This window comes from Bos indicus x Bos taurus, chromosome 1, assembly GCF_003369695.1.
Source record: "Bos indicus x Bos taurus breed Angus x Brahman F1 hybrid chromosome 1, Bos_hybrid_MaternalHap_v2.0, whole genome shotgun sequence".
In the NCBI taxonomy this organism is placed as follows: Eukaryota; Metazoa; Chordata; class Mammalia; order Artiodactyla; family Bovidae; genus Bos; species Bos indicus x Bos taurus.
In genome coordinates, this window is record NC_040076.1 from 143,534,363 (window position 1) to 143,814,283 (window position 279,921).

Sequence of the window (279,921 nt, forward strand, 5' to 3'; positions counted from 1 at the left end):
CTGCTGGACCCAGTCCACACTGAGCTGTGTCTGGGTGGCCTAGGCAGGGGCCTGGACAGGGCCCCCACCCCACATCAGGTACAACGCGCCCCCTAGCGGCTGTCTGGGTTCTCCGGTAGCGTGGGTGGGGCAGGGGCCTGCGGAAGGCTCGGTGGAGCCTGAGTCCATGCCTGCCCAGTCCCCTCAGCGCCCCCGTGTCTCGTGTCCGCCGTTCTTTCCTCCCCGAGAACTCGTTCTCTGGTTGCCTGTCGTCCCCCCACGAGGCTGGGTCCCCTGGGACACAAGCCCCTGGGCCCCCTTGGGGCCACCAGCCTGGCTGGCCAGGACTGTCCTGCCCCAGGCAGCTGCAGAGGGCTCGCAGGGCCTGCGGAGGTCAGGGAGCTGAGGGTGACAACTCCTCCTACGGAGCTTGTTTACGGACAATTTCACTACAAATGTGTGTGTGCCCGTGAGTGCCTGCGTATGCACGTCGCACAGTGCAGAGTCAGGCGTGCATCTCCCCTTGCTGCCTGCGTTTCTGTCCTGAGGAAGAGCTTCCTCCCCAGGAAGGAAGTCACGTTCTCCTGTGCTTCCGCTGAAACCTGGGTCTGCTGTTCCTCTGCGTCCGTGTTAGGTCAGTGGTTGGTCTGGAACTCTGCTCTGCATTCCATCCTTCTCTTCCAGAAATCCCGGGGCCATGCCCACGGAGCAGCGTGGTGTGGCGGCCTGAGAACCATCGCCACGAGGCCACCAGGGGCCCTGCTTGCTCGGGTTCATCCCACGACTGGGGGCGAGGCTGTGGGCTGTGGAGCTTCGGTGTCCAAGGGGTGGGACCCCTGGATTTCTCCTCTGCTGCCACCTGCCGTGAACTGCCCAGAGTGCAGGTGACCAGGGAGGGCAGGGAGAGCTCATGAGAAAGCCCCCCAAGGACGTTGGTGTGGTCACTGGGTGTTGTCATGTGGTTCCTCGTTGTCTGCGCTGGACTCTTCCACACAAAGCACGTGGGTGTCAGGTCCAGGTGCCAGCCATCACGCTGTCGTGTGGGCTGTGCATCTGCCTGTTTAGCCGTGGTTCCAGCCGTAGGAGGGGTCCTCAACTAGGGGCCTAGGTCAGGCAGCAAGACCAGCGAAGAACGTGGCTCTGGAAATACATCTGAGACATTTAGAAGCCCCGGAGGGACCAGCAAACCAGAGCCAGAGGGAGTCCAGGCACGAGTCCAGTTGACAAGGACTGAGTGCCTGCCTCATGCCAGGCAGTGTCCCCGGCTGGGGTGCAAGGGGCAGGGATATGTGTGGCAAGAGGGCCGCCAGGGAGGGGACGGTCACCATCTGAGCAGGGTTGACGGCAGAGAGAGTAGGTGGCTGTGTGTGAAGAGCGGTCCTGGCAGGAGTGGCATGCAGGGGCCCAGCAGGGGGCCTGGGGTCAAGGACAGCGTGGCACTGATGGTGGGAGGCGCTGGTGCGGCAGAGCTGCGGGTCCCTGGAGGCTTCTTGACAGGAGGCGGCCACCAGGGGCGCTGCAGAGCCATCCTCAGGCCTGGTGCTGGCTCCAGGGTTGACCCCGCCCGGTGGGCAGCCTCCCCAAGCCACTTCCTCCCGCACCCCAAGGGCAGGGCTTGTCATTTCTCCCCAAGGCCCTCCTGGCCCCCGCCGTCTCTCCCTGTCCCCCTGTCTGGGCCCCTTCGTGGGCACCTCCTCACCACGCCTCCAGTCCCTTCTACCTGGAGAGCCTGCTTCTGGACTACCAGCCCCTCGGCCCTCAGCTCCCTGCCCAGTGTCGCCCTGCTGAGGACTTGCCTGCTGTCTGGCTGAGGTGGTGCCCCCTGGTTTGCTGCCTTGCACTCTTGGTTTGTGACCCGTGTGTGTGTGTGTGTGCGCACGCCCACGTGAACATGCCTGTGCACACGCATATGCATGTTCTCATCACTGGCTTGTCAGTGGTCCTGTCCACAAGGACTCAGAGCTCCGAAAGAGAAGACACTGGACTGCTCCTCGGTCTCCCCTGGACCAGGCTGTGAGCTTACTAGTGGGCACCGGAAGCTGCGCAGCTTGCTGGCCGGGGTGGGGCTCACATGGAGGCCCTGGTGCTGCCCTCAGCCTGCCCCAGGCCTGCCCCGTGGCCCCTCCGCTTGACAGACCTGCTTTTCCGCAGCTTCCTCTTCCTGCAGGACTTCCTGTGATAACATGGTTCTCTGTTTGTCTTACACAGATTTATTTTTCATCTCAGTCTTTAGTTTGCAGGAAGGTTGATGGGAAGGTACAGGGTTCCCACCTCCCATGCACACAACCTCCCCCTCTGTCAGCAACCCCACCAGATGTGCAGCTGCTACAGCTGAGAGGCCTGCTCTGATGCCCCTCCCGCCCGAGTCCACAGTGTGCCCGGGGGTCACTCCTGGTGGTGGACGGCCTGTGTGTCGAGATGCACATGTGATGACGTGTGATACCATGACGTGTAATGACAGTGATACCATGGTGGTGTCATACAGATGGGTTTGCTCTAAAACAGCTCCACCTGGGCAGCCCTCCCAGCCTTCTCCTGGCAGCCTCTGATCTTACTGTCTCCAGAGTTGGGCCTTTTCCAGAATGCTGTGCAGTTGGAAGCAGTCTGTAGCCTTTGCAGACCGGCTTCTTTCACGTACTGTATTCATTAAGGTTCCTCTAGGCCTTGACTTGGTGGCTCATTTCTTCTTGGTGCTGAAACGATACTCCATGGTCAGAATGGACCCGTTGTTTATCCCTTTACCACCTAAAGGGCATCTTGTTTGCTCCCAAGTTTTGGCAGTTGTGAAAAAAAAGCTGCTGTAGATGTGTGTGTGCAGGTTTTTTGTGTGGACACAGTTTTTAGCTCCTTTGGGTAAACCCCCAGGAGCACAACCGCTGGATTGTACGGTGGGAGTATTTCAGTTTGAAAGAGACCTCAGTGTGTCCCTCACGATGGCTGTGGCATTCTGCACGCCCTCCAGCAGTGAGGGAGGGCACCGCGCCCTCCCTGGCCTTGGGTGTGTCAGGTGTGGGCTTTCGGCCCCACAAGAGCCACTGTTTCCGTTTTCCTCCTGATGATGCGTGACGTGGCGAATCTCTTCATAGGCTCGTTTGCCACGTGTGCATCTTCAGTGAGGTATGTTTTCAGATCTCTTGTCCACTTTAAAATCTGTTGTTCATTTACTTTTTGTTATGTTTTAAGAATTGGTATGTTTTGGATAACAGCCCTTTCTCAGATACGTCTTCTGTAATTATCTCAGTCTGTGGCTTTTCTCGGGAGAAGGCAGTGGCACCCTACTCCAGTACTGTTGCCCGGAAAATCCCATGGATTCCTAGTGCAGTCCATGGGGTCGCTAAGAGTCAGACACGACTGAGCGACTTCACTTTCACTTTCCACTTTCATGCATTGGAGAAGGAAATGGTAACCCACTCCAGTGTTCTTGCCTGGAGAATCCCATGGACGGAGAAGCCTGGTAGGCTGCAGTCCATGGCGTCGCACAGAGTCGGACACGACTGAAGCGACTTAGCAGCAGCAGCAGCAGTGGCTTTTCTTATTCTCCTGATCGTATCTTTGTAGAGCAGAAATGTTTGTGCTGTACATTGTGTGTACAGCTGAGCTATTTCAAATCCTAAGAGACGATGCTATTCAAGTGCTGCACTCATAATGCCAACAAATTTGGAAAACTCAGTGGTTGTTACTGGAAAAGGTTGACTGGAAAAGGTCAGTTTTCAATCCAATCCCAAAGAAAGGCAATGCCAAAGAATGTTCAAACTATTGCACAGTTGCACTCATCTCACACACTAGCAAAGTAATGCTCAAAATTCTCCAAGCTAGGCTTCAACAGTATGTGAACTGATAACTTCCAGATGTTCAAGCTGGATTGAGAAAAGGCAGAGGAACCAGAGATCAAATTGCCAGTATTTGTTGGATAATACAAAGAGCAAGAGAGTTCCAGAAAAACATCTACTTCTGCTTCATTGACTATGCTAAAGCCTTTGACTGTGGATCACAACGAACTGGAAAATTTTTCAAGAGATGGGAATACCAGACCACCTGACCTGCCTCTTGAGAAACCTATATGCAGGTCAGGAAGCAACAGTTAGAACTGGACATGGAACAACAGACTGGTTCCATATTGGGAAAAGAGTACATCAAGGCTGTATATTGTCACCCTGCTTGTTTAATTTATATGCAGAGTACATCATGAGAAATGCTGGGCTGCATGAAGCACAGGCTGGAATCAAGATTGCCAAGAGAAACATCGATAACCTCAGATATGCAGATGACCATCCTTATGGTATAAAGTGAAGAGGAACTAAAGAGCTTCTTGATGAAAGTGAAAGAGAAGAATTAAAAAGCTGGCTTAAAACTCAACATTCAAAAAATGAAGATCATGGCATCTGGTCCCATCACTTCATGGCAAATAGATGGGGAAACAATGGAAACAGTGACAGACTTTATTTTCTTGGGCTCCAAAATCACTGCAGATGGTGACTGCAGCCATGAAATTAAAAGATGCTTGCTCCTTGGAAAAAAAGCTATGACCAACCTAGACAGCATATTAAAAAGCAGAGCCATTACTTTGCTGACAAAGGTCCATCTAGTCAAAGCTATGGTTTTTCCAATTGTCATGTATGGATGTGAGAGTTGGACCATAAAGAAAGCTGAGCGCTGAAGGATTGATGCTTTTGAACTGTGGTGTTGGAGAAGACTCTTGAGTCCCTTGGTTTGCAAGGAGATCAAACCAGTCAATCCTAAAGGAAGTCAGTCCTAAATATTCATTGGAAGGACTGATGCTGAAGCTGAAGCTCCAATACTTTGGCCACCTGATGTGAAGAACTGACTTATTGGAAAAGACCCTGATGCTGGGAAAAATTAAAAGCAGGAAGAGAAGGGGATGACAGAGGATTAAATGGTTGGGTGGCGTTACCAGCTTGACGGACATGAGTCTGAACAAACTCCGGGAGTTGGTGATGGACAGGGAAGTGTGGTGTGCTGCAGTTCATGGGGTTGCAAAGAGTCAGACGTGACAGAGCAACTGAACTGAACTGAATAAACCACTGGACCACCAGGGAAGCACCCCCCTCCCCCGGCCTTTTAATAGCTAAGTAAATTCTGCCTTGATGTGAATTGAAGATGAATTTCAAAAGTGGGGCATAAGGATTCAGAATGCATCATTCCAAAACCGAGACCCACACACACGGGCTTACACAGGGGAGGGGTTCCTGAGCTTGCCCTGGAGGATTCTGGGAGTGAGCTGGCCTCAGGTGAAGTTGCCAATGGTCAAGTCCCTTTTCCTCATCAGCCCTGTGTGGCTGGCGTCTCCTTATACCAGGGACTCCTGTGCCCTCAACCGCCCTACTGGGGAGGGTCTCGAGTTAGCAGCTCAAGTCCTGAGGGTCACACTGACCCAGCGCTGGCCCAGCTCACCAGAGGCCCCCCAACCAGTTATGCCATATGCATGCCTGCAGGCCTGGGCTCCAAGGATCTGGAGAAGGGGGCTCACTGGGCAGAGGGCCCTGCAGCCGGGTTGCTTGGTGAGTCCACAGTGAAAGGAGTGGTGAGGGGCTTCAGGAGTCACAGATGTAAAAATCCAAAGCCATTGTTCATCCAAGAGAGAACCAGAACAGTCTCACAGGGAATAAATGCCCAAGGTGTTATGTGTGCTGGGGGCTCTTCTATGTGTGGACTGGAGCTCCCCCGTGGGCAACAGGTGTTTCCAGAACAGGCCTCCCCAGCGAGGCAGGCCCGCCTCCCTGGAAGCTCTGCGGTCAGGTCCAGTGGCCCCACGCCCGTCCTCAGGAAACAGAGGTTGGATGTTTTGGATTTCCAGAAGGGTAGACGTTTGGCATGAGCTTGAGTGCTGGAGGAGTCCAGGTGCTCCACGTCCACTGGAGCTGCCTGAGGGAGGTCCTTGCTGGCCTCTCTGTCCTGTGGGCATGTGAGCCCTATGCCCAATGCCAGAGGGAGGTCTGTGCTGGCCTCTGTGTGCTGTGGGCACGTGAGTCCTGTGACCACCAGCAGCACCACCCCCCCCAACCCAGGGCACTGCTGGGCAAAGAATAGTGTTTGGTCTGCACCTTCATCCCTTCTCCTGCGTGACCACAGGCAAATCTCATGACTGCTGAGGCCACAGAGAAATGGAGGTGACAGCGCCTGCTCATGGGGGCTTTTGAGGACTTGGGCTGTGTGTGGTTGAGTGTGTACATACATGTGCACAAGTGTGTGCATGCATGTATAGGGTATATGTGTACAAGTGTGTGCATGTGTGTATAGGGTATATGCACACAAGTGTGTGCAGATAGGCGTGTACATGCATGTTGGTGTGTCATGTGAGTGTGCACAGACAAATAGGCATGTGTGGTTCTGTGTGTGGTGCTGGTACATATACGTGTGTTGGTGTGTGTGTTGTGCGCATTAATGTGTGCATGGATGCCAGGGAGATGCCAGTTTGCATAAACAATAATTATTATTTTTATTATTATTACATAGCATGAGTTACCTTCTTAGAAAACCACTGCAGGGAGTGCCAGTTTGCATAAACAATAATTATTATCTTTGTTATTATTACATAGCATGAGTTACCTTCTTAGAAAACCACTGCAGCCATAAGAAAACAACCACCACTCAGTCACTTGAGCCCTGAACTTCACTGCCAGGGGCAGCAGAACCTTGTGTGGGGAACGGGTGGGATGTCACTTCTGACCTCAGAGCCCAGCTGCCCCTGTTGCTATGACAACAGCAGCCCAGGGTCCCACCCCCAAGAAAGGCTTTCACAGCTCCTGAGGGCCTGGCTGTGTGGGTCCCCACCTCTGCCTGGAGGGGAGGGTGACTCAGGGGGTTGGTGTGCTGAAACAGGAAGCCAGGAATGTCCTGACAACACAGGGTTGGATGGGGGAGGGGCGCTGCTTTTAAAGGCAGAGGTCAGTGATTTACTCCTGCGGTGGTGGGGCCTGACCCAGCCCACAGGGCCCAGCCTCCTGCCTTGGCCTGGGGACTGTGGGCCTTGGGGCCTCACAGTGCTCAGTTTGGAGCTCCACTGCTGATCCCTGCCCACGATTCCCACGTGGAGACAGCGGCCGCCCTGGCCTTTCTGGTCAACGCTGCAGCCCCTCAGGCCCCACCCTCAGCCCCCCAACATGTGCAGCCTGACCTCTTGGCTCCAGAAGGGCATTCCCGAAGGGGCTGAGGCCCAGGAACACACTGTGGGGCTCGGGAAGAATTTATGGAATTCAGACATCATAACCTGTGGCTCCTTTTGAAAATGTTATCTTTACTTTCTGTCTCCGTGGCATGCATCCCTGCACTTCCTTGTTTGGGCTGAGGTCAAATAGCAGAAGTACTAAAATATTTCTCATCAAATGTCTCATGGTTCTCTGATCTGGCCCCAAACAGCAAGTTCCCTGAGACTTGCCGCCGGAAGTCTCCATGTCCACTGCGGGTTTGGTGGCCCTGGCTGGGGTCCTGCAGGGATGCGGGGCCCTCAGCCCGAAAGGCCTGTCTGTGACTTGGGGATGACACCAGAGCTTACAGGGACTGAGATCATTCGGGGAAGCTTGGAACCCAGTCCTCTCAGGCTGTCGTATCCGACACCATGGACAGGGTGGCTTTCACGGCAGAAGCTTGTTCTTTATCAGTCGAGACTGGAGGCCTGAGACCAAGGCGTCAGCAGGATCCCTCTGATGCCTCCTCCTGAGCATGTGACAGTCGTCCCCGCCCCGTGTCTCCCATGCTTGTCCCTTGTCTATATCTGATCTTCCCTGATCATAAGGACACCGGCCACGTTGAATTGCACCCACTCCGGTGACCTCCCTATAACACAGTCACGTCTCTGGAGGCCTTACCTCCACACATCGTCACATTTCCAGTGCTGGGGACCGGGGCTCCAACATACAGATTTTGGAGGACACCAGTCAACTCATAAAGCCATCTTTTTTTAAAGTTAGTACAGAGGCTGAAAGTGAGGCGGTTGACCACCTGGGGTCAGGCAGTGCCCATCTGACAGCAGAGCTCATTCTGGGTGGACCCTCTTGGACAGGGTGAACAGGCTTGCAGGGCCCCTGCCCACAGCTGGCCCCGACACAGCCCAGGATGAGGGCACTGGCCCCCACTCCCCCACCCCACTCCTGGCCCATGGACTTTCCGGGGTGACCACAGGTTGTTTTTATCTGTTACCATTTTAGCTGTATTAAAGCAGATGGTTCTGTGGTTGACGAGGACAATCCTGATGCCATAAGGCCACCAGCAGAGTCAGTTCCAGGTACCCTCCCTCGTCGCCCCGGATGCCACCTGGCAGCGGCCCGCCCACCTGCCTGGGAGACTTGTCGGCTCAAGGTGGACATGGGTTTTGGATCTGGACACGCTCAGAGGAAAAATTAAGAGGCCACTTGGGTGTCAGACCCCAGCTCTTCCCAGCAGTGCTGAAGCCTCGGCCGTGCCCCGAGCCTGTCTTCCTCTCTCCGCCAGTCCGTGAGCACAGCAGCGGGGCCCCAGCACTGAGGGGGTCTGAGGAAGTCCTGACAGCCACTTTGTCCCCAGAGCCCACCCTCTTCTGGTGCCCCAGGGCTGGGACATGACTCCATGGTACCCACAGGGACTCCCTCTTCTGAGCCAGGGCTCCTACGGGCTGCCTCAGACCAGTACTGTAGAAGCTGCCTGGGGCGGGGGTCAAGGGGGTTGTGGAGGAGGGGTGTGAACATGGGCAGACAGGTTGGGGGGCAGGCATGGCAGGTTCAAGGTGAATTCTGGGCCCTAGAGGGTGAGTTAGCTTCGAGATTCCAACCGGCAAGGTGGGCAGGCTCCTGTTACCCCTGCCCCGTCCATCAGGCCCAGGACACAGGTTCCCAGGTGCCTCTGCCTGGGTAGGGGCTTCAGGACTGGCTCCTGGAGCCCACTGCCCCGAGTGCCTGCCGTGGGCAGGCTGGGATGAGGCACAGAAGGACGGAGGAGCTGGGACAGGATCTGTGAGAGTGGCGCTGTCCCCCACCAGCTCTGGGCCTGTGATGTCCTGGGCGGGACCTCCTTGTCCCTTCACCTGCCTGACTGCTTCTGCAGGGCGGGGCTGGCACAGGTCTGGAGCTGGGCAGGTGGCAGCCAGTGGCACAGACTTCAGCTCCGTTTGGAGGAGGAAGTTGGTTTCTGGAGCCCGTGGGGGTTTTGTGGGTGGGGTGGGGTGGGGGGAGTTCTGTTCAGGCACCAGCTTTCATGGAGGCGCTGGATGGCTCTGAAAGGTCAGTCCTTGCCAAGTGAGTCACCTTAGAGCTTAAAACCCAGCTCCTCAGGTCCGTGCTGTGCTCACTGGGGCTCAGTCCTACGGGCTCCTGAGCGAGGACAGGCAGCAGGGCATCCCCACCTGGCCCTTGGTCCCAGCAGGCCGATGCCCAGTTCATGTGTTACCTGCATCTTGGGGTGCTTCTGGGAGGGTCTGACTCGGTGGACCCTGCCTTCTTCCCCAGCAATCCCAGTAAAGCCAACAGGAAACCAGAGCACACACCAGCACCCTATGAGCCCCCAGCCCTGACCTGGGGCTACCCCCTCACTGGCTCAAGGCTGCTGTGCTGACAAGGGGCTCGCCTGACACACGATGTGGGTCTGCTGTCCCCCTGGGGCTCCCGGAGGCTGAGCAGGGTGGAGGGGGACAGTGGGCAGCACAGCCGAGGCCGGTGCCTCTTCAGAGGTGGCCATGCCGCCCTCTGCCCTGGTGGACATGGAGGCGGCCCTTCCCTTGGAAAAGCCTTTAGTTACCCCTGGACCGACAAAGCAGGGCCCGCCATGCCGCCAGTGTGGGAAGCTGAGGGAGGGCTGCCCAGGGGCTCCTCTGGCTGCTGAGTTGCCTCCGCGGTGGTGTCATGCGGGGGAGGGGCCCCGAAGCAGCCGCATGTCGTGTTTGGTGTGTTTTGGGCACGCACACTCACGTGCACCCTGCAGCCAGTTTGACAAGCCCTGGGTCTCATGGCCTTTCCGACATCCCTGCCGGGACCTGGGTCCTCCAAGTGGCCGTGGTGTTTTCTCCATGGGGCCTTTACATAAAACTCCTTCCTCTCCCCATTACTGTGACCCACGTTGGGGTTGTTTGCGATTTTTCCTGATGAAAATAACATTGGCAAGAACAGTTTGGCCTCTAAGGCTTTTTCCTCAGAGTATTTTCTCAGAAGCGGGTTACAGGACCGAGGTTGTGAACATGCACAGCTGAGCTGCAGTGGAGGAGGTTCCCATGGCGGGAGCTGCTCTTCAAGGGACGTTCCCAACGTGACGGGCCAGGACCGGGGCCGCTGGGGTCCTGGTGGAGGGGCTGGGTGTCCTCGGGCTGGGCAGGAGGGTCCCCAGGCCTCCCCTGGGGCTGCTGCAGAGACGCCCTTCTCCCAGGAATCCCGTGTTAGGTCCCTCCGCTATGCATGTGGCCCTGGCTTGTGCTGGGCATCCCCAGAGGCTTCCCTAGTGGCTCAGGGAAGGCGGGAGACCTGATTCGATTCCTGTTGGGAAGATCCCCTGGAGGAGGGAATGGCATCCCCACAGCCTGGCCCGGGGCTCACGGGTCACTGGCTGGCAGGTGGAGGCCCCGCTCTGTGTGTAGTTGGTCTGAGAGGAGCCGTGTTCGGAGCACACTCGAGGTTGTCTGCACATGCAGGTGGTCGGGCAGTGGGTCAGGAGGTGAAGGCGGAGCTTCCAGGCAGGATCCAAGGGCAGGGGGGGCTGCCCAGGACCGTGGGCCAGGGCCCCGCTCCTGGCCCCCTGTCACCACAGGCTCCAGGCAGGTCAGAGCATGTGTGGAGCTTGGGGCTCTGGGGGTCCGCTGGCTGCCCCCAGCCTGGCCCTCAAGGTCACCTCCTCCCCTGAGACTTTCTACTGGAACCTTCAGCAAATCGTGGGAAGGACATGGAAAGGAAGGTTCGGCCCCCTGGCCCGCCACCACGCTCCCCGCTCACCCTGTCTTCTCTCCTGGTATCTCCACCCCCTGTTCCCAACCCCCCCTGCCACCATCCAGCCACAGCTTTTGCCCCGGGCCAGACGTGTTCCTTCCTCTTCATGCTGACGTAGAGCCTGGGGCAGATGCACCAGTAAGGCTCCTCTGTGCACCTCCCTCCCCACTGGGACCCCTCCAGCCCCGCCCTCTATATGTGACACCTCACCCTCTTGTCCCCTGAGCCATCTGATCACCTACTCACCCCCAGCACCGGGATCTCCGAGCAGCCAGCCCCCTCTGTCACCCCAGTACTCAGGCTGAGCCGAGGCCCTGAGTGTCTCCTCATGTTAAGAGTTGTCACACGGCTTCCTCCCTCTGAAGCTCCCTCCAGACTGGGCCAGGGCTCTGGGTTTAAGTAACCGCTGCCCAGCCTGGGTTCCCAGGTGCCTCCAACCCCGAGTCTTTTCCTAGGCTTCTGTCCTGAGCCCAGCAGCTGGCCCTGGTTTCCAGCTCACTCCCGAGGGCCTCCTGGAGCCCCAGGGGTGACGGAGGACGGGGGATGACCCCACTGACCCCACCAACCTTCTCTGCTTGTGTCTTGCTCCAGTCATGCTGTGGAGCCCTGCCCTGAGGAGCTCCTTCCTGGGACCTGGACTAAAGGCGTTGGCATCATAAACAACACCCCACCCCTTCTCTGCAATCCTGCTGGGGGTGCTGTCCAGGACCCTGCATCCCCAAGGTGCTGGTCTGCAGAGCACATGTGGATGCGGTCTGGACACGGCTGCTTTTCTGGGAAGGAGTATACTGGTCCAGATCCTATAGAGGGTTGAATCATGCCCGCCCCAAAGATGCTTCCACCTGGACCCCTTTCCTGGAAGCGAGGTCTTTGCAAAGGTTGATTACATTGAGGATCCTGAGATGAGATGGTCCTGGTTACCAGGGTCAGTCCTAAGTCCAGGGACAGGTGTCCCTACAGGAAACACGGCGAGAGGAGGAGGCTGTGTAGTGATGGCATGACGTGGCTGCGAGTGGAGGACGTGCGGGGCCCCTGGAACTGGAGGCCAGGCTGGAGCAGGGCCTCCCTGAGTCTCCAGGAGGGGACAACCCTGCAGACACCTGGGTTTCCAACCCTGACCTTGGAACGTGAGGGGCTGGATCTCTGTTGCCTGAAGGCCCCATGTCTGTGCTTACGGCAGCTCCAGGGAGCTGATACGATGGCGAATGAGGGTGGGGGCTGCCTTTCTTAGAGTGGACGTGGCCGCTCCCTCAAGGTGATCCCCAGGTTCTCAGCAAGCAGCCCACCGAACCCGCGGCTGGGCACGGAATCCTCGGCCTCCTGCTGAAAAGCAGACTCAGCATCTGGGCAGCCAGACTGGGCTTCCCACTGGTTCTGGGTGAGTTTCTCAGAAACAAAACCAGAGACACCCCCCCCCCCACCTCCCCGCCCCCAGCAGCACCTCTGACGCTGCTGGGAGCTTCCCCATGCCCTGGAGGATCCGCGCTCACTGCCCTGGTTGGATTGATGGGGTGTGTGCTGGGCAGCAGATGTTAACAGCTCCCTGGGATCCCCCCCCCCTTCACAGCCCGGCTGGGAACCCCATGCCCAGCAGCCCCCAGTCCTGACACTGACGATGGAGGGTGCCTGTCGGCACCAGGAGGGCAGTGTCCCCAGAAGAGCCATGAGCATTCCCAGGGGCAGGCAGGGGCCCTCCCTACGTGTTCTAGCACCAGCGAAAGGGACATGACTCTGGGCGGAGCACAGCCCCGGGGCACAGGAAGGCCAGGACCTGACCTGGAAACCGAGACTCAGGTCTGAGAAGGAGGTGGGTGCCCGCGGCGGCCAGCAAGGTGGGCGGCTCCCAAGTCAGCTTCCTCTCCTGGGGTCCATGGGGTCCTAGGTCAGGAGAGGCCTGAGGAAGAGCAGGGGTGCCGTGTGGGGGCCTATCCGCCAGACAGGGTGTCAGCTGGGGTTTGCAGTGTGATCACTGTCTGAGTAGGGACAGACCCTGTCTGCCCTGGGCGGGCCTCAGCCTCGGACCCCACTGCCCAGGGAGCCATCCCCTCCCCTCCCAGTCGGTTCCTCTCACTGACCTCAGTCCAGACCTCCCGCCTGCCCAGGCTGTTGAACTTGGACCTCAGGCTATCCTCTGTTGCGAAACAGGCGCCTGACCAAGTGCTGTCCAGGGCCAGACGCTGGGGGAGCCCAGCTGGTGAGAGCAGTGGCCTGACCCTGACCCTCAGAGCGGCCATCACATGGAGCTTCAGGTATGGGTGCTGAGCGTCCGCATTTCAGCCTGGAGTCACCACTGTGGAGGAGACCCTAGTGGTGCAGGGAGGTGGCACCACACCCTGGCGTGTCCCCCACCCCCACCCCCACGCCTGGGCTCAGAGCCGGTGGCCTCAGGCACCCACTCAGCACAGGGGTGGCCGCTGCTCCATCTGTCCACCTGCCCACAGTGACCTGAGGAAGACCCAGAGGCAGGGAAACGCCCCCAGTCTGAAGGGTTTTGGAAGGACCCCAGGGGTCACACCAATGCCGTCTCTATGGTTCGACAGCCTGACCAAGGAGAAGCTGGTGGCCAGACTGCCCTGCAGCACCAGCCTCAGGGCTGCCCCCTCCCAGGACCCCTGGCCTCCCTGTAGTGGGGCCCCGGGCTGAGGCCGTGGGGCATGGTCTCCACCAGCCAGGGGAGGGGGGCCAGGACCCCAGTTCCCAGGTCCAGCGCTGTGTTGGCCTGTTCTGATAATCTCCTCCCCCACGCCCAACTGTCCCAGGTCCCTGTGTATCTGGGCACCCTCCTTGGCACTGGGTGCCCTCTGATCCCTGACCCCTAGCCTCCAGCCAGCACCAGCCCAGCCACAGCCTGACTCCTCCCTGTCCACCTCCAGCCCCAGGGAGTGCCATTTGGTCATCTGCAGGGGTCGCCTCCACAAGGGAGGGGACGTCCCTCTGGAACAGGGATGAGGTCTGGGGGGCAAGTGGGTGGGGCGGGTGACCCCGGCTGAGCTGCTTTATGAAAACTTCTCCCCAACCTCAGGAGGGTACCCCCACTTCCAGGAGGAGGCCAGCCTGGACCAAGAGAGCAGCCATGTGGGGGGCTCACCTGGAGGCTGGGGGGCTGTGATGCCGATTAGAGTGTTTGCCCGGTGACCCCCCACATTCCCAGGTGCCCAGGGGTGGCTGCAGATGGGAGCCAGTTCCTGGTCCCACGATTGCCTCCTGCTCAGCCCCACAGGCCCCTCCAGGTTTGGGACAAGTGAAGGGTGAACAGTGTGGGCTACAGGACACGGGTAGACGAGGAAGCTGCCCCTGGAGCAAGTGGGGAGAAATCCCAGAACCCCCAGGTGGGGGCAGCCAGCTGCGCGTGTTCCAGCCACAGTGCCGGCTTCCCTCAGAGCAGGGTGTCAGGCTGCGGTCTCAGGAAATATTGGGGAAGTGCTAGAGGTTGGTGGGCAGTGGGGAGGCCTGAATTTCAGGACCACTGAGTGGGCAGTTGTCAGACTCAGGAAGATAGAGCGGAAGTCCACCTCCTCCCCCGCGGTGGCCCAGCGACTGGAGCTGCCAGGGCCCTGTTCCCCTCTCTCCCAGCCCCCGCCTCCCACTCACCAGCTGCAGACACCGAGCAGGGCTGACGTGAGAGGGCCTTCTTTCCAGAAAGGACCCTGGGGTCCGAGGGAAGTTTTCTCCAGTGCTTTGTTGTGAAAACGTGTTTTGAAACCAGTATTTCCTTCTTTAAAACTGTAGGAAAATATATAGAATGTAGAACTTGTCACCATAACCATTAAGTACACTCGTGGTGTCGTGCAAGTGTTCCCGCCATCATCTCCAGGACTTCCCATCTTCCAAACTGAACCTCTGTCCCCAGGAAACACTCACTCCCTCTCCGCACCCCAGCCCCTGGCCCCCACCATCTACTTCCTGTCTCTATGGATCTGACCCCTCCAGGAGCCTCAGGTAAGTGGATCACAGTATTCGTCTTGTGTCTGGCTGGGGTCACTGAGCATCGTGTCCTCAAAGTTCACCCATGTGTAGAACCTCCTTCCTTTTCAAGGCTGGCAGATGGACCTTGTGTAGATGGACCACGTTTTGTCCGTCCATCCATCCACCCACGGGCCCTGGAGTGGTGTCCACCCGTTAGCAGTTGTGAGTAATGCTGCTATGAACACAGATGTACTGATATATCTCAAAATACCTGTTTGAGGCCCTGCTTTCAATTCCTTGGTGTCTATACCTAGAAGTGAGTCATATGGAAATTCTATTTTTCACTTTTTGAGGAACCACCATCCTGTGGTTGCACCACGGCAGTTGCACCACTTTACACGCTCGTTGTCACCAACACTTGTGTTCCCGTTTCTTTGTTTCTACATCACAGTCATCTCAGTGGGGGTGTGTGATGAAAACTGCCAAGTGTCTAGGAAGTTTGAGGACCCCACCCACATCCTCTATCCCAGGAAAGCACTTAGCGAGCTCACTCCACCTCTTCTGACATCAGCATGTATGTTGTTCTTGGATGTTCCACGTAAAGTGAGTTGTAGACATTTGGACACTGGATCCCTGAGCCAATAAGGAGAGGTCACCACAATGACCTCTCTGCCCTCAGGACATCCGTAGCTCCTCACCGCCCACCCCCATCACCCTCCCTGCCCCTGTCTCCCAGATGCCCACCAGCCTGCGCTCCAGGTCACAGCCTGCCTTGGGCCACACTCTCTCGTTGATGACACTACTTGGCTGCAGTCAGTCCACACTCTGGATCCGTCTCACTGTCCCCTGCAGTCTCTGGCTTGCCCACAAATCCCTTGCCTGGTAACCTGGAGGAAACCAGGGTCCAGAGTGATCATCCTTAACTTTGCCCCCAGGAGATAGTCACCAACACCCAGAGACCTTCGGGGCTGTCACTCCCAGGGATGGCAGCATGGTTCAACACCCTGCACCGTGCAGGGCAGCCCCCAGCACACAGAGCTGTCCCCCCAGAGCTCAGCAGCCTCAGGGTGAGGACCCCCGGCCTGGAAGCTGCCAAGCTCCAGCTCAGACACCTCTGGCCAGGTCCTTGCAGCGAGTGCCGCCAAGAGCTTGCTCCTCTGCTAGGGCAGCTGACAAGGGGCGCCTGTGTCCTCTCCGCAGGCAGGCCCACACCCCGGGCAACTCCTAAGACACCGGGGACCCCACTTCATTCCAGGAGATAGCTGGTCCCCGGGGACCCTTCACCTGGTGGCCTCTGCCTCTGTCCCACGGGGTAGGGGTGGGGGTGCTGTCACCTCCCCACTGTCCAGTCTCCTTTCCCTCTGTCTCTAGTCTCTCGCTTTTTTCGTTTAGATTTAGCCTTAGAGTTTTTAAAAAGTATCTCTCTGGATTTATGGATTTTTACTCATTCAAAGTGTTTCAGTGGATCACAGCCGTTATTCTGTTTGACACTCAAAGTGTCCGTAGTGTGGCCACTGGCCTCCCCCCAACCCACGGTCCCAGTGGCAAGTGCCTCCTAGCTGCCTTAGTGGGTTCGCACCCACCTCCTTCCTGGTTCCTTTCCGAAGGGAGGGGGATTTGAGACCGAGGCCCAGGCGCAATCAGTGGCCTCAGGTGTCCCTTCTCTAGGTCATTCCATCAAGCTAGCTAGGATATGGAGCGCAGAGTAAACACACACACACAGCTGGACACGCACGGCAGCGTCGCCGCTCACGCGACATCAGGAGGCTCGGCTGTGCGGTGGCTTGTCTGTGCCACCTCCTCCTCGCCCTGAAACTCTCGGTTTCTAAGAACTTCATGATATGAGTCAGTTGCATTATCTCACGAGACCTGGGTTTCACATCTTGGCCTCCATCTCTGGCTCCGAGGAAGGTGCAGGTTTCCTCGTGGTCCTTGGGGCTCAACGCAGGCCCTGACTGGCGGCTTCCTGAGGCCAGGGCTCCGAGCCGCCTGCACTGACTTCCCCGGACGGAGATGCTGCCAATCTGGAGAAAGTGTGACATTCAACCCCATTTCCTCAAATACCCAAAGCAGTGCTCTGCACACAGACTTCTTCCATTCTTGAAACTGTTTTGAAGTTTCAAGTGTTTTAGGATGTCAGCAGGGGCAGGCCGGTGCTAGAGCCCTGTCCTTGCAGCTGCACGCTCCCTCCAGGGGCTTCCCCACCGGTCAGGCTGTCAGGCGCCGCAGGCCTGAGGTGTGGCTGCCGTGGGCGTGGGCAGGGCCCCTTCTCTCTGAACGAGCTCTGTCCTCTGTGCTTTGTGGCCTGGGGTGAGCCGCCTAACTCTCTGGGCCTCAACTTCCCCACCTGTGAAATGGGGGGAATAAGGAGCTGCTTCCTGAGGTGCTTGGGGGTTGTGGGGGGCCAGGTGGGCTCTGCAGGCGAGAGGCATGGATGCATCCAGCTGTGGACCCTGGCACGTGAGGACGTGGCCAGGCCAGCGGGGAGTGGACTCCGTGGGGTGGGTCAGGGTTTGCTCACATCCAAACGTGGCCCGTATCTCACATCACTGCCCACAACAGGATGCCAGCCCTGTGGTAAGGGTGCTCACGTTTGGATGTGAGCGAACCCTGACCCACCCCACGGAGTCCACTCCCCGCTGGCCTGGCCACGTCCTCACGTGCCAGGGTCCACAGCTGGATGCATCCATGCCTCTCGCCTGCAGAGCCCACCTGGCCCCCCACAACCCCCAAGCACCTCAGGAAGCAGCTCCTTATTCCCCCCATTTCACAGGTGGGGAAGCTGAGGCCCAGAGAGTTGGGCGGCTCACCCCAGGCCACAAAGCACAGAGGACGGAGCGGTGTGCAGATGGAACCAAGGACACAGGCTGGAGGGACAACGGGGGTGAGAGCTGTCCTGGGCAGGGGTGCGTGTTCAGGCAGCAGCACAGAACTGTCAACGGACATAAACGGGCTGCCGGTGCCTTTGGCATGCCCCCGGGAGTCAGAGGAGAGGGATGCCGGAAATGGCTTCCAGAGGGTCGCCTGGCTGCCTTAGGAGCGCCTGGATGGTCAAGATAAGGAGCAGAGGGTGGGCCAGTGATGGTCGGTGGGGCCACTGGTTCTAGGGTGACAGGGGCTAGGTTCTTGACAAGGCACAGCCAAGGCAACATCAGGGCCCAGGGAGATGCACAGCCCGCCCGTCCACAGACGGGAGCTGTCATCAGGGCCCAGGGAGACGCACAGCCTGTCCGTCCACAGATGGGAGCCCAGGCTTGGAGTTTTTCCTGGAGAAGGATTAGGAGAGAGCTGGCCGCCATGGGGGAGGGCCGGCCTGAGTAGGCGGGGGCACAAACCCTGGAGGCACGCCGCAGGGGATCAGACAGGACGCCAGCTGTCCCAGGACCGGGAGGAGAGGGTGCTGAGACTGGCATGGTGGAGCGAGGTCCATCATTGAGTGGGCTCTGGTTAGTGGGGTCCCTTCGGGAGAACACACGTGTGCTCCCTGTGGGCTGTACACTCTCAGGGGACCCTGGTCCCCAGAGCAGGGACAGAGAAGGACAAGTGAGGACGAGAGGGACTCAGGGTACATGCTGACCATGGCATTTAGGGGTGATGGTGAGGCCTGGGCTATCTCCCTCAGCGGGTGGGGGCCTCTCCTCCCTACTTTCAGGACTGTGACCTCCACTGGCCACCTGCTTCCCAGGAACCCCAGTGGGAACACAGTACCTCTGGGGGCCCCCCCTCACTGTCTGCGCATGCTCTTGCACCCTGGGAAGAGGCGGGCAGCTCAGGCCGAGGACACCCCCACTGTGCCTCTCTAATGGGGCATGACCCCTACTGTGCCCCGTTATTGCAGCCCTGGAACCCCTCCTCACAGCCCAGCCGCTGTCCACGTGCTTGACCTCTGACCTCTGGGGCTGCACTGGAAGGGGCAGGACCTCCTGGCATGAGAGCACTTCCGCACGTCCCCGGCCACCCCTCCACCCTGTCGTGTCCTCTCGGGGCTCCTTCCACTCCGGATTCTCAGATCTCCTCCACCATGTCCTGCACTGAGCCCAGAGCCCTCCTGCTGTGGCCGCCCAGCCCCACGCATTTGAACCTGCCCCCTCTACCTGAGGTTGGGGTCCTCATCCTCCAGACCCCACACCCACCGCACCCCTGCTCTTGGCCACCCCCACCCCCCAGCATCGGGGTCACTTCCCAGAGGGCAACCAGCTCACAGGCCTTGAGGTCTGTGGACCACGCCCACATCTGGCTGTGGCCTCAAGGCTGAGGGCAGAGCAGAGACCGAGAGGCCGGCGCGGGCACAGGCCAAGGCCTGACAGGGGTCTCCTTGCAGGCACTTTGGGGTCCCCACGGCCCCTCGGAGGAACTGGAGCCTGAATTCTGGCCCTCAGGAGTCCTCCAGGCACCACTGGCCTGGCCTTGCCCAGTCTGGCCTGGAGCCTACTTTCCCTTGTCGCCTGTGGTCTGGGACTTTCCTGGCCAGGCTCCCTGCCACAGAGACACACGCGGGGAAACCCCAGGTGAAAGTGGAGTCACCAGGTCAGCTGGCGGCATGAGAGAGGGCTGGCTGGCCAGTATCCTGGGGGAGCCCCGCCCGGGTCAGAGGGGTGGGAGTCGGGCCCCACTCCCCCAGCTCACACCCTGAGTGCTGGCTCACCAGGCTGCACCAGGCCCGCCCTGATGCCTGACCTCTCCGAGCTCAGCTGCTCTGCTCTCTTCAGGCACCTCTGCCCCGGGGCCTTTGCATAGGCTATTCCTCTCGCTTGGAGGGCTCCTTTCCAAGTTGCACTTACCCCAGGCCCAGGGAGGAGCTAGCAGAGAGTGGACACGTGTCTGGGCTTGGGTAAAAGTCAGTGATCAACAGTTCAGACCCCTCGGGCTTGTGGGGAGAGAACAAAGACCAGAGGGGCAGGGTGTCAGGACCGCGGCGAGTGTGGGTGGTCCAGTTCTTGGAAGGCTGGAATAAGGGCTGGGACCAGGCAGCTCAAGGGGGCACACTGAGGCCCAGGAGGCCCTGTGAGGTCAAGGTCACCGGTGGGTGAGAGGGAGGAGGGCCTGAGCACGTCTCCTGTAGCTGTGTCCACCTCCTCCGGGCCACTGTCCCCCACCAGGGTCACCAGGGCCCCACACTTCTGTACCATGGGACACCCTGCTGAGAGGAGGTTCTCCTCCTCTCACCCGACTCGTAACTGCAGCCAGAGCCCCGTCAGTGGGAAGGGACCGCGACCCTGCTTGAGCGGGGGATCCCTAATCAGGTGGTTGCAGAATCTGTGCCCCAAGGAAGGCCTGGAAGGGCTGATGTGAGCTGCTGAGGGGAAGCGGCTTGTGATGGTGCTTTTAGTGCCCCCAGGCCTGGATGCAGTGAGTGATGGTCTGGGGATGGTCTGTCCCCAGTCCTGGTGGGTGTGATGGGTGCTGGCCTGGCGGGGTGGTCTGTCCCCAGTCCTGGGGGTGTGATGGGTGCTGGCCTGGCGGGGTGGTCTGTCCCCAGTCCTGGGGGAATGTGGTGGGCACTGGCCTGGGGGGTAGTCTGTCCTCAGTCCGGGGGTGTGTCAGGTGCTGGCGTGGGGGTGTGGCTGTCCCCTAGTCCTGAGGGGTGTGATGGGTGCTGGACTGGGGAGTAGTCTGTCCTCAGTCCTGGGGGTGCTATGGGGGCTGGCTTGGAGGAGAGGTCTGTTCTCCAGTCCTGGGGATTGTGGTAGGCACTGGCCTGGGGGTATGTCTGTCTTTAGTCCTGGGGGTGTGGGGGGCGCTGGTCTGGGGGATAATCTGTTCCCCAATCCTTTGGGTGCAATGGGCACTGGCCTAGGGTCTCCTCATGACCTGTGTGGGTGCAGCCTCATCAGCCTCCTGGAAGCTTCAGGCCCCGTGGCTGCAGCAGGACCTGGTGACTGTCAGGGCCGGGTTGGGACATATGAGGGGCCCAGAATGCCTATCAGACACAGGAGAGAGAAATCCCCTTTCCTCCTGGGCTAAAATAAGCCCTGAAAGTGTCGAGGGAGTGGGACTCGGTTGGGACTTTCCTGGGAAGTAGCTGGGGGACTTGCCCTGAGGTTTCGTTCCTTCACGTGGGAGCCGGACCCTGAGACAGCCAGTGGGAGGAAGTGAGCCCTCTCCCAGAGCCTCAGGCGGACATGGCACTGGGTGGGCGGGGCAGGCACTCCTGCCAGCTATGTTCCCTGGCACCCTGCCCACCTCCTCAGCTCCCAGCTGGCCGGGAGCCCTTGTGCTGAATGCAATGTCGCTGCAGGACTGGGGAGTCCCTGAACTGGAGCTTGGAGTCAGTGAAGCTAGAAGGCAGTTGTTAAAAGGGGGACATGTTTAGAGGCCAAGCTAGCAGCCTGGGCTCCCCTCTCCTGACATCCAGGAACAGGATGGCACCTCCATCTGGCCAGGCCTCCAGTAGAAACTTCAGCCTTCAGTCCCCTGGGGCTCCATCCATAAGGCCCCATGGCTCCTGTGCCCAGGACCCCTGGCACTTTCCTGCTGTGGGGAGTGCCTGCTGTTCCCCACTCGCCCAGCAGTAGGGTGCCCAGCGTCCACACCACATCTTGCAGCTGGAAAGGTGGGGGTAGACTGGCAGGCAGGTCGGATGCCCTGGCCCGGGGTAGTGGCCATCATGTCCCTGGATGAAGGCAGCCAGGCAGCAGCGCTGTACCATCCTGGAGGCGTGGCTAGGAAGGGGCGGGTCCAGGGGGCAGTGGGCGTGACTTACTGGGACGGCCAGCCTCCTTGGGGGCTGCATTCCTGCAGGGCCAGGACAGGGGCCTGTCGTTCCTAGGGCAGCATCTGCCTGATTTCTGTAAAAGGACCAACCTGCCGAGGAACTGGGACAGAAGACAGGCCATCTGGTGCCGGGGTCCAGCCCCGGCTGATCCAGGGTATTCGAAGGAGAGACGGCATAGGCGACCTATTTATTTAAATATTTATCAAAGATATAAAGAGTAATAGAATGAGGATAGCTCAGTGAGGAAATTCAGTGGAGAAAAGAGGCTGAGTAGCTTGGTTTACGTGGGAGACCAATAAAACTTCAAGACAAGAAGTTTGCGCCACTTACGTAGGCCGCAGCCATCCTTCCGTTCTCCTGAAGGAGAGGAGACACTGAGGCCTCCCCGGTCGGATCTTAGAAGCCCAGGCATAATTAGTAAACATGGTGGGTTCCGCGCTCCAGATGGAGACTCAGCCAGAGAGAGAGAGAGCGACATGGGGAGACCAAGTTTCGGTGAAAAAGGCCCGCACTTTATTTTCCAAAGTAGTTTTTATACCTTAAGTTATGCATAGAGGATAATGGGGGAAGGGGTAGAGTCATGTAAGGACAGCAGTCCCTGATCCTAATCAAAGCCAGGCTTTCAAACTTATCATATGCAAAAGTTCAGGTGATTTACATCATCTTCTGGCCAGGAGGCCTGCTAACATTTTAAGAAACTTATTTTTCTCTAAAGGTGATTATTCCAAAGTCAGGAGCCACCCTCCAAAAGCATTAGATAAAGTTGCATTCCTATAGGGCAAAGGTGTGGTGGGCTCAATCAAGAAAAGAATTAACTCAAGGGTCCAAGGTTACAAACTACTTACATTTCTATACACCCATTATATCAATCAATACACTGCCAGGGACACAGCAGGTAAGGGATATGGAGACTTAGCAGCAAACATTGGCCCAAAAAGTGAAAAACCCTTCACCAATACAATTTCTAATCAATCTTTTAACTGCTCAAAGGACTCTGTATTTAGACAGTTTAGAACATCTCATGCCTCTCACAGTTGGGAGGCTTTGAGCAATCACATGTGGCCGGAAAAACCTATTCAGGCAGGCTAGAGGATTTCCAAAGGAGTTTGTAGGTTGAAACACTGTCACACCCAGGAATTATTAACTGGAGCTGTAAGCTAACTCTTTTTTCAGAGAGAGGTAGTGGGGGACAGCCCCCCGTAAAGTCAGAGGTGTAGGTGAAAGCACAAAGCAGAAAGTAGGCAGACTCTGGTTTTGGGGGGTAGATGCTCGAGAATTTCCAGGGGGACTCCTGAGGCTCGATCCCGCCTTTGCGTATGCCGAGCCTCCTTCCTCATGACCTTTGCCATGGGTGGAGCTCCTCACGCTGGCTCCTGGCAGTGATAGAATTCCAGTTGAGCTATTCCAGATCCTGAAAGATGATGCTGTGGAAAGTGCTGCACTCAATATGCAATATGCACTCAATATGCAATATGCCGGCTCCCGGCAATCTGAGGATCCCCATATGCCCCAAAGTGGCTGGAGGTCGAGTTCTCACCTGCGTCCCCCTGCCCAACCCTGACCCCACAGGGCCTCGGGCCCATCTCTCCAGGTGGCTCAGTCCTGGGATCTGTGTCCAACTCAGCTTTATAGGATGTGTGCATCACACACATCCAGCCTCACTGAGAAGCACTGGGTATTTCTACCTCCTTCCTCGCAGAGGCCGTGGGCTCAGGATGGCTCTCGCTTTCACCTGTAGTCAGTAGGCCCCGGGAACTGGGTGGTTCGGCAGGTTGAGGTTCCCGCCGCGCACCTGGCTGCCCGTGAACCAGAGCCAGTGCCGTGGGTCCATGCCTGGTGTGGTCCACGGGCTGCTTTCTGGGCCAGAAGTCCTGCCCTCCTTTCTGACAAGAAGCATACCCAAGCTGCCTGCAGCATCGAGCTCTTCACCTGGAGACGGCTTGGATGTGATGAAAGCTGGCAGCTGACTTCCCTGTGACAGTCCCCTCCGAGGATGGTGTGCCCGGGCCTGCGGCCAGGACAGGAAGCTAGATGTCATCTATGTTCTAGTGCAGGGTTACTCCCAGATCAAGCACTTGCGGTGCATTAAACATGTTGTCACTCAGAAAAATGTGTGTTCTTCTTACAAAGGTGATACAAATGACTGGATGAGTGGAGGTTGACATTGGTCTTTTTTATATTTAGTTTAAACTTTATTGGGGCTTCCCTGGTGGCTCAGATAGTCAAGAATCTGCCTGCAATGCAGGAGATCCATGTCAGTCCCTGGGTCAGGAAGATCCCCTGGAGAAATGAATGACAACCCACTCCGGTATCCTTGCCTGGAGACTCCCATGGACAGAGGAGCCTGGCGGGCTACAGTCCATGCCTCACAGAGTTGGACATGACGAGCGACTATGGCTTTCACTTTCAATCTATTAAATAAATCTGTAATAAGCTACAGATAGAAAATTAACCTTTTTTAAACCCTAAAAGTGAAGTCACTCAGTCGTGTCCAACTCTTTGCAACCCCATGGACTGTAGCCTCTTAGGCTCCTCCGTCCACGCGATTTTCCAGGCAAGATTGCTGGAGTGGATTGCCATTTCCTTCTCCAGGGGATCTTCCCGACCCAGGAATTGAACCCAGGTCTCCTGCATTGCAGGCAGACACTTTACCATCTGAGCTACCAGGAAACCCTAAACTCATGTCTTTATTAAAAGTGGCAAAATAGTGAAGGGAGTTGTGAGCCAGAAAGCCTGGGGCATATGACCTGGATGCGGGACTCCTGGGGGCTGCTGGTGGGCCAGGAGCATGTGCAGTCCTGGGGTCACAGTCTGATGGAGAGAGCTGCTAGGTGACCAGGCTGGGGAGGCAGAGGGTTCCGACTGGTGGGGAGCCCTTTCCACCGGGACTCCATGCTGGCTGGCGCCCAAGTCTGAGCGAGAGGATGGTTTCGGGGAATGCTTTCTCGTTCCTGCTCCGAGGCAGTCAGGGAGGGGCCAAGCCTCTAGGGGATTGGCCAGCTGTCCTGACGGAACCCCACCCAAGAGTCCTGAAGATGCACCCTGGGGTCTGGAAAGCTGTTCCTGGAGCAGCAGGACTTTGGGATGAGGACGGGGGTCCAGGACTTCAGGAGGGACCTTCCCTTAGAGCAAGCAACTGAACTGCCAGCTACCAGCCCCAGCCCATCCCCACCGTCAGCCACAGAGAGGGCCACCAGCCACAATCCTACACCTGTCCCCACCCTCCAGGGACTTCGCCTGCCCCACTCCTCAGTCAGGGACCCCCACCCATGCCGGCTGTATGCTCGCTCTGCTGCTGGAGCAGATCAGGGGCCGGATGTGAGCATGGATGTCCTGTTGTATTAAACAGGCTTCCGTCCTCACTGGCACTGTGGGACACTTGGTCATGTCATTTGATATGACCTCACCCTCCCCGCCTGCCCTCAGTGACTTAAAGATCTCTCTGAGCCTGGGCGGGAACGCTGATGGCTGGTGGTGGCTGGCCACAAATTGGGTGGTTTTCGGGTTCTTCTCCGAGTTCTTCTGTACTTTCCAAATTCCCCACAAAGTGCATCAGAAAGCATGCCATGCAGCCCAACAGCTGTGGGAAGGTGTGTCCTGAGGCTGCACATGTCCATGTTTGTGACATGACCTCACGGGAACAGATGTGTCTCTGTACATGGGACCTGGTTCATGCATCATGTGCTCATGTCCAGCGTGTCTTCCATGCTGGGCACACGGGCTCTCTGCGGGTGTGTGAGTGGCACGCAGTTTCCTAAGCCCTAGTGGAGTGGCTGGGCATCTGTCCGCTCACAGTGTCCTCTGTGGAAACCACCAGAAGAGGCGCCCACACTCAGCCAGGCCCGTCCTGCCTGCATGTGGGCTTCCTGCAAAAAGGAATACTTCTAAATAAAAAAGCTGAAGCTGGGGGACTGGAGGGGGAGTTAGTCCAAAGTAATTTCCAATTACTTTGCTGGGCAGAAAGAAGACGTGAAGACAGGAGTCTCAGCTCCTCTTTTGACATGCCATGCTCAGGTCAAAAGAGAAACTGAGACACCCTGTCCACCCCATGCCTGTCTGCTCCTGGGGAGGAAGGTGGCCTCCAGAAGGTGCCTGGGCCCTCCTGACCCCTGGACTGAGGCCCGTGTGCATTTACACGTAGGAGGCTGTGCACTTGCGTGCGTGTGTGTTCACGTCCACTCAGAGAGCTGCTACCTTTGGATCCTGCGGTGGGACCAGGAGACCAGACATAACTGAGGCAATGGGGCTGGGAGAGGACAGGGAGGCAGCCTCTCGCAGATTTCTTGCCTTGAACAAACCTGCCATGGTTGTGCAGAGGGGCTGCCTAGGGGGCCACGTGCAAACCAACCCCTCCCACCACTCTCCTGCAGAAATCCCAGGCTGCAGGTGCCAGCGGGATGCCAGGAAGTCCGGAGGAAGGGGGCCCACTGTCCCAGCGCCCAGGGTCAAGAGTGGACAGATGCCTTCCTCTTTCCCACCAGGTAGCACCCGGAAGAGTACTCGCCCACTTCCTCGCCGCACCCCAGCTTGCAGGGGGTGGAATGTTCTCCTGGAAGCTGGTCTCCATGTGCTGGGCATGGAGTTTCCCCAGTGGGAAGGCAGCTTAGAGAAAGTAAACAGAGTGGGGCTTGCCTGGGAGGAAATGAGCCGCCCCAGGGGCCAGGCTGGGGCTTCCCGTGGCTCTTCTGGCTTCTGACCGGGGCTCACACTTTCTCCAAGCACGTCTTCAAAGATTTGAACTTGGGGTCTGTCCACCCAGTATGCCTGGGAAGATGCGGTTCTGGGACAGAAGCAATGGTCATGCAGTTCTGTGAAGTACTTAGTACCGCTGGATGTAGAGATAAAACTGTAAATTTCTTGTGGTGTGTACTTTACCACAATAAAAAGAAATAAGTACACAGGAGATCCCGTCAGCACTTGTCAGCTCGGTCTTTAGGTTGGAAGTGCTGCCGGTGGGCCTGGGTCCTGCTCAAGGTCACCATCAAGGCCCATGCTGGCAGGGCTGAGTCGGGGCACAGGGCTTCTTCCACGCTCACTGTGCTGTGGGCAGAACGCAGGGCCCTGCAGTAGCAAGGCCGAGAGCCCTGTTTTCTTGCTGGCTGTTGGGTGGGGACTGCTCTCTGGCCTGGATGATGTCCTAGGTCCTCTCCTGGTGGCCCTCGCTCTCCCAGGCAGCTCCGGCTCGTGGACTCCAGTGGGGACAGCTCTCTGCTCTCAGAGGGTGTGTCCCCAGGACCCCTTGATCCTCCCCTGGGGTGGTCAGGGGTTCATGATGAAATCACAGGCTCCAACCTCTTTGCCAAGTGTCCACGGTCACAGGGGCGGTGTGGGGTTGAGACCCCCAATGCAGACAGAGCACTGGGGTCGTCTTGCTATCCTTTCAGCCTGAGTCCCATCCTTCCAGAACTTCTCGGGAGTGACTGCACCCGAGTCATGGAGGCCTGTGAAATTGCAGGTGAGCTCGGAGGCCTGGGGTCACGCTTCCGTGGTGCTGGGCCGCTGTCCATGCCCATGAGCAGCACGTCTAGAACCAAGCCCCGTGTCACCCCCTCCCCATGGGCACTATCTGATCCCACCACGGACTCGGGGCTGACAGGTCCCCCTGTCCTCCCCAGCTGAGCTCCATGCTGACCTGGTCAGACTATGGCTCTGCCCACAATTGCTGTGCTCGAGACTCTATGTGTGTGTGTGTGTGTGTGTGTGTGTGTGCGTGCGCGCGCACTTCTATCTGTGAGTGTCTGTATTGTATGTGCAAGTGTGTGTGTGCTTGTGTGTGCGTGCACTGCAGCCCGTGCAGTCTCTCACAGACCCCTGGGCGGCAGAATAGTGCTGGCGGTGTGTCCAGCCGCGACAAAGCCGCTGGGCAGGGCAGAGCAGGAGTTAGCTGGTAATCAGCCCATGTGGGCCCTGCAACCCCCAACATCCGCCCCCTGCCCTTCAAGGAGGGCAAGGCCCAAGTGGCCTCCAGGAGCCTGGGATGCACACAGGTATGGCCCTGCAGACCGAGGCTTGTGGGTAGTGTGGTCCTGGGGGAGCTGGGGCTCCACGAGGGCTCCTGGGGAAGTGGGAGGCTCCCAGCTTCTCCTCTTCTGTGTCGCTGCTCCTGATTTGGTGCCTCTGTGCTGCTCCATCTTGGCAGCAGAGTCTGGTCGCATGAGCATCTTTCTGCTTTTCCCCCTTTTGAACCACATCTACTGTACCCCTCAGGCTTCTCCCCCCACCCCCATTTTATTGAGAAGCAGTGGGCACCCCTCAGGGCTCTTCCGTGCAGGCAGTGGAGGCTCTTTCTGCACAGCATGGGGGGAGGCCTCACGGGACTCTGGGGTCGGCGAGGAGGCGGGAAGAGCCCGGGCCGGGGCCACCCGCTGCACATGTACCACCCAGACAGCCTGCTTCTGGATCAGGTTCGGCATGAGAATTCTGATGGCCAAGCTCAGGCCCCAGGAGGCCCCTGAGCCTGCCTCTGTCGAATGCCATCAGTTAATCGAGGGCAGCAGCCTGGCCATCAATAGCCACACATCCTGGTTACACATGCAGTTGGCATGACCTGTGCAATTTGGACAGAAAGACTAAGGGCCTTGAGTCCAGCCGAGAGCACCCACCCACTTCCTGGGGCAGGACCCCACCCCTGGTCTGAGCAGCCATCCTCCAGCCCTGGTGCAGAGTGTGTACCATCTGATGTGGCATCTCCTGGGTGCATCTGGCAGCTGGCAGCCCATTCCCCCAGGTCTGAGCTCAGCCTGCAGGGGATTCCAGCCCCAGCCTCCTGGTGTCACCCATTGGTGCCCATGGAGAAGGGTCGGACTGGTCACAGGGAGCCCTGCCACATTTCACCCATGAGTTAAGTAGACCGAGTTTGGGGTATTGTTACAGAGAAGTGGGTGAGCAAAACCTAGCCAACAGTCACACTGTGAAGAGGGGAGGTCGGCTTTCAGGGGCCGTGTGTCCACATCTCCCTGGATGTGGTCTCTGCTTTCAGCCTGCGAGGTCTCGGGGGGCCCCGGTCCCTGGACAGCTGTTGGACCTGGCTCTCACCCAGCCTGCCGGGTGGAGTGTTCATGCTGTGGACAGAGGCAGGTGCTGAAAGTCAGGCCTTTCTCCCAGGAGAGGCATTTGGTTCCTGGGGTGGCCCAGCCTGTAGAGCCTGGTAGTTCTCTCCAACCCCCACAGGGGGAAGGGTCTCTGTCCACCTCCCCCCATAGGCTGGGTGGATGCAGACAGGCTGTGCTGGCCTCGGGGGGTGAGTTTGGAGCTGCTGCTCCATGACCCCAGGGCAGGATGGATGTGGTCACATGAAGAGGGCTGTGTGGGGAAAGCTAGGGGCAGGAGCAGGCACCTGGAGAAACAGGCCACGGATGCAAGTCCCTGCTGGGTCATAGCCATCCCCACAGGAGCAGGCTCCTTTCCAAAAAGTAATTCAGTGAAAGAAGCTCTTACTGGGCCCACACGGTCACGAGGTATGGGAGTGGGGGCCCCGTGAGGCCCTGGGGCCCTCAGTGGATTCCATCAGCTAATCAATGGACACGAGTTTAAACAAACTCTGGCAGATGGGAAGCCTGGCGTGCTTCAGTCCATGAGGTCGCAAAGAGCCGAACACGACTGAGTGACTGAACAGCAAAAGCGCCCCTGGCCGTGGTGCCCCGTCCTGCTCACCCGGGTGGGGCCAAGGCCCAGCAGCTGCACTCGCACGGGAGCTGGGCTGCCCACTCCACGGCTGGGGGGGCCACCGCAACAGAGCTGGCAACAGCAAGGGTGGCAGCAGCCCCCCAGCTTCCACGTGAACCTGCCTTGCCGCTTCGAGATGGCCCCGTGGGCTCTTGAACAGTGGCTGCGAGTGGTCTCTAGATGGGCGGGCAGGTGGGCCAGGTGCTGTGGCTGCTCTGCTGGGTGAGCCAGCATCGCTGGCTGAAGCCTGAACCTGAGTCAGTCTTGGCTCCACGACAGGGTGATGCCTGGATTTCACGTCTCTTCCTGTGATGCAAGTCCATAGACATCAGCTACAGGGCACTGTTGCCCAAACAATTAACTCAAGTCTAACGGGCCTTCAGAGCGAACTTCCAGCTGCCGGAATGACAAGACAAGCAGCCACCAGACACGTCCAGGAGTGGATGCTCTGCAGGACGCCAGCCCAGGTCTGCGTGTCCGTGTTGTGGAAACGGCGTGTGGTCTGGGAACGCCACAGCCGGGGCCGGAACAAACCATGTGCAGTCTGGATTCAGTCCTCTTTGAGAGAGGCCAGCTGTGGAGGAGATTTGGGGGCAGTCTGAGAAATCAGAGCATGAACCGGGGGTTGGACATTACGAAAAAATTTGTCCTGATTTTGTGATGGTGGTGATGATATTTGTTTAGGGGAGAAATATTTGTGTTTTTAAGAGAGGCAAACAGAGATTTTGGGGAGGAATGGCGCAGCATCTGTGGTTTACTGGAAGATTCTTCATTGTTAATAAAGTAAGTAGAAAGAAAATGTGCTAATATTATTACTGGTGAGACTAATGCCGTTAGAGGTCCCTCACCTATGTAACTAACTGAGAATAAAAGTTTGTTTTTGAAGTATAAAAATAAATATGCACATATATGGTAGAAATAATTCATGTTGTGTGAGGGAAGATTAGGTGATTCACTCTTTAAAAAGGAGGATATTTGCCTCTCCTTATAGTTTCTCCCAAAATGTAATTTTTAAATGATTGACAAGGGATGATTAATTTTGTGTGTCAACTTGACTGGGCCACAATACTCAGGTATTTGGTCAAACACATCTGGATATTGCCATGAAGGTTTTTTTTTTTTTTCTAAAGATGAGATTAACATTAGATCAGTAGACTTTGAGTAAAGCAGATCGCCCTCCAAAACATGGATGGGCCTCATCTAATCAGTGGAAGGCCGTAAGAGAAAGCACAACTGAGGTCCCGTGAGGAGGAAGGAACTCTGCCTCCAGACGGCCTTCGGACTCGAGCTGCAGCAGCAACTCTTCCCAGGATGCCAGCCTGCCCTGCAGACTTTGCACTTGCCAGCTGACACACTCAGGCTTCCATGGTGGCTGAGATATTAAAGAATCTGCCTGCAATGTCGGAGACTCAATCCCTGGGTCAGGAAGATCCCCTCGAGAAGGGAATGGCTACCCACTCCAGTATTGCCTGAAGAATCCCATGGACAGAGGAGCCTGGCGGGCTATAGTCCATGGGGTTGCAAAGAGTCAGACGTGACTGAATGACTAAGCACACAGCCTCTACAAACACATGAGCCAATTGCTGGAAATAGTTTCCTCTCTTCCTCTCTCTCCATAGCTATATACCAATATGGATATGGATATGAATGTGGATATATCCCCTATTGGTTCTGTTTCTCTGAAGAACCCTGACTCAGACACAAGAGAAATGGGTAGACTGAATGTTACAAGAAGTTGGAAATCCATAGGAAGGTGTGGAGGGACCTGGAAGGAAGGAGGTGCCTAGGCTAAGGGTGCGAGTTATGGGGGTGGGATGGGGCTGGTGTGCCTCTTCTGTGACCTGTGCCAAAGGGCTCTGGGTGGGCAGGGGACCCTGAGACTCTGGTGCTGGCTGTGAACGTCACAGCATGCACACCTCTCCCAGGGGCTACCTACCATGCTAAACTTGTCTGCTATGAAGAGAGACCCCAAAGAACCACCATTCCTTGCAAGCTGAAGGTTTTAGCTTTAGCAATAGTTCGTCTGTAATTTTTGGATTTTATTCATAGATTCTACTTGAACTTCACTCCATCTTCAACCACCTTGATTCCCCCGTTCACCCCGTCCAACCTGGCTTTCTCTGTTTGTAGGATCTTTATTCTGAGTCACCTCTTGTTTGCCTGAATAGTTTTTTGAGTTGGCTTTTCAGGGATGGAATGTTCTTAGTACAATTTTTGAGCCCCTTGTACCTGAGAACTTTTTTTTCTGTTGCCTGCACACATGTAGAAGGTCACCCCCACAGTGACTTGGCTAGATACAGAAGTCAGGGTTTGCAGCCGTGGCATCAAGGCTGTACTTGCCTGGCATCAAGGCTGTACTTGCCTGGCACTTGTACACAACTCTCTGGACTACTCTGAGTGTCTTTGTGTGCGCTTGTCTGAGGTTTTATACTTGGAAGTTTTTCACCAGACTGCCATTACTTTGGGCTGGTACCCAATGAGACTTTTTGTTTTTGGCCTTCAGTTTAAGAAACTTTCTTCTATTGTATCTTTGATTATTGTCTTTTTTCTGTTTGTTATATTCCTTCCTATGGAAAAGCACTTGGCGAGGCTCGAGCTTTTGTCTTTGAGTGTCCTTTCAACTTATTATTGTGACTTTTTTTTAAGAGTTTTTTTTTTTTTAAAGATGCATTTGGCTCCGCCAGGTCTCAGCTGCAGCACATGGAGTCTTTAGTTGCGACACATGGGATTCAGTTCCCTGACCAGGGACTGAACCGGGGCCCCTGCATCAGGAACACAGAGTCCCAGCCACTGAACCACCAGGGAAGTCCCAAGACCGTGTTTTCATTCCACACTCTTCCCCTACATCATCTGCTCTCATCTCAGTGGACGTCTGTCTACCCACCAATTTCCGCTCAATTTCAGTCTGTTTCATCTGTATCTCAGCCCTTATTTCCTACATGGAAATTTTCTTAAATGGAGTGAAAAAAGCAGCCTGGATGTATCATCCTTCCTTTGGAATTTCTTTCCTAAGTAGGTGCTGCCCTTTCCTGAGTTCACGAAACAGAACAATGAACGGTTCTGTGCTAGTTTTATTTTTCCTTTTACTCCTCACAGAGGCTGGAGATTCCCCCGACACAGTGGGAGTGGGTCTTCCTGACTCTCCTCCCTTTGCCTCTGGCGGCTGCGTTCCTGGTTCCTGCGGTCACTTCGTGGGTGGTGTCTGCAGCTGCTGGGGGCAGAGTGGAGGAGAGGCCCTGGGAAATTCCATGGTTCTCTCTCATATGGACTGAAGCCTGATGTGGACCAGGCTCTGCAAGCTCCATCTTCTACTTGCGGCAGAAGGTCCTCTGCATGGCCTGCACCCTGCTCCATTGGGCAGCCTGTGCCCAGCCTTCTGGCCCCACGGGCACAGACCCAGCCCATCCTCTCCAGGAGCTGTCCCTGGTGGGTCTGGGAAGGGCTTTGCTGCCTGGCCCCACCATGAGCTTCCTGCTCAGCTGCCTGTGCCCAGAGTGCTGAGGTCCCCACCCGGGTCCTGGCTGCCCTTGTGGCTCAGACTTCATACCAGGGGCTCTGGGGCCCCAGACGCCTCTCCCCCAATTACTGTCAGCATCCTTTGAAACAACCAGTTGGCACAAGCGTCAGAAGGCCCGGATGAGGCTCTACACCTGCAGGCTGACTGTGCCTAGATTTCAGCCAGCGCTGTGCTCAGGTGGCTCCACGGGCCACGAGGTGTGTCTGCCTTTTGGAGGCCTTTGCACCCAGCCAGGCGAGCCTGGGGGGAACTGGAACAGAGACCTCGTTGCTGGCAGCAGCGCCCCAAGTGCCCCTAAACCGCTCACACCTGTCTGTCCCCAGCCACTTGCCCCAGGACTTCGGGACCTGAAGAGGGGGCAGCCCCCAGACACAGGCTCCTTGCCCACCCAGCACTCCCGCCCCACGGGCCCAGGAGAGGCCAGCTCCCACAGACACGCAGGTGAAGGTGCGTCAGTGAGCCTTGGCCCAGGGACGCGGTGGTCCTCCCCAAATGCACTGTGTGGTCCTCACCCATCACAGTAACACAGGCAGGTGAGGGGCCAAGAGTCCAAACGGAGTCTGCTCACCTGCTGGCGAGATATCTGGCCATGGGCAAGCTCTCTAACCACTCCCTGCCTCCATTTCCCCATCGGTAACTTCCAGGCAGTCACAGCACCCTTCCAGCAGGAGAGCGGGAAGGCTAAGAAGAGCTGCTTTGCTTATTTGCACTGTGGCTGTGTGGGCCACACAAGGATGTAAACCCCTCCATCCCCATGGAGGCCCCAGCACAAACATGGCCGATGTGCTGTCAGCCCAGTCTGCCTGGCCGGCTGCTTGCTGGCCTCCTTGGAGGGGCAGGGAGAGTGAGCGGGTATGGGCGGTCTCTGCGACCTGCCCATCTCCTGCCTGAACTCTTGTCCACGGACAGCTTGGCACTGACCTCTGCCCAGGGTGGGTGCCGGGCCCAGGAGGCCCATCAGACCCCTCCCTCAGGAGTATGAAGCTGTGGCTACAGCCACTCACCCATGACACCTGGACTGAGGGTGACATGTTCTCAGATTGGGGGTGGCTCAGTCCAGGCGTCACAGGTGGGACCAGCCCCTCTGTCCACAAAAAACCCCGCAGGCAGGGTGCTGGCATGCTCTCCAAGAGCAGGCCACTGTGCTCATCCTCACGCTGGCCATGTGCCCAGATGACCTCACAATCTTTGCTGGCAAGTCTGAGAGGAGCACTTGGCCAGACATGGTTGAGTCCCCCAGATGAATCCAGCCTCAGTCCCTGAACTAACTAATCTCACTCCGTTGTTTTTGTTCAGTTGCTCGGTCGTATCTGACTCTTTGTGACCCCATGGACTACAGCATGCCAGGCTTCCCTGTCCTTCACCAACTCCCAGAGCTTGCTCAAACTCATGTCCATTGAGTCTGTGATGCCATCCAACCATCTCGTCCTCTGTCACTTCCTTATCCTCCTGACTGATAGGGCCCACATTGTTAAGATGGCTCATTATGTTGACCTCACAAACCAAGAATAAAATCACAGTGAAATTTGAGAATGACCAAATTGCCCAACCGACATTCTGTTTTCTCACTGGCACCTACCTTCTCAAAGCTACAAGACCACCAGATTCCAGATCTCCGGCTACTTGACTGCAGGACTCAACTACAGGCTAAAAATTAATCATCCCTTCAGAGAATTTTTCATTAGTGAGGTATAAGAAAGACCCTCTTAGAAAGGGAGGATGCTGGTTCTCCTTAAGGGCCAGTCACCCTCTCTTTTCCCTCTAATAAATTTCCCTTTTCTTGTCCGACTCCCCAGCTCGTTCTCTTTTTCTCTGCACTCGCCTTACACTGCCCTCAATCTTTCCCAGCATCAGGGCCTTTTCCAATGAGTTGACTTTTTGCATCAGGTGACCAAAGTATTGGAGCTTTAGCTTCAGCATCAGTCCTTCCAGCATATTCAGAAATATTAATTTCCTTTAGGATTGACTGATTTGATCTCCTTGCAGTCTGAAGGACTCTCAGGCATCTTCCCAGCACCACAATTCAAAAGCATCAGTTCTTCAGCCCTTAGCTTTTATATGGTTCAACTCTCACATCCATGCATGACTACTGGAAAAACCATAGATTTGACTAGATGGACCTTTGTTTGCAAAGTGATGTATCTGCTTTTCGATACACTGTCTAGGTTGGTCATAGCTTTTCTTCCAAGCAGCAAACATTTCATTTCATGCCTGCAGTCACCATCTGCAGTGATTTTGGAGCCCAAGAAAATAAAGTCTCTCACTGTTTCCATTGTTTCCCATCTATTTGCCATAAAGTGATGGGAATGGATGCCATGATCTTAGTTTTCTGAATGTTGAGCTTTAAGCCAGCTTTTTCACTCTCCTCTTTCCCTTTCATCAAGAGGCTCTTTGGTTCTTCTTCCCTTTCTGCCATAAGGGTGGTGTCATTTGCTTACCTGAGGTTATTGATATTTCTCCTGGCAGTCTTGATTCCACCTTGTGATTCATCCAGCTTGGCACTTCGCATGACATACTCTGCATGTAAGTTAAATAAGCAGGGTGACAATATCAGCCTTGTCATACTACTTTCCCAATTTGGAACCAGTCGGTTGTTCCACTTTTGGTTCTAACTGTTGCTTCTTGCCTGGATACAGATTTCTCAGGAGGCAGGTAAGGTGGTCTGATCTTCCCATCTCTTGAAGAATTTTCCACAGTTTGCTGTGACCCACACTGTCAAAGGCTTTAGTGTAGTCAATGAAGTAGATGTTTTTCTGGAACTCTCTTGCTTTTTTAATGATCCTACAGATGTTGGTAATTTGATTTCTGATTCCTCTGCCTTTTCTAAATCCAGCTTGAACATCTGGAAGTTCTTGGTTCATGTACTGTTGAAGCTTAGCTTGAAGGATTTTGAGCATTACTTTGCTACCATGTGAAATGAATGCATTGTGTGGTAGTTTGAAGATTCTTTGGCATTCCTGTTCTTTGGGATTGGAATGAAAACTGACTTTTTCCAGTCCTGTGTCCTTTGCTGAGTTTTCCAAATTTGTTGGCATATTGAGTGCAGCATTTTTGCAGCAACATCATCTTTTAGGATTTTAAATAACTCAGCTGGAATTCCATTACCTCCACTAGCTTTGTTCACTTTATTCACTTTTTAAATTTCTTCTGTGGAAGTTGGACTTTATAAATGTCACAATTCTTCTAGGACTGAATTTGGCAATTTCTATTTTACTAGAAAGGCAACCATTTCCTGTGTATGTTCTTGGAATGGGCTTGACTGCCTTCGTTACAGCCCAGGTCTTGCTGCCCAGCCCCTATTCCCTGCCTACACTTCTACCACCACTGGGCAGGGGCCAGGCAGTGGCTGGGGTCCATCTGGGTTATATCAGGTTGTCACATGGCTGTGCTGAGAGATAGGACACTCTCACTCTGGAAGCAAACGACGGTGGCAATAACAGACATTTTAGGGAGACATGCTGCTGTTATTAGGTAGGCAGAATAGGGAAAAGGAGTCCAAAAGGGCGGTGGCTAAAAGACAAGGAAGGGAAAAGCCCGCGAAAATAGAACAAAGGAAGGTCCGAGGAGCGGAGTGAGGACCTCAGGAAAAACAAACAACACTCCTGGCTGGCCCAATTTACATAGGACAGGCCTGGGGGTTGGGGGGACATATAAAAAGAGGAACTAAAGGGCTCTCTCCCCCAACCCCGCACCCCGCACGCTGGGGCGCTCTTCTCTTCGCATCTTTGGATCGACATGCCCTCACGTCTTGAAGATGGATTTTCCTGCTATCTTCTAAATAAAATAGAACTGTAACACAGCTGTAACACTGATTTGTCTAAGAGCTATAACACGGTCCATTTGAGACTTGAGAGCTATAACATGGTCTGTCCAAGAAATATCCATCACTCCAAATCTTTGTTGTGACTAGACAAAAACTGAGGAGCATACACTCGCCTGACACGGCTAAGTTGCTTCAGTCGTGTCCGACGACTCTGTGCGACCCCATAGACAGCAGCTCACCAGGCTCCCCTGTCCCTGGGATTCTCCAGGCGAGAACACTGGAGTGGGTTGCCATTTCCTTCTCCAATGCATGAAAGTGAAAGTGAAGTCGCTCAGTCGTGTCCGACTCGTAGCGACCCCATGGACTGCAGCCTACCAGGCTCCTCCACCCATGGGATTTTCCAGGCAAGAGTACTGGAGTGGGGTGCCATTGCCTCCTCCGGATAGGGAGACGTGAGAAGGGTATTATTCTCAGGGTTGCCTTCTTAATCAGGAAATGCCATTCCTACTCACACCAGTTGGGAACAGTCTTCACCAGATACTATCTTATTGTTTGAAAACAGGTTGATCAAGTTCAGGACCCAAGGCTTGGGTAATCTCCAGGCTTCCCAGTGCTTAGTTCACGCCTTTTAAACACTCATTGTTATTCGTCACTTTTTATTAAGGTCAAATTCCCCTTAAAGTCTTAAGTTCTATTGTAATTGAAAGCATTCCTTTCTCTTTTTAAGCACTGCCAAGAAGCATTTCCATGCAAATACACCAAACCTCTCAAACACTTAAATCACTCTTATTTATGTAATAAATTAAGCTTGTAACAAATCAAGCTCACATACACATTCTAATGCTGTTTCCCATGCTTAAATGAATGCTCTCAGCTTAAAAATCACAACTTTAATAGAAATAATAGATCATTCCTAAACTTGATTTTAAAGATAACTAATACAAAAACATTGATATAGTGCATTATTTCTATTAAATTTTTTGTTGTTTCAATACATTATAGCTTAATGCTAACTGATACATCTATAAAGAATTTAATGACCGGTAAAGTTTAATGTTTTATTAACAAAATATATATGTAATTGTGTTAAGCTTCTTTATTTTTAAAAATTATGATACAATATATACAACATATGTGTGTGTGTCTTATGTGTGTTAGTCACTCAGTCGTTCTGACTTTTTGTGACCCCATGGACTGTAGCCCACCAGGCTCCTCTGTTCATGGAATCCTCCAGGCAAGAATACTGGAGTGGGCTGCCATTTCCTTCCCCCAAGGGATCTTCCTGACCCAGGGATCAAACCTGGGTCTCCTGCATTGCACTGGATGCTTTACTGTCTGAGCTACTAGAGAAGCCCATATATACTATATGAAATTCACCATTTTAACCATTTTGAATGTGCCCTTCAGTGACAATAAGTACATTTGCACTGTTATGTAACCACCATCATTGTCCATCTCCAGGACTTTTTCCTGTTGCAAAACTTAACCTATACCTATTAAATAATTTGCCCCCATCCCTGGCAACCACTCTCTATCTCCGTGGATCTGACTTCTCTAGGAACCTCAAGTAAGTGGATCATGCAGTATGTGTCCCTTCTGTGTTTGTCCTGTGTCCCTGAGCATCATGTCCTCAAGGTTCATCCACATTGTTTGTTGTTGTTCAGTTGTTCAGTCATGTTTGACTCTTTGCAACCCCATGGACTGCAGCACGCCAGGCTTCCCTGTCCATCACCATCCCCCAGAGCTTGCTCAAACTCATGTCCATTGAGTCGGTGATGCCATCCAACCATCTCATCCTCTGTTGTCCCCTTCTCCTCTTGCCCTCAATCTTTTCCATCATCTGGGTCTTTTCTAATGAATCGGCTCTTTGCATCAGGTGGCCCAAAATACTGGAGCTTCAGTTCAGCATCAGTCCTTCCAGTGAATATTCAGAGTTGATCTCCTTTACGATTGGCTAGTTTGGTCCCCTTGCAGTCCGAGGGACTCTCAAGAGTCTTCTCCAACACCACAGCTCAAAAGCATCAATTCTTCGGCGCTCAGCCTTCTTTATGGTCCAACTCTCACCACCATACATGACTACTGGAAAAAACAAAGCTTTGACTAGACAGACTTTGTTGGCAAAGTAATGTCTCTGCTTTTTAATGTGCTGTCTAGGTTGGGCGTAGCTTTTCTTCTAAGAAGCAAGCGTCTTTTAATTTCATGGCTGCAGCCACCATCTGCAGTGATTTTGGAGCCCAAGGAAGTAAAGTCTGTCACTGTTTCCACTGTTTCCCCACCTGTTTGCCATGAAGTGATCGGATCGGATGCCATGATCTTAGTTTTTCAAATGTTGAGTTTTAAGCCACGTTGTAGCATGTGTCAGAACCTCCTTCCTTTTCTGTGTGGATGGACCATGTTCAGTTTATCCATCCCCCACTGATGTGTGTGTGGTTTGTTTACCTTCCATCTTTTGCTATTGTAAATAACCTGCTAAGGACTTGGTTGTGCAAATATTTATTCAAGTCTCTGCTTTCATGTCTTCTGGATATAAACCCAGAGTGGAAATTGCTGGATGATACGGTAATGGTAATTCTTTAACATTTTGAAGAATCACCACATTGTTGCACGGCAGCTGCACCGTTTCACATTCTCGCCAATAGAGCACAAAGGTTCCACTTTCTCCACATCCTCGCCCACACTTTGTTTTTGTTTTGTTTGCTGTGTTTTTAGTAGTAGCTGTCCTAATGGGGACACAGTGATAGCTCTTGTGTGCTTTTGATTTGCGTTTCCCAGTAATTAGTGATACTGAGCATCTTTTCAGGTGCTTATTGTCAATTTTTTTAATATTCTTTGTTGGAATTTCTATTCAAGTCCTTTGCCCATTTTTAAACCAGAGTTCTTTGGGGTTTCTTGTTGTTTTAGAAGTTCTTTGTATGTTTTGAATAGTAGTCCCTTATCAGATGTGTGATTTGCAAATATCTCTTTCGTTCTGTGTTTTGCCTTTTCACTTCTGTCCTTGGATGCGCAAGAGTTTTTAATTTTGATGTAGTCTGATTTCTCTATTTTTTTCTTTTGTTGCTCTGTGCCTCTGATGTCAGATCCCAGAAACCGCTGTCATGAAGGTAAGAAACCAGTTCAGTGTCATGAAGCTTTTCCTCTGGCTTCATTTGGGAGTTTCGTAGCTTTCATCCTGCGTTTAGGGGTTTGGTTTGGTTTGAGATCGTTTGTGTACATATGGTATGAGGTGAGGGTGCACTTCACTCTTGCGTGTGTGTCACTGACTTCTTCAGGATGTTTAGCCACGCTTTTTCACTGGAGACTCTCCTGAATTCTAGTTTTGTGTTGCCTCTGGCTATGTTTCTGACAGGTTGTGGGGCTGGTACAGAGGGAACGTTGATTAAGACCAGTTGCTCAATCTTGGCTTGGGTTTGCAAGTAAACAGAGAAATGGACCCAGACCTCCCACACCACTTGATGAATCTCAGCCAAAAACAGTAAACATGCACACACAGACGGAAATCAGACAGCATCTTGCCGCTGGATCAGCTCCTAGCTTACTCCATGACCGTGGGAAGGCTGAGTGTGGATTCTGGCCTTGTTCTCCCTGTGGCTGCCACATGGTCCCCTTCTGCCTAGCTCCTCCTGAGCCAGTAGCAGAGGGAGAGGGAAGTGGTTTGTTAAGAAGGGCTGAGAGTCACAGGCAGCTCACTGTGCAGGTACGATGGCCAAGGCTTGATGAGCCAGAAAGCCCACCAGCAGCTTCTAAATGATGTTTCTGTTTTCTCTTCCTCCTCAAAGACTTGGGTGTCTCTTTGCCATGAGACTCCCGCCAGTCAGTCCCCTGGACCTGCTGACGCTCCTCTCCTCGCCTGGCTGCACACCCGGGTCAGTCCATGCTGGGCTGTCTGTTCAGGTCACTGATCTCCTGATAACAGGTCATTCTTGGTCTCATTTGTTACCTAGGATGGCTACATGAGGCACAACTTGCTGTACTCTAGGCTGGAGCACTGTCTGAGGATCCCGGTGGTGGGGGCAGGCACCTTCTGTTGTCTGGGGGCCAGGAGAGGCCAGGGAGGGAGCCTCTGTAATGGGAGGAACCCCTGCCTCCCTGGACATGAAAGAGGCTGAAAGGGCCTCTCCCTCAACATTTGCTGTGATGTCACAGCGTATTAAAAAGCAGAGACATCACCAGCAAAATGTCCGTGTAGTCGAAGCTATGGTTTTTCCAGTAGTCAGTATGGATGTGAGACTTGGAGCATAAAGAAGGCTGAGCGCCAAAGAACTGATGCTTTTGAACTGTGGTGTTGGAGAAGATTCTTGAGAGTCCCTTGGACTGCAAGGAGATCAAACCAGTCGATCCTAAAGAAAACCAACCCTGAATATTCATTGGAAGGACTGATGCTAAAGCTGAAGCTCCAAAAATTTGGTCCCCTCATGTGAAGAGCTGACTCATTGGAAAAGACCCTGATGCTGGGAAAGATTGAAGGCAGGAGGAGAAGGGGACAACAGAGGATGAGATGGTTGTATGGCATCACTGACTCAATGGACATGAATTTGAGCAAGCTCTGGGAGATGGTGAAGGACAGAGAGGCCCAGCGTGCTGCAGTCCGTGGGGTCTGGAGACTGGACTTCCCTGGGGCAAGGGGTCCCCCTCATCTCCTCATGGGATCTCTGTGTCCCAGGGGCTTAGCCACACAGCTGGACCAGTGGCCAGTTCAGGGAGCTCCACATGGACCCAATTCTTGGGTGGTGGGACAGGCCCAGCTGTACATCCACAGTGAGTCCCTCCAGGTGGGTCCTCACTGGCCCAGCCCAGTTCAGTCCTGCAGCACATGGTGTGGCCAGACATTCTTACTTGGGACTTCACCTCCCCTGTCCCTGTCTGTCCCCATTCTGCTCCTTGGTCTGATATCGTGCATCCCATTGGTGATTTTCTGCTGGGCAGCGGGCAGGGAGGGGTGACCAACACCCCCTGCTGTGGGGGATGTGGACATGGCTTGAAGGAAGGTGGATGGGGGAACATGGCTGGTGACCACTCACATGAGATTGAGCAGCCCCACCCTGCTGCTCTCACCCACATGGTCTCAGTCCTCCAGGCCCCTTCCCAGCTGGCACTGCCCCTCCCCGTCTTTCCCAGACCAGTTCACAAACCCTAAAAGAATCTTGAGAAATCTTGTGGCCCCCAGTACGTTTTTAAGTCAACGACCACCCAAACCAGAGGGCTTTCATCCAATGTGTTGAGCAGGGACTTGTGGTCAGGCAGGCAGTGGAGGGGCGGCCTGGTGGTGGGAGGGGGCACCTGGGAGCCTGGGCAGGCCAAGGGTATAGGGGGAGGGGGGATCCAGAGGCCGGGTGTTTGGCTCAGGAGCACACCATTGCTCCTGAGCTGGAAGCAGGGAGAGGAGTTGGGGAAGCTGGCGGTCACTGGCCAAGTCCTATCTGTTCTCAGCTGATGGTAACTGGTTGTTGTTTTGGTTCCTGGGCACACAGATGACAGCGGTCTGGTCCTGAGCCGCTGTGACTCACAGGCCGCCCGGCTGGTCCTGGATATGGCAGTTCTGTCGTCGGGCAGGTGGCTGCAGGTTGTGGGTCAGAGTTGCACCTTTTATGTGGTCTGGCCATGACCCATGTGTAACTTCAGTCTCTCACAACTAAAATCTCACATCCTTAGTTTAAGTGGTGGTGTTGGAGAAGACTTGAGAGTGCCTTCGAGAGCAAGCAGATGAAACCAATCAACCCTAAAGGAAATAAGTCCAGACTATTCTCTGGAAGGATGCTGAAGCTCCAATCCTTTGGCCACCTGATGCAAAGAGCTGACTCATGGGAAAAGACCCTGATGCTGGGAAAGATTGAAGGCAGGAAGAGAAGGGGATGACAGAGAAAGTGATGGATGGCATCGCTGACTCCATGGCCATGAGTTTGAGCAAACTCCAGGAGATAGTGAAGGACAGGGAAGCCTGGTATGCTGCAGTCCATGGGGTCGCAAAGAGTCAGATATGGCTTAGTAGCGGAACAACATAAGTTTAAGTGGAAGAGTCTGACATATTGTGGAAATCGACGCTGAGACAATAGTAGTGAGGTCATTCTTTTAGACGAGTCCCAGCGTGTGCAATGCGAACCAGGACGAGTGTCACGGAGGCTGAACTTGCTCCTCAATGGATTGTGAACACAGAGAGCCTGCATGCTCTGTCTTGTCACCGTGTCTCAGTAATTCAAGGTCACACGTGGTTAGAGGGTGGGCTGTCTGTGAAGGGGGGCTGGTGATCCTGGTGAGGTGTGTGTGTGAGCCCATGAATGAGTGTGCATGTGCGTGTACATGTGTGAGGAAGTGTCGGGTTTAGGTGTGTGTGTGAGAGCCCATGAATGAGTACACGTGTGCACGTGTGTGCGTGTGTGTACACCCGTGTGTGCGCTGGCAGTGAACTGACTCCATGGCCTCAGTTATCAAACAAGAACCCAGTGGACTCAGCACGCCCGGCTCCATCAGCCCTGAGGTCAGCTTTTGCCTGCAGTGGTGGGGGTGTGCTGGAGGCAGCTCGCTCTGTTGGCGGGATGAGGACATGCTGCTTCCGCTTAAGGTGGCGTGGAGAAAAGCTGCAGCCACTGCAGGTCAGAGCCTTGGCCTGAACCATCAGTGTCTGGGAACTACTCCTCCCCACACCTGTGTTACACCCTCAGAGGGGCGTTGAGAGCAGTCAAGAAGGTGGGCACCTCTGAGCTTGGGGAGCTGGTGTTGGGGGTCCCCCAATGGCCTGGCTTCTTGACCACAGTTGGGAGGCCCAGAGCATCTCTTCCCCTCCAGCCCCCTCACTGTGGGCCTCGGAAATGCCCCAGAGCCCTTGGGGACATGTGCAGGCCATCAGTGACACCAGAGGACTCTGGGAGGGAACACAGGGACATCAAAGCTTCAGCAGCTGGTCCCCTCTCTGTCTCCCTGGGAAAGTGTTTGGCACTTTCGTGCCACCAGTTTGAAGGCCATCAGCCAAGAGAGCCCCCTCGGCCCTGGCCCCTTGTCCCACCACTCACCTGGCCCTAGCACCACCTCCTGCACCGCACGGTCCCCTGGAGCTCAGTGCAGCACAGGCAGGTGCGTCTCCTCCGACTGCCAGCGTCCTGGGGGAAGGGGCCATAGCATTCTTTTCTTTGAAATTGAAGAAGTATTATTTTATAATAACTGCATTTACTAAAATGTGGACTGTAAAAAGACACTCCGTGTTCCCACCCCTCCCCCACTGGGACTGGCTCCCTGAGAGACCACGTCTCATTCTTCTCTGAGGTCATCTCTGCTGTTCTTTGTGTTTTTCCATCTTCAAATACTGTCCTATTTAACTGGACAGCCTTGCTGCAAACTTGCACAGAATCTAGTTGAAGTACCCAGAGGCGCCCACATCCTAGCATGCAGAACCTGTGACTGTTCTTTCAGGGCCAGAGCAGCTGCCAGATGGGGTTAAATGAAGGGTCTTGAGAAGGGAGATTATTCATACAAGGAGGCAGAGAGGTCAGAGAGAGAAGTGGTGATGGGAGCAGAGGCCAGGGAGGGCAGTGGGTGTGATGCTGCTTCTTTACAGATGGAGAAGGAAATCACACGCCAAGGATTGCAGGAGCCTCAGGGAGCTGGAAAAGGCAGGAAATGACTGTCCCCTGTGCCCCCCACCCAGGAGGCATGCCACCCCTCCACACATCCATTCAGCCCAGCGAGGTCGACTTCTGACCCCCATATCTGCAAGATGATAAATTCCTGTTGTCTTAAGCCACTTAGTGGTGGCAATTTATTAGGAAGCTAATATACTCTTGTTATCAAAATACCCAGAGAACCTGATTAAGCACATGAGAATGTAGACACTTGTGTAGTGGTTAACAGAAACTCGCATAACAAGACTACATTTAAGAAAAGCCAAATTAAAAACGAGACATAATTACTTAATAATAATAAACAGCTGCAAATACATCTTAATAAACAGAGTGGCCTTGGTCCAGAATGTTGACACTGATGTTTATTTTGCCACTTAAGAGAGTCAGATGACTTTCATTTTAGTTGCCTTGTTAGGGAGGTTTCATCATTGTGTTCTTGCCGACGATCGCAGCATAAAACATCTATCCAGACCCAGGCAGCTGGCTTCCAAGTGTCCCAGGAAGATGGGCCCCAGCTGGCTTCTGCTGTGGCGGTCCGGGTCACTCCAGGCAGAGGCTGGGGCCAGTCAGGGCGGGGGGATGGGAAGAGGAGAAACTTCACTTTCCTTCCCATCTGTCCCCACAACACCGGGGTTTGGGGAGCCCCCCAAAATGAAACCAGCACAACACAGGCTGCTTTGCACCCTGAGTCTGGGCCACTGGGGTTGACCCCTGGAAGAGGCACCCAGATACATCACATTCTCATTCTTTCTAAACTTTGCAAGACCCCCATTACTGAGGTGCCCCTGGGACGGGCCAGCAGCACAAGCACAGCTGGGAGTGATTCCGTCAGCACCAAGGGCTGAGGTTGTTTGTGGGATGAAGCAAAGTAAACAAGAGGTCTACTTTTTTTTTCAAAATATGAAATCCCCTTGGAATGCTGTTCTTTGTGGTGAGACTGGGTTTAATTGTTACCATTCCTGCTGCTTCTTACAAGAAAAAAGAAGTTCATCTATGTTGGTTTCTAAAACAAATATCAAAATCTCACATAGACTGTTGAGAAAGAAGATGCTCCCAGACCTGGTCTGGGGCAGAAAGTTACTTTGTGAGATGACCTTTGGGTCTCTTCTAGGGAGAGCCTGGAGCTCCTGACCAAGTGCTTGGGCACATTTCTGGGTGGTTCTGATGGGCTGGAGACCCCTTCTGAGAAGTCAGACTCACTCCATCCGAATCATCGGTTTCTCCTGGAACCGAAGGACCCTCAACTTCGTGGAGGCTTTTATGTTCAAATTTATTAAAACTCAGGCTTCCTTGGTGGTTCAGATGGTAAAGAATCTGCCTACAATGCAGGAGACCTGGGTTTGATCCCTGGGTTGGGAAGATCCCTTGGAGAAAGAAATAGGAACCCACTCCAGTATTCTTGCCTGGAGAATCCCATGGACAGAGGAGTCTGATGGGCTACAGTCCATGGGGTTGCAAAGAGTTAGACACGACTGAGCAACTAACACCTTTTTATTTAAAACTTAATCTAACAGCAATCACCAACCATCTTTTTTATTTTCTATAAAATGTCTCTGTCAAGAAGAATCCATGTGCATGCTTTTCAGTTCAGTTGCTCAGTCATGTCCGACTCTTTGCCACCCCATGGACTGCAGCATGCCAGCCTTCCCTGGCTTCACAACCTCCCAGAGAGTCAGCCATGCACAGCCCACCCTGCCAATCAATAGGATGAGGAGAGGAGGGGAGAAGGGAAGCCACCGTCACAGCAGAGAGGGGAACCTGGGTTCACAGGAGTACTCCTTCAGTTCAGTTCAGTTCAGTTGCTCAGTCAGTTCAGTCAGTTGTGTCCGACTCTTTGCAACCCCATGAATCACAGCACGCCAGGCCTCCCTGTCCATCACCAACTCCCGGAGTTCACTCAGACTCACGTCCATCGAGTTGGTGATGCCATCCAGCCATCTCATCCTCTGTCGTCCCCTTCTCCTCCTGCCTCCAATCCCTCCCAGCATCAGAGTCTTTTCCAATGAGTCAACTCTTCGCATGAGGTGGCCAAAGTATTGGAGTTTCAGCTTTAGCATCATTCCTTCCAAAGAAATCCCAGGGCTGATCTCCTTTAGAATGGGCTGGTTGGATCTCCTTGCAGTCCAAGGGACTCTCAAAAGTCTTCTCCAACACCACAGTTCAAAAGCATCAATTCTTCGGCGCTCAGCCTTCTTCACAGTCCAACTCTCACATCCATACATGACCACAGGAAAAACCATAGCCTTGACTAGACGGACCTTTGTTGGCAAAGTAATGTCTCTGCTTTTGAATATGCTATCTAGGTTGGTTATAATGTTCCTTCCAAGGAGTAAGCGTCTTTTAATTTCATGGCTGCAGTCGCCATCTGCAGTGATTTTGGAGCTCCAAAAAATAAAGTCTGACACTGTTTCCACTGTTTCCCCATCTATTTCCCATGAAGTAATGGGACCGGATGCCATGATCTTCATTTTCTGAATGTTGAGCTTTAAGCCAACATTTTCACTCTTCTCTTTCACTTTCATCAAGAGGCTTTTGAGTTCCTCTTCACTTTCTGCCATAAGGGTGGTGTCATCTGCATATCTGAGGTTATTGATATTTCTCCCAGCAATTTTGATTCCAGCTTGTGTTTCTTCCAGTCCAGCGTTTCTCATGATGTACTCTGCATAGAAGTTAAATAAGCAGGGTGACAATATACAGCCTTGACGTACTCCTTTTCCTATTTGGAACCAGTCTGTTGTTCCGTGCCCAGTTCTAACTGTTGCTTCCTGACCTGCATATAAGTCTCTCAAGAGGTAGGTCAGGTGGTCTGGTATTCCCATCCCTTGAAGAATTTTCCACAGTTTATTGTGATCAAGTCAAAGGCTTTGGCATAGTCAATAAAGCAGAAATAGATGTTTTTCTGGAACTCTCTTGCTTTTTCCATGATCCAGTGGATGTTGGCAGTTTGATCTCTGGTTCCTCTGCCTTTTCTAAAACCAGCTTGAACATCAGGAAGTTCACAGTTCACGTATTGCTGAAGCCTGGCTTGGAGAATTTTGAGAATTACTTTACTAGCATGTGAGATGAGTGCAATTGTGCATTCTTTGGCATTGCCTTGGATTTGGATTACTCCTTAGTTCATCATTTTAGACTGATTTGTGGGCTTCCTGCTCTGAATGGTTATATCTTAGCCCTTTTGCACCTGAATTTCTCTCTTCATCCTCTCAATGTCATGATTTTTGATCAATAAACAGTGTTTATGTTATTTTACTGGATAACTGTTGCTTATAGCAAAAGCCAGTGGTGTAGTATGGTCTTTTCTCGTACTGCTTTATGATTTTCCTGGCCTTTTTACATGCCTTTATTTTTTCCCCCATACTGTTTTAATCCTATCCTCATTTTTTTTTTTTTCTGCTTTCCATTATGTCATGTGTGTTAGTTCCCTGTGGCTACTGAAACAAAGTCCACAAACCAGGTGGTTTAACACAACAGAAACTTATTCTCTTACAGTTGAGGAGGTCAAAAGTCCAAGATCAAGGTGTTGGAAGCACTGTGCTCCCTCTGTGAAAGCTCTGGGGAGGAATCTTCCTTGCCTCTTGCAGCTTCTGACAGTTGCTGACAGTTCTTGGAATTACTTGGCTTGAAGCCACATCACCTCAATCTCTGCCTTCATGGTCACATGACATCCTCTCTGTGTCTGTCTCTCCTCTTTTTGTAAGCGTTAGTCATTCAGTTGTGTCTGACTCTTTGCGACCCCACAGACTTAAGCCCACCGGGTTCTCTGTCCATAGGATTCTCCAGGCAAGAATACTGGAGTGGGTTGCCATTCCTTTCTCCAATGGATCTTCCTGACCCAGGGATTGAACCCAGGTCTTCTGCACTGCAGGCAGATTTTTTACCGTCTGAGCACTTAATTCAATCATATCTGCAAAGGCCCTATTTTCAAATAAAGTCACAGTTTCACGTACCAGAGTTTAGGACTTATATACATCTCTCTAGGGGACACCACCCAGCCTCTTGGGTACCCTATTACTCCCCAGGGATTTCCTTCCAGCTCCCCCAGCCTGCTCCATGTCGGGCTAGCTGCTCTCCAGACCTGCTGAAAAGGCCATCTTTAACTCCCCAACACTGTCCTCATAAGTTGGAGAGACTGTTTTAGGGACCTGTGTCTTCTTTCTTGATTTGTCTCTTCATTTTGTTGACGTATATCCTCAAGGAGTAACCTACCAAAGGGTGCACGGGCAGTACATACCTAAAAACAGCTTCATCCACTCTCACACTTGATGGTTAGTTTGGTCAGTGAGCAAATTCTCAGCAAGGTAACTCCTGCCAGCATCTGGAGGAACCTCCCAGCTGCCTTCCAGCATCTCGAGCTGCAGACAGTCCATCTTTGCTTTCTGTGGGTGACTTGTATTCTGTTTCATGAAAATCTTTCAGGATCTTCTTTCCCCCTTGAAATTCTAAAATTCACAATCATGCATATAATGGAGGTTTATGGTTATTATTCATTTTTTGGACACCCAAGGGGATTCTTGCCACCTGAAAACTCATATTCCTTCAGTTGGAGAAACTCTACTCTTACATCTCTGACAATTTCCTCACTCCCATTTTCTCTGGTTTCTCTCCCTAGAATTCTTGATCATCATGCATCTGACCCCTTCTATGGATCCTCCCTGTCTCCTGTCCTTTCTTTTTTTCCCCATACTGTTTTAATCCTATCCTCATTTTTTTTTTCTGCTTTCCATTATGTCATGTGTGTTAGTTCCCTGTGGGTACTGAAACAAAGTCCACAAACCAGGTGGCTTAACACAACAGAAACTTATTCTCTTACAGTTGAGGAGGTCAAAAGTCCTGTCTGCTTTTTCTGCTTTCAGAGAGACTTCCTCATCTTTATCTCTTTATTAACTTCTAGAATTTTCAGTAGTGCTTTTATATGAATATTTTAGAAGATTTTCTTGTACTCGGTCCTGGTTTGCAGAGGCAGGGTCTCCTCAGGATGTGAATGGCAGGGATGCTCTACTGTGCTAAGTCCTCCTCCTTCCATGACTTAACCTGTTGCCCTCAGCATCCTTATTTCTCTCTTTATCTTGGTCACTCCTTTATGCCACCAGGTGACCCTTGGTTGTCTTCTCTCTGCAAGAAAGAGATGTTCCTTTTCATCTGCGGGGGGGGGGGGTGTACTGACCTCATGTTGGGGGCCTCTAACTTCCAGAATGCAGACAGACTGTGTCCCAAGTTCATTTTGCTCCTGAGACAGCCACCTGCCCCCAGGCCAGGACTGTCATCTCCCTGCCCGCTACAGCCCACCTTGGGAGCCTGGCAGGGCAAGGGTCTGGGAGTGAAGATCCCTGGCGGGGAGGTGGGTTCTGCCCAAGTCCACTGAGTGTCTCCTGTCCCTTGGGGCTGTGCCCTGGGTTCCCTTAACACTTTGGCAAAATTGGACAAACCTGCTCCCCACAGCACAGGAGGCCAAAATTAGAGAGGATTTTTAAAACACTAGGACATGTCAGGAAGAAGAAAGAGCAGGATGAGTCCATAGCTGAGGAACACTCAAGCAGGTCCCTCTTCCAGGGAGCCAGGCAGGCTGCACATAATACACGCTGAGCACAGGGAGGAAGAGGTCGCTCTCTTGGCCAGCCCTGCCCTGCGCTGACCCTTGCAGACCCTCCTCCCCACCTCTAAGTGTGGGCAGGTCCTCCCTAGCTCCTCCTCTACCTGTGGTGGCTCCATCCCTGGGCTGCTGCCCCCTGCCCACCTGCTGACAGGGGCTTCATCCTGCCTGTCTCCCAAGGCCGTTCACTCCCCTCCTCCTCCTGCCCTCCCCAACCTCCACCCAGACCCCCTGGGCTCCTGCACATCCATTCATGCATCGGATGCTCCCAGAAGCTCACCCTCCCTCTGGCTAAGGTCCTGCAGGTATTGTCTGCACCTGCTTCTGTTCCCAGAGCCCCGATGTTTGAGGGGTTTCCCTGGAGGAGGGGAGTGGTGGGCCACTGCAGGAGGCTGGAGACTTTGTCCTGTCTGCCTCCTGCGCCCCCAGGCTCGTGCAGAGCAGCCCTCAGAAGACACCTCAGAGGGATAGGTGGGCAGTGGTTTGCTCACCAGGGTGAGCTGGCCGGCCTGGAAGGGGCAGGAGGCCAGGCGGTTCTGCCTTTGAGATGGACCCAGGATGGAGGTAGGGGAGGTAGGGAGGGGGCCTCTCCTCCTCCCAGGCTGAGAGAAAGGGCGGCCCCTCAAACTTTGACGGGTATTCATGGTGATGGCTATGGGACAGGCACTCTTCTAGGCACTGGGGACTCAGGGTGGAGAGGACAGAGTCTCGGAACTTGGGCCTGAGGCCAGTGCAGAGCCAATGGCCCTGGGTGCTGTGGGGGAGAGTAAGTGGGCCTCTCTGAGTCCAAACAACTAAAGTGAGGGAGATGTGCCTGAGACCCCTGAGGAGAGGAAGCAGAGAGGGGCAAAGACCCCGAGGCAGGTGCCCTCTGCCTACTGAAGGCCCTGTGGGGAGGGGGGCAGGGAGGAAGATCAGGGCTGCAATGGCGGTGGTTTGGGTTTTCAAGGTGGGTTCCCCAGCCCCTCAGACCCCCTGTCCGCATCACAGCTTATCAGGTCCCCCAGGCCCCTGATGCCCAAAGGACATAGAAAGACCCACCTGTCCTTCTGGGGGAGAAGGCAATGGCACCCCACTCCAGTACTCTTGCCTGGAAAATCCCATGGATGGAGGAGCCTGGTGGGCTGCAGTCCATGGGGTTGCTAACAGTCGGACACGACTGAGTGACTTCACTTTCACTTTTCACTTTCATGCATTGGAGAAGGAAATGGCAACCCACTCCAGTGTTCTTGCCTGGAGAATCCCAGGGATGGCTGAGCCTGGTGGGCTGCCGTCTCTGGGGTCGCACAGAGTCGGACACGACTGAAGCGACTTAGCAGCAGCAGCAGCAGTCCTTCTGGGAGCCTAGAAATCATTTCTGAGAATCAAGTGAAAGGAAATTAGAACAAGCTGGATCATAAAGAAGGCTGAGTACTGAAGAACTGAGGCTTTTGAACTGTGGTGTTGGAGAAAACTCTTGAGAGTTCCTTCAACTGCAAGGGGATCAAACCAGTCCATCCTAAAGGAAATCAGTCGTGAATATTCATTGGAAGGACTGATGCTGAAGCTGAAGCTCCAGTACTTTGGCCACCTGATGTGAGCTGACTCATTGGAAAAGACTCTGATGCTGGGAAAGATTGAAGGCGAGAGGAGAAGGGGATGACAGAGGATGAGATGGTTGGATGGCATCAGCGACTCAGTGAACGTGAGTTTGAACAAGCTCCAGGAGATGGTGAAGGACAGGGAAGCTTGGTGTGCTGCGGTCCATGGGGTCACAGAGTCGAACACGACTGAGCGACTGAACAACAACAATGTTCAGAGACGAGGGGCAAGGACTTCTCTGGGGTTCCTAGATATACTCTCTTACTGCCTCTGAGCACTTCCACACGCTGTAAAATCAGATAACTGCTGGCTTAGTCGGTAAAGAATCTGCCTGCAGTGCAGGAGACCTGGGTTTGATCTCTGGGTCAGGAAGATTCCCCGGAGGAGGGCTTGGCAACCCACTCCAGTATTCTTGTCTGGGGAATCCCATGGATGGAGAAGTCTGGTGGGCTAAATTCCATGGAGTTGTATGGAGTTGGACACGACTGAAGCTATGTGCTACCACTGTGGTCCTTCTAAGAGAAAGGAAAGAAGATTTGACGCCCACCAACACAGAGGAGGAAGCCACGGGGAGGTGGAACCAGAGACTGGAGTATTTACAGGACAAGGGATGCCAGGGATTACTGGTAACCATGGTAACCATCAGATGCTGGAAGAGGGGAGGAGCCTTCAGTAGAAATTGACCCGTGACACCTTAACAGGACTCTGGTCTCTGGAACCAAGACAGAGGGAGCCTCCGCTGTTTAAGCTTCTGATCTTGCACCAGAGAACCACCAACGACCAGTCAGAGCCAATCGACTTCCCTCAGCCACACCTGTGGACCACCCAGCTCTATTCTCTCTTTCACTCCCTGTAAACTGATGCTTTCCAGTACTCTTGCCTGGAAAATCCCATGGACGGAGAAGCCTGGAAGGCTGCAGTCCATGGGGTTGCTGACGGTCGGACACGACTGAGAGACTTCAGTTTCACTTTTCACTTTCATGCATTGGAGAAGGAAATGGCAACCCACTCCAGTGTTCTTGCCTGGAGAATCCCAGGGATGGCAGAGCCTGGTGGGCTGCCGTCTATGGGATCACACAGAGTCAGACACGACTGATGCGACTTAGCGACTTAGCGAAACTGATGCTTTTTCACCTTCCTCTGAATTGGCTGGAACATCTTACCAGCTCCCTCACTAAATTGAGTTCAATAAAATCTTTAATATGCTTTCATTTTTTAACTGCTCAAGAGTCCTTATTTTACCTCTTTTTGAGGATTATCTTCTCATATGAGTGATTTTAGGACGGCAAAATAGAAGCTTCTGGTTGTAAAATGAATCTCTTGGCTATTCTCCTGAGCATCTGCCCTATGATTCCCTTGCAATTGAAGAAAATAAAAAGCTAAGAAAAAGTGGCTTGAACCCTAGAAGGCACATCAGCTTTGGAACCAGAATGACAGGACCCCCAAGCAGGTCTGCTAGGGTCTGGTGAGGCCCCGGATGTGGGGCCCTGAGGAGGAAACACATGAGAGCCTCAGGAATCGGCCAGGACAGGCATCACGAGCTGGCTTGGTGGGACGGGCTGGCCTCCTGACCAGGCAACCTGGCAGGTGAGGTTGGGGAGGAGGGTCCTCGGGCTGCATCAGGGTGAGGTCTGATGGCAGGTCTGTGTTCCCGACCAGAACCCGGGGGTCTGTGTCCCCTGGGCTGCCTCCGTGGCAGCATGGGGCCGCTGCAGCCGGTCAGCCCAGGCCCAGCAGGCCACAGCCGCCTCCAACCACTTCCACCTGCACCCCCTCGCCTGGCTGCATCTGCTCCCCTCCTTCTGCCCCTCCCACCCACGTGCCAGCTCCCCAGCCCAGGTTGTTGAAATCCATTAAGGTACAGCAACAATAAAGGTGGTAAGCCTAACTCCAGTGGGCGTCGGTGGCAGGCTGGGCTCAGGATGGCTCTGTGGGCCACGGGGACCTGCAGGTGACCTCTGCCCACTCCTGAGGCTGGCTCTATTCTGGGCTCGCCCCACTCACGCCCCAGCTGCAGGCCTGGGGACTTGGCTGTCCAGCACAGCACCCCGGGCACCAGGCTCTGAGCACCCCACCGGAGCAGAGAACAGTCCTCTCGCTCCACCACCGTCCACAGATGGCTACCCAAGCGAGAATGCGTCACCCTTGTTTCCGGTTCCTCCCGAGCGTGAACCCACACCTGCTCTTGCCCTAGGTTTTACTGGAGGGGTTTTCCGAAGCGGATGGCGACCTCACCTGCCAGGCAAGGAAGCGGGGGACGGAGTGACACAGCATTTCCTCTGCTCCCTCTGTTCCTTCTTCTTCCACTCCTTCACTCACTGTGTGCTTGTCCCCGATCATGTCACTGGATCGGGGAGACGGTGTGTCTGCTCCATGCAGGGAGCAACCAGCATCACCCCCACCAGGGGCCTGACCACTGACTCTGACTCTCGGGGGCAGGCGGCTCAGACATGGTCATTGTTGGGGGATCTGGCTCTGTCTGTAGATACCAGAGTTCTCCCCTGGTGTGACTTTGACCTGCAATGTCTGCAGACATTTTGGGATGTCACTGCCAGGCCGCCACTGCTGGTGAGCTATGCACAGGGTCAGGATGCCCCTTGGCACCCCTCAAGGCCCAGGACAGAGTGACAAGGCCCCAGAGGTCCAGGCTGCGGAGTGTGAGGCCTGCTCAGGACAAGAGCCTGCTGAATTCCTCAGACTGGGTCTGTCTTGTGTCTGTTGCCCAGTCTGTGCCGTGATGGCCTGGTAGCGTGTCCCCTCCAGGGCCCCACTGTTCTCTCTTTGCAACCCCCACTGTGGGCCCGCTGTCCGAGTGTGCCTCCTCTTCCCCTGCAGACACAGCTCCCAGCCCCTCTGGGGGCCTCCTGCCCTCCCTCCTGGGATACGTAGCCTCCAAGAAGACCACAGAGGGCAAAGGCATCAGCGCCCCTGTCATTGGGTACAGCCCAGATCAGTCAGAGCTCTGCAGGGGCACCAGGCCTGGGTGACCATGGGGCCCAAATGGCTGTTCTTCCTCCCATCATGTCAGACCCCTCTGGAGCCGTGGGGAAGGCCCTGATGGGAGATGGGGCCTGGGAGCTGAGTGTGCAGGGGGACGGAGCCCTGCAGGTTTGGGATGGGGGCTCATAACATAGGTGGTTCAGTGGTAAAGAATTCACCTGCAGTGCAGGAGACGCAGGAAACTCGGGTTCATTCCCTGGGTTGGGAAGATCCTCTGGAGGAAGGCATGGCAACCCACTTCAGCATTCTTGCCTGGAGAATCCCATGGACAGGAGGGTCTGGTGAGCTACAGTTCATGGGGTCGAAAAAGAGTTGGACACAACTGAAGGGACTTAGCAGACATACTCATAGCTGTGTGGCTGGAAGACGTGTGAAGCTGGGCCCGGGAGGCAGGGATGAAGGCCCGGGCTTGGGGTCTGACCTGGACCATGTCCCTCAAGGGCGTTTATCCACATATCCCTCCCATCTGCTCCCATGGGTGCAAATCCCCTGGGCCCACGGGGGGACTGTTCTGAAGGGGTCATCCTGGGCTCCTTATTCTGAATCTTGCTTTCTCATGGGCCTCCAGATCAGAGGGTAAAGGTCTAGGCTGTCCATCACTATGGAGCAGGGCCCTGTGGCTAGGGTCAGAACCACAGAGTGAGCCAGGCCCTGGGGGGATGTCAGGACCACAGAGCAGGGTCTGGGTGTGGGGGTCAGGGCCACAGAACAGGGCCCTGAGGGGGATAAGAACTGCGGAGAAGGACCACACTACTTTCACATGGACATCTGAGGTGGCCACTGGGACTTCTGAAAGCCAGGGGCACACTGTTGGGTCATTTCCAGGCTTTTCTGTTTCTGAAGCACAGGGGCATCAGCCATGTCATGAGTCACCCCCTGGGAGCAGAGTCTGGAAGAAGGTTCCCCAAGCTCCTGAGCAGCCTGGAGAGGCTCAGAGCTCCCTCCTCCCTCCATCACTGACTCAGAGCTGTGCTAACAGCCCGCCCCCGCCAGCAGTCATTAACCAGGTTAACCCTAACCCTCTCGGAGGCAGCGGAGGCAGCGGGCAAGCCTCTCCAGGGCTAGGGACCTGAGATCTGAGACCCTTCCAGTGGCGGGCCAGGGTGTCAGGAGAGGGCAGGCACCCTGCTCGCCCTGCAGCACCCTCAGGATACTTATGCAGCCCTCACCCCACCCACTAGTGCCAGAATTCCCAAGATTTGGAGCCCCTGCAGACAGATCATGCTGGGGTGGGGCAACAACACAGAGTGAGGATGATCGGACAACGTGATGTTTCCAGTCTGGTGACTGGATGACACAGGACTCTGCATGTCCCTACCTGTCCCTATGGCAGGGACAGCCCTCCATGGGTGGTGGGCTTAGGGTTCAGAGACAGGACAGGAACTGGGAGCGTGGAGATGGGGGCAGGAGTGTTCGCCACTGGGAGCACGAGGTGGGGGGCAGGAGTGTTCTCCACATCCATGACTGAGCATCCCCATCAGCACGAACCAATTTCTCAAAAGAAACTCACCAGCCTCCAGACAAGACCCAACATCCTTTATCTTGGGGAAGGGGTCAGTGGGGCCCCTGCTAACCCTTGGGCAAGAGCTGCCCAGGGCTGCTGCCTACCTCTCCAAAGACCCCTCTCCACAGGCCTCGCCAACCACCATGAGAAGAACATCCCTGGTTTCTCCATCAGCCCGGGTCACCCCTTTAGATGATTGAAAACTGTCACCTCTCAGGGGGTCACTGGTCCTCGGTGGGGGACCTGAATGTCAGGGGGCCCAGAATGAGTGAATGAGTGATGGAGACAGAGGATAGGTTTGGACACATGTCAACCCCTCCGAAACCTCTGCAGAACGTGAAGACAGTGTCCCCCCGATCCCCCTCCTCTTATTCCCCCAAGAGCCCTGCCTTCTCCATGTCATCATGCTCACCTGACTTCTGTGCGTCTCACCTGTGACCTGATGCCTGCCAGTTCCCAACCCCCACCTGGCTCTCCGTGAGCACACCCCTCCTGGGGGTAGGGGCGGGGGTGGGAGTGGAATCAGTGACCGCTGGATGGACAAGTAAGTGAACAGAACCAGTGCCTGTCTGGCGTGCACAGCGCTGTAGGGGACCAGCTGCCTGAGAAGGGAAATGTCTGGGATTGCAGACCCCACCAGACAGACGTGGGACCTCAGCTGAGAAACCTCAGTGTTAAAAATAGAGGCCGTTAAAAAAAGTGTTTTTAACGAACAGATGGAAATTCCCTTTATCAAAAGGATCTGCTGCATAGCAAGCCACGAAAGTGATGTCCAGGGGCTGAGGACTATTTCTTGAGCAAAGAACGCCATCTCTGGGGACTTCCCGGGGAGAGGCTGTGAGCAAGGGTCTGTGTTCAGACGGGGTCCTGTGACAAGCAGTCACTCAACAGTCATTAACAAAGAAAATACACCGACCTTTGTTCCCAGATTTGGGGAGTAAATGATGGGCTCCTCGCCCAGGACTGTTACTTAGGGAAAGTGCCCTTGGCCGGCTTGTACTGGGGATTTTTAAGGACAGAGCAGAACTTCACTGGGTAGGATGTTAGGACAAAAAATGCAAGGACCTGGATCATTTGGGGAGGGTCCTGAGCATACAGCAGGCACCAGAGAAGAGGGAACCTACCCCAACCGAGCCTTCCCGTGTGCGCACGTTACCAACCCTGTGAGACGGGCTGCAAATTTCCTGAATATTTAGTGGCTGTTTCCCACTGCCTGGGGTCCACTGCCCAGAGGGTCCAGCTTCAGGAGGAAGGCATGTACAGGCTCAAGTGTGCAGCCTTGGCTTGTGGGTGAGCCCGCCTTCGTCTTTGTGTCCCAAGCGCCTTGCCTGTCTGAACCGCGGGCAGCCATGGTCCTGGGCCCAACTCAGTCACTGCCTTGGTCATAACCCCCTGGGTTTTGTCTTCTTTCTGTAAAATCAGGAGACATGAGCTTGTTCTGCAGCCGTGGCCGTGACCAACCCCATTCCCCCATCCCAGGGCCAGGCTCCCCAGACACCAGCTGCAGGATTCCCAGCCCAGGCCCTCCAGTACAATCGGCCCACTCTGGAACTTTGCTGAACACTCCCAGACAAGCCCTAACGGAACCCGGGGTGTGCACCTGAGATCTAAGCGCTGGGGGACACGCAGCAGCCCAGGTGGTGGGGCAGGGGCATCTTGGGCACAGCAGGAGGAGACTGGAATCTGGCCTTGGAAGATTCTGCCGTCCGCGCTGAGATGGGCAGTGGGTCACAGTCAGCCCCTCCCCCCGGGAAGTGGCAATCACGCGTGTCCCACCGCGTGACGATGTTGTTAGGAAGCAGTGACTTCCGGCCATGCAAATGCTCGCGAGTCACAGCGTGGCTTTAGGAAGACATAGGCCGGGGGTGGTGTACACGGGTGACTGAGCGTGACCGGCTCTGCCCAGCGGGTGTGCACCTGCAGAGTGGCCACCGCCCTCACGGAGGTCTGGACTCCAGGCAGCCTGCCCTCTCAGGAGGGAGCTGGGCAGCAGCCTGACCTTCTGCTCTCCTGCCCACCCCCACCCTCACCCCTATGGGCTGAACCCATGGGGAGGGAAGAGCTCCTTCTGCATGGTCCCACGGCCTGGGGCTCCTCCTGTGTGCTCTTGTCTGAGCAAAGGAGCCTGATCTCCTCCGTTGGCAGGCAGATTCTTTACCACTGAGCCACCTGGGTACCACCTCGATCTCTTCTTTACGTGGTGAGACCAGGAGGTCAGCTCGAGAGTCTAGTGGAGGGAGTCTAGCTAGTCTGGAATTGTTTCAGAAAAAAACTGCAGGGGTTTTGGAATTTGACACAAACAATTTAAACGTGTGTAGGGAATTCCCTGGCGGTCCAGAGGTTAGGACTTCCACTGCAGGGAAAGGGCTGGATCCCTGGTCGGAGGACCAAGATCCTGCAGGCTCTGCGGCTCAGCTCCCCCCGCTGAAAATGGAGAGACCTAGTCTGTTTATGCATCTAATCACCCCTTCTGTCCCCTGTCGTTTCCCTCTACACCTTCATCTCTGTGTCTCTTTCATACCCGTACGTGCCTCCCTGACCTACCTGCCTAGGGACATACATCTGAGTTGATCACTGACCCACCCCTGCCAACATGCCCAGGGCTCCCGGGACCTTGAGGCTTGAGGGGTGGACCCTGGAGCATTCCAGGGTGCATGTCCTGATGGGCAGTCCCTTGGGCCAGATCCACCTCCTCTGAAGGACCTCAGTGGGGGTCTGGGAAGAACGAGCCACCCCTTCCCCCAATCTCATGGTCCACCTCCTCATCAGACACCTTGCACCCTCCCTAGGAAGACCCCGGGAGCGACGTCAAGGGGGAGCTAGGCAGCTTAGAGCTGGAACTGGCAGGTCTGGGCATGGGATTCGGGCAGCACTGAGCCACACCTGTGTGACTGAGCCTACCTGGCAGACAGGCCACCTCCAGCTCTGACCAGAGGATCTGCCTCTGTGGCTGGGCCTGGAGGTCCCTCCCCCAGGCTGGGGGCTATCACAGCCTATCCCAAGGACAGCTGGGCCCTGGGATGGACAGGCTCCTTCTCCCCCGCTCCAGTATCTGACAATCCTGTCCCCCATAGGCAGGCCACCCCGACAGTCACAAAAGCAGATCTAGCATCCTAACCGCATCCTGTCCCTTCCCCGAACATTGCAAGCCCTCTCTCCTTGGTCCTCATAGAGCTGTGGGCGGGGGTGGTGGGTGCTGGGGAGGATGGGGTGCAGAGGATGTCGGGGTGAGGCAGAGCACGGCACCATCCCCCTTGGAGGGGCCTGGCCGACCCATCTCAGCCCCAGCCCAGCACCGTGGCCTCCTAGGGGCCCTCACACCTGGGGGGAACCAGGCCCGCCGTCCTCCTGGCTCTGGGAGGAGTGCCAGGCTTGCTTCGGGAGCTCTGAAAGCGTAAGAGGCTTCTTTCTGACTTGGCTTCTTGACGACACAAGTTTTACTTCCTTTTTTAGGCCCTGAAGGCAGACAGGAAGTTTGGGAGGTGATCTTAATCGAGTTCTTTGCTTCGCCTCTACCCCAGCTGAGCTTTACTGCGATTCTCCCAGCCTGTGGGTCCGTGATGATCAGGGATGCCTCTGGCTCCTGCGGGTGTGCCCGATGGTTAAAGCGGGTGCAGAGCCACCCTCGTGACTCCCCACCAGTCAACCGCAGAGCCCAGGCCCTGCCCGGAGCAGACACCCTCATGGCACCCACTCCCCCCATGGACAGGACCACTGTCCCTGAGAAAAACAGCAGCAAATGCACTGCCAGGCCAGGGCACTGGTGAGCAGCTGCTCCACAGAGTCCTTCCAGGAATGTCCTGCTGAAGTCACAGTCACTCATTCTGATTCTGTGTCCAGAGTCACCCTGTCCTCAGTGCCTGGTGGGTCCCCTCTGACCTTGGGTGTCCTTCTGCCCTGGGGCTTCCCTCTGGCTGTGGGGTGCCCCCGACCGTGGGCCTCTCATCTACAGCCAGGAGCCTTTTCCAGACCTGGGTTTTTGTAGTTGACAGCTTTTTCCGTGCCCTTTGTCACAGTTCTACTTTTGGCTTTATTCTGTTACAGAAGGTGAGGGATTCCCGGGTTTATCCCATCATTAAATAAAGGTTTATAAATAGCTCTTGAAAGCTGGGGAGATTTTATTGTCCTCCAAAGCTAAACTTCAGGTTTTCCCGTCATCAACCCCTGACCCTGGCCAGCCCAACCCCTTAATCCCCATCAGTGACTTTTCCCACCTGCCTCAAGCCCTGGGGATCTATCCACGAAATCCATGGTGACATGAAGCCTCTTCCTTCCCAAATGGGGCAGGGCAGGGGTTGGGGGGTGGGTCTGCTTAGACTCCCAGGAACAAAGTTTCATTTTCTAATGTGGAGGTTTCATTGGAAGATAAACAGGGAACCCAATCGGTTAACTAAAGTAGAAGGTTCTAAGAGGATGCTCGCAGACACGGGTGTAAACGGAAAACGGCTCTGCGGGTCAGGTGCTTCACGCCTCCGTGCACACAGCCCTGCGTGTCCAGGGGTTGAGGGCAGAGGTGGAAAGTCCCTGGCGACTCAGGTGTGAGGCGCCCGGGCGGCTGAGCCGTCGGGACCTGTGCCTTCCTGTGCGCCGGCCATGCGGTGCTCTGTCCTGCGTCATGCCAGGCTGTCCCAGTCCTGCGGGAGCGGCCCTCGAGCCGTTGGTGAGGGCGGGGGTCCTCCATGTCGTCCAGGTCTGGACACACCAGCCCCGGTGTGCTCTGCGAGGCCAGCCTCTCCTGGACGCTAGCTGTGCCTCCTGACACCGCACCCCCAAGCCCACCATGCTTCACTCGCAATTGAGTGAACATTTGGTTAGAGTCCTTCCAATGAATATTCAGGACTGATTTCCTTTAGGATGGACTGGTTGGATCTCCTTGCAGTCCAAGCGACTCTCAAGAGTCTTCTCCACCACCACAGTTCAAAAAGTATCAATTCTTCAGTGCTCAGCTTTCTTTATAGTCCAACTCTCACATCCATACATGACCACTGGAAAAACCATAGCTTTGACTAGACAGATCTTTGTTGGCAAAGTAATGTCTTTGTTTTTTAATATGCTGTCTAGGTTGGTCATAGCTTTTCTTCCAAGGAACAAACTGAAAAACCCTAGTTCCGGGAGTTGGTGATGGACAGGGAACCCTGGTGTGCTGCAGTCCATGGGGTCGCAGAGAATCAGACACGACTGAGCAACTGAACTTGGTTAGAGTCCAGGCTTGGCATTTCCCATCCACTCCTGTTTTTTAGGAAGTGGTTTTGGTTTTCATTTTTTAAGTAATTTTTACCTTAAAAAACTGAAGTGTGGCTGTGAAGCCTCTTGGATTTGGCATCTGGAGTGAAAATTCCAGTGCTGGCGTTTCCACCTAAGTCAGCGTAGGGGCTGGCCTCCCCACCAGGCCTTGTAGGGTGGGCGGTCTGCAGTGACCCTGGGCCTGGCCAAGTGGGGAGGGGTGGGAGACAATGAGGAGGTGGTGCCTGGCATTCAGGGATAAATGGAATCTGCTGGACCTCGTCCTCCTGAGCCTGAGCCCTGTCGCTCTCACGGCCCCTCCCCTGCAGCCTTGGCCACAGCTGTGTCTGTCCTGTCCCTCCTCCAGGGTCAGCTGCTTCTCCTTCCAAGGACCCCCTTGCCAGCTTGGCTTCCAGCCTTGGCCCAGTCCGCATGGCCTCCTGAGACCCAAGACTCTGATTCCCAGCATCCCTTGTAGCAGGCCATGTCTGAGTGCACGTACTCGGGGAGGGGTGCTGCCCACACCTCCAAAAGGCTCTGACCCAGCGGGCAGGGGGCACGGGTCCCAGGGAAGGCTCAGAACAAGGTGGGGGCCTGTCCCTCCCCAGGCTGCACGGCCTCTTTAGCTGCCCTATGGGCTCAGTGCTGACTGCAGGCTGACCTGAGGTCCAGAGCTGGACACCGGCCAGGATGGGGATCTCGGTGAGGAGGACACGGGGAACCGGAGATAGCGCCCTGCAGAGCGACTTGCAGGACCCGCTGTGGCACCCACGAGGCACTCCTGCAGGGACAGAACTCTGATCGGCACAAGAGTGGGGGCCGGTGTTCACCCACTGGGCCCAGCTCCTGCAGGTGCTCCTTGCAGGGGAGGCGTGAAGAGGGCCATACTGGGTGCGGTCATCACAGGGGGAAAGGGCGGCCGCCACTGGGTTGGACCTCAGCCCTCCCCTCTGCTCAGTCTCTGCCCTCTCCCAACCCCCCTGGGGTCCCCTCCCCATTACTCCATCTTTCTCCCTCCTCCTCCTGAGAGCTGTAGTGAGTTGCTTGGAAATGAGCAGTTGCCTCAGTGGTGTCTGGCTCTGTGACCCCATGGACTGTAGTCCGTCAGGCTCCTCTGTCCATGGGACATTCCAGGCGAGAATATTGGAGAAGGTTGCTGTGCCCTCCCCCAGGGTATCTTCCCTGGAGTCGCACAGGGTCCCCCAAATTCATGTCAGGGAACCTCAATGGGAAACGGTCTCAGCTGATGTCACTAGTGAAGATGGGGTCACCCTGGGTAGGGTGGCCCTTAATGCAGTGACCTGTGTCCATGTAAGGAGGAGAGTGCCAGAGACAGGGCTGTGGGCTGTGCCAGGGTCACCTGCAGGCTCCAGAAGCTGCAGGAGACACAGAGAGGTCAGAGAACCAGTCCTGCCCACACCTTCATCTTGGACTTTGGCCTCTAGACCCAGAGAGAGCGGACATTTGCTGTTCAAGACGCCTGGGGCCCCTCCCAGGAGCTCGCAGCCTCACAGCTTGGGTGAGTCCCACCACCCTTGCCCCAGAGGAGGCAGACCCCGCACAGAGGTCCTGCCTGTCGGGGCCCCTGGGTCTGGGCCCAGCAGCCCTCTCAGGCTGCATTTTAGCCAAACCGCGGTGTCACTTTCTGGATTTGGGTGAGGGGTCCTGCCCTGGATCTGCTGGGAGCCCATGGGGAAGTGCATGGGGTACCTGAACTACAGCCGCTCCCTCCAGACCCTCTCCTTCTGTGGACCGGCTATGCCCCGGGTCCTCCCCTGCCTCTCTGATTGCAGCCCCCTGCCTTGGGGAGACCACTCCCTCCCCCAGCCTGGGCCCCGGTGTGGCAGTTCCCCCCTTCCTGGTCGGCCCACTCCCAGCAGCCTCAGCACGTGCAACCTGGGGATGAATCGCCCTCAGGGGGCGGGGGCGGGGTGAGCTCAGGCTCCAGGACACTGTGAGGGCGTGGAGACTGCACGGTGAGGAGGGTGGGCGGCAGAGGAGAGGAGGATCCTGGCCAGTTACTGCCTGGGGCACACCCTGCCCTTAGGGTCACACCACCAAGACCCAGATCTATCCGAGTCCTTAGGAGACTTGGAAGGTGGTGTGGCCGAGGTTCTGTTCCTGACACGGGGTGGCTGGCCAGGGCCTGCACAGCTCCTGGGCATTGGGGCCTGTTCATGGGGGTCTCGTGGGGACCCAAGCCCCCACCCCCCACCCCCCAGGAAGTGTGCACTGTGCCCTCCCAACAGCAGCAGTGGCAGAAACCCCTCCCAGGAGCTCAGGCTGAGCCCGGGGGTCACTGACACAAGCCCCTGAATTCCTGACATTAAAGCCCCTGGACAAGGTCCAGCCTTCCCCACACCCTCACCCCACTGGAGCTGCCCTACCCTGCCGCTGTTTCTCACTTCTCCCTGATGACGGCAGAATCAACACGGATTCGAGGAAAGTATGCCGTGTTTACTAGTAACGAAGGAGGCTCTCCCCATGGGACTCGGGAGTCAGGAAGGAGCCCTGGGCAGCTGGGGATTGTGGCGGGGGCGGGTGCTGAGTCAGGGCTGGAGAACATTCAGGAATGCAGCAGACGGGCGGTTAGCAGTGGCCGGTGGGCCTGATGAGAGTGGGGAACACAGGGCAGACCACGCTGGGGGGACTATCTTTGGGCTGGGCCAGCGTGGGCACGGGCGCCAGTCACCAAGGACGGAATGGTCCCAGGTGAGCGCCTTCTGACTGGAAATGGCCTCTTTCTGAGAAGCCCTCTTTCTGAGAAGCCGGGACTTGGAAGGAGATGCAGACAGGATATGCCTGTTCGGCATTGTCCTGAGCCGCCTGCCAGCTTCCGGCCCAACCAGCAGCCAGTGTCATAGCACCCGGGCCTCATGGGCACTGGCAGAGCAGGGTGGCCCTCTCCTGAGGCTGCCCTTCCCAGGGTGGGAGCTGCAGTCACGGAGAGCGTCCAAGCTGCAGGGCCCGGGGAGGCAGAACCAGGCTCCAGCTGCCTGCTTTGTGGGAAAGGAAACTGGGGCGTGCTGGTCACGCAGCTTCCCTTCTGCCCTCTGCCCTCTCAACGAGCCTCCCCCTATCAGCGGGCTCCACCTCCCTGACAGGTGTTCACTGCACATCCGCTCTGTGCAGGGAAGAGGGGGCAGGGGCCACAGGCTCCCAGAGACCAGACTCCTGCAGCCTGTGGCCTCCACCCACGGCAATGCCAGCACCGGACTTGTGCCCAGCCCCTGACCTGGAATGTGAACCATCAGTCACCTCTCCTGTACCCCATGCAGGTGGGGACCCCGACAGCAGCTCTGCTGTCCTGCCCTGCGAGGAAAGGTGACATGGGGATCCTCGGTCTTGGCTACTGACCTCTGGGCAGGACCCCATCTGTGTGGGACGTTGAGAAGTACCCCCCCACCATCAGTAGGAACCCCCAAGAGTGACCAAATGCCTCCACACTGACCCATGTCCCCCGGGAGATGGGGCCACTCTGGAAGGGCAGGGGCCGGGTCCCCCACCGCAGTCAGGACTGGCCAAGTGGACTGAGTTGGTCCGCATGCTGACCAAAGTGTCTGGACCCAGGCATGCCAAGAGCTTATATTCTCTGGAACCAGGCTTCCAAAAATGTCAAAACTCGGCACTCACATGCTATCCATAATACAGCTTAAGACGCAAGCAGAGGCCCCAGGGTGAACTGGCCGGGGTGACCTGTGCGAGCTGGACAGAGAGGGCACTGCTGTGGCCCCAGAGGCCCGGAGGCAGCCAGGAGGGTCGGTCGGAGCCCAGCCAGAAGATGATGACTTTGGCACGGAGCCTGGAGGGCGTGGCCTCAGCTTCGGGAAGGCCAGGGCCAAGGCAGAGCCCACAAGCAAGTGGGAGAGAGTCCCTAGGGGCCCTCCCGGGCCAGGGTGTCAAGTGGGCCTGAGCCAGAGAGCCAGCCCTGCCGCTTCCCCAAGAATGAAACTGCTTCTGATTGGAAACCTGGAACCAGGCTCGGTCTCCCTGCAGCTGCACCATCCTGCCAGGCTGAGATGCCCCCTCCCTACCCCTCCAGCCAGGGGCTGCTCAGGGTCTGCTGGCCAGGCCTCCGGCAGGGTGGTGGAGCAGCCCTCCTGGGTCCCTGTCCTGGCGTCACAGCACAGTCACTGTGGACAGGCCACGCCCATCTGCCCATATCCACTCGGTTGCTCCCACCTGCCCGGCCCCACCTGCCGCTCCGGCTTCTTGCTCGAGATGCCGTGAGTCACCTTTCTGTCATTCTCTGAGGAACCACACATGCCTTCTAATGCTTTCATGTTAAAAGTCTGTGTGGATCCCACATCACACTCACGTACAGGCCATGTGAGGGCTTTTGGTACAAACACATGCAGGATTCTTGAAACACTGTTGGCTTAGAATCCACGCCAAGCCGCCTTGTTGAGTTTGCTGCAAGTCTGGGTCTGGGAGGTGCAGGTCTCACATGCCCGTTGGTGCTGAATAACCACAGGGCGACAGGCCCATTTCCTGTGGCGCGGGGGAGGCGCCCACCAGGCAACCTGGCAGACTCCGTCACAGAACCTGCTGGGAACACTGAACTGCTGGATGCAGTCCCGGAATTAACATGGAAACCACCTGGGCGGGGGCAGGGCATCAGGCTGCCTGCCCCCGGACTTGGCCATGGCTCCACTCTGGTCACTCAGTGGGCCTGGTGGGCTCCAGGGACCCCCTGGTTGAGGCAAGGTTGCTGCCATGACCCTGCAGTTTCTCAGGGGAGGCAGGTGGGGGCACAGGCAATGGTGAGAGGCTAGCAGGGGCTGCCCAGCGAGATTTGAGGAAATGTCTGCTGTGTTTGAAGAAAAGCTGCCGTGGCCGGGAGGTCACCCTCTGTCCACTCATGGCCCCACAGTGAAGGACCATGACGGTCACCTGTCCACACTGGTGTCCACTGGAAATGCTCGTCCCAGACCTGCCCAGGTGTCCCCTGCCGTAGAGTCCAAGCCCTTGGCTGCCCTGTCCAGCTGCTCCGCCCAGCACAGAGCTTCTCCTAAAATTCCACGTGCTTTTGAGGAGGGAAAACTAGCTTCTGACCAAAACAAAGGAGGTTGGGTTTTCCTCCCAGTCAGCATCCTGGAGAGACGTGAATTCAGGGGGGCTTTCCAGTGTTTCCTGTTTTGTGCTTCAGGACACACACACAGACACGGGGCCATTGGGCTGGAAGTGGGGTGGGAGCCTCACACGCAGACCCAGGGAGTGGCCGTTGCGTCTGGAGCGACCACTGCCCAGCACGGGTCATCTGGAAGAGAGGGCTCTCGCACACCTCTTCCTGGAGCAGACATTCTTCCTCCAGCTTCAGGAGTTCATCCCACAGCGAGTCGGGTCCGGAGCTGGTGGCAGGAAGGAGCTGTCATGGCCCTTCTCTTGTTCTGTGTTTGGTGGCAAAGGTGGGGGGCCCACCTACTTGGGGGCATGTGTAGCCCTGGGGAGCCACCATGCCAAACTTTTGAAAGGTTCACTGGGATCAGGGCAGCAGCTGGCACGTGCTCCCGGGATCAGCGTGGTCCTTTCAAGGGTGCCTTTCATGCTCCCCCAATGCCAGGAGGCCAGTGTCCATGCAGTCCCGAGCTTCTGGAGGAGATAGTCCACTCTGCCCGGCCTGTCCGAGTCAGTTCTTGAGCTGCCATCCGACGTCCCAGCTGGCGGCATCTCCTGGGAGCCCTGGCCTCGTCCTGGGGGGTCCCTCATCACACGTGCTCTTGGAAGGAAAGAGGAGAGAGGGCGTGAGCCTGGAGTCCACTCATTTCGGTGGCAGAGACTAGTCTTCTCAGGGCCCAGCACGGTGAAAGCAGGGTTGAGAACGGCTGCAGGCAGTGCACACTGGACTCTCAGGTCTGCGGGCCCGGATTCCTCAGCAAGCTGCGTCCCGCATCCTCCAGGATGGGCCTCGGGGACAGGCCTCCGGAGTGAATCTGCTGCGGTACCAGGCAGCTGCGGGCCGGGAATCACCTGGGTGAACAGGTGGGCAGGCACGTCGTGTGGGTTGTGCTCACCCTCCCCTGACAACCCTTCTCAAGGGCGGTTGAGGGGGAATGGGGTTCAGAGAGGTGAGGCCACTGGCTTCAGGCATGGAGCTGGCTGGCGGGACCCCAAAGGCCCTGGCAGCCCGAGGCACCTATCAGGGGGAAACCGAAACCCAAGGCCCTGTATGTGATACTTTCCCAGAGCGGGGCAGGAGCCACGTGACGTTTGCGTGGGAACTGTGAGGTGCTCGTCTGTACAAAGGGTCTGGACTTGCTGGAGAGCCCCACCCCGAGGGCTGTGATGGAGGGAGACCAGGGGAACGGAGACAGGGTGTGGAGCAGGGGCATCATGCTCCAGCCTCTCTGCTCCTGCGAACATTTGGAAAGTCCCAGAGTCAGCAGAGGACAGGGCAGCATGCCAGGAGGGAAGGCCTCCACTTGGGGTTTCACCAGCTGTGCACTGAAAGCACCTACTCCCTGGGCATTGAGCCATGCTCGTGCAGAGAGCCAAGCACCCAGCCACCCTGCCTGAGTGACCCGAGCTTCCTCCACGCGTCTCCTTCCCTCCCGGCAAACTCACCTGCGAGAGCTAGCTCTGGCCTTGCAACCTGGGCACCTGCGGGAATTAAGCATAAATGCTCAGGGTGGGGTAGTGAAGCAAGGCCTCTCTGAAGACCCCAAGGGCCCCATGCTCAGTACCCCCTCCACTCAACCCTCCTCTGGCTTCCTGCTCGGGTGAGGGGCTTTGCAGGCCACCCTGAGTCCCAGGACGAGACTTTGTAGGAGGTCAGGTGGGAAGCACCTGGAGAGGCTTGGGGGCTTTCACGGCCTCGGTTCCAGGGCGCTAGGTGACGTCTCTAAGAGGTGGAAGCTGGCAGCCAGGGGCACACCCCAGGGCCACAGGTGGAAACCCCTCTCGTCAGGCGGGCCTCCCACCATGAGTTGGGTCCTGAGTCCAACAGCGCTCCCCTTCCTTACTCTCTGGGGGGTCTCAGCGGGTCCTGACTCTGTTAATAGGACCTCTGGGGATGCCCGCTGACCTCCACCTCCAGGCTGACCTGGGGAGACTGTGCTGGGCCCAGGTCAGCCGTCAGCCCCTCTCGCTGACCCCTGGGTGCTTCCAGGGCCCACAGTCTTGGCTTTCCCGCTCCCACTGTGAGCCCTGCTTCGTTTCACGTAGCCAAACCCCAGACTTTCTGTATCTGTCTGAGTTTGGCCAGAACTGGACAGAAGGCCTTGAAGGGACTGGAAGGCAGCTCAGCCTCCACAGGGGCACTGCGACCTGACTTCCACATTAGTAGAGTCCTCCATCCTCCCCCAAACCTAGGAGACTGGCCTTCCCTTCCGGGGCGGGCAGTGTCAGGATCTTGGAGGCTGAGATCACACCCAGGAGCGTGCTGCAGCTACTACGTTCACTCTCGTTAGTGTGGTTACACTGCGTGTCCCATGAAAGCGACACCTCTCAGAGCTTGTAAACATCTCGGGAAAGGCGGCCCCACATCCCAACAACACAAAAGTGTGCTGTCCACAGCACAGGTGTCCCCATACCTGTGTAGCTTTTGGGTGGACACCTGCTCCTGCACAGCCAGCCCGTGGCGAGAGCCAGGAGCACGATCACGGCCAGCACGGCAAGGACGCTAAAAACCTGCTGGTGTTTCCCGCTGGGGCTGCCATCGACTGGGTCCTCTGTGATGCTGTCCTTGGTTCCCGTGAACGTTTCTGCAGGAGAGGAAAATCACGCAGGGCTTATAGACAGGGAGGAAAGGGGGGTTTTTTCATCCTGAAGGACTGGGCGCTAAGAGAAGCACTGATCCAACAAGACTTCCTAGAGGCACTTGATGGTTTTTAAGCTATAAAGCTGACGGAGACAAAGATTTCCTCTTCCAGGTAAGCCTTCATCTCTTCTTGGGACGCCCCTTCTCCTCAGCCCACTGGTGAGACCTGTAACCCCAGTGCTTCCTAGAGGTTCACACCTGGGGATGGAGTGGAAGGAAGCATAAGTCTTCCTGGCTTTTTAAACTTTAATTCTTTCTAGCTTAATTGCTGGCTTAAAAAAAAATGGTGAAATTTACATAACAAAATGAACCATTTTATAACCATTCAGTGGCCTTTACTAATTTAAAAGTTCATGCAGCCATGACTGTTATCTGATTCCAGAACTTTTCATGCCACAAAGGGAAACCCTCTGCCCCCCAGCAGTCACTCCCCACCCCCTACCCCGGGCATGCGTGCATGTTGAGTCACTAAGTTGTGTCTGACTTTTTGCAACCCTGTGGACTATAGCCTGCAGGATCCTCTGTCCATGAAATTCTCCAGGCAAGAATACTGGAGTGGGTTGCCATTCCCTTCTCCAGGGGATCTTTCCGACCCAGGGATCGAACCCAAGTCTTTTGGGTCTCCTGCATTACCACTGCACCGCCTGGGAAGCCCTTCCCCCTCCCCGCCCCCGGCAAACTCTAATCTACATTAGATTAGTCTGTTTGGGTTTACCTATTCTGGACATTTTGTACCAGTGGAGCCATACGCTATGAGGACTGTTCCGTCTGGCTTCTCCCACTGAACATCATTTGCTCACCCGTGCTGCAGCAACCTCAGAGCTTTGCTCCTTTTCGTGGCTGAGTGACGCTATACCTTGTGGATGGACACTCTGTGCTCACCCCTCTGTCCACCTACGGACTCCTGGGCGTCCCCACCTTTTGGTTACTGTGAATAAGCTGCTGTGAACATTCACATACAAGTATTTGTCTGAGTCTCGCTTCCAGAGCCCTTGGCCACACACCCAGGTGTGTGGACCTGCTGGGTCACTGCTGATCCTGTGTTTAGTTTTTTAAGGAACCAGCAGACCGTTTTCCACGGCGGCTGCACCACTCCGAATCTGTTGGAAGTGCACGAGGGGGCCAGCCCCCTGTCCCAGTGCCCCACCATGGTGCCTCTTGGGGAGTGGTTCTCAGGGGCTGACAGGCAACACCCTCCCCAGGCAGCTTGTGACAAGTGCCCCATGTTTCCCAAACCTGGAGAAGCTACAAACCAGACAGTGGCGAGGCCCCCCATGTGCCTTAGAACCACCCAGAAGCTTTTCAACACATTCCAGAGGTGCTGATTCAGAGAGTGTGGGCACGTGATGAGGGGGCACAGGGGTTCCCAGTTGTTCCCGGAGCAGCCAGGCTGAGACCACGACCCCAGGAGACCCTCCTGCTCTCCTCCCATCCCCCCTCCTCTGCCTCCAACTATCCTGCTGGGACGCAGAGTCAGAGGAGGCCTTTAGTGCAGCCAGAGGACTGTGACTGCTGAGCCACAGGGCTGCATCTGTATTCCAGGAGAATGCCCGGGCCAGACACTCCCGGCAACCAGGATGCTCTTGGTACCAGGCAGGTCTGGACCCCATCCCCCAGCTCCCGCCCTCCTTCCCCAGCATCTCAACCCTGCTAACAGGGACTCACAGACCCAGAGAGCCTATGGCTTTTACAAAGGAGTCACCCGCCTGCACCCTTTTACGGGGGGCCTTGGGCAGTGGCTGGGCCCAGCTGGACCCGCTGGTAGAGTTGTTCTGGCTTCTTAGGGGGCATATGTCCAAAGAGTGTGGAAGGGAGCCATGCTGGATGGGGCTTCCATCCCAGTGCTTCTGCTGCCTCTTTCTGTGGCTTGTGAGATTTTCAGAGCCTCAGTCCCCCATCTGTGAAATGGGTCACCAAAACTGACCCCTGAGCACAAGCCAGCTCCTGCCCTCAGCATGGTGACACTCTCACCTGCCCTCCCTGCCCCGCCTCTGACGCTGCTGCCCAGTCTCCTCACAGGGGCTTTGTCTCCTGCCCAGTCACCCCCGGCCCGGCCTTGGGTTGGGGTCAGCATGCAGCCCCGTGGGGTCCCCTGGGACCTCACCTGTCTGGCCGCTCGTCAGGTTCTGGTGTAGCAGCACATTCTCAATGCAGCAGCCCACGTTGACATGGGGGGTTCGCCCGATTCTCAGGACACTGACCACATCATACAGGCCCCGCGCGTTCAGGGACACCGTGTTATTCTGCAGGGCGCTGTCCAGCACGCTGTTGTCCGTCTTGTTGATCCAGTACACATTTGGCCGCGGGTAGCCGTTGGTAGACGTGCACGTGAAGGTGAGCTCCTCGTCCTGGGACGGGCCGCTGACCACAGGCATGCTGTAGTTTGCTGCAGGGAGAGACATGGGCTGAGGGGTGCCAGGTCCTGAAGGTCAGAAAAGGGGGGACACATGCCAAGGGCCAGGGCAGGGGGGAGGCAGCCATTGAGCCCGTGATGCTGGAGCAGGGGCAGGACCAAAACTGTGGTCTCGTCAGCAGCACAGGCTCCGTTCTGCCCAGGAGCCACCCCCAGGTCAATAAGAAGGCTGCTGAGTCTGGTGAGCAGTGAGCAGTGCCCACTTCCTGCCCCAATGGGGCTGGCCTCATTTGAGTCTACTGACACAGACAGCTGGCGATCCCCCGTGTCCACTGAAGGATGCCCTGAGCAGCCTGCTGGAGACGCTTTCATTTTCTGACTCTCCTGACCTCATTTAGTACCTTACAGCACTGGTTTCTTATTTCATCAAAAAACCTAGTTTGAGAGGCTTCCTTGGTGGCTCAGTGGTAAAGAATCTGCCTGCCATTCCAGGAGACGCAGGTTTGATCCCTGATCACGGAGGATCCCACATGCTGCACAGCAACGTAGCCTGTGAACCGCAACTACTAAGCCTGTGCTGTTGAGCTTGGAGCCTCAACTACTGAGCCCATCACTGAGCTGCAGCTACTGGGCCCACATGCCCTGGAACCCATGCTCCACAACAAGAGAAGCCGCCACAATGAGAGGCCGCACAGCACAACTAGAGAGGACCCTCTGTTTGCCACAACTACAGAAAGCTCGCGTGCAGCAATGAAGACCTAGTGCAGCTGAAAATAAAATAAGTGAATTATGTAAAAGAGTCTAGACTGGGTTGAGCTGGAGAGTTCAAAGCAAAGACAGCAAGATGGGGAGCTCCCATATGGAAGCAGGCAGCCTCGGATACTGGAAAACAGTCTCAGGAGTTGAATGATCTTTGCTGCCTTTAGCTGTACACAAAGTTAAACACCAGACCACAGAGGGATCGGGGTTTTCTTTAAGGGAACACACAGGTGAAAGAGCCACAGGAAACGGCTGTCACTTACTGACACTTCTTCCTGGACATAAGGCTGGGATGAAATCAGCTTGGCCGCTTCCTCTGTCTTACCTGCCACGTGCAGCGTGACCGCAACTTCCAAAATCTTTTTTAATTCCAAGGACTTCCGAAACACCAGGCAGTTGAACTTCTGCTCATCCTGGGGGGTGACGTTGCGCAGGTGCAGAGAGAAGTCGCCCTGCTTCATGCTGTCCAAGGACAGCCGAGCCCGGTCCTTGTAGTGGTTATCACCGTGGCTGGCAGAGCTGTTTCCGGACAGGTGGTAGGTCACCACGGAGTCGACATTCCCTTTGCCCGCCATGCTGATTTGCCAGTAAACGTAAAGGTCGTTTAAATCAAAGCTGTTTTTTTCAGGGTAAATGCAGCGGAGCTGGACATCGCTGCCCACCATCGCTCGGACTTCTTCTTGACTCTCTGCAACCACCCACAGAGAACAGAAATCATCTTCTGCACCTGACCCCCAACTTTGACGTCACCCTATGGGGGGTGGAGGGGGGAGCTGCTGAGTTGCAAGACTCAAACTCCAATTGTGATTCATCTCAGTAGGAAAGGAATATGTTAATAAGAAGCACACAGGGAACCCAAAGTATTGTAAACATTCGGACCCTGGCGGTGAACAGCTCCAGTGGAGGGCCAGGGCTGGTTTCCTGGGATCAAGTGGAAGACCAGCCTTGGGAGGATCAGGCCCTGGGGCACTGGGACTGCTCCTCACAGTTTCTGCTACTTCTTGGGATTTTTATAACAAATTAAAAATAAAAAGGTTTAAAAAAAAATTTAGACGTTTTCAAAGAAAGCATAAGCTTCTCAGTATCACTGTGATACTGCTTGTGCTGCATCAGTGCAGGCCCAGCGAGGCTCTGGGGTGTTCCAGCCATAGGAATGCCAGCAGGGAGAGTGGCCACGCGCCCTGGCCCATTCCTCTGCGGGCTGGAGGGCCGGACAAGGCCTCGATCTCCACTGTGGTGCTGCACCCCATTTCATGCTCTCCTGGATGCTGGTGGCTTTGGGGAGCACAGGGGCTGCAAGAAACAGGAAGCCCAGCTGCTGGCTCCTCTGGGAAGTGGAGGTTCTGAAACACTTGGGGGGAACTGCACTGTGCTTGCCCCAAACATGAAACAAAACAAAACCTTGGGGGCTGGTGGAGCGCTCCCCTTAGTGGCTGTCAGTCCTACACATTACCTCAGGCTTGGGGGCCCAGCTTTCTCATAAGGACCCCTGGAAAAACAGGCAGGCCTGTGAGGAGGGCCCCACTGACACCTGCCTCCGCCCCAGGTCCTACTGCTCAGCGCTGAAGGGCTTGGAAGCCTCCCCAAGAGCGCCTCCTGCACTTACCGGCTTGCAGGCCCCAGAGCAGCAGCAGGAACAATCCAGGACTGGGAAGAAACAACCAGAAAGCCAGGTGAGTCCCGCTTCTTCCAGACTAGGCAAGAGCCGGTTACACACATCATCCAAATGGGAATACATCCACAACCAGCCAGCCCATCAGCCCAGGGTCCCTGGGGCAGCCAGGAACTCAGGCAGAGGAGCCAGGACCGCAACCTCCCTGCCAAGCACAGCAAGCCCCTGCCAGGGACCAGCTCTGTATTAACAGAACGCCCCTCACAGGAATTTTGAGAGTGAGATAAAGGGTATTGAGAGGGGTCACCAGACCCTTGGTAGTGTGGCTTCGCATGGATGGGGTCCAAGAAACTGTATAAAATCAGAAAAAAAAAAACCACTTTCCCAGCATTTGAAATTTGAAAGACAGGATGTAAGATGCTTGCCTCAAGGGAAGGTCAGAGCAGCCCCAGGACAACCTTCTGAAGGAACAGTCATTCAGGAACCAGAACTGGTGGCTCCACCCAGCCTGTGGGCAGCTCAGCCCTGGGGGCCAGCAGATGTGTCTCAGCGCTCCCAGGCTCCGGGCACCTTCAGTCTGGGAGCCTCTGCGCCCTGCACGCCCCAGCTGTGCCCGCCCCCGCTCCCACCCCCTCACCTGTCGCCTCCCTGCCCCTGCCCCAGCCCACAGCTCCCTGGGTCAGATAGGAGAAAGTGCACACTCAGAGGCAGGGTGGCTGGTGGCTGTGACATCCCAGTACTTTTATTTTCCTTTCTTGAGGGAATAATCTTTACCTGCATTTCTAACTAGGGAGACTAAGTGGTGGGACCGACGGGACGGAGTGGGGAAGGGGGTGGAAGGAGGGGGGAAGAAGTGGGGGCTTCTGAGTTGTGTGATAGGACACCTGGGGATGGGGTACCGCACCATCTCATCAAGTGGGGCACAGGCTGCCTACCCTAAGACTTCCCTGAAGGCAGCGTTTTGGCCAAAAGTGGAGGGGGAGTTGGGAGCAGAGGGCGGATAGTGGGGGGCAATCCAGGCGTCGGGGGCGGTGGGCACCAGCCCGCATTGGAAGTAAATGAGCGACTTTGGCACAGCGCGGTCACGCCCTTCTTTCCTCTGGGTAACCGCTGGGACGGGGGAGGGCAAGGGGGGAAGTGAGCGTGGGTCGCTGCGTCTTCTCAGCTCTCCGCTCTCCCTCCCTCGGCGGGGACCCGGCCCGAGCATACACCCGCGCAAGGCCACCGTCCTTCGCCGCCCTCCCGCCCGCACGTAACCGCACCTGCCGCGGCCCAGCCCGAGGCCGCCCCGCCTCCGCTGCCCCGCCAGGCTACTGGTCCCCGGAGATAACTTCGCTTCCCGGCGCCGCGCGTCCGCGCCGCGCCTCCGCTCCGTCCCGCGAACCTACAGGACGCGGCCGCGCACACACTCACCTCCTCGGCCGCATGGTGGGGGCGGAGACCGCGGCCCGCCCCGGAGATCTCGGGGCGCTAGAGACCGCAGCCAGAGGGAGGTCTCGGGCGGCGGGAAAACTCCGAGCACGGGCGACCTCGGGCCGCGGGAGCCCTCGGAGCGGCCGGCCAACACCAGCCAAGCTCCCGCCGCGCCTCGGAGGCTCTGGGCCCTGAGCGGGTAGTGGGCTGAGACCCGGGCAGAGATCAGCCTGGCCCCGCCCCTGGCCCCGCCCCTGGCCCCTCCCACTGCCTCGGCCAGGAGCTGTGGGAACCGAAGCGTGGACACTGACTCACGAAAGTTAAGCCCTTCCCAGGCAAGGGTGCACGTCTGGCCCCGAGGGTAGCAGGCCGGGGGCTCCAGACCCGGCAAGTTGAGGACAGGGAAGGCCCCATGGAGGAGGGCGGCGAAGGCCGCTGCGGGAGTACTTGCCTGGCTGAAGGGAGGCTAAATGCTGTCCCCCAAAGTCGCACAGAACGTCCGCGCCCCCAAGCGCCCAGCTTCCGCCGGCGCACGCCGGCCGCCCCACCCCTGCGCCCTGAGAGCCTGGCTAGGCGGGCTGGGTGTCAGTCTCCCGCCCTCCTTCCCCCTCTAGGAACCCAGTCAGTTCCTCCAGGGCTAGGTGACGTGAGAACTCCACGACTGTTCAGGAACGAATGAATGAGTGGCCGGAAGGCGGAAGGCAGGCTGGCAGGCCCCGTCTTCCAGTCCAGTCCTAGGTCACCCCCTGCCCCGCCGCCCAGTCTGGCTCCTCTGTCCTTCCTCCATCCTGGGCCTCCTGCCGCAGCACTCAGTTCAGTTCAGTCACTCAGTCTTGTCCGACCCTTTGCGATCCCATGGACTGTAGCACACCAGGCTTACCTGTCCATCACCAACCCCTGGAGCTTGCTCAAACTCATGCCCATCGAGTTGGTGATGGCATCCAACCATCTCATCATTTGTCGTCCCCTTCTCCTCCTGCCTTCAATCTTTCCCAGCATCGGGGTCTTTTCTATTGAGTCAGCGCTTCCCATCAGGTGGTCAAAGTATTGGAGCTTCAGCTTCACCATCTGTCCTTCCAATGAATATTCAGGACTGATTTCCTTTAGAATTGACTGGTTTTATACACTTGCTGTCCAAGGGATTCTCAAGAGTCTTCTTCAACTCCACAGTTCAAAAGCATCAATTCTTCAGCACTCAGCTTTCTTTATGGTCCAACTCTCACATCCATACACGACTACTGGAAAAACCATAGCTTTGACTATACAGACCTTTGTCTGTAAAGCAATGTCTCTGCTTTTTAATATGCTGTCTAGGTTTGTCATAGCTTTTCCTCCAAGAAGCAAGCATCTTTTAATTTCATGGCTGCAGTCACCATCTGCAGTGATTTTGGAGCCCAGGGAAATAAGTCTCTCGTTGTTTCCCCATATTTGCCATGAAGTGATGGGACCAGATGCCATGATCTTAGTTTTTTGAATGTTGAGTTTTCAGCCAGCTCTCACTTTCATCAAGAGGCTCTTTAGTTCCTTTTCACTTTCTGCTGTAAAGGTGGTGTCATCTGTATATCTGAGGTTATTGATATTTCCCCCAGAAATCTTGATTCCAACTTGTGTGCTATTCAGCTTGGCATTTCACATGATGTACTCTGCATAGAAGTCAAATAAGCAGGGTGACAGTATACAGTCTTGTCATACTCCTTTCTCAATTTGGAACCAGTCTGTTGTTCCATGTCCAGTTCTAACTCTTGCTTCTTGACCTGCACACAGATTTCTCAGGAGGCAGGTAAGGTAGTATGGTATTCCAATCTCTTGAAGAATTTTCCACAGTTTTTTGTGATACACACAGTCAAAGGTTTTATTTAGCATAGTCAATGAAGCAGAAATAGGTGTTTTTCTGGAATTCTCTTGCTTCTATGGATGTTGGCAATTTGAACTCTGGTTCCTCTGCCTTTTCTAAATCCAGCTTGAACATCTGGAAGTCTCAGTTCACGTACTGCTGAAGCCTGGCTTGGAGAATTTTGAGCATTGTTTTGCTAGCATGTGAGATGAGTGCAATTGTGTGGTAGTTTGAACATTCTTTGGCATTGCCTTTCTTTGGGATTGGAATGAAAACTGACCTTTTCCAGTCCTGTGGCCACTGCTGAGTTTTCCAAGTTTGCTGGCATATTGAGTGCAGCACTTTCACAGCGTCATCTTTTAGGATTTGAAATAGCTCAGCTGGAATTCCATCACCTCCACTAGCTTTGTTCATAGTAATGCTACCTGAGGCCCACTTGACTTCACACTCCAGGATGTCTGGTTCTAGGTAATTGATGGTGGTTATTTGGGTCATTAAGATCTTTCTTGTATTGTTCTTCTTAATATCTTGCCACCTCTTCTTAATATCTTCTGCTTCTGTTAGATTCATACCCTTTCTGTTCTTTATTAAGCCCATCTTACATGAAATGTTTCCTTGCTATCTTTAATTTTCTTGAAGAGATCTCTAGTCTTTCCCATTCTATTGCTTTCCTCTATTTCTTTGCATTGATCATTTAGAAAGGGTTTCTTATCTCTCCTTGTTGCCTTTCACTTCTCTTCTTTTCTCGGCTATTTATAAGACCTCCTCAGACAGCCATTTTACCTTTTTGCATTTTTTTTTCTTGGGGATGGTTTTCATCTTGGTTTCCTGTACAATGTTATGAACCTCCATCCATAGTTCTTCAAGCACTCTATATAGCAGATCTAATCCCTTGAATTATTTGTCATTTCCACTGTATAATTGTAAGGGATTTGATTTAGGTCATACCTGAATGGTTTAGTGGTTTTCCCTACTTTTTTCAATTTAAGTCTGAATTAAAGACTTTGCATATTTACACATTAAAGGCTCTGAGAAGCCCACCTTGTGGAAAGTTGTTCAGTCTTTGCTCCTCCAAGCTTGTGGGACTTGATGCTCTTGTTTTCTGGTCTGGTAACACTGGGGGAGCACCAGAGCCCCACGCTAAGGACAAACACTATGTTTATTCCTTCCTCACCCCTCCCAGTCAACTTGGCCTCTCTCTGGGAGTCCCAGCTGAGTCAGTGCTCCCCCTCCCTCCTTCCGCACAGGGCAAGCAGGTGCCAATGAGGTGAGGGGATGGAGTCACGAGGGAGCAGGTGCCCTCTCTGCTGGGCATCTCTGGAAGGACCTGAGCTCCTAGGCACCTGCCTCAGGTCCGGAGGGTCATGTCTTGGGTGGAGCAGGCAGGAGGGGTGTGTGCTGCTGCCCTGGCTGATGGAGATGCTGAGACTTGCCTTTGGAGGGGGGTAGGAGAGGGAGGGTGTAAGGTGAGGGCAGAACCAAGGGGGCTCCCCTGGCCCCAGCCATCTGCTGCCCGCTATCACTCTTTCAACCAAGGTTTAGTGCCCACCCACCACGGCCTGTGTGAGCACTAACGATAACAACTTAAAATAAGAGAATCTCCGCCTGGTAGAAACCATCACTTCTCTGGAGACAAGAACAAACAAGACAAAGAAGTAAAAGAGATGGGCTGGGAGGTGGGATGAGAGGGTGGGGATTGCCGGTGGCCAGGGAGAGAGGCCTGCAGGCCTAAAGCCCAGGGGCTTCACTCCTCCCAGGTCAGGCTGGGAGACTGGGGTGGAGGATTTAAAGAGGCCAAGGAGGATTTACCCTCCCTTTTCTTTTTTTTTTTTTAATCCATCAACTCTGATTTACCCTCCCTTTTCTGTGATCAGGAGCAAAGAAGGGACAGGGGTCCTGGTCAGGGCTCCTGGTCAGGTGTCCAGTGAGGGCACAGACAGTCTGAACCTGGGTGGGGGACGTCCTGAAGGGGCTGGAAATGGGAGCCAGGAGGAAAGGTAAGATTTGGCCAGGAGAGCTGGCCATGGGCATGGATCAAATCAGAAACGGGGACTCAGGACGCTTCCCATTGCCAGAGCCAGAAAAACAGCGCTGCATCTACAACACACTTAGCGGGGACACTTGATGATGGGAGTGAGCACCTCGTCAGGCCTAGTGGGGCTGGAGGGGGCATGATATCGGTGGCCTTTGATCCTCTCCCCCAACAGCTGGTAAAGGAGGACAGCGTTTGCCGAGAGCCAGCCCCAGCATCACCCGCGGGTGAGGAGGAAGAGACAAGGGACCGTCTGCGGCGCTGCTCCTCACCTTCCCGGGTCCAGCCCGGCCAGCAAATCCCGGGGTTCTCTCTGATTGGACAGGCGGAGGGCTGCGCTGCACTGACTGGCTGACGGCTGGGTTCTCCTCCCCCGACCTGGCTCCCAGTAGGATGCCGCCTCTACCCGCAGGGAGCGGGAGCGGGAGCGGTGGACCCCCTTGCAACCTCAGATTGTTGGAGAGTACCAGGTCGAGCCCCCCTCGGTAAAAGTCTCCCTCGGAGGGTGCCGTCTCACGTGGACCTGGGAAGCGAAGGTGCCCAGTCGGTGTCTGGAGCAGCCTTCAGTGCCTCCCGGTTACTGCCCCAGGGCTGCGGAGGAGGAAACGCGGTGGGCTTCAAGGGGCTGACACCCTCGAGTTGGCAGCTTCTGGGCATTGGTGCCAGGCTCTGGCAGCCCTCCATGCCAGACCCCAGAAGACCAAGTGTTGCTGCCAGGCCCACCAGAGTGTGGGGACCCCAGGCCCAAGGAACGTGCTGTTGGTTGAGCAGGCAGACAAGGGTAGGGAGTGTAGCTAGGTTGGAAGGGGGCATCCAAGCTTCTCAGGGCAGTGGGGCCCGGGCACCCCTGGAGTGGGCAGAAGACCAGTCCCAGGAACCTCAGACTGGCAAGTGCTCCTCAGGAGCAGAGTGATGTTCAGCAAGTTACTTAACCCTGCTGTGCCTGTGATTCCCATTTGTGAGGTGGGAATAGCCTTGATGTGAGGTCATCGTGAATGAATACATATACAGCATACACAGCAAGACTCCCACGTGGGTTACTCACGGAGGGTTTCAAGGCAAGTGGACACACACAAACGGCCCTCGGGAGGCTTCCTGTGGGTGAGGCAAGGTTCTCCTCTCTTCCCTTCACTGTGACTGCTTCTCAGGCAATCGGGGTGGGAGTCAGGGGTTGGAGAGAGAAGCCCCCAGAAGGTTGTCTATGCATAGGAACCAAGAAGGATCCGAGGATCCGAGGCTCTGGGGGCAGATTCGGAAGCAGGACCCCACTTCCACCAAGTGGGGGCATAAAACAATAGAAATGCAGCCTCCTATCCAGTTCTGGGGGCTGGTTGCCCGAACCAGCCATCCTTGAGGGGCTCCAGGCCCATTAGGCTTCCAGCTCGCTCTGCCCCCGGGGCCACGGACTTGTCCTCTGAACAGGATCAGGTCTCCTCTGCCTCCCCTGACCAGGACGTTCGGGATCACACAAAATTCACCCTAATCTCCCTGCCTCCCCCTCCTCACCTCGGCCAAGTCCCCTTTTGCCATATAAGTTGATATTCACAGGTTCTGGGCTTTAGGACAGGGACATCTTTTGGGGGTCATTGTTCAGCTGACCACAGGGGGTCACAAGGGGCCCCTGTAGTTGGGATTAAATAGTTTTAGAATTTCAAGGTGTTTGAGAAAAAGCCAAAGATGTAAAGCTGCTTTGAGAGGCTTTGGGCCCCTGCCTGGCAGCAGGTGAAGGAGAGCAGACACCGGCAGGTCAGCTCTCTCAGCACCGGCTGCCTTGGGTGGAAGCAGCTGGAGTCAGCCTGCTGGCAAACAGCTGTCACCAGACCTGTCCTGGCCTGGACCCAGAGCTTGGCCTCCCCAAGGGTCTCACCTGTGCCCGAGGCTCCTGTCCCCACTGGCCCTCCGTGTTTTCTGGGGCTGCGTGAGCTTAGTTTCATTACAAATCTTTAGCCCCTGGACAGGAGACCTGTGACATCAGAGTTCAGGACTGTCCTGCCAGCTTGGAGAGAAGGTCTTCATGAAGATGAGGATGTCTGTATCAGCTAGGGCTGTGTGTGTGTGTGTGTGTGTGTGTGTGTGTGTGTGTGTGTAGAGAGAGAGAAAAAAATTGATTTCAAGGAATTGACTCCTGTAATTATGAAGGGCTGATGAACCCTGAATCTGCAGGGTGAGCTGGCTAGCCTTCTTGCTCAGGGGAGGTTAGGCCTTTGATGGCTCAGGAGTCGCCCCCTGTCCCAGTATGCTGGGGCCACTATGGTGAAATCCCACATACTGGGCAGCTTGCAAACAACAGAAACATCCTGCTCGGAGTGCTGGGGCTGGAACTGGTGGATCAGGTGCCTGCAGGGTCAGGTGAGGGCCCTTTCCCTGGTCACACACTTCTCGGTCACACAGGCAGGGGTGGGTGAGAGAGCTTCCTGGGACCTCTTTTGTAAGGGCACTAACCCCATCTTGAGGGATTCCCTGGTAGCTCAGACTGAGAAGAGTCTGCTTGCAATGCAAGAGACCTGAGTTGGATCCTTGGGTCAGGAAGATCCCCTGGAGAAGGAAATGGCAACTCAATCTAGTTTTCTTGCCTGGAAAATCCCATGGATGGAGGAGCTTGGCAAGCTGCAGTCCATAGGGTCTCAAAGAGTTGTACATCACTGAGCAACTTCACTTCACTAATCCCATCTTAGGGTCACCTCTCAAAGGCCCCACCTCCTAACACCATCACCTTGGAGGCCAACTTGGGTTAGGATCAACAGGTGAATTATGGGTCACAGACATTCAGACCGCAGCACCCACCTGCCTTGTGAAGGGTTGCCTGCTTTACTCAAAGTCCACCAGTTTGCCAACCTACCCAGAAGTCCTTTCACAGAAACCTCCAGGTTAACATCTGAACAAATGTCTGGGTGCTATAGCCAAGTCAACACTGAAATTAACCATCACAACTTCCATTCTATTTCAAAATACTTTAAAAACACCCTTCAGAAGTTCAGTTTTAACCCTCCCCCTTTCTTCCAAAAACCACCAGCTTGATCCCGAGCTGATCAGCACCAGCTGATCCCGAGCACGCCCCCAGTCACAGGGTGACGCCCAGGACAAGCGGAACCTGCATGCTTATCTGAGTCTAGGTCTCTTTGGGGGGTTTTCTGGTTAGTCTGGAAAGATCCCTTGTGGGTTTATCACATGTGGTTTGGAGCCAGCTGTGTCAGGACTGCAAAGTCCTCACCAGAGCCCAGGGCAGACGGGGACCCTGCCTCCACAAGCAAGTCCTTCTGGGTTAAGGAGGACAGAGAGGTCACACGCTTCATGAGTGGACCTGGCCTTGGCCTCCACTCCTTCCCTTCAGCCTGTCCTCCCTTTGCTGACCAAGCAGATATTCCACGCTTTACAAAGGTTTGGGATGTTTCATGTGCCTCTCACCAGGATGGGTGGTTTTAACCACACGGCACACGGCAGTTATGAAGGCATCGGCTACATGTAAGAATAACACAGGTGTAGCGGGGCTTATAGCCACGTGTCCTGCTCGTCTTACACACACGTCCCACGTCCTACAGGATAAGGTGGCCCTAATGGCAAAGAACCCACCTGCCAATGCAGGAGACATAAGAGACGTGGGTTTGATCCCTGGGTCGGGAAGATCTCTTGAAGAAGGACATGGCAACCTGCTCCAGTATTCTTGCCTGGAGAAGCCCATGGACAGGGGAGCCCAGCAGGCTACAGTCCATAGGGTCACAAAGAGTCAGACATGACTGAGCGACTTAGCACCTAGCACCACACACAAAAACACCACGAAAGGACCTGTAATGATCATAATAAATATATTTGTAACTTCTCAACTGGACAGAAATGCTTTCGGCAGCACAAGGTGCATGACAACATCTGGGTCTCATCAACCGTTAGACCCTGGGCTTCACCTCCTCCCACCAAAGGTCACAGTAGGGGCAGGACCACCAGATCCAAAGGGTGACGGTGGGTCTTTAGCAACCATGGGAAACCCGAAGTTAAGCAAATAAAATAATAATTTGAAAAGGAAAATAGAGACAATGTAAGGAAAGTTGCCTTTGTTCTAGGAAATGTCTTTTTTTTTTTTTTTCATGGTATATGACTCATTCATAAAGAGGAAGTGAGTTCTGTTGAAAAATACTTGAAATACTCTCTCAGGGGGAGAAAGCAATTCTTCACCAGCGTGGCCGGGCCCTGGGCAGGGGACTTCACTCGCTGCCTGTCCTGAGCCAGTAGGGAGAGTTCCTCCTGGGACACCAGAGCCGAGTGCCTGCTGTGAAGGAGAAAGGGGCTCAGTGCCCACCCAGGAACCCACAGACACCCTGGAAGCCAGGGGGACAGCCTGGGCAGGCTCCCTGAGGTCTCTGAGATAAACACGCTTATAAGAGCCCCCACCCTCTGTGAATGTCTCACCCAGTGGGGGGAGGTGGTGACAGGTGTGTTGGGGAGTAGGGAACAACGGCCCCCACACCTCCCCCCTCCCCCAGGGAGGAGCCATCCCTGGAGATGGTTCCCAAGGACAGACTACTGGCCCAGCCCAGCAAGTCCCGGTTTGGGTGTGGAGAGGCCACCACGGAGCAGACCCACAGAGACGGGGGAGTGGATCGGGGACAAGGCTGGCCCAGCAGCGTTCCGTGGCCTCCCCGTGGGTCCGGCTGCACCCGAGCTGACCGCGGCCACCTGCAGGCCCTGGACCGCCTGGCCAGAAGCCACTCAACAGGGACCCCGCTCACCATGTGATGCACCCCAAGGACTCAAGGCTCCTGGACGTGGTGCTGGGCACCTCACTGGACTTGGGGAACATTTTCCAGCTCACTCTGGGGGTGAAGACCACCCTAGCTCACCCTCTCCATCTGCAGCTCCACAGTCCAAGGGAGTCTGGGGCTGTCCAGAGGCAGCTGCCCGTCACCTGGGCAGAGTTCCCTACATCCAGTGAGGCAGGTCTCGCTCGCTACTGAGGCAACACGGGTCTGAGGGGAAGCACCCACTGTGCTTCTGGGGCCTAGGTGTGCCCCAGGCCCCACCACCTCCCTCCAGGGGCCAGAAGTGGGGGCAGATGCCGTAGACGAGGCTGGGCGACCCTCAAGTCTTCAAAAAGACAGTGTTTTAGGAACCTGCTCCACCTTACTGCCCACCTCCCCCCACTACAGTCCTGGGTGGGGGCCTGGTGGGCACCACAATGTGAGCAGAGAGAAGGCTGGCGTGGGAAGTGGCAAAGAGAAGTTTCCAGAAACTGTCAAGAGGAGGGCACATGACTTACTGCCCTGGAAGATGCAGGCAAGACAAGGGCAAAGGCCAGATGCATGAGGTTTGGGGGAAGAGACAGCCTTCTCCTTTAAGGCCCGGGGAGGGCATGCGGCAGGGTCAGGAGGGGAGGGCAGTGTCCCTGGAGCAGTGGGGTGGCTGGGCCAGGGCTAGGGGTGTACAGGGGCAGCGAGGGGCTATTCCTGGGGATCAACAGTGCTGAGGATGTTCCGGGAGCAGAGAGGGGCTGTGTGTGTCTTCATGAGCACATGTGTGTGTGTGTGTGTGTGTGTGCATGCGTGTGCATGTGCTTGTGTGTGAAGGCCCTAAGCAGACCTGTCTGAGGGGCTAGAAGCAGCTCAGTGTGGCCCAAAAGTGCATGGCGAAACATGAGTGAGAATGTGGGCCTGTGTGAGTGTGTGCTCTGTGTGTGTATGACGAGTGTGAGCTTATGAGAGACTGGGTATGTTCACATGGGTTTGGGGGTGTGCAGCGTGAGGCAGGTGCCCGGAGCTTGGGGACAGGGGACTGGGGCACACATGCCGGGTGGCTCACGTCCAGGAGTTCGTCCAGAGGTGAATTTCTCAGAAAGGACCAGTGTGAAAGCGGGGAGGAGGTCCCTGAAGTGGAAAGGGGGGCTGCTGCCCTTGAGCTTGTCCAGAATTTGTGGGGTGCCCCAAGCTGGCCACAGAGGCTGCCTGGGCACGGCTCCCTCAGCTGCCCTGGGTTCCCTGGTGACGGGCCCACAGCCGGTGTGCTTCCAGGCCTCCAGGGCCCTCACGTGCACAGGGAGTACCTCTTCACAGCGGGGATGTTGCTCCACACGTGCACAGCGTTCTGGACGGTCCTGCCGCGGACATCCTGGATGGTCACCGGGTCAGTCTGAGGGATGGGAACACGGGCTGTGAGCTGGGGGCACCCACAGGCCTCGGCCACCACGGGTGCCCTGTCTGCGCCCAGAGCAGTCTCAGCCCTCCTGGACGGAAGCTGTCTCCCAGTCGACACTGTTCACATGGCACGTCTGTTTTCTTATAAATCACCTTATAAGGATAAAACTGAGTTACTATTTTAGACCTTTTAACCGGCAGATTTTTCATTTCCAAAGGTCACATGCCCAGGGACTCCCCGTCTGCTCCACAGCAGAGGTGGATTCCGTGAAGGACAAAGAATTCCTTGATCTCTGAGCCAAGAGCTGTGTCATCTCCGGCAGATAAGAAGCTTTGCGGGCAGACAGCAGACTTCCAAAAAGGTTGATGCCTCGTGATCCAAGGGAGCACCTGGATCCTGGGGCCACAGTCTCGCTCGAAAGGTCAGAGGAAGAGGGGCTGGGGGAGCCATGGCAGGAGAAACGGGACCGAGAGACCATCCAATGCCCAACATGTACCCCAGAGGCCTGGACTCCACCTCCTCAGACTCAGTCGGGGTGGCAGAACCTTTCTGGATATGTCAGCCTCTCCCGTGTCCACACCCCTGGCGGGGAGGAGAGCTCACAGCGGGATGTGCCGTCAGGTATAGGGCAGAGACAGGCAGTCCTGTGTCTGGACGTCTAGTTGTTCCCTGCCATCAGCAGAAATGTGGATCTACAGCAAAGTGGGAGCAGTCACAGGACACACGGTGAGTTCTCTCTCCTGCCTACTTTCGATTCGGGACTGATTCCGAGCGACCAAATGTGCTCCCAAAACGGTCAAGAGCCAGCATCTTTGCTGTCCCCCACGTCTGCTGACAGCTGCCGCCCAGGTTTGGAGACTGGCTTTGGCTGGATTCAGGATCACATATTCATAGACTTGTCAATAATCAAGGAACCTTACAAGCCTGGTCCTGACTGCTCGTATGTGGTACCATGCCAGTATTTTAAAATTCCAGGTTCCCTAAAAAGGAGGAATAACCACAGATGGCAGAAGAAAGTAAGAGAATCATGAGGACACTTTGCTCAACTCTATGAAAATGATTTTAAACTTCACTTAAATGGATGGCATTCTGGGAAAACATAACTTACCAAAGTGATCTCAGAAAAGACTGAAAATCTTAACAGATTAGTTTCTACAGAAGAATTGCTCCCGTTTAAAACCTGGGCGACAATGACCAATCCAGACAATTTCACCGTTGTCAAATCTTTAAATATTTGTACAAAGCAAGCTTAACATTGGCATCCAAACCAATAAAAATAGCACAAAGCCAATAAAAACCTCACACACACCTCTCTTGCACTTGTCAAAGCAAAAATCCTACATGAAATGCTGTTCACTGGAATTCAGCAATCCTTCAAAAGAGCCTCACACATGACTAAGTGGGTGAGTTCAGGAATGCAAAGACAGATGACCACTAGAAAATCTATTAGCATACTCTATTGTATAAAGGGCTTCCCTGGTGGTTCAGACAGTAAAGAATCTGCCTGCAATTCGAGAGACCCAGGTTTGATCCCTGGGTCTGGAAGATCCCCTGGAGAAGGAAATGGCAACCCACTCTAGTATGCTTGCCTGGAAAATCCCATGGGCAGAGGAGCTTGGCAGGCTATGGTCCAAAGAGTTGGACACAACTGAGAGACTAACACTTTTACAACAGATCTAAAGAATAAATTCAATTATCTCCATGAACATAAAAAAGAACATTTGACAGAATCCAACAATTATTCTTAATTAAAATGAATCAAAAACATAGAAATCAAGGGAAATGACTAGAAATTTCCTTAAGATACTGAAACTTATCAACTGTGACCTCAAAATCAGCATCAGCCTAGGAGAGAAACACTGGGAACATTTCCGTGAAAGTTAGGAGCCAGGCAGGCATGTCCTGCCACTACTGTGATCCAGCGTGAAACCAGAGAAATGCGAGAACAGCGAAATTCGAGGTACAGAATCAGAAAGAAAAAACTGTCACAGTTTGCAGATCATCTGCTCAAACACCTAGGAGTCTCCCTGAATCAACTGCAAACCACTGTCATCCACAAAGCAGTCCAATAAGGCGACAGGAGCTAGATCAATCTAGATAGATCGATAGTTTCTTGAATACAAATCAAAACCAGTAAGATACAGAATGGAAAAATCCCAACTGCATAGGAGGAAAGAAGAGCAGGACACGTGGAGCCAAGGAAGGAAGGTAGAGAGCTGGGGACACCCTGTGGGCGGGCAGGGGAAAGAGCGGCTCTGCCGTCAGAGGGGCTATGCAGACATCCTGGGGTGGGGGGCAGCATCTCTGAAAACAGCACATGGACCCCGCAACCTCTCTTCCGGAATCCACCCCCACTGACGTCCCCCCTCACATCCCTGCCTCGTAGCAATGTTTTTTTTAAGAGTGAGAGATTAGAAACCACCCAACTGTGTGTTCGCGGAAACAGGTTGAAGGCAATTTTTTATGTCCATACAAATAGAACAAAACCAAAACACATAAATTAAAACAAAGAAGGAGAAAGGCACTTTCCCAACAGAAGGATTTCCAGGGTAACAGCTGAGTGAGAAAAGCCTGTGGGCAGATTTGCAAGTTTGTGGAGATGTCCTGGAGGTGACGAGGGACCTAAAGACAAATGCAGTGGGAGTGGTGGGAGCGGGTGGCTGGGAGACATTTGTTGTCAATTTATAAACACCGGAACACAGCAGGGGCACGTCCTAAGATGAGGGGACACCCAGCCTGGCCTGGGGCTGCCCTGTGTGGGGGGCAAAATGAGCTGGGAAGGATGGGCCGGGTCAGGCCTGGACAGAAAGTCAATGAGTCCAGAAGTGGCCTAAAGGCCAGGACTTGGGCCTGAGGACAGAAAGAGCAAGGCTGTTGGTTCCCCAGGATGGGTGTGAGTGTGAGTGTGTGCACGTGTGTGTGCGTGCATGTGTGCAGATGGAGCTGGGTGGGGGGAGAAAGACATGGCCCCCAGTGGCAGCTTCCTGAATCCAGAGCAAAGCATTGAGAAGGCACCGTTGGGGCTTAGTGGTACGACAGCCCTCGCGGGCTCCGTGAATTCTGAGAAACCAGTCCTCAGGGCCGGGACCTGAGTGGTGCCCCCACCAAGGGACCTTAGTGTCCCCTGCAGAGGCCCGAACTGCACGTACCTCCAGGAATCGAGTGGCCACGTCCAGGTCCTCCTCCGTCAGCACCAGGTTGTCCACGAACATCCAGAAGAAGGGCTGGGGGCTGCCAGGCAGGGGCCTCGCGTACTGCAGGATGCGGTGGAACTGGTACACGTACCACCCTGTGGAGGGGGCGGGCAGGTGTGTCTGGGCTCCACCCACTGGGAGGGGCCCGGGACAGGAGGGCGGGGCTCCGATGGGAGTTGGGAGGGGAGATCTCGGCTGCGTTGCGGCCGCCTGCCCCGCAACAGCCTGGAGGGCCCAGATGTGCCTGACACCAAGACAGGACAGGTGCGAGGGGCTGGGTACCGCCCCTGAGGGACACAGCCGAGCGGACGGGGTAGGAGGGGCGCCAGGCCGCCCTGAGGTGACAGACCCGCTCACGCTGTGGTTGTGGTGATGGCTTCACAGGGTACACAAGACCCACCAGGACGTGCTCACTGAATACGGACACTGATACCTGTCTCTGATGCCCCAGCAAAGCTTTTTTTTTTTTTTTTTTAAGTTGCAGACAATTTGCAATTCCTGCCCTCCCTGAAGAGTGCTGGGTATGTGGGAGGGGATGGGGGACAAGAGGCCCTGGAGTCCCAGCAGATGGCAGTTTCTTACCCGGGGGGTGGTCGCAGGTGTGGCCCAGGGTGGGCGTGGAGCCATAGGTGAGGTCGAAGGGGCCCCACTCATCTATCTGCAGGAGGACAGGGGCGGCTCAGGAGGGCCAAGTGGTCCCCTGGGTTGGGCACCTCGTTTGTCTAATCATGTGATTCAGGCTGACCCTCATGGAAGGGGTGGCGGGGCAGTGAAACCCACTGGGTCAGACCCACCTCTGTAAGTTAGGGGGTGTGGGGAACCTCACTTCCTCCATCTGGAGGAGGCGGCCCTGGGAATCTGAGCAGCATGATTCCTTTGTGCCCCCAAAGACCCTCCCGGGAGGTTGACACTTGGGCCCCCAGATTCATGCGTATTTCCTGTGTTGCTGGAAAATACACATCGAGCCCCTGATGGGTCAACGGACAGTGGGAGCATGAGCTGCTCCTGTCGCTGCAGCAACACCCCCACCCCAAGGCCCCCCACCTCCTCCTGAGTGGAGGATGTGCTTTCACCACCAGGGGCTCAAGTGCCCCTCCCATGTGACCAAGGGCCCCGGTTAGAGATACTGGCCCAAGTTATTCTTAAAAACAAAATAAATGAGACCCAAACACTGGATGCCTGGTTCTGTGACAGCAACCCATCCTGAGCAGACTTGGCTTCCCTGGACCCTCACCAAACCAGTGGACAGAAGCCCGTACCAGACACCAGCTCCCCACCTCACAGCCTCACATGCCCTGCTGCAGCCAGCTCTGCCTCTGCCCCTGCCCCTGACCAGGTGCACTCCTGGTGCTCTATAGCAGGGGCTCTATCCAGGGGCTCTACTGCAGGCTGCAGACTGGGATGAGTACAGAGGGGTGTCTGGATGGGGCGGAGGCAAGGGGGCTAGAGGAGGTGAGCCTGAGCTGGGGGGCCAGGGTCTGCAGGCTGGTGGCTGCTGTGATGACCCAGAAAATGCCGTGAAGGAAGCAAGGTCTTCCTTGTTCTCCCCAAGAATCTGCCAGCGAGCACTCTGAATCCCCTGAGACCCACAGACATGCACAGCCAGATGTCGCCGTGCAGACGTGGGAGCGAGTGGCAGCCGGATGCCCCGTCTCCAGGGTGGTGGCACTACAGGAAGGCCTGGGTCACGATCCTCGTGAAAAGGACTGGACGCTGGCGGGACCGAGCGATGACGACACACATGGGAGTCACTGTCACCACCGAGACTCAGACCTCATCATGGGAGGGATCTAGACCCTCCACACACCAGCAAGAGCCCCTCCAAGTCTGCTCTGTCCTGCAGCTCTGCGGCTTGAGGGGGGAGGCCTCGTATCACTGTCCAGCCCTGCCTGGACCATCCTGCCCTTCAAAGGAGGACCCTGCCTGGGGAGCCTAGGATGAGTGTGATGACCAGAATGCTCTAGAAATGCTCCCTGGCGGGACATCTGATGGGGCCAGTGGGGCGAGAAGACCGTTCTGGGCTTCAAGGCAGGGCAGACCCCAGGGGGATGGACCAGTGGTGGGGGAGTCCCCAGGCTCAGCCAGAGAGGAGGGCTGGCCCCTGGACACACCCTTGGGTAAGACCAAGATGGGGGGAGTAGAGCTGTAAGGCTCTGACTGGCACCCTGGGGGCAGAGTGGACTCCCTACGCTGGCCGTTTCCTTGTTGCTGCCTGCAATGGCCGGCGCTCTGGCCCCTCAGGCCCTGTGCCTGGGGTGGCTGGGCTCTAGGGACAGTGGGCTTTAATCCCGATGTGAGGGGCTGTGTGGGCCTCGGGCAAGGGCCCAGATCCTCCTGCAGAGGCCCCTGGAAGAGGCTTTCCATCCCTTTCCCACCACAGGACGCTCTTGACAGAGCTGGCTGAGTCACTTTTAGGCCCTCCTTCCCAGGCCACATTCAGGACAGCAGGAACAGGCAGTGTGGGGGCCACAAAGTTGCCTCTCTCATCTCCCCCGTTGTGGGGGTGATCCCCGTGAGACCCCCCCAAGGTCAGCCCTGCAGGGGGCTTCCCCTCCCCCCCTTTCTGCCCAGTCCCCTGTCCCCTTCCCTCCAGTCTGCTCTCACCAGGGGCCTGGAGGAGCTGAGTCTGCCCTCACCGGGGACCTGGAGGAGCCAGCAGTACTTACGTCCCTCCTCACTATGTTGGTGACGTCATCCAAATGTTTCAATCTTCCCGGCTTAGAACCATCTTCCAAAAAGCCCAGACTCGTCAGCTCTGGGTGGGGAGCCGAGAGGACACAGAGGGCTGGCGTTGGATTTTGACCCGACGTGGAATCAAAGGCCAACGGCTGATCAGAAAGTACTGCTATCATATGGCAAGCAGACTTTATCATTCCAGCAACATGACGGGGTGAGTAAGCACTGATTTCACAAAGTCAAGCCACGTGTTGCATAACCAGTGCTACAGGCTGCAGTGCCACTCTCTGGGTTAGGGAACCACTGGGCGGTGGCGATGCATGCTGACGTCACCCGGTCAGGCTGGGAGACAGGGCTGGGCTGCAGGAGAGCGTGCATCTGAGGCACTGGAAGGTGAGCCCAGAAAGGACCTTGCGAATTAATAACACACTGTCTGGGCAGGGCCTGGAAGGCTGAGTGGCCGTGGGCAGTGACTCCTGGGTTCCTTCAGGGGAAGCCATGCCCGCTCTGTGTGTCTCGGCCCCCAGATCCTTAACACGGATGTGCACGGGGCCACTGTGACCATACTACCAGGCACTTAGCGAGCGCCAGGAGCAGGGCAGATGGCCCCATTCCACTTGGCCAGAGACTAACAGACGTATTTTCACTGATTCCTGTTACATCTGCTGAGCCCACAAGAGTCCACAGGATTTCCAAAGGTACTGGCAGCTGGGGGTCTGCTTGGGGTCCGCAGGGGCAGGACACCCAGGCAAGGCTAGAATGCAGCATGTGACCGCCTGGGTGATGGGGGCGTCTGGGTAGAGACGGAGGGTGCAGCGGGCCCGGCAAGGGGTGGGGCAGGTAAGGGGGCCAGGTGCGTGGAGGTGTGTGAGGCTCAGTGGCTCTGGGCAGGGCTGTCCTAGCAGAGAGCTGGCCCTACGGCCCTCACTGTGGCATTTCACACCCACCGTCTTGCTATGCGAATTTTCTTTCCAAGGCAGCCCAGCTGAAGGAAGGAGCCCCAGGTGCTCCTGCACAGCACACCCCTCGCCTCCTAGAAACGGCCCCCAGTCCCAGACATGCAGTGAGTGTGATGCTGGGGACCTTCGCACCCCCACCCTCATTGCACACACCCTGGGTCCCCTGTGGGTCCCCTTGGAGGGGTCGCTCCAAGCAGACCCCTCTTCTAGCATGAGTCCTCAGGTGTCACTGCACCCACCTTTCTTGATGTCCCCAAAAAGGGATAGCACCCGGATGGGCTCTCTCTTCCACACAGGCACAGTTTTGTACATCACAAGGGGACTCTCCTATTTATTTAAAAAAAAACCCAGAACATTCTGATGACTACCTAATCATAGAGCCCATGAGTGTCAAGACAAGTTCTTTCTGGCCTTGCACACCTGCTGAGGGGGCTGGCCACTCCTTGACCGCACTAACCCCCAGGCCTTCATGAAGATCTGGCCCATCCCCCAGGCCAAGGCTCTTGCCCTCCCCCGCCAACTGCACCTCCAGCAAAGGGGAGGCAGATGCTCGGGACTTCACTGCTTGTGAAAGGAGATAACTCTATCCCTAGAGAAACCACTTCCCTGTATTTCTTGGAAAAAGTCTCTGACCTGGGGCGCTCTGAACGCCCATGGCCATGGGACGCACCGGATCCCTCTCTGTCCCCTCTGCAGGCTCTGAACCCAGGCCCCAAGTCACCCGGCACCACCCTTGAAGGCTACCAGCGCAGGGCCTCTCCCAGGCCAGGCCTGAGCCAGCACCCATGTCTCCGCGTGAAGGGGCCAGGCTGAGGACAGGAGCCGAGAAGGTGTCCAGTAACACCCACCCTCCCATGCAGGGCACCAGCTGGCAGAGATGCGGTGGATCTATCCAGGAAACAAGCACTCCCGAGCCCCTGACCCCTGGGAGGCTTCTTGGCTCCTATGAGCATGACATTGAGCTGGGGATGGATGACCAGGCCTGAGCAGGGGTGCTGCCTGCAAGCAGTGGAGGGTGGGGGTCCCAGGAGAACCTGAGCCCAGGACTGGAGCAGGTGGACGGCGCCCAAGGCAGGCAAAAAGTGAAGCAATGGGAGAGGGCAGGTGGTCCTGGGCTTCCTGGGGGCGTGGGGAGGGCAGGGCATATCCGGTGCAGGCACAGCCCTGACAGACACTTGGGGACGCACGTCCTGGTTCCCTGTGGCAGCTGCAGGAGCCATGCTTCCTTCTCCCTGCTCCCCTGGGGCAGTAACAGTGGTTCAGAGTATCTACCCCTTCCCCCTTGGATGAGAAACCCCTCCTGCAGTTTGCTGGCTCAGGGTCTTTTACACAGAGATGGGCGGCTTCTGCCACAAGATGGACCTGAAGAAGGTTCTATGGGGAGGGCAGGTGCCTAGTTTAGAAAAGCACCTTGAATGCACCTGCTCCATCCAGTGTCAGGGAGTGCAGGGCGGCGGGGCCACCACGTGCCCCCATGGTTGGCCCAGCAATGCCAGGTGTGCAGCAACTCCCCAGAACCAGCCAGCCTCAAACAGCAGAGAAGGAACCTGAGGCTCCAAGCCGCCCCGGTCAGTGCCCAGCCTGCCCCGTCACTCAGCCCCCACCCCTCCTCCGTGTGTCTCTATCCCACTCCTTCCTGGTAGATGACACCAATCACTGCATTTCATGTCATCCCAATCCAGGATGACCTCACCTCAAGATCCTTCTCTAAACTGCGTCTGCAAAGACCTTATTTCCAAAATAGGTCACGTTCACAGGTACTGGAGGTTAGGACTTGGGTGTATCTTTCAGGAAGAGACCTCAAACTACTGCGATGAGCCCACACTCCTGCGTAGCTCATGGCCCCGGCCTTGATTCCATAGAGGACCCATGTCTGTGCCAGCTGTCCGGGCTGGACTTGGAGATCCTGCCCAGGCATTTGCTCCCACTTGCTGAGCTCAGAGGCCCACATTTGCTGGGCCCTCTCCTACCTCCTACAAATGCCTGGTTCCCAGGCTTGGGAGAAACAAAGCTGCTGTGCTAAAGGGATTTGTGGAAGACAGACACCTAATGGACCTGCTATCAGAGAGGAAAATGAGAAAAGTGCATTTGCTCAGAAGCCTTTAACTTCATCACATAAGCAGAGCGGATGGGTATTTTGCAACCAGTCGCCGGAGGAAATGAGCCAAGTTAGGGCTGGCCGTTCGCCCATTCTATCCTCCAGCTCCAGCTGCCACTCACCGCCTCCCGGTCATAGAAGGCCTTCAGCCACGTCCGCCACTTTCTCCTCCTCTGCAGCAGCCCGCTCCGGGGGAAGGGCAGGCAAAGGAAGCAGACCCAGTTGCTCATGGCGTGAACCTTCCCCGAGGTCCCAGGGCCAACCAGGGTGTCAACGCACTCGAAACAGTAGCATCTGTAGTCAAACAGAAAACCACAGCGGCAGAAATGACGCTGCCGCATCTCCAGGTGAAACCCCGGTGGCCCAGTAGGCAGCAGAGAGCCTGCTCCTTGTTCTGGAGTGAGTGAAAAGACAGGTGGAAAGACAAAGCCAGCAGGGTGGGGAGGCAAGGCTGTGGCTGAGGGAGGGGGTCAGTCCCTCTCAGGGACCTAGAGCCACAGGGCCCCCGTCATCCGCAGAGGACAGGGGGACCTGTGGACAATGGCGGATTTTCAAGACTCCCCTACGCCGGCTGTTCTCCTCCTCCAAACTTTAGCATCTAAGAAAGCAGGTGAGATCTCCCCATGAACTCAAGCGCAGGAGCACCCACTGAGGGGACAGGGGGGCAGGTCTGGGGTGGGAGCTGTGGGTACAAGGATGGCCCAGAAGGGCTGCAGGGAGGGACTGCAAGTAAAGCTCAGGTGGGCACACAGCAGGGGAGAGCGAAGGCACCTGCCTGACTCTGGCCCCGTGAGGGTCCTGTCACTGTCCTACTTAACCATCGAGGGAGCAGCTATGCCTTGGCAATAAAAACAGAAAGAAAAATCACAAGCACACAGCTTTTGAGACCCCCTCCCATAGGTGAAGCGTACATGCGTGCTAAGTCACTTCAGTCGTGTCCGACTCTTTGTGACCCCACAGATCATAGCCTGCCAGGCTCTTCTGTGTGTGGGATTCTACAGCCAAGTATACTGGAGTGGGTTGCCATGCCCTTCTCCAGGGGCTCTTCCCCACCCAGGGATCGAACCAGCATCTCTTACTTCTCTTTCACAGGCAGGCAGGCTCTTTACTACTAGCGCCACCTGGGAAGCCCCACCCATAGGTCAAGGCTCTTCAGCAAATGAAACATTTGAGATGGAAATTGAAAGCTTTGGAGAAAGTCATCCTTTGGGGAGGTGGGGTGGGAAAGTCCCTTGCACTCCAGGATGCAGAGCCCAGAAGGATGGGCGTTCCCCAGGTTTATGGGCAGCAGTCCTTCATGACTCTGGATCCCCCGCGCCCCTGGCCTCACCGGGTGCAGTCGGGATTCTCGCAGATGAGCAGCGTCTCCCCGGCGCAGCAGATGGAGCAGTAAGACTGGTACCCGTCATCGTCGTACAGGAAGAGGCACTCCAGGAACTTGTCCTTGACGAGGGCAAAGCCAGGCTGCCCACTCTGCCCTGAGGCTGCCACGAAGCCACCCTCACCTCCCTGCTTACCTTGCACGGAGCACACATACCCCCCTCAAACAGGGGGTGCTGTGTGTGCAGCTGGAGACTTCCACAGCAGATACACACATCTGAGGCAGAAACCCACAGTCAACGTGTGTCACGGCACCGCCAGACAGAGCAACAGACTTAGCAACAACAAAAAAAGTGCAAGACCTGTACACTGAAAGCCCCAAACTGCTCTTGAAAGAAAGTTCAGATGGGAGGGCATCCCATGTTTGTGGATCAGAAGACTAATGAGTGTTAAAATGCTGTGTGTCCTCAGTCACTCAGTCGTGTCTGACTCTTTGAGACCCCACAGACTGTAGCCCACCAGGCTCCTCTGTCCATGGGATTTCCCAGGCAAGAAAGAATACTGGAGTGGGTTTCCATTTCCTTCTCCAGGGGATCTTCCCAACCCACAGATCAAACCCACATCTACTGCATTAGCGGGCAGATTCTTTACCACTGAGCTACCAGGGAAGCCCATTAAAATGGCAAGCCTCCCCAAATTGGTCTACAGATGTCTCTCAAAATTCCAGCTGGGATTTTTTTTTCTTTTTTCTTTTTTGCAGAAATTGCTAGCCTGATCCAAAAATCCATGTGTAAATGCAGGGGATCCAGGCTAGGCAAAGCCATAGAGAAAAAAAGTAGATTCGTGGTTGCCAAGAGTTGAAAGAGGGGAGGGATAAGGAAGGAGTTACTGTGGGTACCAGTTTCTTGTGCAGGTGATGAAAATGCCCCCAAATTAGATTGTAGTGGCAGTGGCACATTATGTATGATTATACTAAAAGACACCTTCAATCATGGGTCAGGGTCTTTAGGTGGCACATTATGTATGATTATACTAAAAGACACCTTCAATGATGGGTCAGGGTCTTTAGGGCAGGTGGAGGGGATACAAGCTGGGCACCAGCCATGTCCACCACCCTCCTCCAGGGATGGACAACCTTCTTGAGCAGGCTCACATCCCTTCACCTGGGCAGGTGTGTGATGCTCACCTTCTATGTCTCGCTGGTTGACCTTGACTTCATATGCAATAAAATCTGGAAAAGAAAAGACATAGTCCCTGCCTCAGCCTGTCTCCTACATCAAACAGGTCAAGAGACAAGCCTCAAAGTTGATCTTTTGAAGTCACAGGACCCAGAGGGCCAGCACCACCCTCCCCCTCCACCTTTCACACTGACATTTAAACATCCAAGCTGATCGCTGGGGTGGGGGAGGCTTGGAGTGGGGCCCTCCTGCTCCTGAGTGAGGCATGATTATTCCAGAAGTTGGGAACCCTGGACAGTGTTCAGGCTTGAAGTTGGCATCCCAAGTGATGGGCCCAGTACTCAAATGAACCCTCACCTCTGCGGGGCCCGGGAGATGGTGGGGATGACAGTTCGCTGGAACCCACTAGGATGATGTCCAGACTGTGCTCCGGCTCCGGGTCCAGGACTAGGGTAGCAGACAAGGGGACACCAAACCAAGAGATAGGAGAGACAGCGGAGAGTGAGAAGGTGCCCCACCAGCCTCCGTCTTGGAGCCTTGGAATCCTGGAATCCTGCTTCAGCCCCTACCCACCTCCCACAGTGACACTCACCCCTCCCAACCCAGGGCAGGGATGGTGTTGAGGGGCAGGAATGTCGGTGGTGAGTGCCAGCCTCGAGGGGGAATTCAAGGGTTGCCCATCAGGTGGGCCACTTGGGTCTCACAGGGCCCGGGGTCCTCCGTGGCACCTCCTCCGTCTGCGTCCCCCCAGCTGAGGGCCCCTCAGCCACCCCATGTTCCTGCCGCCCCAGGGTCTCCCAGATCCCATCCAGCCTTGGTCTCTCCCAAGAACTCTTGAAGGCAGGGGGGCTCCTGAGAAGAAGAAAGGGCCTCACGGATTTCACAGGGCGGGGGCCATTGCTCCCTATCCGGCGGCAGGGCTGGGTCAGGGTCTGAGCCATCCATGGTCTCCAGGTTCAGGGTCCCCAGGGAGGAATGGGCCATGGAATCTGGGAAGGGACTTCTTCCAGAATCAGCAGGAAACCAGGGTGCTGGACTCCTGGGGTGGGGGCGCGCAGGATGACGCAGGGATGAGAGCGGGGACCCCTCAGTGCCACTGGGTCTTGGGTGGAAGGGTGGAGGGCTCCTGTGGGGTGCCCCTGCTGGGTGGGGGATTAGGGAGTCCCGGGAGGGGGAGGGGGAGGGGCAGGAGAGTCCTCACAGTGAGGAGGGATGAGAAGACCCGTGTGAGAGAGGAGGGTTCAGGGGGCGGAGTGAGGAGGCTCAGTGATGGGGCCTGAGTGCGGGGGTGGGGGACTCAGGGGCGGGGCTTAGGGTTCTCAGGATTCTCTGCTGGGGGTGGGCGCAGGGGGGCAGGACCGGCTGGGAGGGAGTTCAGTGGGGTTTAAGCATCTAAGGGGTGTGGTGCCTAGTGAGGGTGAAGGTTCTGGGTGGGATAAATGGTCGGGAGTGGGAGGGGCCAAGGGGCAATTAGTGGGGAGGAAGCTCAGTTGGCCTGGGGAGGGCTCATAGCTCCCTCCTTTCAGCTTGGGTGTGGTCCGGGTGGCCTGACTTACCTGTGTAAAGTTCAATGAGTGCTTCCCTGGTGGTCCAGTCTCTAAGATTCCAGGCTCCCAATGCAAGGACCCAGGTTCTATCCCTGGTCAGGGAACTAGAGCCCACATGCCCCAACTAAGACCTGGTGTAGCCAAATAAATAAATTTTATATATATATACACACACACACACACACACACACACACACACACACACAAACACACTTTAAAAAGCTCAGCAGGGTGTCAGGCAGTAGCTCTGCAGGGAGAAACCTGCCAAGGTCAGGGTTGACAGCAGAGTGGACAGTACTGCTCCCTATAGGGTGACACAAGGATGGTGTGTCACCTCTGTGGGCTCCCTCCCCACCTGTGACTCAGCCGCCACCCATGAGAGAAGTGCCGGAAGATTCCAGGGGCGGGACAGCCTGCAACATAGCAACATACCTGCCTGGGACTCTTCACAACTGTGCCGCTCATCAGAAAAAATCCGAGAAACTGTCACACCCAAGAGGAGCCTAAGGAGGCATGACGATTAGACTAAACGCGACAGAAAAACGACCTTAGAGGAAACCAAGGACACCTACTAAACTATGGCTCATTAGCCTCAAGAATACTGTATCAGTTCAGTTCAGTCACTCAGTTGTGACCGACTCTTTGCGACCCCATGAATCACAGCACGCCAGGCCTCCCTGTCCATCACCAACTCCCGGAGTTCACCCAGACTCATGTCCATTGAGTCGGTGATGTCATCCAGCCATCTCATCCTCTGTTGTCCCCTTCTCCTCCTTCCCCAATCCCTCCCAGCATCAGAGTCTTATCCAATGAGATAACTCCTCGCATGAGGTGGCCAAGTATTGGAGTTTCAGCTTTAGCATCAGTCCTTCCAATGAACACCCAAGACTGATCTCCTATAGAATGGACTGGTTGGATCTCCTTGCAGTCCAAGGGACTCTCAAGAGTCTTCTCTAACACCACAGTTCAAAAGCATCAATTCTTCAGTGCTCAGCTTTCTTCAGTCCAACTCTAATATCCATACATGACCACAGGAAAAACCATAGCCTTGACTAGATGGACCTATGTTGGCAAAGTAATGTTTCTGCTTTTCAATATGCTATCTAGGTTGGTCATAACTTTCCTTCCAAGGAGTAAGCGTCTTTTAATTTCATGGCTGCAGTCACCATCTGCAGTGATTTTGGAGCCCCCCAAAATAAAGTCTGACACTGTTTCCACTGTTTCCCCATCTATTTCCCGTGAAGTGATGGGACCGGATGCCATGATCTTAGTTTTCTGAATGTTGAGCTTCAAGCCAACTTTTTCACTCTTCTCTTTCACTTTCGTCAAGAAGCTTTTTAGTTCCTCTTCACTTTCTGCCATAAGGGTGGTGTCATCAGCATATCTGAGGTTATTGATATTTTTCCCGGCAATCTTGATTCCAGCTTGTGCTTGTATCAGTAGTGATTCACTAATTGTTACAATCGTATCACACTGAAGCAAGATGTTAATCACAGGGGTATGGGTTTGTGGGAGCTCTGTCCTAGCTTCAGAGATTTTCTATAGATACAAAATATTCTGAAATACTTTCTTTTTTAACCACACTGTATTGACTAAACTCTCCAGGTGGCTCAGAGGTAAAGAATCCCCTGCCAGGGCAGGAAATGAGAGTTTAATCCCTGAGTAGGGACTATCCCCTTGAGAAGGAAATGACAACCCACTCCAGTATTCTTGCCTGGAAAATCCTATGGACAGAGGAGCTTGGCAGGCTACAGTCCAATGGATTGCAAACAGTCAGACACAACTTAGAAACTAAACAACAACAAATTATTGACTGTCGTCATCATGCAATAGTTTATATCTCTATTTGTGAGGTATTTATCTTTAACTGAAAGTTTACACCTTTTGACCCTCTTCATCCATTTATCTGGGCGGTGGCTCAGAGGGTCGAGTGTCAAGCTGCAATGTGGGAGACCCAGACCCATTTATCCAGTCTCCACCTTTGGCAACCACTTCTCTGTATCTGTGAGTTTGGATTTTTTGTTTGTTTTTAATCCCACATGTAAGTGAGGTCATATGGTATCTGTCTTTGTCTGGTTTGTTTCACTTAGCATAATGCCCTCAAGGTCAATCCATGTTGTCACAAATGGCAAAATTTCATTCCTGTTTTATGACAGAGTAGCACTCCATTGTATATATGTGTGTTTTCTTGATGCATTCACCCACTGATGGTCACTTTTTCGTTTATGTCTTGGATATTGTAAGTAATGCTGCCATGAATATGAGGGTGCAGGTATCTTCTCAAATCAGTGTTTTCATTCTTGTTGGATGCATACCCAGAAATGGTTTTGCTGGATTGTGTGGTAGTTCTATTTTTAATTTTTTGAGACAGCTCCTTAGTGTTTTCCATGGCAGCTGCACCAATTTACATTCTCACAACAGGGCACAAGGGTTTCCTTTTCTCCACATCCTTGCCAGCACTTGTTATTCTTGCATGTTTGACAACAGCCACTCTGACAGGTGTGAGGTGCTGACTTGCTGAGGGTTTGATTTGCATTTCCCTGATGTACAGCATATTTTCATGTACCTGTTTGCTGGAAGACATACAGAAAACATCCTTATATCTTCTTCTTTTTTTTTTAGCATTAAATTTTATTTATTCCCACCACCATCTCCCTTCCACTCCAATGTATGTAACAACATCAGAAACCTGATTCTTCCCTCTCCCCTTCCCCCTTTTTTTTTCATATATCTTCTTTGGAAAACATCTATTTAGATTCCTTGCCTAGATTGTACATCAAATTGTCTTCTGTTTTGCTATTGAGTTGTATAAATTCTTCATATATTTTGGATATTAAGCTTTCATTAGATATATGGTTGTCAGATATTTTCTCTCCCTCAGTATGTTGCCTTTTCATTTTGTTAATGGTTGTCTTTTGTAGTAAAGATTTTTAGTGTGAATATAGTCTCATTTGTCTGTTTTTGCCTTCATTGCCTTTGCCTTTGGCATCAAATCCAGAAAACCATTGCCAAGACCCAGGTCAAGGAGTTTACCTCCTACATTCTCTTCTAGGGCTTTATGGTTTCAGGTTATCTGTTCAAGCCTTAAATCCGTTTTGAGTTAATTTTCGTGTACGCTGTGAGACAGAGGTCCAGTTTTGTTCTTTCGCATGTGACTGTCCAGTTTTCCCAGAACCGTTAATTAAAGAGAGTGTTCTTTCCCCATGGTGTATTCCTGGCTTCTTTGTCGTAAATTACTTGTACATATATACGTGGACTTACTTCCGGGCTTTTATTCTGTCCTGTTGAGCCACGTGTCTGTTTTTGTGTCAGTGCCATACCATTTTATTTAGAGCAGCTTTGTAACATAGTTTGAAATTAGGATGTGTGATACCTCTAGCTTTGTTCTTCTTTCTCCAGATTGCTTTGGCAATTTGGGGTCTTTGTGGTTCCACACAAATTCTAGGATTTTTTTTTCCTTTCTGTGAAACATACCATTGGAATTTTGATAGTGGTTTTGTCAAATCTACAGATTATGTTGGATAATATTATCATTTTAATAATATTAGTTCTTTCAACACATGCACATGTATTTCTGAATATTTTAGAATATTTATTCTAAAAGAGTTTATTAAGACTGTGTTTTAGTGGAGGGAAGAGAATGATGAAACTGACAATGATGATGAAATAATTTCCCCTATGTCTGAGTACACTGTCTTGATTGCTTTCTCCTCCTTTTATTTATTTTAGTTTTTAAACTGAGACATAAGATTTAAAAAGATTATAAGGGCCAGAAGGGATTGGGGTATAGACCTGTCACCTGACCACATACCCCTGCTCCCCTCTCTGCCCTGTCTGTATTGTTCCTGTGGCAGAAGGGGAATGTGGGGGTTCCAGAGGCCTATTTTAGCTCTGTGGAAGGGGCAAACTTCTTGTTGTTGGACCTGAACAGCAAGGAGGGCATCCTGGGGGCAGGAGCACCTGACCTAGCAGTGTGGAGCAGAGGCTTCAGGAAGGTTCCGCCCAGAGTGTGTGGACAGGTACAGGTGGGGCCCCAGGACACTCCTGTACAAGTGCTTTTCTCTCAGGGTATCAGGGTACCATGCACCCTGAGGCAGCTTGGCAGAGACAGTGCCATCTGAAGGGGAGCATGGGGTAGTGGGGAGCCTAGTGGATTGGAAACAGGCCTCAGAGGAGCTGGCCTCTGGGTGACCAGCTCAGTCTCTGAGGCCACCACCAGCCTCACACCTTGACACGTCAGGCCCCTCTGCTGGTCAAGGGCACACTGTCCTCACCTGTGGACACCTCAGGAAGCCTGAAGATCACGCATGTGGGAGCAAAGGGCAGGACACAACACAGGTCTCCATCTGCAAGAGGACCACATGCCAGCTGCACCTCTTCCCATGGCCTCACACCCAGCAGTGGATGGGCCCTGCTAGGGTGGTTCTGAAGATTCCTGGGTGAACCCCAGCCTCACCCAGCCCAGCCCAAGCGGCCTGACACCCTGCTTTCCCCAGTTAGGATATCTGTGAGGCTGGCATGGATGCAGTGAGGGGCTGCTGACACCCCTGCATGGAGCCCCCACCCCTCAAAGCCGCAGTGGGCCTCTGGTTGGTAGGTCCTGCCTGGCTTGATGGTCACCCTCTGGGTGCTGGCCAGATAGGATGACCCACAGCTTGCTCCCAGTTTAGTTCAGAGGCTTTGGGGCCCAAGGGCATCCTGAATGGCACCTGACTCCAGTCAGGCTCAGCCCTGCACCCAAGGCTGGTCCAAATGCAGGGGTGGAGGCGGGGACATACAGCCTGGGGGGATCTTGTCCCAGTAACAGGGCACTGACCAGATTTCCTGGGAAAAGGGAGGGACCCCACCCTGCTGCCCTCGTGTTGTCCTTCTGTACTCCTGCGAGGCCCCCAGAGCAGCAGGGGCTCAGGGCCCACAGCAGGCATCTGGAGAGGATTTCCAGGCACGTGAAACAGAGAGGGGGCCTGGGAGAGGTGTAGCCTCACCTTTCCTGGAGTGCACGCTGACCAGCAGTTGCTGACAGGACTGCTGTCCTGCATCAAGGAAGCAACAGTCGTGTGAGCATCCATCAGGGACTGGGGTTCAGGGCTTCTCCTTTATCTCAGGTGCCAGGTGTGGGCTCCTGGCCACTTGTAGGTCATTCAGGAGGAGAAGCAGAGACCACCTCTCCCAGACTATGGGCCTGGATGAGAGGGAGGAGATAAGAGCCCAGCGCTGACCCCCCACCACAGCGTGGGCTTGCTGACCCCAGACCTTTGTGCTTTCACTAGACAAAACTCCTGGGGAAATGGGCTCAGGGAGACAGGTTTCTGGGGAGATGGCCTGGGAGCAGTCATGTCACATATCGGAAGCTGATTCTCTAACTTGTACTTCACACATAAGTGTTTTTAAATGTCCTGAGAAGAAAACAGTCTCTGTGGAAACAGGGTTGGGGGAAGTGGAGGATTAAGTGGGCAGGACTTAATCCTGCAGGGGTTCTCAGACCTTTATGCAGTGATGGAAACTGTGAAGTTCTAAGCAGGGGGTCACACACAGCCAGACCCAGACCCATCCCGTTCCCCAGGCTGCCCGTGAGCACGCTTCTGGAAGGTGGGAGAAGGGGCCGGCTGCTGGCCTGAGGCTGGTGCTCAGGCTCTGGCCCATGTGCCCATGTAGCCCTCCTCCACCTTCCAGCCTGCTGTTGTCTTAACCATTAAAATGTTAGCCACTCAGTCGTGTCTGACTCTTCGTGACCCTATGGGCTGTAGCCTGCCAGGCTCCTCTGTCCATGGAATTCTCCAGGCAAAAATACTGGAGTAGGTTGCCATTCCCTTCTTCAGGGAATCTTCCTGACTCAGGGATCAAACCTGCATCCCCTGAATAGCCCGTAGATTGTTTACTGTCTGAGCCACCAGGGAAGCCTGTCTTGGCCATTCGTGATGTCTTCCATATGCAGAGAGAGGAGACCCGTGGACAGCTTGACTAGAGTTGGGTTCGCGGCTGGCCTAACAGCTTGGACTCCTGGTGCTCCTGGTGGATGCCTGCGGCCACACAGAGCAGAGCCTCGGGCCCCCCAATCGGTGCCCTGATGAGGGGAGCGGAAAAGATGCAACCCTGTCCTAGTCGCTGTGAGCACAAAAGCAAGGGCCTCCACCACCCCCAAAAGTGACTAGGCATCCCCCTCTCCTGGCCAAAACTGTGACTGCGCGTCTTCCCTGCTGCTGCACGAGGTGCCCTAAGATGCCCAGTCCCTGCGCCTCCGCTCCCCAGTGGCACCCCATCTGGAGCCACCGCCTGCCTCGGGGAGGCTCGGGAGCAAGGCTGTGTCCAGACCCACTCAAGGTGGCATCCCTGAGGACATGACGGTGACTGCCCGCTTACTGGGTTTAACCTGCTGTTTCTCAAAGCTCACTTACACAAAGATAGTCCTCTCATGGTACATTTGTAAACACTACATGGAGAACACTAGTTATGTTTTCTGTGCACAGGCTATATGTTTTTATAGACCCCTATCCAAAGGTCTCAAAGTTTTCAAATAGTAGCTCTGAAACATTTTATCACATGAAAAATGGACAACCAGTGGGACTTTGCTGTATGATGCAGGAAGCTCAAACCTGGTGCTCTGTGACAACCTAGAGGGGTGGGATGGGGTGGGAGGTGCGGGGGAGGCTCAAGAGGGAGGCGGCATATGTATACCTATGACTGATTCATGTTGATGTATGGCAGAAACCAATGCAATATTGTAAAGCAATTATTCTCCAATTTAAAAAAATTAATTTTTAAATAAGTCCCAAAGTAGACAATGAAATGGTGCTAGAGTCCAATCCCTTATTGCTACTGGGCTGTGGAATAAAACTTGAAGGTCAAATCTCTTTTCTTTTTAAACTCTTGAGTATTTGTCTTTCTCTTACTGATTTGAGAACTCTCTGTATGAGAGATATTAGCTCTTAGCTAACCCTCATATACATGTCACCAATATTTTCTTCACCTTGCTCTATCGATTTAAATTTTTTTTAATTTTAATTTAATTTTTAAACTTTACATAATTGTATTAGTTTTGCCAAATATCAAAATGAATCCACCACAGGTATACACGTGTTCCCCATCCTGAACCCTCCTCCCTCCTCCCTCCCCATACCATCCCTCTGGGTCATCCCAGTGCACTAGCCCCAAGCGTCCAGTATCGTGCATCGAACCTGGACTGGCATCTCGTTTCATACATGATATTTTACATGTTTCAATGCCATTCTCCCAAATCTTCCCACCCTCTCCCTCTCCCACAGAGTCCATAAGACTGTTCTATACATCACTGTCTCTTTTGCTGTCTCGTTCACAGGGTTATTGTTACCATCTTTCTAAATTCCATATATATGCGTTAGTATACTGTATTGGTGTTTTTCCTTCTGGTTTACTTCACTCTGTATAATAGGCTCCAGTTTCATCCACCTCATTAGAACTGATTCAAATGTATTCTTTTTAATGGCTGAGTAATACTCCATTGTGTATATGTACCACAGCTTTCTTATCCATTCATCTGCTGATGGGCATCTAGGTTGCTTCCATGTCCTGGCTATTATAAACAGTGCTGCGATGAACATTGGGGTACACGTGTCTCTTTCCCTTCTGGTTTCCTCAGTGTGTATGCCCAGCAGTGGGATTGCTGGATCATAAGGCAGTTCTATTTCCAGTTTTTTAAGGAATCTCCACACTCTTCTCCATAGTGGCTGTACTAACTTGCATTCCCACCAACAGTGTAAGAGGGTTCCCTTTTCTCCACACCCTCTCCAGCATTTATTATTTGTAGACTTTTGGATCGCAGCCATTCTGACTGGTGTGAAATGGTACCTCATAGTGGTTTTGATTTGCATTTCTCTGATAATGAGTGATGTTGAGCATCTTTTCATGTGTTTGTTAGCCATCTGTATGTCTTCTTTGGAGAAATGCCTATTTAGTTCTTTGGCCCATTTTTTGATTGGGTCATTTATTTTTCTGGAGTTGAGCTGTAGGAGTTGCTTGTATATTTTTGAGATTAGTTGTTTGTCACACCTCAAGAAACAAGAAAAAAGTCAAATAAATAACCTAACTCTACACCTAAAGCAACTAGAAAAGGAAGAAATGAAGAACCCCAGGGTTAGTAGAAGGAAAGAAATCTTAAAAATTAGAGCAGAAATAAATGCAAAAGAAACAAAAGAGACCATAGCAAAAATCAACAAAACCAAAAGCTGGTTCTTTGAAAGGATAAATAAAATTGACAAACCATTAGCCAGGCTCATCAAGAAACAAAGGGAGAAAAATCAAATCAGTAAAATTAGAAATGAAAATGGAGAGATCACAACAGACAACACAGAAATACAAAAGATCATAAGAGACTACTATCAACAATTATATGCCAATAAAATGGACAATGTGGAAGAAATGGACAAATTCTTAGAAAAGTACAACTTTCCAAAACTGGACCAGGAAGAAATAGAAAATCTTAATAGAACCATCACAAGCATGGAAATTGAAACTGTAATCAAAAATCTTCCAGCAAACAAAAGCCCAGGTCCAGACGGCTTCACAGCTGAATTCTACCAAAAATTTAGAGAAGAGCTAACACCTATCCTGCTCAAACTCTTCCAGAAAATTGCAGAGGAAGGTAAACTTCCAAACTCATTCTATGAGGCCACCATCACCCTAATACCAAAACCTGACAAAGATCCCACAAAAAAAGAAAACTACAGGCCAATATCACTGATGAACATAGATGCAAAAATCCTTAACAAAATTCTAGCAATCAGAATCCAACAACACATTAAAAAGATCATACACCATGACCAAGTGGGCTTTATCCCAGGGATGCAAGGATTCTTCAATATCGGATTTAAATTTTTAAAAATATTTTAACACACAAATATCTTTGTCTTTTCTGTAATGGTTTTCATTTTTCCTATCATACTTTAAAAGGTCTTCTCCACTCCAAAGTGATGTTAGCATTCATCTTTATTACGTTATTAGATAATATTAACATTCATCTCTATTTTAGCATTTTATTTCAGGATATTTTTGGTGTTTGGTAGGAGTTTTGCACTGATTAGCTGGTCTGACAGATTCATCGAGGGGTCCATCTGCCCCTCCCACTATGTGTTCCAGGCAATGCAGTTATCACCCATAATTCGCAGGTGCGTTTGGGTCTCACTCTGGGCTTTGCCATCACCCCAGCCATCTGCATCTCAGCACCAGCCCTCCTTGTCCTCCTCTCTGCAGCTTTTTAATGTTTTGTCTAGGCAGCTTGATCCCCTTCAAAAGTGTCTTGTCTCTGGTTCACTCATGTGCCAAAAGAACAGGAGACTCAAGTTCTAAACTCCCTTTAGTAATTTGATTGGAATTGTATTTGTTTTCGAGATTAAGGGCCACTTTTCAAAGCAATTTTTTATTGAAGTATAGTTGATTTAAAATGTTGTGTTAATTTCTGCTGTAGAGCAAAGTGATTCCGTTATACATTTCTTTTTCCATATATGTATCCTTTGTACATATTCTTTATCTATATACGTTCTTTTTCATTTTCTTTTTCATTATGGCTTATCCTAGGATATTGAATACAGTTGCCTGTGCTATACAGTAGGTCCCGGTTGTTTCTCCAGTCTATATGGGACCGTTTGCATCTGCTCACCCCAGCCTCCCGATCCCTCCCTCTCCCACCCCACCTCCTCCTTGGCAACCACAAGTCTTCTCTCAGTGTCTGTGAGTCGGCTGCTGTTTTGTAGATATGAAGAATTGCCTTTTAAAATGCAATTAGGAAATTAAATCCAGGAACATGGTGCACCTTCCTGTTTCTTTCTTCTTTTAAAAATATTATATATGCCAATTACACCTTAATACAAAAGATACCAGCAAATAAATAATACAAATAAATGAAATGTGGGTACAACACAGTTCTTACTATCTTTATTCCCAATTATCTAATACTTTGATTGGTATTGTGGATATTTCCCACGACATTCTATTTCCTACTTTTCATGTAAAAACAAACCTGTGTAGACAAACCATACTTAAGTGTATGGATTAAGTCCCAGAGTCCCTCACACTGTCCCCCCGCCCCCTGCCCAGAGCTCACACCTGCTAAGGCTCCTCCCAGAGGAGCCTTTCTTTTTCCTTCTCTTGTTTGCTTCACAATAACTGAGTCACCCCGCACATACCGCACTGCTATTTGCAGCAGATGGTAGGCACGGTGTGGGCCTGGACTCACCCCTCCTTCCCCTGGTCTGGCCGTCCACAGAGGGGTGGCCTTGATACTCGCCGGTCTCCACTGAAGGGCATTTTGGGGCTTTTCCTTCTTTCACCTTCACACGCAATCCACGGGGGACTCCCGTCTGACCCTGGAGCAGGTGACCTTTCTGCTTTGTTCCCTGCACACTCAGGGGGACAGGAACTGCTGGGGACCTTCCAGAAGGGATGTCCCCAGAGAACGCTGGTGTCAGTGCGCTTTCCCTGCCCACTTGGGCCTGGGTCCCACCCACCGGACTCCCAGAGAGGCCAGAGAGTGGTTTGCATCTGCCTGGGGGACTTGGGGCCACAGGGGGAGGCTGAAGACCCTGGTGTGGGGGTGCTCACTACAGGCTCTTTGACCTGGAAGCTCACTTCATGCTTTCTGCTCCTGCACTGTGGGGGCCAGGTCCCCATCCAGTTACTCCAGGGTCACACTCTTCCCAGTGCCAGGCCATTGGCACTTCCCTGGCCGGCTCCCTTGTCCCCAGAAAGCAGGAGCTCATCCTCTTGTCCACTCAACGGGCCCTGAGCCTGCAGAGGGTGGGCCTGGTTGGGGCTGGGCAGGGCTGCAGCCTGTGGCCAGGAGATTCTAAAATCTGAGATGGCCACTCACAGACTTAGAGAAAATATCCAAAACACTTCTGCAACATCTGACAAAAATTTGTGTCTACACTGCTATATTTAAAATGGATAATCACCAAGGGCCTACTGCACAGCACACAGAACTCTGTTCAATGTCATATGGCAGCCTGGATGGGAGAGAAGTTTAGGGGAGAATGGATACATGTATATGAATGGCTGAGTCCCCTCCCTGTTTACCTGAAACTATCACAATGTTGTTAATCTGCTATACCCCAATACAAAATAAAAAGTTGAAAAAAATTTGTGTCTAGAATATGTAAAGAATTACAAATCAATGCTGCTGCTGCTGCTGCTAAGTCACTTCAGTCAGGTCCTACTCTGTGCGACCCCATAGACGGCAGCCCACCAGGCTCCCCCGTCCCTGGGATTCTCCTGGCAAGAACACTGGAGTGGGTTGCCATTTCCTTCTCCAGTGCATGAAAGTGAAAAGTAAAAGAGAAGTCGCTCAGTCATGTCTGACTCTTCGCGACCTCATGGACTGAAGCCCACCAGGCTCCTCCGTCCATGGGATTTTCCAGGCAAGAGTACTGGAGTGGGTTGCCATTGCCTTCTCCACATATCAGTGATGCAAACTAACCAATTTTTTAAAACAGGCAAGAGGCTTGGACAGATAGTTGGCACAGGAAGATATGCCGATGGCAATTCACACAAGAACATCAGTCATCAGGGAGACGTGAGTCAAAGCCGTGAGATGCCACCACTCACGCAGCAGAATGGTCGTAACCAGATGCCAGCAGGTGTTCTGAGGACGTGGAGCAACTGGAACCCTCACGCGTTGCTGGTGGGAACACAAAATGCTGCGGTCGCTTTGGAAAACCGTGTCCCTGAATTCACAGTGACACTAAGGCCCAGGAATTCCTCTTCTGGCTAATAACTTACACACAAGAAATGAAAACCTTGGCCCAACAAGGGCTTGGATGAGAAGGTTCACCTTAGCCCAGATGCCCTCCAACAAGTGAGCAGATGAACTAGCTCAGGGGTCCAGGCAGTACCGGAATGGAGTATCGGTCCTCGCAGCCTCGCAGAGGAGCCCAGACGTACCTGGAGTGAAAGAAGTCAAACCCATGGAGGGTTCAGACCAGATGGCTCCCTTTGTACAAAGTTCCAGAACAGGCACAATGAACCCACAGTGACCTGAACTAGGTCAGAGGTTACTTCCAGGAGGTGGCACCAGGGAGCTTTGTGGGGAGATGGACATGTTCTGTCTGGTGACAGGGTGTGAGTTACATGGGGCAAGTGAGGCGGCCAGCTCAGACAGGCACTCAGATCTGTGCACATCACAGCAGAAATCATATCTCATGTGAAACGCCAGGCTGGATGATGCACAAGCTGGAATCAAGATTGCTGGGAGAAATCTCAATAACCTCAGATATGCAGATGACACCACTCTAATGGCAGAAAGCAAGAGAAACTAAAGAGCCTCTTGATGAAAGTGAAAGAGGAGAGTGAAAAAGCTAGCTTAAAGCTCAACATTCAAAAAACTAAGATCATGGCATCTGGCCCATTACTTCGTGCTAAATTCATGAGAAACAATGGAAACAGTGACAGACTTTATTTCCTTGGGCTCCAAAATCACTGCAGATGGTAACTGCAGCCATGAAATTAAGATACTTGTTCTTTGGAAGAAAAGCTATGACCAACCTAGATAGCATATTAAAAAGCAGAGACTTTATTTTGCTGACAAAGTTCTGTCCAGTCAAAGCTATGGTTTTTCCAGTAGTCATGTATGGATGTGAGAGCTGGACCATAAAGAAGGCTGAGCACCGAAGAATGGATGGTTTTGAACTGTGGAGTTGGAGAAAACTCTTGAGAGTCCCTTGGACTTCAAGAAGATCAAACCAGTCAATCCTAAGGGAAATCAGTCCTGAGTATTCATTGGAAGGACTGATACCGAAGCTGAAGCTCCAGTACTTTGACCACCTGATGGGAAGGTCTCTGACTCATTAGAAAAGGCCCTGATGCTGGGATAGATTGAAGGCAGGAGGAGAAGGGGACAACAGAGTATGAGATGGTTGGATGGCATCACTGACTCAATGGACATGAGTTCGAGCAAGCTCTGGGAGTTGGTGATGGACAGGGAAGCCTGGCGTGCTGCAGTCCCTGGGGTCACAAAGAGTTGGACACGACTGAGCAACTGAACTGATGAAAGGCAAAACAGGGCACACCCGTGAAAGGAGCAGACTCATCTCGTCATGGCTGGGGTGCTCTAGAATTTCTACCTAACGTCAAAGTGGCTTTCATAGAACCAGGGATCTAAGACTGGGACGAGAGAGGGTCCCCACTGATGCCTTTCCCGGCTGTTCCCTCCCAGGCTTGGAGCCCCCTCTCCAGCTTCAGCACCCAGCCTTGTCTCCCACTCCCAAAGGCCTTGTGGAACCATAGGTTGCTGGACCCTCCTCAGGGTGTCTGACTCTGCAGACCCGGGACTCTGCATTTCTAGGTCCCAGGTAATGCGGATGCTCCAGGGCCCACACTTTGAACTGGAGGCTTGAGCCAGACTGAGAGGTGGGTGGTGAGCTGGCCGTGTTACCAGCCAGGCCTGCCCAGGGCATGGCTGGCTCCAGGTCTCCCTCTCTCCTCCCGCATGTGACTCCCCTCTGGGCTGGGTCCCTCCCCAGGTGCACACGTGTTTGGCTTCCCCCAGTGCTGCTACACTTTGCTGGGGTGTGTACCTCACAGCCTCCTCTCCTGGGCTGCACCTCAGTTCTCAAAGGGCTCTAATGCCAGCAAGCTCATCAGTGACCCATGATGGGCCAATTCTCAGTCCTACATCACGTGGCTCCCCCGCCAGCCTGACCCTCTCAAGGCTCCCTCATCTCAGCTGATGATGACCGCATCCCTTGATTGCCAGGGTCCTCCCTGCATCTCACACCCACAGCCAACATTTCTCTCTCTGCCTCTCTCTTGGTATTTAATTTTAAAATTTTTATTGGAGTATTGTCGATTTACAGTGTTGTGTTAGTTTCAGGTGTACAGCAAAATGAATCAGTTATACATGTACACGTACCCACTGTTTTTTAGATTCTTTTCCCATATTGGCCATTGCAGAGTATTGAGTAGAGTTCCCTGTGCTATACAGTAGGTTCTTATTAGGTATCTATTTTATGTATGGTAGTGTGTTTATGTCAATCCCAATCTCCCAATTTATCCCTCCACCCCTTATCCCCTTGGCAACCATAAGAATGTTTTCTACTTTCAGCAAATCCATCCCCAGACATACCCAGCATCGGACCATGAGCCCCTCCTCCACCTGGGCCAGGCCGCCGTGGCTCCCTGGTCACTGGGGTGACTTCCTGTTGAGCCTCCCAGTCTGGTTTCACTCTAAGGGGTGTCAGAATCCCAGGCTCAAGTCCACGGCTCTCATCACCTGCCTCTCCCTCTGCTCCCTCCTGCACGCACTGCTGCTCAGACACACTGGCCTCCACGCCAGGCTGGCACCCCCACAGGGCTTTGCCCCTGCCCGCAGAGAGCATATCCACAGGGTCTCGGTTCAGGGTCCTTCTCGAAGGCTGCCTCCCCTCCTGTTGCTGCAGAGCCTGACCCCCAGCCCCAGCCTACCTGCCTTCTTCCTTCCTGTCCTGCTTTCTCATCTGCACTTTCCCCTCTGGCACATTCAGGCCTCTTTTCTCTTCTCTGAGTTGTCAGTCTCCTCCCACTAGACTAGGATCTTCTTGGGCAGGGAGCTTGAGCTGTTTTGTTCTCCTGGGACACTGGCTAGCACACAGGAGGTGCTAAATAAATGCTTCCTGTGGGTCAAGGAGTCACATTCACATAACTCACGGGGCTCCTTCGTGTTCCAGCCGCCATGGGCATGGGCTGAGCTGGGCGTGTCTGCTTGGCCCTTGTTCACCTGCCACACTCACACCTGCCCCCACCCGCACCCCTGGGATACAGGGTAGGGTGTGCCCACTGTCCTCTCGCTGACGCCTTTTATTCAAAGGAGCACGTGAAGAAACCCTAGACCCTTCTGTCGTGGCAATACCACCTGAGCAGGGGGGCACAGGCTGGACAAGTGTGCGCTTAACACAAACTTGAAAACAGCTGTGCCACGTGCCTTCTCACCATCGTCAGGAGACGTGTAGTTATTAGGAGAGTCCTTCCTGGCTTCACTGACCCAATAAACTTGGCTTTGTTGGACTACATGTTTATTTTTTTAAAAGAAGAAGAAAAAAGGGATGTAATTAAGCACCCACCTCATGAACCTGTAAGGAGAGCAGAATGAACCCAAAGCAAGCAGAAGGGATAGCAGGGTGAAGATAAGAGCAGAAATTAATCAAGTTGAAAATGGAAAAATAATAGGGAAAAGCAATGAAACGAAGAGCTCGTTCTTTGGGATTTTTTTTTTTTTTTAACCAACAAACTTCCAGAAAAACTGACCAAAAAAAAAGAGATAGAGAAGGCATAAATTTCCAGTCTTAAAACTGACACAGAAAGTGTCACTACAGACCCTAAGGACATCAAAAGGGAAATGAGGGGAGATTATGAACAACTGTGTATTTGTAAATTTGACAACTTACATGAAATGAACCAATTCCTAAAAAAGCACAACCTGCCACAACTTACCTGTAGAAAATGATTGGAACAGCCTGTAACTATTAAGGAGATTAACTTCTTAGTCTATCCCTTCCCCTAAACCTCTAGACTCAAATGGTTTCACTGGGGTTTCTATCAAACAGTTTAAAAAGTATTAACACTAATTCTACATATCTCTTCCAGAAAAACAAGGATGGAATACTCCTTGATTCATTGTATGAAGTTAACATCATCCTAATGCCAAAACCGAACAGTTACAAAAAGAAAACTATAGGTCAATATATTAATACTTTGTGAATATAAATACAAAAATCCTTAACAAAATTTTGGAAAATTAGATTCAATAAGATATACTATGGCAAGTGGAGTCTATCCCAGGGATTCAAGGGTGGTTCAAAATTCAAAAACATCAATCCATGTAATTTGCCATATTAACAGGCTAATGATGAAAAATTATCTGGTCATATCAATCAGTGCCAAAAAGGCATTTAACAAAACTTAATACCTATTCATGATAAAAAAAAAAACCTCTCATAAATATAGGAAAGGAAGGGACTTCCTCAACATGATAAAGAACATCATAAATAACCTACAGCTTTCCCTCTAGGGTTGGGAACGAGGCAAGGATATCTACTCTCCTGATTTTTATTCAGCATCGTTCTGGAAGTTCTGGCCTGGACAGTGAGACAAAATAAAAGGGAACAAAAGGCATACAGCCTGGGAAGGAAGACATCAAATGGTTCCTGTTTACAGATGACACAGTTTTCTTCGTAGATTCGGTAACAAAACAAAACACTCCTAGAACAAATGAATCCAACAAGCCTGTAGGACATGAGATGAACGTGGAAAAAAAAAAAAAAAAAACAACCCACTGGTATTTTTAAATACTAACAATGAATATAGAAACACCAAAATTAAAAGCACAAAATTATGTATGCTCGCTCAAAAAAATTAGATCTTAGGTGTAAATATAACAAAACAAGTATAGAATATTTGAAACAACTTTTTGAAAGATTTTTAAAACTACAAAACACTGATGAAAGAAATTAATGAAGTCCTGAATAAATGGAGAAACAGGCATACATGAATTGGAAGACTCAATAAGTATATCAGTTTCCCCCAAATTGTAATTTCTACCAACATCCCAGCAAGAATTTTGTAGACAGAGACAAGATTATTCTAAAACTTACATGGAAAATCCAAGAAACTAGAGAATAGCTAAAACTGTTTTGAAAAAGAATACATTGGAGGAGTTGGTCTACTGGCTTTCAAGATTTATCATATATTAATAGTTACAGTCAGTTCACTTCAGTCACTCAGTTGTGTCCAACTCTGTGACCCCATGGACTGCAGCACGCCAGGCTTCCCTGTCCATCACCAACTCCCAGAGCTTGCTCAAACTCATGTCCATCGAGTCGGTGATGCCATCCATCTCGTCCTCTGTCATCCCCTTCTCCTTCCTGCTTCAATCTTTCCCAGCATCAGGGTCTTTTCCAATGAGTCAGTTCTTCACATCATTGGAGCTTCAGCTTCAGCATCAGTCCTTCCAATGAATATTCAGGACTGACTCCCTTTAGGATTGACTGGTTGGATCTCCGTGCAGTCCAAGGGACTCTCAAGAGTCTTCTCCAACATCACAGCTCAAAAGCATCCATTCTTCAGCGCTCAGCTTTCTTTATAGTCCAACTCTCACATCCATACATGACTACTGGAAAAACCATAGCTTTGACTAGATGGACCTTTGCTGGCAAAGTAATGTCTCTGCTTTTTAATATGCTGTCTAGGTTGGTCATAGCTTTTTTCCAAGAAGCAAGCATCTTTTAATTTCATGGCTGCAGTCACCATCTGCAGTGATTTTGGAGACCAAGGAAATAAAGTCTGTCCTCTTTCCATTGTTTCCCCATCTATTTACCATGAAGTGATGGGATTGGATGCCATGTTTTTTGAATGTTGAATTTTAAGCCAGGTTTTTCACTCTCCTCTTTCACTTTCATCAAGAGGCTCTTCAGTTACTCTTTGCTTTCTGCCATAAGGGTGGCATCATCTGCATATCTGAGGTTATTTATGTATCTCCTGGCAATCTTGATTCTGGCTTGTGCTTCATCCAGCCCGGCATTTCACATGATGTACTCTTCATATAAGTTAAATAAGCAGAGTGACAATATACAGCCTTGTTGTACTCCTTTCCCAATTTGGAACCAGTCTGTTGTTCCATGTCCAGTTCTAACTGCTACTTCTTGACCTGCATATAGATTTCTCAGGAGGCAGGTAAGGTGGTCTGGTATTCCCATCTCTTGAAGAATTTTCCACAGTTTGTTGTGATCCACATAGTCAAAGGCTTTAGCATAGTCAATGAAGCAGAAGTAGATATTTTTCTGGAATTCTGCTTTTTCTATAATCCAATGGATGTTGGCAATTTGATCTCTGATTCCTCTGCCTTTTCTAAAACTTCCAGATGGAAGTTTTCAGTTCACTTACTGCTGAAGCCTGGCTTGGAGAATTTTCAGCATTACCTTGCTAGCATGTGAGATGAGTGCAATTGTGCGGTAGTTTGAACATTCTTTGGCATTGCCTTTCTTTGGGATTGGAATGAAAACCGACCTTTTCCAGTCCTGTGACCACTGCTGAGTTTTCCAAATTTGTTGGCATATTGAGTGCAACACTTTCACAGCATCATCTTTTAGGATTTGAAATAGCTCAACTGGAATTCCATCATCTTCACTAACTTTGTTCATAATGATGCTTCCTAAGGCCCACGCCAGGATGTCTAGCTCTAGGTGAGTGATCACACCATCATGGTTATCTGGGTCATGGAGATCTTTTTTGTACTGTTCTTCTGTGTGTTCTCGCCACCTCTTCTTAATATCTTCTGCTTCTGTTAGATCCGTGCCATTTCTGTCCTTTCCTGTGCCCATCTTATGTTCCCTTGGTATCTCTAATTTTCTTGAAGAGATCTCTAGTCTATTCCATTCTACTGTTTCCCTCTATTTCTTTGCACTGATCACTGAGGAAGGATTTCTTATCTCTCCTCGCTATTCTTTGGAACTCTGAATTGAGATGGATATATCTTTCCTTTTGCCTTTTGCTTCTCTTCTTTTCTCAGCTATTTGTAAGTCCTCCTCAGACTATCGTTTTGCTTTTTTTGTGTTTCTTTTTCTTGGGGATGGTTTTGATCATGGCCTCCTATACAATGTTATGAACCTCCATCCATAGATCTTCAGGCACTCTGGCTATCAGATCTAATGTCTTGAATCTATTTGTCACTTTTCCTGTATAATCGTTAGGGATTTGATTTAGGTCATACCTGAATGGTCTAGTGGTTTTCCTTACTTTCTTCAATTTAAGTCTGAATTTGGCAACAAGGAGTTCATGATCAGAGCCACAGGTCAGCTCCTGGTCTTGTTTCTGCTGACTGTGTAGAGCTTCTCCATCTTCGGCTGCAAAGAATATAATCAGTCTGATTTTAGTATTGACCGTCTGGTGATGTCCATGTGTATATTTGTCTCTTTGTTGTTGGAAGAGAGTGTTTGCTATGACCAGTGTATTCTCTTGGCAAAACCCTGTTAGCCTTTGCCCTGCTTCATTTTGTACTCCAAAGCCAAAGTTGCCTGTTACTCCAGGTATCTCTTGACTTTCTACATTTGCATTCCAGTCCCATATGACGAAAAGGACATCTTTTCTTGGTGTTACTTCAGAAGGTCTAGAAGAGTTGGGCATGACTGAACAACTGAACTGAACTGAGCTAGTAGGTCTTGTAGGTCTTCATAGAACTATTCAACTTCAGCATTAGTGGTTGGGTCATAGACTTGGATTACTGTGATAGTGAATGGTTTGGAAAAGAACAGAAATCATTCTATCATTTTTGAGGTTGCACCAAAGTATGCATTTTGGACTTTGTTGACTATGAGGGTTACTCCATTTCTTCTAAGGGATTCTTGCCCACAGTATTAGATGTAATGGTCATCTGAATTAAATTCGCCCATTCTGGTGCATTTTAGTTCACTGATTCCTAAAATGTCAGTGTTCACTCTTGCCATCTCCTGCTTAACCACTTTTAATTTACCTTGATGGACCTAACATTCCAGGTTCCTATGCAATATTGCTCTTTACAGCATCAGACTTTACTTCCATCACCAGTCACATCCACAACTGGGCATTGTTCTTGTTTTGGGTCAGCTTCTTCATTCTTTCTGGAGTTATTTCTCCACTCTTCTCCAGTAGCATATCGGGCACCTACCAACCTGGGGAGTTCATCTTTCAGTGTCGTATCTTTTTCCCTTTTCATATTGTACATGGGGTTCTCAAGCAAGAAAGCTGAAGTGGTTGGCCATTCCCTTCTCCAGTGGACCACATTTTGTCAGAACTCTCCACCATGACCCATTCATCTCGGGTGGCCGTATACGGCATGACTCATAGTTTCATTGAGTTAGACAAGGCTGTTATCCATGTGATTAGTTTGATTAGTTTTCTGTGACTGTGGTTTTCATTCTGTATGCCCTCTGATGGATAAGCATAAGAGGCTTGTGGAAGCTTCCTGATGGGAGGAACTGGCTGTGGGGGAATCTGGGTCTTATTCTGATGGGCTGGGCCATGCTCAGTAAATCTTTAATCCAATTTTCTATCTATGGGTGGAGCTGTGTTCCCTCCCTGTAGTTTCAGTTCAGTTCAGTCGCTCAGTTCTGTCCGACTTTGTGACCCCATGAATTGCAGCACGCCAGGCCTTCCTGTCCATCACCAACTCCCAGAGTTCATTCAAACTCATGTGCATTGAGTCAGTGATGCCATCCAGCCATCTCATCCTCTGTGGTCGCCTTCTCCTCCTGCCCTCAATCCCTCCCAGCATCAGAGTCTTTTCCAATGAGTCAACTCGTCAAATGAGGTGGCCAAAGTATTCGAGTTTCAGCTTTAGCATCAGTCCTTCCAATGAACACCCAGGACTGGTCTCCTTTGGGATGGACTGGTTGGATGTCCTTGCAGTCCAAGGGACGCTTAAGAGTCTTCTCCAACACCACAGTGCAAAAGCATCAATTCTTTGGCACTCAGCTTTCTTAATAGTCCAACTCTCACATCCATACATGACCATAGGAAAAACCATAGCCTTGACTAGCCGGACCTTTGTTGGCAAAGTAATATCTCTGCTTTTGAATATGCTATCTAGGTTGGTCATAACTTTCCTTCCAAGGAGTAAGCGTCTTTTAATTTCATGGCTGAAATCACCATCTGCAGTGATTTTGGAGCCCCCCCCCCAAAAAAAAATAGTCTGACACTGTTTCCACTGTTTCCCCATCTATTTCCCATGAAGTGATGGGACCAGATGCCATGATCTTAGTTTTCTGAATGTTGAGCTTCAAGCCAACTTTTTCACTCTCCTCTTTCACTTTCATCAAGAGGCATTTTAGTTCCTCTTCACTTTCTGCCATAAGGGTGGTGTCATCTGCATATCTGAGGTTATTGATATTTCTCCTGGCAATCTTGATTCCAGCTTGTGCTTCTTCCAGCCCAGCGTTTCTCATGATGTACTCTGAATATAAGTTAAATAAGCAGGGTGACAATACACAGCCTTGATGTACTCCTTTTCCTATTTGGAACCAGTCTGTTGTTCCATGTCCAGTTCTAACTGTTGCTTCCTGACCTGCATATAGATTTCTCAAGAGGCAGGTCAGGTGGTCTGGCATTCCCATCTCTTTCAGAATTTTCCACAGTTTATTGTGATCCATACAGTCAAAGGCTTGTTATAGTAAATAAAGCAGAAATAGATGTTTTTCTGAAACTCTCTTGCTTTTTCAATGATCCAGCGGATGTTGGCAATTTGATATCTGGTTCCTCTGCCTTTTCTAAATCCAGCTTGAACATCTGGAAGTTCATGGTTCATTGCTAAAGCCTGGCTTGGAGAATTTTGAGCATTACTTTACTATTGTGTGAGATGAGTGCAACTGTGCAGTAGTTTGAACATTCTTTGGCATTGCCTTTCTTTGGGATTGGAATGAAAACTGACCTTTTCCAGTCCTGTGGCCACTGCTGAGTTTTCCAAATTTGCTGGCATATTGGATGCAGTGCTTTCACAGCATCATCTTTCAGGATTTGAAATAGCTCAACTGGAATTCCATCACCTCCACTAGCTTTGGTCGTAGTGATGCTCTCTAAGGCCCACTTGACTTCACATTCCAGAATGTATGGCTTTTGTATAGTTCTTCTGTGTATTCTTGCTACCTCTTCTTAATATCTTCTGCTTCTGTTAGGTCCATACCATTTCTGTCCTTTATCAAGCCCATCTTTGCATGAAATGTTCCCTTGGTATCTCTAATTTTCTTGAAGAGATCCCTAGTATTTCCCATTCTATTGTTTCCCTCTATTTCTTTGCATTGATCACTGAGGAAGGCTTTCCTATCTCTCCTTGGTATTCTTTGGAACTCTGAATTGGGATGGATATATCTTTCCTTTTGCCTTTTGCTTCTCTTCTTTTCTCAGCTATTTGTAAATCCTCCTCAGACTATCGTTTTGCTTTTTTTGTGTTTCTTTTTCTTGGGGATGGTTTTGATCATGGCCTCCTGTACAATGTTATGAACCTCCATCCATAGTTCTTCAGGCACTCTATCAGATCTAATGCCTTGAATCTATTTGTCACTTCCCCTGTATAATCATTAGGGATTTGATTTAGGTCGTACCTGAATGGTCTAGTGGTTTCCCCCACTTTCTTCAATTTAAGTCTGAATTTGGCAATAAGGAGTTCATGATCTGAACCACAATCAGCTCCCGGTCTTGTTTTTGCTGACTGTATAGAGCTTCTCCATAATATATCACAGTGTTGTATTAATCATCACCATTGTCTATTTCCAGAACTTTTTCATCACCCAAAATAGAAACTGCATATTATTAAGCTTTAGTCTTCCTTCCTACTAAGAAAGTCATTTCCTAGGTAGGTTGATAAGAAGTCTAGGGGTCCTCAAGGAGAGAGGGGTCTGGAATTCTCAAGGAGGAAGAAAAGGACAAGCTTTTTTTTCCTCTACATTCCTTAAGATTATATAACAATAATGTATCCTTCCTGAGGACAATCTCCGGATTAAACCTTTTTTGGCTAATCCTGTTATCTTAAAATGTAAATTACGGGAGCAGGTCTGGTCTTTCAGATCAGATCAGTCGCTCAGTCATGTCCGACTCTTTGTGACCCCATGAATTGCAGCACGCCAGGCCTCCCTGTCCATCACCAACTCCCGGAGTTCACTCAGACTCACGTCCATCGAGTCAGTGATGCCATCCAGCCATCTCACCATCTGTCGTCCCCTTCTCCTCCTGCCCCCAATCTCTCCCAGCATCAGAGTCTTTTCCAATGAGTCAACTCTTCGCATGAGGTGGCCAAAGTACTGGAGTTTCAGCTTTAGCATTATTCCTTCCAAAGAAATCCCGGGGCTGATCTCCTTCAGAATGGACTGGTTGGATCTCCTTGCAGTCCAAGGGACTCTCAAGAGTCTTCTCCAACACCACAGTTCAAAAGCATCAATTCTTCGGTGCTCAGCCTTCTTCACAGTCCAACTCTCACATCCATACATGACCACAGGAAAAACCATAGCCTTGACTAGACGGACCTTTGTTGGCAAAGTAATGTCTCTGCTTTTGAATATGCTATCTAGGTTGGTCATAACTTTCCTTCCAAAGAGTAAGCGTCTTTTAATTTCATGGCTGAAATCACCATCTGCAGTGATTTTGGAGCCCAGGAAAATAAAGTCTGACACTGTTTCCACTGTTTCCCCATCTATTTCCCATGAAGTGGTGGAACTGGCTGCCATGATCTTCGTTTCTGAATGTTGAGCTTTAAGCCAACTTTTTCACTCTCCTCTTTCACTTTCATCAAGAGGCTTTTTAGTTCCTCTTCACTTTCTGCCATAAGGGTGCTGTCATCTGCATATCTGAGGTTATTGATATTTCTCCCAGCAATCTTGATTCCAGCTTGTGCTTCTTCTAGTCCAGCGTTTCTCATGATGTACTCTGAATATAAGTTAAATAAACAGGGTGACAATATACAGCCTTGACGAACTCCTTTCCCTATTTGGAACCAGTCTGTTGTTCCATGCCCAGTTCTAACTGTTGCTTCCTGACCTGCATATAGATTTCTCAAGAGGCAGATCAGGTGTTCTGGTATTCCCATCTCTTTCAGAATTTTCCACAGTGTGATCCACACAGTCAAAGGCTTGTTATAGTCAATAAAGCAGAAATAGATGTTTTTCTGAAACTCTCTTGCTTTTTTGATGATCCAGCGGATGTTGGCAATTTGATCTCTGGTTCCTCTGCCTTTTCTAAAACCAGCTGGAACATCAGGAAGTTCACAGTTCACATATTGCTGAAGCCTGTCTTGGAGAATTTTGATCATTACTTTACTAGCGTGTGAGATGAGTGCAATTGTGCGGTAATTTGAGCATTCTTTGGCATTGCCTTTCTGTGGGATTGGAATGAAAACTAACCTTTTCCAGTCCTATGGCCATTGCTGAGTTTTCCAAATTTGCTGGCATATTGAGTGCAGCACTTTCACAGCATCATCTTTCAGGATTTGGAATAGCTCAAGTGGAATTCCATCACCTCCACTAGCTTTGTTCATAGTGATGCTTTCTAAGGCCCACTTGACTTAACGTTCCAGGATGTCTGGCTCTAGGTCAGTGATCACACCATCGTGATTATCTGGGTCATGAAGATCTTTTTTGTACAGTTCTTCTGTGTGTTCTTGCCATCTCTTCTTAATATCTTCTGCTTCTGTTAGGTCCATACCATTTCTGTCCTTTATCGAGCCCATCTTTGCATGAAATGTTCCCTTGCTATCTCTAATTTTCTTGAAGAGATCCCTAGTCTTTCCTATTCTGTTGTTTTCCTCTATTTCTTTGCATTGATCGCTGAAGAAGGCTTTCTTATCTCTTCTTGCTATTCTTTGGAACTCTGCATTCAGATGCTTATATCTTTCCTTTTCTCCTTTGCTTTTTGCTTCTCTTCTTTTCACAGCTATTTGTAAGGCCTCCCCAGGCAGCCATTTTGCTTTTTTGCATTTCTTTGCCATGGGGATGGTCTTGATCCCTGTCTCCTGTACAATGTCACAAACCTCATTCCATAGATCATCAGGCACTCTATCTATCAGATCTAGGCCCTTAAATCTATTTCTCACTTCCACTGTATAATCATAAGGGATTTGATTTAGGTCATACCTGAATGGTCTAGTGGTTTTCCTTACTTTCTTCAATTTAAGTCTGAATTTGGTAATAAGGAGTTCATGATCTGAGCCACAGTCAGTTCCTGGTCTTGTTTTTGCTAACTATATAGAGCTTCTCCATCTTTGGCTGCAAAAAATATAATCAATCTGATTTTGGTATTGACCATCTGGTGATGTCCTTGTGTAGAGTCTTCTCTTGTGTTGTTGGAAGAGGGTGTCTGCTATGACCAGTGCATTCTCTTGGCAAAACTCTATTAGTCTTTGCCCTGCTTTATTCCGTATTCCAAGGCCAAATTTGCCTGTTACTCCAGGTGTTTCTTGACTTCCTACTTTTGCATTGCAGTCCCCTATAATGAAAAGGACATCTTTTTTGGGTGTTAGTTCTAAAAGGTCTTGTAGGTCTTCATAGAACTGTTCAACTTCAGCTTCTTCAGCATTACTGGTTGGGGCATAGACTTGGATTACTGTGATATTGAATGGTTTGCCTTGGAAACGAACAGAGATCATTCTGTCATTTTTGAGATTGCATCCAAGTACTGCATTTCGGACTCTTTTGTTGACCATGATGGCCACTCCATTTCTTCTGAGGGATTCCTGCCTGCAGTAGTAGATACAATGGTCATCTGAGTTAAATTCACCCATTCCAGTACATTTCAGTTCGCTGATTCCTAGAATGTCGACATTCACCTCTTGCCATCTCTTGTTTGACCACTTCCAATTTGCCTTGATTCATGGACCTGACATTCCAGGTTCCTATGCAATATTGTTCTTTACAGCATCGGACCTTGCTTCTATCCCCAGTCACATCCACAGCTGGGTACTCTTTTTGCTTTGGCTCCATCCCTTCATTCTTTCTGGAGTTATTTCTCCACTGATCTCCAGTAGCATATTGGGCACCTACTGACCTGGGGAGTTGCTCTTTCAGTATCCTATCATTTTGCCTTTTCATACTGTTCATGGGGTTCTCAAAGCAAGAATACTGAAGTGGTTTGCCATTCCCTTCTCCAGTGGACCACATTCTGTCAGATCTCTCCACCATGACCCACCCGTCTTGGGTTGCCCCATGGGCATGGCTTAGTTTCACTGAGTTAGACAAGGCTGTGGTCCTAGTGTGATTAGATTGACTAGTTTTCTGTGAGTATGGTTTCAGTGTGTTTGCCCTCTGATGCCCTCTTGCAACACCGTCTTCCTTGGGTTTCTCTTACCTTGGGCGTGGGGTATCTCTTCACGGCTGCTCCAGCAAAGCGCAGCCGCTGCTCCTTACCTTCCTGCCTGAAGACAGTCTCTGGATTAAACCTTCTGGCTAATTCTGTTATCTTAAAATGTAAATTATGGGAGTAGGTCTGGTGAGGTCTTTACAACCTCCAGACATTCTTTGGATTCATTGGAGAGTATATAACTCCATTGCTAACACTAGCAAGGGGTACTCTTTCTGCCCCCTTCTGATGCCTATGTCAGAAGATTTCTCTATCTCCTTTATACTTTACTAACTTTATTACACAAAAGCTCTGAGCGATCAAGCTTCATCTCTGGCCCTGGATTGAATTCTTCTCCTCTGGAGGCAAAGAATCCTGGCGTCTTTTTGAGGTTCAGCAAGAACCTTTCACTACCAGCTTTCACCCCCTGGAAATCTGCTTTCTGTCTCTATGAATTTGCCTCTTCTGGGTATTTCACATGCATGAAATCACACACTAGGTGGCCTCCTCCGTCTGGCTTATTTCACTTAGTGTAGCATTCTCAAAGTTCACACATGTTGCAACTGAGTAATATTTTATTGTATAATGAACCCTACTTTATCCATTCTTCTGTAGATGGACATCTGGGTTGTTTCTGTACTTTGGCTGTTGTGGATAGTGCTATTATAAACATTTGTGTACAACATTTTGTTTGAGTATCTGTTTTTTACTCTTTTGGGTGTACACCTAGGAGTGGAATTTCTGGGTCATACAGTAGTGCTATGTTGAACTCATTAGAAAGTGAAAGCATTAGTTACTCAGTCACATCCAACTCTTTGCAACTCCAAGGACTGTAGCCCACCAGGCTCCTCTGTCCACGGAATTCTCCAGGCAAGAATACTGGAGCAGGTAGCCATTTCCTTCTCTAGGGGACCTTCTTGATCCAAGGATCAAATCCATGCCTCATGCATTGCAGATTCTTTACTATCTGAGCCACTGGGGAAGCCCTGGACTTGTTAAGGAGAAGCCAAAGGTACTTCCAGAGTGGCTGCACCATTTTACACTCCCGCCGTGAATGTGTGAGGGCTCCAGTTTCTCCATATCTTCTCTAACATTTGCTATTGTCTGTTTTTGATACTAGCCATCCTTGTGGAGGTGAAGTGGTATCTCACTTGGCTGTAATATGCATTTTTGTAACGAGTAACAATGTTGAACAGCTTTTCTCGGGAAGACAGGCCCAGACAAGGTCACACAGCTAGCTGGAGGACAAGAAGGTGCTAAAGTCCTGGTAGAGAGTCAGCAGGAGACCCACCACCCAGGAAGTCCTCAGGGAGCAGGCCCAGGGCCCCTCCTGCACTGATCCTCCAGCTGAGCCTGGGCTGGCATTCTGAGGCCCCTGAGATCATCCCGGCTCAGGATTCCTGACCTCTGGGACCCCATCCCTTTTGGGGTAGCCACACAGACTTCTCTCGTGGCTCAGATGGTAAAGAATCTGCCTGTAATGCAGGAGACCCAGGTTCGATCCCTGGGTTGGGAAGATCCCCTGGAGAAGGAAATGGCAACCATCTCTAGTATTCTTGCCTGGAAAATCTCATGGACCAAGGAGCCTGGTAGGCTACAGTCCATGGGGTCTCAAAGACTCAGACATGACTGAGCGACTAACACACACACAGACTGAAGCTTCTGTCTGGGACAAGAGGAGAAGATTGCAGTGTCCAGGCTTGCTTGAGGGGCAAGGCCAAGCAGCCAAGGGGCAGTAGCCCCTCCTGTCCCCATCCCACCAATGGGACCTCCTTCTCCCTGACTTCTGGGCATGTCACACAGGGAGCACTTCCTCCTCCTTGGGCAATGGGAGGGCCTGGCATGACCTGGGCACCCAAAAAGTGTCCTGAGTGCTGAGTCCTGAGTGCTGGACACCATCCACCCAAGGCCATCTACTAGTTGTATGCCTTTGGTCAAATTCCTTGGGATCAATCCCTGGGTCGGGAGGATCCCCTGGAGGAGGGCATGGCAGCCCACTCCAGTATTCTTGCCTGGAGAATTCCATGGACAAAAGAGCCTTGTGGGCTACTGTCCACAGGGTCACAGAGGTGAACATGACTGAGCACACAGCTGGTTAACTTCTCTGTGCCTCAGTCTCCCAGTCTATGGAATGGGGGCTGATAACAATGCTGATTGAACAAAGCAGTTCTGAAATTAGGTGAGGGCTGCTGCTGCTGCTAAATTGCTTCAGTCATCTCCGACTCTGTACGACCCCATAGACAGAAGCCCACCAGGTTCCCCCGTCCCTGGGATTCTCCAGGCAAGAACATTGGAGTGGGTTGCCATTTCCTTCTCCAATGTGTAAACGTGAAAAGTGAAAGGGAAGTCACTCAGCCGTGTCCAACTCTTAGCAACCCCATGGACTGCAGCCTACCAGGTTCCGCCGTCCATGGGGTTTTCCAGGCAAGAGTACTGGAGTGGGGTGCCATTGCCTTCTCCTAGGTGAGGGCAGGTGCCAGGTACTCAGATCAGGGCTGGTGCATGGTGGCACTGGGGTGTCTGTTATGTAGCATCACCCAGATGTAGGAAGAGCTCCTGAGCTTGGTCCCTCACAGGTGAGGACAGAGCCTCAGAGATGCGCTACCAGGGGGCAGGCAAGTTGCTGGGCCACTGCCTGGAGGAGGAGCTGAGGCTCAGGCTTCCGGGGCAGTGACCTGGCTGAAGGCAGGACAGGCCCTCACTGGGCCCTTCTGTGGTTGCGCAGGCCGCCTCCAGGTCGCTCTGGGTTGCTGGCAGGTAAGGGGCTGCTGTGGAAACTCCCGGCACAGTGGAAAGTCCAAAACTCTACAGGAGCCCGTGTGCTAACCTCCAAGGCAGCAGCCAGGCAACGCCCAAAGCTGCCAGGCCAGCCTGAGGACACAGAGCCACCTGCAAGGGTGTTGGAGCTTTAAAAAGTCAAGTGAAGACTTTGGTCTTCTTGGCAGTTTGTAAATTTCCCTTGAACAGTTGGCTTGTGGCTAAGGTGTCCCTCCATGACCACTCAGCCCCCCAAGGAGAAAATCCACCAGGTGCAAAGTGATGATGGAAGACCACGATGCTGAAAGGGGAGGCCCTCTGGGCCGATCACCCCAAAGCCACAAACATGGGTCCCTGGCATCCCAGAGCCTCTGTGTGTGAATTTGGGGGCAACTTAGGACTGGGAACCCAAGCCCCACACCTCCATGTCCACACCCACAGCAGCCACTGGGCTCAGTGCCCCTGAGGTAGGCAGCACCAGGGCCCTGCTCCCAGGTCAGTTTCCAGAACATTCTACAGGACAGCTAGCCCAAGAGAGCCACCCTCAAGTTCTGGCCCCTGAGATGACAACAGTCTCCGCCCTCACCATGGCCTCCTGCGCCCGACCCCAGGCTGTTGGAGCTCACCTCTGACACCCCCTCCCCAGGCTTGGAGCAGCCCGAGGGCCCAGGACCTGGAGGTGGGAACACCAAGGCAGGGCTCCTGCATCAGGAGGAAGGGGCCCCACAATCCCCCCACCCTGAACCCTCACCTCAGTCTAAAACATGAAGGCTGACACACGTGAGAAGTCTTGGGGACACCACCAGCCAACTGGTCATGAGTCTCCTCTCTGACCCATGTGGCATGTCCCAGCCCCGTGCTGGCCCTGACCCCAGGCTTCCCCCCACTCACCTGTCCCCAGGTGTCCAGCTCTTCTCCCTAACACAACTTGGCCGGATGCCTTCCTCCACAAGCCTCCTGGGCTCTGCAGCCTGACCACATGGATGGGCCTTCCCACCATGTCTCATGTCCCTGCCCCCCACCCAGACCATGCTGCCTGGGCCACATGGGCTCAGGGTCCATGGACACCCTGGTCCTCTGCCCCTGCCCACCCATTGCTGGTATGCTGTTCCCATCTCATGGACCAGGGACCCCTGCTGTGATTCTCCAGGGAGCCTTCTTCACTTCCCCCAGAAGCTTCTGTCCCCAACCCTAGGAAGACCCCTGGGGTGCCCCTCCCTCGGCTGTGAGCCAGCCAGACAGGGGCTCCCATGGCTAATGCTCAGATATGTCTGTCCATGGGGTTAGTCACCTTCCTAGAAGCTTTACTTCCCAACACACCCAGAGGAGGTAGAGGATGGATTGACCCTGGGGACTCCCAGTGGAAAGTGTCCATTTCAAAGATGAGAGAAGGAGAGACACTTGTCCCGCATCACCCAGACTCCAGGTGATGCCCAGCACTGAACCCACTGATACACTAAGTCATAACCCAGGGCACCCCTTATCAGACAGCACCCCTCACTGGACCCCTCCTACAGCCCCAGACTAGGGATTCTGAGCAGCAGCTGCGGAGGCAGTAGTGCCCACTCCCTGCCCCGGCTCAGCTCCCTGGAGGCTTCATGCGCTGGCCCCTGGCAGCTGCTGGAGGACACCCAGCACTGCTTTCCCCCATTTGAACAGTGCCCCGTGGGATGCTGGCCGGAACCACGTTTTGGGAATTGAGTTTGGACGCTTCTTTACAACGGAAAGAAAAGTCAACAGCCTGCCGGAGGTGTTCAAGGGCGCTGGCAGGTGGCTGGGACCTTGGGGAACTCAGTCACGGGGAAGTTTCTGGCCCCTGAGGAAGCTGCCTGGGCCCTGATTGGCGGAGCGGCCCTTGCTCTCTCCCAGGAGACGCAGGTATAACAGACTCCGGCCCCGAGGAGGCCGGAGGAAGCTGTCAGGACTCCCTCTCCCCGAGCAGGTGAGCCCGCCCAGGTGTCCCCGGCGCAGGCGGAGCTCAAGGACCAGGAGGCAGACACGGCCCGGACACCCCACAAGGCCAGCGGCGCCCTGAGGCCCCAAGACCCCAGGCGGGGAGAGGGGGCCCCCAGCGCCGCGTCCCCGGACCCCGCGATGGCGGGCGAGACCCGGGCCGGTGGGGACGCGGCGCTGCGCCGCCTGCTGAGGCTGCACCGCACGGAGATCGCGGTGGCCGTGGACAGCGCCTTCCCGCTGCTGCACGCGCTGGCCGACCACGACGTGGTCCCCGAGGAGAAGTTCCAGGTGGGCCGCGACCCAGAGGCGCTACGCGCGGGAGACTTGCCCCAACGCTGGTCCCTGGAGCCGGCAGGGTCTCGGCAGAGGCGTTCCATAGGGACCTCCCCCGCCCCGCCCCACTCTCCGCCCTCAACGCCCCTCTGCTCCCCGAAGCCGCAGAGCCAAAGGGTCCCAGCTCCTAACGCGGCAGCCTGACCACGCCCCACCCACCAGCGGAGGGCGTGGTCTCCAGGACAAGTTACTGCGCCCCCAGCACCCTCCCTGCCCTCCCCAATCCGCCTTTAAACTGAGCACAGTCCCGTAAGATGAAGCCCAGGTGGCCCCCCACGTCACCCCAGCACCCCCACGCCATCCCCACACTTGCCCAAGCCTAGGGGATGGACACAGCTGCCTTCCTCGGGGTCAGCATTCGCCCTCCGACCGCGGTGGAGGTAGCAGGAAGTGGGGCCTGGACGCGGCAGGGCAGGGCCCCCACTCCCACCTTTGCTCCAGGAGACCCTGCGCCTGAAGGAGAAGGAGGGCTGTCCACAGGCCTTCCACGCGCTCCTCTCGTGGCTCCTGACCCAGGACACCGGCGCCATCCTGGACTTCTGGAGGGTTCTTTTCAAGGACTACAACCTGGAGAGATACGCCCGGCTGCAGTCCATCCTGGACACCTTCCCCAAAGGTGGGGGGCACCGGGGGCTGGGGTCCTGGCCGGCTTAGCCTCCTTCAGAGGGGTTGGGGCAGCTGGAGTCGGCTTCTGGGCCCCAACTGGACTGTAAGAGGGGAGGGATGGGGTGTTTAGGGAGCCCCTGACGTTGCCTAGACCATCTTGGGTTCTAAGAGACCAAGGGTCAGGCCTCACTTCCCTGAACGAGGCGTCAGTTCTGGGCTTGAGCTCGGCCCTTGGCCCTGCACGTGCCCCGCAGATGTGGACCTCAGCCAGCCCCGGAAGGGGAGGAGGTCCCCGGCTGGTCCCAAGGCCACTGTGCTGCTGCCCAGGCCCCCCACCAAGAGGAAGGCACTCGAGGAGCCGCGGACTGTCCCACCAGCAGCCCTGTCCCCAAGGGGCACCTCCAGTCCAGGTACTCCATTTGAGAAGCTGGTGGGGTCACAGATCCCCTGCGGAGCTCCACACACACCCCCCCAGACCGCACCCCTCCCTGACCACCCCCTCCCAACCAGCTTCGGGAGCATCTGTCCCTCCTACTTGACCAGCCTGGCAGAGGTCTCTCCAGGGACATGGGTGAGCCTGGCAATCCATGCTGCCCCTGAGCCCCCTGGGTAGGCAGACAGGTGTTCTTCCTTTTTCCTGATGTGGACACCAGAGCTGGGTAAAGCAAGGGGATCCACCAGAGTCTGGGAGTCCCCTGCTGGGGCTCTCCCACCTGCCCCTCAGCCTTGGCCCAGCAGAGGAAAGAGGGCCAGGCTGTCGGTTCTCCCCTCACCCAGCCAACACAGGCTCCCAAACCAAGACCAAGCCCGCCAAGAAGCCTGAGAGCAATGCAGAACCACAGCGCCTCCCGCTGGGCAATGGTAAGCCAGGCCCGAGGTCCTGGGGTCAGGGGCCATCCTGGGAGCTGGGACCATGCTGGCCTGGAGTCACCCCACCTGTGCCCATCTGAAATGCCCCGACCGTCAGGGCCAGCTTGGACTCTGCTTCCTCCAGAGAATTCTCCTTGTTCCTTGGCTGGACACAAACTGGGACCCTAGAGACCTCTCGTGGCCGGCTGGTGCCAACCTGTGGGCCAGCTGGTGCCAACCTGTGGGCAGGCCCTGGGGACCCTTCCCCCTCCCAGCACTGTCCAGGGTCATGTCCCGGGTCCCTGTTCATTCCTGCCTGCTGTCTTCAGCCAGCTCACACCATACACCAGGCCATACCACATACATGTACACACACACACATCATGGCCATCTCTGCAGTGACAGGCAGGCTGTCTGTCTGTCTGAGTCTGGCCTGCCCTGGGTGGGAAGAAGGAAGGATTCTGTTGCCCAGACCCCTCTGGCTCCCCACTGCCTGTGCTCAGGGGTCTTCACCCAACTGATGACTGTCCCCCCACCCCCACCCACTTTGATGCTCACTTTCCTAGGAATTCAGACCATGTCCACTTCGGTCCAGAGAGCCATGGCTGTGTCCTCTGGGGACGTCCCAGGAGCCCGTGGGGCCGTGGAGGGGATCCTTATCCAGCAAGTGTTTGAGTCAGGTAGACGGCACTGGGAGAGGCTGCCAGTGCATCCACGTCCCCACGAAGCTCCCTGGAGGCTCTGGAGCAGCTGGGACATGGGCAAGGCAGCTGGCATGCCCTGCTCCCCCAGTGGGTCTGCCGTCTCTGGAGGGGATGGTCTGGGCAGGGGATACTCTTGGACTCTAAGGGGGACAAGTGCAACCCCCGCCCTGCCCGACATACCACTGCATCACCTCCTTCCTCCACTCCCTGTGCTGGGCACCCACAGGGCACTCGAGGACCCTGGGAGCTGATGCAGGCTCCAGTTTCACCAGGCTCCAGGGATGGTCCCTGCAGTAGACTCCTAGGGCTGTTGTGACAAATCGCCACAAACGGGGTGGCTTCAAGCAACTCCAAAACCACCGTGCGGGCAGGACCACGCTTGCCCCTTCACAAGGCTCCACGGCAGATCTTCCCAGCTCCTGCAGCTCCTGGAGTGGCCGCCCCAACCCTGTGCCCTGGCTTGTGGTGTCATCACTCCAGCCTCTGCCTCCTCCCTGTGTCTCTGCCTTCTCTTCTCAGAAGGACCCTGTCCTTGGACGTAGGGTCCAGTGTGAGCCCATCTTAACATCTACAAAGACCCGACTTCCAGATAAGGTTGCTTCTGAGGTTCCAAGTGGATGTGAATTTGGGAGACACGCTTCCTTCCCCCAGCGGAGAACCCCAGCTGTGCCCAGGACCTGGCCCCAGAGCTGACTGGGGGTGGGGTTGGGGGAGGAACAGCACATGTACAGCCTCCCTGCCAGGCCCCCCCATCTCCCCCCAGGTGGCTCCAAGAAGTGCATTCAGGTTGGGGGGGAGTTTTACACACCCAACAAGTTTGAAGACCCCGCTGGGGGAAAGAACAAGACCCGCAGCAGCAGCCTGAAGACCCTGGTCAGAGCCAAGGGGACCCAGGCCCCTGCCCCTGTAAGTACTGCGGGGACCACCCCTGGGGAAGCCTGGCCTTCAGTCCCCTCCCCCAGCACTCGAGGGACAGTGGCGTCACCTTGGGTCAGGACTCTGCTGGGGGCTGGGGTCGGCCCCTCCTGCCTCCTCTGTCCTGTTGCTGACCCGCCCACATATCCCCACAGGGTGGAGGTGACTCCAGGGCTGGCCCACGGGACAGGGCCCCAGCCCCTCCTGCCCTCCCCAGCGAGCCCCAGCTGCACCAGGTAGAGCCTGGAGCATTCCAGGATCTGAGAAGGGAGGGTGGTTTCTGTCACTCGTCCAGGGACTGGGGCATGAGAGCCAAACTTCTGCTCTCAGTGTGGAGTTCTTGATTTTAATTTTTTTCTTCCCTGATAATATACAAGTGTAAAAAGTCACATAAGTCAGAGCAGGTGAGTCCTCCTGGGCCCAGGTGCCCACTGTCCCGCACTCGTAGTTGGGCCCTTAGGTGGGACGGTGGCCCCTGCTGGAAGCCACAGAAGCTCTTGGGTTCCTCGAACTGGTTCTGAACAAGGTGGAACCAGCTCTAGAACCCGACACCTCCACCAGGTGCTCCCAGGAGCCCCGAGGCTGGCGGGGTCTGGGGTGGGGTATTACTATGGTCAGTGTGCTCATCGCTGTGCACATCGGTCCGGCCCTGTCGTCCCAGGCAGGGGAGGGGGACTTCCAAAGAAGATGACGTCCAAGGAGGCACAGTGGGCGCATCCAGCCAAGGGTGCCAGCAAGCCTCAGGTGGAGGGGACATCGGGTGCCCAAGGCCAAGGGGAACACTGCTGGGGCTGCCCTCCACTGCCCTGTGAGGAAGGGGCTGCATGGGGATGGGCCTGCAGCCTCAGGGCCCTGGAGCACAGGCACCCATGGGAAGCCAGACTTTCTTAAAGACTGTTCTCTCTTCCCAAGAGAGGGTGTTGGGGGCTAGAGTCTGAGAGATGGTGGGGTCGTGGGGCACCCCAGGGAGCAGGCAGTCAGGGCAGGATTTCAGTTGGGAGTGGGCCAGGGGACTTGGGTGTCCCTGGGGGACTACTGTGGGGGTGGGGTCTCTGGGAGGGCCGCCCCATCCTGGGTCTTCCAGACGCACGTGTCTCTTGTCAGAAGAATGAGGACGAGTGTGCGGCCTGCCGGGATGGCGGGGAACTGCTCTGTTGTGATGGCTGCCCCCGTGCCTTCCACCTGGCCTGCCTGACCCCGCCACTCAGCGAGATCCCCAGGTGAGCCTCTGCCCCCTCCTTCCTCCCCCACCCCCCGCCCAGAAATCCCATCGCTCGACCAGTGGATGGTGAGGCCAGCCCAGGAGGGGCCTTGGTTCAGGTCTCTGGGTGGTGGGTCTGGGGCCTGGGATCTTCCCACCCCACCTCCCTGCATGGCCATACTGTCCCTCCAGTCTGGCCTATGGGGCCCTGAGACCCAAGGCAAGGAGGTCAGCTCCCCTGAGCAGCTGACCCCGAATCCTAAGCAGAGTCTGGCTCCAAGTCAGGTTGGGAAGTATGGAGGCCATAGAGCTGCTCCCCAAGGGCCAGGGGGTTCCCCATCCTCTGCCTGGCGCAAGGTCCCCTGTCCTGGCCCACAGGGAGAGCGCTTCCCTCTGCCACCAGCTCGCATAGGTCAGGGCAGCCCGGTCTGTGGGGAGGACCATGGGGTTGGCATTCTCCACCTGGCCCTGCCCCACTCATCACATGACCTTGAGCAGGTCACATCTCTAGCCAGGGTCATCCCTCGGCTCCGCTAAACACTGCCCTTCCATTCTCTTCCTTCCTGCCCCTGACCGGCTCCCTTTCTGCTGGACACCGTCCCCCCAAGGAATTGGGGGAGGGTCCCAAGCGTGTACCTACACCAGCCTCGGAGGTCATGCCTGCTAGGCAGGGTCCATGGGAGCCAACACAGGCATGGGCCACTGCCGGTTCCCAGGCGTCAGGACTTCTCGGGGCTCGTCCGAGAAGCACTCAGGGGACGTGCCATGCTGGTGAAGGCCATCCCACCAGGGCTAGCAATCCTGGCCCCCCAGGCTCTCCTGCTGACGAGTGGGCAGGCCCTTCCCCTGGTCTCCACCCAGGGTTCCCCCTCTGGGGACCATGAGGGTGGGTGACCTGGAGGAGCTCTCAGGCCTCCGCTGCGCTGCCGGTATGGGAGTCTACTGTCCCCTCTGTCCTGCCCCGCATGTCCCCGGCCGGTGACCAGCGGGACCTGGAGGTGCTCCAACTGCGTCCAGGGAACAACAGCCCAGCGGGACCTGCCCCGGGCAGAGCAGCCCCGGCCCCAGGAGCTGCCTGCAGAGACTCCGGTATGCCCAGACCATTCTCGGCCCCTCTGTCTACTTGCTCCTTGCCTCCTGGCCACTCTTGTGGGTCGGACCTGCCCCAGCCATGAAGCCATGCCCCCCTACGCTGGCCTGGCCCCATCAGTCTGACTTTATTCTTCCTGTGGGGCCATGGGGGTGCAGCCCACTGGGAAGTGGCCCTTATGAGGACTGGTTGCTCAGTACGCTGATTCTGGGCCCTCAGCTGCCAGCAGACACAGGGGACACATCTCGATCACAGATAACATTCTCCAAAACGCAGTGAGCGTTCTGTCGCCACAAAGGCATGAAGGATGTGACACGCGCCCCAGAGTGTTTACTCTGACAGCCTCCAAGGGCCACGGGGCACTGCCTTCTGGTGGGGAGAGGGCCAGGGGCCACAGACCCAGGAACCGTGCCTCGACTTTTCCCACCCAGTGTGGGCCCCAGGCTCCCCATGCTCATGAACCCCGGATGGTTCTAGGCAAGCCCCCTGCAGCCCCTCTGAGAGCTGACCCTCTGCTTCCAGGCCTTCCTGGGTCTGAGGTCAGGGGAAGAGGCGAGGGCACTCTCCACGGGGCTGCCCCCTGGGACGGATGCTGCGGTCACCTACAAGCACCTGCTGGCCCCGCCCTCTGTAGCGCCCCTGCCCGTGCTCGACCCCTCTGCCTTGCGCCCCCTACTGTGCGTGGGCCCTGAGGGGCAGCAGGTGAGGGGATGCTGGGGTCAGGGAGCCCAGGGTCCACTGGGGCAGCCAGGCGAACCTGAAATAGGACAGTCGCGGGGGTTAAGGAGGTAGGAGTCAGACAAGGGTGGGTGTGGAGCTTTCAGGAGCAGCCAGGCCGGCCATGGGGAGGGCAGGTGGGAGGAGGCTGAAGGGAGGTGCAGAGGTTGTGGGGGCTGTGAGATTACCCAGAACAAGGTGGGGGCTCTTGGGAGAGGGTGGGGGGAAGGGGGCTCCTGGAGGGATTCCAGCCAGGGTGACCATTCTCTCCTTGCTCTTGAAACCGAGCGCCATCCGCCCCCCGCCCCTCTACGCCCATCCACCCCACCAGGGCAGAACAATAAAGCAGGTAGTTCGCAGTCTACCTGGGACCTGGGTAGTCCCAGGTCTCCCAGTCCCTCCTGCATCCTCTGGAGCCCGGCCTCCGGGGACCTCTTGACCAGCCCTGGAGGGGGCCTGGGCCCACCAAGGAGGATGTAGATCGGGCACCTGGTTTTTCCAGGCCGCAGCCCAAAGGTGCTGGAGTGCCCTTGACCTCTCCTGGTCTGGATCTCGGGCCCGTTCCCCTACCCCGTGCGCCCCTCCGAGCCGTTCGGCCCCGGCGGGGTCCGGGCGGTCCTGAACTCGAGACGCTCAGGCCACCGCCACTTCCCCATCCCCCCTACCCCACCCCTGCCTCGCCCGGGCCCTCGGTCACCCCGCCGTGGTCTGTCGGTCCACAGGGCCCGGTGCCCGGCGCGCGCTGCGGGGTGTGCGGGGACGGCGCGGACGCGCTGCGATGCTCACACTGCGCGGCCGCCTTCCACTGGCGCTGCCACTTCCCCGGCTGCGCCACTCGGCCGGGGTGAGTGCGGGGCTCGGGAGGGGGAGGGGGAGGGCCGGCACCCCCCACCAAGACTCTTCGAGACCTGGGTCCCCAGAGGGCGCTCCCAGCCTGGCCCCAACCGGGCAGCCCGAAGCCTCTCCTCCGCTCGCCAGGGCCGCCCTGCGCTGCAGAGCCTGCTCCGGAGACACCGCCCCGGCCCCTGGGGAGGGGGCGCCTGCCGCGAGCCCCGCCCGCCCGGCTCCCGCGACCCCCAAGCTCACCGCCGGCGCCGTCGGCCCCGGGGCGCAGGTGAGGGGAGGGACGCTGGGGGCTGGGGGTGGTGGGCACATCGCCAGGGGAAGCCCTGGGGCCAGCTTCCCAGTGAGCACCAAACCACCTGACGGTTATGTATGTATGATATTTTTATTTAATCGATTCTTGTTTAACTTAAATCTACCTAAAAAGGAAACCCTCCTGGGACTTCCCTGGTGGTCCAGTGGACTGGCTGTGGAAACTAAGACCTAACACAGCCAAATAAATACTTTTTTTAAAAAAAAAGGAAACCCTCCTAAGCAACAGTGGCTGTGAAGTCATTGGTTGGTTGCAGGCCTGGCTCACGATTAACCCAGTCTCAGGGCTCCCCTAACCCCCAGCACCCTACCCCCAGCTTCCCTGAGCTCATCCCCGACCCCCGACCCCCACCCCCCCCAACCCCTGCCAGGAGCGCCATCCTGGGTTGGGGGTGGGGCGGGGAGAGCAGGAAGGAGGCTCCCCACCAGGAATGAGCAAGCAGGCACACACAGGTGAGCAGTGTGACTCCCCCCCACCCCCTCCCGTGTCATCTCCACAGTCCTCCAGCAGCCTGGGACCCTGGGACCTTGGGAGGAGTAACCCTAACCTCATTGAAACTTACTTCCCAGGGCTCCCTCAAAACCTGGGGATCCCCCACCACCACCACCAGTTTCTCCTGTTCAGAAGCCTCCAGACCCCAGCAGGGACTTCCTAACCCCATCCCTGCCCCGGAAGAACCCTTGGAGGTCCCCGGGTGGTGATGGAAGAACCCTTGGAGGTCCCCGGGTGGTGATGTCCTACCCGTGTCCATGGTCCATCCCACCTCCCAGCCCCGCCTCCATCTCTTCCCTCCTTACACTCTGTGGGTGACTGGGCTCTGGGACACTGGGCACAGAGGGCCCCCACCTGCTGGTGCCCTGTTCCTTCTGGAAGTCTCGCCTCACCCCCAGCCGTCTGCTGTCCATGCTGAGCCACACCAGGCTGGTGGCCCCTCCAGGGGCCAGAACAAGTGGCTGTTTGCAGCTGCAAACCCGGCATTGTCTTATGGTTCCACTTAGTATGGCCTGTCCCCCTCCTAACCTGTGATAGGGGAGTGTGCCTCATCTGCTCTGGCCCCTCACCCAGGAGCAGGGCAGGGAACGCATGACTGTTGGGTCACTGAAGGGCTGGCTTGGGATCAGACCCTTCCTCTCTGGGCCTCAGGATTCTCATTGGTGACAGGAATCCTCCCAGCTGCTCCTTCCCCCAGAACTGTGGAGGCAGGCAGGCCCCCGGGGCCTTGGGCAGCCACTTCAGAGGGGTGGCAGGGCCCTAGGTGGGCAGCCCCCACCTCACTCATGCCCACTCCATCTCTGCCCCGCCCCCAGGAGCTGGATGTTAGAAATCAGTTCCCAGGGTCCCACCTGGAGAAGTACACAGCAACCGCTCCCTTGGCATGGCCACTGCCCCCAGCCCTGCCCCCTCTGTAGAGAGTCCTGCTTCTGTGGTGATGACCCCAGCAGGGGTGTGGAAGTTGGGTTGACTTCCTATCTTTCTGGGATCCAGGTGGGGGATGATTCTGCTGGTCATGAGCCGGTTCTACACAGGGACGACCTGGAGTCCCTCCTGAGTGAGGTAACACGTCACCCAGCCCCCTCCTCCTCCCCTCCTCCCCTTTCTCCACGGCCTCTGAAGCAGTCAGCACCCCTGTTCCGGGCCCATGGCATTCCATGGGCCCCCACTGCCAGATGGCGCTGGCACCTCCGTGCACAAACAAGCCAGAGGGGGCCCGGAGCTGCCTCCTTCCCAGCCTCCCTGGAGGTCCCAGGCCTGGGACCTGAAGGGCTGGTGGTGCAGAATCTGGCACCAGGGCCGCTGAAGCCTGACATGGAGGTCGAGACTTTCCCCAGGTGTGGGTGGGGGCTGGGCACTCTGGACCCTGCAGATCCCTCACTCACTGCTCTCAACGCAGGCTTCTCTACCTGATGATGAGCAGCTAGAATAACTGGGAAGAAAAGGTGGCTTTTAGGAAAGGTCAAATTTCTCCAGCCACTCCCAGGCCTCAGGTGGCCAGCGTGTGTTCTCTTCAGGACCCTGGTGTGGCACTTGGGGATCCCAGCTGACCATGGAGGCCCTGCCTTATGTGATGGGCTGGGCACGGGCAGGTCCCAGACACTACAGGTGTCCTTAGAGAGCCCAGGGCCCCAGGAGGCAGGGGGCAGACGCACAGGCCCTTCTGGAGCAGATCACCTTGTTCTGTTGGAATATTGGGCGTTCCTGCGGCTCCCCGAGTCCTGCTGGAGCACCAGGCAGGCCCTGCAAAGAGCTGGGTGGAGGGAGGGAAGGAGCTGGCTCTGCTGGTCACCTGGGAAGAAGCCACGAGGAGCCAAACAGCCGTGGTGGCCATGCCCAGGCATAAGGGATGCTTGGAGGAGTGGACGTGTACGGTGGGGCCTCAGGCCTCAACATCCTCACCTCTGAGTAGGACAGCTGGGTCAGATGTTGATGACTCAGGCGGCCCTGAAGGCCAGAGCAGATGGGTTGTGGGCCAGGCAGGCACACTTGCCCGCTGAGGCTCCAGCCAGGCCCTGAGCCCGCTCTCTGCTTCCGCAGCACTCCTTTGACGGCATTCTGCAGTGGGCCATCCAGAGCATGTCCCGCCCGCTGGCCGAGGCGCCCACCTTCCCCTCCTGATCTGGATGCCGGGCTGACCCAGACTGGGCTGCAGGCAGCATGGAAGGGGGAGGGGAGGCACCTGTGGACTCTGCCGGAGCAGACTTCACACTTGCGACCACCAGCTCTGAAAGGAATCAAGGGGAAGGTTAGGGCCAGGATCTGAGATGTTCCACATGCCATCAACACTCAGCTGATCAGCACCCTGTCTGAAAGTAAAGTCACTTCTGTGTGCTCGACGTGACTTCTGGTGCAGTGTGTTTGTTTTGGAGGGTCTGTTTCTGGTGCCCATCGTGCAGGCTGAGCTGGCTGTGTCAGAAAGAGGGTAGTAGAGTGCCGCTGGGAGCAGGAGTCTCTCTGCTCCCCCTCTGCAGGAGCCCCTGGCACAGCCCCTGCCCCACTGGTCTGGCTCTGCCCACCTCTGCCTGCCCCCTGCCCCCAGCCTGCTTCTACCACCTCTGCCCTCAAAGGGCCCAGCCCATCCCCACCTCAGGGTCTTTGCACGGGCTGCTCCCTCTGCTCAGGGTTCCCTTTGGTACTTGGCCTGTCTCTTTTCTCACCCGTGGGAGGTCTCAGCTCCAAAACCACCTCCTCATTCTTTCATTCAGAGGGTCATTTATTCAGGAAACCCTTACTGTGACTCTTCTGTAGGCTGAGCACTAGGGGACATTCTGGTGGCAGGTCGTTCACAAGAGGAGGGTGACCTTAGAAGCAGGACACAAGACAGGGCCAGGGGGCCAGCAGGCCAGCGTGTGCAGGGGAGGGACCGGGAGCCGGTGCATCTGGGACAGACACCAGGTCAGGGGTGGCGGTGCTGTGGGCTGTGGGGGACAGCACGGTGCTTATCCTGCTCACCACACCTGCCACCGGAAGAGAGCCCGTCAGAATGGAGATCTTTCCTGGTGGTCTCTGTCTCCCCTCTACAGCAGCCCCTGGGGACCTGGGACTCTGTCTAGTTCTCAGCCACATTTGTCCCCAGGCCCTGGCACAGCTTCTGGGTCACTGCTGCTGCAAGGAGATGGCAGGGCTGTCATACCTCTCACCTGCAGGGACCCCTCGGTAGAAGCCCTGATGGGGGTCAGAGCCCTGGGGAGGAAGGGGGTGGCTGCAGGCCTGCTGTGCCCTGTGAATAGGGGGCAGCAGTGGATGTGTGTGGACTTGGGACTCGTGGGTTGTGTCGCCACCCAGGGTTGGGCAGGCAGGGAGCATTCTGCCTATCTAACAGGAATGGGGGTCCCAGCACGGGACTCACAACCTTTGGACTTTGGGGGGTCTAGTGGCTCACTGAGCCCCTCCGGAGCCCCTCTGTCCTGGGCACACATTAGGGGTGGGGCTGGGAGTAGCTGACCTGGGACAGCGCTGGGGAGGGGCTGGCAGACACCCTCCGCTGTAGGGGGTAACCGCCCCAGGTCACAGGGTGAAGTTGTTTATTCAAACAGGGACCCACTGAGGAGGACACCAGTATCACATGAGCGAGTGGGCAGCTGTTCCAGGGCAGCCAGGCTTGGCGGGCAGCAGAGGGACAGATGGCAGTGGACAGTGATGCCAGGCCGTGGCCACATGTGGAGCAGCCCAGTTGGAGACTGGATCACATTTGTGGACAGGGAAAGACCCAGTGGAGGGAGGGACTAGAGACCAGGCTTGGGTGGCTGATGGGGGGAGGAGTGAGCAGGGCCCGTGGGGGCATGGAATGGACCAGGGGTGTGATGGAGCGAGGGCTTTCTGACTAGTAGGGGGGCCCTGCTTGTCTGAGAGCTGTCTCTTCCCCATGGAGCCCAGCTGCTGTCCCTGCCCTGTCCCCCACCCATAGGATGAAGCAGGGCTGGATGAAGGCTGCAAAAGCCAGTGGGGGTGGCATGGTGGGGGTGGCACGGTGGGGGTGGCACCGTGAGTTTGACACCATGGGGACAGTGGCAGTGGTGGAGGGGCATGTCAGGGAACTGACCAGGGTGGACCCAGATGTCACAGACACCCTGCCCATCATTGTCCACATCCTCCAAGGACCCCCACGGCTGCTGAGCACAGCCGTGACCAGCCCTCCTCTCAGCCTACTGCAGCGCCCCCGCCACTGGGTCTCATCCTGGGCTCTGGACACCCCCGCCTCATCAGAATCCCTCTGTGGAAAGGTCCATGAACACCCTCCCTTGGGAGCTTAGTGCTCCCATTGGTGGCCCGGTGGCCTCCACTGCACCCGAGTCACTTTCCTCAAGTTCAGGAAATGTCACTCCGAACTTGACCAGGGGGTGGGGTGCGGTGAGGGGCACACAGCAATCCCGAGTGTCATCTGTCTGTCCATCCATGGTGTGCTTGTGGGAAGGAGGAGGTGGGGAGGGGCCATTCCTGCTGTCAGGAGCCTGGGTTGGTGGCATTGTGTTCGTACAGTGGGTTATGCTTAGAGGACAGGAGAGAACGACTGTCGGGAGTGGGCCCTGCCCTTCTGCAGCCCCTGTGCTTTGCTCCTCAGGGGCTGCTGTCCATCTGCTGCTCCTGTCCATCTTCCTGTGGGGCTGGAAGTTGGTCTTGCTCATCTGGCAGTGAGTGGCGGCCGGCTACATAACCCCCTGCAGCATGTGTCTGTCCAGCGGGTGGGCGGCACCGGCCAGCGGCTACATTTGTACATCCTGTTCCTGGACTCCTTTCCTGGGCAACTTTGACAAAGTGCCACAGACCAGGCAGCTCAGACAATCCTGGCCTCTGACCTTGACCTCTGTCTTTGATCCTTACAAGTCCAAGTCAGTTTGGGGGAACCCCCTCCCTTGGACTCTGAGCTCTCTGAACATCTGATCTGTTTCTCTTCTTCAGCCTTCATACTGATCACCTGCCCTCAGTAAGGGCCCTGTCGAGGGGCTTAGCCATATCCCCAGGCCCCAGTGTTTGCTCTTCAAAATCTCCATCCACTGGCCCCACCTTGCTCCTTGGCTGTAAACCCCCACTTTCCAGGTTGTATTAGGAGTTGAGCTCGACCTCTCTCCCCTCCTGCAAACCCCACTGCAGGGGTCCCCCCGCCCCCGCAAGAGTAGTCCCTTGCATGCCAAGTCACTTCAGTCCTGTCCGACTCTGCAACTTCACGGACTGTAGCCCGTCAGGCTCCCCAGTCCATGGCATTCTCCAGGCAAGAATACTGGAGTAGGTTTCCATTTTCTCTCCAGGGGATCTTCCTGACGCAGGGATCGAACCTGCCTCTCTTGTGTCTCCTACTTTGGCAGGTGGGTTCTTTACCACTAGCGCCACTTGGGAAGGCCCTTAGCACCTTAGCGAGTGTCATGGGCTCCTTTTTCTTTAACATGGGCAGGATTTGGCCACGACATTGCTCTTTTCATCCACACGAGGCTGTCAGAGGTCTTGCTGACCCACCCTTGGTTGGAGGCTCAGCTGTCACTGTTCAGGAATTGTTAACGATCTGTGAACAAGGAGTCTGAATTTCATGTTGTGCTGGGCCCTGGACGGGGTCAGGGGTCACTGCCAACAAGTGGTGAAGAGCCTGGTGCAGGTGGACACATCGGGGCTTGGTGGGCTTGGGAGAAGACAGTGCTCTGGACAGTGAGACTCAAGATAAACATGTGGGCTGAGCTCTTGGCTCGTGGGCTGAACTGGACTGGACGCAACCTCTGTCACCCCCTGTGCCCTGAGCTCCATCATCTGATGTCACCCTGGAGCTCCCAGGACAGTTGTCTCACCTCCATTGATTCTCTAGGGACTTGGAGGCCATCTGGGAGCTGAATGGCCGCACTGAAGGTGGGGGTCTCATGGGGTCCTGGGGACAGGTGCTAGTGGGGCCCAGGTCCCGGGGGTCTCTGATGGCCACTTGGTTTCCACCTGCAGCTTCTGCAGCCTGGCTCTAACCGGATAACAGATGTCCACAGCAATGCACTCCATGCAGCGCCACTGAAGCCCCCCAGCCCTCCAACAGAGACCACCCACTACAGGACGCCCCTCCTGAGCACCATGCACCCCAGTCTCAGGGAAGCCCTTTGTTCTCACCATGGCCTTGTCTCCACACCTTCAGGGCATAGGCCCCTTTGTCTGGTCACTTGCTCTCTGACCATCCCCTCCAGACTGTGTGTGCCAGGAGCAGGTCTGCACAGAGCCCAGGCTGGTCAGTGCTCAGAGTGAGTGAATCCAACTCTGAAAATGAACTAAATGTTCAGTATCCATGGAGAAACAATGTCAGAGGTTGGGATGCTGTCCAGACAATAAGAATGATAAACACAAGCCCAGTAGGTGAACTGAGGTGTATTAAATTATATTTAAAATTAGAGATACCAAGGGAACATTTCATGCAAAGATGGGCTCAATAATGGACAGAAATGGTATGGACCTAACAGAAGCAGAAGATATTAAGAAGGGGTGGCAAGAATACATGCAAGAAATATACAAAAAAGATCTTCATGACCCAGATAATCACGATGGTGTGATCACTGACCTAGAGCCAGATATCCTGGAATGTGAAGTCAAGTGGGCCTTAGAAAGCATCACTACGACCAAAACTAGTGGAGGTGATGGAATTCCAGTTGAGCTCTTTCAAATCGTGAAAGATGATGCTGTTAAAGTGCTGCATGCAATATGCCAGCAAATTTGGAAAACTCAGCAGTGGCCACAGGACTGGAAAAGGTAAGTTTTCCTTCCAATCCCAAAGAAAGGCAATGCCAAAGAATGTTCAAACTACTGCACAATCGCACTCATCTCACAAGCTAGTAAAGTAATGCTCAAAATTCTCCAAGCCAGGCTTCAGCAATACGTGAACCGTGAACTTCCTGATGTTCAAGCTGGTTTTAGAAAAGGCAGAGGAACCAGATATCAAATTGCCAACATCCGCTGGATCATTGAAAAAGCAAGAGAGTTCCAGAAAAACATCTATTTCTGCTTTATTGACTATGCCAAAGCCTTTGACTGGGTGGATCACAATAAACTGTGGAAAATTCTGAAAGAGATGGGAATACCAGACCACCTGACCTGCCTCTTAAGAAACCTGTATGTGGGTCAGGAAGCAACAGTTAGAACTGGACATGGAACAACAAACTGGTTCCAAATAGGAAAAGGAGTACATCAAGGCTGTATATTGTCACCCTGCTTATTTAACTTACATTCAGAGTACATCATGAGAAACGCTGGGCTGGAAGAAGCACAAGCTGGAATCAAGATTGCCAGGAGAAATATCAATAACCTCAGATATGCAGATGACACCACCCTTATGACAGAAAGTGAAGAGGAACTAAAAAGCCTCTTGATGAAAATGAAACAGGAGAGTGAAAAAGTTGGCTTAAAGCTCAACATTCAGAAAACTAAGATCATGGCATCCTGTCCCATCACTTCATGGGAAATAGATGGGGAAACAGTGGAAACAGTGTCAGACTTTTTTTAAGTGGGGTGGGGGGCTACAAAATCACTGCAGATGGTGATTTCAGCCATGAAATTAAAAGACGCTTACTCGTTGGAAGGAAAGTTACAACCAACCTAGACAGCATATTCAACAGCAGAGACATTACTTTGCCAACAGATGTCCGTCTAGTCAAGGCTATGGTTTTTCCAGTGGTCATGTATGGATGTGAGAGTTGGACTGTGAAGAAAGCTGAGTGCTGAAGAATTGATGGTTTTGAACTGTGGTGTTGGAGAAGACTCTTGAGTCCCTTGGACTGCAAGGAGATCCAACCAGTCCATTCTAAAGGAGATCAGTTCTGGGTGTTCATTGGAAGGACTGATGCTGAAGCTAAAAGTGTAATACTTTGGCAACCTCATGCGAAGACTTGACTCACTGGAAAAGACTCTGATGCTGGGAGGGATTGGGGGCAGGAGGAGAAGGGGATGACAGAGAATGAGATGGCTGGATGGCACCACTGACTCAATGGACTTGAGTTTGAGTGAACTCTGGGAGTTGGTGATGGACAGGGAGGCCTGGCGTGCTGCAATTCATGGGGTCGCAAAGAGTCAGACATGACTGAGCAACTGAACTGAACTGGACTGATAAATATAAAATTTATGCATACACATATATAATGAAAGTGAAAATGAAGTTGCTCAGTTGCAGCTGACTCTTTGCAACCCCATGGACTGTAGCCTGCCAGGCTCCTCTGTCCATGGGGTTTCTCTAGACAAGAATACTGGAGAGGGTTGCCATTTCCTTCTCCAGGGGATCTTCCCTACCCAGGGATCAAACCCGGGTCTCCCACATTGCAGGCAGACTCTTCACCCTCTGAGCCACCAGGGAATATATATATATAGAGAGAGCTTCCCAGGTGGTGCTAGTGGTAAAGAATCTGCCTGCCAGTGCAGGAGATCCAAGAGATGTGAGCTTGATCCTTGAGTCTGGAAGATCTGCTAAAGTAGGAAATGGCAACCCACTCCAGTATTCTTGCCCAGAAAATTGCATGGACAGAGGAGCCTGGCGGGCTACAGTCCATGGGGTTGCAAAGAGTCAGACAAAACTGAGCGACTAAGCACAGCACAGCACAGCACCAGCATTCTTTGTCAAACTACCTCCCTCTTTATATGCATATATATATATATATACACACATACATAATGTGTGTGTCTATGTATTTAGAGTGTCGTCTGTTCAGCTAACTAGCTACAGATTATGTACAGTTGATCCTTGAACAACTCAGTGGAAAATCTGAGCATAGCTTTTGACTTCCTTAAAACTTAATTACTACTGTAGATCAGAAGTCTTACCAATCATATAAGCAGTTGGTTAATTTGTATTTTGTATGTCGTACATATGCCTATATATACTTATGCATTCATACATGCCCTTTCCTTATTTTTTTCTATTTCTAGGCTACATGGTTCTGCTAGTTTTTTTAAATGTCAAAAATCTCCAAAAAAGTTTTCCAATATATTTATTGAAAAAAATCTGCATATAGGTGGATTAAATTGATGTTTTCAAGGGTCACCTGTATATACACGTACATTTAAAAAGTGTATATTTATACAGAGATAGACAGGATATATATGAAAAGACACTACGCCTATGCTTAGTCGCTCAGTCGTGTTTGACTCTTTGCGACCCTGTGGACTGTAGCCTGCCAGGCTCCTCTGTCCATGGGATTCTCCAGGCAAGAATAGTGGAGTGGGTTGACATGCCCTCCTCCAGGGGATCTTCCCAACCCATGGATCAAACTCAGGTCTCCTGTATAGCCGGTGGATTCTTTACCATCTGAGCCACCAGGGAAGCCCCCCGCCCCCCCCAAAAGATACTATATGTATGTATTTATTTTTCCCACCACTAAGTCAAATTCTTTACTTCTTTGCTTCCCATTAGTGATGGCTAAATGGAGGGAGGAGAGGGAAAGAAGAGGAAGACAGACAGACGGAGGTGATGGGAAGGGAGGGGACAGTAAACCACTGTTCTGTGAAGTCTCAGGAGGCCAGTGCTCAGGGTAAGAAAGAGACCTGGAGAACTGTCCGCAGCTGCAGGGAGCATCGCGGTTTCCTTCTGTGCATAAGTCCTTGGGGGGTACCAGGCTGCAGGCAGGCAGGGAGGGAGTCCCTTCGCCCGGGCCGATCACTCACCCTCGTAGCCACACTGGTGCACCGGTGGACTTCGCACTTTATTGCCTCTGCCGTGCACTTGGCCCAGGCTTCACCGCTCCGTGTTAATACCTCATCTTTCGTCTTCTACTTCTTGGCTACTCCTCCCAGATTAAAAAAAATTTTTTTGACGTGTACACACCGCTATATTATATTTTTGGCCGTGCTAGGTCTTTGCGGCTGCACGCAGGCTTTCTCTAGTTGCGTTGAGCGGGGGCTACTCTCTGGTTGAGGTGTGCGGGCTTCTCATTGTGGTGGCTTCTCTTGTTGCCGAGCACGGGCTCTGGGGCGAGCAGGCTTCCGTAGCTGCAGCCTCAGGGGCCCAGTGGTTGTGGCATATGGCCATAGCTGCTCCTCGGCCTGTGGGATCTTCCTGGACCAGGGATCGAACCCCTGCCTCCTGCATTGGCAGGTGGACTCTCATCCACTGCGCCACCAGGGACGTCCGCTCTTCCTGTCTTGAGGGCTAGTTTGTTCCCACGAAGCTGAGTGTGGGGCCCCGGCCGCACTTCCTTTTCGGATCCCCAGGCCTGTTGGTGGTGGTAGGCTGTTCTGGTTGCTGCTGTGGGCCTGGGCGGCCCCTCCGGCCTCTGCCACTGCTCCTCCACCTTCCGAGTGAACAACTCCGGGAAGCTGAAGTTGCTGGAGAGCAAGTTCACGCCCCCCAACACGGGGCTCGAACCAGCACCAGACACTTCATCATCCCTGCTCTTGGTCAGTGTCCGGGTCCCGACTCAGCCCTGTTGCCTCCCAGCCCGGAGGCCCAGAGTATATGTATTTAGATGTGTGTATGTATGTGTGTACATATGTGCATAGATATGTGTGTGTATAGAGGGAAATGCTGGAAGATGAAACTGAAAAGGTGGAGACAGTTGCGTGAAAATGGGAGTATAGATGATTTTTCCTTTGTAAACTATCCTGTCACCCTGAATAATTTTTAGGTAACTTTAAAAGTACGACTTACAAAAGGCACAGCCGCTCCCCGTGTGTCCTCGCGTCCTGACCTACATGGGCTGGTGCTACAGGTGGCCAGGCTGTGCTCTCTGTGACTGGGTAGTGCCCCCCACCCCCACCCCCGCCCTGAGCCCAGGCTGCCCAGCTCCGGCTCCACGGATCCCTGTCCAGTGGATGCATGAAAGCCAAGGGCTTCCTCCTCCCACGTGTTGAAGGGCAGCACTCTCTCCTGTGGAGGCAGAGCTCCTGGGGCCTTGTTCCCTGTGAACAGCTGTCATCCCAGGGCAGTGGACATCACTTTAGGGGGGTGATCGAGGGCAGCCCTGGGATGCGACAGGAGGAGCAGCTGTGCTGCCAGAGCAAAAGGGGCACCTGGGAGGGCAGAGCGACCCAGGGAAGAGGATCTCCAGCCCTGGCTGCCCCTCCATTCCGCAACCCCCTCCCTCAGTCCCACCCATGCCCAAACTCTCCTGCTGAACCACCCCCAACCCCAGACACCTCACAGACGGGTCCCCTCTCTACTGGAATAGCCATCACTGCTCTGGCCCCTAGACACTCCCCTCCTTCCATCTTCCACCCAGAGTCATTTTCCTGAAGTGTGGACACTGTCCTGAATGGACCCTTGGAGGGAGAGGGGCTGGAGAGAGGGGCTTGGGACCATCTTACTGCTCTCTCAACCCAGGGGCACGCTTGGATCCTCCACAGCAAAATGGAAGAGCAAGCCAACAAAACCCAGACCACAGACCTTTGAGGCTCTCCCTAGATGCCCAGGGATGATCGGAACACTTACTCTGCTCCAGCCAGGTCTGCCCTGCCTCCTTGCCTGGAGGAGCCAACCTGAGTGTTCACAGTCAATGACCTCACACCTCCCCAGGGCAGTGACCCCCTCACCTCCTGGAGCAGCACCCCTCTCACCTCCCAGGGCAGCGGCCCCTCCTTCTGGGGAAGACACCCCCACCTCGCCAGGACAGTGCCCCCACCAACTCCCCAGGGCAGTGCCCCCTCATCTCCCAGGGCAGTGCTCCCCAGTGCCCCTCTCCACCTTCTGGAGTAGTGTCCTCTCCACCTCCCTGGGGTAGTGACCCCCTCATCTCCAGGGGCATGCCCCCCACCTTCTGGGGCAGACCCCCCCACACCTCTCCAGGGCAGTGCCCCCCCACCTTCCCAGGCAGAGGCCCCTCCCCACCTCTCTTTCCAACTCGGTACCTCATGTTCAGCACCTGTGTGACCTGGGCCCACAGACCATGAGCCTGGAGCAGGCAGACAAGGCTTGTGGTGGGAGCCTCAGGTGTCCCCGTGGTTGATGGGCCAGGATCTGGGGGTGCGGACAACCAGTCTGGGCCAGTTCAAGACCAGTGACCTGGCCTCCTGAGGGCAGGGGTCCAGTCTGTTCTGGTGACTGGCTGGATCCCCACCCTGGGGGGAAGAGCTGGACCAGGGGAGGGGCTTCGTGGCTCCCGCTGTCCTGACCCATGAAAGTGCTGCCTGGGGTGCAAGGTTTCCAAGGGTCCAGCTAACATTTCCTGTAACCGGATAGGTGAACGAATGAACGCTGGCCGGTTTTCCTCTTAATTCTTCGTGACTTAGTCTTGCTCCCCTCCAAGTGGGGGCGTAGGACTCTCTTGACTCCTGCAATGAACAAACTTGAAACAGACGGGCGCCCAGAATTACAAATTCCTGTGAGAAGCAGGGCAGGCAGCGATTAGCAAAAGGACACGTGGGGCTTCCCTCAGGTCCGGTCAGCGTGCTAGACCAGCTTTGCCGCAGGTGGTGACCAACAGATCTGGACGGCCACCGTCCGCCCCCCTCAATGAACGCGCTCCGTGTCAGACTGAACAGGTTTACAACTTGATCAGAAAAGACGCCGGTCCCTCCGCCCAGGAGCGGGGTGGGGTGGGGTGGAGTGGGGTGGGGGAGCGGGGGGTGGTGCGGTGCGCGCCGGGACCGGAGACATCCGCACGGGCACGTCGGCCCCGCCCCCGCCTCGACCGCCCCGCCCTCCTCCCCGGCCGCCCCCGGCGTGGACTGCGGTGACCTCACACGGCGCGGGGCGGAGCGCAGGGCGCGGGGCGGGCTCGGCGACAGCGGCGGCGCGGGACAGGACAGTGAGCGGGGCAGAGTCGGCGCCACCATGGCCAGCGTGGATCTGGAGAAGCTGCGGACCACCGGGGCTGGCAAGGCCATCGGCGTGCTGACCAGTGGCGGTGATGCGCAAGGTGGGCGCGGGCGCGCGGCGGGTCGCTGGCGGGCGGGGGTTCTGCTGTCCCCGGGTCCCTGCGGCGTGCCCGCCACCCTCGGCCCGGATCTGCGGCGCGCGGTCGGCAGGTCCTCCCGGCCCAGGTCCCCGTCCCTGTCCTGGATCCTCCCCGGCGCGCCGGGTACCCGCGTACGTGCCGCCCACCACGGCATCTGCGCCCCACCCGCCTGCCCCCGCCCCCGGGGGCGTGTCTGTGCGGCCGGCTGTGGCCGGCGACCCGGAGCTCTCCCGGCTCTCTCCGCTCCAGGCGGTCCCGGCACCCCTTCCCGTTCACGTGTGTCAGAAGCCCCATTTCCTGGAATGCACGCTGAGCGGAGGCCGCCAAGGGCAGGGCAGTCACCGCAGGCCTGGAGAACCAGTCTCTTCCTGGTTCTGAAACACGACCCGAGGGCTCAGCGCTTCCCCCAGACACCACCTTCAGGGCGGGTCTGGGGCATTTCTTTAGTGCAGGCCTGTCCTCAACGCCGCGTATCTAAGACGATGGTCTTCCTGGGGGACTGCCCAGCGTCCCGCAGCCAGGACCTGGCAGAGCCAGGCTATTGCCCTTCCTGGGGGCCTGTCTTGGCAGCCCCGTCCTGGCACCCTGGTCCTGTCCTGACCACTGCTCTCCAGGACCAATGGCTTGGGATGGCTAGTGTCACACCTGTGGGGCTTGGCCACATGGCCACACCACACACCTTGAACCCTGGGAGAGACTTTAAGTAGCCCAGGAAGCGGGAGGGATGGAGCCAGCACCCTCAGGCTGCACGGTGAGCCTGGTGTGCCTCCTTCCGGATCAGAAAGTCTAGACGCTTAATTTGTCTCTACCTCAGACCCCTGACTACTGGTTCCCCCCTCAGACGCAGGGGAGAGCATGGAGGAGGGGACTTTCATGAGGGAGCCAGACCAGGTTGGCAGAGGGGTCAGCGGCTGTCTGCACCCCCGCCTGCATAGACCTTCCACGGGTTTGGCTGAGCCCTCCGTTTCTGAACTGGTGGCAGGCAGTGTGCTCTGCTGCACGTCTGCAGCCCTGCGTGGCCAGAGCGGTTGCCTATTGCTGGGCAGTGGCACCTGGAGCCCTCTTAGAGCAAGGCTGGTGGGCCGGGGCCCTGCAGGAGGAGAGTGGGCTTGGAGGGTGGTCTTGGGGAAGCATCATCCTGTGAGATTGGACCACGGGAAGGGCCAGGTGTGTGGAGGGCAGACACATCACCAGAGGGCTGGACCCTTTGTGAGGTCTGGTGCGGGTGCAGGGGGTCTCCACCCAGGCTCCTGTTGCACTGTGGTGACAGCGGCACTGCAGGGAGGGCTGGGGAGGATAAATGAGATACACTTAAGCAGGGGAGCTGAGCTCAGTGGCTGCACAGACAAAATAGGACAAGGGGCTGGACGGAAAGGACCCTGGCAGCAAAGGTGCTGCTGGCCCGGGCAGGCAGGCCAGCTGAGGGCAAAGCCTGTTGACTGAAGGTATCCTCTTGGCCAGTCCAGCCCTGGTTCCCCACACGGAATGGGGAGTGCTTCCTGAATGCCCTGGAGTGTAGCCGCCCGTGCGCCTCTGGCTGGGCTGACCGTCGGCCCCTCACCTCATGCCCTGTTCTCACTCTCCTAGATGCCTGGCTGTGACATGGTTTTATGGTTGAGGCTGTGAGAGAGGTTTCCGCAGACTTCCCTGATTTAGGGCTCAGGCTGATGCCTGGGGGAGGATGTGGGCCAGCTGGCTCTCTGTGGGGCAGAGCCCTTCTGCTCTGTAAGTTCTGGGAGCCCGCCCATGGGTGTCCGCCTGAGGCTACTCCTTCTCGCTAGCGCTGCTCCAGAGAACTGGCTCTAGGCAATGGCTTCTCAGTTTTCCCTCAGGGACCCCCACCACTGCCTTCCAAACAGAGGCTGACCTCTGGGGGCCTGATGGTGCCGCTTGGCCCTCCCCACATGCCCTCCCGTGTGTGGTGGGGCTGACAGCCATGTGGAGAGCGGGCCTCCACCCTGACCTGCACTTGACTCTCAGACGCTTAAGTCTGCTCTTGGGGTCAATGGAGGCCAGCCTTGTGATGGGGAGCCAGCCTTGACCAGCTCTATGACTTGACCCGAGCCTGATCCTGGGGCCTCAGTTTCCCTCAGCTGTCCAGTCCAGCTCCGTATCCTCACATCGACTGATGAATAAACATGCATCTGCTGGGCCCCGTGTTCCCCCAGGACCAGATCACCTCTTTCTTGTACATTTTGTTTTTCTGGAAGCTAATTATGATGAAAAATCACCTTCGGAACAGGTGCTTTCACCTCTGACATCACTTTGGTTGGTGTCCATTTCCTCCAACAGGAAGTGATCGGTAGCAGTCTCCCTGGCCCACTCTAGGGCGGAGGGTGGGGGAGGTTAGGGTGGAAGGTCGAGCAAGGGTCCAGGGCTGGCTCATCAATGGATGCAGCTGCTCTCCTCCTCACTTCTCTGACCCTGGGGCTCGTGGCTGCCATCCTTGGTTTATTTTGAGAAAGAAAAGCAGCTTAAAGGGCAATTAAAAAGGCCCTCTTAGGAAGGCAGCTTACTGTGAGGTTTACAGGGAAGCCCACACCCTTAGGCCTCTGTCTCCATGGCAGCTGGCACGATCCCATTCGAAGAGTCAAGAGTTTTCCCGTAATATGGTCATTTGTTCTCCTCTGCAAGACTGAGTACAGCACTCTAAGAATGGGGACCTTTGCAGTCCCTGGGGCTGCAGATAAGCCCACCAGGCTGGCTAGGGAGATGACCATAACCTCTGAGTTGGGTGGTGACCTGGTTTCCAGCCACTGCCCTCACCCCAGCCCCGATCCAGAACTGCTGGTCTCCCTCCTGCCACCAGAGGTGGGGCTTGGACCTTGAGCCTGCAGTGAGATCACAGTGGGCTCACCCCAGCGGGGGTGACCAGGGAGGCAGATATCTGAGAGTGGAAAGCCTGGGCTGGCCAAGGCCCCAGAGGTGGGCAGGCGCTTCTGCAGGACCTAGGGCCTGCTGGGGGCCAGGAGGGGCAGCTTTGCAGCTGTCTCATCTCCCTCCCCATCTCCACCAGCCCCACAGCTCGAAGCCCTTGACCTCCAGCAGCAGGACTGTTGGCCTTCAGATCCAGTTCCTGGAGCAGCCTGGTGTGTGTGGGTGGGGGCGGCTACGCTCCCTGGGCTCCTATTGCTAACTTCAGTGACTATAACCCCACTTCCATACATTACAGGAACATGCGAGTTATGGTTTCTTTAGAAATGGAGTTCTCTTGATAAAGGCAGGTGTGTAAGCCCTGAATGTGGCTGGTTCAGGGCCGCCTGGCCTCTGTGCCCTGCTGGCTGTGATGTCCAGGCACCCCTGCCTAGGGAGTCCCTCCGGTCGTCAGAGAGCAGAAGCTGGGTGGGGATGGGGCAGCCTGCTGTGCCCAAGGTGGGGGTTCTAAGGTGTCTCCAGGCACTGCCCGCACCAGCTGGGGTCCCAGCAGTCCCCCGCCCTCCCTCTGGGACCCCAGCTTCCCGTCTGGAGAGTGACCTTTGTGCTGACCTCCTCGGAGCCCAGTGCCATGAGCCCCCACTGGGGCAGGCTTTGCCCACCAGGCTCTTCCTGAGGTACTGTATGCTGTCTCAGCCTCATGGCTCTCCCATGGGATTCCCAAGCTGATGGGCACTGCCCCTCCATCAGCTCTTGGGCCGGGAGGGCAGGGCTCCTGGGCCCTCGGTCACTTCCAGCTGGTGCCCCGCCTTTCCAGGGAAAAGCTTTCACAGCCTAGGGACAGATCATGGGATGTGGATGTGCTCTGAGCCAGGACCACCAGGAAGAAGGCTGGGGGAATAGGGGTGGTCCTGGGGTCAGACCCAACATCACCTCTGTGACCTGGTCCCCGGACCCAGTGTCACAGGCTGGAACCCAGGGCAGGTGACTGGCCAATTTTCTTCCTCTCCAAGGATGTGGGGCCACCCCGCCTGTTCCTAATGCTGACATCTTTTGTGACGGGTAAGAAGGTTTGAGGCAAAATGCCTACAGCCACTGATTGCAGGCTCCTGCTCCCGAGCCCCGAGCGCAGAGCCCCTCAGCCGTCCATGTGCCCCAGACCTGGCTACCTGCCAGGTGGCAGTCAGCATGCGGGCTGGGCCCTCCCTGGGTGCCTGCACAGGGCCACGGACCCGGTACCTGACCTGACCTGTCCAGGCCTGCAACAGCTGCAGCCCTGCCACCGGGCCACTTGGAGGCCTGCTCCCTGGGCAGAGCCGCGTCCCACCCTCAGGCAGCAGCAGGGCCACCGCCCGGGGCCACTGCTGGTGCTCGAGCCTCTTGGGGGCTCCCTCAAGTTGTGCTAGTGAGCCTGACTGTATATGAGACCCCAGGAGCACAGTGAGCGTCTTCCATGGAGGGACCTTAGGGACTCGATGATCCCCCACAGCGACCTCAGGGACCCCTTTGCCTTCTGTGGGTCTCAGTCTCAGGACTGTCCGTGAGGGAAGGGAACTGGGGTTCCTCTGAGATCCTCTGAGCATTTCCTACAAGCTGTCTGCTCCTCCTCCCCGTGAACATCTGTCTTTCCACGAAGTCTGTGCTGCAGGGTAGCTGCTGTAGACGGGGGTGGGGGGATGGGAGACTGGGGGATTGGGGCTAGGGGACAGGGAAGAGAGGTGATCCGCCGAGCCTGGTGGCCCTGGCGTGCAGTGCAGGTTGGGGGCAGGGGCATCAGCGGAGTCAGCTACACTGCCTGAGGCCCCCAGACCTCCAATAGCCAGACCTTGACTCTCGGGGGCACTGCCCTCCTCTCCTGGCTCACGGAGGCCCCTATGGGCCTCATGGCCCCAGGGCCACAGGCATGGAGCTCGGCATGGTGGTCTGAGACACTGGCAGAGGATGACGGAGAGTTTGAAAGGCGGTTGTCTCCTGCGTCCCGCCAGCCCCCTCTTTCATCTTGGGGCCAAGTCCCCAACCTGCTGGGATTCCCCCAGGTCAGAGCCTTGAGGTCCAGGGAGAGGGCTGTGCCGAGCAGCAGAGGCTGCAGGTGAGCACTGGGCGAGGATGCGGCCGGAAAGGATGTGGCTGGTCTGTAGGTGCCCGTGCAGGGTCCGGAGTGCAGGCTCAGGAGTTGGCCTGGTGGGGGCCTTCCCGGCGTAACTCTGGGGGTGGCATATTTCCAGATGCGAAGCTGAAACAACCTTAGCGGTTCACCCCGGGCTGGACTCAGACCCTTGGCTGGGCTCCCTGAGATGCGGGGATGGGTGGTCCGGGGTTCCCCCACACTCTGTGTCTCCACTGATAGGCGTCTCCCTGACCCCTTGCAGGCATGAATGCCGCTGTCAGAGCCGTGACTCGTATGGGCATTTACGTGGGGGCCAAGGTCTTCCTCATCTACGAGGTAAGGTGCAGGGGTCCTCGCCCCAGACTCTGGTGGGTGGGCCCTATGCTCTGGCGGCCGGGGAACACTGGGGGAGGGGAAGGGAGGAGGGATGCGGGACCCTGTTCTGTCAGGGTCACTGGTCCTTGTTCAGCCTGAGGGCCAGGCCCAGAGAGGGGCTGGTCAGCACAGTGGATGGGGCGGGGCCCTGGCTCTGAGCTGTGGGGTGGAGCCTGCCTTCAGGCTGGGTTCTTGGGCGCGGGTGTGTCCTTTGAAAGAGAGGAGGGCATGAAGCTGTGGTCCTCTTCTGAGGCCAGGACCTCAGCCCATCGTCCTCTGACCCCCAGCCCTCCTGCACCCTCCTCGCCTAACCTGAGCTTGAGTCACTCTAGCAAACAGCCTCCCTGTGCAAAGCAACAGAGAATCATTGTTCTGCTTTGTTCTGCAGAAGCTGGGGCTGCCCTTTGTTCCACCCTCCCCATTCCTATCCCCCTAAATCCTTGTTTCAGACTTGCAGCAGATACATAGACACACACACATGTGGGCGGCCCTGGAATTCCCTCACACCCTGTGAACTGTGTTACTTTGTTTTCACTCTTTACTAGAATGCAGGAACCCCGGCCTGCTCTGCTCTCCCCAGAGCTTCCTCCTCCCACCTTGGGCATGTCTGCGTCCCTGTCCCTTCACCCTGACCCAGGTCAGGCGTGACTTCCCAGCCTTGGCTGTACGGGGCCATCTGAATGGACACATGGGCAGACACTTCTGCAGGCCCCTCCCTCCTGCGGGATCCAGACCCTCAGACCGGGCTCAGATGGCCAGAGTCCTCAAAGTCTTTGGTCGTGTCTGGGGAGCCATCTCCTCAGGGCCTCAGGAACCCGTGGCCTCAGGAGCCGGGTGGGTGGGACCCACGTCCCGATAATAGTCTAGAACCTTCCAAAGAGCAGGGTGAGATTCTTCAAGGAGTGGCCGAGTTTTGTGGACAAGTCGTCTCCGATCAGGTGGGGTGGGTCCAAGGCCAGGCTCCTGGAGGGTGTATACATGGCGCTTGGTGGTGCTTTGTCTTCTCACCATTTGTGAAAGCACGTGGCCTGGCCCAGACTGTATAGAGCTCCTGCTGATGAGAAGGGCCGGCTGTCCAGGCGGCCAGTGGCTTATGGGAAATAACAGGGTTCGTCAGTGGGTTCGTCAGCGGCGCTCAGGGGAGAGCCCACCTCAGGGGCCACATGCAGCCTCCAGGGTGGAGACCAGCAGGGCCTGGCACTGGGGGAGAGGTGCCCGGAGGCCCGCCCTGTCCGTGTTGCTGACGGACGAGGTGCCACAGCACGTGGGGCTCTGGGTAGCAGTGCCGTCAGAGGCTGGCCGCACACCCAGTGACGCAAACGTGTTCTTCGCAGCATTATGTCCAATATTCCCAAACCGGATCCCTCCGGAGGTCCACGAACGGTGAACAGATCGTACACTGGGCCTGCTCGGGGGACTCCCACACGGCAGTGAGCAGTCACAGCCTCACGTGGTGCTGTGGGGCCGCACAGTCACCCAGCCGAGAGAGGGAGGCCAGACAGAGTGGATGCTGTGCCTGTCATTTCTGAATCTCGCTGGTGCCCCAGGAGGCACAGCAGTGGGCATCTCTGGAGGAGAGGGTCCTGGCAGGGCAGAGGGGCCACAGGACACTGACTGGTTCTGGTTCCGACCCTGGTGTGTGACCCAGGTGCAGCTCATGGACACGCATCAGAAGGTGTGCCTGTGACAGGGGCACTTTGCCGAGCGAGTCGCGCTCTGTAATACGCCATCCTGCAGGCCCTGCAGAGGGTGCTCCGGGAGACTCTCTGGGTGCCAGGCCTCTCCCCCGACACCCCTGATTCCAGCCAACCCCAGCTTTGTCCCGTAACACCCCTGACTCCAGCCGACTCAGCTTCGTCCCCCAAGGCCCTGGGAGTGGAGGGGCCTCTGCACTCAGGACCCCTGGGCCTGCTTCCTGCCAGATGGGGTTTTGGCCGAGGTTCCATGCGTCTTGCTCCCGTGGGCAATGTTCTCTGCAGCCATGGGCACCCATCTCACGCCTGTCCTCTCACTTTCAGGGCTATGAAGGCCTCGTGGAGGGCGGCGAGAACATCAAGCAGGCCAACTGGCTGAGCGTCTCCAACATCATCCAGTTGGTGAGCCTGGGACCCTCCCTGCTGTGAGCGCGTGTGCGTGCCGGGACATGCACACGGGCACATGGAGGAACAACAAGGGGGTACACAGATGCACACACACAGACACAGGCAGTGACACACACAAGGGTTACACAGGTGCACATATCAGACACACACAGAGACACAGACACTTAGACACATAGAGGGACGCAAAGAGGGACAGACAGACACACGAGACAGACACACACAGGCACGTGAGCACACAGAGGGACACACAGGGGAATACGCAGGTGCACACACACACAGACACACAGCCACACACAGGGGGATGCACACACACACACAGAGACAGACACACACAGAGACACACAGGGAGATACACAGGTGCACACACACAGACACACACAGAGACACACAGCCACACACAGAGGGATGCACGGGTGCACACATCAGATACACACAGAGACACAGAGATGCACAGAGAGACACACAGACACACACAGAGACAGACACACACAGAGACAGACACACACAGAGACACACAGAGAGACACACAGGGGGATACACAGGTGCACACACACAGACACACACAGAGACACGCAGCCACACACAGGGGGATGCACAGACACACACAGAGACAGACACACACAGAGACACACAGCCACACACGGGGATGCACGGGTGCACACATCAGATACACACAGAGATACAGAGATGCACAGAGAGACACACAGACACACACAGAGACACACAGAGGGACACACAGGGGGATACACAGGTACACACACACAGACACACACAGAGACACACAGCCACACACAGGGGGATGCACAGACACACACAGAGACAGACACACACAGAGACACACAGCCACACACAGAGGGATGCACGGGTGCACACATCAGATACACACAGAGATACAGAGACGCACAGAGAGACACACAGACACACACAGAGACACACAGAGGGACACACAGGGGGATACACAGGTACACACACACAGACACACACAGAGACACACAGCCACACACAGGGGGATGCACAGACACACACAGAGACAGACACACACAGAGACACACAGCCACACACAGAGGGATGCACAGACACACACAGAGACAGACACACACAGAGACAGACACACACAGAGACACACAGCCACACACAGAGGGATGCACGGGTGCACACATCAGATACACACAGAGATACAGAGACGCACAGAGAGACACACAGACACACACAGAGACACACAGCCACACACGGGGGATGCACAGGTGCATATATCAGAGACACACACAGACGCACACACAGAGACACACAGACACACACAGAGACAGACACACACAGAGACACACAGAGGGACACACAGGTGCACATATCAGATACACACACAGACGCACAGAGACACACAGCCACACACAGAGAGACACACAGAGGGACGCACAGGGGGATACACATGTGCACATATCAGATACACACAGACACATAGACACACAGAGACAGACACACACAGGGGGACATGCACACTTAGGGACACAGGCTACACACCATCCCTCAGGGGATTGGCTCCAGGCTGACTGTGCCATCCAGTTGCCTTGGGGTCACGGGGGTGGGAGGTGGTGGGTTTCAGAGATCACAGGGCTGGGAAGGCCCCAGATGTCTCAGCTTCCAGCTGCAGGCTGAAGAGGGCCCCCTGGAGGGGGCCTGCGCGGCCTCAGCCTCTCGGCGCCTCCCCCGCCTTCCCCTTTATCATCCTACTTAGTGAGGGTGGGGGTTGAGCAGCTCAACGCCCCCCTGGGGTCAGGGATTCCTAGGCAAGGAGGTCTTTGAACCAGGGGTCTATGGGGAGACCCTAGTCCTCCCAAGAGCAGGGACCTTTGTGGGGCGCCTGTTACCTCTGTGTCCTGAGCCACCAGCTGACACCTGCTTACTGAAGTGATCTGTTGTCATCACGAGCCACACATGGGTCAGCAGAGCAGTGGTGATGGGCCTGGACCCAGGGTCATCCAGGCACGGCCAACCCTGAGGTGCTACCCACCCCTCCCGCCCAGGGTGGACATTCCCAGGGCACTGTGCTCTATAGGCACCCTTGGGAACTGGCCGGTTTATCGAGGCCTGGTGGATCCAGCAGGGCACAGACGAGCCCTGTTCGTGGGCCTCGTCAGACCCCGTCCCCTGTTCCCCCGCTCTGGAGCCGTGCTCCCTGACCCCGTCATGGGTGGGGCTGCGGCAGCCTGGATACCTCGTCCTCCACCCCAGGGGTCCAAGAAGGACAGCCGTCCTGCCTCAGGCCTGGGTCCAGCTGTCGCTCTGCTCCGACCCTGTGTGTGAGGGTGGCCATCCTTCTGTCCTGAGACAGCACCCAGGGAAGGGGTGTTAGGCCAAGTGTTAGCTGGGAAGTGAAGCTGCATGAAAGCTGGGCACTAAGGATGTGGGAGGAGCTGGTGTTTGGGGAGGAGTGAGGAGCGGCACAGAGCACAGGGGGTGGGGGGGGCAGGAGCAAGGGGAAGCGGGCAAGAGGGGCCGGAGGAGCTGGAGGGGCTCCGGGAGGGAGCAGGCTAGGCCAGGGGCAGCTCTGACTCGCATTTTCCGTGAAGTCTGAAACCAGCCTCCTGGTCTTGGGAGCAGCATGGCGTGGCCGGGGCACATTGTCCTCTCCACCTGGCTGAGAGCAGGGGATCCACAGGTGTTCTCGTGGGACAGTCTGGGGACCCCGGCCAAGGCTGAGCAGGGAGGGGCCACGTGGATGCTGGCGTGAGCTGCCCAGGCAGGTCCCTGTGTTGGCTCCCCACGTATCCACCAGAGTACACGCATGTGCGCGTGCATGGTGCACATGTGTGCGTGTGTGTGCGCGTGCACACGTTTGTATCTGTGTGCACCTTACAGATCTCAGAGCCTGCTCGCCCCTTGCCTTGTCGAGCTCCCTGAGCCTGGTGTGGACAGTCTCCTCCTCGCACACATGAGGAGACATGCCAGGGAGCAGGGGACACCTGCCCAGGCTTCTGAGGAGCCCCTGGCCTCAGCCCTCTTAGTTCTTTGGGGTCCCCAGTTCCCCTGCCCAGTGCCCAGGCTCCTGCCATGCCCCATTGGCTCAGGCTCCCCCTCCTCCATGCAGGGCGGCACCGTCATCGGCAGCGCCCGCTGCAAGGCCTTCACCACGCGGGAGGGGCGCCGGGCGGCCGCCTACAACCTGGTCCAGCGCGGCATCACCAACCTGTGCGTCATCGGCGGGGACGGCAGCCTCACTGGGGCCAACATCTTCCGCAGCGAGTGGGGCAGCCTCCTGGAGGAGCTGGTGAGCGAAGGTGGGTTGCGGCCCAGCCCGGACACAGCAGCTCGAGGGCAGGGAGTGGGCAGGACCAGAGGAGGTGAGAGGCCGCCTGGCTGCTGGCTGGGAGGAGGGGCCTGGGCGCTCCAGGAGGTGCGGGCCAGGGTGGGAGGTGCTCACCTGATGCTCCGAGTTTGGCCAGTAGTGAGGCCTCCTGGGGCTAGACGGCAGTTCCCAGGCTGCCCTACCTGCGCTGCGGGATTCGTTCCTGGATGTTGGTTATGGGCTTGTCCTAGTTGGCAGAAGCATGGTAGTTAAAATCTGGTAACATAAGATGTAAAGTCCTGGGGATCCCCGATTGGAAAGTGGCCTATTGGAGCTCCCTTGGTTCTGTGCCACTCATGGGGACGTGGAAGTGAGGGGTGCACACTCCAGGATTTCCCTGGGGGTCTCTGGGTAGGGGATGAGTCTGTATTCGATTCTAGTGGTCCAGCCACTGCTCCCCTCTCCACACTTGGGACCCCTGCTGCAGGACCTGGGGAAGGGGAAGCCGAGCCTGAGGGCCTGATCAGGTTGCACTGCGGGTGGGCTGAGGGAGGTGATAGGGATCAGGGTCTGAGCCCCATGTTGTGGCCACGGGAGCTGGGTGGAGGCACGGAGGCTGCAGCCGGACTGGCCCCTTCTTCCCAGGCAAGATCTCAGAGGGCACGGCTCAGACCTATTCACACCTGAACATCGCGGGGCTGGTGGGCTCCATCGACAATGACTTCTGTGGCACCGACATGACCATCGGCACAGACTCGGCGCTGCACCGCATCATGGAAGTCATCGACGCCATCACCACCACTGCCCAGAGGTTAGCGAGGCCTCCACCCGGCCAGGCCACCCAGCAAGCAAGCTCAGGATCCCGTCCCCCAGCCAGGGGCTGAGGTGGCCGCTCTGCAGAGTCAACAGCTTGTCAGTGTGATTCCATCCCTAGGGGTCTGTGCTGGCTGCCCTCAGCCCCCAGTTGGAGGGAGATTAACAGTGGGGTGAGCAAAAAGGCCTTTGGGTCTGGTCCCTACCCTGCCAGGTTCCCTTGAGCCCTGGGTGGGCCACGGCTCATACGGGGCTCCTGTGGCCCTGGGCAATGGTGCATCCCGCAGGGGTCCTCAGCTGCTAGCTAAGACAGCCAAGCCCAGGCCAGGCAAATGGCCTTTAGCCTCAGGAACAGAAGATCAGTGAAAACCTGTCTGACACCGGGTGTGAGCCCAACAGAGGTGACTCCTAGTGCAGAGACTTGGCCGCCCTGGGAAGGACAAAGGCTGCCTGTCCTTGGGCTGCCCCCGCGCCCTCTGTGTCCCCCAGGCGTGCTCTTGGCTGAGCTGGGGCTGTGGGTGGCGGGACACAGGAGTCCAGGCTGCTCTGGGGGCCTTGGCACTGATGCCTGCTGTCCTCTCTGTGTCCACAGCCACCAGAGGACCTTTGTGCTGGAGGTGATGGGACGGCACTGCGGGTAAGGGGCGGTCCCGGTCAGCGGGGGCCCGGGGCTCCTGGGGAGCTGGGGTAGGATGCGGGACCTCCTCGGTGCCCCGCCCATGGCGGGTGCTCCCTTGACTTTCTGGGTGTGAGAGCCGGGGTGGGGACTGGGAGCCCTGACTCTGGGGCTGGCTGCCGCTCAGAGCTGTACCTGCTCTGTAACCCTGGGCTCAGGGTCTGGGGTGCTGGGTGGGGGTCCACCCACTGCAGCCCCACCCCCTCCTGCCCTTGCAGGTACCTGGCCCTGGTGTCTGCCCTGGCCTCGGGGGCCGACTGGCTGTTCATCCCTGAGGCGCCCCCTGAGGACGGCTGGGAGAACTTCATGTGTGAGCGGCTCGGCGAGGTGAGCGGCTGAGGGTCTTCTCCCAGGGTCCCTGCTGTGAGCACAGCAGGAGCAGGGACACGGTCAAGCTGGCTTCCTGGGCGCCCTGACTGCTGAGCCCGAGTTGGGGGGATGGCCTTGTGAAGTAGGCGCACAGGGGCGTGCGGCAGGGGCTCGTGGGGGTGGGAGCAGCAGGGCTGAGGCTCATCCAGGAGGGGTGAGCGGGGGCACCTGAGCCAGGGCGCCCAGACGCAGCTCTCTGGCCCCTCAAGATGAAGTTGCGGCCTCTGGCACAGAACAGGCAGATTCTCCGGCCTAGGTAGGGATCCCCAAAGCCGCCAACTGGAATAAACTGGCCACTTGGCTAGGCCAGGGCTCAGTGGTGGACAGGAGGGCTAGGACAGGGGTGGGAGGTACCCTTCCATGAGGTGGTGCTCAGGGGCTGTGGTCTGGGTTCGAAGCCGGGGAGCCCCTGAGACTGTGCTCCCAAGTTCACGCTCAGGCCCAATCTGGGGCCCTAACAGGCTGTGTCCACCCATAATGTCCTCTGCAAACTGGCCCAAGGGCAGGACGAGCGTGGAGGCTGCCTGGGGCTGGGCCTGCTGTTCCGGCGTCCTGGGGGCGGTCAGAGCCAAGCCCTATGCTTCCTGCGTGTCCCTCTCCCCATGTGACCAAGGAGGTGGCCTCACTCCCATCCACTGGTGAATGCTCCGCCCCTGCCCGCCACCCCCACCACCCAGGGCTTTGTGTCCCTGCTGCCCAGGACAGTGGGGGGGCTGAGGGTCAAGACTGCCTTCTGGAACCTTACCCAGGGAAGGCAAGGGTGGGACTGAACTGAGCCTGGCAGCGAGGCCGGCCAGAGGCCTGTGTCCTCTCCTTGGCTGGAGTCCTTGTACCCCCGAGTGGCCACGTAGCCCCAGTGGGTGGAGCACCGCTCTGAGGGTGATGGTCCCTGGCTGACCTTAGCCTTGCTTTTGACCTACTTGCTGAGAACTGGGGGCTGGTCTTCCTGGAAGTGGCCTGGACTCAGGCTCACACACCCTGCTGCTTTCCTGCTTTGTGTAAGGCCCTCAGCCCCACCCCAGCCCCACCCCCCAGGGCTTCCCTGAGCCTCAGTTTCCCCACCTGTTACATGCAGGTGTCACCCTCTGCCCTGCCCACCTCCTGGGCTGCAGTGAGTGAGGCGGGGAGGTGTGGGCCCTTCTGGCGGCTTCACTGCACTGCACCACCACCACCTACTCCAGGCAGCCCTCCATGCCTGGCTCCCCATCCCCTCTGCACCCATGCCTTGCAGGAGCTACTCCGATCCTGTCTTTGTCACTTTCTTCTAGTGCTGTGGGGCCAACAGGGGCTGGTGGATCAGAGTGACTCTTACAAATGTTTGTTGAGGAAATAGGTGAAAAGCACTTTTAAATCCCCCAAGACCCTCTCATTTGCAACAAGGAGTGATGCTAATTCATCCTCACCAGCTGAGGCAGGAAGGCTTCCCTCAGCCTGGGGAGTGGGAGGTGGGCAGGAATCCTCCAGTCCCCTAGCCCCCTGCAAGTTCCTCCTCCCTGATCCCCAACCCCAGGTGGGGCAGCAGGGTCCTGGTTCGCCCACATGAACCCTGAGGCGTGGACCCCAAGGAGGGCTCCAGGTGTCTGGGGACAGGTGTCTGCAGGCTGGCGGCTGAGCCCTGGGGTGTCTCTGACCCAGACTCGGAGCCGAGGGTCCCGCCTCAACATTATCATCATTGCTGAGGGCGCCATCGACCGCAACGGGAAGCCCATCTCGTCCCGCTACGTGAAGGACGTGAGTGAACCCCTGGGTCATGTGGGATTGGCAGGGCCTTGGAGGGGGCTCCCCTTTATCTCCAGTCCCCACGTACTCTTGTTGGGGCCCCAACCCTGGCCCCAGGAGGGAGTGTCCTCAGCCCCAGCGATTGCCAGATGTGGAGTGGGCATGGCTGGGACCCTCTGAGAAGCCCTGGGCCCCCAGGCTGAAGTGTGGCCCCACCTGCCGGGAGCCCTGCATCTTCTGGCTTCCAGTCTTCATTCAGCACAGCCCCCCATCCTAGGAGCCCCGTCCAGTCCCCCACCAGTGGTCCCAATGGCTGAGTCTAGCCCCTGCCAGCCCCTCAGTGACAGGGGTGCCCACCGCCCATGCATATCAGATTCATAACAGAACAGCTGGGGCTTTGGGGGCTCCTTCCTAACTGTGACCTGCCCCACCTGCCTGGTTCTACCCCAGGGCCCTGGGCCCGCATCCCCCAATGGGGCACAGTCCCTGGGAGCCTCCATGCCCCTCACTTTGGCCACCCACCCTGTCCTCAAGTCCCGTCAGGTGCTGCCAGGAACTGGCCCGTCTGCCGCTACAGTGCGCTCTGGGCTTCCTGCTAGTGTCTGGCGGGGCTGACGCACAGGGGCTGGAGGCCATGACGAGCTCCTACAACCCGGCATGCATGCGGGAACACACGGAGGCACACCCGAATGGTGACACGGAGACACACGCAGCCATGGTGACACGGAGGCACACGCAGCCATGGTGACACAGAGGCACGCCCGCACAGTGACATGGAGACACACGCAGCCATGGTGACACGGAGACACACGCAGCCATGGTGACACAGAGGCACGCCCGCATGGTGACACGGAGACACACATAGCCATGGTGACATGGAGACACACGCAGCCATGGTGACACGGAGACACACGCAGCCATGGTGACACAGAGGCACGCCCGCATGGTGACACGGAGACACACATAGCCATGGTGACACGGAGACACACGCAGCCATGGTGACACGGAGACACACGCAGCCATGGTGACACGGAGGCACACGCAGCCATGGTGACACGGAGGCACACGCAGCCATGGTGACACAGAGGCACATCCCCACGGTGACACGGAGACACACGCAGTCATGGTGACACAGAGGCGCAGCCATGGTGACACAGAGGCACATCCCCACGGTGACACGGAGGCACACGCAGCCATGGTGACACAGAGGCACATCCCCACGGTGACACGGAGACACACGCAGCCATGGTGACACAGAGGCACGCCCGCATGGTGACACGGAGACACACATAGCCATGGTGACATGGAGACACACGCAGCCATGGTGACATGGAGGCACACACAGCCATGGTGACACAGAGGCACATACCCACGGTGACACGGAGACACACGCAGCCATGGTGACACAGAGGCACACCCGCACGGTGACACGGAGACACACGCAGCCATGGTGACACGGAGACACACGCAGCCATGGTGACACGGAGGCACGCCCGCATGGTGACACGGAGACACACATAGCCGTGGTGACATGGAGACACACGCCCCCACGGTGACACGGAGACACACGCCTGCACCGTGACAGGGAGAAGCATGCCCCCATAGTGACACAGAGATACACACCCCCATGGTGACACGGAGGCACACACAGCCATGGTGACACGGAGACACACGCCTGCACGATGACAGGGAGAAGCCCGCCCCCATGGTGACACGGAGATACACGCCCCCATGGTGACACGGAGGCACACACAGCCATGGTGACACGGAGACACACATAGCCATGGTAACATGGAGACACACGCCCCCACGGTGACACAGAGGCACACACAGCCATGGTGACATGGAGACACACACCCACACACGCAGGAGCATGCGCCACACACACACATGGAAACAGCCTCCTGCACACTCAGGCTGGGCCAGCTCTGCAGGGCCGCTGGGGTTCTGACACCCTGAAGTCCCTGAGGCGGATGGGGGACAGGGGAGGGAAGGGCACTGGGGGCCATGAGGTGGCCCTGCCCAGTGGGGAAGGTGTGGCAAACCCAAGGCCCTGCTTCTCTGTCCCCACGAGCAGCTGGTGGTCCAGAGACTGGGCTTCGACACGCGTGTGACTGTGCTGGGCCACGTGCAGAGGGGAGGGACCCCCTCGGCATTCGACCGCATCCTGGTAGGTGGGGCCTCGCCCTGGTGCTGGCTGTGCGTGCACGGGTGGCGTGGTGCGTGTGATGCCTGGGTGCGTGTGTTTTCACTGCCGCCAGTGTTCATAGTGAGACCGAGGCCTGGCAGCCCAGGCTCCCCAGCCTCCTGGCGATGACTTTGATGGGACTTTGGGGAGGAGGGCTGGGGTGCAGCGGATGTCAGGTTGTTCTGAGTCTGGCCAGTGGGCTGGGTGCCTCAGCTCCAGGGCCCAGGCGCTGGGTCCTGGCCCGAGGGGGCATCGGTGTCCTGATCGTTGCTGGTCCCCCCTCACCCTCTGCAGGGCGGGAACACTGCTGCAGCCACAGGGGGACAGGGACTCAGTCAGGGAGGCCCCTGGGTGGAAAGCGCCTGCCTGTGAGGCCCTGGTCATCCTGGGGAAGGGCGTGGAGGCCGCGGGGCAGGTGGGAGTTGTGCCTGGGCCTCCGGTTCTGTGGATGCTGATGGAGACACAGGATGCCTGGGAGGGAGCCACAGGAGGAGCAGCTTGGTGCTGGTCCCCGAGCTCAGGCCCACAGGGAGTTACAGCAGGGGGGCCGGCTTGAGGTGCTCCTGGGGGACGCGGGGCCTTTCCTCCAAGGCTGTTCCCGACACTCACCCGGCCAGTGTGGGAGGCCCGGCGTGGTGCACGCAGGGACATGCTGTCTCGCCCAGTGGAGCCACAGGCCTCGCTCCCCACGCACCTGTGTGTTCCCGCTGTCTGTGCTGGGACCCAAGTTTGTGGTTTGTCCCCACGGAGGGCAGTCCTTACCTGTTTTAGCTGGTCCAGCCCACCAGACCACGCCCCCATTTGCACCCACATCAGAATAGCTTTGGCAGAGGGGCCGGAAATGAGAAACCTCATCATAGTGGAAAGAACCCCAGAAACCCAGGTCCAGCCCTGCGGCTGCAACCGGAGTGCAGGTGCCACAGCCTCCAGCAGGGCTGCTGAGACCTGGAAATGGTGCTGGTGGAGGTGAAAGATGACCACGTGGAGTCAGCGTTTCTAGAATAAATGGTGCCACTTATTCTAGAAGCTTCTAGCACACAAGTGCGTGTGTGTATGTGTGTGTGTGTGTGTGTGGTGGGCAGGATCTGAGGGCTGAGGCCTTGTGGGTCTGCCGAGGGACGTGTGTGTCACGGGGCTGGCTCCCTCCCGGCTGCACCTGCCTGAGCTCTACCAACCTCTCCCTGTTTAGAGCAGTAAGATGGGCATGGAGGCGGTGATGGCGCTGCTGGAGGCCACGCCCGACACGCCGGCCTGCGTGGTCAGCCTCTCGGGGAACCAGTCCGTGCGGCTGCCCCTCATGGAGTGTGTGCAGATGGTGAGCACTGGCCTGCCCAGGGTGCCCAGGGTGAGGAGGAGCCGGGGCCTTCGTGCTCTGCTGGGCTCTGCTGTGCTCCCCACCACAACATGGAGCTGCCTACCCTTCCAGGCCTCTCAGGGCCCAGCCAGCAGGCCTGCTGTGAGGGCCGCCAGCCCATCCCTCTCGGAGTCCTGCTGCTCCCCCACGTGTGTGACAGGGAGCAGGCGGTTCACGCAGCACCACCTCCTGGTGTGCCCACCCTGGTGCATTGCTGCTCACCTCAGCAGGCCTCAGGGTGTCCAAGGCCTGCAGTCATCCAGGGGGAGGGAGGTGTCAGCAGATGCCTCAGGTGAGACAAGTCCCAAGAGAGGTGTCGGGGGCTGCAGGGAGCTGCTGAGCCTGTGGGGTTCTGGTGAGCTGGAGTTTGCACAACCCTGGGGGGAGCCAAGGTCACTTAGCCTCCCTGAGCCAGTGGCCTGGGACAGGTCTTGCACTGGGTGGGGTGAGGATGAGAAGGTAAAGGGGAAGCGAGGGGCCAGAACCACTGGGACATCTTGTGTTGTCAGAGAAGGGGCTACTGCGGGAAGGGGAGCGGGAGGTGAGGGCAGAGAGAGGCTGGGAGGCTGGTGGAAATGTGGGCTCTGGCTCCCCTTCTGCAGCCGGGGGCAGGGTGGAGCCCGCCCAGGGGAGGCGGGCTGGCAGCAGAGAGGGGCTGCCCCGGCACTTCTCCTGGAACACCCTCCTGCGGTGACCTCATGGGGCCTCGCTTTGGGGCAGGCTGGTCATCGGTGGTGTGAGCCTGGGGGCCAGAACTGCCTCGCCTTTCGTTCCTAGGAGGAGTGAGGCCCAGGTGCCCCTTCCAGGGAGGGGAGGACCCAGCAGGTCAGATGGGGTCCCCTTGCCCTTAGACCTTCCGATTGCCAGCAGTGATGGCTGCCCGGCAGGTCTGGGCCAGACCCCTCTCAGCTGAGTGTGCCAGACCCTTGCCTCCAGCCTGTGCTTCTTGTTTGCTTTAAGACCAAGGAGGTGCAGAAGGCCATGGACGAGAAGAGGTTTGACGAGGCCATCCAGCTCCGAGGCGGGTGAGGGCCTGGCGGGCCCCACATTGGGCAATGGTCTATTCTGTGGGGCCCCCAGCAGACTCCCGAGTGTCTTGCCCATGGCCCCCGCCCTGCCCCTGACACGCGGACGTGCCCACCTGCAGAGGTGGCGCTCTGAGCCCCTCTCCTAGGGCATGCATCATGCAGGAGATGGGGCGTGACGGTCCCTGTGACCAGGAAGCAGGCGGGCAGCCTGCAGGGCTGGGTGTGTGTGTGGAACACTGCACAGGTAGGGTCAGGAAGGGGGCCTGGGGAGGGGGCAGGGGGAGGGGAGACCGCAGGAGGAAGCAGTGGGGGCAGGCCCGGGGCCAGGTCACCTGGATCCACAGGTCTGTTTCCTCTGGGTCCCTTGGCCTTGGAGCTGCAGAGTCCATGCTGGCTGAACGCGGGCACTTGCTTTGCTGAGGGGGCATTGGGAACGCGGTTTAGAGGGATTTCTGCCGCCTGGCGATGGCACCCAGCCAGGCTCCATGGCGACAAGAGTGGGGAAGTGGGCCATGCCCGTGTTTGGCCCCTCGGAGGCTGCATTCTGGGCTGGGCTGTGGCTGTGCTAGGCCAGGCTGCTCGGCTGTGGCTGCATCGTGCATGACCCGCTTCCTTTCCAGGAGCTTTGAGAACAACTGGAATATTTACAAGCTGCTTTCCCACCAGAAGATCTCCAAGGAGAAGGTGAGAGCGGGCTGCGGAGCCCATGCCTGTCTGTGTCTGCAGCCTCCACCTGCCAGCTCCCCCACAGCCTGGCTCAGGGAGTAGGGAGCCGCCCCTGCTCAGGGAACCGGGACCCTCCCTCCTGTCTGGGGTCTGAACTGCGGGCTGAGAGGGCAGGCTCGGCCTCTGCTTGACCAGTAGGCCCCAACAGCCTGTGTCTGGGCCTGGGGATCACACTGGCCTGTCGCTTATCAAATGGCTGAAGGTTAAGTCAGGCCCACAGGTTGCCTTGGAGAGCAGGGCTCCAGGGTTACGCTGTTGTTCCGTTGCGCAGTCGTGTCTGACTCTTTGAGACCCCGTGGACAGCAGCACTCCCGGCTTCCCTGTCTTTCGCTGTCTCCTAGAGTTTGCTCAGATTCATGTGCATTGAGTTGGTGATGCCATCCAACCATCTCATTCTCTGCTGCCCCCTTCACTTTTGCCTTCAGTCTTTCCTGGCATCAGGGTCTTTTCCAGTGAGTCAGCTCTTCGCATCAGGTGGCCAAAGTATTAGAGTTTCAGCTTCAGCATCAGTCCTTCCAATGAATGCTCAGGACTGATTTTCTTTAGAATTGACTGGTTTGATCTTGCTGTCCAAGGGATTCTCAAGAGTATTAAGACATGTTCCCAAACAGCTAAAAACTTCAGGAAATGGTCTCTCTTCCAAATAAGGACAACAGCAGGATCCATCTCTGAAATCATGGGACAAAGAAAGGGTCACACCAAGACAATCTTGGACGGTGGGGTCCTGGCCCACCCACCCCCATTTATCCCAAGAGCTGGTTGGGGGTGGGCAGCATTCCCAGGCAAGGCAGAGTGGTGTCCACATCTCCTTCCAGAATCCTCTGGGTTATGACCACCTCTGGGGCATCAGGCTGGTGTTACCAGGACCCACCAGAGCCACACAGCCCAGCAGAGCCAGTGGCCACACGTGGCTGCTGAGTGCTGGGAACGTGGCTGTCCCTAGTGGGGTGCCTGCGTGCCCCACAGATGTTGGGTCTGAGGAGCAGCAGGAGAAATGGGTGTGAAAGACCTGATTTCTTACATTGATTCCGAGTTGAGGCGATGACACATTGGTTCTATCAGGTTAAATTAACCATTGTATTACTATTAATTATTAATATTAAAGGGCTTCCTTGGTGGTTCAGTTGGTAAAGAATCCGCCTGCAATGCAGGAGACTCAGGTTTGATTCTTGGGTTAGGAAGATCCCCTGGAGAAGGAAATGGCAACCCACTCCAGTATTCTTGCCTGGGAAATCGCATGGACAGAGAAGCCTGGCGGGCTACGGTCCGTGGGGTTGCAGAAAGTCAGACACGACTTAATACGAAATTGGCGTCGCCTGCTTCTTTGCACTTTGTTGTGGCTGCGGTGGCCCCCTTGTGCTGCTCACCAAGGATATTCTGGGGCGCTGAGCCCTGAGCGTGGGGTGACTGCCACTGGCAGGCACTGACTGTGGTCCCAGCTGCACTTGACTGACAGCGGCTGGAGTCCTGCTCCTGCCTTTGGCCCAGGACTGTGCGGGTTGTGGGTGGGGCCTGCACGGTAGCTCGGGTGGTCTTGAGCTGAGCATCAGGAGGCTTCAGCGGGACACAGACCCTCCTGTTATGGGATCAGGAGGACAGGTGTTTGTCACGCCTGGGGGAGTCCAGTCCCTGGACGGTGTCCAGGCTGGCCCGAGGACCGGGGCCCTTTCTCCGGAAGCTGCTGTCTGCTGACTTCCGTCTGGGTCAGCGGCCCCCCCGCCCTGTGCCCACGTGTTTGTCTCTCCCTCTTCTCTGAAGACCAACTTCTCCCTGGCCATCCTGAACGTGGGGGCCCCAGCAGCCGGCATGAACGCGGCCGTGCGCTCGGCGGTGCGTTCTGGCATCTCCCAGGGCCACACGGTGTACGTTGTGCATGACGGCTTTGAAGGCCTGGCCAAGAACCAGGTAGGTGAGGCCGTGCCCGAGGCCGGTGGGGAGCCCAGCCTGTGGTGGTGCGCCTGTTTGCCTTTGGTCAGCTTAGGCTACGTCCCCGGCTGGCTTATAAACACACAAGGACCAAAGGACTCACAATGTGGGCACGGGGAAAGGCTGGGCCTGCTCCCCGGGGTGGCGGGGGCACAGCTGGATCCACCTCAGCCTAGGTCAGCCCCCGAGACCCTGCTCCGACCTGCGGCTGGAGGGTCAGTCCCTGGCCTGGCCTCTGTTCCCCCAAGGACGTGCACTTCTGAGCACAGGCTTGTCATCTGTGGAGAAGTGGGCAAGTGCCCTGGCCTGCTTCCTGAAGCCATGCCTCCCCCTACAGGTGCAAGAAGTGAGCTGGCATGACGTGGCCGGCTGGCTGGGGCGTGGTGGCTCCATGCTGGGGACAAAGAGGTGAGCAGCTGGCCACTGGGTGGGGTGTGGATGTCAGAGAAACCAGCCCCGTGGCCACAGGCTGGGTCCTCCCTGGCTGGTGGCCTGTCTAGAGTGGGACACAGACCCTGCTGCCGGGGGCTTCCCTGAGGGCACCTGTGTAGAGGATGGCTATTCAGGTGACCCAGCCTGCAGAAGGCACCCCCTCGGGCAGGAAGTGAGGCTTACAGCCCAGGTGTGGGGAGGGCAGTGGCCAGTGCCCTGGCAGGTGCCAGGCCACCTGTCCTGCTGGTGGTCCCTTCACCCCCACCCACCCATGCCTCACCTCTGCCTCCCCTCTAATGGGGAATAATCACATTGCCAGGTCCCATGCCCACCTTCTCCTGTGGTCAGACATTGTGGACGTGTGTTCCTTCAGCCTGGCATTCTGTGCAGACTCGCGTATCCATCTGATTTATCTTCTGCAGGACGCTGCCCAAAGGCTACATGGAGAAAATTGTGGAAAACATCCGCCTTCACAACATCCACGCCCTGCTGGTCATCGGGGGCTTTGAGGTGAGGGGGCTGCAGGGGAGCATGCGGGGGCAACCCAGGCAGGAGGACCAAGTGGCCGAGGGCCTCAGTCTCCTGCTGGCGAGGGGCCAGTCCAGAGGGCTCTCAGCAGAGCTCTGAGTATTGGGGGCGTGTCCATGTGACGCTGGTGCTCGCTCAGCCCCCCTACATGACAGACATCGACTCTTGCCATCTCCTGGAGGAACCTGAGCGCCTGCAGAATGGGTGGAGTGGGTCGGGGACACGGCAGCTGGCCTCCTTCCTGCCCTCCTTGGAGTCCAGTTCCTGGGGACGGTGGCTACAGAGCTCCTGGGTGGGGCCCACTTGGTCTCGGCCCTGAGGGTGGGGGCAGGTGGGCTCAGGTGCCCAGCCCCGCACGCACGTGGGGAGCAGGACCCAGGGGCCCCTTCTCTGGCCTTGGCCCCCAGACCAGCCTCTCCAGGGCCGGGCCTGAGCCCCCCATCCCCACAGGCCTACGAGGGGGTGCTGCAGCTGGTGGAGGCCCGTGGGCGCTATGAGGAGCTGTGCATCGTCATGTGCGTCATCCCCGCCACCATCAGCAACAACGTGCCAGGCACGGACTTCAGCCTGGGCTCCGACACGGCCGTCAACGCCGCCATGGAGGTGCGGGCTGGGCGTGGGCCGGGGGCTGGCTGGGAGTGGGGAGCGCGCAGAGGGGCTGCCGAGCAGGTAGGACAGGTACGGGGCCCCACCGAGGCTGATGGACCATGTGGGGAGTGGGCAGGACCCGGCTGCCCCCCGAGGCCTCGTGGATGGCAGCGGGGGGGAGTGGCTGTGGGGTGATAGGGTGTGAGGATGATGGTGGGCAGGGCTGCAGCCGACCTAACTGAGCTGCTGCTGTACTGGTGTGGACATCCAGCCATGGTTCTGTCTGGTGAAGCAGCCACATGGTGGCTCTGGGGGTACCCAGGGCTCTGGCTGGGACGTGGGAGGTGGGAGCCTTGTTCCAGGATGGGGGAGGGTCCCAGCAGGCTTGCCCCACTGAGCTCCCCAGGGGCGTCCCCCTGACTCTCTCACTCTCCAGACCTTTCCCACACTATTACCTCTCATGAATCCAGCTCCCCCGAGGTTCCAGCACCTCCATTTGGGGGATCAGAAGCTGGAAGAGGGTGTGCTGCTGTAATAAGTGCTACATATTATTAGATGAAGAAGAAAATACAAATGGAACAAGAGACTAAAGGAGACCCCAAACCGCCCACCCCTATTTCCCCCATCCCAGAATACCACGATCCTCAGGGGTTTTCTTAGAATCCAGCCTCCATCTGCACTGGCTGTGGGTCACTGCACCCACTGCTCTTCCGAAACTTCTGGTGCCCCTGAACCTCACCAGGTGGGCGAAGATAGGATTCTATTTCAGTTCACAATTCTGATTTCTGGTGCAGGTGAACATTTTCCATGCATTTATTGGTGGCCATTTATGGGTTTTTGGAAATTATCTTTTTCCACCATTTGCCTATTTTTCTCTGGGCACGTTTTCTTTTTTATTTGTAAGTGCTCTTTACATATGTGGGACACAGACTCTTTGCAAACACTGTGGCCGTCTCCTCCACTTTGCTCTTCATCTGTCATCTGGGGTTGATGCTCACAGTTCAGACATCAGTGACCTGCTCATCTGTTTTGGTTCTCTTTCCTCAGTTCTTTATCCAATACTCGCATTTCCTTGAACCATTCAGAGGTAGGATTGTTATCAGGCGTCATGTTATCCTTAGTGTGTGCAGAGCCCTCACTGCATGTGCTGTCTGGGCCCCTGTTTATGACCCTGACGTGGCAGGCATGTCTCCCGCTTTGGCAGATTAAGGCTCAGTATGTCCCTGGCCCAGGGTTAGGGAGAGCCTCCTGGCAGCGCCCCTGGCCTCCACCCACCACACTCTAGTGATCCCTCCTCGTCCTGGGGGCAGAATTGCCCAGACTGGGAATTCGATTCTGTGTGGCCAAGGGGAGGTTCATGGTGAGGCCTGCCAGCACCCTGGCACACAGGGCAGGGGCTGTCCCAGCCCCTCCCTGCCTCCGCCTTGGTCCTCAGCTTGGGCCAGAGACCTGAGTCCCTGTAGCATCGTGGGTCCCTGCGGCCTGAAGGGCGGTCTCTGACTGCCCCCTGGCCCCCAGAGTTGTGACCGCATCAAGCAGTCGGCCTCGGGGACCAAGCGCCGTGTGTTCATCGTGGAGACCATGGGTGGCTACTGCGGCTACCTGGCCACTGTGACTGGCATTGCTGTGGGCGCCGATGCTGCCTATGTCTTCGAGGATCCCTTCAACATTCAAGACTTAAAGGTGAGCAGAGCCCCCGCCCTTCCTCCCGCTGCAGACCACTTGAAGGGGCTGGGACTCCAGCCAAGGAGCCACGGCCCAGAAGGCTGGGGACTCATCGCCTTCAAGGGGACCCAGTCCATGACCCCCTGCACTCCTTCCCCCACAGTGCAGTCCCCTCACCCCTACTCTGTGCAGCCCCCCCACCCCTGTGCAGCCCCCCCACCCCATGCAGTCCCACCCCCTCGCCCCCACCTCCATGCAGCCCCCCTTCCCCCCGCTGTGGCTTTCCCACCCGGCCTCACTGTCCAGCCACTGGCCCACCCCCGCACCAGCCCTCCTAGCCCTTCAGGGCCTGCAGGACCAGCCTGCCCCTGTAGGTGGACCTGGGTCATGTTGGCCCTGCCTGTCGGGTATTCTGGAACGTTCCTTCCTGGACAGCCCGCAGCTGCTGGAGGGGGTGGGCAGTGCTGACTGATGCACCGACCTCACTCACTGTGGTTGGTCCTCCCTCTGCAGGCCAACGTGGAGCACATGACCGAGAAGATGAAGACAGAGATCCAGCGGGGCCTGGTACTCCGGTGAGGCTGCAGGCGAGCCCACAGGGCCTGGGGGTGGGAGCTTCCTGACCCCTGGGCTGTGGGTCAGGGCTGCTGAGGGGCAGCTGGGCAGAGAGAGGATGGGGGCTTAGGCAGTGGTGGTGGGGTCGAGCTTTCCTTCGAGCCTGTGGGCCAGCCCACAGGGGTGGGCTCAGCATCCCTGAGACTCAGGTCCCACCTTCCTCTTCCAGGAACGAGAAGTGCCACGAGCACTATACCACAGAGTTCCTGTACAACCTCTACTCCTCCGAGGGCAAGGGCGTGTTTGACTGCAGGACCAACGTCCTGGGCCACCTGCAGCAGGTGTGGGGACGTGGATTCCAGAAGGCTGCTCCCTGACACCTGTGCCCAGGGGCCCAGGGGGCTGCAGCAGAGCGAGGACACTTCTCCATGCCCCTCCTTGTGGGGCACCTGGCTGTAGGGGCTGCTTCATCCGCACACCCCTGACCCGAGTGCTCATCGCCCACTGCACAGGCAGGAGACCCAGGCTGTGTCTTGGTGAGACCCATGCTGTGGGTTCCCAGCCAGACGTGAGAGCTGTGTGCACCCACAAGGCACCCCTTCCCCAGGGGTTTTTGCCCACTAGTGGTGGGACCTGTCTGCTGGATGCAGGGGCCCACAGAAGCCTCCCAGTCGATGAGTTGGCGACCCACTACCCGGCCTCTGGAGGTGGCCTTTGGGCCAAATGTGGGATGGAGAAAGGGGCTGGGTTGCTATAGGCCGAGGGGATGGGGTGTCAGAACTCTCTGGGAGGGCTCACCTAGGTCATGGTCAGGCCAGGATGCTGGGCTCAGGCCAGGGCTGGGGCTGCCTGTGGCCCCACGGCTCCCCAAAGGCCAGAAGCTGGCCTCACCCACTGTGTTTCCCACGGCTCCCCAAAGGCCAGAACCTGACCTCACCCACTGTGTTTCCAGGGTGGAGCTCCCACCCCCTTTGACCGGAACTATGGTACCAAGCTCGGGGTGAAAGCCATAATCTGGATGTCGGAGAAGCTGCGGGCAGTCTATCGCAATGGTAAGTGGGGGCAGGCAGCAGCCGGCCCAACCTGCCCTCTGCTGGCATCCCTGGTGTGGGGCTGCCATCACATGCCTATGTCCACAGGGCGGGTGTTTGCCAATGCCTCTGACTCGGCCTGCGTGATTGGCCTGCAGAAGAAAGTGGTGGCCTTCAGCCCTGTCACCGAGCTCAAGAAAGACACCGACTTTGAGTGAGTCCCTCCAAAGAGAGGGTGGACCGCAGGGCCCAGACCTGCCTGGGGTGAAATGTGCTGGGAGAGGGGTGTGGCCACACTCAGCCCTGACCCCACAGGGTTGCCTGTCCACCACCGACAGGGTAGAGGGTGAGGGTGAGAGGGTAGAGGTCAGTGATGGTCAGGTCTGAGGGTGTACTTGATCTGCTGAGCCCTCCTGGGCGTGGGCCCCAGAGGGACAGGACCCCAACACAGTGGCCAGGTGGCCCAAAGGGACGCGCCTGGGAGCTACCCCTCCCCTGCCTCCGCCCCCTGACCCTGACCCCACCCCGCCGCAGGCACTGCCAGTCCCACCCCTGAGCCCACCCTCTGACACTGACCCTGTCCCGCCCCAGGCACCGCATGCCCCGGGAGCAGTGGTGGCTGAACCTGCGGCTCATGCTGAAGATGCTGGCACACTACCACATCAGCATGGCTGACTACGTGTCCGGGGAGCTGGAGCACGTCACCCGCCGCACCCTCAGCATTGAGACGGGCTTCTGAAGCTCTGTCCACGCCCCGCTCACCCTGCACCCGCCTCCCCCAGCTCCTCGGGGCCAGGCTGCTGGACCCTGCGGGTGAGCGGGCAGGGGCTGTGGGCCGCAGGGCCGTGCAGGCTCCAGGGTTCTCACTGCCCCACTTCCTTTCTGCTGCCCTCTCAGCTCTCTCCTGGGACAGAGCACCCTGGGCACCCCCTTCCAGTGCAGGGGCATGCGCTGGCATCTGTGTTTGGACATGGCTGCCCCTCTGCCTCAGCACCCCATGTGGCCTGGAGCCTCTCTCCTAGGCGGCCCTGTACCCTCACCTGCCCTGGGCCCAAGGCAGTGGGAGGGCTTACCCTGTGGACCTCACTGTGACCCTGCTTCTGTGTGCACTGGCCGCCGGGGCTGAGCAGAGCTTGTCACCTTTTCTAGGAATAAAATCACCTGACTGTGGAGTGCTGTCAATCTCTGGAAACCTGGGGAGGGCGGGCGGGCTGGTGGTCATCCCCCCACCTGTATGCATGAGTCTGGGGTCCTCCTTTGGCCCCTGGGCTGAGGCTGTCTCAGGGACATGCGTTCTCTGGGGCCATACCCCTTCCTGAACCAACAGCCCCTCACCCCTGTCTGTGTGGTGACCTGACCCCCATGCCAGGCGTGGGAGGACTTCTGAGTCTGACTCTGCCTGGGCTGGGGTCTCAGAAGCAGAGCCAAGGACCCTGGGACAGGTGGTGGTGGGAGGGACCACCCAGGAGACACTGGTGGGGGATCTGGGGGGCTGAGAGGCAGCTAGACACTTGTCACCACTGGGGGCTATGGGTGGGCTGACCCCTGGAAGTCCCTGGCTTGCGGGAGTGCCTGGCTCCACAGCAGATGCCAGCACCGAGGCGCCGAGAGGAGGACAAGCTGGATGTGGACCACACAGCTGTGCTTGGTGGGTCCCTGTCACTCTGAGCAGGCTGCCTACCCATATGTTTCCACAGCAGTTACCTGGGCACTTCGTCCAGGGCTGCCCTGCCCGCACTCCTGCCCTTGGCACCCACAGAGGTCAGGTGAGGTTTTTTGGGAGGCCCTGACCTCGGAGGGTCCACAGGCCCAATTGGGAGTCCCCGGGTTGGAGGGCCTCCTGGTCAGGTCTCAAATGGCTGACCGGCTCTAAGGCTGAGGCTGGTGCCCACTTCTCTGGTTCCTTCATGTCCCCACAGACCCTGGCTTTTTCCAGGGTTTTCGGATTGGTTTTGCTTAAATGTGCAGAGTCTACAGATCCTGGTAAAACCCTGGAATATTGGCCTCGCAGGCTCTTTATCGCTTCTCCAGGCTGGGCACTGGGTGTCCTGGGGTGGCCCGGGCCCTATCACTGCAGGGGTCAAGGGGAGCTGGGCGCGGGTGAAGCCAGCACTGGGCAGTGCCTGGGCCAGCGTGGCATCCTGGCAGGCAGCAGTTGCCTCAGCAGCAGGGGAGGACCTGGCCCCATACTGGCCTCTGCCAGCTAGGACACTTCCTCCAGGCCTGCCATCTGCCTCCTTGAAGCCACTCAGCCTTCCTCCCTGGGGCGTGCCAGTGCGGGGCACATAGGGAGCTGCCTCCCAGGCCGAAAGACGTCAGCGGTGCCACCGGCCACCTGACCTGCAGCTGGGAAGCAGAGGGTGAGACTGTAGCAGCTGCAGGAGAGCCTAGGGGTCCAGCCCCACCGCTGTTCTGCTCCTCCCCGTCACCCGCTTTCCTCCTCTCAGCCAGCCCTGGGCTCCCCAAGCAAAGGGGTCTCACCAGGACCTCAGGAGCTGCCTGTTGACAGAATTCCAGTGTTTGCTGCTCCTGAGCTCAGGGAGGGAGGGACCACAGCCTTCTTAGCCCTGATCTGAGGATGCCTGTCAGGGGGACTGAGGTCACCTGATCAGGGCAAGCCCACCAGGACACCCCCTGTCATTAAGGCAGAGTCACCTGATGAGGGGCTTCCCTGGTGGCTCAGCTGGTAAAGAATCTGCCTGCATTGCAGGAGACCTGGGTTTGATTCCCGGGTTGAAAAGATCCCCTGGAGAAGGGAAAGGCTACCCACTGCAGTATTCTGGCCTGGAGAATCCCATGGACTGTATAATCCATGGGGTCACAGAGTTGGACACGACTGAGCAACTTTCACTTTTCACTTCCACCTGATGAGGGCCTTCACTACATCTGTGAACTCTTCACCTTGGCCGTATAAGGCAGCATATCCACACTCAGATTGCCCTCCCACTTAGGGGTGGGGTCTTATCTGGTGGACACACCAGGGGTCAGGACCTTGGGGCACCTGAGAATCCCACCCCCTCCCCCAGACAACAAGCGTGGGCTTCACTTGCAGGGAGTGTGTGCGCTGCAGTTTCTCAGAACAGGGTGGGGTGGTGTGTACAGCCAAGGACACGCCACAGAGGACATAGCTGACTGAGGGGCTGCGGGCCCAGGAGCAGGGTGAGCCAGAGGTCATGTATCACCCTCTGGCTGCCTGAGGCTGAGGAGGAGCCTGGGAGGGGCTGAGTGAGGTCTGCTGCACACAGGCGTGCTGGGCATGTGTTCCCGTGGTCCAGAGAGCAGGAGCAATCACCCTACCCGCCTTGGGAAGCAGCCTGAACCCCCCATGTCCACAACTCCTGCTCTGCCCCCTTGGTCTAGGGCCACCCCGCTGGGAAAGGAGGGGAGCGTTTGAACCCAGAGCCCCTCTCAACACTGACAGCTGCCCCCAGGCCCAGGGCAGCTCTCCACAAGCCACACCCCCTCCCTGAGCCTGGTGCCCACTGGGGAGGCAGTCAGGAAAGGCTCTGGGACGCACGCGACCACAAGTGCATTGTTTTTCTGTCTCAGCATTCTTGAGCTCTTTCTTACGATGTGAAGACTATTATTTCAGGCCCTACCAAACCCTGCTATTTCTGCGAGGCTTCCAGGGAAGGCAGCCCATGAGTCATTCTTGCGGGGGTGATGGAACTTGGAACAGTATCCACCGAAGCAGACGTTTGTGCAGCAGGTTTAACTAGAGCCCTTCTCTGTAATCCTGCCGGCGGCAGGCTCAGCAGGTGCTGGACAGTGTTTCTGGGTAATCGTTCCAGAGGCTCCCGCGCAGGTGCACTCCGACGGGGCAGTGGGAGGGACCTCCCCTGAGGGCCTAAGTGCAGGGGGCGGGGGAGGCCCTCAGACTCTGTTGCAGACCCTGGAGAGTCCGGCCAGGGGACATCAAGGCCGCAGGCAGTGTCTGTCTCAGTCTGATGGTCGAGTTGGGGTGCCCACACGTCAGGGTCCTCATCTGTCAGCAGTCCCACCCACTGGGTATGTGGGGACGGTGAGTGATACTGTCTTGGCTTTCCCACTTGTTGACATCTTGAGGAAGTGTTGATTCAGACACTACACCCCTGGCCTGGCTAAGGTTCATAGGTTTGTCTCTTCAACCCTGCCCCACCCACCAGTCCCCCGAGGAGGGGGAGGGGTATCTGTGGGGCTCCTCAGGCCGAGCTGTGGCCACCCACCTCTCTTGCATGATGCTGTGATGGGCAGCTTTGCCTTTATGCAGAAACAGTGCTTTTTCCTAATGTCAAAAGTGACAGTCCTCAGAAGCAGAAAGACACCGACTTCCCAGGGAGCAGGCCCCTTGTTGAACAAGTGTGAAGACTCTCAGGTCGGTGACAGTGGAGTGCGGACCCAGCTCAGGCTCCCACGTGCCTGTGTGCCCCGGCTGAGTGGCTACAGGAGCACAGGGCAGACACGACTCTCATGCTGGCAGTACCGTTGGCCTCACTCAACTGGGCCACCGTGCACTGCCACTCCCAGCTGGGCTGGCACTCTTCTTGGCCCGAGATCTGGCGAGTGCCACGGCTGCATCTTGCCTGCACGGCATACCCAGGTCCTCCCAGGCTTTGGGGGGTCCCTTTGGAACCACAGGCTTCCCAGGAAGACCCTGGAGCCCTTGTCCAATCACAGTGCCCTGGAGAACCCCTGTCCTGGGAGGATGCTGGCAGCAGGGCCCCTTTCTTGTCTGGTTTCCCAGACGGTTTGATGGGGGACCTGTGAGTGTCCCCCAGGTTCAGGGACGGAGGCACCGACGAGTGCTGCCCCAGGGGACGACTATCAGAGGGTGGCCCAGCGTCCTCCAGCAAACGGAGCAGCCCTGGGCTTGGGGACATGGTGGGTCAGTGGCCCCTGGAAGGCGTGTTCCCTCCTGCTCCTTCTGGAAGGTGCCCCCAGTCAACACGATCAGAGGGCACCCTGAGAGTGTCTCCCCAGAACTCAGCTCCCCTTCTGACTCACTGTGGGGGTGGGGCAGGGCAGAGGGAGGGGCTGCAGCTCAAAACTGTGCTGTAGGGGCTCTGGGGGTCCCCACCCACCTGACAGTCTAAGATGCGATGTCACCTCCACGTGGGAGGCTCTGGTCGGGGGACACCAGCCATCCCCTGGCTCTGGCTGCACTGTGGCCTGGCCCAGTCAGTGCCACAGCCAGGTCAGGCCCAGACCCCACTTGTCCTGCCAGATGAGTGTTGGGCCCTCCACGCAGCATGCTAGCAACTGGCTCGGTGGACCCCGAGGTGGGGTCTGAGATAGTGACTGCCCTCGTTCCTGCGCAGCAGCTCACAGGGAGCACGTGGCGTGTGGCTGACCTGCAGCGACACTGACGAGCGCTTCAGATGAACAGTGTGCCCTCTTGGGTCTCAGCCCTCCCCTCCATAACTGGGACCAGCAGGACACACTCACGGGTGTAATGCTAACACCTGCTTTGCTCAGAAACCCTGCTCTCAGTGTCACCTGGGGACAAGCTCAGAGTAGGGCTGTGACGTGAACATTACAGATCAGAGGCCTGGGATCCAGGCCAGGGCCAGAAGCGCTTTGTCCTCAGTCCAGCCTGAGGGCTTCAAAAGAGCACTAAGTAGGCAGGTGGCTGTGAGTGGGACCCAGTGAGTTGATGGGAGGCCGTGACTAAGGAGTCAGAGAAGGTGAGAGGTGGGGGTGATGCAGAGTCAAGGGGCTAATGCGGGTATTCATTCCAACCAGGGTGCAAGTCAAGGGTCCCCGACTGAGGTGTACCAGGACATGGGGCTGGGGTGGTGGGTGTGAGAGGTGCCCGGTGGGCGGGGAGGAGGGTGTTAATATCACACAAACACACCCAGCTTGTTCTCACCAGGATGGACTTTATTGGGAGCATCCAACATCTCATAATTACAAGAGAAGGCACGTGCATGGCAGAGGCCATCCGTTCTGGATGCCCCCACATGGCGAGTCCCCACTTCCCAAGGCCAGAGCCCACCCCTTCCCTGAGAACTACAGGGGGCCCCACCGATGAACCACGCCTTCCCCGGGGCTCCCAGGGGAGACGAGCCTCAGTGGGTGCAGCTCCCTCTTCCCAGAGTCAGGGGTCTTCCAGGTGCTCAGCCATCCCCCCTTGGGTCTGTGCACCCCCAGCTTCCCACTGGATGCCAGTGCCTGCCACTTCCACCCCAGCAAGAATAGGCAGGCACTCCCTAAAGGCTCAGATGGCCCCTCCTCCCACTGTGGCCCCAGGACAGCCCCTGGGACTGCGGCTTCCCTGCCAGCGACGCTTCCCAATGGAAGAAAACCTAAGGCATGGTTTCTAGAAGCTGTCCCTTCCCATGCAGCTGCTGCTTCTGACCGGCTCCCTGTCATCCAGCCCCTCACGCAGGGGCAGCATAGGCTCCTGCGTCGTGTGGGGCTCTCGACAAGGGACACAAAGTGCCCCACAGACAAGACGTCCTGGAGGCGGCAGGCGGCCTGTCCCTACGCTGCCTTCATTCTGGAAGTTCCCTGCGGTTGACAGAAATCCATCCTGTGACCAAGTCACAACTGGCATGGAGAAAACACGTGAGTAATGCCGTCACCTTAACAAGAGTGAACCTGTCACGGAGGACATGCCTGCTCCCACACCAGACTTCGGGAAAGCATTTATTAGGAGGACGGCCGCAAAGCCCACCCTGAGGAGGAGCCACACGAAGGTGGTCCTAGGAGACAGGAGGCACCAGCCACGACCCTCCCAGCAGAGGGCGCAGGGCGGTCTGCCCAGCAGCCTCTCCTGCCCCTGCCGGGTGCCATCTGCAACAAGAGCCCGGCTTCCCAGGGATGCAGCCCTGTGCCTGGGCTCAGCCTGGGGTTGGCCAGCAGAGGCTGCAGCTGGGAGCCCCCTTCCCAGGTTCGGGAAGACACTGGGCTTCAGTGCAGGGTCCCGCTGACTTGGGGTCACTCCATGTCCTCCTGCAACTCCCGCTTGTGCAGGGCCTGGAGCCGGCTGACCACGGTCTGGTGGACGGCCTCCAGTCCCTCGATGTCCAGCTCTCGCAGCAGCATCAGGATGGCCATCAGGATATTGTTCTGGGGACACAGAGAGTCACTGCCTGAGCGCCACGCCTGTGACGCTGGGCCACCCACACCACACACATCACCAGAGCACAGCCTTCAGGGGGCAGCCTTCCAGACAGACCCAGGCGGATGGAAGCCGTGGCCGTGGCTGGGGTACAGCACTCGCCACCTGCAGGGACTTCCTAGGTCACCTCCTGCTCACAGCCCCAAGGCCCAGAGAGGCTGAGTAACAGGCCTTCATCACACAGCTGGTCAGTGATGGAGCGGAGACCAGAAGCAGGTGCTCAGTAACATGTGCTCAAATGCACATGGGCTTAGTGTGTGACATGCACACGTGTCCACACAACCACACCCGGGTCCCATCTGCATTTGAGCAGAGAAATGCCACTTCTACTGGGAAAATCCGGGAAGGATTTTACACAAAAAGGCTATTTGAGCTGATCCTTCTTGTGGGATGACTGGAGGGATGGCCACAAGCCAGAGCACGTGGCCTATGTGGACACGCTTGGGATGCTGGCCCCTGGCCTCTGCAATGCCCTAAGGCTCCTGCTCCCTCAAATCTCGCTAGCTCCCCGTGTCCCCAGGTCTTCCTGGCCACCAGCACCCGCACTCAGAAGCTTGTGGGGGGCTGGATGCCTCAGGGTCACCCAGCCTGGGTGACCACAGGGACCCCTGCAAGCAGGGCCAGACCATTCTGTCCTCTGCTTTCAGAGCAAGCATCTTGCTTGAGCAGGTGTGATAATCTTCTGTATGTATCTATGGCAGGCACGGAGTTGAACCAGAACCTTCAGTCCCTGGTCCACTCTCCTCGGCAGAGGCCCTGCCATGGGGGTGGGGTGGGAGCTCCTGGCCTCAGCCCAGCCGCTGGGCAGACCTGCCACCCGCGACAGTACACACCTCGGGCTCCTCCTGAAATGTGTGGAAGGTGTGTGCAGGGACCCGGAGCTGTCCCACACAGCCAGCTTGCACAAGAGCAGGCTGTGGTCCCAGGGGCAGTGGCCCACTGGGGTGGGGCCAGGGGAGGGAGACTGGCCACAGGCCCACTGACTGCTCTCTGGACTGGCCTTCGGCCCACGGTCACACCCACCACAGCCCTGGGGGGACGCCTTCTGGTGGGGACGGGCCTCAGTGTGTCCGACTCTGCACCTCTGGTGAACTCTGTGCCCATTTCAAGCCATCGCTGCACAAATGAGTCAGGGAGGCCCTGCTGTGGCTTCGGGCAGCCCTGCCTGGACGTAGCGCCAGCCTTTGTGAGCCCACAGGGAGGTCACAGCACCCTATGGCATGGGTCAGGCCGAGCAGGGGCTGGAGCAGGTGCCAGGGGTCCCGTCCGCCCCCACAGACCCCAGTCCTGACAGCCCCCGCCCCCCCGTGCCCGGGTGGCAAGGTCCTCTCCAAGTTCTCCCTGCCAAAGACTGGTCAGGGGATGACTCTGAACCTGCTGGCAGGTGGGGGCACACAGGGAAGCTGCTGTGCCGGCCAGAGGACACAGAGGGAGAAATGGCTCCGCCCTTCAGGGGTAGGGCGGCCTGTGAGCAGGGACAAGCCCAGACACAAGACACAGTGACTCGAGCAGCAGATGGAGGAGACCCTGGAGGGAGCTGGTCTTCACTGATGTACCCCGGCTGCCCCCTACGTTCAGCCAACACCCGTGATCCTCACAAGGAAGCCTGTGGAGCCCAGGGGCCCGCTGCATGGTCCCCGCATAGGGATACCACCCTGCCCCTGCCCCTACTAGAGCATCCCCACTTCCAACAGCAGGCGGGAGGGCTCTTCCCAAGCAGCAATCTCTCTGGGTTGAGCACTGCCACAGTGACCTTCCCACCCCCCAGGACCGCCCTCAGCACAGCCCCCTGCGCTGGGGACCCCACTGCCCACAAAGGCACCCCCTCTCTGCTTGCCATGTCCGACCAGCTTACATCTGGACACAGACACTGGATCCAGATGGCTGGCTTCCCACCCGCTGGGGCCTGGCTTTGCGCGTCACTGCAGTGTCTCCAGCCCCGTCCCTCAGCTCTCAGCCCCCAGTGTCCACACTCTGTGGAGGGGGAACCAGGGCCATCTCCCACCAGGTGGCCTCATCACACTCACCTTGCTCGAGCGACTGCTTGCGGCCTCCTGCTGTGAGAACGGAGGAAACTGGTCCCGGGAGGTGGGCTTCAGGCCAAGCTGCCCCTGGTCGCTGCTGGCAGGAGGAGGACAGCGGGGAGTGAGGCCGGAGGCAACTGGAGCCCAGCCCTCGCTGTCCACACATCTGTGGGTCCGGGCCCGGCACCCCAGGGCACAGGGAGGAAAAGACTCCTAAAAGTAGACCCTACCCATCTGCAGGGAAACCGCCACTCCAGACTCTGCTTCTGGGGGTTGGGAGCAGTGGACAGAGGGGTGTGGCAGCACAACTTTTCTCAGCCCTGGGGTCACCTCCCTCCCCCTGGAGCTCACACAGGATGGGGCACTAACACACACGACATATGAGCCCCGGACATGGAGGGGGGCCTGCAGCTAACCCCTGCCAGGCGACAGCCATGCGCCCTCCCCCCACGCCGCCGGAGCAGCCACGTGCCCTCTGGCCAAGCCGCAGGAGAGCCACGCCCCCTCCCCGCCACGCCGAAGGAGAGCCACGCACCTTCCTGCCAGCCGTGGGGCAGCCACGTGCCCTCCTCCCACGCCACGGGAGAGCCACGCCCCCTCCCGCCACGCCGCGGGAGAGCCACGTGCCATCCTCCCACGCTGTGGGGCAGCCACGCGCCCTCCTTCCATGCCACGGGAGAGCCACGCTCCCCTCCCACCACGCCGTGGGGCAGCCACGTGCCCTCCCCGCCACACCACGGGGCAGCCACGTGCCCTCCTACCATGCTGAAGGAGAGCCACGCCCCCTCCCGCCACGCTGCAGGAGAGCCACGTGCCATCCTCCCACGCTGTGGGGCAGCCACGCGCCCTCCTTCCATGCCACGGGAGAGCCACGCTCCCCTCCCACCACGCCGTGGGGCAGCCACGTGCCCTCCCCGCCACACCACGGGGCAGCCACGTGCCCTCCTACCATGCTGAAGGAGAGCCACGCCCCCTCCCGCCACGCTGCAGGAGAGCCACGTGCCATCCTCCCACGCTGTGGGGCAGCCACGGGCCCTCCTCCCATGCCGCGGGAGAGCCACCCCCTGCCCCGCCACGTGGGAGAGGCACACGTCCTCCTCCCATGCCGCAGGAGAGCCACGTCCCCTTCCGCCATGCCACGGGACAGCCACGCCCCCCTCCCACTAGCCACTGGACAACCACGCGCCCTCCTCCCACGCCGCAGGAGAGCCATGTCCCCTCCTGCCACACCGTGGAGCAGCCACGTGCCCTCCTGCCATGCCGCGGGACAGCCACACGCCCTCCTGCCACGTGGGAGAGGCACACACCCTCCTCTCACGCTGAGGGACAGCCATGCACCCTCCCGCCATGCCGCGGGAGAGCCACACGCCCTCCCGCCACGCCACGGGGCAGCCATGCACCCTCCTCCCACACTGCAGGTGAGCCACGCCCCCTCTTGCCACGCTGTGGGGCAGCCACATGCCCTCATGCCAGGCCATGGGAGAGCCATGTGCCCTCCTGCCACGCCACGGGAGAGCCACATCCCCTCCTGCCACGTGGGAGAGGCACACGCCCTCCTCCCATGCTGAGGGACAGCCACGCGCCCTCCTGCCATGCTGTAGGAGAGCCAGCAGGTGGCCCTCATTTGCGAGTGGATGCCTGGCCTGTGCCCCACTGAGAACAGTGGTCTTCACCATGTTCCCCACGTCCAGTTTCTGCCCATAAACAGCCATCAGCTGAGGTACCCTGTGGGTCAGAAAGGGCCCTTCCTCGGCCCGCACACCCTGTCATCCCCAGGACTCCTGACCAGTGGCTCGGGTGGCCAGGGTCACAGGGCTTCCGTTCGGCGCAGCCGGCCCCATACCTCCACCAGCTCACCGCCCGAGTCCACTGCTCCCCAGGAGGGCTGGTCTTGCACTTGGCAGAGCTCCCTGCCCTGGGTCTTCTCTCAGCCATGCAGCTGACACCAGGCTGGGGACCAGAGCCAGACCAGAAACAAGCACACACACCCCCACCCCCAGTCCCAGAAGTGCAGCTGCGGGAGGGCTGGGGAGGCCCACGGGCCACACCTGGCCTCCCCCTTGCCGAGGTTCAGAGGATCCTGTGTCGTCTCAGTGGCAGCGTCCACAGCACTCAGGGTATAGGACAGCTCGGGTGGGCCGCTCCCCAAGTCCTCTCTGCTGGGGGCCGTGACCTCCTCTCCCTCCATCAGCGCCCGGGACACCTCTTCCTCCGTCACAGCTGGGGGGTGGTGCAGAAGCATCAGTGGCCTCACTGCACATGAGCCCACCCGGCCCAGCCTGGCTGTTCCCTCGGCTCAGTGCGGTCCCCTTTGGAGAGGTGGCTCAGCCCTCAGGAGGCCGGCCTCTCTTGCACCTGTGATGGGGGCAGGGGGATATAAGGACACCCACCCTGGTTGTCCAGCTTCTGCAGCTGCGGCAGAGTGCGCAGGACGGTCATGCGGTAGAGGTGGGGGCAGGTGCCACAGCAGGGGTTCTCGGCCAGCCAGAGCACCCGCAGGCGCGGGAGGCCCTTCAGGTGGATGAGCTCTGCAAGGCTGGGAATGCGGTTCTTGCGCAGGTACAGCTCACTCAGCTGCCGGCAGCGGCTCACAGGCTCCAGGCTGGAGATGCTGTTGACACTGCGTGGACGCGGCCGTCAGCGCCGGTCCAGGGCCCCCACCCCACCACGCAGACGAGCACTGCCTGCTGGTGCCCACCTGCCCTCACCTTAGGGTGGAGGGCAAGGGAGCCCCCAGGCCCAAGAGAAAGCTTTACCCTCCAGCTGCAGTGGGAGCGGCAGCCCCTACTCTGCTGTGGCTGCGAGGAGTCCATGTCAGGGTGGGAGTCCCGACAGGACAGGGGACTGAGGACTCCATGGGACACACCAGTGAGCCCAAAATGGGCAGTAGCCAGGAAAACCCACGACGAACCTAAGCAAGCCCACTCAAGCCCCACACGACCAAGACCTGAACACTGAACTTCCAAACCCCATGTTCACAAAAGAATTAACTACAGAATTAAACTGAGTGAACGGGAAAGAGGAAATCATCCAGACACCAGGCAGAGACCTGCAGGTTTGAGCTGACAGAGCAGGGTCACCTCCCGCACACCCAGATGGACGAGCCATGAATGCAGGCTCAGTGTGAGGAGGGTGGCTGACCATAAGCCTTAGGCCGTGGGGGATCTGCCCGTCCTGCCAGACTGTCTGGACCACTCTCCGTTGGATGCTGGGCTGGGCTGGGCAGGGATGCCCTCACTCACCCCTAGGGTCACTCCCACCACACCCGACACTGTCACTGAAGCAGCGGGACAAGGGTGCCACCGTCTCAGCACAAGTGAACCCAGGCTCTGGGATCCTCGCGATGGGGGAGCCACACAGGCCGTCGGGGTGGAGGCTTGAGGTCGAGGGCTTGAGCCGGCAGGGGTCGAGAGACCCCTCCTTGACCACTGGGCTATGGCCTCCCATAGCTCTTGCTACAGACTGACTGTGTCCCCAGATCCACACATTGAGATCCTGACCCCCAGTGCAGTGGTGTGAGGATGTGGGGCCCCCATGAGTGGGGCCAGCGCCATTATGAAATGGACCCCCAGAGCTGTCCGAACCTTCTGCCAGGTGAGGACACAGGGCGCCCTCACCAGACACTGGTCTTGGACTTATGGCCTCTGAACTATGAGGAACAAATGCCTGTGAAATCCCATTAGAGCAGCCAGACCGGACTAAGCCTTGCCACCCATGGGCATTGAGAGCAAACCAAAACGATGTAATTGCACAGGACTGCCGCCCAGCGGCCTGGGGTCAGTGGCTTAGCCGCGGGGCCCCCCAGTTCCAGAAAGGCTAGGAGTCCAGGCCACAGCCCTGGGCACTGTCCCTCTTCGGGCCGCAGCGATGAGAACCACTGCGGTACAAGGGGCCTTGGCTCAGAGGCTGGGGACTTGCCCCAGAGCCCTGATGGCGCTCGGTAGAGACGGGGTTAAGTCCACACCTGATCCAAGTTTCCTACTATTTGGGGAATGAAAGATAAGGCCTTTTTTGTCAGGTAAGGCCTTCTAGGTGCACATCCCCGACAGCTTCACTGACAATCGTCACAGGTAAGTGATGGCAGACGCCAGGCGCTTGCACACACTGGCTGCTCCGTCTTCCCCACTGCATCCACTCCTCCTCGCCCCCTGCTCACAGTCATTGTCTTACAGCTGGGGGAGCCGAGGCACAAGGGCCGAGCTGGGCCCAGGCTGGGAGAGGGGCTCCGGGCCCACTCCTTCATTCATTCTTTCATTCCGCAAGCAGGTGCCAGCCCCAGCCTGTCGGGCCAGGGCCGGAGGTGGGTGAGCACAAGGTGGGTGGCAGAAGGCACCCAGGGTGACCGCCGAAGGCACAAGAACAAGCGGGGTCAGGAAGGACAGGGTGGCCAGTGTGACGAGGAAGGTAAGTCTCAGGACCTGCATGGGACCCAGGGCCTGCAACCCCACACACAGGGCGAGTCCTGAGACCTTCTGAGCTGCCAAGCAAGGAGTTAGCCTTCATTGCAGCGCTTCAATCTCCACAAGGTTTACACATGGGGACCTGCAGAAAGCACTCCAACATCTGCAGGGGCAGCCTCCTCCCCAGACCCAGAGTGGGTAGGTCAGAGTTCAGGTAGGGAGAGACTTCCTCCTTCCCTCACCTTCCAAATGCCCCCACCCCACCCGGAGCCTGGAGCCCCAAAGGCAGCATTTGGCTCATTCAAGGTTTCTTTAGTCTGTTAAAAGGTGTATGACCCTGGAAGAGTGACTATTATCAAGGACAGACCATGCAGTGCAGGGAAGTTGGCAGAGCTCCGGGCACTGATGGAACCAGGACGGAGACAAGGCTGGCACTGGGGGCGCTGGGACAGACACAGCCACCCTAGGGTGGCACCCCATGACCCAGGGACGGGGGTGGGGAGGCAAGCTCGGGGGGAGGCCTGGGTGCCCTCCTGGAAGAAGGGCAGAGTTAAGGAGTAACCAAGCCCTGGTGCTACCTTGGTGTAGCCTGCAAAAGCAGGCCTCCCAGACCAAGGATGGGAGTTATCAAAGGATAATTAGTTATTCAGGTTATTAACCAGCCCACGGGAGGGATCTGGACACTCTCCTCATCTTCCAGCCCTGGTGACTTAGGAGGGGTGGCCAGCAAGGGTTCGGTACCTGAGGGTGATCACTTCCAGGCTGGGCATTTCCCGGCATATGGAGATCTATGAAGGAAAAGAACGTGACTGCAATCATCACAGGATGCTGGCATGTGACATCACATCTCTCCAGCAGCCAAAAGAACCCAGGGGGAGCTTCTGCCCACCCCCTGACAAGGGCCCAAGCGGAAGAGCCTCCCCCTTCCCGACTAGGAACACGCAGGGCTTTGCAGCCCATTCCCCTCTGCAGCCCAGACGTCCCCTCTGCCTGATGGAGAGATGGCACCCTCTCCACAACTCGAACCAGCATCATTACCACTAAACGCTGCCAGCCATTGAGATGGGGCATTTCTAATTGTAGATATCCTCAAAGGACCTCAGTGAGGAGACTCAATGGACAGCCAGCCTTTCTCCCTACTGTCCCTGACATCCAAGGAAAGGAGAGAAGCCCCTTCTTGCCAACAGAGCTGTTGTGATATGGAGACAGGCTCAAAACTAGACCTGAGAACATGTTAACACTGACTCAGGGGAAAGGGCCAGTGGGGCACAAGCTGGTCCATGAAGACCCATAACCTGCAAGACTGATGAGCAGTGGAGCCCCGAATATGTGTGTGTCTGTCTGCCAGACAGTGGGCATGGGGCCAGAGAGGGCTCCTGACATCAACAAGCTGTCTGGTCAGGATGCTTCACACGTGCACTGAATCTGTTTTCTGTTACAGCAGTGTTTTGCCTTGTCTTTGCTGCTACAGAATCAGGCGCAACAGGCTTTTCTGGAGGGCTCCGACTCTCAGCATGTCCAACTTTGCTTTTCAGGATAGGTACAGTTCAAGTTCCAAAACAGAAGTTGGTAAGAACCAACTGCTGGGCACCCCACTCTGTGTGAGCTGGAGACATTCATCCCAGGACTGGGGGCTGGGGTCGGGAGTGGAGTTGGGAAGAAACCGAGTCACAGACACTCAGCTCCGCTCAGCTCCTCTCTCTGCCCCTGCCCAGCCCTCATCTCTTCCTGCCACGGGAATAGCGGGTGAAGATGGATCTGACCAGGGAAGGGGCTGAAGAGAGGAAATTCCTTAGGGACATGAAGTCCAAGAATCTATTAAAAAAAGTTTAAAAAGACCCCCCTCCCCCAAGCCAAGTGCACTGTTCCTAAAGTCAACCAAGCACGTGGGGCCCTTCCTCAGGTGGGAGAGGTCTGCATCCTGGATCAGCCCCCTCTTCTGTGAGGCCCGCTTCTCATCTGCAGGAAGATGTGTGAAGGGACTTTGGAATTAACTTGGGGCTACAGAACTTCTTTTCACAAGTGGCTCTTCCTTACTAAAGCTGCTAAAGTAACAAATGGACGGGGACCTGGATGGGATGGGTGTGGGTCTGTCCACTTAACCTTCCTCCCAGGGATCAGGGACCATTTGGAGATGACCAGCATGGTACTTACATCAGTGAGACGGCTGCCCCTGGGGAGAGAAAAGACATATGCACTTTTAGTTTGTCAAAGTTGAATAAAAAAACTAAAAACAAAAATTAATGACAAACGTCTACAAACTTTAAGAGTCTACGACTTTGGACTCCCCTGGTGGTACAGTGGATAAGAATCGGCCTGCCAGTGCCGGTGACATGGGTTCCATCCCTGGTCTGGGAAGATTGCACGTGTAACTGAGCTTGTGCACCGCAACTACAGAGCCTGTGCTCTAGAGCCCGTGAGCTGCAGCCCACGCGCCTGCAGCCCGTGCTCTGCAACAAGTGAAGCCACTGCGATGAGAAAAGCCCGCGTACTGCAACCAGCGTGTGGCCCCCACCTGCCACAACTAGAGAAAAAACCTGCAGGTAGCAACAAAGGCCCAGCGCAGCCAAAAATTAAACACCTGAGTTTTTAAAAAAGAATCTGTAAGTGAGAAAAAAAAAAAGTATATGATTTCAACGACCAAGTAAAAGAAAACTTTCTCAGACGACTGACAAAGGTGCCCAAAATCATTTCCAGGTTGATTTTGGACAAAACCATTTGATGCTGGTGGCTGCTCTTCAGACTAAGCAGTGGCAGAGGCTGCCCCGTCTGAAGGACACAAAGACTCACTCATGCTCAAGGCTGCTGTGCCCAGGGATAATTCCCTAACACACATAAACAAGGGAGTCTTTGCAACAGGACAAGTTCAAAGGCTGAACTTATGACTTATGAAACACACTTCAGAAAGCCTGAAATGTGGTCGTTGTGCCTCCCTCCCGAGGGGAAGGCTGACTGCTCACGCAGAACAAGGGCATGCATTGTTGAAAACAAATGACACGAATGCTGTGGCCAAAATACCAGATGTGTGGGGCAGAGAGAAAGGCTTCTAATGAGCAGGCAGATCTCACTGCAGTCAATCTGCCTGCCACCAGCAGGAGGATCGTCCGCTTCTGGCTGAGAGCCACCTGAGCTGTCCAGAGCACGGAGGCGCTCGGAGCCCTGCCTGGAGTCCCCATTGAACACGGGCAGACCTTTCAGGAGTTCCAGGAGCACTCCTGGTCCTTCCTTGGTGCAGCTAGCCCTGGCCACCCTGTCTTTGAGGCTGCACTGACCCCACAGCACCTGTATCTCTAACCATTACCTCCTAGACAGTGAGTCCCCTGGGGACAACGCATCCCTACCCAGGGCTCAATTACAACAGTGTTTACTGAAAGATCACTTTGATGGAGCCTCAGTTTCCTTTCTTTGCCCTAAAAAGGGTGTTAGCCACCTTGATCTCCCATCTCATCAGCAGGCTTGGCTCCCAGGGCTGCTGGCAATTTCAGAAAAGACACCTCTCTACAGAGAACTGTCTGCCCCACTATAGCCATCTAGAAGCCCAAGAGCCAGTCTTCAAGGGAATTCCAATTGTCCTGTGCAAGGAGGGCAGGTTTGGAGTTGTGTGTGAAACACCACCCGGTCAGGAGAGATGAAAATTCTGGAATGGTTTTGCCAAAGGCCCCCTGAGCTTATGCAACACCTCGCAGAGGCTGGGCGGACCAGACATGGGCCAAGAAGGTGAGGCCCAGGTGCCCCTCCTAGATTCCGAACCCCTCTGCATCCTCCGCAGGCCCTTGCAGTCCCCGCTCCAGAGAAGAGGAGGCGGGCAGGGGTCCCCGCTCCAGGGACCCCTGGAGGGGGTTCTGGACAGGGGTCTCCACTTCTAGAAAGCTCTTCCCAGCCATGACCCAGGGCAGGGGTCCGGGGAAGGGTTGTCGGGCAGCGGGGAGGACGCGCGGGGACGGGCTCTGGCCTCTGGTCCTCACCAGCAGTTGAGCTTCCTCACGCTGTGAAGCTCCGAGGCCTTGGCCCGGGACAGGACCATCTTCCGCGTCAGCTTCATGGCGGCGGGCCCCCAGGACCCCAGACCCCGGCAGAACTCTCAAATCTCTCGCTACCTCGGCGGATGTTGGCCACGCCGGCGCCCGTCTCCAAGGGGCGGGGCCCGCATCATTAAGTGCGCGTCCTGAGAGCCCATTGGCCCCCTCTGAGGGGACGGGCCGGCACGAGTGCAGTGGGGCCGCTTGGGCTTCCGCCTCGCGTCTTGGCTCCTCCCCCACCTGCTCCGACCGGCCCCTGGAGCCGCTTGCCTCGTCCTGCGCGTGCGCAGTGGTGGTGACGCAGGGCTCTGACGTACCTCTGTGGCGACTGGATTGGAGGCGCCAGTCGGCTACGAGAGACCTCACCCGGGTCCCAGATCCTAAGCCAGGTCCCCGTCCCCACCCAGATCCCCGAATTCCAACCCCGGACCCCAGTCCTGGCCCCGAGGCTGGTGAGTTAGAAGTGATGGTCTCTTTCAGTTCAGTTCAGTCGCTAAGTCGTGTCCGACTCTTTGCGACCCCATGAACAGCATCACTCCAGGCCTCCCTGTCCATCACCAACTCTCTAAACTGCCTTGAATTAGGAAGATTTTAAGCTTTGAAACGAGAAATCTAGAAGAGTTCTAGGGCTGCGCTGATTCCTTTCCCTCTCAGCGTTTAAGGAAAGAAGGCAGGAACCAAAGGTAACAGAGACCTCACAAGTAGTCAGACATTTTAGAAATCAAAGGGTTGCTTGGGCTGCAAAGTACATTAAGACGTGTGTCCGAGATCTCAGACCTCAGAGGTGACAAGACCAAACTCAGCCTCTGCTCTGACGCCTTTCCCACTGGACCCTGGTCCTGTGTTTGGCCTGACCAGCACAGTCTCAGCAAAGATCCTGTTGTTATCCCCACCCTGATCTCTGCGAACCCTCATTGTCTGATTTTGTTGCTCTTCCCTCCCTCGCAAGTGGTATGTAATATTCTTGGCCTGTCGTTTGTAAGATCCTCCGCCCTTGAGGTCTTCTCAGTTCAGTTCATTTCAGTCGCTTAGTCGTGTCAGACTCTTTGTGACCCTATGAAATGCCCCACACCAGGCCTCCCTGTCTATCACCAACTACCGGAGTTCACTCAAACTCATGTCCATCGAGTCGGTGATGCCATCCAACCATCTCATCCTCTGTTGTCCTCTTCTCCTCCTGCCTTCAGTCTTTCTCAGCATCAGGGTCTTTTCAAATGAGTCAGCTCTTCACATCAGGTGGCCAAAGTATTGGAGTTTCAGCTTCAACATCAGTCCTTCTAATGAATATTCAGGACTGATTTCCGTTAGGATGGACTGGTTGGCTCTCTTTGCAGTCCAAGGGACACTCAAGAGTCTTCTCCAACACCACAGTTCAAAAGCATCAATTCTTCGCTCTCAGATTTCTTTATAGTCCAACTCTCACATCCATATATGACTACTGGAAAAACCATAGCCTTGACTAGATGGACCTTTGTTGGCAAAGTCTCTGCTTTTTAATATGCTCTCTAGGTTGGAATCCTAGTAACTTTCCATCCACTTGCCCCTCACTGCTCCTTTTCTGTAAATCCCCCTAGTCCTTGTTGAATTTGGAGTTGAGCCCAGTCTGTCTCTAAGGGCAATAGTCTTGAATAAAGTCTTCCTTACCCTTTTAACAAGTGTCAGGATCATTTTTTTCTTTCACAAGGGTCAGAGTTGGCTTTGCCAAGGTGTCACGGCAATATCCGAAGCCCAGGGCCCTGGAGACTGGTGGAGGACTTGCCTGTACAAGGGACTCCTGGCACAACCAGGGGCCCTGATTCAGTGGGGGAGAGTGGAATTTTGCTGTAGCCCAGCTATCTTTATTGTAAAGACAATACAGGGGATTATAAAAGAGAAAAGCATCCCCACAGTAGTTTAACTGCTGCATTTCCTGTATTTCGTCCGGTGTGCAAATTGGAAGTGGTCAAACGAGAGATGGCAAGAGTAAATGTCGACATTCTAGGAATCAGCAAACTCAAATGGACTGGAATGGGTGAATTTAACTCAGATGACTATTATATCTACTACTGCAGGCAGGAATCCCTCAGAAGAAATGGAGTAGCCATCATGGTCAACAAAAGAGTCTGAAATGCAGTACTTGGATGCAATCTAAAAAATGACAGAATGATCTCTGTTCATTTCCAAGGCAAATCATTCAATACCACAGTAATCCAAGTCTTTGCCCCAACCAGTAATGCTGAAGAAGCTGAAGTTGAACGGTTCTATGAAGACCTACAAGACCTTTTAGAACTAACACCCCCAAAAAGATATCCTTTTCATTATAGGGGACTGGAATGCAAAAGTAGGAAGTCAAGAAACACCTGGAGTAACAGGCAAATTTGGCCTTGGAATATGGAATGAAACAGGGCAAAGACTAATAGAGTTTTTCCAAGAAAATGCACTGGTCATAGCAAGCACCCTCTTCCAACAACACAAGAGAAGACTCTACACATGGACATCACCAGATGGTCAACACCGAAATCGGATTGATTATGTTCTTTGCAGCCAAAGATGGAGAAGCTCTATACAGTCAACAAAAACAAGACCAGGAGCTGACTGTGGCTCAGATCATGAACTCCTTATTACCAAATTCAGACTTAAATTGAAGAAAGTAGGGAAAACCACTAGACCATTCAGGTATGACCTAAATCAAATCCCTTATGATTATACAGTGGAAGTGAGAAATAGATTTAAGGGCCTAGATCTGATAGATAGAGTTCCTGATGAACTATGGAATGAAGTTCGTGACATTGTACAGGAGACAGGGATCAAGACCATCCCCATGGCAAAGAAATGCAAAAAAGCAAAATGGCTGTCTGGGTAGGCCTTACAAATAGCTGTGAAAAGAAGAGAAGCCAAAAGCAAAGGAGAAAAGGAAAGATATAAGCATCTGAATACAGAGTTCCAAAAATAGCAAGAAGAGATAAGAAAGCCTTCCTCAGTGATCAAAGCAAAGAAATAGAGGAAAACAACAGAATGGGAAAGACTAGAGATCTCTTCAAGAAAATTAGAGATACCAAGGGAACATTTCATGCAAAGATGAGCTCAATAAAGGACAGAAATGGTATGGACCTAATAAAAGCAGAAGATATTAAGAAGAGGTGGTAAGCATACACAGAAGAACTGTACAAAAAAGATCTTCACGACCCAGATAATCACAATGGTGTGATCACTGACCTAGAGCCAGACATCCTGGAATGTGAAGTCAAGTTGGCCTTAGAAAGCATCACTATGAACAAAGCTAGTGGAGGTGTTGGAATTCCAGCTGAGCTATTTCAAATCCTGAAAGATGATGCTGTGAAAGTGCTGCACTCAATATGCCAGCAAATTTGGAAAACTCAGCAGTGGCCACAGGACTGGAAACGGTCAGCTTTCATTCCAATCCCAAAGACAGGCAATGTCAAAGAATGCTCAAATTACCACACAATTGCACTCATTTCACGTGCTAGTAAAGTAATGCTCAAAATTCTCCAAGCCATGCTTCAGCAATACGTGAACTGTGAACTTCCAGTTGTTCAAGCTGGTTTTAGAAAAGGCAGAGGAACCAGAGATCAAATTGCCAACATCTGCTAGATCATGGAAAAAGCAAGAGAATTCCAGAAAAATATCTATTTCTGCTTTATTGACTATGCCAAAGCCTTTGACTGTGTGGATCACAAGAAACTGTGGAAAATTCTTCAAGGGATGGGAATACCAGACCACCTAACCTGCCTCTTGAGAAATCTGTATGCAGGTCAGGAAGCAAGTTAGAACTGGACATGGAACAACAGACTGGTTCCAAATAGGAAAAGGAGTACGTCAAGGCTGTATATTGTCACCCAGCTTATTTAACTTATATGCAGAGTACATCATGAGAAATGTTGGACTGGAAGAAGCACAAGCTGGAATCAAGATTGCTGGGAGAAATATCAATAACTTCAGATATGAAGATGACACCATCGTTATGGCAGAAAGTGAAGAGGAACTAAAAAGCCTCTTGATGAAGGTGAAAGAGGAGAGTGAAAAAGTTGGCTTAAAGCTCAACATTCAGAAAATGAAGATCATGGCATCCGGTCCCATCACTTCATGGGAAATAGATGGGGAAACAGTGGAAACAGTGTCAGACTTTATTTTTCTGGGCTCCAAAATCACCGCAGATGGTGACTGCAGCCATGAAATTAAAAGACGCTTACTCCCTGGAAGGAAAGTTATGACCAACCTAGATAGCATATTCAAAAGCAGAGACATTACTTTGCCAACAAAGGTCCCTCTAGTCAAGGCTATGGTTTTTCCTGTGGTCGTGTATGGATGTGAGAGTTGCACTGTGAAGAAGGCTGAACACCAAAGAATTGATGCTTTTGAACTGTGGTGTTGGAGAAGACTCTTGAGAGTCCCTTGGACTGCAAGGAGATCCAACCAGTCCATTCTGAAGGAGATCAGGCCTGGGATTTCTTTGGAAGGAATGATGCTAAAGCTGTAACTGCAGTACTTTGGCCACCTCATGCGAAGAGTTGACTTATTGGAAAAGACTCTGATGCTGGGAGGGATTGGGGGCAGGAGGAGAAGGGAACAACAGAGGATGAGATGGCTGGATGGCATCACTGACTCGATGGGTATGAGTCTGAGTGAACTCTGGGAGTTGGCGATGGACAGGGAGGCCTGGCGTGCTGTGATTCATGGGGTCGCAAAGAGTCGGACACAACTGAGTGACTGAACTGAACTGTGGTGTTGTGAAGGGTTTATCAGTCAAGTCTTGGCCAGAACCCCCTCATCCATGCCTGGGTTCTGCTGTACAGTGGGTTCTCTTAAGTGAGTAGAACCGGTGTGAGGGGTTCGGGCAGAGAGTACGGCCAGCTGGAGTACAGGTGTCCCAGACCCACATGCCACCTGCCCTGGTTTACTAGCCCGTGTGGCCACACGGGGGCTCCTCTGATCAGCTGGTGAAGGATGGCTGGCTCAGTGCTAGCTGCAGAATGTCTCCCTCTGGTGGTCCCGAAAGAACTCATGAAGGCCAATGCCCGCAATAGGCAGCACTTCGAGCAGGGCACTGGCCTGGGATTTGGTTTGATCCCACTGAAGGAGTTAGTCACTCAGTCCAGACTCTTTGCAACCCTATGGATTGTAACCTGCCCCAGGCTCCTCTGTCCATGGGATTCTCCAGGCAAGAATACTGGACTGGGTTGCCAGTCCCTACCCAACCCAGGGATTGAACCTGGTCTCCTGCATTGCAGGCAGATTATTTACCATCTGAGCTGCCAGGGAAGCCCTTCATCCCTCTAGCAGGCTAGTGAGTCAGCTTGTTACACCTTTGTGAGTGCCAGCAGGAGACTGCAACTCCTGGGTCAGAGACAAAGGACGGTTTATTCCTCGTGGCACTGACAGATATGCATCAGCAGCCCCACATCTGAATTTCACAGGAGCAACTCAGTGGGCTCTGTAGATGCTCACTGCCTGTGCCGTGGGCACACATGGTACTGAGAGGGATCAAGGAGCTGTGGATCCACCACTTTTCCAGCCAGTAGTGAGCGATCCTCATCTTGGTCCGGGGTGACGACCCTCATGTCTCAAGGTTACCAGGTGTAGGAACAATGAAAGGAAACAGCCTTGCCACCTTGGCACACCAGCAAGACCTGTAGGTGAGCAAGAGGTCCAGGGCCCTGGCCGCCACGTGGAGTGCCTGTCCCTCTGCTGTGTGTGGAGGGCAGTGTGCTGACATTGGATTGTGCGTGGACTCACAGACAGGTAGGGATGGCCTGACCCTCTGGTGGTGGGGGGACCAAAAGGAGAGAGATGGAGAATCAGGGGCAGAGAGGTCTGGAAGGGGTGGTAGTGTGGGCTGCCAGGTGGAGATACTCATACCCCGCTGTGAGGCCACTGGGCACCCACCACAGATGAGGCACTGGACAGCAGGGAGACAGCCCATTGATGGCCGTCAGTCTCTTTCCTCAGCCAGCCTGGTGCTGGCTGTGGGTCAGACAGGGTGTGGCTGGGATGGAGGCTGAACATGGCATCGTCCCTCGGAGAGACTGGGCAGTGATGCACTCCAGCAGGATGGACACGTTCTGGGTTGGCTCTGCTTCCTGCCTGTGGGGACTCAGCCGGTACCAAAGTCTTGGGGCTCATTGTGGTTTGATCCACCAGCACAGGATCGGTCCCACACATCACATCAGACTAGGGGACCCACTTCAGGGGCCCCAAGGCCCTGCGTGATGTGCCCCCACCCCCTCCCCTCATCTTGTGCCACACTCCCCTGGCACACTTCCCTTCCTGATGGTCCTCAAACATACGACTGAGTTCACCTCAGTTTGCACCTGCTCTTCCCTGGATCCAGATGCCTTTCATTGATTGTTATGGCTTGATCCATCACTTCCTCAGAAAGTGGATCACTTTCTCTATCCACCCTGCTGAGAAAGGCCTTCCCAGCTACCCTCCCACCAACCCTGTGACCTCTAGTTCCTGCCCTGCTGACCTCAATGTTTATTATGTCCCTTGTGCTTTATGCTGTTCTCCCCCTGGACTACGGGCCTGGGCTCTTCTCCCTGGAGACCCAGCACCTAGACATGGTCTCCCTGTAGCAAGGCTTCAGTGCCCGTGGGCTGGCTGGCTGATGAACATGCAGGGTCTGCAGGTGCCTTTGATGCCAGTCCTGGCAGGTTCCCAAGTCACCACTCCCTCATCCACTGGGGGTGAAAAGATTTCCTTCCGCACTAGATCACAAAGTCTTCAAACAGTTGTGGGAACTTAGCATGGTGCTTGGCGTGTGGGGGGCCCAGGCTGAGTGATCGAGCCTTTCTGCCCTCCTCCACTGACAGTGACCCTGGCCAGTGCAGAAAGCCATCAAGATGGACAGATGGACTCTGTGGCAAAGCACAGAAAGGACTTGTAGAGAAAAGACTGGCCTGTGTTTATTCATTTTATTCCATGTCCTGACTGTCCGGGTCATTTCTACCTCCATTCTCATTACTGTCACTGCAGAATCTGGGCAATCTGGTAGAACTTTCTGGAATGGCACTCAGCCACTAGGGTGTCCACAGTCTTTACCCTCCTGGGCAGCACACCACACCCACTTACTTCATTGGGCAGGCTTTTCTGATTAGACGTTTCTAGAATGGAGGCCATCTGTTGACCTCATCGATGAAGTGATGAAGGAAAACAATGTTGTCCCCCAGCATTAGGCCCACTACTTTTCATCCTCTCTCTCGACCAGGGTTCAGCAACCTACAGCCCACAGGCCAGATCCAGCCACTGCCTGTTTTTGTAGATAAAGTTTTATTGGCACATAGCCAGGCCCTCTGCGTGTTCTTATAAGTAAAGTTTTATTGACACACAGTCAGACCTACTTGCTTGTGTTTTGCCAATGGCTGCTCTCTGGCTGTAAGGACAGAGTAGTTCAAATGGAGGTGCAAAACCTAATGATTTACCATCTGGCCCACTATAAAAAAGTCTGTACGCCCTCTCTAGGCTTCTCATGAAGACTCACCACAGGCAGACCATGTCTAGGGGCTGGAACTCCCAGCCCCCGGACTCTCACCGCCTTCCTCTGCCAACCCTCCCCAGCTCTTCCTCCAAGGAGCCAACAGCCTCGCCTCTCTATTTCAATGTATTATTCACAAGAGCGCGCCATGCTAGTAACTTTTTCAGTGACTGTGGTTTTCTCTGGCTGGCAGAGCAAGGGGCTTTATGTTTTTGGCATGATGTCTGTGCTGGAACAAAGTCCTCTACTCTGCATTTCCTTTATCTGAACTTGAAACACCCCTCAGTCAGGATCAGTACTTAATGATCTTGTACTCTATGGTTCCTGCTTTTTATTTTTATGGAAAAGATGTTTCATAATTGGTTTTGCAATTATGGAGCATGACCTGCTTGTGAAATATGTGGTTTTCTAGAAGGGAATGAGCCCCAGGGGGGACCCTGTGGGCACAAATGTTTTGTCAGAAGTCTGGTTCATGAGATACTCGGCCTTAAGTGATATTTCCACGAAGGCCCTGGGATACATGAAAATGAAAGCCAGCCTGTCCGACGGCTCTGCAGTTACTGCTGTGTCATGAAATATTAACTTCCCTTTAGTATGCTTTTAGACGTGAGATGACTCTCGGGCCAGAGGGCATTGGGGAAGGAGCCCTGGGCGAGAGCGTGGACAGAGCTGCTGAGAAGCAGCTGCGGACACGGGTGGGTCTCCGCTTCCTTTGCCTGTTGACTAGGGTCTGAGATGTCTCTTAGGGGTTGTGGCTGTCCATGTAGCAGGATAACCCCTGTGATGGCCACTCACTGAGCTCCTGCTGCTCTGAGGATGCAGCTGTGGCAGATGGAGCCTGTGCCCCTGCAATGTGAAGTCCTACAGACCAGAGTTGCAATCTGGTGGACCAGCCATGATGCCTAGGTGCTGTGCCCCTGCAGTGGGCAGCCCTGCATATGAGAGCTGTTGGGTAACAGCCACCATTGCTGGTGCCAACCACCTTGGAAGAGAGACTCCAGTCATCTTCAAAGTACTTGAGAAAATGATCTAGTGCTGTCCAAGGAGCTCTGATGGGTTCTGACACTTACCCCAAGCTGCTTGGAAACCTCTGGGTGGTGGGCGAGTGAGACAGGGGCCAGCCATTGGCCAGGGCACCTGGGGCACTTTGGTCAATGCACCTAGCAGCTTTGCAGAGAGGCAGAGGCAGATGGAGGCGAAAGGCCCTCCAGAGGAGGATGCTCTAGGCAGGAGTCTGGACACTGCGTCCATGTACCCAGAGGAGGAAATGAGGGTCAGCTGGCAGCCCCTGGCCCTGCAATCAGAGGGAGCACGGGACCCTGTTCACTTCCCTAGGTCATGAGGCCGCACGGGGTGGCAGCCAGGAAGGAGAGGGCAGAGGGCTGCTGTGGGGTGAGAGATTTGTGGTGAGGGAATTTGGGGTTGTAGGAAAAGCTTCGATCAGTTTTTCGGGAGTCAGCATTCAGTCCTCTCTGTGCTCCAGTCAGGAGGACTGGGAAGGTGCAGCCAGGGTGGAGATGAGGCACCTGTGGGTCCGGGGCAGCACCTGCTGGGGTGAACCCTGTGTGGAGCTCCTCCTGGTGCCTTGGATCCTGCCTTACAGGGAATGGGCTCCTGGCTCGGGGCCCCTAGGAAGATGGGGCAGGGCAGCTGCAGACCAGTAGGGGAAGTGGTTCACCCAGTCTCCGGGCCCCCATTCTCCGACACAGCCCCAGTACAGTCCTGCGCCCCACCTCCCAGCGGTTAGGACTTGATAAGAACTTCCTCCGGGTTCACACTTGGCGCGCCAGCCTCTTGGGAGGGGATCTGGGGAGGCGGACCGGGCTCCAAAGGGCTAGTCTCTCCTCCTGGGCTCTGGTCTGGAGTGCGGAACTGGGCGGACTGCGCTCTCTGGAGCCGTGACGCGGAACACGCTGCGGGGGCCCCGCGGGGCCAGGGCTGCGGTCCTGCTCAGCCGCGGAGGCGGCGGCGCGAGTGACGCGAGAGCGCGGGCCTCTCAGCGGGTGGGTACGCACGCCGGCCCGGGTGGAGGGAACCGAGGTGCTGCGGAGGCGCGTATCAAGGGCAGGATGCCCCAGGATCCAGGGGGAGGGTCGGGCCGGCACAAGGCTCGGAGCCCAGGCTGGGGTGCGTGGGCCAAGGGATGCGGCTGGGTCCGGGCGCGGGCGCGGGAGCTGGGGGTCGTGGAAGGCTGCAGCAAGCTCCAAAGTGTGAGTGCGCCGGAGTGCAGAGGGCTGGGCTGGGCGCGGCTCGGGCTGCCGTGCGGGCTGCAGCGGGGGTGCGGGGCTGCAGCGGGGGTGCGGGACTGCTGCCACAGGCAGGCGGCTGGCCGAGTGCGGATGTCCGCTGGACTGCGGCGCGGGGCGCAGGCGCTGCGACACGGCTGGGTGCGGTCTCTCCGGAGGCGCCGTGTCGCGACTTGGGGACATCTGGGACTTGGCCATCTCAGGCTCTTCCTCTGACCCGCTCCCCCAAGACCTCCCGGCCCAGTTCCGTGGTTGGCGGTTCCTTTGCCCTTCACCCGCATGTGGCTATTTTTAGTCTTCGAAGTGCTGTCACAGCCAGGATTTCAAAGGATGCTGGAGGAGGAGCTCAGGGAGCAGCTACAGGGTTAGAGGAGTGGAGAGGGGGCGCACACAGGGCAGCAGCCAGTGTGCCCAGACCAGCACGTGGTTCTGTTTACCGGTGAGTCTTCTGGGGTGGGGAGGGTGGGGTACCAGGAGGAGCCCTGTCTGGGTGAGTCCCCATGGGAACATTCACCCTGTGCTCCTGTCAGCCCCCCCCTCCTCTCTAGGGCCACAGGTTCACGTTTTGTTAGTGTTTTGTGCTGGATGACATTTGTAGGTGAGCATGTTGTTACTGGAGAAGGCGATGGCACCCCACTCCAGTACTCTTGCCTGGAAAATCCCATGGACGGAGGAGCCTGGTAGGCTGCAGTCCATGGGGTCGCTAAGAGTCGGATACGACTGAGCGTCTTCATTTTCACTTTTCATTTTCATGCATTGGAGAAGGAAATGGCAACCCACTCCAGTGTTCTTGCCTGGAGAATCCCAGGGACGGGGGAGCCTAGTGGGCTGCTGTCTATGGAGTCGCACAGAGTCGGACACGACTGAAGCGACTTGGCAGCAGCAGCAGCAGCAGCAGCATGTTGTTACTATATTCAGGCCTGCTGCTGCTGCTGCTGCTGCTGAGTCGCTTCAGTCCTGTCCGACTCTGTGCGACCCCATAGACGGCAGCCCACTAGGCTCCTCTGTCCCTGGGATTCTCCAGGCAAGAATAGTGGAGTGGGTTGCCATTTCCTTCTCCAATATTCAGGCCTAGTGGTCAGATTCTCTTTCTTCTTGGAAGTCATTTCCTTTTAGAGTTTTCTCAACATACCTGTGCTAATTGTTGTTGCTTTTCTGTCCCTAAATCATGTTCAACTCTTTGTGACCCCACGGACTGCAGCACGCCAGGCTTCCCTGTCCTTCACCATCTCCCGGAGCTTGCTCAAACTCATGTCTGTTGAGTTGGTGACGTTATCCAACCATCTCATCCTCTGTTGCCCCCTTCTCCTCCTGCCCTCAATCTTTCTTAGCATCAGGGTCTTTTCTAATGAGTGGCTCTTTGCATCAGGTGGCCTAAGTACTGGAGCTTCAGCTTCAGCATCAGTCCTTCCAATGAATATTTTGGATTGACTTCCTTTAGGAATGACTGCAGTCAATCATCTCCTTGCAGTCCAAGGGACTCTCAAGAGTCTTCTCCAACACCACAGTTCAAAAGTATCAATTCTTCCCCACTCAGCCTTCTTTATGGTCCAACTCTCACATCTGTTCATGACTACAAGAAAAATCATAGCTTTGACCATACAAACTTTGTCAGCAAAGTGGTATCTCTGCTTTTTAATACACTGTCTAGGTTTGTGATAGCTTTTCTTCCAAGGAACAAGTGTATTTAATGTCATAGCTGCAGTCCCTGTCTGCAGTGATTTTGGAGCCTGAGACAATAAAATCTGTCACTGTTTCCATTGTTTCCCCATCTATTTGCCATGAAGTGATGGGACTGGCTGCCATGTTCTTCGCTTTTTGGATGTTAAATTTTAAGCCAGCTTTTCCACTCTCCTCTTTCACCCTCATCAAGAGGCTCTCTAGTTCCTTTTCAATGTCTGTCATTAGAATGGTGTCATCTGAATATCTGAGGTTGCTAATTGCTCATGGAGAATTTTTGCTATATAACAGGGTGGCCAAATTTGCTTTTAGGTGAGATGTGAAGAGAGCAACTGATGGTGTGATTCTGGGGAAAAGAACCCCAGAGAAGGTTTGATGCGGGGGTTGTAAGTTCATTGTCAGCTTGGTTTTCTGGACTCTCCCAGGGCTTAGACTGTTGGGCAGGGGTCTGGGTGTGGTGTGGAGGGTGTGGGTGGAGGGGAGGAAGGGGAGGGTCAGGCCAGACTCCCCCTGCACTGGGCATGGGAATGGTTACACATGGCTTTGCCCTTCAAAGTCTGACGAGTGGTGGGTGTGAGGAATGGTGTTTGACACGTTTCCTAGGGACCTGTTGGCAGCTGGGATTGAGAAGATGTGCACAAGCCTCTAGGGAGTGTGCTGAGATGGGCATGTGTGAATCCAAAAACTGTGAATCTGGGCAAACGCACTTGAGTTTCTTGAGACCAAGTCCTTTATTGCTCCTTCTGTCACTTGTCCCGTAGAACAGTGGTCCCCGACCTCTTGGCTCCAGGGACCAATTTCGTGGAAGATAATTTCCCCACAGACCGGGATGGGGGAATGCTTCTGGAATGATTCAAGTGCATTACATTTATTGTGCCCTCTGTCTCTACTATTATCACATCAGCTGCACCGCCGATCAGCAGGCAGTAGGTCTTGGAGGTTGGGGACCCTGGCTGCAGGACTGAGCCCTGGAGAGTCCCGGTCCCCTTACAGATTAGCTGCCCAGTTGTGAGATTCTCAGAGCCTTCTTTTCCTCTTCTGTCACCTGGAACATTTCCTGCGGGTCTGCTCCCCTGAGACGCTGACTGTGAGGTCTGGCAAGCTGCCGACTAGGACAGCATGTGGCCCTGTAAAGGCCACTCTCGAGTAAGCCCCCTTTGCCATGAGGGGTGTGCCAGGCGGCTCCTGAGGACTGCAGGGCCAGCGCCGCTCACTGCTTGCCTCAGTGCATCCTGGCTGCTATACAAAGACCATGTTCGGTGGCTCATAAGCAGCAGACATTTATTTCTCACAGTTCTGGAGGCTGGCCATCCAAGACTGTGTGGTTGGTGGTTCTGGAGACTGGAAGCCCAAGACTGCGTGGTCAGTGAGGGCCCACTTTGGGAGCAGACTCCTGTGTTCTCACGTGGAGGAAGGGCCCTGGGGCTCTCGGGGGTCTCTTTTACAAGGGCATTGATCCCATTCATGTAGGCTCCACCCTCCTGACCCAACCACCTCCTAAATGCCCCATAGGAATTTTAGGGGAACACAGCCCATCCCATTCTGGCCCCTCAAAATTGTGTCCTTCCCACATGCAAAATACAGTCACTCCATCCCAACAGCCCCCAAATCTTAACTCACTCCAGCATCCACTCCAAAGTCTCCCCTAAATCAGATGTGGGGAGACCTGAGGTGGATTCACCCTGGGGCATAGTCCTCTCCAGCCGTGAGCCTGGGGAACCAGACAGTCAGTGGCACTGAGCTCCAGTTCACGTGCTCGATGGACACACAGGGAGGCTAAAGGAACCGAAACATCAGCATTGGAGCAGAGAAAGGTTTACCGCAGGGCTGAACAAGGGCAGATGGGTAGTTTGTGCCCCCCAAATCTGGAACCCCTGAAGCCTTCAGCAAAGCATTTTTAAAATCCAGGCCATTGGGGCAGGGGGGCAGTGGTCACAGGGTATGTGATCAGCTCGTGCATGGCTCTCTAATCAGCTCGTGCACGGCTCTCTCATCTCCCACTGGTTGATGGCAACAGGGCAGGGTCTCGGGGGCTAACATCATCAGTCCTCAGGCTCCAGTAGGTCTGGGGGCTACATGCTTATGATCATCAAGTAGTTAACATCTTTAATTTGGTGGAGGTGGGGCTTTCACGCGTGTAAAACCACTCAGGAAATGTACAAGAGAGGATGTGGGCAACACACCTGCCCTGGGAAGTCCCCCTTATAGGGTCCTGCTTGGTTGCAATAAGCTGTGTGCTTCCAGAACGGAGTGGAAGGCCAGGCAGAGGGTGGACATTCCCATTCTGAAAGGGGAAGTGGGAAAGAAGGCAGGGTGACAGGTCCTAAGTGAGCCCAAAGCCTTGAGGACCACTGGGGGATGGTCCTGCCCCGAGGCTTTGCTGTGCAGAGCCCACTGCACCCTCCCGGCTGGAATCTCAGGCCAGGGGCTCTTCCGGTCTGGGGCCGCCCCGCCCCCACACATTGCCGTCTGCCACAGGCTTTGGGCACCTCCATCCTTCAACTCTGAGTGGAAGTAACTATGTGTAATCTCCTGCCCCCAGCCCTGGGGGTGTGCACATCCCTGGTCAGAGTGCAGGCCATCATGCAGGGTCACCCCGTGCCACACCAGGCCACTCCTGGGGCTGCTGAGGAGGCCAAGATGGGAGGGGCGCAGGGCAGCTGGGCCCCCAGGAGAGCATTCTGCCCTGTGTGCCCTTTCCCTCTGGGCCTGTGCTGCCCCCTGAGCCATGAGATGCCTTGGGTCCCATCCTCCCTTGTCACGGAGGCAAGTCCCGGCCTCTGTTGACTCTGTTGAGATGCTGTCTAGTCTCCCTGCTGGATGAAAACGGCCAGCCCACCTCCGTCCCGAGCAAGTCCAGCCATACCTCTATGTTCTTCCCTGAATAAGCTTTCTCAACCCTTTCTGTGTCAATAGGCTGAGCATCTCCCAACTCTCTAAGCTCTGAGTCTTTTGTGATTAGAAGTCCATCTTTAGGTCATTTCTCTCTTCTTGCATTTTGTTGTAAGTACTCAAGAGAAGCTTTGCTGTACTTTCAACACTTTGCCTACATGTTTCCTCAGTCAAATTTCATCACTCACAAGTTCTGTCTTCCACAAAACACCAGGAAAGAAGCAGTCCACCAAGCTCTTTACCTCTTTATAACACGATTGCCTTTCCTTCAGTTTGCAATAACATGGTCCCTGTTTCCATCTGAGACTCATCAGAATGGCCTTCACCACCCCTCTTTCTACAAGCATCTGCTGGTGACCACTTAGGTTTCTCTAAGGAGGCTGGGGCACTGCCTACCACTCTCCTGTCCCGAGCTGTCGCCGCACTCGTTCTGTGTGCCCGTGGTGATGCAGGCTTTTTCTAGCACTCCTCTGAACTCTTCCACTCTGCACGCTGCTCAGGTCCAAAGCTGCCTGGGCGTCTGTAGGTGTCTGTAGCATCAGCACCCACTCCTGGAAACAATGTCCTGAGTTGTCGCGGTGCCTCCACGGGAGGGAGGTTTGGCTCCCTTCCTCTCCGCAGGTGTGAGCACGTCTGGGAGTGACCCTGGCCCAGAAGCAAGGGGGCAGGAGCTGCCCAGGGGGAGGAGTGAGGACAAAGAGGTGAGAGGTGGCCTGAGCCCTGACCCCAAGTGCCCAGCACTGAACTGAATAGCCCAGAAGAGGGTGGGCCAGGGAGGCCAGGTGATGGCAGGCGCCTCGCTCCCTGGCAGATCCCAGCCCCCCTCCACCAGAGCACGGTGACCACGTGTTGAAGCTAGATGAGAAGTGTTGGGAGGGGAAACTTCCTCTGCTTCCTGTTTTGGGTTCTTATGGTTGAACTATAATAAAACTGACACAAGACTGATCAGCAGGAGAAAAAGAAACTAATTTAATTTCATGCACCTGGAGGTCCCATAGGCATGGGACCTAAGAAGTGGGCAAAGCAGGCAGCTTTTAGTATAAAATAGTATATTTAGGAAAAGAAACCATACACTAGTGAAGAATTGACAGGGCAGTGACACTTAAGTTTGGGGTCCCCAGCGAGTGAAGGATCTAAAGAGTTTGGGCTTTAGTCAATGGAAGAAGTCGCAAGGCTGGTTTACACAGGCCTCTTGGCCCCGAGCCTGCATCTCTGGTGATAGAGCCCTTCTGTCTCTGGGTGCAGGGGTGCACCTTTCACAGGAGAGGTTTATGCCCTGCTCCCAAGGAGACGGAAGGGAGGGGAAGAGTGGCCCTCTTTCGTTGGTTGTCTCTTAAGGAATTTTTGTTGTTGTTCAGTTGCCAAGTAGTATCCAACTTTGTGACCCCATAGACTGCAGCACGCCAGGCTTCCCTGTCTTTCACCATCTCCTGGAGCTTGCTTAAGTTCATGTCCATTGAGTCAGTGATGCTATCTAACATCTCATCCTTAAAATTCATTCAGTTCAGTTGCTCAGTCGTGTCTGACTCTTCGCGACCCCATGGACTGCAACATGCCAGGCTTCCCTGTCCATCACCAACTCCTGGAACTTGCTCAAACTCATGTCCATTGAGTCAGTGATGCCATCCAACCGTCTCATCCTCTGTCACCCCGTTCTCCTCCTGTCTTCAATCTTTCCCAACATAAGGGTCTTTTCCAACGAGTCAGTTCTTCTTAAATTTTAAAATTCAAAATAATCAGTATGTCTCTGAGGCGCATTTTGGGGCCACCTATGCTGGACCCCACAATGGGCAGAGAAAGGACGTCAGTGACCGTCAGTGACCGTCTTGTATGGGGGAGGGTGATGTGGCCAGAAAGGGCTTTGGGGTGGGACAGGGAGGGAGACCTCACGACCTGTCCTCTGCCCCTGTTCACACCCTTAGCAGCCGGTGGCAGTGGGGCCTCCCTGGATGACACCTGGGGTGAAATGGGTGATGTCATGAGATTTCACTGTGGGCGTCTTGTCTCCAGGGAAGCTCATGGGGTCTGCACGTATTTATTTTCACATTCATAACCTGAGTTATGAATAACTGAGTAAGCAGTAGTCATACTGCTTACCGAGGCCCCAGTGATGGAGACCAGGTCAGAGCAAGGGTTTCAGAAAAGAGGATCTGTTCTACTTGGAGGGTATGTGTCACAGAGTGCAAGGCTCTGCCACTCCCAAAACCAGCTCTGTGGGCAGTGGGGGCTTTTCTTCTTCTGGGAAAGCAGAAGAAGTGACCCATGTCTGGAAGCAGGAGGCTGGGACCCCATCGTGAGCACTGTGTGTGAGGACTGGGCGGTTTCTGCACTGGTCTTGGGCTCCCGGGCATCACCGGGCACACAGGAGCAGTAGGGGTGGGCATGGTGCTCTTTCTCTGGCCCTTCACAGTGACCAAAGAGGATGAAGGGGCATCTGGGCCCCGTGGCTGTACACGTGCCTCGAGACTGCCCACACCTGATGAGGCCAGAGCTCGGGCAGTCAGAAAAATGTGCAAACCAGAAGGCAGTGGGGCCCCACAGGAGGAAACACCTGACTCGCCCTCCCTGGCCCACTGCAGCAGCCCGGTGGCTGGCTTCTCACCTTGGGTGGTCTTGGGGTATGACAGCTTCAAGTGGGATCTCATTCCCTGACCGGGAATTGAACCTGGGCTGTGACGATGAGTGCACTGAATCCTAACCACTAGACCACCAGGGATCAGTGGCTAGAGTCAGTAACTAGTGGTTCGGTTCTTGACTATTTTGAAGAAAGAAATCAGCAAAGAGATGAAAAGCAGTGGGACAAGTAAAGTGTGTATTAAGAACAGGATACTTGCAAATAGACACCTGGTCAGGTTCACAGAACTGTGTGCAGCGGGGGCAGCTTAGATGGCTTATATGGGGCCGTTTTCTGGGTCTTTGTTTTCCTCTGGCCAATTATCCTACTTTCTGCCCATATCTGGGCTGACTCAGGGCCCTCCCCTGTGTGCGGGTACATCTTCTAGCCAAGACGGATTCCGGCACGAGGGTCTCTGAGAGGTTGACAGGACATATTATGGGCTAGTGCTCCTTCCTTTTGGACCCCCACCAAACGTTTCTGTGCTTCTGCAGAGGGGTTGGGGGGAGTCTCCTTGACCTCAAGGACGAAAACTGTGGTTGTCTTGTTTTTATTCCATCAGAGCTTAGCTCCTCTCTGCTCCTGCCAAGGTAACTTTTCCTTGAAATGTTAGAAGGAGAATTTCCTCAAAATGTCTAATTGCTCACGTTGGGGCCCACCCACCTCCTACCTCACTTCCAGGCCCCCTGGCTTCAAAAGCCAGAGAGAAGCTTATTTTGAGGTAGCAGGACCAAGCCCGTTCTGTGGAGCCTGAGCCGGGCATCAGGATGGAGTTACTGGCGAAGAGGCATCGGGATCAGGCCAGCTCCGGGGAGGAAGACAGCTTTGGGGTGCAGCCCAGGAGGGTGGCCGACCTGGCCATGGTCCCCAACCTCCGGTGGAGCAGCACCGGCCTCTGCAGGAGAACGAGGTCGCAGTGCCTCTTCAGCAGCTGTGAAAAGGTAGAGCTGGGGTCACTGGGTCCGCCAGGGCCCTGGTGGGGCACAGTGACCACCTAGTTTTGCTGGGGACCACAACCCAGCAGAGGGGACCTGGAGAGAGCACTGGGGGCCCGGGTCCGTGCCCCTGGGTTGGTTCCTGTCCTGGTTCCAATTGGGAAAGTGCTGGGTAAGCCCCACACCCACCTGCCTCATTGTGCAATGACTTTGCCTCCTTTACCCAACAAGGAAGGCCCAGGCACCAGCTGAAGCCTGGGTTGGCTGCACGGAAAGCCCCAGGCAGGCTTGTGTTGGGGACATTTGAATGTCATACACCACTGGTTGGGTGTGAAGATGGTGTCTCACGTTTTAGCCTGGTCCCACAGATGTGGGCGGGTGTCCTGATACTCATGGTCACCTTTGCATCACACTGTTGTTCCCGAGGAAGGCAGCGCTGACCTACAAACTGTAAAGGGCTGTGGAATCCCAGGGGCCCGGGAGGAGCGGTTCCCCAGGTTCCCTCCTCCCTCTGGGGTCTGCATCTGAGGGTCTCCGGCAGGTGGTGGGGGAGGCCTCGGTGTCCTGTCTCTGAAGGAAGACCCTGAAGGGTGTCAGGGCTCACGGGTGGGCCTGAATGGGGTGTGGGGTGTGGTTTTTGGAACGGCACTGATCTAACTGCCTGAGAATCTCTCAGTGACCTTTTTACTCTCAGCAAGGAGACCTGAGTTCATGGATTTCTGACAACATCAAGAAGAAAGAATGCATATACTTTGTGGAAAGCTCCAAACTGTCTGATGCTGGGTGAGTGGCTTGTTCTGTTCCCACTGGTGGTTCAGACAGAATAGAATCTGCCTGCAATGCAGGAGACCGGGTTTGATCCCTGGGTTGGGAAGATCCCCTGGAGAAGGGAGTGGCAACCCACTCCAGTATTCTGGCCTGGAGAATTCCATGGACAGAGGAGCCTGGTGGGTTATAGTCCATGGGGTCACAGAGTCAGACATGACTGACTGACTAACACATTTATTTCCCTGTTTCCACATGGAGTAGCTGACCAGGGCAGGGCTGACAGAGCCTCAGCAGGGGACAGTTCCAGTGTATATACCAGCCTGGGGTGCTCGGAACATTCCCCTCCAGATATACCCTAGTCCTCACTCTGCAGCAAACAGGCCTCACTGTTTCTTACTTCCGCTCCTTTGTCACCTGGTGATGCCGCCTCCACCATGGGGCCCTCCTTGACCACACTCAGGATGTAACCCGTCCCTCCACCGCACTCTGTATTTGTCTTTTCTGCTGCACTGCTATTATGTAGCTTTGTGGTTTTCTCAGATGAGTTCTGAGCTCTCACCGTGGCTGAGTCACTTTATGACTTCCCCACTAGACAGATAGCCATCGTCCAGCTCAGACTGTGAACAATACAGAGGGGAGGGGCATGCCGTGTCTGGATGATGGAAGAGGATGATAATCTGGAGCCAGAGGTGCATGATCATCGACCATGATGCTGTTCCTCCTGGGACGTGCCCAGGATGTTGTCACAAAAAGTGCCCCATTTGGGGGTTCACACTCCAGCTTGGCTCCTCTTCAGACAATGGCCCCCCTTCCTCCTCAGAGGCCATGGGGGACCCCCGCATCAGAGAAGTTTGCCATCCGGATCCAGCTGATGGCCTCAAGGTTGTATTCAGTAGTGATCAGAGTTCAAGTTTAGGCCAGTTGCTCTGACCATGTGCAGAGGGCTTTGCACTGAGGTCTGTGATTTTAGTTTTTAAAGCAAGCTTACAACAGTAGGCCCAGGTTTCCTTGCAGGAGTCATTGGCTCCAAAACCCTTTGAAGAAGGTTATTGCGGAGCCCGGGTCTGGTCGGTAGAGGTTCAAGGGGTGCCATCTGTGCAACCTCAGCCCCTCCTGTCCTCTGAATTCTGAACAAATAGCAGAGAAACATCCACAGGGGTCAGTGAGGGTTGGGGTACAGTTTGTATCTGAGACAGAAATGGGGCTCCTTCCTGTTCAGTGTTTCTGTCCCTCTTTGAAGGAATGGCGCTCAGGATATGTTTGGCTCTGAAACTTCTGAAACACCTTTCTTGGTACCTGGACCCATGCGAGGAGCAGCCATGGGGGCTGTGTTGGGGTGGGCGGTGGGTGGGGCGGGCTGTTACTTGAGTGTGTGTAACTCCTCATGGCAGCTTCTTCCTCATATGTCCCGAGGTGCTGGTGAGGGGAGGGGAAAGGGGGTGGAGCCCCACTTACCCACATGGGCCAAGAGTGCTATGAAAATTCTCTGATTATTCAGCTTCTGGGTCACAGTCTGTGGTTTCCTGCTCTGGGTCAGGCTTGGGAACACTCTGTTGATTGAAGACCTAATCTCGTTGGGGGATGGTTGAAAGAGAGGAGGGGAGGGTGTGGGCTATTCTGGGCTGTTACAACTTATGAGAAAGTTTGGGGTGGCCTTGGGCAAGGACACAAGACGGAGTCCTTGTCCTGGCGGCCCCCTTCCCCACCTTGGACCCAGCTTCCTCCTACCTGAATGGAGGTGCTCACGGGTGGTGCTCAGGGGAGCCCTACAGGTCTAGAAGTGATCTGAGTCCCCTAAGGGGTCATGAGAGCTTCCCAGGTGGCGGTAGTGGTAAACAACCAATTTGCCAATGCAGGAGACAGAAGAGATGCAATTTCGATCCCTGCGTCGGAAAGATCCCCCGGAGGAGGGTATGGCAACCCACTCCAGTACTCTTGCCTGGAGAATTCCATGGGCAGAGGAACCTGGCGGGCTATGGTCTGTAAGGTCGTAAGGAACTGGACACAACTGAAGCAATTTAGCATGCCTGCACACAAGGAGTCATAGAAGAAGGTGGGCTCGGAGTTCCTAACGGCTGGGCCAGTGCTCCTGGGCCTGAGGAGGCCCCGGCCTGAGCAGTGGGACAGGGGTACTGAACCCAGGAGACCAGGAGACAGAGCACAGGGTGGGCCTTGGCCTCTTGATTTTCTGCAGCCTCGGTTTTCTGCACGGTTAGTTAACCTGCACAAATTTTATATGTTAGCTTTCATCTAGAACCTTATTTGGCCCTCACAAATTCTGCAGGTCAGGGGTCAGAGAATGTATTTTTTTCTCCCATTTAATGATTGAGAAGTTGAGAGTCGGAGCCCCTAAGGCCACATTGCACAAGCTACAGGGAAACCCATTTTCTCTCTCTAGGTCCGGTCGTGTTTTCCCCTGGGGTCGCTGGGCTCACGTCTCACCTGGTGTCAGATTTTTTGATTTGGTCTTGTCTGTATCTTGTCTTCTAGGTCACCTGTTACTAGCTAAAGTAGCACTCTAAAAAAATGTGTAGATTTCCAATTTAACAAGCTGTGAAGAGCATAGTTGCTGTCTCCTCTCTCTCCTCCCATGAACGGCGTTAAAGGAGTAAAATGATTTCAACCCACCAAGACAAAGGAGGAAGGGAGGAGGTGGCAGTTGAAAAGAGATGACGGGTGTTCTCTCTGGGGGGCCATGTGCATCCCTCTAGCCCCAGCTCTAGGTGTTTCTGCTTTGAGCCTACACCGTGTGCTTTTCTGACCTTTTTATTTTGAAATAACTATAGATTTATAAGAAATTGTGAAGATACTGCAGATGGACCCCTCGGTCCCACCAGTGGTTACTTCTTCTACCCCACCATCCATAACACCTGGCAATCACTCGTCTGCTCTTCATTCCTACAGTTGTTTTGGGTGCTGAATGTCACACAAGAGGAATCCTTCACAAGGTGGTGTGTCAAGGCTGGCTTTTGTCACCCAGTGGAACGCCTCTGTGATCCGTTCGAGCTGTGTGTGTTGATCCTAGGCTCCTGTTTGCTGCAGAGGAGCCAACCAGCCTAGATCATAGTATTTGTAGTGAGGTTTCGGTAGATGACAAATAGTTGGATCTTAGTATGTTTTATCCACTTTGCCAATCTCTGGGGCTTCCCTGGTGGCTCAGTGGTAAAGAATCTCCCTGCAATGCAGGAGACACAGGAGACATGGGTTTGATCTCTGGGTCAGGAAGATCCCCTGGAGAAGGAAATGACAACTCACTCCAGTATTCTTGCTTGGAGAATGGACAGAGGAGCCTCGTGGGTTATAGTCCATGAGGGTGCAAAGAGTTAGACAGAACTGAGTGACCAACACTTTCACTTTCATTGATAATGAGGACTTAAGTTTGCCATTGTATTTTTTTGTTTGTTATATTTCTCTATTTTTCTTTTCCTGCCTTTCTGTGGGTTACTTGAACTTTTCTTAGAGTTCCAATTGGTTTATCTATGCTATTTTTGCCTATATCTCTTTTATAGCTTTTTAGTGGTTGTTCCAGGTACTACATTATATATATTTAACTTATCACATGTTACTGATATCCATGTGTATTGGGAACTCATCCTAGTCTCCTGGTGTTGACATTCACCAGTTTGTGGGAAATGTAGAAACATTCCCACTTTTACACCTCTTTGCCCTTCCCCATTTATATTATAACTGTTACAAAATTTCCTCCACATACATATTAGGTCATGGTGCAATTTTGCTTCAACCGTCAAATATACTTCAGAAAATTCAAGAGGAGGAAAATGTGTTTATTCAGGTACCCGTAGTTTTACTCTTTCCATTCTTCTTTCTTTGTTTTCAACAAGTTATTGACCAGAGACAGAGCAATACATCTTAACACATCTTTCCTCACCTGAACACTGTTGACTAAAGATGTCTCAGTATTCACTTACAGAACAAATAGCCAGCCGTAGGCATTGGTGTCTAAACAAATCCCCTGCTTGACAACATGCTAATATTCCAGAATTCCTCCTTTTATCATTTCCTTTCTGTTTAGAGAACTTCCTCTAGCCATCTTCTTTGGGGAAGTTTGTTTGTTGACCAGTTCCCTGGTTTTCTTTCATCTGAGAGTGTCTTGATGTCCCTTTCACGTGGAATGATATTTTTGCTGGATGCAGAATTCTGGGTTGGTAGTTTTCATCTTTAGAAAAATGTTGTGTGGATTCTTCCTGGCACTAATTTCTGACTTCTGATTCAAAATCAATTGTGCAATTATTTTCCTCCAACAGGTAAAGTATCATTTCTGACCTTCAAGACTTTTGTCGTTAGATTTTAGATGTTTGACAATTATGTGTCTCCACTGACTCTGTGGCTGGGGTGCCAGTCATGACTCCACTGGGCCTCCTTTATCCCTGCTGAGGAGAGGAGCAGGCATCAGTTGCCCCTGGTGATCCCGCTGCCTTTGCAGGAAGGTGGTGTGTGAGTGCGGCTACCCACGTGAGCAGCACCTGGAGGAGGCCACCGGGTCCCACACCTTCCAGGGCCAGGAATGGGACCCAAAAAAGCATGTCAGAGAGATGCCAACAGACGCCTTTGGTGACATCGTCTTCACGGGCTTGGGCCAGAAAGTGGGAAAGGTTGGTTTCCATGACTCCATTGTTCTTACGATGGACCAGAGCCCACCCTAGGTGACTGCAGTGGCCGGACCTCCTTAGGGAGGGAGTGAGAGGCTGCAGAACCCACCTGCCCAGTGCTGGGGGTGGGGTGGAGGGCTCTGCATGGCAAATAGAGCTACATGGTGCCCTCAGGGGATTTGTTGCCAGGGCTCCAGGAGAGGTGTGGGCGGGGCACAATGGCAAGTTCAGGGGGTGGCCTGAATGGCTTTTGTCACTGCCAGGAGGGAGCAGGAGAGCACACGGCACGCAGGCGGGGGTGATGGGCAGTGGGGAGGCCTTGGGGCTGGCAAGGAGAGCCAGTAGTAGAGCTGAGAGCCCTGCAGGTGGTGGAGCAGGGTGGGTTAGGGCCCCAGGCCTGCCCGGGGGCACGGGGGTGCGGATGGGAACAGCAGGGGGCCAAGGCCTGGCCGGCGTCTCCCTCTGGTGCTGCGAATTTCAGGGTGGTCACTGGGCCAGCAGCGTTGCCAAGCAGACTAGGGCCCCACCCCTGCCCTGCTGAATCAGAGTCCCAGTCCCCTGGCTTTAACCCACCTTCTGGAGGGTTCTATGACAGCTCGTGGGTAGCTCTGCCCTGAGGGGTCTGGTGGGGTCACTTGTTTCTGTGCTGCAGTTCTGGGACCCCAGCCTCTTATTGGCTGGGTGTGATCCTCCTCCTCGATTTCTTAGAGTCGCTGCCCACATGGCCAAAGAGGCTAAACAGCATGTTGTACAGGTGAACTTGGCCCCAGAGCTGCCTTCCTCAGCACCACCTCCAAGCCCCACCCCTCTATGAGCTGCTGTTGATGCATCACCACGTTGCCTTGTGGGGAGACTGGAGTCAGGCCGTGGGGCTCAGGCTGGGGCACCGTCAACAGAGAGACCCCAGGGCTGCTCCCCTCCCTCCCCCCGGTTGGCCTCTCTTCTCAGCCCTTGCCTCCCCTTTCTCTCAATTGGCGACCTGCTTGGGGGCAGCCACTCTTGCTTCGTCTGGACCCAGTGTGAGCGTCTGTCCACCTGCCTGCCTGGGGCTGTCAGGCATGGCTGGGGCAGGGTGGCCAGGTTCTGGGGCCTCGGTTGGCCACCCACTGACCCCCAGGGTCTTCTGACCTCCCTGCAGTATGTCCGCCTCTCCCAGGACACTCCCTCCAGCCTGATTTACCAGCTCATGACCCAGCAGTGGGGCCTGGATGCCCCCAACCTGCTCATCTCCGTGACCGGTGGGGCCAAGGACTTCAAGATGAAGCCCAGGCTGAAGAGCATTTTCCGAAGAGGGCTCCTCAAGGTGGCCCAGACCTCAGGTAGAGCAGGGACAGAGGGACTGAGGCCCAGACCATGGGTGGTGCTCAGGCCTGGGAGTGCTGGGTGGGCGAGAGGACCCCTGGAAGGCAGAGTCAGGGCCTTGGACTGGCCAGCCCTTGTGGATCATCGAGTTGGGCCCAGGCCCGGGCCAGGTGGGGAGTGTCTGATCAGATTCACCCACTTCCTACTGCTGTACCTGGCTTGCTCATGGTGTAGACCCAGCTCTGGTTGGCTCCCCACTGATGATGCTTCAAAACAGAAGCATTTAGAGAAAGTTCTGAGATGCCATGTTCCTGAGAGCAGGACAGAGGGAGGCAACAGGGAGGTGGGGGAGAGGGCAGGGCCTACAGTCAGAGACGGGGTCGCCTTCCTGCCCCCACCTGACCGAGCATCGTGGAACATCACGGGTCCTGACTGCCACAGGAAAACCTGATCGTGGTGGGGCTCACACCTGACAATGAGTTTGAAAGCCTTGGAGCAGAGTCTGCAGGGCACCAGGTGTCCCTCTGCTCCTCCCCAGGGGCCTGGGTCATCACCGGGGGGTCCCACACTGGCGTGATGAAGCAGGTGGGCGAGGCGGTGCGGAACTTCAGCCTGAGTGGCAGCTTCTGCGAAGGGGAAGTGGTCACCATCGGGATCGCCACGTGGGGCGCCCTGCACAACCGGGAGAGCCTGATCCACCCCACGGTGAGCTGGAGACTGCTTCTGGGCGGGTCGGAGCACAGCAGGGAGGTGGTGGGGTAGGATCTTAGCCAGCGGTCAGTGAACGGGCCACCCCTTGGACACCCAGGGTAAGTGCAGTGTCACGGGAAGTGGCTGGATAGGGACGTGGGAGACCCAGGCTCAAATCCCCCCCAACCCCCCAGACCCTGGTGACCCCAGGAGAGTAAGCACCTTGCCTGGACTCTGGTTTCCTCCCTCAAGATCATAGGATGGGTCCACGTAAGAGCTGCCAGAGCTGCCGCTGGTCTGGGGGCCCTCCTAACACCACTCTGATGAGAAATGGACTTTGCAAAGGTGTAGCATGGCTGGGAGCATACAGCCTACCAGCATCTGGGTTTTCAGATCCCAGAGCCTGGCCTTTTAGCCCAGGGCTCAATAGTTCCCTGTTTCCCCTCCCGTGAGCTTCTCTTCTGAGCTTGAAGACAAAGCCTTCCTGCGTCCATTCACCTGGGTGCAGGCCTGAGAAACAATTGCTTAAATGTGAGGATGTGAATTGGAAAAGAGAACTGGTTCATCCAGTAAGATTTTTTGAGGACACAGCAGATTTGGCATAATGAGCACACGGAAGTTTGGGGGGAAACACTGGCCCCAAAATAAAATTCTCCTTGACACACCGAGGAGGTGTGATGACAACTGTCCCACGAGGTTTGACTGATGAGCGAGGCTCTGGCCTTCCTGGGGGGGAGCTGTGCATCCACTTCCTGGGGAGCACGTCCTCTGCAAAATGACTCCTCATGTCAGTCACAGATGCCGGTCACCAGGCCCCTCGGCTGCTGTCCTTCCGTGTCCACGTCACAGATGTGCTTAGTGGGCCGGATGGGCTCTGTCTTGAACGTCGTTACAGAGTGGAAATTTGAGGCCGAGAGATACTGGCTGACTTCCAACATCACGCTTCACTTTTCTCCCCATCTTGAGCTCAGAGGACTTCCAGCGGCACCACCTGCCCTCCTCTGTGGCATCCAGGGGCCGTGTGCACAGGTCCATAGCCAGCTCTCCTGGACCTGTGTCCCAAGTGACCACAGAACTGATGGCTTAAAGCAACGGAGTGTATTCTCTCGCATTTCTGAACACAGAAGACTGAGGCCAGTACCACTTGGCCAGAATTGAGACGTGGGCAGGGCCGGGCTCCCTCCAGTGGCTAGAAGCTGAACTCCCTGCCTCCTCCAGCTCTGCTGGATGCCACTTTCTTGGCTTGGGCCCACATCGCTGCAGTCTCTGCTCTTGGTCACGTGACCTCCTCCTCGTCTAGGGACACTTGTCATGGCATTTAGGACCCACCTGGATGGTCTGTGCTAAGATCCTTAGCTTCATCACGTGACCAAAGACCATGTTTCCAGATGACAGAGCATTCACAGCCTCCAGGTTTTAGGACCTGATATCTTGGCGGGGTGTATCACTTATCCCGCCTGCTAGAGCACCCATTCCTGGCGTGAAAGATGTAGAGCTGTCTGTCTGTCCTGTCCACCTCTCTCCATCCCCAGGGCGGCTTCCCTGCCGAGTACATCGTGGATGAGGGAGGCCAAGGGCACCTGACCTGCCTGGACAGCAACCACTCCCACTTCATTCTTGTGGACGATGGGACCCACGGCCGCTATGGGGTCGAGATTCCCCTGAGGACAAAGCTGGAGAAGTTCATATCGCAGCAGACCAAGGAGAGGGGAGGTGAGCGGGGCCCACTTTCTAGGGCACTTGGAGGAGACGGGAGCAGGCTGGTCCAGGGGTCTGGGGCTCAGCTGGCCGTAGCCAGGACATTTGGTGGGTGGGGTGCTGGGGCGGCCATCAGAACACACCTGGACATCTGTATACTTGGTCAGGGGGTCATCTTCTCACGCCCCTTTAACATAAGGAAAGGCTAGGCAGGCACTCAGGACACAGAGCACCCTGTGGTCCCTTCACTACACACATACCTCAGTCCGGAAACCAGAGTGTGAAGGAGTCAGAGCTCAGGCTTTGATCTCATTTCCTCTGTGGCTGGGGTGGGATGGATCCTAGGGCGCTGGGAGGTCAAATACACAGGGTTCTGCACATGTTTTGCTGGTTGGTTAGACACCTTTGAGCTGAGGTTTTCAAGTTCCACTGCATATTGGGGTTCCCAGAGTGTTGTTAGGCTGCAGCAGCTGGCAGGAGCGGGGAAGGCCCCAGGGGATGCTCGGAGCCCATGGTCCTGAACTATGCTCCCTGCTTCATCCTAGGCGTGGCTATCAAGATCCCGATTGTCTGCGTGGTGCTGGAAGGGGGCCCCGGCACACTGAACGTGAGTCCTTTTGGGGATGGGTGTCTTGGGTCAAGTTCTGTGGTGGGTGAGTAACTGCCCAGAGTGCTGTGGCCTGCCTCCCAGGGAGGCTGTCAGCAAGAGGGGGCAGAGAGCCTGTCCACTGACAGAGGGAAGTGCGTTCACCATGCGCAGTCTCTCTGGGTGGGTGGGCTGGAGCCTCCTGAGAGGCCCTGCCATGGGAGGGTCAGTCCTGGGGCTTGACCAGCACAGAGCAAAGAGGGGTTCCAGAGGGACTGCAGCCCTCACCTGTAGGACCCCTGGACAGCCTGTGGGGGGCTTCTATAGCTCTGCACTCAGGCTCCCAGGAGGGGTCCTCAAAGTACAGCCCTCAGCAACCCCCAACCCCAGCCCCTTTACACTCAGCAGCTGAGTGTAAAGCAGGTTCTGACACACGGCCACGGAGCTTCATGCAGAACCGATGTCCAGCAGGGAGTGTGCCTGCCTCATGGAACTCGGGCCAAACTGACCTCTGCCATAGGATTGTAGGATGATTACAATTGCAGGATTGCCCTGGAGAAGCTGAACTCCCTGCCTCCTCCAGCTCTGGTGGATGCCACTTTCTTGGCTTGTGCCCACATCACTCCAGTCTCTGCTCTTGGCCACATGATGGCGGCCGTGGGTCCTGTCATCCACAAGGATGAAGTGGGAGTGGTTGCTGTCCAGGCAGGTCAGGTGCCCTTGGCCTCCCTCATCCATGATGTACTCGGCAGGGAAGCCACCCTGGGGATGGAGAGAGGTGGGCAGGACAGACAGACAGCTCTACATCTTTCATACCAGGAATGGGTGCTCTAGCAGGCGGGATAAGTGATACTCCCCGCCAAGATATCAGGTCCTAAAACCTGGAGGCTGTGAATGCTTTGTCATCTGGAAACACCATCTTTGCTTATGTGATGAAGCTAAGGATCTTAGCACAGACCATCCAGGTGGGTCCTAAATGCCATGACAAGTGTCCCTAGACAAGGAGGAGGTCACGTGACCAAGAGCAGAGACTGCAGCGATGTGGGCCCAAGCCAAGAAAGTGGCATCCAGCAGAGCTGGAGGAGGCAGGGAGTTCAGCTTCTAGCCACTGGAGGGAGCCTGGCCCTGCCCACATCTTGAATTGGGGCAGAGCATGATGTTCTGTTTATGTTTAGTAAACTCAGGGGGTCAGCATAGGTCCTGGGGTGCCTCGGGGGGCAGGATGTGTCTGATCCCCCCCACTACCTCCCAGACTCTCCCGCAGCAGTGCTCAGAGCAGGTCATCCTTCCTGCTGTGGTGGTGCCCATTCCTCACGGTGCTCTCACCCTGGTCTCTGGGGGTCTCCCTTCATGTCCTTGTCTGACCCTGGGTCTCAAGGAGGGTGTGGAACTCTGGCCCAGGCAGTGCCCCATTCTTTCTGGGGACGGCTCTCGTGTCCACACGTTAGGGGGTGGAAACGTCCCAATCTTTCATGACAGTGGTGTCAAGTGACAGGCCTGAGAGAGGTGGCATGTCGGGTGTGTACCCCATGTATATCAGGGTCAGCGCCCTCCCCTCTGAGCAGAGGAGCGCACCAAGTAAATGTCTTCAGTAAACTTCCCAGCAGGGCTTTCCTGGCGGCTCAGTGGTAAAGAGTCCCCCTGCCAATGCAGGAGACGCAGGTCTGATCCCTGGGTCAGATCCCCTAGAGAAGGAAATGGCAACCCACTTCAGTATTCTTGCCTGGAGAATCCCATGGACAGAGGAGCCTGGCAGGCTATAGTCCATGGGGTCACAAAGAACCGACCACGACTGAGTGACTAAACAACAAGAACAAACCTTCAGTAGCCAGACAGCAGGGCTCTCGGAGAACCCTCCGTTTTAGGAGGAGTGGGTGTGGGTGGGCTCATACTGGCCCCTGTGTTGCAGACCATCTACAATGCTATCACCAACGGCACCCCCTGCGTGGTTGTGGAGGGCTCGGGCCGCGTGGCTGACGTCATCGCACAGGTAGCCGGCCTGCCCATCTCTGAGATCACGATCTCCCTGATTCAGCAGAAGCTGAGCATGTTCTTCCAGGGGATGTTTGAGACCTTCACTGAAAGTAAGATCGTGGAGTGGACCAAAAAGGTGAGGCTGATGGGTGCGTCAGTTACCAGGTGTGAACCTGCAGCCATAGGTTAGACGCTGTCAGCCTGGCCAGCGGGACCAGGACACGCATAACCGAGACTCAGAGGCCCTGGCTGACCTGGGCTGGGCACGGGAGCCATCTGCAGGGGTGGGGGCTGTGAGCCAGGCAGGCGGGGAGCTGTTGGCTGAGGCAGCACGCTGCCCTGCAAGGGAGGATGTGCTGGGCCTCCACCTGCAGAACTCCAGGTGGACAGGTAACACAGGGCAGGAGCCACGGCCATCCTGGAAGGAGGACCCTGTGCACTGGGTGGGTGTGAGGCTGGTGCTGAGGCCCTGGGGGTGGCAGAGGGGTGGGGAGCCCAGATTCAGGCAGCTGGGGTGCTGCAAGTGATGGCAGTGGGTAGCAGGGCCCACCTTCTGGGGTTGTGAAGGTGGGGAGACATGTAGATGTATCAGATGGGGGCCTGAGTGGCTCTGGGAACCATGTGGTGATCTGGGGGTGGTTTCACATGCACCCCCAGATAGAGGCATCCGTGGTCCGGCCCATCCTAGGACCAGCATTCCAGAGGGAATCCCGTCGCCAGTGGTTTTGGAGACTCGAGTCCTGGGAGGGAGCTAGTTCCACCCAAAGAGGGGACCCCCACCCTGCCATGGGAGGAGATGCTGAGTGGAAACACAGGGAGCTGGGGACCTGACCTTGGGGCTACACATCCAGGGACAGATCATTCAAAGAGGACTCAGCCTTGCTTTGCGAGCCTGCCTGTCCTCTCTCCTTGTTTTGGGACCATTTTAGATTCTTGGAAAAAGCACAGGTCGTAGAGGGTTTCTGTTTATCTTCACAGCTCCCTGCTGTCAGTGCCCTACGCAAGCCCAGCCCGAGCGCCAGAACCGAGCAGTCAGCTCTGGTTCATCACTGTTGACCAGACTCGGGCTGTCCGGATGGCTGGGACCTGAACCATCAGCCTGTTGTCTTCATTGTCTCTTTTCTTTCTCTCTTTCTAGTGTGACATTTTCTAGCTAGCCCACTGGACTCCAAAGAGTTTTCTGGAACGTGACCATATGAACTGGATGATAGTGGGCTGCTCTGGTCGAGGGAGTGGGCGGGGGTCTCTCGTACATGGCTTTCTGCCCATCCCCTCAACTCCTGAGCAGTGAACTTCATGGGCACCCCCACTCCGAATGGTCTGGCTCGGACCCTTCTCCTGACCCGTGGGGAGAGCATGGCTGTTATAGCCCAGGACCACGATTGCCCTGCATTTCAGTAATTTTGCTGTAAAACGCATCAGTACTTTGCTCTTCCATGGCTAGAGTGGGAGATGACACCGGATACAGGCAGGTGAAGACCTTGCAAGGCTTCTTCTTCTGAAGACCTTACAGACAGGCTTCTTACTGGGCTGGGAGGGGAGGTGGTGCAGGAGTGTACATGGGACGTCTCTCCAAGTCCTGGAAAGAAGGAGCTTCTCTTTCACGCCCTTTGAGTCAGTTGGATCATCTGGGGCATTTGGAACGGGCCTCAGAATTGGTCAAATCCCCAGTGCAGATTTTGGGGGTCCTGTTGAGCTCTACAGAGGGACACATGGCCTGGCCCCAGCCTCCAAAGGCGGGGCAGGTGGGAAGGAGAGTGGCTAGGCGAGCCCTCGACACCCACGAAGTCCTTGACTGGTAGAGAGCCCTGCCGCCACGGCCGCCCCCAGCCCCAGTGGTCCTACTGACCCTGCAGTCCGGCCATGCTCTGAGCCCTTGGGGCCTGGGCTCACCTGTCCTGAGGTCCCTTGACCCCTGTTTCCTGGCAGGATTCTTTGTGGGATGGAGGCAGTCAGGGCCTCTCTGACCCTCGGTTTCCCCAACAGTAAGTTGAGGCTGACAAAGCAGTTGGGGTCTGTGTCTGTCATATATTCCGTAGATGCTAAACCAGATTGTTAAATCTCCTGGAGGCTCACAGTTTAAGTGCCTGACGGTCTCCTTTCAGGGCAAGTCTGTGGAGCAGCTTGGTTCTAACCACGTCCAATTTCAGGCCTTGTGGACCAGCCAAAGACCAAGCAGAGGGTTGGGGCCCCCGATGGGAGCTGGGTAGGGGGACGGCAGCAGGCGGCCCAGGGCGAGCAGGACAGGTTCCAGAGGCAGCACAGCGACCCTCTCTCGCCTGTCTTCTTGTGGCCTCAGCGGACCTCTTAAGGCTCTGGGGGGTGTTTTCACTGTGGACGTCAAATCAGCTCTTCATGGAGCTGGTGGGTATTGGCCGGCAGGCCTTTGGCCTTCCCTCAGTTAGCTTGTAAATTATTCAGGCGATTCTCAGAAGTGGGTCTAATCTGCTGAGATTTAAAGGAGCTTGTGTTATCAATCCATTCTGAGTCAAGGCCTGAAAATGGTGTTTCATACATGCCAGTCTTCAGCCAGGGGGCTGCCCGCGATGGTGGCTCCTGTTCAGTGGGGAGGGGGCCCCCAGAGCTGTGATCACTGATTCACTCCACACGCCTTGGGGCTGCTCTGCCCCATGGTGGGTACACAGGTGCAGCCCCGGGAGGATGCGGATATCTGCCCTGGGGGTCTTCTTGTTGACCCGCAGCCAGCACCACATTGCTGGTGTCAGGAGTGCTGGCCCTCTCTCAGAAGTCCTGCTGTCTTATCTACAGATCAGGGGTGATTGGGGCTTAGACTCAGAGGATGGAGCAGGGCCACCTGGGAAAGTACTTAGTGCCTGGTCAACGCACAAGCTCAGTAGCTACTCTGTCCTGTGAATCAGGAGTAGGGTTAAATCCAGGAGAGGTTTTGGCTGGAGGATGAGGTAGGGTTGGGAAGAGAGACATTTTGGCATTTTGGAGTTGACATGAAAGCTGGATCCTGAGGGATGGGGAAGGTTGGGGTCTTAGAGGTGGAGGCAGGGTGTATGAGGTGCCCTCTAGGTGGGAGAAGTCTTTATAGAGGGTACAGAGGCAAGAGCCATGTCCAGGCTGAGGGGAAGGGGGTGGGGGAGGGCAGGAAAGCAGGTAGGGCTGGGCGTGGTGGCCTGGGAGCTGGGAGTGGAGTCTGAAGATTTGGGCTGTGAGGAACCAGCTGAGGCCCACCCCTGCCTCAGGGTGAAAGTTCAAGGGAGCAGTGACTGGTGGCAGGTCTTGTCATTAGGTCGCTCAGTCATGTCCAGCTCTTTGCGACCCCATGGACTGCAGCACTCCAGGCTTCCCTGTCCATCACCATCTCCTGGAGTTTGCTCAAACTCATGTCCATTGAGTCTGTGATACCATCCAACCATCTCATCCTCTGTCGTCCCCTTTTCTTCCTGCCTTCAATCTTTCCCAGCATCAGGGTCTTTTCCAATGAGTTGGCTCTTCCCATCAGGTGGCCAAAGTATTGGAGCTTCAGCTTCAACATCAGTCCTTCCAATGAACTTTAAGGACTGATTTCCTTTAGGATTGACTGGTTTGATCACCTTGCAGTCCAAGGGACTCTCAAGAGCCTTCTCCAGCACCACAGTTCTGGCAGCTGAGAGATGATAGGTAGATGAGATGGGTGACAGCTAGATAGAAAGGGGACAGGAAATAGAGGATAGATAGATTGGTGATTGACAGGTAGGTAGGCAGGGCCCAGGCAGAGGACCAGGCGGAGGTCTTCAGTTAAGCGTTGCTGGGTGTTGAACAGATACCACTGATCAGTGAGCTGGAGATTCTACCCCAAAGGCCACTCGAAAACACCATGTGTTTGGTCCTCACACATCTTCATCTTCATCACCGTCTGGGCGTGGGGGCGAGGCAAGGTGGTGGTCCTGGCCACACGGCAGGAGAGACTCCTGCCTGGGGCTCCGGTTCTGTGTCCAGGGCCTTGGTTCTTCAGGTGCTCTTTGAAGAGGTTGGGGGAACCTCATGCGGAAAATGCCTGTTGCAGATTCAAGACATCGTCCGGAGGCGGCAGCTGCTCACTGTGTTCCGGGAAGGGAAGGATGGCCAGCAGGACGTGGACGTGGCCATCCTGCAGGCCTTGCTGAAAGGTGAGGGTCAGGCGCGGTGAGGATGTGGGGGAGGAGCCAGAGTCCTAGTCCAGAGGAAAGACCACCCATGGGCAGACGGGCTGGTCAGAGAGCAGCTGGACCTCGCCACGCCACCTCACGCTCCCCCTGGGCAGGTGGTGCCAGTCACTGATGTTGGGGTGTAGGCGCCTTTCTCAACTCACCTTCTTACCTGAAATCTGAGTGCAGCCTGTACTGATTTACCCTTTCATGGTCTTCACAGTTCCTCATAAAATTCTAGGGTGGGAAGAAAGAGCCTCGGATGTCCGCTCCTGTCTCCCCACTCTCTGTCTCCTGTCTAACTCCTGTGTCTCCAGTGACAGAGTCCAAGTGCAAGGGAGACTCCAAACTTAGGCATCCGGGAGACCATAGAACTCTTGGCCAACTTCCACTCCTTAGTCTCATTTCTGCCCTTCAGGTTGTTCTCCCGGGACCCACACTTCCTGCCTCTCCCAACTCTGGGGTGAGACCCATGCTTCCCTGTCCTTCCTGCCGGCATGGACCTGGACATGACATCCCTGGTGCCCAGGAGCATTTGTTCTGGGCTGAATGGCCCCTCACCCTGCAGGGAGGCCGGCCCCAGGCCAGCAGCGATGGCAGAGCGGGAAGCGTTCACTCTGTTTCTGTGCACTGGTCCCCACGCTGTGGGTGTGGGTCCAGGCTGCTCTGCGCCCTCACCCACACTTGGTCCTGTCAGTCCGTGAAGCTGTAGCCCTCCTGGTGGGTGTGAAGCCAGATCGCTGTGTGGTTTGAATTTGTGTCTCCGGGCTTGTTGGCCATTTCCATTTCATCTCGATGAAGTGTCTGTCAGATCTTTTGTCCATGTTTAATTGGTTATTTGTCTCTTTTGTGGAGGTTTAAGAGTTCTTGGTATATCCTTGTGCAAATCCTGTGTTGGACCTATATGCTGGGATGTTTTCTCTTGGTTCATGGTCTGCTCTTTTATGTCCTCCAAGGTATCTTTAGGGAGCAGAAGGGATATACACGTATCTATTCAATTTTTTTGCCACACCGTATGGCCTGTGGGATCTTAGTTCCCCAACTGGGATCAAACCCACAACCTCCTGCAGTGGAAGTTTGAAGTCTTAACCGCTGGACCACCAGGAAAGTCCTATTGGTAACATTTTAGTTTACCAATTTTTTTCCTTCATTATTTATGTTCTTCACATCCCAGGAAATCTTTTCCTTTCCTGCGGTTGCAAATACTTTCTTCCATAGCCACAGCCTTTACGTGTAGGTTTGTGATTCATCTCAGGTTACTTTCTGTGTGTGTTGTGAGGTAAGGGTCGGAGTTCTTTTTTCTTTTCCCTAAATAACAACCCATGTTTTAAAATGTTAGTCCAGAAAGAGCAGAAACTAGTTGGGCAAATAGTTGCACTGAGAACCGGGGTGAGGTGGTGGTTCTGCAAACAAGGCAAAGAAGGACATGTGCTGGCTTTCGTGGTCTAAGCTTTGAAAGTGAATGTTAAAGTGCCTGCCTTCCAGAGAACCGTGTCTCCTTTAAACTTAGGGCGGGGGGCTTGAGCAGGACCTGGGGCCAGGGCTGGGAGCTGGGGTAAGCAAGAGTGAAGACAGAAACCCAAAGATGGTCTGATGGTAGCCTGAAAGGAAAAGTGATTGCATGAAGGCGTGTGTGTGGTGGGGTGGGGCGGTTCGTGACTGAGCACCTTATCTATTCACTTGAAACGATGGGGACGACTTGCTGACCCCACTCTGACTTTGTTGGGCTTTGAAGTGGCTCTGAAGCCCAGATGAAGTCCCCAGTGTGTGTGCTTCTACCTGTAGCTTCTCGGAGCCTCGACCACTTTGGCCATGAGAACTGGGACCACCAGCTGAACCTGGCGGTGGCGTGGAACCGCGTGGACATTGCCCAGAGTGAGATCTTCACCGATGAGCGACAGTGGAAGGTGAGACTTCCGGGGTTTGCCCTAGGGAGGGGCTGGCTGGGGCTTGTCCAGACTCCAGCCCTGTCCTTGGTGAGGGCGACTGGCATGCCTCCTCCTCCCGAAGTGGGAGACGACAGCATCCCTGTCTTGGGGATACCAAGATCGGGGCCTGAAGGCTGGTGACCAACCACATGGCCCCCATGGCCCCCTTTCAGCCCTCAGAGCTGTACCCCATGATGGTGGCCGCCCTCATCACCAACAAGCCCGAGTTCGTGAAGCTCTTCCTGGAGAACGGGGTGCAGCTGAAGGAGTTCGTCTCCCAGGCCACCCTGTTCTACCTGTACCAGAACCTGGAGCCCACCTGCCTGTTCCACTGCAAGCTGGACAGGGTGCTTGGCGGGGAGCCTGAGCGCCTGGACCCTGGTGTGCTCCTGCAGCGTGTGGCCCAGGTGCTCCGGGAGCTCCTCGGGGACTCCACGCAGCTGCTATACTCCCGGCCCCACTCCAGCGACCAGCAGCGCCTCTTCACAGTGCCCAGCGTCAAAATCAGTGTGAGTGCTGGCCAGCTTTGGAGCTCTGAAACACAAGCTATTATTGTTACTGGGAAAGTCGGCTCTCGCCGTCATAACACAGATGGGGCAGGTTACATGGTGGGCATCTTCTTTTCCCTTCTCTGGAGGCTGGAAGTCAAGGTCTTGGTGCTGACAGGTGAGCTTCTGGTGAGGCCTCTCCTCCTGGCCTGCAGAGGACCGAGAACTTTCTGGCTCCATCCTCACGGCGCCCGGTATGGGTTCCTTTCCTCCCAGGCACCCTAGGGCTAGGGTCCTGTTGGATCAGGGCCCCACTTCTATGGCCTCCCTTAACCTTAATCACATGCATAAAGTTGTTGTTCAGTCGCTCAGTTGTGTCTGATTCTTTGCACACCAGGCTTCCCTATCCTTCACCACCTCTTGGAGCTTACTCAAACTCCTATCCACTGAGTCGATAATACCATCCAACAATCTTGTCCTCTGTTGTCCCCTTCTCCTGCTGCCCTAAATCTTGCCCAGCAGTAGGGTCTTTCCAATGAGTCGGCTCTTCATATCAGGTGGCCAAAGTATTGGAGTTTCAGCTTCAGCCTCAGTCCTCCCAATGAATATTCAGGACTGATTTCCTTTAGGATTGACTGGTTTGATCTTGCAGTCCAATGAACTCTCAAGAGTCTTCAACACCACAGTTCAGAAGCATCAATCCTTTGGCACTCGATCTTCTTTATGGTCCAACTCCCACATCCCTACTACTCGAAAAAACCATAGCTTTGACTATATGTACCTTTGTCGGCAAAGTAATGTCTCTGCTTTTTAGTAAGCTGTCTAGGTTTGTCATAGCTTGTCTTCCAAGAAGCAAGCATCTTTTAATTTCATGGCTGCAGTCACTGTCTGCAGGGATTTCAGAGGCCAAGAAAATAAAGTCTGTCACTGTTTCCATTATTAAACTATCTATTTGCCGTGAAGTGATGGGACCAGATGCCATGATCCTAGTTTTTTGAATGTTGGGTTTTAAGCCAGCTTTTTTACTGTCCTCTTTCACCTTCATCAAGAGGCTCTGTAGTTCTCTTTCCGCCATAAGGGTGGTGTCATCTGCATATCTGAGGTTGTTGATATTTCTCCTGGCAGTCTTGATTCCAGCTGTGTTTCATCCAGCCCATGTGTGAAGAATCATCTCCAAATACAGTCACATTAGGGTTGGGGCTTCAGCATATGAAAGTGGTGGACACAATTCAGTCCAGGAGCTTCCTTTCTAAAAACTTCCAACAGTACAAAAAATTATGCGGGAAAAGGCTGTCCCCTGTGCCCCTTCCCCTGAGCCCTGCTCACACCATTGGTGTTTGTGTGGCCAGGTCGACATAGCTCATCTGTGTCTGCGTGAGACGCACATGTGTGGCGTCTAGGAGGGGTTTTAATAGGAGGGGTTTTCTAGTCTGAATCTTTATTTGATGAGGATCCTGAAGTTTCCAAGCATTAAGTGTAATGCTGGCATCTGTGGTATATTTAAGTGAGTGAAACTCCTCTCAAGATTCAATAAAGTTTTACAAATGACACCTCAGGGCTGAATTTTGTCAGATGCCTTCTGAGAAGTTGCAATACTCTTCTTCTTTGACATATGAACTTGGTGAGTTATAAGTCATTATTCTTTTTTATCCCTATTTTGAATCTCAACTTGATTTCAGAGTAACATGTATTTAATCCGATGCTGGAGTCCCAACGTTTTTTTAGGGGTTTGCAGTGGTACTAGTGGTAAAGAACCCACCGGCCAAAGCAGGAGATGTAAGAGGCATTGGTTCAACCCCTGCTTCTGGAAGATCCCCTGGAGGAGGGCATGGCAGCCCACTCTAGTATTGTTGCCTGGAAAATCCCATGGACAGAAGAGCCTGGCAGGCTACATACAGTTCATGGGGTCGCAAAGAATCAGACTGAAAGGACTTAGCGCATCAGAATGTTGTCTTTAATTGTCGTTTTATTTGAGGAGAGTTGTATATGTCAGGTTCTGGTATCAATTTTATGTTAGCTTTGTAAAAACACTGGGAAGAATTTCTTCTTTCTCTGCCCTGGGACAGTTTATGTGGCTGGAGTTCACTGCCTCTTACACACTGGGCAGAATCCCCTGGGAGTCCAGCGCCTTTTTGGGTAGTAATTCTGATAACTTTCTATTTTTCTTTCCTGATGGTCCTGATGTTTAGGTTTCCTGTCTCTTCTCAGATCACAGTAATTTTGTTTTCTTCCTGCTAGAAAATTATGTACTTTCTTCAGGCTTGCAAATCCATCCATTGTCCTAGGTGAGCTGTGCTGAACCCCTGAGACTGAAGTGGCTGTGGCTTGTTTCTGTACATTCATGGTTCTAGTTTTCTTGATTCCAGTATATTTAAGATGCCTAGTTGGAAAGTGCTTATGAAAGTCCCAAGAGGAAGCTCATATTGAACCATGTCTGTAATTTAAGAAGTTGAATTAATTTTTCTTTCTTTTTTTTTTCATAAAGATGAGCCTTCAGATGATTTCTGAAATCACTTAAAGTGTAGTTTTGTGTGTGATGTGGGAAATGTGTTCTCTGGGAATTGCTTCCAGAGGATGGACTTGTCTGAGGATGTGTTTGTTTACAGATAGGCCAGGAAGCCTGGAATCAATGTAGACTGTGTCACTGCAGACTGAGTGTGTCTGGGGCCAGAGCCCTCCCACTCACATGTGACTCTGTCTGTCTGGTCTTTCTTGCTGGTCTTCTCTGCAGGAGACACTGCAGGTTCCCTTGAAGAGGTCACAGCATGAATCTATTAACAGACTGTCTTAGAATTTTACGACTCTGCCTAGTGGCTCAGATGGTAAAGCGTCTGTCTGCAATGCAGGAGACCTGGGTTCGATCCCTGGGTTGGGAAGATCCCCTGGAGAAGGAAATGGCAGCCCACTCCAGTATTCTTGCCTGGAGAATCCCATGGACCTCAGAGCCTGGTAGGTTACCGTCCATGGGGTCCCAAAGAGTTGGACACGACTGAGAGACTTCACTTTCACTTTCCTTAGAATTTTACTTCATAGAAAAAGATTTTGATGCTATCACATAAGACTAAGGAACGTTGGGATGCCTGGCGAGTAGCAGGGGTCTGCAAATGATGGTAGTAACTGAGCATTGCACTTTCTTGGTGTTTCTCCATGTCTCCAGAGTGGTGCTTAAGAAACCCCAGTGTGCGTGAGTGTTCATGAGAACATCTGAGTGCTGTTGGAAAAGTGGCTTTCAGGGCTCTTCCTCCAAGGATAGTGGGGCCGAGCTCAGGTCCTGCGCCTTCAGTAGCTGTCCCCCGCCAGGTGGGGGCGCTGACTGTCCGCTGCTCACAGGTGCAGGGAGTGAATCCCCAGTCCTCCTACAAGCATTCATCAAGCCAAGCTACCTTCACCATAGATCCGGTCCGTGATCTTCTCATTTGGGCCATCGTGCAGAACCGCCGGGAGCTGGCAGAAATCATCTGGGCTCAGGTCAGCAGACTGCAACTGTCGGTGGGCCAGTGACCAGGCTCCAGCCCCATGGCTGCCCGTGTCAGTGGACTCTGTGGGCACGTTCCACCCCTGGAGGGGCCGCTTCTCTTCCCATTGATGGTTGGGGGGCTCAGGCATGATCTGTCGCTAAGATGGGCGCTTCCCAGATGCCGTCGCCCCAGGCTGTTGCTGGGCTGTCTGGGAACTCCCACCAGTCAGCTGGGTGGCTCCTGGTAACTTGGCCTGAGTTTGGCTTCATTTTCAATGAAGGGGACTGGCCGGGCAGCTCCTGGTCAACGGACCCGCATGGGGCTTTATCACCCATGGCAGGGACTGGCTAGGCGGCTTCCTAAGAAGCAGAACACTGCAGGCCAGGACTCCCCTCATGGTTTTCCTTTATTTCAAGCTGGCTTTCCTTTTAACAGGAAAGTAAAGTTTCATAATTTTTCTCAGAGAGGCCTTGCTTTTCTGAGCCAGCATATCCAGGCTGCTCTCAGAGCCAGCTCCCTCAGGGTCCTGGCAGAGGCTCTGGCGACCACCGCCCCCCCAACCCTCACCAAGGTTCTTGGAGGTACACCCTCTCCCAAGGTGCTTGGGGGAGGGGGTGGGCGACAGAGCTGGCCTGACTGTGGCCTCAAGTATGCCTGGTGGGGCTTATTGGCCAGAAAAACCAAACTCAGGTTTCCAGGCTCTGACACCAACCCCTCACCCGGGCCAGTGCTGCCTTCAGACCCAGGGCCTCTGGGCTGAGTATTGAGAGCCTCCTGTGAGATTCTCTTGGCACCCCCTGTGGTGCCTGGGACTGGGGGTGCCACCGAGGGTGAGGCCCTGGCCTTGGACAGGGCCATGTGATGGCCAGGTCCTCGTTTCTCCTCTTTGGGAGCGCTCCTTGAGTGGGGTTGACCAGATGCCTAGAGAGCTCTGGGCCTTGTGCCAGCAGAGTTGTTTGAGTGCTTGTGTCCAGTCTGTGTTCTTGGGGAGCAAGGGGGCTGCCTGGCCTGTGCAGAAGACTGACTGACAGCAGGGCTTGCATGTGACCTGGGGTGAGCCCAGAGGTTTATGTGGAAGGAGCCACACTGAGTCCTTGCCCCGCAGCCTGTGCTGTCTCAGGGCCTCTGCTCTCATCAGCCTGGGTGGTGGCATGTTGAAGGTCCTGGGGCAGGACCATCCAGAGCCTCATGGTGGCTCCCCTGGGTACCCAGAGCCAGGACTGCATTGCGGCAGCCTTGGCCTGCAGCAAGATCCTAAAGGAGTTGTCCAAGGAGGAGGAGGACACGGACAGCTTGGAGGAGATGCTGGTGCTTGCGGACGAGTACGAACAGAGAGCCATTGGTGAGCTTCTGAGGCTGCAGCCTCAGACCCGGGGCCCTCATAGGTGACCCTGGGGTCCTCGCCCCATCCCTGTGCACACTGTGCTGTCTGGAGGGGCCGTGCTCCACCACTGTCTGCAGCTCCCCCTGGTGAGGATCCGGCTGCTGTGACGAGACCTTCTCCCATCCAGGGGTCTTCACTGAGTGCTATCGGCAGAATGAGGAGAGGGCTCAGAAGCTGCTGGTCCGCGTGTCGGAGGCCTGGGGCAGGACCACCTGCCTGCAGCTGGCCCTGGAGGCCAAGGACATGAAGTTCGTGTCTCACGGGGGCATCCAGGTGATGTTCTGGGGGCCTCCTTCCAGAAATACCTGCCTTGGTTCTGCAGGGGCGGATGCAGCCTCCTGTGCATGTGGATAGCACAGGAGGTCACCATGTCGGGTCCTGTGGGGACCCAGGGATGGCGCTGGCCATCGGTCACCTGCTGCAGACAGGCATACCCTCTCCTCACTGTTTGCTGAGGAGAGAGCCGATGCTGAGTGAGAGTGCGTGGTTAGTTGTGAAGGCGGTGGCTCACCTCTGCACGGGATGGATGTCCCTACCTGGGAGCCCCCAGCAGGGCTCCAGGGCCAGGCCTCAGCTCCACCCACCCCTGCTACCTGGGGTCTCAGGAGGGATACATGGAGGCGGCACGACATCCTCCTGGAGCAGCAAGTGCAGGACACTCTGGCGTTGCCTTGATGACATGAGACATGTAGTGTACCGGGGGGCCCCTCAGAGCCCTGGTGCTTCCTTGGAGCACAGCCTCATCCTGTCACCACATGCTGAGTTGGCCATGCTGGATCCCAGGGGCTTGGTAGGGAGGAGTTCTGCCCACACCACCCACCCCAGGGAGAACTCAGGGGCCAGCTGGTGAGAGTGGGGCAGGGGGACAGAGCCCGGCTCCAGGTTTGAGTCTCACTTTCTGGTCTGGGAGAGCCCGGTCCTGCCCCCAGAGCCTCTTCCTGGGCTGTCAGACTCAGGACCAGACCAGAGCTGCCCACTGTGCTGCCCATCACGTCACCTGTGGGCCTGGCAGAGCGCCGTGCTTGAGCCTGCAGAGTCGCTCCTCCTTGGGAGTCTCAGGGAGCACAGGGTCAGGGTGGGTGGGGGGCCCATCGCCCTGAAACCCTCCTTCTGTCCGCAGGCCTACCTGACCAAGGTGTGGTGGGGCCAGCTCAGCGTGGACAATGGGCTCTGGCGCCTGGTGCTGTGCATGTTGGTCTTCCCGCTGCTCTACACTGGCCTCGTCTCCTTCAGGTGCCAGCCCGGCTGCAGGGCCGCTGGGGCTTGGGGCCAGACCTCCCTTCCCAAATGCCCCCTCTGGGTGTGTTCACTGCTGCCACCAGTCCCAGGATGGAGGGGATTTGCGCTGGGGAAGAGTGAGAACTGCCGTCGCCCAGTATCCACCGGGGCCGAGTTCCACCATGGCCTGAGGATTTTTTGATAGCCCTAAAGGAACCCGAGGGCCCTTCGGGGACCTCTTTGAAGGGCCGTCTGGCCGGGCCCGTACCATAGCCATGCGTGGAGGGTGGGTGGCCAGCCGCAAGTCCTGGGCCTCCCTTCTGCGGTGTGACCCATGGCTGAGCTTGCCCCTCACGGCCGTGGTCTCCCCTGCCCATGTCTTCCGCAGGAACCGGGAGCTGCAGGCAGACAGGTGCCTGGCCCGCGTCCGCGCCTTCTTCAGCGCGCCCGTGGTCGTCTTCCACATGAACATCCTGTCCTACTTCGCCTTCCTCTGCCTGTTTGCCTACGTGCTCATGGTGGACTTCCAGCCCCAGCCCTCCAGCTGCGAGTGCCTCATCTACGTCTGGCTCTTCTCCCTGGTGTGCGAGGAGCTGCGGCAGGTGGGCCAGCCTGCTCCCACTCCACCCGTGGACCCTCCTACCCCCAGGAGCATCCCGGGCTTGGTCACTTTCTCATGGTGGCCCTTGGCCCCATGCCATGCACAGTGAGCCCCACATGGGTACTGAGAGCCGGGCGAGGCCCCTCAGAAAGTGCAGCCTGTGGTCTGCCAGCCGCTCCCGCCCTTGCTCCTCCTCCACCCGACCCCCTCAAGGCATTGGTTTTTGCTTGAAACTCTCTCTTATCACCCCAAGGGTGACATCACTGAGTGGTGTCCTGGATTTTGTGAGTCCCTGGCTCCGCTGTGAAGGACACTGCAAAATGTGGGGGTCCCCTCTTGGGAGGGGAGCTGGGCTCAGCGGGGGGCCACCTCTCCTGCCAGCAGCCCCTCCCTGACTCTCAGCTGCCCAGGAAGTGGCGCCGGTTTGTTGGTGGGAAACTGAGAAGGATGACCCACAGCCCCTCATGTCCCTGCTCCCCCCTCCAGCTCTTCTATGACCCTGACGGGAGCGGGCTGCGGAAGGCGGTGCTCGTGTACTTCAGTGACTACTGGAACAAGCTGGACGTGTGCGCTATCCTGCTCTTCATTGCGGGGCTGACCTGCCGGTGAGTGGCCTCCCCTCCTGGTGGCCCTCCCGTCCCATCAAAGGAGCAGCCCCCACAGGGCTGGGCTGGGGTGAGGCTGTGAGCTGGGTCCCCCTTGCGGTTTCAGCACCTCTCTGGATATGTCTGTGCCAAGGGTGCCCTGCCCACGTGGGGACAGGGAGGAGCTGGGGCAGAGACGTGGGCTATGTCACCACGGGGAGCTGTCTGGTGGGAGTGCCCGCATCCCAGCCGGGGGCCCTGACATCTCTACAGCCCATCAAGGCCACATGTCTGCCCTGCGTGACCCCTTCATGAGCAGAAGGGGCTGGGCCAGCCTGGTGCTTCCCAGGACGCCCACAAGGCCCAGCTTCTCTGCCTGGGCTTCCGAACCCTCCTGGAGGCTCTGCCTCTGAACTTACACCCAGTTTTAATGCTTTGGGGTCTGGGGTCACAGTGGGGCTGGGGCCAGGCCTGAAGCAGCCAGCTGAGGCCCTGCTCCCTGTCAGGCTGTTCATGGGGCCGGGGCAGCTGGGCAGGGGGTTAGGGCCAGGCCTGGGGTGGCCAGATGAGGCCCTGCTCCCCGTCAGGCTGTTCACGTGGCTGGGGCAGCTGGGCAGGGGCCTGGGGCCAGGCCGGGGGCGGCCAGCTGAGGCCCTGCTCCCTGTCAGGCTGTTCACGGGCTGGGGCATCTGGGCAGAGGGCTGGGATCAGGCCAGGGTGGCCAGCTGAGGCCCTGCTCCCGTGCAGACTCATGCCCTCGCTGCTGTACACCGGGCGCATCATCCTCTCCCTGGACTTCACCATGTTCTGCCTGCGGCTCATGCACATCTTCACCGTCAGCAAGACGCTGGGGCCCAAGATTATCATCGTGAAGCGGATGGTAAGGGGGGGCCCAACGCACTCCAGGGTGGATGGTAAGGGGGGCTCTGAAGCACTCTGGAGTGATGGTAAGGAGGGCCTAAGGCGCCCCGGGGCACAGCACACCCCACAGGACCCCAAGTCACCACTCTGCTTCCACACCCTAGCGTGCCTGTCTCGGGTCTTGCCTGTACGTTGCCTCTTCCAGGCAGCCTTCCCTGATCCCTGTTATAGCTCCTGTCGCTCCCCTTCTTGGGTCATGGTCATGACCCTTCCTACTCCTCGTGGGGTGCCCAGCACCCCTCTAGGCTGTTCCCTGAAGCTCCTGGCTCCATGCAGCCATGCTGTAAGGGTTGATGGAGTCTCGTCCACTACAGGGCACTCGGGGACCCTCCTGTGGGCAGGGACAGTGTGGGGTGGTGTGGCTGCAACTGGTGCCCCGCTCCCACAGATGAAGGACGTCTTCTTCTTCCTCTTCCTGCTGGCCGTGTGGGTTGTGTCCTTCGGGGTGGCCAAGCAGGCCATCCTCATCCACAACGAGAGGCGGGTGGAGTGGATCTTCCGGGGGGCCATCTACCACTCGTATCTCACCATCTTCGGGCAGCTGCCAACCTACATTGACGGTAGGAGGGGCCCTGACAGCTGTGGAAAAGGAGGTGCCACCCTTGTGGGATTCCTCCAGGGTCACAGAAGTGGGAGGAGGGGAGGACTGGGCACATCCCACTCACTCAGCACTGCCTGGGGCCGTGGCTCCTGAAGGAAGAGATGGGTGCACTTGGGAGCCCATCAGTTGAGTGGGGCAAGCATCAGCTGGCCGCAGCTGGGCTGTACTTCGCAGTTTCGGGGAGATCAAAATGGGTCGGGGATGTGGCCTGGAGCATCAGCTGACACCGCCCCCCACCCCATTAAATGCCACCTGATTCCTTCTGTTCCTCCCACTGCAGTCAGACATGTCTTCCTTTTCTGAGTGGAGAGAACACAGAGTTTGTTCTCTGTCACAGCTTCATTGAGATTAATTCACATACAATAAAACTCGCCTGTAAAAAGTGGCCACTTCCATGGTTTTCAGTATATTTACAGAATCTAATTTTAGAACGCTTGTTCCAAAAGTCACCCCATACCCTTTAGTAGTCACCCCCGCACCCCAAATGCAGGTGACCTGTCGTCTACTGTCTCTATCGTTGATGGTGCTCAGTAGCAAAGTTGTGTCGGACTCTTTGCAACCCCATGAACTGCAGCACACCAGGCTTCTCTGTCCTTCACTGTCTCCCGGAGCTGGTTCAGATTCATGTCCACCGAGGTGATGATATCATCCAACCATCTTATCTTCTGTCTGCCTTCTCCCGCCCTCACTCTTCCCCAGCATCAGGGTAGAAGGTGCCTTTTCTGGACGCTTCACATAAAGTGGATCATATGATATGTAGTCTTTTGTGTCTTGCCTCTTTTACTCAGTGTAATGTTTTCAAGTCATCTGTATTGTTATCCATATTTAATTCCTCCAGGGGATCTTCCCGACCCAGAAATCAGTTGACTGTTAACAAAAGGGTTTACCTGTTCTATTCCTATTAACCATGTGTCTATCTGGGTGCCAGCACCATGGTCCTAGCCAGTGTGAGTCCTTCAGCTTTGTTCTTTTTTTCATGATTGTTTTGGCCTCTGGGTCCCTTGGGTCCACATGAATTTTCAGGTGATCTAATCAGTTTCTCCAAAAAAGACATCCAGGATTTTGATTATAAACATGGGGTTTCTTCCAGTTATTTAGATCTTTAAGTTCTTTCCATAGCATATTTTATTTTTCATCATATAAGTTGTAATTCTTTTGTTAAATTTACTCCTAAGTGTTTTTATTCTTTTTCATGCTTGTTGTAAGTAGAATTGTTTTATTAATTGGATTGTTTACTGTATAGAAAACCACTATATTTTGTGTATTGAACTTGTATTCTGAAACCTTGCTGAACTTCTTTATTAGTTCTAATAGTTTTTAGGTGCCTTTGGAGGGGTTTGCTATGATCATGTCATCCGCAAATACTTGTTCCTTTCCAATCTGGATGTCTTTTTTCTTTAAGTATTTAGTTCTGGCTGCGCTGGGTCTTCAGTGCTGCGTTGGGTCTTCACCGCTGCACGAGGCCTTCTCTAGACAGAATGAGTGGAGGCTACTCTCTGGCTGCAGTGCGTGGGCTCCTCACCGTGTTGGCTTCCTTCATTGTGGAGCACGGGCTCTAGGGTGTGGGGGCTTCTGTGGTTTTAGTGCACAGGTTTAGTTGCCCCGAGGCATGTGGAATCCTTCTGGACCAGGGATTGAACCCATTTCCCCTGCATTGCAAGGCAGATTACTCACCACTGGACCACCACGGAAGCCCTTCTCTTACAGATTTTTAAACGCCGAGTATATAGTTACGTTTTGTAATATTATGTACCCTTTACTCTTCTGCAAGTGTGGAGCTGTGTTTGGTTTCTAGTCACATGTTCCATATAGAAGGGTCGCCTCCGCAGCACGTTTCCTTTCTGACGTCTCCCTTTTCTTTACGACAGTTGTTCATTTTCTCTTTGACGTCTTTCCTGCCACATTCTGCTCCCAGGGTTAGGACCTGTGACTTAGATGACATAGTCCCTCCTGTGGATGACACACCCCCAGGAAGTGCCCTCGTAGGGTGCCTGGACCCCAGAGAGGCATGTGCCAGCCTGCAGTGCAGGTCTGGGTCTTGGGCTTTCCTGGCAGCGGGACTTCCTGCCCGTGAGGATGCTGGGTGTAGATGGTCAGCCCTTTCTGGCTTCCCTCGGGCTTGAGCTGACAGCTGAGGTCACCCAGATGTCCGGGGCTCCAGGCCAGTGAGGTCATTTCCGAAGGGCCCCTGTGACTCCACATGGCTTTCTGGACTCACTTGCCCCCTCATCCCGACCCAGGCGTGAACTTCAAACCAGACCAATGTAGCCCCAATGGCACGGATCCCTACAAGCCCAAGTGCCCCGAGATCGACCAGGCGCGGCAGGAGCCCGTGTTCCCCGAGTGGCTGACTGTCCTTCTGCTCTGCCTCTACCTGCTCTTTGCCAACATCCTGCTGCTCAACCTGCTCATCGCCATGTTCAAGTGAGTGGCACATGCAGGGTACACACCCTGCTGCCTGCCCCCGCCCCCAGGGTGGTGTGGATGGTGTGGAGCCTGGGACCCAGGACCTGGCTCAGCCCGGGCTGACCTGGTGATCGTGGCATCCAACCTGGGCACTACTGCTGGGGGGCAGCCCATGGGCCCTGTGCTCAGAGACCATGGGGAGGGGCACTGAAGTCTCACCACCTCCCCCCAGCAGAGGGAGGTGGATGCGGGGCAGCGACTTAGCTGAGATCATCTTTGGGGGTGGAGGCGTGTGTGTCACACTTGTTAAGAATCTTGTGAGGCAAGACGACCTGTCTTTGCTCTCCATGTAAAGCAGGCACATAGGGCCGGCCCTGACTGTGGTGCCCAGGAGGCTGACCCTGTGGCTCAGGGCATTGCCACCCCCTCAGGCCCCTCCCGGCCGCTGGAGAAGAGCCCCTGGGACCTGTGGCCGGTTTGGGCACTGTTTCTCTTCTCTTCATCAGCTAGGGTGATGAGGTTGCCACTTGATGATTTTCCGTGTGCTCTGAACAGTGAGAGACCCTGCTCCAGTGCTGGGCTGTGATAGACAGAGGCCAGAGGCCCAGCAGGCAGCGGCTGTGTCTCAGCCCTGCCCAGCCTCCCTCCCCTCCTCCAAGGACCTCTGTCAGGGATCCGGGCCAGCTGACCTCTACCCGCACGAGACACAGGGTGTGGAAGAACGAGCATGTCAGCCTGTTGAAGACACTGTCTCTTCTGTTTGTCAGATTCAGGGGAATCAGACCCTTTTAGAGTCCAGTGCAGGACACCATCCATCTCCCAACACATGAGGGTCTGTTTTGTTCTCTAGCAAGGTTTATGGGCTCTAAAATCTAGGTCTTCTTTCTTCATTCTCCTCTGGGCCCCCAGGGTGCTCAGCTGCCTTTCCTGTGTCCCAGTCGCCCTCCCTGGTGTGCCTTTGTGGGCAGTCATGGCGCACACTCAGGCAACGACACAGTTGTGCATAACCCAGCTTGTGTGGCCCATGCTCCTGGTAACCAGTGCTCCTCGCCCCCTGCAGCTACACCTTCCAGCAGGTGCAGGAGCACACGGACCAGATCTGGAAGTTCCAGCGCCACGACCTGATCGAGGAGTACCAGGGCAGGCCCCCCGCGCCGCCCCCCTTCATCCTCCTCAGCCACCTGCACCTCATCATCAAGAGGGTCGTGCTGAAGATCCCTGCCAAGCGGCATAAGCTGTTCAGTAAGCTGTCCCTCCCTCGTCCCCAGAGCCGCGTCTGGGGTGCAGCCGGGATCGGGGGGCAGCTCCTCTGAGCATCCCGGAAGCTCGGGGTGAGAGAGGGGACATGCAGTCCTCTCAGGCCCCCAGACTGCCGCCAGCCCACTGGGGTTGGGCGTGGGTGGGCTCCTCCGCCCCTCCCTGCGGGGGCCCCAGTGGGTCAGAGGCTCTCCTCCCCGCACAGAGAACAAGCTAGAGAAGACAGAGGAGGCGGCCCTCCTGTCCTGGGAGATGTACCTGAAGGAGAACTACCTGCAGGAACAGCAGTTCCAGCAGAAGCAGAGGCCGGAGCAGAAGATCCAGGACGTCAGTGACAAGTACGGGGCCGGGGATCTCGGCAGGGCTGACGCTGCAGCCCTGTGGTCCCTGAAATGCCTGTCACTTTGTTGTGGAGCAGGAGGCTCTGGGAGAAGGCGGCTTAAAGCCAGGGGAAAAGACCGGGGTGTTTGGATGGATGCTTGGCTGTGGAAGTGTTCTTCCTATGAACACATAGGCCCACTTGGGTGCAATTCCTACATTGTAGCAAACTGAGACCAAAACCAGCAAACATTTCCCGAACCAGTGTCCCCTCCTGCTTCCAAAGTCCCCACTGGTACCCGGAGGCAGCGTCCCCTCCTCTGCCCAGAGGCCACTCTGTCCTTCCTGAGTTTGTGACTGACAGCCTGTAGGCATATTGAGGTGAGGAACAGGTGTGTGTGCTCTGCACACCTGCCCCTCTGGCCCGGCCACGCCCCTGGGGCTGTCGGGTGGCCTGTGGGCCTGGGGCATCACTGGCTGCGAGGTCTTCCCCCGGGCCACTAGGTGGTGCTCATTCTCTATGAAACCATAGAGTGTAACCTTTCAAATCAAGAAGCCTGAAACTAGAGCTGAAGGAGCCTGTGCTGCTGGATGTGGTAAGCTGCCCACCTGCAAAGGGCACCAGGCTCTCTCCACTCACACCCAGACCCCTGGAAGGCCGCGGGCCTCAGCTGTGTCCTCTTGCAGGGTGGATTCCATGGTGCGCCTGCTGGAAATGGCACATCTGAAGCAGTCGGGCGCCATGGAGCAGAGACTGGCCTCCCTGGAGGAGCAGGTGGGCTCCCGGCTGGGACCTCTGTTTCTGGGCATGGTTCCGATGGCCCTTCTGGCCAAGCCCCAGGTGTTGGGTGGCTGCCTGGGGAAGACGGGGGTGGGGAGCTGGGCATCCCGTGTGCGGGCACCTATTGACCAATCTTGTTTTGAACGAGCATTCCAGGTGGCCCAGACAGCCACAGCATTGCACTGGATTGTGAAGGCCCTGAGGGACAGTGGCTTTGGCTCAGAAGAAGGTGTCCCCACTCTGGGTGAGTGGGTGGCTGTGCCAGCGGCTGGTCTCTACCCACCTGTGCTCTTTTCTGTCTGGGTGTCTTTGGAGTGGAGAGGAGCAGCCCCAGCACCTTGGGATGCTTGACGCACCCCACGGCTACATGTGCTGAGCGTGGCCAAGTCCCCTGGCTTGACCAGGCTGGGGAATTCCAGAGGTAGCCTGTCCCAGGCCCCTGACCTCCCCGTGTGCATCAGGTCCAGCAGACCCGAGACCCAGTTGACCGGGTGACAGAAAGCATGTCTTTGCTCCCAGATTTGCAGCCGGCCAAGAAATGGTCACGAGCAACACTCCTGGGCTGTTGCTGGCCCCAAAGGAGCCATCTGCCCTTTCATCCGGACAGGCTTTTGGAAGGGCTTGTGCATCATGTTGATTACTAAGAGCTCTGCTGGGAGCTACCCCAGGCAACGGGGGCCTGAGCTCAGGCTTTGGTCCTCCTGGCTGCAGTGATGGGAACCCTGGGGATGGTGCTCTCTTTGTGGCTGACTTTCAAACTGGGCTCAGGGAGGTGGAGGCGGCCCGGAAGTTTGGGGGAAAGGACCTCAGAGGGTGGCCCTGTCCCTCTCCCCATTTCCAGCACCCCAGAAGGCCTCAGTGGGGCGGGATCCTGAGCTGGACAGCAGATCGAAGGCAGAGGACCCAGATGACGCCTACCACGTGAATGCCCGGCATCTGCTCTACCCAAGTTGCTCTGTCCTGCGATTCCCGGTGCCCAACGAGAAGGTGCCCTGGGAGGTGAGTGCCTGTTCTGGCCTCACCCACCAGGCTGCAGGGGCCCAGTGTCCTGGGGGGAGTGGTCTGGGCCCCAGGTTGGCTGAGCCTACCGCAGCCTCGAAGGGCCACGAGGGACAGATGAAGAGGGAAGCGTGGTCCATGAGACCTGAGGGGTGAAGCTGGGCCATGAACCTGGACACTGGGCTGCTATCCACACAGGGCCCACTGCCCCGCTTGTCCTCAAGCCCCCGTCCCCAGAGAACAGCCCTTATCCCCTTTCTGAATGCTGGGGAGGATGGAGGTGGAGAGTGAGAGGGAGCGAAGGAGGAGGCCTGGGGGTGTGCCACCCCGCCCCCCCGCCCCCCACCCCCCGGCCCAGGCCTTCTCTCTGGTTTTCCTGGCACATTCTGGGCTGTCACTCCTCCCCAGTCTCTGCCAGGGGACTCCTCCTTCTGGAGTCCAGCCTAGCCCCCCATCCTCCCGCCTGGGGAGACTCCCCTCAACCACGGCTGGCCTAGGTGTGTGTGTCTTGAGGTCAGCCCAGCTCGGACTTCCGTGTCCTTTGGGCCCTCCCAGAGTTCTGCAGTCAGCTGTCCTGGGTGACGGCCAGCCTGGGGTGGTGACCGTCTGAGTCCCTGTGTCCCGCAGACGGAGTTCCTCATGTACAACCCGCCCTTCTACACGGCCAACAGGAAGGACAAGGACCTGGTGGACCCCGTGGGAGAGTGAGTACCCTGCTTCCTGCCTGGGTGGGCGCCCCATCCTCCCTGGGGGCTGGGACATGCTGGGAGGCATGTGGCTGGGGGCGTCTGTGGCTGGAGGAGCCCCGTGGTGGACGAGGGGTCACTGTGGCCACTCTGCCTCCCGCCATCTCTGTTGGGGATGCGACCTCTCCTCTCCCTTCCAGTGCCCTGGAACCTCTGTCCAGGATCAGCTACAATGCAGTGGACGGACCACTGGACCGGCGCAGCTTCCATGGAGTCTACACAGTGCGGGACGGGCTCCCTCTGTGAGTGTACCCCCCCTCCACCACCCCGGCCCTTCTCCAGCCCTCAGCCACATCTGCGGTTTTCCTTCTGGGGTCAGGCTTCCTCTCCAGCAAAGTTGGTGTTTTTCTGATTTGTTGTTCAGTCTCTCAGTCATGTCCAACTCTTTGGGACCCCATAGACTACAATATGCCAGGCTTCCCTGTCTTTCATCATCTCCTGGAGTTTGCTCAAACTCATGTCCATTGAGTCGATGATGCCATGCAACCATCTCATCCTCTGCTTCCCTTCTCTTCCTTCCCTTGATCTTTCCCAGCATCAGGGTCTTTTTGCATCAAGTAGCTCTTCAGCTCTTCGCATCAAGTAGCCAAAGTATTAGAGCTTCGGCTTCAGCATCAGTCCTTCCAATGAACTTTCAGGGTTGATTTAAATTTTTCTGATAAAAACAAAGTATGGAAGAAAGAAACATCAACATAAAGTACTTTCTACCAACCCCTGAGGCCCACACTTGGCAGTCTCCCTGGACACGTGTGGAGGGGTGGGGACTGTGAGCTGGCCCTGCTGGCCCGGGCACTGTGCCCTGGTTCTCTGACACAACTTTTAGGACCTCCATTCCTGAGGTGTAGAAAGAGGGTAAAACGTGGACCCCATTGTGAGAGTAAAGCAGGGGCAATGTTAAAGGGCTGCTGGGCTTACATTTCCAGGCTTGTGCTGTAGGGACAGTATGCCCCACTGCACAGGTATGGAATCAGCATAGAGATGAAAGAGGGCCTGTGGCGTCAGGCCCAGCAGGCATTTGGTGGATGCCTGCCGTATGATGGCCTGGGGTCTGAGGGTCACTGGGGAGGCTGCACCACCAGGGCGGAGGCCGGGGACGGGATCACAGTCAGCTGGGATTTGGAGACCCCAAGGAGCAGGCGGTTGTTGGGGGAAATTGCCTGTGGGAGGAGGTGGGTGGTGGGCCTCTGGGAATGTTCTGGAGCAGGGAGGGGTTGCCGGGGTCCAGCCCCGGCTGATCCAGGGAGTTCGAAGCGGGGACGGCGTCGGCAAGGATCAGGGTACAATAGCTTCAATTAGATATTAACTTGAGGTATAAAGAGTAATAGCATGAGGATAGCTCAGTAGGAAAATTCAGTGGAGAAAAGAGGCTGAGTAGCTTGGTTTACGTGGGAGACCAATAAAACTTCAAGACAAGAAGTTTGCATCCTTCCGTTCTCCCGAAGGAGAGGAGACTCTGAGGCCTCCCCGGTCGGATCTTAGAAGCCCAGGCAAAATTAGTAAGCTTGGTGGGTTCCGCGCTCCAGATGGAGACTCAGCCAGAGTGAGAGAGAGAGCGACATGGGGAGACCAGTATTTCGAGACACTGATCCCAACTCTTTATTTTCCATGGTCTACTTTTATACACTGAGATGTTATGCAAAAGTCATGCGGGGTCAGCAGTCCTGACTTTTATCAAAGTCAGGTGCTTCATACAAATGTATACAGAGATCTTGGGGGTGTTACATCATCTTCTGGCCAGGGGGCCTGCTGACAATTTATGACCCTTTCCTTGTGACAGCGGTCAGTCAACCAGGACACTTATTTCTCCAGGGGTGATTATTCTCAAAACAGATGCCACCCAAATAAAGTTACATTCCTATAGGGTGAGGGTGTAGTGGGTTTTAGTTAAGGAAAGAATTTACTTAGCCTAAGGTCTAACGTGATTTATATCAAAGGTTAATACTTATTTCTTCTATATATTCATTAATGTGTGTAAGGGCAGGGGATGTGGAGACTTAGCAACAAACATTGGCTCAACAAATGAAAAACCCTTCACCAATACAATTTCTAATCAGCCCACTATACTTATACTAATGGTTTTCTAACTTTTCTAAGGAACCTGTTTTTAGAAGGTTTAAAGCATCTCGTGCCTCTCACGGCTGGGAGGCTGTGAGCAATCACATGTGGCCGGACAAGCCTGTCAGGCAGGCTAGAGAAACTTCAGAGGAGTTTGTAGGTTAAAACACTCTTGTCACGCCCAGGAGTTTTTATTAACTGGAGCTCTAAGTTAACTCCTTCTCTGAAAGAGGAGGTGGGGGACAGCCCCTCGTAAAGTCAGAGGTGTAAGTGAGAGCACAAAGTAGTAAAGTAGGCAGGCTCTGGTTATGGGGGTAGATGCTTGAGGATTTCCAGGGGGACTCCTGAGGCTCGATCCCGCCTTTGCATATGTCGAGCCTCCTTCCTCATGACCTTTGCCACGGGCCGAGTGCCTCACTTTGGCCCCCAACAAGGGGTGACCACTGGGGTAGAAGCTGCAGGATGGGGCGGTAGAGATGAGTGGGGCAGGGAAACTGAGGTGACCAGGTGCGTCTCCAGCCCTGGACAGGGGAGGGGATTGGCGAGGGGGATACAGTGTGCAGGAAGAGAGCAGTGCCGAGAGTCACAGGCAGAGGAGGGGGACCATTGATGCATGCTCACAGGCCAGCTGAGGGCCTCGGGCACGGCGCCATAGTCAGTCAGGCGCTCTCTGGGGGGACATCTGCCATGGGGCTGGTTTCTGCTCCCAGAGGCCCCTTTCCTCTCCAGCCCACCCCAAGGTAGCCACTGCCCACCCTGGAACCCCCGACAGACAGGGTTTGCAGTGGACAGCCCCAGCGCATGACACAGAGTCACCCAGCCTGGTCAAGGGGCCTTGGGCTCTGGGGTCTGGTCTGGGCCTCCTCCCTGGTCCTATCCAGGGGAGCTGCCTGGGCTCCAAGAACCCTGAGCCAGGGCAGCTTTGGGTAGAGCTGGCACACAGCCCCTGCCTGCTGCCCTGGCTGGGGTCTCCAGCCACTGGCGGTGGGCTGAGCTGACCCTTGTCTACCCAGAAACCCCATGGGTCGCACGGGACTGCGCGGCCGCGGGGACCTCAGCCGCTTCGGCCCCAATCACACACTGCAGCCTGTGATCACCCGGTGAGTAGCCCCTGATAAGTACAGTGTCGCCCAGTGCCCCACCCCGTGGTGGGGCAGGGGATGAATGTGGGTGCCTCCAGGAGAGCCCAAACCCTTCTTCCCCACAGGCTGCCTCACTTCCCTGTGGGTCCCCTCCTTCAGAGGCCCCTTGGGGAGGACTTTGTCACTACCCAGACAAATATCCATACCAATTCACCCTTCACTTCCAGAGTGACAGAGGGGGAAGGGCTGGGTCCAGGGCATGGGCTTCTTTAAGGCTTTTGGTAGAAACATATTGTCCAACAAGGCTGGCCCGCTCTGGCCAGACTGGAGGTTATGGGAGCAGATGGTTCCTCTCCCCTGGAGCAGGTGCTACTGGCCTAGCAGGTGGCCTCCCGGGGCGGGGGTGGGGGCAGGGGTAGCCTGACCCTTCCCCTCGAATCCTTCTGCAGCTGGAGGCGGAGCCTGGATGGTGCCATCTGCAGGAAGAACGTCAAGAAGATGCTGGAGGTGCTGGTGGTGAAGCATGGCCCCTCCGAGCACTGGATGCTGCCTGGGGTGAGGCCCCTGCTGTCCCAGGCCCTGCACTCGTTTGCCTTCTCTGCCACCGACAGGTCACCAGCCACCAGCGGCCGCTGCCCTGGACAGCTTGGAAGCTGTCCCTGTTCTGAATGACAAAGGCTGGTCCTTGCCTTAGAAGGAGTGCTTTCTCCTAGCTCTTCGTTTGGTGGTTGTGAAGATGGGTTCAGGCGCTCTTTGGAGCATAAGCACTGACTGAGCACCTGCTGGGTCCAGGCACCAGGCTCAGGGCTGGGGCTGCCCCTGCAGAGCTCAGGGTTGGGGGTGGGCGTCTTGGGCACGCAGGCCCTGGGGCCTGAGCTGAGCCCCGAGGGCAGGATGGTGTTGCTGGGGGCAGGGCGGGGCATACTCGTGTCCTCTGCTCAGGGCAGCAGCTATTTGCAGGACTGATGGGCTCATGGTGACATAACTGGGATGTGTTCTGCTGGGCCTGTCCTGACCAAGCAGCCCAACCACTCGGACTCTGACCCGTCTGTCTGCCCTCTGCTCTCCCAAACCCTGTCGTTACTCTGGGGTCAGAACAGGCAGGTCCAGACAGGAGGACCGTGCACCCACAGGCCCCAGGCCAGTGTCCCTGTGCAGCTCTGAGGGGCCCCTCCCCTGAGCCTGCCCCTGGAGTCCATAATCTACCGCAGCTCAGCACGAAGCTGCTGGGTTTTCCCGGCATCCACCCGGTGGGGCAGCAAGTTAATGAGTGTGCGTGGGGCAGACCCCCTGAGGGTCTTCAGACCCCAGCCAGGATTCCAGGGCTCTGGGTGGTCTGGCTCCTGCAGCCACGACCCCCGTGCCCTCCAGGTGAGGGAAGGTGAGCGCAGGCTGGGTCATCTCCCCCCAAGAATTCTCCAGCACCCTTCAACCTCCCTCTCCAGTCTCTCTTGACATCTTCTGAGCAGTGTCCCCTGAGAGACAGCTGAAGGTCCTGCCACCCCAGGCGGTGCAAGGCAGGGAGTCTCCCAGGCTGGAGCAGTAGATGTGATGTGGATGAGGCGCCCTAGATGGGTGGAGAGGGGAGTGCAGGTGCAGGCCCGTGTCCAGGGCAGGGTGTGCCAGGAGTGGCCAGGAGCCCAGCGCACTGGAGCTGAGGCTAGAGGTGGGGTGGGGACCCACACACACCTCTGGCTGGTGGCCAGGTGGCAGAGTTCAGGGTACTGGTTCCCCCATGGTGCCTGGTACCCCTCAAAGGTTGTGACACCTGGCCTCACGGGCTGGCATGGACAGTGGGCTCTGGGCAATGTCACACTGGCCCCGAGGCAGCTTCTGCCAGAGGCTCATCCGCCTGAGGCTCCGGGGGGCTGGCCCACTGCCCATGCCAAGTGGGTGGCCAGAGGACACAGGTCCCAAACCACCCTGCCCACCTGCCCCCGCCTCCCTCTCTGCTCAGGGCTCCCGGGAGCCAGGAGAGTTGCTGCCCCAGAATTTAAAACAGGTCCTGCAAAGAGAGTTCTGGTCTTCCTTCGAGCGCCTGCTGACTCAGGGCATGAAGGTGAGGTGGCTCTTCCGCTTTGCTCCCACCTGTGCACCTGGGCCCTGGGGTGTGGTCGTGCCGGCTGCTGCGCAGGCTGCAGGAGCCGGGTGGGGAGCCTGCCCTGAGCCTACTGCCCACAGCTCCTGGAGGGAGAACTGGGGCCATGTGGCCTGGCTCTGGGCCCCTCGCCTTCCTTCCCTGTCTGGGCTTTCTCCCGAGATCAAGGAGGGCTCTTGGGTCAGGGAAGGCCTATTGTCTGGCTCACAGTCACTCTTGCCCTGAGCACAGCTGGGCACAAACACATAACTTGCTTTTTCAGTGAATTTGCAAAGGCCGTAGTTTTAGGTCTTTATTTCCGAATCCACTTGCTCTTTTTCACAACCACGTAACATTCTGTGCCGTGATTTATTTAAGCAGTCCTCCAGGTGGGTGTGTGAGTCGTTGGTTCTGCCTCTTGCGTCTCAGGATGAGGTAGGCAATTGCTGATATTTACGGCTTGACCTACAAACCCAGCAGTTCCGCGTGGTTTGTCCGCTGCAGCCCCTGAGGGAGCATCGCCTTCTCTCTTTTCTCTACTTAGTAAAAAATAATTAAACTTGATTTGTTGAGGTTAAATCTAAACAACATATAATGAGCCATTTTGAAGTGAGCAGTTCAGTGGCATTTGGTGCATAGACAGCTTGGTGTGGTCCCCACCTCTGTCTAGCTCAAGAATGTGCTGTTACCCCCAAAAGGGAGCCCATACCCTTGAGCAGTCACCCGCTTCATCCCCACTCCAGCCCCTGGCGCCCATGAGGCTGCCTTCTGTCTCTGTGGATCTGCCTGTTCTGGACATTTATTGTCGGTGGAATCATTTAGCGTGAGGCCTTCAGTATCTGGCTTCTTTCACTTAGCCTACTGTCTGGAGGTCCACCCATCCTTTTTAATCCTTCCAAGGGCAGTTGAGGCAGGTCTGGATGCCAGGCCAAAGACCAAGAGGGTGACGAGCGAGGCCATGGCCCCCTGTGATGGGTCATTCAAATTGAAGGCTGTGCTGGGGGCAGGAAGACAAGGCAGGGAGAGGCCAGGTGGGGCTGGGGCATGGTGGACAGCTGTGCTCACAGTGGCCCAGACCCAGAGAAGTCTTGGGGCTCTCCCTCTGGGGGAAATCCAGGGGATCAGGGATCCATCACACCCTTGCTACCCCCCAGGTGTACAAAGGATACATGGATGACCCCAGGAACACGGACAATGCCTGGATCGAGACGGTGGCTGTGAGCATCCACTTCCCAGACCAGAGCGATGTGGAGCTCAAGAGGCTGAACTCTGTATGTGGCCTGGGTTTCAGGCTTGGAGGAACAGGGGCTGGGGCCATCAGTGCTCTGGAGAGGTCCTGGGGCCTGCAGGGAGGGGTCTGAGGGGTCCCTGGCCTGGGGCCAGAGCTGGCCAGGACCAGAGAAGGGGGCTGTGGGGTTTGAGTTGTACCAGAGCGTCTGTGGGGGCAACCAGGAGAGGCCAGAGGGCAGCAGCAGGTGGGTGGGGCAGAGGGGGACCCTGGGGCCTCTGGGCTCATGCCCAGGTGAGGCTGGTTCATGCAGTCTTGTGGGGATATCGTCCTGTGTACTTTGATCCCCCTACAGACCCCGAATCTGGAACTGGGCTGGGAAGTCCCAGGGAACAAAACCCAGGCCTTGTCTGCAGGACAGAAAACCGCAGAATAAGGCTGTACCCACCCGCCCCCCACGCTTTCAAAGTTTCTGGGGCTTCGCAAACATTTTCTGATTTGTGCCTGAAGGGGGTGATCTTAGCACCATTCAGTAGAAGTACAAAGGCAGCGGTCACTAGCCAGTCTGTAGCAGGTCTGGGAGCCGGGCCTTGGGGTCCCCACCGCCCTCCTGCTGTCTATGGGTTCGGGGTGTGGGCGTGAGGGCAGGGCTGCTCGGGAGGGACTCAGGACTCACTTCTGTTTCCGCAGCATCTGCACTCCTGTGACGAGGGGATGGCCATTCGCTGGCAGGTGGTGGATGAGCGCATCCCCCTGTATGACAACCACAAGGTCATCCTCCAGAAAGTGGCCGCCTTGTTCATGGCCTACTACTGACCCGAGACGCAGCCTGCGTGGCCCTGTGGGGGCCAGCGGGGCTGGTGCATCTACGGCCCACTGGGAGTGTCTGCCCCTCATGGCCAGCTCATGAACTGGAGGCATTGGGGTGCTCTGGGAGGAGAGCTGAGCAGGACACAGGCAGGCTCTGGCCACGAGGCAGGGCCTCGGGGTCAAGGTGGCCACTGGGACTCCGCCAGCCAACACTGCCTCTCCCGAGCCTGCTGGTGGCCTGTGGATGCCCTCCTGGCCACATCCTCTGAGCAGCACATCCGCCACCCTCAGTGCATCTGCCCCAGGCCAGCGCTTCTCGGAGAGTCAGCGCTCCCTGTGGCCTCCTCAGGCCCATGGCCCCAAGAGGGCCTCCACTGTGCCCTAACTGGGACCCTCACCTGGTCTGGGGCAGCCTGGGACTCCAGTTCCCATGACCGTCAGGGCTGAGCCCCGTGGTGGGGCAGGAGGGCAAGCTCCCACCTCCTCTTGAGTTGCGGAGGTCTCTGCCTGTGTGCTGTCCCGGGCCCAGGCGGGGAGGACACAGAAGCACCGGGGGTGGGACCTCTCCTGCACATGGTGCTCCCTCCTCCCTCCTCCAGGGAGGAGTGGGTCGTGGGTGTGGACTGAGGGGCCACCCAGTTTAGCATCAGTACCTCACAGACTGTCTGCAGCCTTGGGATGTTGTGCAAACCCTGCACCAAACCCGCCCTCCCCACCAGAGTCACTGGTCTCTTGTTTGTCCCTCAGATGGAGTTGCAGACAGGAGCAGTGGTGGGGGATTGTGTCTGAGTCACAAGACCTCTTCCAGCCACAACCAGGCTTCCCGGGGCCCAAGGGGATCTCCTGTGGACACCCCACAGCCCCCTAGTCCAAACTCATGACTGCTCCTCCAATCAACAACCTTCCCAACACACACACACACCTTCCCTCTTCCTCATTTTCCTAGAGCCCAGCTCCAGCCTCCAACCTGGGGCTCAGCTGCTCATGCCTTCCCTTGCCCCTACCCTGCAGGTGCTCAGGCACTGTGGGGTACTTGTTTGTTTTTTTAATCTAGAATTACAGATCCAGCCAAACTAGCGCTTAAGTGGCAGCACCAAATAAAGACATTTAAAACTCATAAAGAAAGTTACTCGCTCAGTCGTGTCCGACTCTCTGTGACCCCATGGACTGTATGTAACTCACTCTTCCCCGATCCATGGAATTCTCCAGGCAAGAATCGAGAGTGGGTGGCCATGCCCTTCTCCAGGGGATCTTCCCCCTCCCAGGGATCTCTCACATCGCAGGCAGATTCTTTACTGTCTGAAACGTGCTTCTCATGCATCCTTTCTGAAAGAATTTCTCAAAGAAGAACTACAGAAAAGTGAAACACACTGTCTTAGTTAGGTTGGGCTGCGTAACAAAGGACCACAGCCGGACCACTCCCTTTCCCACAGTTCTAGAGGCTGGGAGTGGAGGTCAGGTGTGGGCAGGGTGGTCCCTTCTGAAGCCTCTGCCTCTGCTTGTCCCTGGCCGCCTCATTCCACATCCTCAGGTGGTCTTTCCTCAGAGTGTGCAGGGAAGGAGGGGTTTCTAGTTCTCCTCTTACAGGGGCACTAATGCTGCCATGTCTGGGCCCCACCCTACGACCTCATTTAACCTTACTTATTTAGAGGTCCTTGCTCCAAATACAGCCACATGGGATTGGGGCTTCAACATAGGGATTTGGGGAAGGGATACAAACAGGTGTCAAACACGAACAGGACACAAATATCTGGCTTCCCTGGTGGCTCAGTGGTAAAGAATCTGCCTGCAGTGCAGGAGACTTGGGCTCGATCCCTGGGTCAGGAAGATCCCCTGGAGAAGGAAATGGCAACTCACTCCAGTATTCTTGCCTGGGAAATCCCATGGTCGAGGAGCCTGGTGGGCTGTAGTCTGTTGGGGTCACAAAAGAGTCAGATGTGAGTTAGCAACTAAACGACAGCACAGACATTTAGTCCATCACACAAACACACACACACGTAACCAAAAGCGGGGTCCAGTTGCTCACTGCTCAAAAGACAATAAAGAGGCCAGGTTGGTGGAAAGGAAAGTTTGTTTTATTCTGGATGCCAGCAACAGGGGTTGGGGGGGAGGGTGGACACCTGTCCAAAAGCTGACTTCCCCCACTTTACTGACAATCGGTGGCAAGAGCGTTCATGGACAGAGGGAGGGACTCCTCACAGAAACAGCAGTCAGCTCTGACTGTCATCTGGTGATTGGTCTTCAGTGGTCTGAGCAGCGTCACCCGGATTGTCTCAAGTACATTAATCTTCAATTCCAGGGTCGGCTTGTTCCCATTTCCTTGAGGCCAGTTCTTGGAACTGTGGCAGCTTATGTCATAGCTACACTCTGGTCATTATGCACCAATGGTTAACTTCTCCACCTGGTAGGGGTTTCAGTATCTACAGGACAGCTCACAGGAGATGGCTCAGAATATCCTCTATAGCACTGGAGGAAGAACTAAAGGTCCTTGACTCAGCTTCCTGACTATTTTTGTTTTGTCCCATTTGACTGTTTTCCTCTGCTTTTGTATTTTTTCACTTCTCTGATTAAACTTGTTCTTGGCTGAAGTTTTTCTACAGACAAAAGGCAGGCAGAGAACATGGGAGGGAAGGACCTGTTTCACACATAGACTGAGCTCTGCAGAAGCAAAAAAAACCTACTAAATGTAGAACTAAGTTTTACCACTGTTGAGGCATGATGTAAAAAGAAAATTTAATGGTCGTTCTTGTAGAAATCCCAGCTTGTGTCCCTGGGAGCGGGCAGAGGAATGAACGCAGCCAATACAAGTAGAGAAGGTCTCCTCTTGTCACAAGGAAGAAATAGATGCTGACCATCACAGTGCTGGGGGAAGAACACGGGCAGTGAGACCTGCGAATGTATATCACAGCCCAGGTAACCTCCAGAGGATGGAGAGAGAGGAATAACATCAAGCCACCAGAGGAACCAAGCAGAAACCTAGTCAAAGGGAGAAAACAGCAGTAGAAGATGCTTCACATGGAATAAGGTGGCAGGAAATAATCAAAACGTGTCAGCAATTATGACACATGCAAAGTGTGAGTCGCATACTGGGATAAAAGATAACAACAAATTTCTCTTCTTTTCTGTATATTTTCCTCTATCACCCCAAAGAGACATGTTTTAGCTGACAATAGTAGGAAGTCAGCCCACCAAACACTGTCCAAAGGAAAGGTGCGGATGCAGGTCCAGCAGAGGACAGAACTTAAGGTTTGAGTTTGTCCTTTTAAGAACAAAGGGGAGTTTGAGCGGGAAAAGGTACCAATCTATTAAGAAGGTAGCAGTTTTGCAATGGCACCCCACTCCAGTACTCTTGCCTGGAAAATCCCATGGACTGTTCCTCCGTCCATGGGATTAATAAGAGTCGGACATGACTGAACGACTTCACTTTCACTTTTCACTTTCACTTTGACTTTTCACTTTCTTGCATTGGAGAAGGAAATGGCAACCCACTCCAGTGTTCTTGCCTGGAGAATCCCAGGGACGGGGGAGCCTGGTGGGCTGCCGTCTATGGGGTCGCACAGACTCGGACACGACTGAAGTGACTTAGCAGCAGCAGCATCCATCTTCCTAGGTGACTCAGTGGTAAAGACCCCGCCTGCCGATGTAGGAGACGTGAGTTCAATCCCCGGGTCAGGAAGATCCCCTGGAAAAGGAAATGGCAACCCACTCCAGGATTCTTACCTGGGGAATCCCACGGACAGAGGAGCCTGGCAGGCTATAGTCCAGGGGGTCTCAAGAGTAAAGACTCAACTAAACACAAACTTCCATCTAGCATCATATCTTTTAAAATATGAAATGCAAAATTGATAGAAATTCCAGGAGAAATGGGCAAACTCACAGTAATGTTTAAGATTTTTCTTTTAGAATCAAGGAATCAAGGAGCAAACAAAAAATAGGGCAAAATTTGAATAATGCAATCAACAGGATTGAGGTCATTCTATGCAGTGTTTGTGAGCATGTTTATCTAAATATTGTGAAACTGTTAGTTGCTCAGTCATCTCTGACTCTTTGCGACCACGTGGACTGTAGCTTGCCAGGCTCCTCTGTCCATGGAATTCTCCAGGCAAGAATACTGGAGTGGACAGCCATTCCCTTCTCCAGGGGATCTTCCCGACCCAGGGACTGAACCCAGGTGTCCTGCATTGCAGGCAGATTCTTTGCTATCTGAGCCACCAGGAAAGCCCCTTACCCACATATTACATGTGCTTCAGTTCAGTTCAGTTCAGTTCAGTCACTCAGTCGTGTCCGACTCTTTGCGACCCTGTGAATCACAGCACACCAGGCCTCCCTGTCCATCACCAACTCCCAGAGTTCACTCAAACTCATGTCCATCAAGTCGGTGATGCCATCCAGCCATCTCATCCTGTGTCGTCCCCTTCTCCTTCTGCCCCCATTCCCTCCAGCATCAGGGTCTTTTCCAATGAGTCAACTCTTCACATGAGGTGGCCAAAGTACTGGAGTTTCAGCTTCAGCGTCAGTCCTTCCAATGAACACCCAGGACTGGTCTCCTTTAGGATGGACTGGCTGGATCTCCTTGCAGTCCAAGGGACTCTCAAGAGTCTTCTCCAACACCACAGTTCAAAAGCATCAATTCTTCGGCACTCAGCTTTCTTCACAGTCCAACTCTCACATCCATACATGACCACTGGAAAAACCATAGCCTTGACTAGACGGACCTTTGTTGGCAAAGTAATATCTCTGCTTTTGAATATGCTATCTAGGTTGGTCATAACTTTCCTTCCAAGGAGTAAGTGCCTTTTAATTTCATGGCTGCAATCACCATCTGCAGTGATTTTGGAGCCCCCCCAAAATAAAGTCTGACACTGTTTCCACTGTTTCCCCATCTATTTGCCATGAAGTGATGGGACCAGATGCCATGATCTTAGTTTTCTGAATGTTGAGCTTTAAGCCAACTTTTTCACTCTCCTCTTTCACTTTCATCAAGAGGCTTTTTAGTTCCTCTTCACTTTCTGCCATAAGGGTGGTGCATATTTATAAATACATGTGTGTATGTATATATAAATACATGTTATATATTATACATGTACATTACATCTCACTTCCACATATATTTGCTTATATATAAATTGTGTGCAGTATATTTATTTGGGTACAATATGTATAATACATATTTGTATAATAAAGGATGTATAACATGCACATCTATGTACGCACATTATATGGTGTGTGTGTGATTGTGTACCCACCCCAACAACAAGGTCCAGAGGTGACATGTTGTTCTCAGACACGGAATATTCACAGCAGTGAGCGACCATCACACCACCAAGGGGGTCTCAGCAACTTCCCAAGGCAGCTCCATCACTACAGCCACACTCCACCCACAGCACCAGAAGAGTGCTGTTAGGAGGTGGCCATGCACCAGAAGAGGACAGGAAATACCTCAGTGGGTCCAGGTGTCTGCCTGGGATGTGAGTGACTGGTCCCCTGACCAGCTGGGAGGAGCCCAAGGTCAGGTGGTATCCAGGTCAGGACACTGGTCCCCGCCCCCGCCCTCAGCCCTTCATGGATGGGGGCTTCTGTCCTTACTCTGGATCCTCTAGTTTTCTGGGCAAGAGGACCACTGGGGAGGGGCCGTGTCTCCAGGGGCAGAGCAGTCACTGGCCCCGGGTTTCCGGTTAGCACTAGGTCCAGGGCCAGCCCACTGCCTAGGATTCAGAGCATGAGAGCCCTGCGGGCTGGGTGCCACTGAGGGAATGCCAGAGTGGGGGCTATGTGTGCTCCCACGCCCTCTACCCCTGCCAGAGACCTGCACTGGGGCAGCTAGAACAAGACAATGAGAGGGTCCAAGTCACGGCCTCAGGGATGTGGCTGGAAGTCTCAGAAAGGAACACTTAAGACCTTAAATGCACTTATTTGAAAATCAAGAGTGAAAGTAAATTATCTGAGTTTATGACTCAAAAAGCTCAAAAAATAGCTACAGAATCAACAGAGGCTCAGAGGCTCAGACAGGGGCTCAGACAGGGACTAAATCAGATGTAACCAAAGAGGGAAAAACTAAGAATTGGCATGGTGAATATATTCAAAACTCATTTCTTGAAGAAGAGCAACAAAATCAACAAAACTTGGACAAGAGGAAGAGTGAGAGACCAGGGGAGGGGTGTGTGTACTGGTGCGGGGCAGGCGAGACTGCTGTGGAATTCCCAGATCTACTGGATAGGCTGTAGTTTGGGGGTGCTGCTCAGGCCCAGAAATCCAGGAATTCCGGGAAATCCAGGAATCTGGGGGCTTAGAAGGAGCTGAGAATGGCCCAAGCTGCTGAGGATAGTTTTACCATTGACAGTCCATCCATGGAGGCTCTTTGCGAGCTCAGGCCCTGCCTGTGGGGTTCTGGGCAGCAGGTTTTGCCGGGGGTCCTGCGTCTTCTCTCTTTGAGTAGTTCCAGCCCCTGCCCATGAGCAGGCTGCAGTCAGCAGTGCCCTGCAAGCCAAGGGTTCTGGCTTAGGGTTCTCCCAGCTGGGCGAGGGCAGGAACTGGGACCAGCAGGGGTCAGTGTGAAGGCCAGAGTTGCTGAGGGTGGAGCTGGGCACGGTGGATGGGAAGGTGGGAGAGCAAGGCGGCAGCACACACTAAGCCAGCCGGCCACACCCCAGAAGGGCCTGTCCCAGGCTGCTCTGAGGTCTCTGCCTGGGGAGGCAGAGTCTGGACCTTGGGATGTTTGTTCATCCCACCACTGTGCTGTAGCTCCTCCTGGTTCATCCCCAGGGAGGCGCACTCAGCCCTCACTAGCAAAACAACCTGCCTGACGGGGAAGCAATTAACCAGTGGGAGCCTCGTGTTTTGTCCCTTGGGTCAGGAGGCCTGGATTCTGGGCGGATAAATGGGTGAGATAATCGACCTGGAGCCCAATTAGAGTTATGAGGACAGCTACAGTGAGTGGGCGGACCACGTGGCCAGGATGGCATTGGAAGGCTGCTGGTGTTCCTGAGAGCAGACCTGTGGTCCAGAGTGGACAGTGAGCCAGGCTCTCACAGGGCCCTGGCTGGGCCTAGCCGGCCACCGTCACCTCCTGCAGTGACTCTGATGTCATCATCCAGGGAGGCCACAGCCCGTGAGGACCAGGAGGACAGCATCATGCCCTAAATGGACCCATCCACCCATCCATCCATTGCTGGATTCACCACCCACACGTGTGACCATCTGTGAACACACATGTAGCCAGCACATCCCTGCTTTCTTTTACTGAGGAATTACATGCCCTCAGTTACCTGCACACATCTGCAGCCTAGCAGCTTGGAGGGTTTTTCACTGATGTTGACGACCAGCACCCAGATCATGACACAGAACACCCAGGCCCAGAAGCCCCCTGGAGCCCCTTCCCCTCCCCGCCTCTGCCACTAAGGCATGTTGCCTATTCTGGAACTTTCCATAAAGAGAAATCACAGAGGGAACTCTGAGTGTTTGGCCCTTCCCCTACTGCATAATAATGTCAGGATATGTCCACACCCACGCTGTAGTTTTGGGTGGTAATCACATTGATTTGTTTAACTTAAATATTTAAAATATTCCATAATTTGGGGGCTCCCCTATTCAGTCAGTGTTAAACTTTAGTTTTGGGGGCTCCAAAATCACTACAGATGGTGACTGCAGCCATGAAATTAAAAGACGCTTACTCCTTGGAAGGAAAGTTATGACCAACCTAGATAGCATATTCAAAAGCAGAGACATTACTTTGCCAACAAAGGTCTGTCTAGTCAAGGCTATGGTTTTTCCTGTGGTCATGTATGGATGTGACAGTTGGACTGTGAAGAAGGCTGAGCGCCGAAGAATTGATGCTTTTGAACTGTGGTGTTGGAGAAGACTCTTGAGAGTCCCTTGGACTGCAAGGAGATCCAACCAGTCCATTCTGAAGGAGATCAGCCCTGGGATTACTTTGGAAGGAATGATGCTGAAGCTGAAACTCCAGTACTTTGGCCACCTCATGCGAAGAGTTGACTCATTGGAAAAGACTCTGATGCTGGGAGGGATTGGGGGCAAGAGGAGATGGGGACGACAGAGGATGAGATGGCTGGAAGGCATCACTGACTCGATGGACGTGAGTCTGAGTGAAGTCCGGGAGTTTGTGATGGACAGGGAGGCCTGGCGTGCTGCAATTCATGGGGTCGCAGAGAGTCGGACATGACTGAGCAACTGATCTGATCTGATCTCTTCAGTCTACTATATAATAAAAACATTGCAGCAGTTTCATGGCTCATCTTACTTTAATCTCTTAAAAGACACTTGACAGTAAGAGTTGAGGGGTTCCTACACATGTGGACGTCCACTGCATGGCCACTACACGGCCAGGGGAGAGTATGCCCTCAAGGCTCCCACTCTATTTGGGAAGTAGGGTGAGCTGAAATGACCCCTGGGGACTATGATGAGAAATGATAGTCGATACCACACCCTAAAGCAACCGCGACACAGCAGTCTCAGCTAAGAGTTAACTACACAGAGAAAATGGGCTCATAAAATACTCAATCCAAAAGAAGGTAGGAAAAGAGGAAAAGGGAACAGAGGGACAAATGGGGCAGAAATGGGACAGACAGGAGCTCATCACCCTGCGGATGTGGGTGGCCAGAGCCAGGATGTCACCTACACCACCAGACTTGTGTGACCCCATTTCCCACTGTGCCCAGGTCTGTTCCAGGACCCCACATCCCATGCAGTTGCTATTTTCCCTTAGTCTTTTCCAGTTTGTAACAGTGAGTCAGTCTTTTCTCATCTTTCCATTTTGGAACTGATCAGTCACTTTGTAAAATGCCTTTCAATTTGGGTGTGTCTGGTGTGTTCTTTTAATTGGAAAGAGATCGTGCCTTTTTGGCAAGAATACCACAGAAGAGATGTGTCTTTCTCAGTCCATGTATCAGGAGCTACATGATGCCAGCCTGTCTTGTTACTGATGATATTAACCTTAGTCACATACATAAGGTAGTTTCTGCTGTGTTTCTTCACTGTAAATCTATTATTTCTCCCTTAGCAGTTCATAAATATATTGAGGATGATACTTTGATTCTATGGAAATCCTTAAGGAAACTAAATATAAAGACATAGGAGGGAGGAGGGATAAATCGGGAGATTAGGATAAAATAGGTAACTATGCAGATATACACTATAATATATAAAATAGATAACTAATAAGAACCTGGTATACAGCACAGGTTGTTGTTCAGTTGCTCAGTCACGTCCAACTCTTTGTTACCCCATGGACTGCAGCATGCCAGGCTTCCCTGTCCTTCACCATCTCCTGAAGCTTGCTCAAACTCAGATCCATTGAGTTGGTGATGCAATCCAAACTTCTCATCCTCTGTCGTCTGCCAGGAACCGGCATATTGCATATTGAGTGCATATTGCATATTGAGTGCAGCACTTTCCACAGCATCATCTTTCAGGATCTGGAATAGCTCAACTAGAATTCTATCACTGCCGGGAGCCAGCGTGAGGAGCTCCACCCATGACAAAGGTCATGAGGAAGGAGGCTCAACATACACAAAGGTGGGATCGAGCCTCAGCAGTCCCCCTGGAAATTCTCGAGCATCTACCCCCAAAACCAGAGTCTGCCTACTTTCTGCTTTGTGCTTTCACCTACACCTCTGACTTTACGGGGGGCTGTCCCCCACTACCTCTCTCTGAAAAAAGAGTTAGCTTACAGCTCCAGTTAATAATTCCTGGGTGTGACAGTGTTTCAACCTACAAACTCCTTTGGAAGTCCTCTAGCCTGCCTGAATAGGTTTTTTCCGGCCACATGTGATTGTTCAGAGTCTCCCAACTGTGAGAGGCAGGAGATGTTCTAAACTGTCTAAACACAGATTCCTTTGAGTAGTTAAAAGATTGATTAGAAATTGTATTGGTGAAGGGTTTTTCATTTGTTGGGCCAATGTTTGCTGCTAAGTCTCCATATCCCTTACCTTCTGTGTCCTTGGCAGTGTATTGATTGATATAATGGGTGTATAGAAATGTAAGTAGTAGCCTCAATGTTTGTAACCTTGGACCCTTGAGTTAATTCTTTTCTTGATTGAGCCCACCTCACCTTTGCCCTATAGGAATGCAACTTTATCCAATGCTTTTTTGGAGGCTGGCGCCTGACTTTAGAATAATCACCTTTAGAGAAAAATAAGTTTCTTAAAATGTTAACAGGCCTCCTGGCCAGAAGATGATGTAAATCACCTAAACTTCTGCATATGATAAGTTTGAAAGCCTGGCTTCGATTAGGATCAGGAACTGCTGTCCTTGCATGACTCTACCCCTTCCCCCATAATCCTCTATGCACAACTTAAGGTATAAAACTACTTTGGAAAATAAAGTATGCCCCTTTTTTGTTCACCGAAATTTGGCCTCTCCATGTCGTTCTTTCTTTCACCTTCTAGCTGAATTTTTCCTCTGAGGCGGGGAAGCTTGTCAAGCCTACTAATTTTGCCTGGGCTTCTAAGATCTGACCGGGGAGGCCTTAGTGTCTCCTCTCCTTTGGGAGAACGGGAGGACGCCTGCGGCCTTCGTAGGTGACGTAAATTCCCTGCTTTGGAATTTTATTCAGCCTCTTTTCTTCACTGAATTTCTTCGCTGAGGTATCCTTATTTCACCACTCTTTATATCCTTAATAAACGTTTAATTAAGCAGTTGTTTCCTGATTTTGGCTGATGCCGTCCCCGCTTCGAATTCCCTGGATCCACCGGGGCTGGACCCCGGCAGTCGTCCCCTCAGCACACTCAGTTACCTATTTTATCCTAATCTCCCAATTTAATCAGCACAGGGAACTCTACTCAATTCTCTGCAATGGCCTATATGGGAAAAACATTCTTTAAAAAAAAAACAGACATAAGTATATGTATAACTGATTCACTTTGCTGTATACTTGAATCCAACACAGCATTGTAAATCGACCACACTCCAATAAATTTTTAAAAAAGACACAGGAAAGCAAAAAGAGTGGAGGAAGGTAACTCATCTTTTGATGTTAATCCATCAAAAAAGAGAGTTGGAGTGGCTACTAATGTCAGAAAAATAGAATTCAGGGCAAAGAATCTGGGGATAAGGAGGCTCTTTTCATAATGACAAAGTGGTTAATTAATCAAGAGGACAAACTAATATGAATATAAAGCTTCAAAATGCATGAAACAAAAACCTGATAGAACTTCAAGGAGCAACAGACAGATCTCAGGAATCTCAGTACACCTCTCTCAATTATTAGGTAGCAAGTAGATGGAAAATAAGTAATCACTGAAGTGACTTAGCAGTAGCAGCAGCAGCAGTAATTGAAGGAAGCTTCCTTATACTGATAAGGACAGCTGCAAAACCCTATAGTCAACATTATTCCTAATGGTGAAAGATTGAATGTTTGCCCCTAGGGTCCAGAGGAACAAGATATCTGCTCTCACTCCTCCTTTTCATTATTGAACTAGGGCTCTAGCCAGTGCAATTAGGCATGAAAATGAAGTAAAAGACATTCAGACTGGGAACAAAAGTGTAATACTCTTTTTACTTATAGATAACACAATTGTGTTCATGTATGCAGAAAATCTTAAGGTGTCTACTAAAAGGGTGTCTACTAATTAGTTCTAGTAACTAATAAGTGAGTTTAGCAAAATCCAGATCAGTATGCAAATGCCAATTTTATTTCCATATATTAGCTTTTAACAAAGATACATTGAACTTAAAATACCATTTACAGTAACATTAAAAAATTAGATAAATCTGACAAAAGATGTGTGAAACCAAAAACTACAAAACACATATGAAAGAAATAAAAGAAGCTCGAAATGAGAAGATATACCATGTTCATAGAATGGAATACACAATATTGTCAAGATGTTAATTCTCTTAAACTGATTTGTAGATTCAATACAATCCCAAACAAAATCCCACTAAACTCTTTTGGTAGAATTTGTCAAGCTGATTCTAAAATTCATGAGGCAAAGCAAAGAGTCCTGGATGACCAAAAGAACTTTATGGAAGAACAAAGTTAGAAGATATATATTACTTGGCTTCAAGAATTACTGTAAAGCTTAAGTAATGAAGACAGCTTGGAACATTTACATAAAAATAGACAAATAGACCAACTGAATATAGAAAGTACAGAATAGACTCATACAAATACAGACCTCTGATTTTCAACAAAGATGCGGAGATAATTCAGTAGAAAAAGGATCATTAAAAAAACAGTCCTGGAAAACTAGACATCTATTTGCACAAAAAATAAACTTCAAATCGTATCTCACACCAAATGCAAAATGTAAGTGCAATATGTAAGATTTGTTACTTATGACACCAGAAGGATGAGCCATAAAAATGAAAACATTGATACACTGAACTGCATCAGAATTAAAAATTTCTCTTTGAAAAACTTTTAACAAAATGAAAAGAAAATCCACAGAATCAGAGGAATATATATAAACCACATGTCTGGTAAAGGATTTATATCCAGAATACATAAGGAATTCTCAAAATTCAACAATAAGAAAACAACTCAATTAAAAGAGGGTATGAGATTTGAACAAAACACTTCCATAAAGAAGACAGACAGAAAACAAACAGATAAAGACATTCAAGTTCTGAGTGAAATACAAATTAAAACCACAATGAAATGTACTCCTACACACTTATTAGAATCTCTAAAAACAGTGACCATACCAAATCCTGGTGCTGCTCTGGAGCATACAAACAGGAATGTAAAATTGTACAGTCACTTTGGCAGTTTCTTAGAAGTTAAACATAAGCCACCATAAGAGCCAGCCAGTCCACTCCTAGATATTTATCTGAGAAAGCAAGAGTATTTGTCCAAACAAAGATTGTACACAGTGTTCATATCAGCTCTGGTTGTAATAGCAGAAAACTGGAAACAACCCAGATTTCCACAAGCAGATGAGTGGATACACAAACTGTGGAACATTCATGCAATGCCTCATTACTCAGCACTAAAAGGAATAACCACTGATAAATGCACCAGCATCCGGAGAACCCAAAGTAATCACTCTGAGTGAAAGAATCTACGATTCCATTTATATAAATTACAGGAAATGCAAACTGATCGAGTGACAGAGTAGGTCTGTGCTTGCCTGGTGATGGGCATCAGAGGGGATGGATTGAAAAGGTGAAATTTTGGAGTATTTTGTGGTGATGGTTTCACGGGTGTATACAAACGTCAAAACGTATCAAATTTGAATATGTGTTTGATCGTATAACAATTACACCACAATCAAGTTGTCATTAAAAAAAAATCCCTAAGAATGGCTCAGGTCGAGTTTAAAAGGCTCGATCCCCGCATTCTCTACGCTCCTCGGAATGTCCATGCAAGGTCCCTAAGACGCGGGGAGGAGGGGTGGGAGTGGGGATATGGGGGTTAGGCAGGAAGAGACTCAGGGGGACTGAGGCCTAACCCCATTAACGCTTTGGCTGCCGCTGGCACCAGACCTGCGAGGGAGGCTCAGCAGGGTCGCACTGACCCAAGGGTCTCCAACCTCCCTGCTGGCACCTCCATCCCCGATCACCTTATCCCTTCCACCGCCTTCATGGCCCCCAACCTGGGGGCCAGGGACGGGGTTGGACTTGGGCAGGGGCGGGTCTCTATCGCCCCCACGGCCCCGCCCAGATCCCAAGAGACACACTCCCATCTAAAACCCTGCTCCCAGGTCCGCTCCACGCCTTCCCCCAGGCCCCGCCCCCAGGCCCCGCCCAAGGCTCCGCCCCTCGCCTTTACGACTCGCGTTGTCCAGGCAGCGTCCTGCACACAGGCTCCGCCCGTGCCCCGCCCCTAAGTCTCAGGCCCTGCGTCGTCCAGGCCCCGCCCCGTACCACAGCTCCGCCCCCAGACCCCGCCCAGGCCCGCCCCACCCCGCCTCTCGCCCGCAGGCACCGCCCCACGAGCTCAGGCCGAGCCGCGTGTCTCCCGAGCGGCCGCGGACGTGGGCTCAGGCCTCGGGATAGCGGCCGCTCTCGGGCGTGGCGCTGGGTCGGGCTCCGAGCGGCAGAGATCCTCAAGCACAGCAGTCTCCTGTCGAGGCCGCGCAGGTAAAGGCCCCGCCCTACCCCAGAGCTTGGACACCCTGCCCCCGTCCATCCTCCTCCCTGGAATCCCGGGGGTCCCTAGGGTCTGGGGCCCGGGAGTCCCTATGTCCGATATCCGGGGTCCCCGGGGCCCGAGCCCCGCCTGCCCAGGCCCCGCGCGGCCCCGCCACTCCACGCCCAGCGCGGGCCGCGCGCCCAGGGCTTGGCTTTTCTCTTTTCTCATTTTCTCTTTTTCAAACATAATTGAAATAAAAGGCGCCCGGGCGGGTAGTTGTTCCCTATAGGACCGATAGAGAAGAGCTTTAATATTAATAATTGTCAGAGGAATTGTCACGATTAGCAAAGTGCTGAGCTTCTTCTGACAGCAGCCTAGCCCCAAGGCGATGAGACTGCTTGCCTGGTTCTCAGGCGCCGCCAACCATCACCCCTACATTCCAGTTTCTTAAGAAAGCCCTGCAGCCCCAGTCTTCCTGCTTTCCAGCCTTGACCTGCTAGAAAGCAGTGGACTCCCATTACCGGGTGCTGTCCAAGCCATTGACTCCCCCCCAGGGTGTGCGGTGGGTGTGTCCAGGGCAGAGTGGAGGCGGTAAATCACAGGGACCCCCTCTGGTCAAGAGTGTCTGGAAATCAGAGTGTGCCCTCAGGTCCCCAGATGAACCACGGCCAGCAATGATGATTGCTCCTCTCTTTTAGAGCCAAAAGAGGACACCGGGCATGTGAGGGAAGAGAGTTTACATCTATGCGATGGTCCTTGCGCAGCGACGACCAGGCCGTGGGGCAGCGTGTAACCTGCAGCCCTGAGTGACAGCAGCATCCTGTCTGTCCCCAGATGGTCAGCATGGGCCCAACAGGCAGGCAAAGCCCCTCCTCCCTGCCGGTCCCTGCAGGAGGGCCCTGCCTGCTCCTGCTCTTCTGCCTGAGGCTAGGTGCCTCTTGCCCACAAAACTGCCAGTGCCCTGACCACGCGGGGGCGGTGGCTGTCCACTGCAGTGCGAGGGGCCTGCAGGAGGTCCCCAGGGACATCCCCGCAGACACTGTGCTCCTGAAGCTTGATGCCAACAAGATCGCCCGCATCCCCAACGGGGCCTTCCAGCACCTGCACCAGCTGAGAGAGCTGGACCTGTCACAGAACGCCATCGAGACCATCGGCCCCGCCGCCTTTTCAGGCCTCGCCGGGGGCCTGCGGCTGCTGGACCTATCTCACAACCGCCTCCGGAGGATCCCCAAGGACGCGCTGGGCAAGCTCAGCGCCAAGATCCGCCTGGCGCACAACCCGCTGCACTGCGAGTGTGCCCTGCAAGAGGCCCTGTGGGAGCTGAAGCTGGACCCCGACTCAGTGGACGAGATTGCCTGCCACACCTCGGTGCAGGAGGAGTACGTGGGGAAGCCACTGATCCAGGCCCTCGACTCTGGCGTCAGCTTCTGCAGCGTCCACCACAAGACCACGGATGTGGCCATGCTGGTCACCATGTTCGGCTGGTTCGCCATGGTGATCACCTACGTTGTGTACTACGTGCGGCAGAACCAGGAGGATGCCAGGAGGCACCTGGAGTACCTCAAGTCCCTGCCCAGCACCCCCATGTCCAAGGACCCCACCAGCTCTGCACCCTAGTGCCCGCCCGCTTCCTGCTGCTGCCGTGGCAGATGGGACTGGCTCTGCCCCCGGTGTCCCTCAGGGAGGTGGTGACGTGGCTGCTTCTGCCCAGTGCTCCACTCCCACAGAGCATTTTCCTTCAGGTCCAGCAGTTTATCCACCTGACACACTGATGGATGGGGAAACGGGCTCAGAGAAATGGGAGGTCTGGGGCAAGAAGTGGTCCACTCAGGACGTAAAGCCAGGCAGTCCATCTAATGTGTTCCTTCCACTCTGGGAGCCTGTCCCACCCATAGGGTGGACAAGCATTCAGGGACAAAAGAGGGCCTGCCTGTGAGTGAGGCTCCCCGAGGAGGTGGGGTGCAGCTTGTCAGTTGAAGGTTCGGGTCGTCTACACTGTGGAGCTGGTTTGCCTCTGCTTCCCCAGTATGTCCCAAACAGATCTGACCACAGACTCCCTGCAGAGCCAAGTGGTAGAGACCAGGTTTTTCTAGAGAGGTAAGTGGAACGTGTAACCTTTGAACAACTCTTGTTTATTCTCAGAGTGTTTGTTAAGAGTAACACGTACCAAATTTCAGTCCAGCGAGAAGGAAAAAAAAAAAAAATCAAAACCCCCCAAAATAACTAAACCACGGAGAGAACCTGAGACAGGTCCAGCGAGGCTCACGGGAAGCCGTGTCAGCAGCCAGACAAGGGTAGCCCTGCCCGACTCCCGCCCTGCGGGCTGTGTCCCGCCAGGGAGCCCATCATCGGGGGTCACCACGTGCCTTGCTTTTCTACTCACCGAAGCAGCTCCTTTCCAGTGGTCAAGAGCCAAAGGGAGGACCAATGTCTGATGCTTCAAGGCGGGCTGCTTCCTCTCTCCAGGAACAGGAACTCTCTCTCTCCTTCTCAGCTTTGCTGCCAGGAATCTCAGAGCGACTTTACTGCTCGGTTTTCCTATCTGATTCATGTTCAGGGTAGACCTTACCTCCACCTACGTACCCCAACTCTGTCTTTCCAGTTTTATTTTTTAACGGCCTTTTTGTATGAGTGTTTATATTTTAAACTACTTCAGATATTTTGAGGGGGAGCAAACTACGGGTACACTGCTCGTGGATCTGAGGTATAAAGGACAGGAAGGGCAAAGGTGTATGAAGGTCTGTACTGGGAAAGCGTCGCATGACTGGCCACGGAAAGCACATTTACGCGTGGATGCAGAGACGCGGTGCCCGCAGCCGAGGGACCAGAAGCAGCAGCAGAAACCTGAAAAGCACATCTGAGCAAGGTCATGACTTTTTAGTTGTGGTGCGTTAAAGAAATGACCAGCAGATGCCAACCTTCGTCCACACCCCAGCGCCCCGCCTGCCCTTGCTGGGAGCACAGCGAGCACCGTGTGAACAGGGGGCTCCATGCTGAGCGTGGGGTGGGCACCTCTCTGCCCGCTGCCCACTAGGGTGCGGGGTGGAGGGCAGGGCTCAGACGATGCTCCGAATGACCCCAATCCTCAGGAAACTGATGGCCTGCCCACCCTTCCGGTGACCGCTAAAGCCGAGAAGCCAGCCTGGGCGCCAGTCCACCTGTGGGACAGACGCCATGGGTGTAGGTGAGTGTGGGCCGACTGACCGGGGGACACAGGCTCCGTGGGTGAATTGGGCCCCCTCCCGCATCCATCCCGGGGTGCACACAGCGGGGAGGGGTCCTGCCACACAAGGAGCTCGTCACCCCACAGGTTTGTGGACGTGACCCTGGGTCCCTGGGTCAGGGGGAGAGAGGGAATTGAGGCCTGGATGGAGGTGGGGACAGATGCCAGGGTCCTGCTGCCTCGGCTCAGGTGCTGCAGGGGCCAGTCAGCCTGGGCACCTCCAGGCCCTTTCCTTGCTGCTCTCACCTGGAAGCAGCCCAGAGCCTCATGCCCCCAGCTGCTCTTCTGGGGACACACGGGGCACATGCAGGGCTTTCCCTCACCCTTTGCTGCTGCCCGGCGCCCAGTGTCCTGCCAGCTTTCCCCCAGGTGTGGGCCTGCTGGCTCTTGTCCACACAGCTGGGAAGAGGAAGTGGGGCCAGGACTCCAGAACACCCCAGAAGGGCCTTCTCCCTCTTGTCCTGAGCCCAGCAGCAGGGGGCTACCAGGCCCTCCTGGCCTTTCTGGGCTTCTCAGCTTTCGTGCAGTCTCCTGGCAGAGGGTACCTCCCTCCCAAGACCACTAGGATCCCACCTCCAGGAGCGGAAACTCCTTCCTGCTCGCCGGAGCGCCTGTTGGCCCTGGGCTCTCCTGGGAACCCAGCCCTCCCCTCGCCCCTTGCCCCCTTGTTTCTCTGTTTGTCCCTCTCCTCCTTAAGGGACTCCTGCAGATGACACCCAGCGTCTCTTGCTGCCATGTGTGAGCCTGGACACCCCACCACCTCCATGGGCCCTCGGACTGGCCTCCCACCCCCACCTCAGTGGGGGGACCGGGGTTGATAGTGGTGGGGACATGGCAAAGGGGGGGCCTCAGTCAGGTGGCAGGGAGGCAGCAGCCCTTGTGGGGTGTGGGTGGACCCCAGCTTTCGTCACAGTCAGTCCACAAAGAGCCATCTGCATACAACCCTGCTCAGCCCTGTCCACCAAGCCCCTTCTTCCTTGGGAAGCAGCTCTTCACAGGGTCTGGGGGTCAGGGCGGGATGATTTCAGGGGAGTTTATGCGGCTGAGGATGGCATGAGCAGACTGGCCCAACAGCCACCTCAGCTGGGCCTGTCTTCCTTCTCACAGGAGTTGGGGTCTTGATTCTGGGAGGCCTAAGGGCAGAGGAAAGGGGAGGAGCAGCCCCCCGGGAGCCCGGTCCTCTTGCCCACCACTCTGGACTGGGGTGGGACTTCATGCTGGCTTGGTCCCCGGCCTCAGCATGGACAGTCCCCTTGGAAACCAGAGCCCCACCCTTGACCTTGACCCTGACCCTAGGCAGGGATGCCCACACTTGCAGCCTCCTGATGAGCCCTGACAGTCCTCTTTGGACTTTGGGACCCCAGGCTCTCTCGGGTGGTCCAGCAGTTGGGGATGAGCAGGTGTACTGTGAGCCCACAGCAGAGCCACTGGGACACAGGCTGTCCCTGGCATGGAGCCACCTTTCCGGGACCTCTGGTGGGCACAGCAGCAATGGTGGGCACAGGCCTGGGGCACTCCCAGAGCACCGTCCTGGGGCGGCACTGTGCACCTGCCCTGCTGGCCACCTGCCTGCCCGGCACTCCCCGGGCTCCCTTGCAGCGGGTTCTCCAGGATCCTGGCCTGAGTTCTGGAGAGCAGGCCCAGTGGACCATGGAGGAGGTGGAATGGTCTGGACTCTTGGCAGGAGCCTGTGGTGGTTACCTGGAAGCTTGGCCCCAAACCTGATTCTATTCATTGTCCTCCCCATTGTCTTTGAACCCTAAATAAACCTCTGAGCTCATGTCTGCTGGAGTGGACTCTGTTGTTGCAGCTCGGTGACCCCACCAGGTCTGACCTGCCCTCACGCCAACCTCGCCAAGTCCTGGAGCCGCCAGCCCCACGAGCTGAGCCGAGGGCTGGAAGAGCCGGGTCAGGATGGGGTGCGGTGGGTGCTGGGCTTGCCTGTACAGCTGGACTGGCTTGTGATGGCCAGTTGTCAGGCTTTAGGAATTTTGTGAGCCAGCTGACGTCATGATGGAGGCTTGAGGTTGCCTACGGGAGAGTCTACTTCAAGGCCCTTGACAGCAGCTACAACCAGGATCCTCCCTCCTGCCCAGGGAGGCTGCTGGCACTGCTTCTGGGGTCCCTCGGGAGCACCATGGGCACCCAGCAAGCAGGTTCTACTTTCATATCATCTCTACTTCAGGCTGGTTCTGAGGGAACAGTGGCCCTAAAGACATCCAGGCCCCGGTTCTGGGAGCCTGCGAAGATCAGGGATGGGCAGCAGCGAGGAGTGTGGGGGATGCAGGTGCCCAGGAAGCTGGGAGAGGCCCAGACGGGGTGTTCTCTGGAGCCTCTGGGAGGAAGTGGCCCCACATACCTTGGTTTAGCCCAGGAAGACCCATGTCAGCCTCTGACCTCCAGAATTTTGAGAAAACAAATTCGTGCTGTTTAGGCTGCTGAATGTGGGTCCTTTGTTACAGCAGCTTCTCAAACAGTCTCCCCAGTTTGAGAGCGGCCAGTGTGTCCAGAGCAGACAGCTAGTCTCACCCTGCTCATCCTCACTGAGCCCTGCTCCTTGGGGTCAGCGGGTGCTCCCTGCCTTACACAGGTGGCCAGGAGTGACCTCAGGAACTCACCTCACACGTTGGCCAGAAGGCACCCTCCAGATGAAGGGCCTAAGTGTGGGGGCTGCAGCGGGACGGGAAGTCAGTCTGCCAGCTTCCATCGCCCCCCACCCCCCAACACCACACACGTGCCCACCGTGCACCTACGCTGTGCAAACATGCACACACACTCCTGAACACATGCTGGGGAGGGAGGGCAGGACTTGTCAGCCCCTAACCTGGGGCCCTGGGGGCAGATGTGGGGGCTTCCCGAGTGCAGGCTGGGGGTAGGGGCGGGGTCAAGAGGAGGAGGCCATGTGTCAGGAGGGAAGGCTCTTCAGGGGGCAGCAGCTTGGACCCAGCTTGGAGGAAGGGCCTCTGGGTGGGCGCCCAGTCCAGAGTGTGTGAAGGTAGGCCGGGCATGGTGGGGCTGTACATGGGGGGGCCACTATGGAGAACGTGTTGACTGACGGGGTGAGGTCCAGTCTAAGCAGTGGCCAAGCCACACAGCCTTGTAGGAACCGTGTGTGGAAATCAGCACTCAGGCCCCAGAGGGCACTCTGGGCAGGCTGCCTGCTGGGAGGGGGCAGTGGCTGCGAAGGCATGTGGGCGGCGGGTACTGCCAGGCAGGGCGCCTCAGGGAATTCCCACCAGGCCCTGGCACGGTCGGTAATACTTCTATTTTCAGACAAGAAACCCAAGATTCCAAGGTCCAGGGAAAGAAATGACAGACACAGGAGTTGGCTTGTGGGCAGAGTGGAGCTGGAATCCAGGCCTTCTGACACCCAGGCCTGGAAGTTCTCACTTGGGCCCTGGAGTGTTGTCAAAACAAAGAAGCGAATCCTGGGTTTCGCCCTGGTTTGGAGAAGGGCCAGAGTCAGCGGCCTTGCGGGTCCCCTCCCTGCCGGCAGCTGCGCTGGCCAGGAGAGGGGAAGCCCCTGCTGGGACCCAGGCCTGCCAGGGTCTACGTCTGTACGCGTGGTGACAGCACTGGCCACAGAGGGCATTGCGGGGGTGGCTTTGCAGTCAGAAGCAGCCCTGTGCCCATCTGGGGTTCTATGCAAAGGGAGACTGGGAGACAGTTCCCCAGAGAGACAAGCCCATGGCTGACCTGCCCTGTGAGACCAGCAGCTGTCAGAGGAGAGGGGCCTTCGGAGGAAGGGCTGCGGAAGCAGGCTTTGCAGAGAGATGCAGGGAGAGGGGCCGCTGGGCTGGGAGCTGACTCGGGAGCCCACGTTAGCAGCCGACCCTTCCTAACGGACGGGGCAGCCAAGGCCTGGAGCACTGAAAGGACTTTCCCAAGGCTGTCGAGCTGCTGAACGCTCAGTGGGGCTGTGACCAGGTTGCCGGGCAGCAGTGGACGGCAGAGAGACGTCCAGGAGACGCCTATGAGGCCTCCACAGCCGGGCAGTGACATGGGAGCAGTTAAAATGCTGAGAAAACCCTGAAGGAAAATGCATTTATGTCAAGACTCAATGACCACAGTCGCCAGACTTATGGTTGTAGCAGGTATGTAGTTCTCAGAACAGAGGACGCTGAACTGTCTGTCTGTCACCTGTTGAAAGTCCCTTATCTCATCAAGTCACATCGGCTCCCAGCACCCTGTCAGCCTGGGGCAGAGAGCCCATGAGAATGCTCACCCTGTCTTTGTACCGTCCCTGCTTCACGCCGCCCCACCCCCCACTCACTCAGACCCTCAGCAGGTCAGCAATGAGGCCCGGAGACTTCTCTGGGCAGGGTAACCTCCGTGCTGGAATTCTCTCAGGGGCCTGTCTTCTGAAATGGTGTGCAGAGTGGGCACTCAGGCCGCTTGGCACAGCTCCAAGCTGCTGCCCCTGCCAGGCCCCACCAGGGCAGCCCCTTCACCCACATGGGTGAGCTGGAGGGGCTCCCCTTGGGTGGGCACCCACCATTCTGCTCCCCAGAGCACTTAGGACCCTGCTGCTCAGCTCAGCTGGCATTCCCCTGCACCCACCTCTGGCACCAGCCAGAGTGGACTTTGCTTGGCTGGAAGGCCTGGGTCCTGCTGTCCCTGCAAGATGGTCACCAGCCGTGGAGAGTGGCGCTGCCAGAGGGCAGCCCTGTGCACGGTCAGACAGGCCCAGTTCCCCGCCAGGCTCCCCGGGCATAGTGTTCTCCCAGGGACCACTGGATCAAGCACCAACCTCCCGTCCTTGCCCCGGGCTGAGAAGTCACCTTGGAATCAGAGCCAGTCAGTCTGGGTGTCACAGTGATCAGGACGTCAAGAGTGAGGTTTTCCACACCAGTAACTTGTAAACAGAACTGCTTCGCTTAGATTTTAACTGTTTAGCAGCCCCAGGAGAAGGAGAAGGACCCGCGCAGGTCCTGGTCACTGCAGCCGGCCCTGGAGTGCCTGTGGCTGTGACGTTGGCTTGCGGCACTGTGGGTGCGACTCACCAATTTAAGTCTGTTTTGCACCGTTTGGTGGAAGGGAAGGCACAGGGAGCAATTCAGAGAGAGGGCAGGTGAAGAAGACTCCACTGCCCACTGCAGCCTTGGAGGTGGAGGAAGTACTGAGACCCCAGGATGTGGGCACTTCTAGAAGCTGGAAAAGGAGGGAACATTCACTCCTGGAGCCCTAGAAGGAACCAGCCCTGCCCTCACCTTGACTTTGGCCCAGTGACACCTGGGAGGGACCCCTGACTCCAGGACTGCGAGGCAGTGCAGTCCCTGTTGTTTTAAGCCACTGAGTGCGTGATAATTCTGTCCCAGAGACACAAGCCTAAGGCGGGGGCTTCTGTGGTTTTGTAAACACACAAGTGGTGCTGGTCTGCTGTCCTCTCTCCACGGAAATGAAGTAAGACAGGTAGGGTGGGCTCAGATTCTTATATGCCTTTAATGGTCAAATGAGCTCACAAAGTTCTCGTGCTGATTCTAGTAGGTTCTATCAACAGAGAGACTGTCCACGGGGCATCACCCTTTGTCTTTCTCACATCCTGTCTCTCTGCCCTTTGCTCTCACCACAGAGGCCAGGACTGGCTGGACTTTGATATACAAACAGTGGTGCCACCAGGCTGCTGGGCACATCCGTGATTATCATCTGAGGGCTCGAGGGTCCCGTGCTAAATACCCCGCGGGCAGCTGGTCTGAGAGCTTCTTTGTTATTATGGGAATTATAGACGTGGAAGCGGGTCCCCAAGCTGGAGAATCGCTTGGAGGAATGTTACAAAGCGCAGCCATCACTTACCCAATGGCCCCTGCTCCCAGATGTTTTCCAAGGGAAATAAACACCTGTGCACACAAATTATCCAGTGATGTTTAGAGCAGCCCCAAACAGAAACAACCCCACAGCAGATAAATAGGAAGGGCGATGGGCTATTGATACGACGGACTGAAGCCACGAGCAAATGGCAAAAAGCTGCAAAGAAAGCAGAGAGCCTGCAGGTGCGACAGCTCGTATGAGTGTCAGAAGCGCTAAGCTGAGAGACGGACACAGATAGTGCCCTTCACGGTGCCATGGGAGCGATGCCGGTGGCGGGCAGGGCTTCTGGAGACAGAAAGCAGATCGTGTGTGCGTGTGTGTGTGTGTGTGTGCGCGAGGGGGTGACCGGAAGGGGCACAGGAGACTCCTGGGGGGTGGAAATGCTCCTGGCTTTGTTGAGGGTGGTTCCGCATATGTGTACAATTAGCAAAACTCATTGAATAGAGCCCTTAAGGTTGGTGCATTTTTAATTATATAAAATTAAATAAATCAAAATTAAGCAAAGATAAGGGCCTTTAACAAATTTAAAAATAACATTCGAGTCATGAAAAGAGCCACAGACTCTCTGAGATGCCCTTTTTCTTCCTTTGCGTTTGCTCTTTTGTTGCTGGCATAGCGGATGGTTTCAAGGGCTCTCCTAATATTGACCATCTTTCTGTCAGAGAAGAAACCATCTTTGGGTATTAGGTGTTACTGATGACTTTGATTCACTAGCATGTGGTTTAAACCAGTAAATCTACCATCAAAAATGAGACAGGCTCAACATTTTATTTCCAATGGGATTTTAGGTCCAACTTTGTTCAGGAAAACTGGTGGGCAGATGACAAGGATGAGGGGCTGCTGTTGTCCACTCATGGGTCCAGGAGCCGTGCTGGGGCCACAGGACACCCACGTCACATTGCCCAGGCATCGCCTGAGGGAGGTGGGTCCTTGAGGGACCAAGGTTGAGGGGATTCAGTAACTGGCTAAGTTAAAACCGTGAGTGAAAGAACTGAGGTGGTAACTCCTCTCAGTCTGATAGGAAAGCCATTCTTTTCATAATCCTGTTGGAATGGATCTTTTCAGCAGTGCACACCTGGAGCCCTGCTCTGGGATGTGGGGTGGGAGCCCCTGGAGCACCTGCTCCTTGGAGTGGGGAGGGGCTCAGAACCCCTGCTCTGTGGAGCGGGGAGGGAGCTGGGAGCCTGTCCTCCATGGAGAGGGGAGGGGCCTGGGAACCCCTGGAGCACCTGCTCTGAAGTTCCAGAGGAGGAGTGGACGTGAATGAGTTAACAAACATGAGCATCTGGATTTCTGCAGATGCTGCTCAGTGAGGTATGCAGGTGGAGAGAGAAGGGAGTGTTCTGTGCACTCGTAGGGTGTGGTGGACCGGCTCTGGTCATGAGCCTGGGAGGTCTCTCTGAGGGATGATGGAGCTAAGGACAGGCAGGTCAGCCTGAGGAAGGAATGGGCTGGGTGGGACAGGGGAGGCAGCTGGGCGGTCGTGCAGCGCCTGGAGGTCACCTGGGACTCTGGGTTCTAGCCACTGGAGAGTTTAAGTGTGGCCGGGACTGTGTGGTCACGTGTGCGGCTCCGGCCTGGGCAGCTGGTGCACAGTGGACACTTCAAGTGTGAGCAGATACCATGGCCGCCCAGACCCTCGGGCAGCACCAAGCTTCAGCTCTGAGCCTGAATTGCCCAGACACGGCTCCCATCCAGAAGGGATGTGCATGTGTGTGCACTTGTGTAGGAGCTTGTGAGTGTGTCAGCATGTGTGGGGGATGTGTGAATGTGTGGGGCTGTGTGTGTGTGTGTGTGTGGCAGAGGCTGGGGCTTTGTTGCTGGTGGTGAGATTAAGAACATTAATGCCTACAGGAATCGTCCAGCAACCCCAAGGCAGGTCTGCTGACCATGGTGAAGTTTTGCCAGCAATTTACCACAAGATAGTTTTGCCAGCAATTCTGCCCTGACAGATTGAGAAGTAGGTAAAGTCCGGTCTGATGGGGCTGATGGAAGAGGTGCGCGTCACACATCTGGTCACCCTTCTGCTGGATGGGGTTTCAGGGAGGGGAGCCCTGAAGGCAAGGAGAAGGTGCAAAAAACTGCCACAGACGGTACTTCTCCAGGAAATCAGAAGGAACTTCAAAGAAAAGCAATTTGTGCAAAGATGTTGTGTTTATCACAGAAAAGGCTGTTGATCTTTGTGGTTTAACAAAAGATGATCAGTCCAGCAAATTCCTGGATGTTCCTGTGAAGAAAGCAACATTGTTGTCAAAACGACAAGGATGTGGCCACATCACAGAGCGTGCTAACTCCCGGGAGCCGCACGCGCCTTGGGAATGACACGGGACAGACGCTCAAGAGCTGACTTGAAAAGATATAAATACTGGCATGCTCTCTGCGGTCACTCCCCCTAACTCAAACAGCTCTTGATTGGTGCGTTCTCTTTCCACCCACCAGAGCAGAGATAGGATACTGTCGGAGCCGCAGTGGCCCTGCTTGGCCAGGACAAAGCCCCGAGCAGGCACAGGAGGTGGTTGCTCCCTGCATGTTGCTGGTGTGCTGGTGACGTCAGTGTCTGTGGTCTGCCTCCTCCCTCCCCGGGCGCCAGCTGGACGTCTGGACCACTCCAGGGGGAGAGGAGCTGCGTAGGTGGGTGCCTGGGGAGTGTGGACAGTACCCATGGGCGCCTCTCCTATGGACAAACCCGGGAATGGGACCGAACACAGCTGTCCGGACTCCCAGGCACCTTGGCCCATTTGGGCATTTTGTTCTTGGGGGGCGGGTGGGGGGCTTTCCAGGGAAACCGTGTGTAGAGAGAGATCCTGGCAGGATTGGTTCAGGGGCTTGTGGAGGCTGCTGATCCCCAGATCTGCCTGGTGGAAACCCAGGTAGCCAATGGGCAGTGCCAGGTCTAATGTGGCCTCCTGGGGAGACCCTGTGCTCAGGGAGGCCCCCACACCACAGAGGGTGATCCCTTTACCCAGAGCCCATGGATTTAATGTTCATGTCACCAGACACACAAGAGCCAACCGTCCCAGGCATGGAGATGGGTCTCAGGGGCCCGCTGTGCTCTTGGCCCAGATGGCCTCCCCTCTCCTTGAGGGTTGCCTGCCTCTGGGGGCACTTCTGGGCACACCTGCAGAAGGAGTATTTGACATGACATGCCATGGACCCTAGCCCCCAGCCAACCCTGCCTGTGGCTGCATGCCTCCAAGCCCTGGACCCTGCTGTTCCCTCTCACAGCTGCTCAGGCCTGGCCTCAGATCCAGTTAGAATCAGAACCCTCAGCAGACCCCACACCACTCTCAGGGAGGGTGGGCGACTGAGTGTCAGAATCAAAACAGGATGCCCACTTGAATCTGAACCTCAGATAAACACCAAATACCCCTTTACTCTATGTTCTATGCAATATTAGGGTTACATAATTTTTAAAAAAGCGTTGATTCAGTTCAGTTCAGTCACTCAGTGGTGTCCGACTCTTTGCGACCCTATGAATAGCAGCACACCGGGCCTCCCTGTCCATCACCAACTCCCGGAGTTCACTCAGACTCATGTGCATCGAGTCAGTGATGCCATCAGCCATCTCATCCTCTGTTGTCCCCTTCTCCTCCTGCCCCTAATCCCTCCCAGCATCAGAGTCTTTTCCAATGAGTCAACTCTTCGCATGAGGTGGCCAAAGTATTGGAGTTTCAGCTTTAGCATCAGTCCTTTCAAAGAAATCCCAGGGCTGATCTCCTTCAGAATGGACTGGTTGGATCTCCCTGCAGTCCAAGGGACTCTCAAGAGTCTTCTCCAACACCACAGTTCAAAAGCATCAATTCTTCGGTGCTCAGCCTTCTTCACAGTCCAACTCTCACATCCATACATGACCACTGGAAAAAGCATAGCCTTGACTAGACAGACCTTTGTTGGCAAAGTAATGTCTCTGCTTTTCAATATGCTATCTAGGTTGGTCATAACTTTTCTTCCAAGGAGTAAGTGAATTTTAATTTCATGGCTGCAATCACCATCTGCAGTGATCTTGGAGCCCAAAAACATAAAGTCTGACACTGTTTCCCCTGTTTCCCCATCTATTTCCCATGAAGTGATGGGACCAGATGCCATGATCTTTGTTTTCTGAATGTTGAGCTTTAAGCCAATTTTTTCACTCTCCTCTTTCACCTTCATCAAGAGGCTTTTTAGTTCCTCTTCACTTTCTGCCATAAGGGTGGTGTCATCTGCATATCTGAGGTTATTGATATTTCTCCCGGCAATCTTGATTCCAGCTTGTGCTTCTTGCAGCCCAGGGTTTCTCATGATGTACTCTGCATATAAGTTAAATAAGCAGGGTGACGATATACAGCCTTGATGTCCTCCTTTTCCTATTTGGAACCAGTCTGTTGTTCCATGTCCAGTTCTAACTGTTGCTTCCTGACCTGCATACAGATTTCTCAAGAGGCAGGTCAGGTGGTCTGGTATTCCCATCTCTTTCAGAATTTCCCACAGTTTATTGTGATCCACAAAGTCAAAGGCTTTGGCATAGTCAATAAAGCAGAAATAGATGTTTTTCTGGCACTCTCTTGCTTTTTCCATGATCCAGCAGATGTTGGCAATTTGGTCTCTGGTTCCTCTGCCTTTTCTAAAACCAGCTTGAACAACTGGAAGTTCACGGTTCACGTATTGCTGAAGCCTGGCTTGGAGAATTTTGAGCATTACTTTATTAGCGTATGAGATGAGTGCAATTGTGTGGTAGTTTGAGCATTCTTTGGCATTGCCTTTCTTTGGGATTGGAATGAAAACTGACCTTTTCCAGTCCTATGGCCACTGCTGAGTTTTCCAAATTTGCTGGCATATTGAGTGCAGCACTTTCACAGCATCATCTTTCAGGATTTGAAATAGCTCAACTGGAATTCCAGCACCTCCACTAGCTTTGTTCGTAGTGATGCTTTCTAAGGCCCACTTGACTGCACATTCCAGGGTGTCTGGCTCTAGGTGAGTAATCACACCATCGTGATTATCTGGGTCGTGAAGATCTTTTTTGTATAGTTCTTCTGTGTATTCTTGCCACCTCTTCTTAATATCTTCTGCTTCTGTTAGGTCCATACCATTTCTGTCCTTTATCGAGCCCATCTTTGCATAACATGTTCCCTTCGTATCTCTAATTTTCTTGAAGAGATTTGCTGGAGCAGCCGTGAAGAGATACCCCACGTATTTCAAATCCTGAAAGATGATCCTGTGAAAGTGCTGCACTCAACATGCCA

General features: G+C 55.2%; 7 protein-coding genes across 17 annotated transcripts; 4 read left to right on the top strand and 3 right to left on the bottom strand.

Moving 5' to 3' along the window:
- Window positions 1–64,513: 64,513 nt before the first annotated feature.
- Window positions 64,514–75,060, bottom strand: ICOSLG (inducible T cell costimulator ligand). 2 transcript variants are annotated; one of them, XM_027547362.1, is made up of 7 exons: window positions 74,851–75,060; window positions 73,432–73,472; window positions 72,151–72,513; window positions 70,818–71,099; window positions 68,487–68,657; window positions 67,519–67,554; window positions 64,514–66,673 (listed from the first exon to the last, which is right to left on the bottom strand). In XM_027547362.1, exons 1-7 carry the CDS (start codon window positions 74,862–74,864, stop codon window positions 66,663–66,665), a joined length of 918 nt encoding a protein of 305 aa, XP_027403163.1. In that variant the 5' UTR covers window positions 74,865–75,060; the 3' UTR covers window positions 64,514–66,662. The 2 variants fall into 2 exon arrangements, with proteins under 2 accessions (XP_027403163.1, XP_027403153.1); XM_027547352.1 differs by lacking the exon at window positions 64,514–66,673 and adding an exon at window positions 66,680–66,924 and having other exon boundaries at window positions 74,851–75,042.
- Window positions 75,061–82,502: 7,442 nt separating this feature from the next.
- On the bottom strand, window positions 82,503–127,191 carry DNMT3L (DNA methyltransferase 3 like). Its single transcript, XM_027551216.1, has 15 exons — window positions 127,188–127,191; window positions 126,940–127,026; window positions 126,299–126,485; window positions 96,966–97,113; window positions 96,619–96,826; window positions 96,270–96,314; window positions 95,281–95,360; window positions 95,094–95,206; window positions 93,886–94,057; window positions 91,905–91,992; window positions 90,697–90,785; window positions 88,613–88,688; window positions 87,986–88,125; window positions 84,745–84,830; window positions 82,503–82,977 (listed from the first exon to the last, which is right to left on the bottom strand). The coding sequence occupies exons 1-15, from the start codon at window positions 127,189–127,191 to the stop codon at window positions 82,812–82,814; spliced, it is 1,689 nt and encodes a 562-aa protein (XP_027407017.1). The 3' UTR covers window positions 82,503–82,811.
- Window positions 127,192–128,256: 1,065 nt separating this feature from the next.
- AIRE (autoimmune regulator) lies at window positions 128,257–138,711 on the top strand. Its single transcript, XM_027547376.1, has 14 exons — window positions 128,257–128,597; window positions 129,084–129,258; window positions 129,503–129,658; window positions 130,026–130,109; window positions 130,664–130,777; window positions 131,565–131,707; window positions 131,872–131,952; window positions 132,821–132,936; window positions 133,904–134,006; window positions 134,530–134,709; window positions 135,447–135,568; window positions 135,703–135,838; window positions 137,366–137,434; window positions 138,413–138,711. The coding sequence occupies exons 1-14, from the start codon at window positions 128,448–128,450 to the stop codon at window positions 138,491–138,493; spliced, it is 1,710 nt and encodes a 569-aa protein (XP_027403177.1). The 5' UTR covers window positions 128,257–128,447; the 3' UTR covers window positions 138,494–138,711.
- Window positions 138,712–149,000: 10,289 nt separating this feature from the next.
- Window positions 149,001–176,719, top strand: PFKL (phosphofructokinase, liver type). Its single transcript, XM_027547388.1, has 22 exons — window positions 149,001–149,169; window positions 154,452–154,525; window positions 156,583–156,660; window positions 159,752–159,941; window positions 160,595–160,760; window positions 161,355–161,399; window positions 161,657–161,765; window positions 163,443–163,538; window positions 165,604–165,696; window positions 166,904–167,029; window positions 168,029–168,093; window positions 168,717–168,780; window positions 170,581–170,727; window positions 171,086–171,156; window positions 171,603–171,690; window positions 172,159–172,311; window positions 173,815–173,979; window positions 174,475–174,536; window positions 174,746–174,857; window positions 175,469–175,568; window positions 175,656–175,761; window positions 176,139–176,719. The coding sequence occupies exons 1-22, from the start codon at window positions 149,085–149,087 to the stop codon at window positions 176,284–176,286; spliced, it is 2,343 nt and encodes a 780-aa protein (XP_027403189.1). The 5' UTR covers window positions 149,001–149,084; the 3' UTR covers window positions 176,287–176,719.
- A 4,666-nt stretch (window positions 176,720–181,385) lies between these two features.
- Window positions 181,386–193,321, bottom strand: CFAP410 (cilia and flagella associated protein 410). 2 transcript variants are annotated; one of them, XM_027547412.1, is made up of 7 exons: window positions 193,039–193,321; window positions 191,228–191,246; window positions 189,815–189,861; window positions 187,064–187,293; window positions 186,722–186,893; window positions 184,677–184,767; window positions 181,386–182,597 (listed from the first exon to the last, which is right to left on the bottom strand). In XM_027547412.1, exons 1-7 carry the CDS (start codon window positions 193,113–193,115, stop codon window positions 182,466–182,468), a joined length of 768 nt encoding a protein of 255 aa, XP_027403213.1. In that variant the 5' UTR covers window positions 193,116–193,321; the 3' UTR covers window positions 181,386–182,465. The 2 variants fall into 2 exon arrangements, with proteins under 2 accessions (XP_027403213.1, XP_027403203.1); XM_027547402.1 differs by having other exon boundaries at window positions 184,677–184,770.
- Window positions 193,322–202,332: 9,011 nt separating this feature from the next.
- On the top strand, window positions 202,333–253,699 carry TRPM2 (transient receptor potential cation channel subfamily M member 2). 9 transcript variants are annotated; one of them, XM_027547467.1, is made up of 33 exons: window positions 202,336–202,566; window positions 210,677–210,936; window positions 211,625–211,713; window positions 216,143–216,311; window positions 217,465–217,627; window positions 218,149–218,315; window positions 219,833–220,013; window positions 220,544–220,605; window positions 222,494–222,694; window positions 226,574–226,676; window positions 228,480–228,601; window positions 228,796–229,131; window positions 232,441–232,578; window positions 233,781–233,910; window positions 234,080–234,225; window positions 235,073–235,185; window positions 235,559–235,772; window positions 236,258–236,376; window positions 237,103–237,235; window positions 237,665–237,836; window positions 240,118–240,301; window positions 241,344–241,525; window positions 241,746–241,878; window positions 242,546–242,633; window positions 242,796–242,883; window positions 243,481–243,638; window positions 244,266–244,342; window positions 244,525–244,626; window positions 247,453–247,539; window positions 247,971–248,076; window positions 249,479–249,580; window positions 250,753–250,869; window positions 251,517–253,699. In XM_027547467.1, exons 2-33 carry the CDS (start codon window positions 210,763–210,765, stop codon window positions 251,640–251,642), a joined length of 4,482 nt encoding a protein of 1,493 aa, XP_027403268.1. In that variant the 5' UTR covers window positions 202,336–202,566; window positions 210,677–210,762; the 3' UTR covers window positions 251,643–253,699. The 9 variants fall into 9 exon arrangements, with proteins under 9 accessions (XP_027403296.1, XP_027403268.1, XP_027403278.1 ...); XM_027547427.1 differs by having other exon boundaries at window positions 202,337–202,566; window positions 217,447–217,627; XM_027547441.1 differs by lacking the exon at window positions 202,336–202,566 and adding an exon at window positions 202,590–202,690 and having other exon boundaries at window positions 217,447–217,627.
- Window positions 253,700–265,502: 11,803 nt separating this feature from the next.
- LRRC3 (leucine rich repeat containing 3) lies at window positions 265,503–270,673 on the top strand. The gene is made up of 2 exons (XM_027547510.1): window positions 265,503–265,676; window positions 266,367–270,673. Exon 2 carries the CDS (start codon window positions 266,503–266,505, stop codon window positions 267,283–267,285), a length of 783 nt encoding a protein of 260 aa, XP_027403311.1. The 5' UTR covers window positions 265,503–265,676; window positions 266,367–266,502; the 3' UTR covers window positions 267,286–270,673.
- The last annotated feature ends 9,248 nt before the right edge of the window (window positions 270,674–279,921 follow it).

Coding starts and splice junctions, on each gene's coding strand:
- LRRC3 (XM_027547510.1), top strand. CDS start 266,503: ATGGTCAGCATGGGCCCAACAGGCAGGCAAAGCCCCTCCTCCCTGCCG.
- AIRE (XM_027547376.1), top strand. CDS start 128,448: ATGGCGGGCGAGACCCGGGCCGGTGGGGACGCGGCGCTGCGCCGCCTG. Junction 129,659..130,025: donor AAGGGGCACCTCCAGTCCAG/GTACTCCATTTG, acceptor CCCCTCACCCAG/CCAACACAGGCTCCCAAACC. Junction 132,937..133,903: donor CCACTCAGCGAGATCCCCAG/GTGAGCCTCTGC, acceptor GCCGGTGACCAG/CGGGACCTGGAGGTGCTCCA.
- ICOSLG (XM_027547352.1), bottom strand. Junction 72,514..73,431: donor GCTCTGGGGCCTGCAAGCCG/GTAAGTGCAGGA, acceptor GGGTGGTTGCAG/AGAGTCAAGAAGAAGTCCGA. Junction 71,100..72,150: donor GGTCACGCTGCACGTGGCAG/GTAAGACAGAGG, acceptor CTCTCCCTGCAG/CAAACTACAGCATGCCTGTG.
- TRPM2 (XM_027547427.1), top strand. CDS start 210,763: ATGGAGTTACTGGCGAAGAGGCATCGGGATCAGGCCAGCTCCGGGGAG. Junction 220,014..220,543: donor GCAGACCAAGGAGAGGGGAG/GTGAGCGGGGCC, acceptor GCTTCATCCTAG/GCGTGGCTATCAAGATCCCG. Junction 242,634..242,795: donor TGGCCTCCCTGGAGGAGCAG/GTGGGCTCCCGG, acceptor CGAGCATTCCAG/GTGGCCCAGACAGCCACAGC.
- PFKL (XM_027547388.1), top strand. CDS start 149,085: ATGGCCAGCGTGGATCTGGAGAAGCTGCGGACCACCGGGGCTGGCAAG. Junction 161,766..163,442: donor TGTGTGAGCGGCTCGGCGAG/GTGAGCGGCTGA, acceptor TCTCTGACCCAG/ACTCGGAGCCGAGGGTCCCG. Junction 174,537..174,745: donor CAGCGGGGCCTGGTACTCCG/GTGAGGCTGCAG, acceptor TTCCTCTTCCAG/GAACGAGAAGTGCCACGAGC.
- CFAP410 (XM_027547402.1), bottom strand. CDS start 193,115: ATGAAGCTGACGCGGAAGATGGTCCTGTCCCGGGCCAAGGCCTCGGAG. Junction 187,294..189,814: donor CTGGAAGTGATCACCCTCAG/GTACCGAACCCT, acceptor GCGTCCACGCAG/TGTCAACAGCATCTCCAGCC. Junction 182,598..184,676: donor CAAGCAGTCGCTCGAGCAAG/GTGAGTGTGATG, acceptor CTGTGTCCCCAG/AACAATATCCTGATGGCCAT.
- DNMT3L (XM_027551216.1), bottom strand. Junction 91,993..93,885: donor CCTTCTATGACCGGGAGGCG/GTGAGTGGCAGC, acceptor TTAAATAAATAG/GAGAGTCCCCTTGTGATGTA. Junction 82,978..84,744: donor AACATCCCCGCTGTGAAGAG/GTACTCCCTGTG, acceptor TCTCCTTCACAG/CAGGCACTCGGCTCTGGTGT.